Source organism: Thamnophis sirtalis, unplaced genomic scaffold, assembly GCF_051295495.1.
Source record: "Thamnophis sirtalis isolate CommonGarterSnake01/CBP01778 unplaced genomic scaffold, rThaSir2_p1.2 scaffold_4, whole genome shotgun sequence".
Classification (NCBI taxonomy): Eukaryota; Metazoa; Chordata; class Lepidosauria; order Squamata; family Natricidae; genus Thamnophis; species Thamnophis sirtalis.
In genome coordinates this window covers 98,607,615-98,895,972 of record NW_028261384.1, presented here as the reverse complement: position 1 = coordinate 98,895,972, position 288,358 = coordinate 98,607,615, and the positions used below count along the sequence as shown (strand labels likewise).

General features: G+C 38.3%; 8 protein-coding genes and 1 long non-coding RNA gene across 21 annotated transcripts; 3 read left to right on the top strand and 6 right to left on the bottom strand.

Annotated features, from left to right (window-relative positions):
• Positions 1-14,410: 14,410 nt before the first annotated feature.
• Positions 14,411-24,923, bottom strand: LOC106542477 (SKI/DACH domain-containing protein 1-like). Its single transcript, XM_087713544.1, has 2 exons — positions 22,766-24,923; positions 14,411-15,569 (listed from the first exon to the last, which is right to left on the bottom strand). Exons 1-2 carry the CDS (start codon positions 24,428-24,430, stop codon positions 15,435-15,437), a joined length of 1,800 nt encoding a protein of 599 aa, XP_087569670.1. The 5' UTR covers positions 24,431-24,923; the 3' UTR covers positions 14,411-15,434.
• A 45,678-nt stretch (positions 24,924-70,601) lies between these two features.
• MLLT6 (MLLT6, PHD finger containing) lies at positions 70,602-192,325 on the top strand. Of its 6 annotated transcripts, XR_015696431.1 has the most exons (21): positions 70,602-71,113; positions 87,038-87,117; positions 106,174-106,228; positions 107,746-107,855; positions 108,884-108,987; positions 110,439-110,532; positions 115,171-115,278; positions 133,438-133,539; positions 158,265-158,442; positions 159,807-160,406; positions 169,454-169,638; positions 172,364-172,481; positions 173,609-173,675; positions 177,229-177,368; positions 179,375-179,563; positions 180,004-180,092; positions 181,014-181,378; positions 183,379-183,478; positions 184,559-184,903; positions 185,422-186,421; positions 187,441-192,325. XR_015696431.1 is itself a non-coding variant. In XM_087713541.1 (20 exons), exons 1-20 carry the CDS (start codon positions 71,005-71,007, stop codon positions 185,464-185,466), a joined length of 3,180 nt encoding a protein of 1,059 aa, XP_087569667.1. In that variant the 5' UTR covers positions 70,602-71,004; the 3' UTR covers positions 185,467-192,325. The 6 variants fall into 6 exon arrangements, 5 of the variants coding, with proteins under 5 accessions (XP_087569667.1, XP_087569665.1, XP_087569668.1 ...); XM_087713541.1 differs by having other exon boundaries at positions 158,268-158,442; positions 185,422-192,325; XM_087713539.1 differs by having other exon boundaries at positions 185,422-192,325.
• A 5,279-nt stretch (positions 192,326-197,604) lies between these two features.
• CISD3 (CDGSH iron sulfur domain 3) lies at positions 197,605-201,377 on the top strand. The gene is made up of 3 exons (XM_014056520.2): positions 197,605-197,770; positions 200,595-200,723; positions 201,076-201,377. The coding sequence occupies exons 1-3, from the start codon at positions 197,696-197,698 to the stop codon at positions 201,259-201,261; spliced, it is 390 nt and encodes a 129-aa protein (XP_013911995.1). The 5' UTR covers positions 197,605-197,695; the 3' UTR covers positions 201,262-201,377.
• Positions 201,378-203,080: 1,703 nt separating this feature from the next.
• LOC106541162 (coenzyme Q-binding protein COQ10 homolog B, mitochondrial) lies at positions 203,081-208,972 on the bottom strand. Its single transcript, XM_014056519.2, has 5 exons — positions 208,569-208,972; positions 206,812-207,000; positions 205,906-206,098; positions 204,206-204,307; positions 203,081-203,452 (listed from the first exon to the last, which is right to left on the bottom strand). The coding sequence occupies exons 1-5, from the start codon at positions 208,658-208,660 to the stop codon at positions 203,294-203,296; spliced, it is 735 nt and encodes a 244-aa protein (XP_013911994.1). The 5' UTR covers positions 208,661-208,972; the 3' UTR covers positions 203,081-203,293.
• Positions 208,973-213,431: 4,459 nt separating this feature from the next.
• COASY (Coenzyme A synthase) lies at positions 213,432-224,248 on the bottom strand. 4 transcript variants are annotated; one of them, XM_014056517.2, is made up of 10 exons: positions 224,035-224,246; positions 221,601-222,268; positions 220,417-220,631; positions 219,696-219,827; positions 218,741-218,930; positions 217,690-217,754; positions 217,133-217,217; positions 216,386-216,483; positions 214,073-214,219; positions 213,432-213,950 (listed from the first exon to the last, which is right to left on the bottom strand). In XM_014056517.2, exons 2-10 carry the CDS (start codon positions 222,265-222,267, stop codon positions 213,894-213,896), a joined length of 1,656 nt encoding a protein of 551 aa, XP_013911992.2. In that variant the 5' UTR covers position 222,268; positions 224,035-224,246; the 3' UTR covers positions 213,432-213,893. The 4 variants fall into 4 exon arrangements, with proteins under 4 accessions (XP_013911992.2, XP_087569662.1, XP_087569663.1 ...); XM_087713536.1 differs by lacking the exon at positions 224,035-224,246 and adding an exon at positions 223,145-223,926; XM_087713537.1 differs by lacking the exons at positions 217,690-217,754; positions 218,741-218,930.
• A 4,358-nt stretch (positions 224,249-228,606) lies between these two features.
• NAGLU (N-acetyl-alpha-glucosaminidase) lies at positions 228,607-241,700 on the bottom strand. Its single transcript, XM_014056516.2, is given in 7 exon segments — positions 228,607-228,943; positions 228,946-230,124; positions 233,534-233,790; positions 235,823-235,908; positions 237,216-237,362; positions 237,452-237,599; positions 241,285-241,700. Coding segments are annotated over 7 exon segments (2,268 nt in total). The 3' UTR covers positions 228,607-228,908.
• On the top strand, positions 241,290-249,269 carry LOC148045994 (uncharacterized). The gene is made up of 3 exons (XR_015696430.1): positions 241,290-241,472; positions 245,395-245,473; positions 248,708-249,269. It is a non-coding gene; the product is annotated as an uncharacterized LOC148045994 (long non-coding RNA).
• Positions 246,532-275,787, bottom strand: KAT2A (lysine acetyltransferase 2A). Of its 2 annotated transcripts, XM_014056515.2 has the most exons (18): positions 275,479-275,787; positions 270,435-270,558; positions 267,911-268,056; positions 266,524-266,613; positions 266,076-266,257; positions 264,901-265,092; positions 264,032-264,138; positions 262,481-262,591; positions 262,027-262,163; positions 261,092-261,300; positions 255,503-255,629; positions 253,920-254,030; positions 252,504-252,647; positions 251,451-251,565; positions 251,027-251,063; positions 249,956-250,019; positions 248,751-248,835; positions 246,532-247,770 (listed from the first exon to the last, which is right to left on the bottom strand). In XM_014056515.2, the coding sequence occupies exons 1-18, from the start codon at positions 275,770-275,772 to the stop codon at positions 247,577-247,579; spliced, it is 2,469 nt and encodes an 822-aa protein (XP_013911990.1). In that variant the 5' UTR covers positions 275,773-275,787; the 3' UTR covers positions 246,532-247,576. The 2 variants fall into 2 exon arrangements, with proteins under 2 accessions (XP_013911990.1, XP_087569661.1); XM_087713535.1 differs by lacking the exons at positions 248,751-248,835; positions 249,956-250,019 and having other exon boundaries at positions 275,479-275,751.
• A 1,253-nt stretch (positions 275,788-277,040) lies between these two features.
• Positions 277,041-287,686, bottom strand: RAB5C (RAB5C, member RAS oncogene family). Of its 4 annotated transcripts, none has more exons than XM_014056514.2 (6): positions 287,573-287,686; positions 283,136-283,348; positions 281,803-281,954; positions 280,368-280,490; positions 278,907-279,000; positions 277,041-278,306 (listed from the first exon to the last, which is right to left on the bottom strand). In XM_014056514.2, exons 2-6 carry the CDS (start codon positions 283,284-283,286, stop codon positions 278,191-278,193), a joined length of 636 nt encoding a protein of 211 aa, XP_013911989.1. In that variant the 5' UTR covers positions 283,287-283,348; positions 287,573-287,686; the 3' UTR covers positions 277,041-278,190. The 4 variants fall into 4 exon arrangements, with proteins under 4 accessions (XP_013911989.1, XP_087569659.1, XP_013911988.1 ...); XM_087713533.1 differs by having other exon boundaries at positions 283,136-283,526; positions 287,573-287,668; XM_014056513.2 differs by lacking the exon at positions 287,573-287,686 and adding an exon at positions 287,137-287,566 and having other exon boundaries at positions 283,136-283,526.
• Between the last annotated feature and the right edge of the window lie 672 nt (positions 287,687-288,358).

Below are 288,358 nucleotides of genomic sequence, written 5' to 3'. Positions count from 1 at the left end.
AAGCTGCCTACCTCCCAAGGAGCAACTGTGGCCACTCAAAAGCCTGCCTGCTGCCTTCCAAACGATCTCCGCTCTCTAACAGAAGCCTCCACAGCCGTTTCAGAAGCCTACCATTCTCTGCAGCAAAAGTCAGCAAAGCCAATCCACAAAGTCGCTAATCTCTTCAACCCTGCCTGCATGGCGATCGAGTAAAGCCAATACACAAAGCGGATAATCTCTTCATACACAAACTTACAAGTTATACTGCCTCCCTGCCGCTGCTGGCCGCTGTTAAATTCAGGAGCGAGCCAAAAAGACTTGATTGAAGGTCCTGAACCAGTTTGAGGGCCGCAGAAATGACGCATGTGCAGAACTGGTGGGGGGGGAATGCAAATGTGTATATGTAAATGGTGTATATGCAAATAGGAATATGAGAATGGAGTGTCTGGTTAACTGGGGGGAAGGAGAGAACACAAATTTGTAGGTGTTGAACATAAACACAAGAACACAAAAATGCAAAAAAATTGTAAATGTTGAACATGACACAAAAAAATGCAATTAAATTGTAAATGCAATAAATAAATAGATAAAAAATGCAAACAATAACACGCTAATTGACACGTATGTAAATAACTGGGGGGAAGGAGTGTTATAGCCCAGCAACAGCCTGTGCTGCGTTCTAATTGGTCGGGCGAAGCACAGCCTGTGATTGGTGGTTGTAATGACAGTTAAATGACAGTTGGTACCTGAGAGTATAAATACTGGGACAGTTGTAACGGATTTCTGAATCGCTTGTCATCTTGTCATCTGGTACTAATAAACATCATTACTCTCATGATCCATGGCTCCTGCGTTCCTTTCACCCCCAATCTTTAAAACATGGGTTTACCAAAAACAGATCATGCCAGATCATGCATTCTTTGACAAAGTGACAAAATTAGTGGATCGAAGAAATGCTGTCAATATAATTTACTTGGACTTCAGTAAGGCATTTGATAAAGTAGACCATAACCTACTGCTTGATAAAATAGAAAAATGTGGGTTAGACAGCGTCACCACCAGATGGATTCGTACTTAGATGACCATCTGCACTCAATGTGTAATGGAACCACATCTACATGGAGAGAAGTATGCAGTGGGATACCCCAATGCTCTGTTTTAGGCCCAGTGCTCTTCAACATCTTCATCAATGATTTGGACAAGGGGATAGATGGGGAACTCATCACATTTTCAACTAGCAGGAATAGTCAACACTCCAGAAGGTAGGCTTAAGATACAGAAGGAGCTTGGCAGACTTGAACATTGGGTGCTATCTAACAAAATGAAACTCAATGGTGAAAAAAGTAAGGTTCTACACTTGGGCAAGAAAAACAAAATGCAGAAGTACAGTATATGTGGTACCTTGCTCAATAGCAGTGACTGTGAGACAGATCTTGGAATCTTAGTGGACAATCATTTAAATATAAGCCAGCAGTGTGCTGCAGCTGCCAAAAAAGCCAACACAGTTCTAGGCTGCATAAATAGAGGGATAGAATCAAGATCACATGAAGTGTTAATATCACTTTATAATGCCTTGGCAAGGCCACACTTAGAATACTGCATCCAGTTTTGATTGCCACAATGTAAAAAAGATGTTGAGACTCTAGAAAGAGTGCAGAGAACAGCAATAAAGATGATTAGGGGACTTGAAGTTAAAACATATAAAGAATGGTTGCAGGAACTGGGTATGCCTAGTCTGATGAAAAGAAAGATTAGGGGTGATATAATAGCAGTGTTCCAATATCTCAGGGGCTGCCACAAAGAAGAAGAAGTCGAGCAGAGCTGGGTTTCTACTGGTTTGGACCAGTTCAGCTGAACTGGTAGTAACTTGGCCGCCTGGGTCACTGGAAATAACAGCGACCCACGCCTGCCACGCCCCTGAACTGGTTCTCCTATGGCACCGTTGTCTTGATTTTCGGTCTGCACATATGCAGAACAATTTTCATTGCAAAAATGTAATTTTCCCCCTTTTTTAACATTTTGCGCATGCACAGACTTTTTAGGTGCAAATGTGCATGTGCACGGAGCAAAAGATTTTGCATGCCGAATCGGCAGTAATGTCAGGAGCAATACAGCCTTGGAGTCAAGCTAAAGCACCTTTGTTTGAAGTGATGTAGGGTTTCCTGACCAAGCAGGGGGTTGGACTAGAAGACCTCCAAGGTCTCTACCAACTCTGTTTTTCTCTTCTACTCTACCTGCCCATGATCATGTGACCACATATTGGGAACTTGGCAACCAGCCCACATTTATGGCTGTTGGTAGTGCCCCGTGGTCATGTGACCTGATTTATAATGTTTTGTTCCAAAAACCAGCATTTACAGTTTCCATCAAAAATATGCCCTGTAGCAAGCAATGGGTTCACTTAATGACCGTCACATTCATTTTGACTGCCATATTCATCCTGGTTTCGCTAAACAACTGCTGCAATAAATTTAGAACAAGTCTATTTTTATTGTAAACTGCTTAGAGAGATTTCAACATAGTAAACCATATATAAATATATTAAAATTAATAACTCCCCTGGTTATATTGTTGTTTTCCTTTAATCAATATTCATTTGTTATTGAGTTAGCCATGTATTAAATTATTATCAATCTTTTTTTAATGTAATCTGATTTTGTGATCTGTTATTCTAATCCAACATTTCTCAACATTAGTCATATGTGGACTTCACGTGTCTTAAATGGCTAAAGTTAAGAATCAGTAAATCTATGTTATGTTATATCATAAGAATTATTTTAAAAAGGGAGGGAAAGAATTCCTAATTGTTTTAAATTTGTCCTAAAACCTAAGATGATTTCCAAAAGTTGGAAGGGAGATTATAAAAGAATTATGTTTAGGATCCCACAAAGGGTAGTATCCTAAGGTGGAATTTAAATTACCAGCGATCTTTATCAAAAAGAATCATTTTCTGACCTCTGGTGGTGATAGTGGAGATGTGCACATATTTGTTTTGGAATGAAGAAATACTGCATAAGAAAAACTCTACTGTATGCCATTGCCATAAGAAAGGCCTGTTTAATAGTTTACAACATATTTCCCATAGTAACCAAGATACCTCAAGGAAGCCCACCCTCAAGACATGAGTACAATAAATATATTGGTATTCAAAGGCATGGTACTAATGACAAGTTTGAGTGAAGTACTAGAAGGGATAAATAATGCATAAGGTAGATTAAATAGATTAAAACTAAGGTTAGAGAGTCAACATCACCAATATATGCCTCCATCATTAAAAATCAGGGGAAATAAGCTTAGACCTCAACCAAACATTGGTATGCAGTTTTAAAGGATACACTGCACCTGGCAAAGTTCCATCTCTAATCTCACCCTGTTCCCCTTTTTAAAAGATTTTTCCAGTCCTATATTTCAAACTATTCTGGACATCCATTTCTAGCACCATTACTACTTTCAATGATGCTTGGAACAATGAAACATAGAACAAAAATGATTTTCCCCCTTTGTTTGATTCATGGCCTTGTGCTATTTGTGCACTGTTTTTCCAAGTAGGTCCATCAACCAAATGGTGAGACACAAGGACCCCATAAATATGGATTTAGTGCACTCAATGCTTCCAGAATTAGAATCAAAATAACATCTAAGATTTTGTACTTAAGGCATGGGAAAGTGTGCCTGAATGAGACAATAAGAAATACTGGCATGTCATCATCACAACTGTGTTAGAAAACAATATTGGCATAATTGTGCTGAACTTTACAGCTGGAGGTTACTCTTCACTAATAAGACAATTGGTGCTGTCCTTAAAGATTTCATGAGTGATAGTTTCAAGTCAGTGATAGGTCCCCACTTCCTTTCCTCTCCCATACTTTGTCACCAGCAAGTAGAAACAGAACCCTGAATTGGGTTTAATAATGTGTGATTGAATAAGATGTGTGGATTCTTATTCTTGTATAGAAGTTTCAGCTATCTCTCAAGTTGTACAAGGAATACTTATCTGTCAATCTTCTGAAAGTCAACTATTTCACTGTCAACAACACCAAAAGACAGGACTAATTAATTGAGTATAAGAGGGTGTCAGATGGAGTGGGAAAGAGATGCAGGCCCATCAACAGAGTCACTCCTATATCAACTTACACCTCTCATATAACCCTACTGACTAATCAGCCAGTTCAAGATCAGTTCAATATATTAATCAAGTTCTGGAGGAGGAGGAGTAGCAGAGCCTAGGACGGAGTCAAAAAAAGGAATCAGTCTTGACTCTCTAGTTGCTACAAGCAAACTAAGGGCAAAATAATGCTAATCATGAGTTGACTAAATTCTTGTGCATGGGCATAAGCAATAAATCAGTTTAATTGGAACTTAAGGTATGGTTCTGGTCTGAACTGTCTGACATATTCTCATGTAAAATGAAACAATAAGTCAATCAGGGTGGAACCTGGAGGGTCATCAGCAGAGGGTCACACTGTACTGTTCTTATTCCCCCATCAACAGAGGTGGGTTACTCCTGGTTCGGCCCAGATTGGGTGAACCAATAGTAGCATTGGCGGGAGGCTCCGCCCACCTACCTGGACACTTATGCGCATGCACAAAAGCATCATGTGCACGCAGGAGCACACCCAAACTGGTAGTAAAAATATTAGTAACCCACCACTGCCCATCAATCAGACAGCTAATGTGTTAGTTGTTGCTGTTTCACTATGATCCAGGAGTTCCCTGTAGTATTTCATTTAAGAAAAATGAAATTTTTTCTTTGAAAAATGCAGTAATAGAATATTAACATGAAATATATAAACATCCAGAGATAGTTTATAGAATACACAAAATTGTAGTGTAATCCAAATAACAGGATCCATCATCCAATAAACAATAAAGTCAATTGGAGAATGACCAGATGAAGCCCAGTAGCAGACACAGATACACAAAAAACACCCTTAATACTCTTTATTTGAAACTGATCACTGATACATCTCTTTCTTAATTTAATTGTTCCAGTGGGGTGGTGGTGTTTCACTGCTTCATTGATCTTTTAAAAAAAAAACCATTATGTATGTTTTCAACATCAGGTGTACCAGTCTTCCCAAAAACACATGTATTCCTGAAGTGCCAGCTAGATGTTATAAAGCAGATGTTTATATGTCTTGCTGCCTGAGACAAAATGGCCATGGAAGGTAATGCCCAGAAACAGGATATAGGGAGAGTTAAATTTAAGCTGTCATTAGGAACTGGGCAGCTTCTTATCATGCCATCTCTGTTAAATATGTTTGAGGGAAAGACGCAGGAGCCATGGAATCAGAGAGTAAGATGTTTATTGCGAGATGACAGCGATTCAAAATGTCCCTGCAACTGTCAGGGTATTTATACTCGAGCCCAGACCAACTGTCAAATGGCCAGCCAATCAGAGAGCTGGTAACAGGGAACATTTGCATATATAACAATCTCTAACATCATCATAGATTAACAAGGTATGAACAAGGTAGGGAAAAAAGAAAAAATATTACTTTAATAGCAGAGCAACTGAAGTTGATTTCTACGTCCACAATACACAGAATGAGAAGGGGGAAACATCATGGAGACCTGTCTCATGAAAGTGGTTATGAAGGAATCAAAGATCTGCATGCTACAGTACCAGGATAGGAAGACAAGCTTATTGCCTAGCTTTGCTTAATATGTTTTATTGCATAAACCACAGTGACTATTAAATGATAAAGTCAGTATTGTGAGGTGAATGGTATTTAAGGCAGAAAAAATGGTCTTGAGGAACAGGAAGAAAATTTGCCAAGACAATTTTCAACTAAAAGAAATCTGAGTTTTGATGACTAGTTTTAGACCCTCCCTAGTTCACAGGAATATAAAATGAAATCTAATAATAATTCTACTTAGAAATAAACCTCACTGAAGTAGATTATTCCCAGGTAGATGTTTTTAGAACTATAGCAAGTATGCTTCTTCTACTGCCAGTTCGCTCAGGAATGCGCTGCAGGGGGGCCACTACACATGCATGCGTAGTACTAAAAATGCCATAGGCACTGCCAATACAACCCCTTTGGGAGTTTGGCAGCCGAGTTACTACCTACTGGGCTGAACTGGTCCAAACTGGTAAGAACCCACCTCTGAACTATAGGCTTACTATCAATATTGTTTCTGAACTGTTCTCTATCTTTTTATAGCCTTTCTCATTATCAGATGTCTTAAATATTTTTTAGAGGGACAGATTGCAGGAGAATCTACAAACAAAAAGCAGAGAGAATACCTCTGGCTAAGCTTAGTGTGCATTTTTCATATCACTGATCAAGTTCCTTTACTTGTCTCAGGGAAGGAAGATTCAGACTCTCAAGTTAAAGGAAGGGTTCTTACCATGTTGGATACTGAACCCCAACACTTCACATTTTGTTATATTTATTTTTTAGAATGGGAACAAAATGATACTACTGCCCATTGAAAAACAACTAAGAAATGTGCTATTTCTTTATTGACCAGTAAGGACTCAGGATGGCAATGGGGGAGGGGGTATACGTCTTACCCCACAATAACTGTTCCTTTTTAGGCAGCAAAGTATCTTTTTCTGCCATAGGTGAGCACATATATCTTTGAATTCAAGGGAATTAAGGCAGGTAAATTCTTAGAAGTCTGCATTGTTGTAACACATTTGTGTTACAACCAACCAAAAGTTTCTACAGGAATGTTGCAGCAATAAAGAAATATTTTATATAAACAGATTCAGAAATTTCTAGGAATTTTCTTTATCTCCTTTTTCAGTTTTTAAGGAAATGGAAGTTTAAATGGTTTGGCACACTGGATATAAGCATTCCTAAGAAGGGGAATCTAATAAGAAAAATATGGACCAGATTAGATTATACATTTTTGTTTTCTAAATGTTCTATCTAATATTTTTAATTGCCTCTCAATATCCTTATTATTTTCACCATATGGTTTTTCTGATCATGTTCCTAACTATTTTTTAACATTTGCTCAAGAGCCCTGAGATGGCACCAAATTAAAAGAAAACACCTTCAGAAAACCCAAGGTTTTGGCACTTTTGACAAATCTGGTGCTCTTCAAACATATTGAATTTCAATGGTGGAAGATTTGGGAAGTTAAAATCAATTGTGAAATTCAAATTTTTTTACTACAGGTTCTGTAGGCATGCTTGGTGGGCATGGCAGGGGAAGGATAGTGAAAAATCTCCATTCCCACCCCACTCTGGGGTCAGTCAGAGGTGGTATTTGCTAGTTCTCTGAACTATTCAAAATTTCCACTACCGGTTCTACAGAACCTCTCAGAACCTGCTGAATTTCACCCATGGTTAAGGGGATCCAATTCATCTAAAAGTGCCAGTTTGAGAAGACCTAAATTCTGTATCTTTTCTAAGAAAGTTCTGGATGTGTTTTTAATCAAGAAAATACAATTTTCCCAGAAGAATTGAAACACAAGAGAACAATAAAGACAAACAGCATGCAGCATTTCAGTAACCATGGTAGGTGATTTGATATCAAATATTTTCCTGTTAGAAGCAGTGATCCCTCCCCTGGATAAACAATGTTGAGATAATCACAGTTGATTCTTACTTCAGAAGTAGTCAGGGAAATCTATGTATTTACCCACCCACCCACCCACCCAGGGTTAGTAACTAGTGATGGAATACGAAACAGAACATAAAATAGACACAATTTCATCCTCCAACAACTCAAGTCACACACTCTCTCTCAGCCCAAATTACCTCACAGGACTATTGTTGTGGGGAGGGGAGGGGATAGGAAGAAGGAGGAATATTAGATATGTTTGTTGCATTGAGTAATTTATAAAAAAATAATAAAAGTGGAATAAAAGAAATGTAAAAAAATAGCTTTTGATGCTTTAGTTACTTCCTCACTAGAACCAGCCTTCACTTGCTGAAATCATGTCCGTTTTGAACAGGATTATACGGTATATGTTGTACAGATATGTCAATAATACTGTATGTTTAATTACATTTTCTTCCAAGATAATTCTGTCACTGAACTCAAGTTAAACATTTATCAGTAAAAAAGAAAAGGATCCTAGAAAGAAGCTGCTGAATTAGAATATATCTCAATCTGATTGCTGTAGTCAGTTTAATCAGAAACTTGTGCTTTTGATAACTACAAAGGCTAAAGTTGCATATAATGCATCTAGAATGATAACATTATCACTGTGGACTACCTTAGAAAATGGCCACTTTGTTCTTATCTCATACATCTTTGTGTAAGAAATGTAAAAATCTTATCTCTTATATTTTATGGCTCTTTGGCCTCAATGTTTAAAACATTCCCAATTCTCCATTCTTCTTATCTATATAATAAAAAGGAATGTCCACCAGCATGCCTATGTTGGCTTGCAAATAAGTACTGTTCTTGAGAGCAACATGATAGATGAAGAAGGGTACAGTTCATCAAAAGATTGTGGCAGAATATTAAATAGATGAGCTTCTTCATTGTTAATTGTAGATTATGTTCTTGATTTTCTTATTTGAAAACTATAAGCAATGGAAAAGACATGGTTTATTTAAAACTATAAAAAGATAGTTCATTTAAAATTAATAAAATGCAGATTAAACTAAAGTTATAATGAGGTAGCTTTTGTTTATTCAGAGAGGCCTATTGGATGAAACTGATTTGTTCATTAATTCTCAGAGTTTAGATTTTGCATAGGTTTGTTCTTTTCTTCTGGTAGAAAAATTAAAATCAGTATGCCTAAATTATATATGCTACTAATATTGTTAATAATAAAACAATTCCAAAATAATAAGCATATTAATTTGTATCATCACAGCTAGCTAATCTGAGAAGGCACCTCACCAATTAAATAAACCTTTTAATGCTTCCAGAAATTGCATTTCGGAAATCAGAGATTGCCAAACATTAGGACAAGAATTTTCCACTAGGAACAAAGAAAATCAGTGCCTGGGCTTTCAAATAAGCTTTGCAATAACTACAATTGCAAAACCATTTTTGCTTTACCATATACTTCATAAGAAAAATCAACCCTATTATCTATAATATTATGGTATCTCTGGTTAGGAACAAAGTATATTTCATTATATAGGAAAGAAGTAAAAAATGTATATAATTGTGATGTGGGATCATTATTTTTGAGCTTCTAGATAGCAGAGAATAAAAGCATGTCCCACACATTATTTGGTAAAGTATTATGTATAAACTGAGAAAGTATGGATAATCTTAAAAACCACGATTAAAGTATGAGGCATGCCTTAGCAATACATATTGAAATCGACTGTTACATGCTGGTCTTACTTTGTAGCAAATGAATGCCATTTATTTCTTGTGTATGAAGTACCCTTCATTGTACAGAATCATTTTTCACATCAAGAGGGAAAGAAACTTTGCTAATGATTGCACATGCGACAAGGTGCCTGCAGCTTTGCTGGAAGATTTTAGCACTTTGAACAAAGAAGATATGTGGAAAACAGAAGGTTTGAGAAGAAAAGTTTCTGGACTGTTGGCAATAAAGAATATCCTTTTTCTTGAATCATTGATATTGTCTAAGATGGATGCTGCCATATGATTATGCTTATGGAAAGCAAAAAGGACTTGTTTCTGAGTAAACTTAATTATAACCGAATTGTAAAAACAATCGCAGAAGCTGGCAATTGTTTCCTTTGTAATAAAAAATATTCAAGAAAGACAAAAAGAAACATTTTGTTTTAGATTAGAACATAGGAGGGAAATGCCAGGATTTCCTCCCAAGCTGACTGTTTTTTGTTTTTTTTAAGAGAGATACAGAATATGTTATTTCTCTTTTGGAAGGCAGTCATACATGTATGGCAATTAAACAAACTGGGAAACAGTTCTTTGTGTATAGCTTCTGGCTACAGTCCTAGCCCACCTTGCTATATACATTCCCAAATGGACTCTATGATCCAATATAAACACGTACATTGATCTGTTGATGTGGCTAATTACAAATTTAATATTACTGCTTGTCAACATGTTGCATATTAAAGGTTTTAATTCTTGTTTTTATTTGTATATAATGATTATGGGTTTCCCTTTCCTACCATCATCATTCACCTCCCTCACCATCACCCAACAATATCATTAAATAGAGCTATGTTCTTTGGGGAATTCATTTGAACATTTTCTCTAATATTTGACTTTCAGTTAGTACTTGGTTCAATTTTTGATTGCATATTTTTTTGATGTTGCACTGATATATTACGAATCTTGTGACACCATAGAAACATCAAACAAAAATGTGTTATAAACTCTTAATCTTTAATAAAGTTGTCCTTCCACACCAAAGATTATGCTATCCTATATACACACTGATATTGGAATTTGCTCTAGTTAAGGGAAGGTTTTGTTACATTATGTTTTCTGTAAATTAAAATGAAAAGAAAAATCAAATGAATGAAGAATAAGAAAGAAAAATAGACTAAACGGAAAGGAGGGCAAATAAGAAGCATTCGTTTTTTTAAAATGCATTATTTTATTCTTAGCTATCTCATCATCTAAAATTTCTCAAGTTTCTCAAAGGTCTTTTTCCAAGGAGATCAACTTTTGTTGAAGATTTGTTCTAAGGACATTTCCTTCCTTCCTTCTCTTTTCTCTTTTATTTCCATATGGCCTCATTTAAGGTAAATTCCTTGCAATTTGCTTAAGCTGGGTCCATTGAGCTATTAACATGCAGATGTTAGCAGCACAGATATAGGAAAAATAACACCTTGACAGCCTGAAGTTAAAATTCCAGGCTGATTATTAGGGTTAGGGGTTGTGAGGTTTTTAGTGCTCTCTCTCTCTCTCACTCCCTTCCCCCTCTCTTTTCTGCCCCCTCTCTTCCCCCTCTGTTATCTGCAAGAAAATAAAAGAGTTTTTCCTGGGGTGTGAGTTTAGGGAGACCTTTCATTTCAAGCTCATCGGAGATTGATAAACCAAAACAGTCACGGGCATGGGAGCGCCTTTGTATGTGAGTGAGTGTCTCTCTCTCTCTCTCTCTCTCTCTCTCTCTCTCTCTCTCTCTCTCTCTCTCTCTCTCTCTCTCTCTCTCTCTCTCTCTCTCTCTCTCTCTCTCTCTCTCTCTCTCTCTCTCTCTCTCACACACACACACACACACACACACACACACAAAGTGGGCAAACATAGACACCACTTCCTATGTCCCAGTCAGAAATCATTGTTCCCATTTCTCTACTGACTCTATGTAAACATAATAAATGAAGACTTTTAAGGAGAACTAATCCTTCAAAAAAGAAAAAAAAATCTCCCCAAATTACACCATGTTCCCTCAACCACTCCTAGATTAAGGATTCCGAAGGTCTCCTTCTCCCCTCTCCAAGGCCGGACTCTTTTAACTTGTTTTTATCTAATTTATCACTGACACTTAAACAACACATTCAAATAAGGAATCTGCACCCCTTCCCTCCTCTCGTATTTCCTCTAATCTTTCACCCCTCCCTTCTCTGGAAATAATGTGTCTGACATTTATTAAACGGAGATAAAGAAACAGAAAATGTTTCCTCCCCAAAGTGGTCATATAACTAACAGACAGCTTTGGAAATTTATTTACTGACTGCCCACATAGAATGAAATCTCCTATTAATCTACCCCATTGCGTGTATCCAAATTGTGATTAATAATCAAAAGAGTAACGCAAAGAGGTGAGTCTTGAGGTAGATGATCCCCTGAGCAAAGCACTTTTCTGCAGCATCTCTTCACATCGATGAGCTCCAAGTCTCCTTCTTTCCTGTTTCTTTGGCTATCAGAAAGAGGGCTTGCATGTGGGGCCATATAACCTGACTGCTAAACACATTGCATGGAATGGAAAAGCCTCCTTTTGTGGAATGTGGTTGTAAAATATAATTTGTGGCCAGGCTTGAAGTTTTGCTGCAGGCGGGTTAACATTTAATCACATCTCACAGTTCTAGTCTTTTTATTTTCAAGATGTTCCAAAGCAGAATATAATAAAAGTATGAATTTCTTCAGGTAGAATTGAGAAAATGTTGTGGGTTTTTTTTGAGGGATGCAGCTGAAAAAACCTTGTTGTGGATGGTAGATTTGAATTATACTCTTTCCTTTGGAAAGCTAGGTTTTACTGAATTTTTGAAATGAAGTTTTCAACAACGCATAACTATTGTCCTTGCAGACAAAATAAACCAAATTAATATTTACATCCTTCTATTTATAGTAAATAACAGTGTACCACTTGTATACAATAATACTATTTCGTAATATTAGATTAAATATAACAATAGTTAGCATTTATATAATTTCATGTGTTCAGAGTACCTCATATTGATACGTTTATGTATGCTAAACTGTGTTTTGTTTAAATTTAGCTTATTGAATAACCAATCAAGCCATGTTATAATTCAGTGTGATATGTGAAGTCAGCCATGATCTTAATCATCCTTATTTTGTAACATAGATTCATATTCATCCAATAATGTTTGCAGGGATTTGGGGCAAAATAGAGAAGGCAATAGCTTTCCAAAATACTGTGATACAAATGTCTGCTTTCAAACCCTAATACTGTAAATATTGATTTCCTATTTCTTCACCATGTTGCAGCCCCACCTGTCCAAACTGCTTTTCCCCCTATTGAGTACAAATGTCCCTTGGATCCTGTGGGGAAGGAAAAAGCTGCTTGATGACAGGGAGTGACAAGGCCTGTGGATAATGAGGTGATGAAGTAGTTCCCGTATTTTTCTCAAATCAGCTTAAAATATTTTTTTTAAAAAAATCAGCACTTCCGTTGTAATTGATAAAATGAACTCCCTCCAGCTGAACAAATGTATCCTGACATGTATTTTCTTGAATTTTCAACATATTCTTCTAGTCTATTTGGATCACTTGACTGGTAAATTTCAGGCTTAAGTAGATCTTAAAGATCTAGCTCTCTTTTTAGCTTTTTAATTTTTTAGCATAGCTTACTGTGTTTCTCGTAAATAAAAAAACTTAAAAGGGTGTGAAAATTGTTCTACATGGATTCAGAACTTTCAAAAATATTTCCCACCGATTTGGGAGTAGAAATCAGGTTGACATGTTTATAAATTTCCATCTAATTATTTCATTTCTCTTCTGCAACATTTACAATGCTGTTAAAAAAAACCAAAGTTTAATCAGTTAGGAAATGCCTAAATCTCTTTTTTTCTCTCTTGATATTTTGCTTCACTGCAAAATGAATTTAAAAAATAGAAATGTACATTTGATCCAAAATGATCTTAGCCCACTTTCTTCTATGCTAAGAATGCTAACTAATTTATTGAAGTTTAATTCAGAGTAAATATGGTAATTGCTTTATTCTGCAAAAAGCTGAGAACTGTTTCTGGCTTGCTTTCTCTCATTCCGCAAGAACTAGGCTGTGCATACAACTGCACACTGGGTTAAAACCAAAACAATCCCTCAAACACACCCACACACTTGGTTGTAGGTGTCCCATTGTTTTTACAATTTACAATGGTTAAGCAAACCATGGTTTAGCACAGTGATGGCTAACCTTTTCCATGCACTCTGCATTCCTGTGGATCCATGCACTCCCCCTGCATGTGCCCAACCTCCTGCACATGCATGTGCAGCCCCTCATGTATCTTACACATGCATGTGCACCCCCACATGTGCCCCACTCCTATGCATGTGTGCATAGCCCCCCACCCCTATGCATGCATGCATGGTTCCCTGCATGCACCCCCCCACACGTGTGCGTGAGGGCCCCGCACACTCCCACCCCACACACATGCACAGCAGCAAAGACCAGCTGGCCACATGTGCAGCAGAGCTGAATTGGGGTGACAGCTCGCATGCCATCAGAGAGGGCACTGCACGCCACCTCTGTCATGAGTGCCATAGGTTCACCATCATGAGTTTAGCATCTTTTATAAATGCAGCCTGTGCATGTATGTGAACTATAGGCTCCCAAATTGTCCAATGAACTTCACAACTGTATAGGTAGACTGAGTCCATTTCCTCTAGCTCCCGATCTACTAAGAATTCACTGAGATATTGCATTCAGCTAAAATGAGATGGAGCTTTGTTTGCCTAATTGAGGTTTTGGAAACCCGGCCAATGTGGCTTACTAGTCCTCCCTCCTTATTGCATGCAGTGTTGAATAAACCCAGCTAATTCAATACATGTTAACTAAATCATAGGCTAGCATGACTTTTAATGTAGTTTTCATTGACTTGGTATCTGCAAATTGCTATGCTTACATCAGAATTATGAGAATCCTACACATCTTAGAAGACACCAAATTGAAGAAATCTGTACATTGAACTGTTTTCACAGATGCTTACATGCTATTGTTATAATGATGTGGCATACTTTTTCTCCCCTATGGACTCACTATAAACATCAGGTTCCTTGTATTGTCATTTCTTATAGTTTCCAGAAAACAAAACAATATGATGCACATTTTACTCATCTAGAGTAACTGCATTTTATTTTTAGCTCCTTAAAATGTATAAAAAACAGGATAGTCCCAAATTCAGTTCACTAGTTATTTTGCAACAAGGCACAGAATTGGAAATCAGCACAACTGGTGAACATATCCAAATAGCAGATTGTGGCATTGTAAAGAAAGAACAGCCATGTTTGATTCTTCACAACAGACAGACAAAATATTACCAAAGCAAGGGAACTATTGTTTTTAATTTTAAAAAATGCAAAAAAAACCCCACCTCTGTTTAGTATTTACAGGGCAGAATTTTGGAAGTTGGAACTCTTCTAAGAGGTTGATTATACCATTAAATGTTGGAAAACAATATGAAAATATTCATATTGTACATAATGCATTTGGAATATTCTTGACCACCTAAGGACTACAAATGTTCAATTCAATTAAATATTCTTGACCACCTAAGGACTACAAATGTTCAATTCAATTTAGTTCAATACAAACAAGTTTGTTACCAGTACCAAATATTATGCTGTCTCAAAATACATATAATGTTGCTTGAAATATGAAAGCTTAGTCTAACATTCATATGTTTTCCACAAATAAGACAGAATTGAATATAATTTTAACAACACCTAAATTATAATCCCAGGATCAATGTAAGAATTTTATAATGCCTAGGTTTAATTCCACCAGCTTCAGCAAGCCTAATTTAAGTAAGATTTCAGTCTTGATCCAGCAATCATTTTAGTTGTTTTATATCTACAGCAGAAAGTGGGATTACTAACACGCACACAAACATCCTTCTGTAGCCTGATATAATCAATGCCTCTATTTTAAAAAGTTTGAATACACATTTTTTTTTGCTGTTGTTTAAAAATACATTTTTATTTATTTTATTTACTTAAGGGTTCCAGATTGCACGGTGAAGGTTATACAGTATATACAGCTTATATACAGTTTATACAACTTAAATTCATTTATATAAAGCCCACCTTTATTCCCCTTCTTTTTCAGCTAGCTTGAAGGAGAAGACAAAGAAAAATATTCTTTTTTTCCTTGTGTGCAACCTTCCAGTAACAAGGAATATTTCAGTAGTGTTGTATTACAGTTTCCATCATAACCAGTTGTCCAACACTTCTGTATCCGAACAAAGGTGAAAACGCTAGTTCACTGTGCTTTTGTTTTGTTAGCTGTGTTCCAAGATAAAACTCTCTCACTTCTTCCTAAACACAGTCAAAAGGGAGAATCAATTTTTAAGGAAAAATACTGTTTATTGGAAAAAATAGTTTCTACCTTTCTTAAAATTTACCTGTTTCTAGTTCATAGGAGTCAGAGAATTGTGTTTGGGAACTTTCCAATGAAAGTTCTACCCATCTATGTAAATTGTTTCAAATTCAGAGACAACCAATTAGCAAAGCAATTCACAGGATGTTATTTTATTTGTAGTACTGATCATTTCCTTTCTTAAGGCATGGAGAAATGTAAATATCTTTACATTTGAATTTCAGAGGAGAAAGGGGGACTTGCTATGAAGATGTATGCTTCCTCTTCCGCCTAACCACTCAACCTCACCTCCCTGCCTTCCACATTCTTATAAGCTTCCTTCAAGTTTATTTTCTCATCTTTTTCTTGAGTGGCTTCAAATGATTTAAATGAAAACAGAAGTTTCTTTTACCTCATCCTATCTAGCCAGCTATGTAAAAGCAACTGGAAAAGATGTGTGTAAATCTTCTAATCAAAACTATTTGGAACGCTTCCTCTGCAATGAAACAATCTCTGGAAAAGAAACCCCCCAAACTAGAGTTTTTAACAGTCTAAAAGAACTTTACAACAAGTAGTTGTTTTCCTCTTCCTTTTATAGAGATAGTTTTCTATTATAAAAGGTTGGCTGGCTCAGCAATACTACCAATTCTTCCCCCAAACCCATTCTTGTGTCCATTTGGGATACCCCCATTATGGCCCAATGTGAATCCTCTAGAAGGATCTATGACATGGAGTGGGCTTGTCCCAAGAGGAGCTTGTATTTACTGTACTTGGGTCCAAACATCATGAGAAATCTACCCTATGACTTGCACTGTGGAAAAAGTTCATCTTAAACGAAAGAACTCCTTGCTGGAAATGTGTGGCCTGAATTATTAACAATGCTTCCCACTTTTTTATCTGAAAAACATGTTTTCCCTTTGTCAGTTTATGTTAATCACAGCCAAATATCAGGTTCCTTACTATCTGCATATGATTATTTTTTATGGTAGAAAGGATACATAAGGATAGAAAGAAATTTCTCATAGGATTACAGCTTTGTAATCTAAGGTTTGTTGGATGCATATCATTTTCCACAATATTTCAACAACGTAGGTATTGACCATCCAATAGTTTCATTTGTTAATCTTGCTTAATAAAGCTTTACTTAAAAATAAGAGGCATATTTTCCAGTAAAAACCTAAGGCCATATTGCCAGCAGTTTGGAAGAAACCAAACAGTATATTCAAATTTAAGATGGCATTCAATCACGTTTTTAGAAATGTTTCACTGAAAGCAGCAAGTCAGTGCATATCACAGCCACTCAGAATCATGCAAGATGATTTGAAAATATTCCTTTGAACTCCAGACCTTCTCTTTGAAATATATTTATTTCCTGGAATTAAAAAAATCCTATCCAACAATGCAACTTTGGAATTTTCAGCAAGAGGGGCCCCTAATTATCCATGTTTACATCCATCAAGTTGCACTATCCAACACAAAATATATCCTTACTTTCAACTCATTTAGTTGAACAAGATTGATAATTGACTTTTCCAAGTTTCCAGACTGATCTAAAGGAAATCAGCCTTTCAAACTAAACCTTTGGAACCTGATCTATAAGATAAACTAGAATATTCTTTTCTTTAAAAAGAAGTCTCTAGAAGAAGGAAATGTTAAATCACTTCTGTATATCCAATATGTCACTAGGAATCAAGCTCAGATCAAGGCAAGGCTGATCTTTTACTCCATGGTAAGTGTATTGAATATGGTGTGATTGTAGCTTTGCCTGGCTAATTTAAATCTAACTTTTAATGCCTCTCTAGATAGTGCTTCTTTTTCAGATCTATGTGCCTGAAATAAACGTAACAGTATAGCTAAAATCACACCTAACACTGAATCAGGATTTGTAGATCTATCTCTGTGGGTTCTTGGCTTGCAGATAATGTTATAAGCTGTTGTGTATGGCTTCATATATAACTCTAAACCCAAAACTAACTAACAGTATTTTAGCAGAACATTGCATGGGAATCACACTAATGTCTACTTTTGAAAATAAGCTTTAAAGTTTAATTTGACAAAATTCCCTGTATCTCTATAAAGAAGTGTTTACATGCATGATATTAAAAGTTTTGAAACTTTATATTTCTGTTGTAATTGTGAGTGCCTACTGGCTTGAATGTACAACTGATTGGAAAATATATTCTTCACATTCTATGAAAAAATGCATAGTATTTACACATGCACACAAGGGAATGTGATTTCTTAAAATGTTATAAATCACTTTTACTATACCATAAATGGTATCAATTTGTAGAAAAACTGTCATTACTGTAGAGATGACTGATCTAAAGTATCATGCAAGGAGATCAAAATCTAGTTGTTGTAGTTTTAAGACCAATTGAATTTGACTATCCCAGAAAATTTTGAAAAACATGCCAATAATTCACTGAGTAGCCCTGAGTATTTTGAATGCAGTATCAAAACATGACATTAGAGACAAAGGATTTTCATACACAACTCTGAAGTTCCCCCGAGCCTCCCTTGTAATATATGTGAATGCTGTGAAGGTAAAATAGAAAAACAGAACCAGATTAAACCCACGATGCATGTTAAGAAATGTGGGATTATATTTGCATTTACTTACAAGATCAAATGTACATTCTGTGTCATGTGTGAAAATGTTCCTATTGATGCTCTGAACATCCATTGTGAATGCAGTCTAAGCTGATACAGCACAATGATTTATACACCTACACCCACACAAATCTCACACATAAAGCAGCTCCATTCCACTCAAAATACAGAACTTGATTACCTGTAAAACCTGTCCTTGCATACATTTGAGTAGAAGAATCATTTAATTGTACAATATTGTTTGTGTTTAGGTATCTATGTAATTGTTTCTTTTCTGACAATGCATAGGTGCAGCCCTATACATGTACTGTAAACCACATAAGCAACAAGACATATACATCCACAATATTTAGAGTTAGACTATCCTATTCTGTAATCAACAAAGGTTTCTCATAAAGTACTTAAAACCAGTATAACAATTCTGAAGCATGTAAGATCAGACCCCAGATTCAATCAGACTAACTCACCTGAGTGTGCAATTTCAATATTATTTTCATTGTTTGAAAATGTATTTTTCACATTCATACGTATACCATGATTTTTCTATTCCTAGAATTTGTATTTGTGACATAGAGAGTTCTGCCTGACATGTACAAACAAGTGTGAATACCACTACATCGTGTTTGCATGTCTTAAGGGGCATTTTCATTTTTAAGAACTATGAACTAGTATCAGCATTTCAGCACAAAAGGGAAGGATCTCTACTGAAATAACTGGGAACAATTCAGCTTCAAATCATTTGCTAGGTTTATGTGACAGAACATGATAGTAGCTTTTACATAGAATAGAATGAATGTGGGAAGCTGAATAGGTTGACTGAGAAATAGAGATTATTTTAGCTTAATATATAGATTGATTTTGCCCCATGCCAAGTGTCCTTGCTTCTTTTTTATTTATTACTTTTCTAATATTTTAATAAGGATGGTAAGTTTATTTTATGGGGTGATCAACATTGCAACTAAACTCTGATCCAAAGAACCAGAAGGCAGTTTATATAACACAGTACTGTCTGCAGAAAAGCAATTCAAGCTTGGTTGTATTGGAGAGGGAACAAGTATGCCTTGCACCATGGGGGTGCAATTTCTCTTTCTGTCTCATACACACTCACACCCACATATCCACACCTCTCTTCAGCAGCAATACCCTACAACAGATGGGTCCTTCAGACTTATTCAGGAATACAGAAATGGTGCAAATATAAGATTGGAAGCAGCCTCCTTTCCCCATTTTAACCAATTCTTCATATATTATTTTAGATCTCTTTTTTTCTCTTTATTTGCATGGCTCCTATAGGCAAAGATCAGTGAGAAGTTCAGGAGAGAAACTGAAGAGGTATGTCAATATTTGGCTTCCATCGAATTCCACATTCCTTTGAATAGTCAGCCCTGCAACTAATGCTGCATCCTGCCTGGCAAACACAGGGACTCCCTCCTTTATCCTAAGCAAAACTGAACTCCTATTTTGAACACCAATTTTGCAGGTGAAGACAACTGTAAAAAAAATATTCCTTTCTCCTTTGCTTTCTTTCATATTCTTCCTTGGTCGCTTTTCTAATCCATCATGAAAGAATTCCAAAGACAATGATCTAGATTCCCCCACCCCCACCCTGAAAACTCTTATATTCTTATTTTTGTCATTCTATATTCTTGGTATATTTTAGGAAAACTAATTCGTACCAAATAAACGCTCAAAACTGGGGGAAGAGAGGGGGGAGAAAGAGAGGGTAGGAGGGAGGGTGGGGGAGAGCTGCCAGCCAGGAAATTCTTAATTCAGCTCTTTCACACAAAGCCTTAAGTTATGTAATGCCCCCAGGAACAACCAGGTTTTCTCATTCTTTCTTTGTTGCTTTCAAATATTTGGGACTCACACAATTCAATGGACAGCTCTTCTGCATAAACACAATGAATGGGAACTACATAAGGACACTGCATTGCCCAGATTTTTGGCGAGAGAGAAAAACTCAGAATATCTCCCTTTCTTCACTGAGAACAATTTTGACAATAAAACATCTCCCACTTAACAAAAATGCAGGCTTATAAGGTGAACAAAACTAACCCAATAATCCTAAAAAGGTTTATTTAGAAATAAGATTCTGTTGAGATCAATCCTTCTTACTCCCATGTAAAAGAGAATTCAGTATAACCACAACCTTTTTTTTTTTTAAAAAAAGTATAATTTATCTGCAAAATTTAAATACCGTGTAATTAACCAAAATGGGGAATAGCAGAAATTGCAGTGTGGGATTTTTGTTATTATGATGAGAGTCTTTTTTTAAAAATCATACACATTTTCTATACATTCCATATTTGGTTTGTTTTATTGTTGCACTTAGAAATCAATTTGTAAAATTCAAAGTGCTGGAATTTCTTTCTAGATAAAATCTGGCATTTCAATCAATTCATTTCAACCAGCCATCCCCAATAAGATTTTGTCCCCTTCTTCGGGAAAGCATATTTTAATAATAGATGTAGACAAATATTGGTATATATTTCCAAAATATGTAACTGTTTGACTGCACAGTTGAGAATAAAGTCAGTTGATGCATAGCTTACTTATAGATAAAATCATGTAGACTTAGGGGTTTAAGGTCCAGTAATTCCAGAAGGACTTACCTCCTGATTAAATTTGTTTTGCACTTTTAAACTTTTTTTTTTTGCTTGTGGTATTTATGGATTGTGTAGCAAGGCCAGATCTATTTAGGGGCAACTGTACTCTTTCTTCCCTGAGATAAGATTTTGAAACTGAAGATATATATATATTATACCTTACAGTCATGGAGGTTTTCTACTCTCAGAGATGGAGATTGCAATTTAAATTTGAGTTTGGTGACAGAGAAATCTTGGAAGACAAAGGGGTATATTACACATGAAACAATAAAGAACTATTTGCATGAGAGAAAGGGGTCACTTGTTTTCTCTGGCAAAGACAAAAGAATTCCTCTTTTCTACATTTCACTTTGGAGATCAAATTGTCCATCTGTGTTTCATTCAAATTTACCCCTGGATCCAATTTATTCTTTCCAGCAAATGTTTAAATAAACAGAATATTACTTTGGGCTACTAATGTCAGGGATCTATTAACCAAAAAAAAATTGCTTGAAAAGATGCAAAAATGTAAACAACTTTTTTCCCCTTCATGCAGGAAAGATAAGGAGTTTTTGCTTCTACTTTTGTTTAAAATAATTTTTCTTTATTGAAAGAGAAGAAGAAAAGAAGACTTTTCTTTCTTCTTCTCAAAGTTCTGGTATTGGGGATAAAGTAGTCAGATTGGCTTTGCTTAAGTTTTAATCAGGAAGTGAATGGAATGGGGAGGGGAGTGATCCTTTGATGAGTTTAATGTGCTGCAGTTGAAAGGCCATTCCATTTCTCTTCCAAATTAAGGAAGAAAGTTGGGGGCTGGGAAGAGAGCATACTTTTAACTTTGCTAATGGGGGAGGGGGAGAAGAGAAGGGTCTTTCAGTTGGAGAGGGGAGGGGAGCCTTGTCCAGAAACTTTCTCATTCCCTACAACACACCCCCACAGCTTTTCCCAATTTCGCAGCCTGGAACAAACCACTGCATGTTAAAAGGAAAGGAGACCAGATTTTCTCCAAAAAGCCTGTATCTTTTTTTAAATTATTGTTATTGCAACTCCTATAATATAAATGTGCAACATGAACAAAAACACTGTATCCCCAACTAAAGCATAGAAGTTAGATATTTATACTCAACTTTATTTTCAAGTTACTTTCTCTTACTGTCAACATTTCTTTTTAATCATTTATTTTGGCTCCCTATAATCATTGTCAAGTAAGATTTAATTTTTTATAGTTTCAAAGGTGTGCAATTTTATTAAGAATTACTGTTTGGATGGGCTCTTTAAAACAAAGCCAATGGCATAAATAAAGGAATGTCAGAAATGGCAAGAGATGGAGATTTTCAGGATTGTTTTTAAAAAAAACTTGAGCTATTTGGGAATCAAAAGTCCATTCTTCTTTTGAAAACTTTTAGGCTTCAAACTTACAGCCACTTATACATAATTAAATCCCAAAATTCCTTCTGAATAATTATATATTTGATTGCACTTTTTATATTTAAAAAACATTTTATCTATTTCAGCTAGTCTTACTTTGGGGCAAATGAGTTTAAACATCATCAATTGCTATTATCACATGACTTGGAATTAAAGGCCACTGAAACCAAAAAGGTTATTTCCAAGTTTATGTACTTGAGATTGCAAGATCAGTTTCCTTTTCTTTACAGAATATATTCTATTTTTCCTTTCCCATCCACACTCTTCCCTCCACAAAAGACAAATTGTTGCACATAAACTAATTTAAAATCTTCCATCTAGACTTTTTCAAAACCATATCCCCCGAATTTCAGGCTGGGAGGCATGGGGATGGCATTGCCCCCCAGCTGCCAGGTCCAAAGTGGGTGCGTTTTGGCAAGGGTGCAAGAGTCTTTGACGCATAGGGAGGAAGCAGGACACAGATCCCCATCGGAACCCACGACTAATGCGGGGGTACATGGAAAAGTGCCCATCAAAGTAAATGAATTCCTTACAGGCCCTGGACTGGTACTGAGCAAGCGCTTGCAAGGCGGGGTGCCCCCCTTTGGGGTCTTCTTCCTCGGGATCTTGGGGGGCCTCCCTTTGGCCTGGTCAACTCGACTTCTCCTGGCACTCCTTTCCGAGTCGCTGCTCCCTTTCAGCGGTCTGTTGGCCAGGCTAAGGAGGCCAGCTTTGGAAGTGGGAGAACACCCTTTGGCCTGCTCGGCTCTGCGAAACCCTTTCCCATCCACGTTGAACCCTTTGGCGTAGCACCACAGTTTCGATTGCCTGATAAGCCGGTCGAAATGGGCCCCTCTGCCTGACCCTTCCTCGGAGATCTGCTGAAGCGCGGCTTTCTCGGTTTTATCCTGCTCATCGGCTCGGACACCATCGGGAATGCTCAGGAAGTCGGACTCTTCGCCCTCCTGGACACCCAACTCCGACGCCTCCCTGACGCCTACGTTCTTTGGCTGCGGTCTTTCGCTAGGGCCGACCGGACGAGAATGCCGGGCCTCCGATCTGTCCTGCTGAAGCTCCTTGGGCGTAGTGGTAGCAACCGGCTTGAAACTTTCCAAAGTGGACGCGCGCAACGTCCTGGCCCAAAAGATCAAGTTCGGGTCGGGACGCAGTGCTTTGGACACGCTGGGAAAGACTTGAGAAGATGCATTTTGGGGAGGGATACGGGGAAGGGCGGCCTGTCTGTACCGCGTGCTTTGCACTGAGTCGCCACTGCATAGAGAACTACTTTCTGACCCGGAGGAGCTGCCGTCTTCGCTACTGCAGGAAGATTCGTCCTCCTCCTCCTCTTCATCGTCGTCTTCCTCCTCCTCCTCATCTTCCGAAGAATCGCTGGAAGTTGCCGGGCTTGACGCGCCGCTGGAATCCGAATCACTGGAATAGCCAGCCGACGTACCTTGCCTCTTGGAGCCGGCGGTAGAGGCTGAGCGACCTTTCTTGGCCAGGCAGCCGCAAGTGGAGCGCTTAGGGCACCCGATCTCCGGCTCGCGAGGCGGTTGACCGGTTCCGTGCGCCCTGACTGCCGAGTGCAGGAATTGCAAGTCCCCGGGGTAAGCGTTGAGGACGCCGGCCAGGAGGTGCGCTCTACCGTTCCGGCTGAAGCTTTTGGAAGGCGGCGCAGGTTTCTCGTAGCTCCTAGCAAATGGAGCTCCGAAGAGCGCTTCGCGCTTGGCGCAGCCGGCACCCAAAGTGGCACGAAAGGCGTGGTGGTCGGGTTCGTCATACACCGGGAGTAACCGGGGCCGCTCGAACAGAACCTCGGCTTCCCTCCTCTTGACTTTCCTCTTCCTCTTCCTCCTCCTGGGAGTTAAGGCCTTGCAGGAGGTGCAGAGGGCCTCCAGGTCTGCCTTGGAAATGAGCGAACACTTGACGGCGCGCATTGGCACCGACTGGATGGCTTTGAGAGTGCGCAGCTCCTTCAAGTCGCACCGGCGACTCTGGATCTTGAGGCTTTCCATTTTTTTGCTCACGGCGGCCCGAGGAATGTCCTTAAAAAGGTCGCTGAAGACCTGGGTCAGAGCAAACATCCTCGTGCCGTTAATCTGCAGGTAACCCAAACTGATGCCGTCGATTTCCTGATAACCCGCTTGGAAATCTCCATTGTAATCCATGGAAGTGGCGGCGGAAGCCGCGGCTGGAGCCATCCCGCAGGTCAGAAACATGTTTAAAATAAAAACAATAATAAAAGGGAAGCCGCCAGTGGGGAGCTAGTAGAAGCGGCTCTTCTTCCAACCTCTTCCCATTTCCCATCTATCCCCCCCTCCCCCAAATCAAGCGCTCATCGTTGAGCGAGAAATTTTCCTTTCAAATGCATCTCTTGAGGATCCAGGGCTGCCTTTTCTTTCCCCAGCGCTTTATTCTCCACTCTCTAAACATCCCCAGAGAAGTCCAAAGGAGAAAAATGTCTTCTCTCCGGTTATTATTTTTCCTCCTCCTCCTCATATCTTTTCTTCTTGGAATCAAATTTCCCCGGGAGGGGCACCGAAGGAATCATCGCTTAATCAGTCCAATCTTTAAAAACAAGCAGGCAAGCCTTTGAGCAAAGAATCATTCCTGCACAGCAAAAGGCAGTGCTTTCAGTCCCCCCCCCCAGACCCCAAACAAAATCCATGGCATGGCCACCTTTTTTCCTGCTTCTTTCTTTAACAGACTTGAGTACAGTATATTATAGGAAACACCCCACTAAATAATTTTCTCCAGAGTGCAAGCTGATTGGGTACTTTAACCTGGTGATGTCACAAAACCCCCAACATTTAACACACACCCCTGTGTTAAACCCTCATATATATATATATACACATACATACATATAAACCCGTTTCATTTAAAAGTCAATCTGACACCCTCCTCCAAGCTGGAAAGGAGTTTCATATACTCCATCCTAGTGCATGTTCAGAGAAAATGAATGGGAATATTTTTATATATGTTATCTGAACAGGTGTGATTCCATATATGCATTGGCTTGTATTCCTGAAACTTAATACTTATCTTATTTTTGAATTCATATCTGGAAGAAAACTGCAGCGTTACCGATTTGTATAGAATATATTTATTGATCTTTTCATTTTTCAATGAACTGAAGCATTTTCTCTCTACACAATCTATAGGTATGTTTACATAAAGCTAAAGGTCTAATTTTTAAAATAATATCTTTTTTGGAGGGAGATTGATTTTTGTAATACGGGTGTTGAAATTTTTATTAATTTTAGAATTTGCTCCAATATTTTTTATTAATTTTAGAATTAGCCCCTAAATCTTTCTGCTCAAGAATGACATGTATTCATGTTTTTCTACAAAAAAAAAAGCTTGTGGTACAAGCAACAATTAGCCAAATTTTAAAAATCGATCTTCAACAATTACAGCTTCTCTTTAATAGGCTCTTAAGTATCTGGGGAAATTCTCTGGTAAGATGTATAGATATCAAATTCTCAGAATAATTTTGTTTTTCACCACAGTTATTGGTGCTGCCATCATCATCATCATCATCATCATTATTATTATTATTATTATTATTATTATTATTTCCCTAAGAACATTATTGCAGTTTTCATCGGTTTATAATTTAAATTGCAATCTTGCATACAATATCCTATAAGTAAGCTGCCTTAAACACAATTGGATAAACTCTTGGATAAATATTCATAGGATTATATTATATTAAAAACATATTTAACACAATAGAGGAGGAAGCTGAGCTATGCCTGTCCTACATGACATGAAATGAATGGAAGATCTGCAAAAACACAGAGAATGTGAGCTTTGTTTTATTTTTTTAAAAAGGATTGATTTTCAGATCTGTAGCCAAAGCCCAGAGCAGGATGTATACAAGACTTAAAAATGAAAAAGCCTGTATGAAAATAAATTATTTGATCCTGAATTTTAAAAAAACCATTGATTTCTGCTACTGCATTGAATGTGCTTTCATACCTTAAACCTTCTTAAAACAGAAGAAAATTAAATGCACATCTCCAGGTACATATCAGATTCCATACATACATAGGGACTGCCTCATTCATGGCTCACGTCAAATATTTTGCACACGTTCACGTTACCTTTTGCTTAAGTTGATTTCTTTACAGAATTTTTCATAACATTTTCTTTCTTATAGTTGCCCTATACATCTTAAGTGATTTCCTGTGTTTGATAAGTACAAAGTATGCTTCTGTAAAACCAATTGGCAACAAAAGCATTTGCCATTGTGTAAAGTATGTCTTTTAATCATCTATACCAAGGATGCCTTGAAATTGGAAGTTTTGGCTTTCATAAATATTCTACAAAATCTCTTCCCAGTTCTTCATTTTTAGCATTAGGGACTTCCCATTGTTTATAAATGTTCTCAGCTTTGATGCCTATATATCTTATAAATCTGGTTCAATATGTGTATCAATGGCTATTAATATACATTTTTGGCATATGATTCCCATTTGCCTCTATTGAGCCTACAGGTTGTTGGAGTTAAAAAGGAGAAGAGGAATCATAGCACAATCCTAATTGAAGAAGAATTCTTGGTCATATTTACCTTGATGTAAGTTTTATGTTTTTCAGTGAAAACATATAGACCTGTATCATCCTGAACTTGCTCATTTCAGAGGAATTTATTTTAAACAAATGTGTTCAGAATCATTAGAATGTTGTAACTGCAGGGATACTCAAGCAATGCTTTGTTCCAGTGAAGGAGAATGCATAGGTGATAGATTTAATTCATCCTATCAAGACAGTGGAATTTCAATGCAGGATTGGATTTCTAAATGTGCATTTCCTACATCAAGAGTGAAGAACCCTGCATAAGAACGAACCATGTATTGTGTCACAAATGGCTGGAGCAGATGGGTTGTGCCCCTGTAGGAAATTGGGATGTTCAAGCTTGCACACTAGTTGCTCTGTATTCTGGAGGGTGTCAGTTCTCTGTTTCTGTAGCCCTTGTTTTAGATTGAAGTGATAGGCCATAATATAACACGGAGCTCAACATGCTTTAAACACATTTTACCGAGTTCATCTGGATGTTAACCTACTAATGTCTGGCAATACATTGAATGAGAAAGGAGATGAAGATTTTGGAATTTTTGGTCATACTTCTATCTATCTATTCCTTTTGCAATCATTTTTATTCTTGTGTTTAGTAACAACTTGTGTTGAAACATACTCTGAAGAAAATGAATTTTCCTTTGTACCATAACTGGTAGTTGAGCTTAATGTCATTTTTACCTCTAAACTAATGCAAGTTAAGTAATGCTGAACATCACGTATATTACAACGAGGATGCACAACAACATTTCTCACTAGAGCATCCTAAATTTTTATTCATGATTTGGAAGAACATGTCCCCCTTTTTAGAATGAAATTAGTGTTGTGGTAGTACTGAACAAATCTTGCAGAGATTAATCATAAATTTGTACACTTTTTCTTCCTTCCTCCTTTCTTTCTTTTCTTTTCTTTCATACCTCAGATTTCTATTCTAAAGAATGACTGCTATTCCACTGATGTAGATTTTAGCACAACCACTGATTTCTTTTAAAAGGTTTCTAGACCTTTCTGTTGCTATTTTTGAAAGTTATGAGTATCTTCCTCCCCTACTGTAACAATGTTTACAATATCTTCTCTCCATAGGTAGACATTTTTATTCAGCAAATATTATCCACATAGGATTATTTTTGTCTTTAAAAATAATTTCATGAGATTTGGGAAGAAGTTAAGTTTCAGTGATAAATCTCGAAAAGGGTTCAAAATTGCTCTTTGACTAAGAGTATAAAGTGGGCTACAAGCATCAAACAATATTTAAAGAAAATGCAATAATAAAGTTTGCATTATGCAGAGTATGTTATAGTCTAAATCTCTTTTGCAAACAAGATTTAAAAATCTATTAAAATATATTAACATAAAGCCTGACATAGACATCCTTGCTTCTGTCTTTTCTATTGAGTTCACTTAAAATTGTGATCCTATTAGTGCAATTCTGTCTGTGTCGTCTCAGAAATAATACTGAAATCATTGGGGCATACTCTAGGTAAATATGCATAAACTTGCAGCCTGAGTTTTCTTAATATGGAGGTATCGCCTTCCTGTAACAATATTTAGAAACTAACGAAATGATGGTGAGTAAAAATGCAATCTTAAATATTAAAGCTTAGTATTGTGTTACTTAATTGAAGCAATTCTTGGTAAGTGACAACTTTGTGAATTATACAAACAAACAGAAGTATAAAATGAGAATCATAGTGTCCAGCATTTGCATGTATTTCTAATCATTTATGTAAATAACACTCTAATTGGTGTTTCTATTGTTTCTAAATACTTCCAAAAACATGGAAATCAGCAGAGGAAACCTTTACGGCATTGAAGAAAGCTAAGAATTCCAAACAGTTTTAATTGCCCTAAGCAAATTCCTTCTAACTCTCTCCAAATAAAAATCAAACCCTAAAATTTATACCGATACGTTCATAGAACAGAAAATACATATGGATTCAGCTGGGTTTCCCCCTTTGGTTTGAATTGTTGTGATTCTGGCGATTAAAATAAGATTCCCCCTGCTTTTTTCCTCCCCCCCCCTTTTTTTTTTTCCTTTTCCACTCAGAGGCGATGCTGGATGAGGGGAGGGGAGGCAGTGAAGGGCCTGTCCTTTTTTTTTTCTAGAAGTGAGAAGATCCCTGATGTTTTTTTTCCCCCCTGAGAAGCTGGAGTTGTAAACTACTTTAGTTTTGCAAGCATCCTTAAGAAATGGAGGGACACCAATTTGCTTGCTGGTCACAGCTCCTTGGGAAAATCTTCTCCACAAAGTAACTGGAAATCTTGCAAACTTATGTCTCTATCTCCCATCCACCTTGCTCTGCCTTGCATAGCACATCTTCCCAGGGATGGCACCCATTGTCCTCCCCAATTGCTTTGTAGGCACTTTAAGGGCCTCCCTCCTTCATGAAGATGCCCTATAACTTATAAGTAGGAAATATGAAATGTGTTTTGGTGGTTGTAAATTGAGCATACTTTTAAAAGGAAGCAGAACACATTTCTCTCCAATGTCTGCTTCCTATCAATGTCCATTTAGCCAAAGAACGTGTACGTTTTTTAAAACAAAAAATTAGTTTCAATATGAGTATAATTCTGCTGTTCTGATAACAGTTGATTGGAGATTGTACTGGCACACAATTCAGTAATCTACATTTTGTATCTTACTTCCTGCAAAGGGTCAGAAAAGGCCTGAAGTTGGCAGAGCTATGCCTAAATCACTATAGAAAACAGAAGATGTTAAGAGCAAGATTGGGTTATTAAGCTCATATAATAAAAGTAAACTCAGCTGTGCAGAATTTGCCTGAAATTTCATAATGCAAGAAAATAAATAGTTGGTGGGGATCCCCTAGTTCTTAAAATTAATCTGCAATTCCTTTTCCTTTTTCTTGAATAAACCAGGGCTTAGGCACACAGCTTATTTAGACAATTTGGTCATTAGATCAAATTGTTTGGAGAGAAATCAACACATGTTTTTCCTTAACATTTTCTGTATGAGTTGTTTCAAATATTTAACCTAAAAATGTGACATGCAAGAGCCTGACAGACACATCTACTGAAGCATCCTTCTGCTAAATGCATCCTTGTGCCCAGCCTTAATTTTCCTGTGTATTATGTGAAGTAGCCCTTAGGAGCCATAGAGATCTGTGTGCAATGATAGTTCAGGATCATGCACTTCAATATTAGTCCAGATGTGGTCCAAGTGGGAATCATATGTCCACCATATTAAACAATTGCTACAAAATACACTACTTCAAACATATTAAGAGTTTGGGAGGATTTAATGAGATTAATTGCTAATCTTCATCTGTCTCTGAATCAGTTTTTCCAATTCAGATATATCAGACTACAAAACAAAAAGAGAATATCTATAGCTCAGGGTTGAAATGTGGGGTCCTTAGTGCTCTCTGAGCTTGGTTGTTTTCTTGCTGACATTTCATTACCCAAACAAAATAACATCATCCCAGTTAGTCTAGCACAGATGATGTTACCTAGTTTGGATAACAACACATCTGGAAGAAAACAACCAAGCTCAGAGAGCACTGAGGACCCCTTGGGCTGGAAACCTTATCACCTCCACATAGCAGTTTAAAAAAAAGTGCAACCTGAATTGGGCATTAGAACAAATTTTAACATCTTTCGGCATGAGTCAATTTTTGGCATGAGAGTCAATTTCAGTTTGGGATTTCACATTGCACATGGATTTATAGCTTCTATAAATCCATAGTACACTGTTTTAGACCCTTACGGATGGAAACAATCCTGAACAAATTCATTAGAATAGTTACTGCAAATGCTTAATTTCCCTAATAAAAGGACCAAACCATTCATCTGTGTAGATATTCCAGCTGTATAGCGTTTCATAAAAACAGCTGGCTCACGTCTGTTTGAAACAATGAGCAGAACTTTTGTTGTCACATTTCATTTTATCATGTGCATTGCAAAAATGAACAGTGACCATTTGTTACTTCAGTGTTCGTATACTGCAAAGAATTAAAAAAAAACCCTCGTACGTTCAGGTTGGGGATAAAATAGCCTCACAAAGGGTTTTACATAAGGTGAAGGAACACAAGCTATGTGCCCTTAAAGGCAGCCTTCTCCAACCTCATGCCTTCAAGATGCTTGGTTTGGGATTAAGGATTTATAGTGCAAAACATCTGGAGGGGAGCAGGATGGGAAAGGTTGCCCCAAACTGCTCCTTAAGCATGGAAGTTACAAATTAATTCAAACTGTGAAAGTCTTGCTTTGATGGGTAACTTTAAAGCCATGATATGACTTGAAAGTTAAACAGCTGAAAAAACAGTAAAGTTTATTTGGATTTTTAAGTAGTACTCTCTCAGTGTTTCACATATATTAGTTCTGTAATCTCTGCAAAGTCGCCATGCAATGTAAGTCAGTATTGTTATCCATGTATTACACTTAATCATTAGTGCAGGGGTATCAAACTCAAGGGCCAGGGGCCAAATCCAGCCTGCAGGGTCCTTAGATCCGGCCCATGGGGCCAGCCTGGAAACAGCAAAGGACCAGCCCTCAGTACCTCTGCCAGCAAAAACAGAGCTCTGTTTTTGCTGGCAAAGAGCTGCAGGTGGCCGTCGCAGCCGAAAATGGGGCATGGACTCCATTTTTGCTGGCAGAGGGCTATCAAAATCAACTAAAAACAAAACGAAAGGAGAAATGCTTCCCCTTTTGCATTTGAGCATGCAAGAAGGGACAGGAAAGGAGAAAGGGAAAGAGGGAAGACAAAGAAAAAGAAGGAAAGATGGGAGGAGAGCAAGGATGGAAGAATAGAGGGGAAGGAAGAAGAAAGGAGAATGAAGAGGTAAGGAAAAAGAAAAGGAAGGCGTTCTGACCTAGGCTTCCCCAAAAAGCACGAGGCAGAGTCCTGATCCCAACAAACCCCCCTTTTTTTACACAAATGTGAATTCCTCTCATTCACATTCAGCAAGGCCTGGCAAACAGTCTTTCAAAAGAATATTTATGACTACAGACCTTATCTATCTTGGAGAGCTACCACGTAAATATTTTCCAAATGAGGTGCTGTGCAAGGAAAGACAGGGGAACAGAGTCTCTGAGATTCACGGACTTCACACTCCTGAAACGAATCTAACAACCAAACGAATGGATTGTTTACTGCAAAAGCCCATTCCCCTTTTGCTCCTCTTTTATCTCCTATGGGAGGAGCCAATCACCTTCTACCTGTGACTTTACTCCCAAGTCTACCCTGATTTCTGAGTTGTTCTTTTATTCTGGCAACTCTGTGCATGTGCACACTGGGAACAGGCTCTAGCTGTTCCTCTGCCTCACTGCTGTCTAGCTCCATAGGCACCTGATCACTGCCTCCAAACTTCACCAGCCTCCAGGACTGACCCATGCTCCTTCCTAACCTCCTCACTGATCTGCTGCCAGCTTCGCTGGCCGCTGATGGACCACAACAGATGGAAGGGAGGGAGGGAGGGAGGGAAGGAAGGAAGGTTATAATAAGAGTGAGGGAGAGTCTCAGAGAATCCTGCCTTAGCACTTGGCCATCACAGGTGCCTCTGACATGCCCACCATGGCCATGACCCTCAGCCAGCCCCTCAAGCCTCTGAAATCAGACACAAGCATGAGGCAGCCATCAATGAAATAGTTTAACACCCCTGCATTAGTGTCTTCACAGCGCGACAACAGCGTGGAGAAAAAAGCACGCTGTAAACGCTAAACCTAAAATTAAAACCTAAACCTAGCCCCCCTAAACCTAATCCTAAACCTAACCCTAACCCTAACACTTAACCTAACCCTAAACCTAACCCTTAACCTAACACTAAACCTAATTCTAACCCTTAACCTAACCCTTAACCTAACCCTAAACCTAACCCTAACCCTTAACCTAACCCTAAACCTAACCCTTACCTTAACTTGAATCGGCTTGCTTTCAAAGCGCTATTTAAAGCGCCCTTCTTTCTCCGCGCTCGCTGTTGTCGCCCTGTTGATGACGTCAGCAACGCGGTTTAATCGGGCGCGCTTTAGTTGAGCGCGGTTTTGTCATGCCATGTGTAGTGGTAGCCCTTCTAAGGTAGACCTTGAAGGAAAAGGAGGAATCAAAGTAGAAAAGCAAATTCAGATGTCTTAGTGTGACTCTCCAGATATATAAAGTAGATGAATCAGCAACTATCTTTCTAGAATTTGTTTGAGGAAGATTAAGATACACAGTATAATGAATCTTGGATGTTGTAATCAACATTGTTTAGGCTTTTTGTTGAGCAAACCTGGAGACATCCATTTGAAGAACCAATCCATGCTTGGCTGTGAAATTCAATGGTGATCTTGTGCTGGTCACCAACATTCGATCTAACTTATCTCACAGGTTGCTGAGATGATAAAAAGGAAGGAATGGATAATGTCCACTGCCTTGGAGTAAAGGTAGGGTATTAATGTAATAAAGGCACCCATTTTTTTCCAGCTGTAAAATAAAGAACAGCAACTTCCATCAGTAAATCAAATTGTTGGAAAAGAAACATTGGCGTTAATTGGATATTTATGTAGGTCAGATGAATATCTGCATAAAGCTACAGTCAGCTACATTAATTTGTTGTCTAGAAAGTGTGAGCAAAGTGCTTCTTGCTCTTGGATGTCCCTGAGGAACTTCCTTCCAAAGGGCAGTCTTATCCAGAAAGGATTTAGGGATTGTTCTCCTCTCAGTCATACTATCTACCTTCTCTGGCAATACCTCTCAGTTATCAGAGAGAATTCTTTTCTATTATCTGCTGAGAATCATATCTGGAATCTTGAGATTGAAATTGTGTGCTACAACTCAAGAGTCCAATGAAAATTATTCCCAAATAAGTCTGCCTAGATCTGCAGCACAAATAAGTCTTTCTGTCTCTGTAGAAACAGTATTAAAATACCAAATGCACATAACTGAGGGACATTGACTTTAAAAATGTCATAGATGAATAAAATGTCTGGCCAATGTTAAAAAGACCAGGAAGTGATGCTGAGGAACTTCTCTAGGGGACTGATGTGTGGCTGAGTTTCCTCACTAAGTGGAATCTTCCCTTGAAGGTCTCATACCGAACTATTTTCTGGAGGAAGGCAAGTTGGATAAAGTACGGAAGAGAGAATGTAATATTTGGGAAAGCATGTCTATTTAGACTAAACCTTTAATCTAAATAGATTGAATGTCAATGCAGTAGACAAAACCCAGGTATATTAACAAATTACCCAGTTCTGGTTAATAATTTTGCAACTATTGTAGATCAGCTGCAGTTACAGGGCCCAAACCCATGTTTAATTTTTTACAATTGTCTAAGCCAATGTTTCTCAATCTTAGTAAGTGGACTTCAACTCCTAGAATTCCTCAGCCCGCACTGAGCAACATCCTTTCCATATGTGGCTCTTGGTATGCTTTCCATTGGCCACATTTACTGGGGCTATTGTATTAGGGAGGGCACATGCTTTACTTCCGGCGGCTCATCCAAGATGAAGAATCAATATCATGTCATTCAGTTGCATATAAGCCTACCTGTTCCAGTATGAAACTTATCTGGGACCTTTATAAAGGGGGAAATTACATCTTCTACTAAAACAAAAAAATGTCTTTAAAAATGGCCTGATTTTGAAAATCTAACATTTCTCTAACATTACAGAATTGGGGGTGTCAATAATCTATTCCAAAGAAGAGATTTATTCAGTGAAACAAGACTTTAGCTGGTCATAATTAATTGGATGCCGGGTTGAAATGAGGTTTCCTTGGTGCTCTGAAGCTTGGTTGTTTACTTTCAGACATTTCATTACCCAAACTAAGTAATATTATCACTGGCTAATAAGGAGCAAGGTTGGCTCTCAATTTATATTCTAGTGGCTTATTTCATCAGTGTTGGTTGGGATGGTCCTAGAGATTCTTTAGATGGTTGGATGGCACTAAACAGGCCAATCAAAGAACCTGAATGAAACATCGCCAAGAAAATAATTGAATTCCCACTGGACTGCAAGTTTTCTAGTTGTGGTAATAAAAAGTGGTACCCAGGGGGGGTTGAGGTTGAGGGGGAGTTGTTTTATATAGAATGAGTATGCTTTTTTAAAAAAAGTTTTGGACTGTGATGCTAATATCAAAAGAAGAAAAACAGGGCATCTTAAAGAAATATCAATAAAATCTTAATGGCAAACTTAAATAATATTGCAGGACTATTTGATGAAGCAAAATAGCTTTAAATGCAACTCTGAAATGTTGTTCTGTAGGATTTCAACACGAGGGAAGTTTCAGGTGAATATTTTTCCCTTTTGAAAGGCTTACCTGGAGGCAAACAGCTTCACCAGGCAAACATGTTTATGGTATTTTTGAATTATCTTATGTGGAGACTTTTGTATAAATATCCACAAGGTCGTTTTAGGCATAATGCAAAATAACTCGCCCTTCTCATCACTTTCCTTCTGCATCTGTCTCAGCTGTTCAACTTGCCTTATATTAGTTTAATTTTCCCATTTTGAATTCTTTCTTTTTTAGTCTTAAAAAAAAGAATTTACTACAGACAATCTCCAGACTGAGGTCTGCCTGTGAGTGAGTGGGCTGGCCTAAGATAAAACTAAATCTGATTTAATTAATTAAAGCAAAATGACAAATTAAATGTACTTAATAGCTTTTACCTTCAATGTAAAAAGTGCAGTTTTGTCGCCTCTTTTGGAAAATATTGAATGCTTGTATATATGTCTTTTTTTTTTAAACTGGAAACCAAAATATCAGAATGAAATTGTAAGAAATATCCCATCTCCAGTGAGTGAGTGAGTGAGTGAGTGAAGGAGTGAAGGAGGGGAGGGGAAGGGAGGGAGGGAGGAAGGAAGAAAGGAAGGCAGGGAGGAAGGAAGGAAGGAGAAAACAAGTATCTGTTCTCAATAATTTTTAGATTTGTTGTTATTGATGTTATGTGGTTATTGGTGTTATGTGGTAGACTGCTGCCTGTACTACACTGCTAAGCGCAATCTTGCATTACTAAATTACTAAACCAAAACATATGCATTAAAATGGATTGAGCTCTGACATTTTGTTTTCAGTATGGACACATTTTGTGAGGAGAAATTGTTTCCATATATATGAAAGAGAAGATACATAATTAATTCAGGTTAAATACCTGACTGCCTACCAGAAGTTTAGAGGTTCAATGCGAGTCCAGAAGTAAAATAAGTCTAAGAAGCACTTATTTGATTATTATTATTATTATTATTGTTAAGAAAACAATAGTGGCTCTACAGAAGACTGTTTTCCTCTCATCTTCAATAATAAAAAAGTTATAAATTTAAATCTAGTACAGACCTGGGAGTAAGTCCATGAAATTCAACCAGTCTTCATTCCATATAAAGGTGCAATAATTGATCTCAGAAGCCAGATTTCAGATATAATTCTGTGTTGATGACGGGACTTCTGGACAGGTAAGTCTCGAGGAAATTTCTTAGGCATAGAACAAATCAATGATCCATCCTAATGTTTAATCCTGACATGGATAGTCTCTCATGTATTGTTCTTAAGTGAAACAAATGTTCATTTAGATGTAGTACATCTTTCTATTGCACTGGAGATAAATTGAACAATATATCATTGGCCATATACAAAATAGCTCAATCTTCTAAAACAGTGAATCAAGGCTACGGATGGGATTGCAATATAAGGCAGTTATAAGCAACTCACTCCTTTTTTCCTTTTAGAAAGGATTATATCTTTGGACATATACAATTGTTTGAAATCAATATTGAGTGAAACTTTAAAATCATGTTTGCTATTTATTTTTTTAAGCAGTTAGCAGTTTCAATAGCACACATTTAGCAGAGAAGACGTTGCCTCTTGAATATTGCTCCTTTTTATTTGGGACTGTGATAATTTGCTATAGAAAGAAGGCTTGCTTCTAAGAAAATATGTTTGCGATTACCTTGTAAACCTTCATTTCATTTTAATCTTAGGACTGTTTATGCCCTTTTATACCTGAAAAAGTCTTTCAAGAAGAAGATTGTCAAAATTTGCTTCTTTTTCAACCTGAAAATTTACACAAGAGGACAGCAAAATACCACTACACTTGGCACTATATGCTATACAATGAAGGAAAGAAAAAGAAAGATTTCTACTTTAAGCAATTTTCAACTTAGCATTTTTTACAGTGGGAAGGGGGAAGTGGAAGGGATAGGAGCAAATATTTTTTTCTACATCACTACAATTCATTATACACTTGAGAAATGCTCTGTACCAAGTCCCTGATGAGAATTAAAGGGAAAAAACAATAAATAATGGTGTTTCCATGATAGGCCTTATGTCATAATCAAATCAGTTTCCTGTTTCAGGAGAGACATGTTTATGGAGGAATCATAATATACATTTTTAAAAAACTACTGTAACCTGGTTCTAATGTCCTTTCTTACATGTTTTTCTGGGAATTTTGTTTTTATTTTTTAATTTCTCTGTTTTTCCCCCCATAGTTGTTCTGTAGGAATAACTTTATTGTCCACCACCAATACTAACATGATTCTCTCCTTTCAAAAGAATGAGTTTGTACATTTCCAAGGAAAAATATTCATGCATCAATCTTCAAGACAGGGGTAGAGGGAACTATACCATTTTTCTGCCTTCCTTTGACATTTTCCATATTATACAGTGATTTGTTTCTCAGCTTTTTTTAAAAAAACTGACTCTTTCCTAAGAAAAGTAGCATTTATTTTTGCAAGAGGAGGCTTGCAAATTTGATGTCAGATGAGAAGAGAACGATTATGGGAGCAATCATCTAAAGCATATTATTTGAGGTGATTAAGAAGTAATTATTGTTCCTTATCTGACTAATAAGAAAATTCTCACATCTTTTTACAACTTTTTCCTATCGAAATTGTATTCACAAGAGTCATTTGGGTTGCAAATATCATTCATTTCATAGAGTTATTTCTGATTAGACTTGTATAGTTTGCTCTGTTTCAGCTTAATCTTGTATTTGTGTCCTCTGAAATAAAATGTATTGTTCCAAATAAATGGCAGGATTAAGACATTTTTCCTCTATTTTAATATTTCCTATATATATATGTGGATTTTTAAAAATTGAATAGATAATGTCTGTCAGTTTTAAAGACAGTTTCCTGTTTTTGTGTACTACATTACACAATTTGTTGTTTAAAAGTATTTTACGTAACCATTCTTAAGATGGTGCCTCCAAATACATTGGACCTAGAATTTGCAGTCCAAACGCATCTAAAAGATCCTATGTTGGGGTAACATTCTTTTAGAAGTCATTTTTTAAAAAAAATCTTTAAATCAAATTTTAATATTTAAGAAAGAACTTTTGACATTAACCTTATAACCATTTGCTTCTCATTATGCTCTGGCAGAATTTCTGTCAGTTCACTAGATGCTGTGCATTGCATTATAAAAGATGCAATGAAAACAAGGGATCTTAAGTTAATTATGATTTGTCCCATTAATTTTAATAGGACATTTCTATGCATGGCTAAGCTTGGTTTTAACCTCATGAGAATGACATTCTTTTTGTGTCTTATTTCTGAACATAATACCTCCATATACGAGAAGGTATGTTTCTAGCTAATGAATGAACAACTAACCCAGACATTAGTACTGTTTGTAAAGATTGCAATTTTGAAGATCCAAAATATTAAGCTTTCATCTGAAAATATGAAAAAGCAGTAATAATCTAAATTGTAAGTCCTGTTGTCTTTTTTAAAAAAAAATTCTCTCCTTGTTTATTCTCTCCAGTTAAATTAAGCTTTGTGATTTGCTTTCTTTTTAACCTGTTTTTGTTCATCTGTATCACCATTTTTAATATAATGAAATGTATAAATATTTGATTTATTAGATATTTAAAAGTGCTTTCTCAGATCTAACAAACATTTTTTTAAAAAAAGAAAGAATTGTGGTATATTTAGAAAATAAAATATGACCACTTTGGATGTTCTTGAATGATTTAAATTATGTATTTTTTGTTAACAAAAAGTGTTTTATTTTGCAAAATGGGTCTTGGTTTGTTCTGTACTGTACCAAATTTCAGTGTGATGTAGCTATATATGTTTTATTAATGTCTTATTGTTTTGTAATTTTTTAAAAATAAAAATCTTATATATGTATAACTATGGAAATGTGTTTTATCGACAAGATATTTTATAAAATGCTAATTTTGTATTTTTGTAGTTCTTTGTAGTCCATTATTTATCAATTATGTTAAATTGATATTTTTACATCTCTGGACATGTATGAGAATTGTAAGAAATAAACATTTATATCAATACAATGGATGCATTATTTCTAAATACTTTATAGATTAAGAGGTATAGAGTTAAAACCCTTATGCATTATGAGGCAACTCTTAAGACACAGAAACTTATAGATTGTTAGCAAGATATTTTGTGCATTTTATTAACATTTTTAAATGGCTACAAGAACCGAAGAGATGCATATGCTTCTATAGAACTTCATCTTTTTTTTCATTCCACTAAAGGTATGGCTTCTTCTTCTTTTCTCCTTTCTTCCCTCTTTCATTATTTCCCTAGTATTTCTAATGCCTTTGTTTTGATTGACAAGGCTGTTAATAGATTGAATGGATTCTTCTATTTCTCTGTTTTCTTTAAGTGCCTGGTATAGAATTTGAGGGGTGATCTGTTGCCTATTGACCTGGGATGGCTATACATTGGCCCCGATGACCTTTGTAGTGAACCTTTGACCTACCCAGAGCCCTTGAGCTGGGCTTAGTCCAGTTTCAATTGGGCAAAGGATGAAGTTACTGGACTTAGAGGAAGCAAAGAAAGAAGAAACGGGAGAGAAAGCAAGAAGGAAGCGCCGTTTGTAGGACGGGATGGAGGGAAAAGAAGCTTTTAATTGATAGTTAGGTGTCTTTTGGATATGTTAAAAAATATCCTGGGTCTTCAGTCTGGAGAATTTAAAAACCTCTCTCTGGAGTCCTCTGACCAACTTTGCACTAGGTAGTTGAAGAATGTGGACAAACTGGGAAAGTATCAGTGAAAACCTCCAGGATAGAACAAGTATCCAAAAGGTAAGTCAACATAGAAAACAGATTGTGATTCAACTCAAGACTGGTTTGTTTAATTTAACATTGACTGGCAGTTAACTCTAGGGTTTCACATGGGGAAAAAGAAGATGCTGGGATATGAATATTAAACAAATATTCCAAGGATTGTGATGCCTACAAAAATTGAGAAAATGAGGATTTTAATTCAAAATTATGTATTCAAAATGCAGTCAAATATATTTATTTCAAGATGAGACAACTCATTTTAAAGCCCTAAACTGGGCTAAAGTAGTACAGAGGGGAAAGACTTTATGTTGAGAACTCCCTAGTGTTTTAAGGATAGGGCAGGCCAGCTGGCAGCATCCTCTGGCCTCTTGCTGCTCTCTGGCAGTGCTGCAATGTGCTCCTTACCTATTTTACTTAATCCTCTCAAATCCTAAAAAAAAAAATAACGTCTCCCTCACTGTCACCCAAGGGGAGGTGGGAGTTCTAGACTTTCTCTTTCCAGTGATGTCAATTCATTACCACTATACCCAGATTCCCCTCCCCCCCATCATTTTTAATCAGTGTTGTCTTAAACTACAAAGAGATTTGCCAAGCTCTGTAGCAAAGCATCTCTATAGGAATGCTAAAGGACTTTAATTCTCTTGTAGAGCATTAAAGCAAATACTTTACCTGCAGAAAGTCCCAAGCACAATGATAAATATCTAAGACAAAAGTTCTAAGTGAAATTTTGAGTAAGGAAAAAAAAAATGAAGCTTTAACAAATCTCATTAAAATCTTGGTGACCACATGGACACCCACGTGTTGTTTATTTAGCAACAACACAGAAGTAATTTGCCATTGCAGCCTTCTGGAATGCTAGGATTTTTCACTCTAGCCTACAGCCCAAGGATTCCCATTGATCTTCTCACCTACATAGTAAACGGATCCAACGCCTTTTGAGATCAGCTAGATGCTGCCACCTGCTGTGCTGTGGATAGCTGTCGCTAACCCTGTAGAGAAATGAATCAATGGTTTAATTCGGTATAAAGCAATTTCTTAATATGATTTTGATGAATAATAGCCCTCTTAGAGCCTTGCTGATCAGCCGCCGCCCGCTGCCCCACTCTTCTTAGCTAGAGGGCCCTAAGGAGATTTATCAGAGTGGGATCTGCAACTATTTCCCGAGATGGTCACTATTGGAGAAAAGCTTGCTACGTTTTGCAGATACACATGGGCACATATCATTTTATTCTGCCGCTTTCCCTCTTGCTGCCCTTAAGTAGCTGACAACAATTTTTTAAAAGCTGGCAATCTTAAGAACCAACAGCATTGTATCTAAAATTGTTTTGACTACCCCAGGTATGGTGTGGTGTATTTTAAATAATGCATCATTATGAAGCTGTAGAATTGAAAGAGAGGCAGTGTAGGTGGCACTGAGCTTTTTTCCCCCCTGTAATTTGTCTAGCATTCACTTAATGGGATCTGCAGTACTGTACACCACGACTTGCCCAAGATTTAGCATTCCTCCTCCTTATATGAAACACAATACCATGCATATTAATAGCACCATAAAAACTATTTATAACACATAAATTTCCATCTGGTGAGTTTGTCTATCCCCCCATCCACAGGAAAGGGATTTGCTAATGGGCAAATCTGTAGTTTGTTTCTTGGCTTATCTATGGGGCATATTTTATCCTGTTCTCTTCAGCCCAGGAGACTCCCAAAGTTAGTAAGAGGAAAACATAAACACACATACACACCAACTAACCAACAGCAAGAATCATGCTGAAATTAAAAATTGAAGAAGACTGGGATAGAGTTGAACTTGATGAAAGTTTAGAGGAAGAACAGGAGAAAGTTTCCCATCAGTTATGCTGGATGGGAAATAAGATAAATAAGCAAATGTGTACCTGACATAATGTTGAATAAGACACATTATCATAATAAAAGACCCATAAAGTAGAATTGAATGGCATATTATGCAGAGACTAACAAAGATATATTCTAGTATACATCTTTTTATGAGATCTTTTAGCTCACATTTTTGCTATAGCTGAAATCTTTTTATTCTTTATTATTTTCCTCAAATAGTTATTTTTAATTTGACTCAACTAAGAATATTTTATTTACATCTTCATTCTGCCTTGGTCATCATGGAGTGAATAACCTTTTTTCCCCAAACACTGGGTCCTTGAGCTGGTATGTTGAGGTCACTCTCCAAAAAGTAAGTGGACTAAAACAAAGAACTGGAATAATGCAGAATTGTTATAAAATGAAATTATATTCAATTGTAATGTAAACTTCAGTATATTAATTACATTTAGCTCACTTGTATGAAATACTTTCAAATGCAACTTTTGAAGAGTCTTTAGGGAATACATGAATCCATGTGATCTCATGGATATAACATTGTTTTAGGTATGTTTTTTCTATCTTCAAATTTTCTACTTTTTCAAACTTTTCTTCTTTGTGTTTTACATTCTTTGTTTCCCTCTATTGTCTTCTTCCCTTGTTTGGCATTTTATCTTATTTTCAGGCATTTTGGATCTTATTTCTCAATAAATATCTCCATTGCTTATTGTTTTTCTTTTGCTTTCTCATTTAGATCCTCTCAGTTGATCAAACATTAATTTGCTAATGAAGCCTCTCACTTTCTGATTGACCTGCTTGCATCTCCCATGCATTGTCTCTCATGATCTTTTAAGGTAGAAAGTCCCTCCCACAAAATCCTTGACTGACCTTCTCCTTATCTGACACAGGATTATGAACTCAATTTATCTTTTGCATTTCTCAATTCATGTGTCTCTTTGTTCTCCTTTTTCATTCTTTCTTTAATGCAGGCAGAGCTTTCTCCTCCCATCCTAATTCTTTCTTCTTTTGTCTCTCATTAGTTATTCCAAATGTAGGCAGAGGCAACTTTAGTTATTTTTTGTATCGTGCTTAGCATTAAATCAACACCTCACTGTTAATAAACTAGTTGCAATACATTTTGCTCCTGCTCACAGTTCTGGGTATCCAGCATGCCACCTTCTAATTAATTAATTAATTAATTAGCAAAGAGGTGAAAAAACCTTCATTGCTTGGGTATCCAATTCTCTCTTGGGGACTAAACAACATCAGTACATGAATCCATCCTTTCTGCAGATCCAGCTTTCTTGCTTTATCCTAAATTATTGTTTCAGGCTCCAATGTATAGACAGAGTTCTGGCCATAAAGAGATAATATTTCAGGAGAGGGGGAAGGAGATTTGGGGAAGATCTGGAGCCTGCAGATGCTTTTAATTGTGAGACTTATGGGTAGCAAGGTTATATCTGGCCTGTGAAGTTCCCTGCCTCTAAGAACAAGGGACTTCACTCTTTTATGATTCTTTTTACTTTTAGAAAGGTGTTGAATGACAGACAATTTCTTGCTAAAGCGAAGAGTAGATCTCAGGGAAAAATAAGATAATAAGTAACAAGAATGAGAGTGAAAATAGATTGAGCGCTATAAGAAAAAGTTTTAGAAAAAAAGATTAATCTCCAAAGAAAATAAATCAAAAGAGGATGTAGGGAAGAGGATATGGAAACTGCTTGGAATAGAGTGAAAAGAATTATGCCAAATAAGCGGGTGGAGTTACCCTAGTGGGAAGTATGGAAAAAGATAATTGATGGATGATGAAGTGAAGAAGACTGTAAGTGGAAAAAAAATGCTGCTAAAATGAAAAAAAGAGAAATACTGTACAATATGTATATAAAGAAAATGGTAATTCCAAAAAATGTCATCAAAGGCAGTGAGAAATAGTTAAGAACATAGTTCTTAACTATTAACTTAACTTGAGTAAGAACTTCAGAGTGATTTGATGAAAGTTAAAAAAAAGTTAGATGAAAGAGGCTAAATGAGGGCCTACAGCAGGATAAAACTAAGAACAAAAACTAATGAAATTATATGAGGTAAAACTGACATGAGAGAATGATAGAACGTTACAGAGGTTTGTTCAGGAATTACAGCAATTTGCTGTGAAATTGAAACAAATGCTATAAATGTTAAGAGTCCAGAATTAAAAGAAAGTTATAAATGCTGTGATAATGTTGAAAAAAAATGCTAGTTAGAGTGCAGAAGATGCAACTGGAGATGCGTACGTTAAAAATGAATACGGTTGGCTTATAGAATGGTGTATGATCTGTTTCATGTGTACATAAAGACTGCACCTGTGCCTAATCATTAAAAAAATGCAGTCATCGTTCCTGATTACAAAAGAAAGGACAGCAGGAGTACAAAGAGGGGGATTAGCTTGTTAAGTGTGCCTGGGAACATGTTTGGCACAATTCTGATTGAAAAGGTATGAAAGGTGTCATTGAACATAATTTAGGAAGTAATGGTGTGACTTTAAGTTCCCTGTGAAGGTCAGGTATTTGCTTTTCATCATGTCACTGAGATATGTAGGATTGCAAGGAAGAAAGTATTATAAATTTGATGGCTTGGAGAAAGTGTATAATAAATTCAGTAGATCTCAATTAATTTTTTTAATTGAAGGTGGAGTTGAAGGTTGGCTGCTAAATGCAGTAAAAACATCATATGATGAAAAAGTTGCAGGGGAATAAATGCTCAACAATTGATTCATCATTGAGCAGTCAGTAAGATACACATGTAACAGACTTATTGATTATTTAATGTACTTATAGGTGTGTGTATAAAGAATACTTGTGATGATGTTAGATGTTGATTGGGGATTAGAATGTGTTGGCTGGGGATTGTATACAATTTTGTATACAAACAATGCATGTTGTTAATTGAGAATCCAAATGTTTTGCTGTTAGTGTTAGCTAGATACTATGATGCATGGAGAAATATGTATATAAAAATGAAACTATCAAAAATAAAAGGAAAAAGGGTTTGGAAGATTTGTAGCAAATTAGTCATTTAACACTGTAATCCTTTTTCTTGCAGAGAAGAAATCACAGGAGGATACCAAGTTGGAGAGAGGCTTAATAATATTAACGTGAAAATTATTTACTTTCCATTTCGAATTATTTTTAAAAAATTGGGGGGTGAGGGAGAGGGAGAGAGACTAGAAGTTCTTTTTACCTTGAATATATAAAAATTTGAGGCTAAGAGTTTTATGTATTTATTTCTCATTGAGTAATATCAGTACAGTAACTACTTCAATAGACTTGTCCAGGAGTGAAATAAGTGGTGGGTTTCAAATTTTTTTAGAACCTCTTATGTAAGTGTGGCCGGCCTTGTGGAAATGGCTTGGCAGCAATCATGTGACTGGGTGGGTGTGGCCAACTTGTAAAATGTGGTGAAACTCACTTAACAACGCTCTTACTTAGCAACCAAAATGTTGGCTCAGAAACTCTGGCATTTGAAGCATGCAAGTCTTAAAGCTGTCAAGTTACAAGACCTTACACCCCTAACTCTTTAGGAAAAAATGTCCAGGGGTGTTCAAACTTGACAGCTTTAAGACTTGTGGACTTCAACTCCCAGAATTCCTCCTCCAGTCATGTTGGCTCAGGAATTCTGGCATTGAAGTGTGCAAGTCTTAAAGCTGTCAAGTTACAACACCCTTGCACCCCTAACCCTTTAGAAAAAAACCCGCAGGGATGTTCAAACTTGACAGTTTTAAAACTTTAAGGTTTGACAGGACTCTTAGAGGTGGGCGGGGTAATTGGTGAGTCAGTGAGTGGTGGGCGGGGCAAGCATGGTGCGTACGGGCGAGGGGAGGGAGCTGGAACCAGTTCTAAACGGCATGGTAGATTTGTAGAGGTTAGAACTGGCAGGAACCCACCCCTGGGTGAAATCAATTTACCTTCGCTACTGATTCACAAATGTGGGTGCGTGCATCACCTCCATGCATGCACAGGACCTTCCGCGCATGCACGAAGCTTCAAAAATGGGATGTGATGACATACAGGTGGGTAGGAGGAACCTCCCGCCGCTAGGGCTACTGCTTCACATGAACTAGATAGAACCAGTCAAATTTCACCCCTGGACGTCCATTTCTACTGTATTCCCTGTTTAGATATGCAATATGATTAAATTTTATCTGGGTTTCCAAATTGAAAAGATCTTTAGACCAATTCAATGCTGTTGGCTGTTTTGAAAGCCAGAGTTCAGAAAATACCTTGATCTGCCTTTTATTATTATTATTATATTGTTGGTTCTATAGAGATCTTAAAGGTTTGTTCATTTACCCTCATATAGTAGAATATCCAGGGCATACTGTATCAAGGGCATACTGGATTTATAAACAAATTCTTTGAGCTGACCAGCCAGATTCCCGCTTCTTGCTAACTAAGTTTTGCTATATAGTTCCACTTTCAAAGCAAGACATAAGTTAACATCTGATTGCCATTACTCACTGACTGAAATAAAAATATCAATTACTGGTTATAAAGGATTATATTGCGAGGACCATACTAATCAGATTTGTTTAAAATGCCACTTTACCTCCCAAGACATTATTCCAGTTTCTGGTGATGTTTCCATTAAGCAGGATGTCTAGTTTTGACTTTTTCAGCAAATTATCTAGCAAAGTTGTCATAGCAATCTGGACAGAAATCTCTAATCCATCCTATCCTCAAAGGATGGAGATCACTTTAAACAGGGATGCTTTCCCAAGGTTGGGAAATACTGAACTACTAAAATAGGACCAAACATTTGGTTGAACTTTTGCTTACTTTGGCGGTGTTTTCTTTCAATTTAGGCATATTTTGTTTTTGTTTTTCCCATGTTCAAGAGCCCTTCAAGAAATAAGGGGCATTTTAAAGAAGGTCATTGGGGAAAAAAAGAGACTGCGAAAGTAGTATTTTTCAACCATGGCTATTTTAAGATGTGGGGACTTTAACTCCCAGAATTCTCTAGCCCATATGACTGATGAGGTACTCTGGGAATTGAAGTTTACAATCTTGAAGTTACTAAATTGAGTAATCTTTTCCAGGGTAATCTTTTCCAGTATTGTCAAAGCTCCAGAGGCTAATTTAGTTCATGGAAGAGTTCCCTATCTTATAGCTGGGAAATCCTTCATTTGTACAATCTGAGCAGTTTTATGATCTGCCTGCCTGTCACTAGCAATTCTCAATCGGCTCCTTCTCCAAGAAGGGGGAGGGGTGGGAATAGGGTGGGGAGAGTAAATATGTAAAGAGAAAAACTAATTTAAAAATGCAAGCCTGCCCTTAGCTGTCTTTACTCAATAAGTGCACTGAGCATAGTACAACTAGTTTCCATATAGATAATTTGTACCATTGACAGAGGGAGATCTAATTGGATGGTTCCTGCTGAAGGAGCAGAAAAGGGAACGCAGAAGAAAATTATCTTCAGCGTAAATTTATGAAGACCTGTAGTTCTCACTACTGATCAGCAGAGGTCACTGTTTCCTGCCACAAAATTCTGCCTCTGGAAACATTCTTTTTTTTTTTAAGAGGAAACAGGAATTGCCTAGACTGCATTTAATTTTCTTTCTCTTTTTTTCGTCCTGAAATCAAAACACTACAAAGTCATGATTCAAACCATTCTCTTTTGAATTCATCCACCACAGCAGTAGAAGAACATGATAAAAAAAATGGAAATAACAAGCCAATCTCTTTTCCAAATTTGTTTGTTTATTTGTTTGTTTGTTTAATTTAGTTTGTCAGTCATGTACAAGATAATAGGAATAAGAATAAACATGAATAAGAGCACAGGAAATGGGGACAAATAAATGGGGACAGTAGGACAGGGAAGTTAGGCATGCTGGTGTGCTTATGCACGCCCCTACTGCATTCTACTTTCCTCTTGGCCTTCAGTTTTTCATACCATGCCCCCAAATAATACTTATCTTTCAGTTCTTTTGTGGCTTTTCTGAGGTCCTCCCCTTGTTTAGTTTTTTTGTTTTATTTGCCACTTTTACAGAGAATAGATATACTTGTTTCAGATTTTATCAGAGTCTAATTAGATTTCACTTTGTGGTACTTTGGTATAGTTTGGTTCAATTTGATTTAAAGGTTAATATATCAGGCTAGAAACCAAGAGACTGTGGGTTCTAGTCCTGCCTCAGACTTGAAGCCAGCCAGGAGTCCTTGAGCCAGTCGCTTTCTCTCAGCCTTGGAAAGAAGGCAATGGCAACCGATTTCTGAAAAGCCTTGCCAAGAAATCAGCAGGGGCTTGTTCTGAGACTTGGACACTATTGAATGGAAGGGAAAAAATACCCTGCTATTTTGACTGTATAAAGATTGAATAAAGTTGGATATGTAGTTCAATATTTTTGAAGTCATGGATGTATAGGTGAGACTGTTATTAATGAGTTTTGCCTCATTTTGATTACTTTCTCGCCACAGTTAATCATTTCTGCTGTTAAGTTAGTAACATGGGTGTTATGTGAAACTGATTTTGCTTGTCAGGAAGTCAGAAAAGTTGATCACATGAGTGGGAACACTTCAACTCCCATAAATATGAGTCAGTTGCCAAGCATCTGAAGTTTTGATCATATGATCATGGGGAAGTTGCAAGAGTCGTAAGTGTGAAAAAGATCATGGGTCACTTTTTTCAGTGCTTTATAACTTTAAATGGTCACTAAATGTACTGTTGTAAGTTGAGGACTTACATTCATTAATATTACCTGTAATAGTAGAGTAGTTAAGATGTTGAATAAGACCAAGATTCAAATCCACTTTCAAACTTTGGATTAGTCAGATTCTTCTATTCTCTTTTAAAATTCTGTTGGGGAGGTGGGACTGGAGAAGGGAGTTCTATGTATGATGCCTCAAACTCCAGGAAGAATGATTAGCTATATAAATCTACCAGAAAGTGAATGCTTTCCCTTGCCATTTGGAAACTCAGCCTATGCCCATAATTTTAATGGAACAAGACTGGAGGTTTGTTTGTTTTTATCAAACAACATAACCAGTGTGATGGAGAAAATGTATCTATGTAATAACTAAGAGTTGACAATTATTTGATGGCCCATCAACCAATCAACATAACCAGTGTACCTCAGATTGTGAAATCCATTATTCAGAACAGACCAGGGGTGAAATGCTATTGGTTTAGACCAGTTCTCCCAAACTGGTAGTAAAAAATGCTACTGGTTTGCCTGAACCAGTAGTTCCCACAATCATATGTGTGGCAATCATCTGTGCCATGCAATTTATATTCGCTAGAAAGCAGGAAATCCTGCTTCCTAGCGAATCTAAATCATGTATTCCCCCCACTTCACTCTTCTATTTACCTTTGCAGACTCAGAAAAGGCTTCTTAATCTCCCTTTTTCAGCACTGCATAGTAGTGCATGCACACACGAAGCAAACCAGTAGCAAAGCAAAACGGTAGCAGACTTTAGAGCATTTCACAGATCCTCTATAAAGTTCTTGGAGAAGAAAAGCCAGGCAGCTATTGAATTGGATATGCTCTGGGAAATTCTATTTAGTGCCTTTCAAGTAGCCATTTTCTAGTATGGAAGAGATAGGTTGAGCAGGACAGGTGAAGAATTAGATGAAAAAGCACATCCAGCCCAGAAATGGCCAACAATTTCAAGTCCTTGGCTGTTGATCTTTAAAGTCAGATATAGGAAGAAAAATCATGCAAACACAATCTTTTTTCCCCCGAGGATTTTCCAAAACATTTCCATTCTTTCTGGCGCACACACACACACACACACACACACCATTGAAAATACAGGGAAAATACAGCATATATGCATAGAAGCTTTTGAATATTAATTCCAGGACATCTATCAATAACCTGGTACTCACTAGATGTTCTGAAATACAGCTTTCTCTTTCTTTCTTTCTTTCTTTCTTTCTTTCTTTCTTTCTTTCTTTCTTTCTTTCTTTCTTCCTTCCTTTCTTTCTTTCTTTTTCTTTCTTTCTTTCTTTCTTTCTTCTGAAGTCAAATTATTTATTAAGACTGTATTACTATTATTCTTCTCATCCTTCCTAGTATCTATTTCTTCCCACATGACTATAACCATGTTGCTTGTATCTTTACAATTTATAGTTTCATTTGTTTCCTAGTATGATTTGATTGCTTATTAGTAACCTATGACTATCACTTAAGTGTTGTATCTTATGATTCTTGATGAATGTATTCTATTTTTATTTATGTACACTGAGAACATACACACCAAAGACAAATTCCTTGTGTGTCCAATCACACTTGACCAATAAAGAATTCTATTCTATTCTTCCTTCCTCTTTCTTTCTTTCTTTCTTTCTTTCTTTCTTTCTTTCTTTCTTTCTTTCTCTTTCTTTCTTTCTCCACTTTTATTACTTTTATAAATAATTGAAGATGATAAACAAACATAACACTCCTCCCTCCTTCTATTTTCTGTTAAGTAGATTGGGCTGAGGGAGAGTGACTGACCCAAATTCATCCTAGTTTCTAGACCAGTCCTGTAAAGCGGAGGACTCCAACCTTGGCAACTTTAAGACTTGTGGACTTCAACCCCCAGAGTTCCTCAGCCAGCAAAGCTTTAAACACTAGACCAAATTGCTCCCATACAGTTCCATAATTCCACATATCTAAGGCTATATTAGAATTTAGTTAAAAGGAAACATTTTTTGTAGTCTGTGAAGGGAAAAAATGCTTCTCTGTAAATGTCCAATTAGCATATGAAAATTAGCCAGTTAAACTTCTATTGAGTTATGTCCATTAATGGAATTAAATAAATAGCATTTAGCAGCCAACAGAAAGCAGTAGAATAGGGAAAACTGCCAAAACAAATGAATGATAAGATTCAATAAATGTTTTGACTATCCTGATAACATTAGCAATGTTTTTCTTCTTATTTTTATTGTATTAAATAATGTTCAAGCTAGTTTCCTCTAAATCAAAGGGATTCAGCGGCATATATATTGTCCAAGTGTGGATGACACCTGAAGTTTTTTTTTAAAAAATAGTTTGGATTAAAAAAAAAGATGTTATTGATCATTGCTTTTTGTTTTACCATTTTTGACATAACTACCTGGGTTTGAAAAACCTAAGTTTTCACTGGTTGATTTTTGTTTGTATCTTTAACATTTAGAAAACATATTCTTGACTTTTTAAAACTTTTCTTAGTGTTAACAGAGCAGGAGCTAAAAAGTGTTAAGGATTTAAACCACCACCACTGAAACTGAAATAACCGCTTGAGAAATATAAGCTCTGAAAGTTTCTAAGAATCAAAATGGTTGCCACCCACCTTCACATCTCACCCCAGTCATTTTTGGGGGGACTTCCCCCTCCTATTACAGCTGCTCAGTTCAATTCAAATTGAGTAGCTGCCAAACCCTGGAAACTTACCGTCTCCTGGGAGACAGAAAAAATGATTAGTCAGAAATTAGTCACACATTGCTATACCGCTGGAAGAAGCATGATGTGACTGTTGAATTTCGGTGAGTCATGACTCTGTTTTTCCCCATAGCTTCTTGATGATGGAGTTGTCTTGGCTGAGAATAAGAAATGTAGTCCAGGCCTATCACTGCATACTTTAGTTTTAGCTAGTGAATTTTCAATTTTATAGTTATATCATAATGCACATACTTTTTGCTACATTTGTTTTTTTATTTGACACGAGCAGCCTGCTCAACCATCTATAATTTCAGCCACTGTGGTCAAGAGGACTATCTAGGAGTTATAAGAGATGAAGCTCCATACATTTGGGGAACCTCAGGTAGGCCATCCTGTAAATGGTTTGTACACTTAGGGCAGTGGTGGGTTCCGGATTACGTTTCAACCGGTACGTGTACGTGTGCGGCGTGCACATGTGTCGTACTTGCCTGCGAAGCTTCCGTAAGCCTCCGCGATACTCCAACTGCTCAGCGGAGCATTGTGCAGGTGCCGTATGTGCCATGTGCATGCGTGGAAGTGCCAAAAGCTTAAAGCACAAGTAAGACATGCGGGGTGTGGGTGGGCCCTCCGGAGCACCGTACCGGAATGGTACCCAGTGCTCCGAGCACAATCCGGTACATCCGTACCGGGGCGTACCGCCTGCAACCCACCATTGACTTAGGGGTAAGAGACTTGTAGCTCTCCAGAAACTATTGAATTAAAGCTGCCAGCAGCTTTTAGTAGACGAGAATGGAAGTGCAGCAACATCTTAATTTCTAAGCTCTGGTTAAATACATGTAGATTTACAACAGTTTGGTTTAGTTGCTGTTGGAAATTACAACAGCACTGGGAAAAAGTGACTTATGACCATTTTTCACACTTACAACCATTGCAGCATCCCTAGTTATGTGATAAAAATGCAGACACTTGGCAACTGACTCATTTTTTTATTAAAGTTGCAGTGTCCTGAGGCCATGCGACCTTGTAACAAACTCAATGGGGAAGTCAAATTCACTTAACAATCATGTTAACTACTACAATGATTCACTTAACAACTATGGCAAGAAAGATTGTAAAATGGGGCAAAACTTACTTAATAACTGTCTCATTTAGCAGTATAAGTTTTGGGCTCAATTATGGTCATATGTTGAGGACTACTTGAAAATAAATTGACTATCAAAGCTATAGCTATAGCTGACCCATGGTTATCCTAGCCCCCTAAACTTGACCACTGGATATTGCCAATGTAGCTGTGTATAAAATCCAATTGACAAAATATAGAATGTGGAGGTGGAGGTGTCTTGTCCTTTGTATAAAGCACCGAAACAGGCTATCTGCTTGGCAGAGTCACTGCAAACCAATTAATTGGTTAAACAAATGCCCTGGAAAGCTGATGGGCAAGATATAGATACAAGAAAATATATCACCAACAATAACTTCCAGGTAACTGATATTTGAGAAATGTGCTTCTTCTGAAACCTGGAGATTATATGGGTCTAGATCTGGAGTGTTCATTACAGGGCTGCTAGCACCATCAGTCAGAGATGCTGGGTTTTTTTTTTTTTTTTTTACATTTCTTCAACATGCTGAGGTTTATTCATGAGAATGACATGAATTGTGTGGATTTTATAGGGTAACAGGGCAATCCATGTCATCTAGAGACATCCTTAGTAATCAATTTCCTTGCCTTGAATTAAAGTTCAAGACAATTTTGGAATACTGAGTCTTTTTACTAAATTATTTTGGAAACAAATAAACACCATTTTGTGGGAATCAAAATGTTTTCTCTATCTTTAGTTACTACAGAGATTGAGATTTTATAATTTCAAAAATTGGTCATTCAGTGGATTATTCTAGGCAGAAAAAGGAAAATGAAAACAAGTTTGATTTGTGGCTAATGTGAAGATTTACAAAATGACAAAAATGCTATCATATTAGAAATGCTTCAGGAGATTTTCAAAGAATGAGGCCAGATTTTAGTAGCTAGAATGCCAAAAATATCAGCAATGACATTTGGATGGACTATCTCCTAAAGACATTAAATCTGTTACAAAAATTCTTGAACTGAAAATACTAGATAATTAAAAAGTGTGGATTACAAAGTAGAGAAGGCAGTCAAAGTGGAAATACAAATAACAAGCCAAAAGACACTGATAAGGATTTTTTTCCTGGATAACAAAAGGAGCTTGTTAAAGTTTTGAAAATCAAAGTGGAAATACAAATGGGAAACCAAGACAATGACCTGGATAATGACTTTTTATTGGATGTTTTTAAAAAAAAGAGGTTTCTAAAGCTTCAAAGAAGCTTCTGCAATAAAAAAGAAGAAAAATTGAAGAGAAACCAAATCTTACAATAATATGTGAATGAATCAGGATTTAAAGAAGAGGAAGAAATATAAAGTTGGTTTATTTAGTCAAAGATAAAATGAAACGTGTTTTTCTAAAGCTCTGGTAACGCCTTAAAGACTTTTTGCTGACATCATAACTGAAAAGTTGATTATTTGTGGATTTGCATATAAATAAGGGACGGGTTATGGAAAGAGGAGAATTGTTTGTAACCTTATAGGGAATTATTAAATTATTATATTAAATTTGTTTTTATTTGCTGTGATGCAGAAGAGAAGTCAGTTCTTTATGGTTTTTTCTTTCTCTTTCCTTGCACTTTTTATTTTTTCCCCCTGAGTTTAATTTGTATTTCCTTTTACTACTATAATTAAAACCTTTAATAAAAATATTTTAAAAAAGAATTAATCTATAGACAGATAATCCTGACAAAATGATATCCATCAGGTCACAAAGAGTCAAGAGCATCAACCACAAATGCTGCAACATTCAAGAGGAGACTATTTTCTTCTCCCTCCCCACCTCAGCTCCCAGAATAATAGCTGCATAATCCTGTTGCAGCAAAAAGTAAGAAAATATGTTGGCATCTTAAAGACAAATCCATTAGCATTAGCTTGCATGAACTGCAGTCTACCTCCTCAGATTAAATGGATTCCAGCCCAGAAACTTTAAGACATTATAAATCTTTTAGCATTTAAGAGTTCTAAGACCGTTGTTCTTATATAAAATGTTTCCCAATGATCAACAAATCTAAACAACAAAATAGACATCACAGTTGTTAAATATTTCTTTCAAACAATGGTATTTCTTTGCTTGTTAATTAATAACTCCCATCTGCCAACCAAAAAGCAACACTCCCCTTATCTTGTGCCACAGTTTCACCCTTTCCTGGAACCGGGGAGTTCTACTCTCAGGTAACTGAAGCCTTATCCACCTCTCATTGATTACTACAACATGGTCGGTGTGGGAGCTGTCCTTGGAGAATATTAAGAAGAGGCAGTTAGTGGCAGAATGAGGCAGCATGGGCTCTTAACAATACACCTTGTTGTGCACATATTATACCTGTGCTCCATGCTGATTCTTACCTTTAAGCTCTTCATGGCATAGGGCCAGTTTATTTGCAGACTGTTTCTACATGTCCAATTCCATCCAGCAAAAAATGCATGCTGCATTTCATGTTGGGTTACAAAGAATGACCTCAAATGGCATCGTTTTGCTTGCTGTCCCTATAGAATACCTTGAGAATAGATTATCCCTAACCCTGCAGGCCTTTTGGAAGATTCTACATACATGGTTGTGTAAGCAGGAAATAGTCTTTCCTCTTTAAAGGAAAGATTATTAGTAGTGGGAGCCTATGATATGCCACTTGGTGTAGTCTAATTGGACTTTCTGCAGTTATATGTAAGATTGTATTTTATATTATGCTGTCTATTGTTTTTACCTGCTGTAGTTGTCAAGTGTTGTTTTGTTGAGTAGCTACATAAATTGAAGAAATAAAAAAAATAATCTGGATTCCATGCCTTCCTCTGAGGAAGTGGCTTTCAACAGGAAACATCAAGCAGGCATTGGCAAAAGTCATGCTGACATGCTGTGATCCATGCTGCAATAGAAAAGCTGCCTGCAGCTTTTACCAAATCATCCATTGCAGCCACATGATTTGCTCTTAGAACATAAAATATAGAATAACATGGTTGGAAAGGGCATTGGAGGTCTTTTAGTCAACTTCCTGCTTGAGCAAGGACCGTACACCATTCTGGACAATGATTATCCAAGCTCTTCTTTGAAACCTCCAATGACAAACTTCTGGAGGCAAACCATTCCATTGATGAATTGTTCTCATTGTCAGGAAATTTCTGTTTCTAGCTTGGATCTCTTTTTAATAACCTTCTCCTTGAGTAATGGGTACTCTAAGTACTCAAGTAATCTTCCACTCCTCAGGGTCTTTTGAGGTCTCTGTAATAGCTCATCAAATATAGGAAGACTGTTATTATGTCACCCGTAGTATTTCTCTTCTTTAAACTAGACAACCATTGTATGGTTCATACAATTCATTGTATGGTTTCACCTCCAGAGTACTTATCACCTTTGTTGCTCTTCTTTGCATTCTTTCGAGGTCTTAACATCCTTTTTTATATTGTGGACCAGAATTGAACACAGTATTCCAAGTGCGGTCATATCAGTGTTGAATAAAACAATACTATTGTTTGTTGATGCAGCCTAGGATTGCATTGGTGGCTTCAGCACATTGCACCCATTCTATACCGTGCATTTGGTTATTCTTGACTAAGCATAAGATCTTATTTTTCTCACCGCTGAATTACATTAAGTTGGATAAGGCCAGTGCTTGTCAAAATTCTTTTGCACCTGGACCCTATCTTTTGAAGTTGGCTATTTCTCACCCTCACCCCTCACCCCAGCTTTACAGTCAACTGCAAATTTGATGTGTTCCCCTTCTATCCCCTCATCTAATCCATTCATGAAAGTATTGAAGAAAATAAAAACCTTGAGGTTTACCCCACTGCATACTTCTCTCCATTTAAGATGTAGTTCCATTGAGGATTAGATGTTGAGTGCAGTTGGTCAGCTAGTTGCAAATCCATCTGGTAAAAATATCCCAAATTTTCTATCATACCCAAAAGTAGGCTTTGATCTACCTTGCCAAATGCTTTACAGAAGTCTAAGAAAATCTTGTCCACAGTATTTCCCTGATCCACTAATTTAGTCCATTTGTCAAAGAAAGCAATAAAGATTGTCTGATATGATCTGTTTTTAACAAACCCTCGTGGGTTTCTGGAAATAGCTTTGCATCTTTTTAGGTGCTCACAAATCTCGCTTTATTATCCTGCTTGATTATTCTACTTGATTATCTTTTCCAGGTTTTTGCCAAGTATTGATGTCTGATTGATTGGTCTGTAGATTCCTGGATTCATTTTTTTTCCTGAAGATTTGAATTACATTAGCTCTTTTTCCTCCGGTGGTTTCCAGAAGTTATCACGTCTGCCAGCTCTTTCAGAACCCTGGGATGTAATCCATCTGGTCCTGGCAATATGGACTCATCTAGAGTTCATGGATGTTCTCTTACCATTTTTTGTCTATTTGATTTGTATTCCTATTCTGCCGTCTTCTGAGATTTGCATAGGCTTTCTTCTCAGTCTGTCCTGAAAATGTTGTCTGAACATCTGAAGAAATGTTTAACTGAGATCTTTACATGCAAAGCACATTCAGAACTATGCTCTTACCAGGCCTTCCTGCAACATTATGTTAATAGGCATTTTTATTGGTGAAATATAAAAAAGCTCTTTGCTGATGTTCCATTAATCAGTCTTCAATAAGCAGCTCATAACCACCTGATCACTTTGCCACATCCGCTCTTTATTTCCCCATCCCCCATTCTGCAAAACCACACAAGTAGGCAAGATGTTCTTTCTGAGGCTTTAGGATGAATCTCTCTGAGTGTTGTGCATGCACAAAGAAAGATGCAAATATGCTCTACTATCCCACCTTCAAACCATCAATCTTTTCCTGTTTCAATTTGTCAGTGAAAACTTTTAGAGGTTGCATAGATTCTAAGAAATGAAAAGGAGCTGAAAAGAGAGGCTGGTTTTTCTTTGCCTCGGGGGAAAAAAATGCATGCCCTGGTTCAGTCACTGGCTTGTACAGTTTTATCACCCCACCACATCCTATCCCATCTCACCCCACACATCTTTTTTTGTAGAAGGAAAAAAGCATAACTAGAATGTTATTTCCTCCCTTGCTTTTACTTATTCAAACATATACAAACTAACCACATGCAAACAAATAGCAAGGAAAACTATTAGTCACAGGCAGGTTGGATAAACATGATTCACCAAATAAAATTGTAATCACTGACTCATACTTTAATTAACTTTTGAGTTTGATGTAAAAGTAAGACTCTAGGGTACGAGGCAATGCAGGGTCTAGTGCCTGGCCAGGCACAGATGTTTCAAAGCCCCAGAAGAAGGCAAATGAGGCTGCAAATGAACAGACAGCGAGGGTGAAACGTAATGGAATCTGGAGCAAATGATTGTGAAGAAGTAGTGAGGGCATAAGATTGCAGGCCCCATCATCCACCCCTTTTGTATATCTGCTAAAAGTTGGAGCTTGCGTTGTGATATTTTATTACCAATTTTGATAAAATCTTACCAATTTTGACAGACAGACAGACAGACAGACCCACAGATACACACCATGTGAACATTGCTGATCAATCAGATGACTTTGTATTTGGAAATCTAGTAATCATTGTGACTTATGGTTAGTTTTGGGATGAAGATAATCAGGGAAAACTAGGGCTATACTCAAGACTGGAAAGTTGAAAAACATTATTGAAGATGGTAACACAAATAAGTTATGTAATGGTTTCAAACAAATTGCATGATTATGTCCATATAATCACCAGGATTCAAGCGTAATTTGGAGTTTCATCCTTACCTTAGGTTACATGTCTTTCTATTTATTTACATACTAAATGGTTATGTTTAATCTGCCTAATAATCATTTGATCAAAATGAAATACTATAGTGTTCTTTTCAACAGTAAGAACAATAATGGGATATCTTTTGAAAAAGTACCACTGTACTGTAAATGAATCAGAGTTAAAGGCTTTCAAAGAACTCATCTACTTTCCATTCTTAAGAAAATATACAAAAGGTGTTAGTAAGTCCTGGCAAATTTAATGTCTTTCTGAGAAGATATAGAAAAGTTTGAATGTCTGACGTTCCAGATTCCGTTCCAACCGGTACAGTTGGAACAGCCCCGGAGTCACCCACATGGATATGTGCAGCGTGCGCATGCGTTGTAATGTCAAATGATGCTTCCGCAAACCTGTGATGCTCCAGCTGCTCGGCGGAGCGTCGCACAGGTGTCATATGCGCCATGCACATGAGTGGAAGCGCCAAAAGCTTAAAGCACAGGTAAGGAGTGCAGGCGGGCAGGTGGGCCCTCCGGAGCAGTGTACCGGAACAATACCCGGTGCTCCGGGCAGGATCCGGTACGCTCGTACCGGGGCATGCCGCCTGCAACCCACCATTGGTCTGAAGTAACACCTAGGAGACAACATGGATGTGCACATGGATGCTGCAGCTGGACAATCATTTTTTTCAGTATATAGTGTGGTCAAGGGGCATCTATAGTTGGCAAGCCTTTATTTAGCCTTTGGAAAAGCTGGCCACAACATCATCCTTTGACATCTCTAGAAGGAGAACACACAGAGGAGCTTAATGAAGTTAAGTTAGTTCCAACTGCCATTCCAGATGGCTGCGGATAGGGATGAACCCTGTGGGTCAAGGGGCATCTATAGTCGGCAAGCCTTGTTACAAATTGGATTGAAATGTGAAAAGGCTATTAAAGACAATTTTATATGTTTTCATAAAATACATGTTCCTGGAGGAGCCATGGATTACTAGCCTGCAGGAAGGAGGAGATGGTGGAGAAAATGGAGGGACAGGAAGAGAAAGAGAGGATGTCGTGCAGAGGAATTGAAGATATATGTGGAACATCACCCTTGCAGACATAATAAGGTTGCCCCCCACAACATTCTTTCAAAAGCACAAAGACATGGTTCTGCCAGCAGGCCAGAAATCCCAGGGAACTACGGAGCCCACCAAGTGTTTGGTCCGATTGTTGTCATCAGGGATATCATTATGCTTTGTCAACCATGAAAGACAAGGAAGAGCTTTTGACTATACAGGTAGTCCTCACTTAGTGACTTCTTGTTCAGCAACTATTCAAAGTTAGAACAGTGCTCAACAAGAAGACTTATGGCTGGACTTTGAAGTTGTGGCTGTCGCAGTGTCCCTACGGTCATAGGCTCATGATTGGGGCACTTGGCAACCAGCACACATTTACAGTGGTCATAACTTCCCACAGTTGCATCATCACCACTTGTGATCTTCACTGCCAGCTTCCAATAAGTCAATAAGGAAACCAGCCACCACCTGATGTTGTGCTTAATGACTGCACATGATTCCTTAACAACCACAACCCGAACTGTCATTATACACTGAAGATCACATTTAATTTCGTACAAGGCACAATGACAATAAAGTAAACTAAAACTGTACTAATGTCACAGAAGTGAGCCCGATTCGTCTGGATACTAATTAAATCCCAAACAGCTAATCACAGTTAACGGACAATACTAAACTAGAATGGAATAACACTAAAAATATAAGAAGGCCCCTGCTAGACCAGGCTAACGTTTTATTTAGTCCAGTATTCTTTGTCATACAATAGCTAGTCAGATGCATACAGGAATCTCACAAGCATGAACAGGAGAACAATAGATCTTTTCTACAACTCTCAAGCAGTTGGTATTTAAAGTGTGCTGCCTGTGATTCTAGGACTAGTAAAAAAGATCAACTAACAAGGCATCTAAATATTGATAGCATGTTCCTCCATGAGCATTGTTGGGTTTTTGAGAAAAATTGTAGCACGGAGTTCAGGACACCTTATGGAGCTTATACTATAATAATAACTCAATTTCTGGAACTAGGTTAGTTACAAAAAGATTTCTGTGGCTTACGTCACCAGTCATAACATTTCAAATTTCCCAACACAATGTGTTTCCAAAATGGCTCTGCCTTTACCCACCTCCACCACCATCCCATTTTCTATCATGTTCAACTCACATATGTCCTCCTAACAAGTGAACATACTTCTAAACGAAGCATTCACTGTCAGTGTCATATGTAGAGTCAGAGACCTTCTTATAAATATGATGGTTTGCAACACACCATGCCAGTTTCCTCTTGAAAAGCATTACATGTTTGTAGTACAGGAAGCTGTTGCTATTTGTAGTGTATTACCTATTTTTAAAGATATTGCTGATCTGATTTATTGTTTATGAATCCATGTTTTCAAACATACACCAAACACATACACTGTTTTATATTCATAAGACTATTTAATGAGCTATTAATATTAATGAGTAAGGAGGGAAGGATTAAACATCCAGATTTTTTCCATCTCATATCCTTTTCCATGTACATATCTCATGTGTTCTAGCACCACAGCTTGAATAATATCTATAGTCCAACGGGTCTCCATATGTTCAGATTTGTATTTGAGACTTCATGGAACTCAATGGAAGACATTTAGAGGTTCTCAGCATAATTGTTACCCAGATTTCTGCAACATGTTGAAAGGATAGACTGTTGATTTCTATCTCATACATGAGTAGACTACGGAGTCTTCCTCTTCTTCAACATCTTTAAAATGAGACTTTTCTTCAGATCTGTAAGAGACTTAACATTGAATTGATTTATTGCTTGATCATTTGGTAACAAACTAAATATTTAAGCAATTAACATGGTGAATGAAGTCAAACATCACCATTTCAGTGTAGTTGAACTGAATTAAAAACACATTTGCTCTTTTACAACAGATGCTTAAAGATGACAAGAATGGATGCTCAGGCTCATCTGTCCTAAATGTAGCATTTGTTTTTACTTTACATTTGATCTACTTTAAAAAAGTGAATCTGTCTGGTGGCTATCCAGGTTGTTGCAACCTGGTAACTCTACCTTATATTGTATGTGATTGAATTCCAATTTTGATCAGAAAAGGAATAAAAACTTTTGACTCCACTTTCTTTCATTTGAAGAATGGTTCAATTTTTCCTTTTTGGGAATGTAAGGGTTTAGCATACTGTATTGGTTGACCTTGCTATATGGACATTAAGGTGTTAATTGAAACAAAAATTAACAAAAAAGACTAACAACATAAGTCCCACAAATGTATTACACTTTAAATTAAAAAGCTAAAAAATTGAAATGAACTGAAATGCTGGAGATGTTCATTCTTCCCTCCCTAATGTGAAAGAATATGGAACTGGGCATCTCTGAAAGTTTTGGACTTATGATGTAATTAGTACTTTCATGAGTAACTCATTTCCATAGTAGGGATTGTAGCCCAACCTTTAAAGGCCACTAAGGCTGTCGGCATAAATTTATTACAATCTGTAATTAACCACATGTAACTAAAATTCCTAAAACAATCCAAGACACAATTTTTAAATTTATTTTAAAATCCTGAAGGCAAAAACAGTATTTTCTAGGATAAAGTAATGACAGTTTAAGAAATTTTGCCACACTTTTAGAAATGTTTAAGTTCCAATCATATAAAATCATTCTTGGAACAGGTAAAACTTCTAACAAGAACTGGAATTATGAGGGTATGGATATGAGCTACCATAAAAAGCACATTGAAAAACATAGGGGCTAGATTTCCTCAAAATCATAAACGCAAGTTCATTCTGAAAAGAGTTAGCATTATACCTTCCCTCCAAAATCATGGACAGCAAGACATTAAAGTATCGCAAAGAAAATTCTACAATATATTGGACAGAGAATACAAATATGTAATGTTGATGATGTGAAGAATTATCCCTCCAGTGTAAGTTACCAAGGTCAATCTGATCTCCCTGAATAGCTAAATTGCACATCGATTGTCAGACCATAACTCTAGTCTTAATAACTCTTTGGTCTGCAGAGCTTCACATGAAGCTGAATTGACATAGGAACATTCTACTAGTTTTCCAGGAGGAGAGAAAATATTACTAAGCAGAGACTCACTGGAAAATTAAAGCTTAAACCAGGAGGTGGGGGTGTAGTTGTCTGTTTGGTTTGTTTTAATGGCTTTGACTAGGATTGATTCCTAGCGACTGCCTTGATATGCGTTTTCCTTGGCAAGGTATACACTAGGGCTGGAGAGAGTGACTGGCCCAAAATCTTCCAGCTGGCTTTGTGCCCACAGCAAGACTAGAACTCATGTCTCTTAGTTTCTAGCCTGATACCTTAACTGATGCACCAAATTGACTTTCTAAACCAGCTGATGTATGGAGACCTTCAACTCCAGTGGAATCACACCAGTTTCTGAGTGAATTGTTGAATTGAAATAAGAGAAGATACCCAGAATAGTACTGTTGGAAATCTAGACTGAGTTACATCTACTCCAAGAGCTTTACATTATTATATGCATGTAAAGATATGTTGGCAGGTATCTGATTCCTTTAATGGGGAAAACAACCAGAATGGCCTTAGCAAACTACTGTTGACTTTTATCAGGAATAGATTTAATGTATTCATGCAAGATTCCAGATTAGAGACTTGACTTACTAGACATAATTATTGCACAGATAAAATCTGGTATATATTGTTATGAGTGAATAATTGAGTATAAAATTCTGAATATGAGGTTCTGTATGAGTGAAAAATGATATATGGACAATTTTATACTTTATACGTTTACACTATACCAAATAATGTGTTTGTAACTTTAGATTGATTGAAGAAAGATCCCAATAAATTATAAATTTTGGAATTTTTTCTTCTGGTCACTAAAGGGAAATTAGTTACAGCAAGCAAGGATGTTTAGTGAAATATGGCACTTCTTTTGATCCAAGAGATGTGGATCTCCTATATTCTGCGATATCAATTCCATAAATCAATTGAGAGATTTCCCCCCCCCCTATTCTATTGTTCTTCCTAGAACATATATGAAGACTTACAATTACACAATATGTTGAATTAGTATCCAGATTGTGCTTTCATCACAAAGCAACATAGAATTCAGCTTACTTCTTCTTTTTTAACCCACTCCTAACCCTTTGAAATGATTCGTAGTGAGTATCTGTCATTGTTTCCTCTGCAACCTCTTGTCCACCTGGGATAGATAGCTACAGAAGTCACAGCTATATCCAGGGAGTTCCACAAATATGATGTTAGTAGAAACAGTGCCCTTAATGGCAGTTGTCAGTAAAAAAACCCAAACTGGCTTAAATTTAAAGTTGCCAATTCCAGGGACCTCAGGATATTTTGGCCCAGGGCCTACTTTTGTTTTCACCTAAGATACTAGAAATAGGAGTGCAACACTGAACTACGTCTCTATACTCCCAGTGTCATCAAAGTTACTTATTAATCAAGTAATAAAGACAGGATCCAAATCTAATAAAAAAATAAATGTCCAGGTGAAATCAAATACACTTTCTTGGGTGTCAAACCCAATGAAAATGCCCCTTGAACTATAGTTGGCCTAGTAATATCTATATATTTAAATCAATTTATAAACACACATCACTCTACACATTTAAGGCAGTGTACAAATCACATTAATAGTGCCAAATAGTATGGAAGAAATTTATGTACAAGGGGGAGAAAACAACTTTCTATCTGAATAATGGATACAGATCATTTTTTTAAATAGCAGATTACTGGTGATGTCTCTTATGCCATATAATTTTAGGATTATAATATAGTGCCCATGTTCAGTTCATTCACAATTCCAAATGTAATAATATATTTTTCCCAGTTGTCCTTTTTCCCCCCTGCCTCCATACTTTCTCTTTTTGTATGCCCTTCTCTCGCCAGAAGAGGGGGGGGATGAATTATGTAAATTGGAATTTAATCCCTCAAAAGGCAAACTCGCAGTTCAAGTCCAAGTGTCTTTTTGTGCAGCCAGATGGGAAGCTGATCTTCGGAATCCTGCTTTTTCTTTTGTCCAAGACCTGAATAAAGCTTTAGTCATTTTTTAAAGTTAAAACTTAAGAAGAGTTAAACAATGATTAAAAATACATAATTTTTTACTTTTTAAAACTTAATTGACAAAAATATTAAAGCCTCTTCCTTCCTGACAAGAGTATTTTCAGCAATGTAGTGGGCATCAGCCTATATATCATCTGCCTGTGAGACTTTCAAAGAAATGCAGTAGAGGAGACAGAATCCCAGCAGGGAATTTCTGCCTTCTTGTCCCTTGATGTAACGCTTGGACAGGTGCAGGACAAAAGATCCTAAACTTGTGATTATTGGACCATTTGGAAAAGCCCCTTTTTCTAATAGAAAAGCAGGAAGAGTTTTAAAAAGACCAAAGAAAGTGTGAATGTGTATATGTACATGCTATGTATATTAGAAAGGTAATAATCTGCAATGCATGTGTTGCCTAACTCTTAATAAAAGTACTGCTGGTGCATGACAAAATCTTATCACAATTGTAGGAACATGCTTGTAGTGCCATAGAAGAAAAAAATATAATTATGAAATGTTCAATCATTTCTTCCATCACACATGCCTGAGAATCGGTCAGTGCATAGCAGTTTTACTTAGCTTTGATTTACATGTGTGAATTGAGCTAATGTACTCAATTAAAGTATTGCATGCAGAATTTTCTTACCTTAACTGCACAGCAGTTTTTGATAGAATTGATTCATCATGGCGAATCATCATTAAAAGTTCACTGGGCATTTTTAGGGAGAGGCAAGTAATGCCCACAGCACCGTGATATCATGACACAAATGATATGAACAATAGTATTGTGACTTGTTTCAAACATCTATAGCTCTAACTTAGATTTTTCACCTTTCTCATTTCCAGTAAGAGTCTTCTGTTGTTGTTGTTGTTGTTTGTGCCTCAAGGCACAGGTATTGATTCCTAGCGACTGACTGGACCAATCCCTGAAGTTTTCCTGACAAGTATTTTCAGAAGTGCCTCCTTGCTAGGGCTGGGAAGAGGTGACTGGCCCATGGTCACCCAGCTGGGTTTGTGTTTAACGCAAGGCTAGAAGTCAGGGTCTCACAGTTTCTAGCCTAGTACCTTAACCAGTATACCAAAAGGCTTTCTTATATCAAAATTTAGTAATTTTGAAAGTTTTGAACAGGAGCAATCTCCACTAAAGCATGCAAATGTGAGATTTGAGAATTTGTAAATCAGGAATGTAAACTCATTTAATATGTATCATAATTAGGTAGATGATTTTTGATGTCTGTAATGATGTTGATAATAATGGCAGTAATGATGTCCTTAGTTCAATTGTCTCATTTGAAGCTTGTCTGGCTTGGGAGATTCTACCAACATAACCCTTAGCTTTATTGGAGACATATGTCCTGCCACCATAACAAGATGTCATCTCATCATAATGTAGTAGACTTATAAGGCCGCTACTCTGGTAACACCTGGGACAGTATACAATTAAAAGTAATCAAATACAAATACAGTGTTACAAATGTGAAAATTCATAACTGAAAATCACAAATAATATAATGCATCATTAAAAGTTTCCTTCAACAGATGAAGGAAATTAGTTAGCAGCTCAGAAATCAAAACAGTAAGGAGCTAGGTGAATAAAATTGTACAATGTTCACGTTCAAAAAGATGAGCTTTTCTGAAATGCCTTTCCATAATAACTAGAGTGCCATCACCAAAAATAGCCTCTTTGTAACTACTCAGAAGCTGCCACAGAACAGAATATCTGAACAAAAGTGTAGAAACTCTATAAACAAATGTAATACAATGGAATTCATAAGTGATAAACCAAGCTTTTCCTTCCATGGCAACATAAGGAGGAGGAGGAGTTGCATACATTCATTCCACTGTCAAATATCTTAAGAGGTTGCTAAAAAGTTAAGTATTTCTTTGTAAGTGGACTGATTGATAGCAAACCTTTTGAATTGCAAGCTGTTGATGAATAAGACATGACAAGTGTGAAGCATGCACGTAAATGTAAAAACAGTAAATTCAATGTAAACTAAGGTCAAAACAGAAAGCTAGTTTGGAGTAAAGCCTCAAGTTAAGGCCTCCTCAGACCAGAACCCAGGAGAACATGAGTTCTAGTCCAACCTTAGGCATAAAGCCAACTAAATGACCAGTCAACCCTAGGAGACAGGTAATGACAAATCACTTCTGAAAAAACTTGCCTTGAGAATGCAGGGACTAATCCAGGAAGTAATCACGAGTCAACACTTGACTTGAAAGCACATATGTGCACAATAGACAGAAGTTGAAACCAGATTTTATATTAAAAATCAGAGCGCTCTACTTAGCAGAATGAAGAAAAAATGAGGCCACTAAATGTACCAGGAATATACCAATGTAATTTAAAACATTCATCTAAAAATATTAGCTCAATCCCTTTATGACTATTAACTCCAAATCTAAAATTATCTAATAATATCAAGGTGCATTATCTGTTCATTTATCAGTATAGATATTTCCTTCTTTCCAAGAGAATGTAATGGCTTACACAATTCATCTTATCTTCATCAATACTTTATGATTCAAGAGAGGAAAGTAAATACCCAATGAGCTTTATGGCTAATTGGAGATTTGGATCTTACTAGGTCTATCCCTTATATCTCCTGCACTGTGTTATCTCAAGTCCTTGCACTGATTCATGGAAACAAAGGCTTTTGTTATCAGATACATGAAATAAATTGAAAATATAGCAGGTGCGAAGATACAGAGGATGATGTTGCTATAGATCACTTTAAAACTAATTAGGAAGGTGAGAAAAAGGTAGCAAAATACTTCATGATTAACTTGTGTGCTACACCTGTCAAAGATATACTGAGCAGCCACATGAAATAAATTAAGTTATATTATACTTTGTTCAAATGTTTTTGTTTATCAAAATATAAAATACAGAAATATAAGGAAAAATGAGGATAATGGGAATATATAATAGCAAACCTATCTGATCAGCAAAATCCAAAATCAAATTTCATTTTTTTCTACCTGAAGCACCAAGTCCAAAAGTGGTTTCCAAGTAGAAACAAATTAATTGTTTTCTTTAATCAAAGCAGTCAATTTAGCTATCTCTGCTAATTCCATCAAATTTTGCAGCCACTTGTCCATAGTGAGAATCAAAGTATCCTTCTGCATAAAGCATTGTTACTGCTGTCAGCATATATAACATCAAGGTTCCATATTTTTTTCAAGTTATCTATTAAGCCTAAAAAAGGTCTCTCGTTTTATCTTTATATTCATTTTAAGAATCCTCCATATTAAGATGTGAATCCTATTCCAATATTTCTTTGCTTTGTCACATGTCTACCATAAATGGTAATAAATTCCTTCTTTATATTTACATTTCCAACATTCATTTTGATGGTACCTTTATACATTCTTGACAATTTCTCTGGTGTTAAATACCAACAGTACATAATTATAAATTTTTCTTTCAAATGATAATTTAATACAAATTTTAATCCATGTTTTCATTGTTCAAGCATATTATATGCAAAGTTTTCTGTCCACATACATACAATGCTTTACATACTCATTGTCGAAGTTCAATTTCAATAACAATTTATAAATTTAAGCCATAATATGTTTATCCCTACAACACAATAGGATTTCCAATTTATTTTTCACAAAATCAAATCCATACCCTTTTAAAGCTAATTTAAATCTTTAAATTATAAATATGCAAACCAGTGGCAAACATGTCCTTCTGATTCAAATCCCTCTTTAGATTTGAGGATAGGGTCACCACAATTGAAAGATAATATTTGACCATGAGTCAACCAGTCTGGTCTCACCACTATTTCTTTTCTAAAAGAAGCTTCTAGGGCATCACCCAAAGGTGCACCTTTGCAGAGAAAAGTTATATTATACTTTGAACAAAAGAAAGCTTGTGTGTCTCCATCTATTTCTCACTCAGTTCATCCTCTACTCCACTCCCACTGTAGCAGTCTTTAAAAAGGGAGCTTCCAAAAAGGGCTTCTTTAAGGTATCATGTTTAAACTCCAATTATGGTTTGTTCCGTCATGCAGGGTCTCATTCCAACACGAATAGTGGTTAAGTCCATGGAACACAAGAGTTTGTCACAAACCACCAAAACTAATAGGGCCCTTCTTCACTTGTTTCTAACCCTGACACAAATGACTTTTTTCCTGCTATTATCTGCGTTGCCTTCACTTGATTCTCATGAACTGTCTCTACGTGTACCATTGCTAAAAGTAGTATTTTTCCTATTAAACTGACAGTATCCAACAACAGCCAAAAGCTGTGAAATATCTTCTATGCTTTGTCAGGCATTATGTCGGAAGTGGAGTCAGGTGATTAGAGAAGCGCATATTGGCAGTTTCAGCTGATAGTCACATCTTTGGTCAACTCCAGCTGCTGTTATTCTCATGTTGCCTTCTCAATGCAACGTGCCCAGTTCTTTGACAAGGCAATGCTAGAATAACAGCAGCTGAAGTTGACCAAGAACTAAAGATGTGACTATCAGCTGAAACTGCCAATAAGCGCTTCTCTAATCATCTGACTCCACTTCTGACATAATGCCTGACAAAGCACAGAAGATATTTGCTGATTTCCTTTGAATCTGCACAAGAGCAATAGAGCTATATTTTTAGCACAGCACAGGGATTTTCCTTCTGCTTCTCTGTCCACCTTTATGTAATTGTGTGCAAAAGGGTACATGTGCCATTTCACATCCACTACATTGGGGGGTCCCCAACCCACGGTCCGTGGATAACAAGCGGCATGCCAGCAACTAGGTTGCACAAACAAGCAAAATTAAAAACCCCATCCGTGAGATGCAGGCAGCACCATGCCCCTCTGGTCCACGGAAGAACCTCTTTCCACAGAACCGGTTTCAAGTGCCCAAAGGTTTGGGAACGACTGCACTACAGAGTGATGGAACAAAGCAGTAGCTGGTAAATTAAAATGGTTCAGAGCAAGTCGAAATTGTGCTATAGTTCAACTGACAGCACAATAAGTACTTTGACCCTATGTCCTTGCTGTTTCAAGGCAAGATAGCATAACATAATAGTGAGATGATATGACTAACCCCACACCTCCCAATTGCTTTTTGAACAAAATGTAGAGGTACCTGGGAAGTTGGCATTTGTTGCCAAATTCTAAATAAAACGCTGCTTGTGACCCACTGTCGTTGTGATGCCAATCATTTTTTTTTTAAATTCAATTCAGAACAAAGTGTAAGAGGAGCGGCATGAGAAGAAGCATAATGATGATGCACACAATTTACAGTCAGGCTCGCTCTGTTCCTAGTGCAGGACTGTGATTATTGGTGACATGCTTAGAGGAACAGTAAAACGAGTAATCAACCAATCATTTTGCTTATCATGTGTTACACATGTATAATCAGAACAAGCACTATTTCAATAGTAAGCCAGAACCGCAGGCAAGCTTAAGAGTCTGCAGTGGAGGCAGTGAGTTTTATAGCAGTACAATAGTTTCCTGCAAACCCAATGGATAGCCATCAGAAGGGAAAGATCCATAAAAGTGACTAATAACTCCGTCCCTCACAAATTTAATTAGTCCTTTCTTAAAACCATTTCTGAAATGGGTGACACCATGGGTGATGTTGGCAAACTCACTTAACTTTATGTTGCATCAATAAGTACTTCTTTTTACCAATTCTTAATCTTTTCTTAGTTTTACCAGGCAACCTGAATTCTAGTGTTGTAAGAAATGGACACTTTTTACCATGCAAGATTTACAAATTGCTGCCATGTGACCTCTTTCCTTTCTTTGCACAAATCTTATTACTTTGATTCTACTGCAAACAGATGCTTAAGAAGAATCCATATCCAGGATAAGATTGAATTAATATTCTCCTTCTCCCATTTTTCTCTCACATAATTTCATTTTGAAGCAGCTGTCCAGATGCTGTCTAACGCCTGCCCCAATATATTGGCCAAATTTGCTTTCCCAATTTTTCAGTCACTATATAAGCCAAAATGAAAGTGAGACATTTTGATTAGTGCTAGTGAAGTGTATCTCTAGTTTCCTTGATTCTTCTTTGTGATTCAACACAGCTACCTCAGATTTTGTCTGGTTTGGGATAGTTATACATTTATACATGTTTCATATTTTTTTTTGAATGGCTATCAGCCAGGTGTTATATAGTTTTAAATTGCTATTTTATTGCACACTGAATAAATGTATATGTTGTACCCTATGGGTTGTAGCAATAAATCATAACTGATTGATATAAACTAGGCAGATTTTGAAGCCCACACGCGCTCTTTCTTTTCCTCCTCCCCCGTAAAGATATGTTTATTCGCTGCTGTGGCCAAAAGGTGGCGCTGATGACGTTTTTATCTGTCAATCGTTAGATAATAGGTTTTTAAGCGAGTGTAATATTCCTCCCCCCCCCCTCTTTTCTTCTTTTTTTCCTCGCTCCATTGCCCCATATTGGACAATAAACAAGAGAGGAAAAACGGAAGAGAGAGAAAGAAAGAGAAATGGGGGGGGGGGGAGTGTTACCGTACTTTAGATGCTAACTCCGTCTCTCCCTCCCTGCCTCGAGGAAGCCGGAAAAAGAAACAAATAGCAGCCCCCCTTCCCTCAATCCTTCAGCATGGTTACAGAAAAGCGGGTCGCGGGGTGCAAATGGGGAAGAGAAAAGCTGCAATAAAGCCGAATAAAGGTCCCGCACACCTAGCTCCAGCGCGCCCCGGTTGCCCTCCGAACCTAAGACTTCAGAGCCATAATTGCTCGCGCGGTCGGCTGCAAGCAGCCCGGGCGACGTTGTGTGCGTGTGTGCGCGCGTGAGCGTCGGGTGTCGGTGAGTGTGTGTCGGTGTGCCTGGGGACCAGCCACCGCGTCTGCCCGAGCTCAGCGCCAGAGATGCCGCCAACCTCTCCTTTGCAAATAACAATGTGGCATTTTCGTCCGGGGGGGAGGCGTCCGAGCCTTCTGCCTTCTTCCCCGTCATAGCGGATTGTGTGCGGGGGCATATCTTTTACATATCAAGGCGGGTCGGGGGAGGAGAGAAGGCCCGAGATCAAGAAGAGGAAGAAAAGGACGAGGGAGTAAATGCGTGCTTGGAAACAGTCGTGCCAGCAGTAACACAACAAGGGGGTGGTGGGGTGGGAAATCAGCAAAAAAGAAACTTATGGAAGAATGAAGGAGATGGTGGGCGGCTGCTGCGTCTGTTCTGATGAACGCGGCTGGGCTGAAAACCCCCTGGTCTACTGTGATGGGCATGGCTGTAACGTGGCGGTGCATCAAGGTAAGAGCCCCCCACCACCTAGCCTTTCCTCCCCGCGGATACCTTGGCCAAATCCTTCCCCCCCCCCCTTCTCTCCCGTTCCCCGCCAAACCCCGACTCGCCTTCTAACTCTCCGGGCGCTTGCCAGAAGTGGCTTGGCAGAGCTGGAAAAAAGACCATGGGGGTTAACCGGGACCACCTCCTCCCGCACTGATTGCCTCCCTAAAACCTTCGCAAGCTTTCAATAAAATAAAAAAGCGGCGGGATTGGTTTTCGACATGGAGGAAGAAGAGTTGGAGGCGGGCTAAAACATACATCATCATCGCCGCCACCACCATCATCTTCATCATTGTTATTGTTGTTGTAACCGTGCATTGAAGGAATTCTAGCGCCTTTTGTTCCGTTGGGGTACACTTGACAGGGGAGAGGGAGACGGATGCAATGCTGTGCAAAAAAGAAAGAAAGAAAAAATAAAAGAAGGGGGGGGGAGAGAAAAGATTTGAGGAAAAGGGTTAAACATGTGGATAGCCTGTGTATGTTGTCTATGAAAAGCATGATTTCAGCCTTTCCTTCTGCACTGACTAGGAATGTGTCTATGTGTACATGCTCCTAGTTATTGCTTTGTTTTGCTTTCCTATTCATTAAATTTTAATTGCACCACCATATAAAGAGGGTAAAGATGGGATACATCTGAATGCCAACAGACTCCAGAAACATACAGGGGACAGGGAAGCGTCAGTTGTAATGGATGTTGTAAAAAATATATTATTTGACGTAGATTCAGAATGGCAGTGACCTCTGACTGTCTCCCTCAGCTTCCTTCCGGATTAGCTGAGCTTCTATTATTAGCTGCCCTGTAACATTGGGGATTTTTTATTGTTTATTTTAATGTTGGGGGTGGGGAGGGGGAGGGGGAGCTCTTTGGCCTGCAATTGCAAGGTAAGTGAAGCAAAACAGAAGGTCCCAAGGACCAACCTGGGAATATACTTCTGTGCAAAGCCACCTGGTGTACAGAAAGCTGAAATGTGTGTGTGTGTGTAAGAGAAAGAGAGAGACAGAAAAAAGAACACTCTCATTACCACTTTCTAGTTACCTGTAGTAGATCATTAATCCTGGACGTGTAAGACTGATACCTCAGTTACACCCTGCCTCAGTTTATTGCTATAGCTTCACATCTAAACTAAGCTGCTGAAAACAGAATGAGCAGAGTTTATAATACTTTGCTGTGGTGAATAGTACATTTTAAAGGATAAATCTTCCTTTGGTCTTGTACTGGAGTTTAGTTTGTGGCAAGCCCACTGTTCTGGACCATTCATTTACATAGGAGAATAACGGGCTTCCTTCTTCCCTAGTCTCCAAACTTCATGTGGGATAGCTGAAATGTTAACTTCTATGGATATTCTTCCTGCCCACAGATTCTGTCTTCACTTTACAGAACTTACTGGTTTAATCAGACTTTTGAAGTTTGATGGAAGTTGAGGAGGTGCCCAAACACAATTCATTTCTTTTTCCCCCTCTCCTATAAATCTTACAATTTATATAACCTGGTTTTATAATGACATCTTCTTTTTAAAAAAGGGAAATAGCTGTTACAGGAGATGACAGTATCTAATCAACTTTAGCTGATCTGGATAAATTTAAGTCTTTGCTGGTTCTGGAATGAACCTAGAGGGGAGACCACTAGAACATCCCAAGGCAACAGGAAGATTTGAGGGGAGTGGGGCGGAAGTCTAGAAGAATATAATGGCAACATGTATTTTGCAAAGATCATAGTATTTACATATGCATGTAATTACCTGGAGTCAAGCTTGACTTTAGTGGGCATGTCAGATATTATCTAACTTAATCAATGGTCTGTGGAACATCAGTGGAGGTTCATTAATTGGTCCCCCACAACTGTATGATATTTGCTACCATTAAATATTCAGAACCTGCTAAGACTCAATTCTACTTCTCTGCATTTTGATCATCAGCTGATTTACAATCACTGGCCAAAAACTTGTTTATGAAAGTGCATATGTGGATAATACAGACATAGTGAGTACTTCAATTCAGAAAATTGATAATAGTGAACAGGAACTGAATGTAGTTACTGACTCAAGTCTCATCATGCAAGTAACAAAAAGGATCAATTACAAACCCAATAGTTAATATCAAAACAGGATTTTAGTGAAGTTCTTCTTAGTCCTCTAATGCTCAATACATTTCTATTGAAGAACATTGTTGTCCAGTAAGCATGAGTTGCTACAATGGCATGGGATACTTAATGTTTAATTTTGAATTAATGTTTAGTAAAGCATTAGTTTTAAAATTTAAGAGTTTAAAAATCCTCTTAAAATACATGGGAAGGAATACACAAATGCAACTATAATTTCTACATTACTTGCTTAAAAAATGTGAACTCCTGAGCTTTTAAAGACAAAAATGTAGGGGTGTGTGTTTAATTTGGCGTTTCCTGCATTTTCCAAATATTTATCTAGTAGTTCTGAACAGCAGAAAGTTTCGGATATACTGATCTAGATATACAATGAATCACACTTTATTCATATTACATTTTATATATTTCATAGCATAAGACTTAACTTAGGTTACAGCTGATCATTTTATCTAGTAGTTTCCACAGTAAAGTTTAAAATGAATCCTTATTGAAAAGTAAGACTATTTTAGTAGCTTTGGTGCTAGCTCTTGAATAGCCAACACATAAAAATAATTAGGCAAACAAGCAAAGGAGGTAAAACATTTGCAAAAAAGAAATGTGTCAGATAGAACAGCATCTATAGGGAAGATTTAAAAAAAAGTTGATGGTTGCAACAGTCCTGTTTCTTTTTATATGTTCTTCAATAAAATTGCACCTACAAAAAGAATAGAATATCAGTCACACTACCAGAAACACTAACTTGACCTTTTGACAACACCTTTCCCCATGCTGCTGGTTAGCTGACTGTTTACCTGAGTTTGGGACAGCTGTTGCAGCTAGATGTAAAGTTAAGCTATAAATACATACATAGTGATTAACAGTTTGTAAAAATGGGTAGCATTTCAGATTTGCCCTTTGCCCGTAGAACTTTGAAATATTGGCAATGCAATTTAAAAGCGCAGGATTTTTATTTGACTTATATCAACAAGACGTATTAGGATGGGAATCTATATTTTGTTCCTCCAACACCATATTTATTTATAAAACTTGTATAGTTGTCCACCTTAACATTTGACTAGTTGGCAAAGTGTATTACAGTGCTGGTTTTGCAGGAAAAGTTTACTTTTGTCTCCGATGTACAAAACCCAGTTTGGTCAGATAGGACAGTTACCTTAAAACTTACATGAAAGTTGTAAAGTTATCATAGTTACCTTATCTGCACTAGTGTTGATGGTGACTAACTGGTAGCTTCATGGCAATCTATTGATTTAGAGGACAAGAAACAGATATTTGCAGCCAGACTATATATCTTTTGATGTAACTAAAACCCTTCCTTCCTTCCTTCCTTCCTTCCTTCCTTCCTTCCTTCCTTCCTTCCTTCCTTCCTTCCTTCCCTATTGCAAAATTAATAAAGAGGAAGAGTCAGAGCTCTGTGTATCTTCTTAGTTTCTAGGCAAGGTGCTTGTGGATGAGTAACTTTTCAGTTTTTTGCTGCTCTCTTTATCTTTTTAGATTCTGGCTTATTAAATTGGAACTGGACAAATGATTGCTCTTTATAAAGTAAGACACATGACCATCCAGTCAGAATTCCTGTCCTCACCTTTCACAAATTGTATTTTTATTTTATTTGTATTTTTTGCTGCTGCTGCGGCCTTATTCTTTAATATGTGCCATATTTTAAAAAAGAATGATCTGGCTGAAATTTTCCAGTTCAGAAAATTAGGTGCAGGCCTGGTACAGGAGATATACAATGAATGTGCTTTGTATATCTCCTGTTGTAATTATAGAATTCCACAGATTTATCCTTTCCTTTCTTATGTACAACATTTAGCATCTCTGGGCACGTGAGACAGCTTCTTGAGAAAAATGAGTCCAACTCCATACTCTTCTTTCAAGTTCAGTGTCCTTTAAATAACACTATTAACACCATTTGCTTTTATTTGTTGATAGAAGGAAGTCAAACCAGACTGTGTTTAAAAGCTTAAGAGATTTATTTGCTAGGTGAATGAACATTTTTATATCAATAGAGAAGAATATTTGTAGCTCAAACCTCACTCCCTACCAGAACTGATGATGCTACCTAGAATGGGTGATGAAATATTTGCAAGAAGAAAACCATGTTCAAAGGGCACTAAGGACCCCTGAATGTTTTACTATTCTGAGAGCAGTAACCTGATTCTTGGCAGATGTTATTTGCCTGTTAGGTACCCTTAATAGATTTCCAGTTACTGTTCAAACTATCACTTTTAATCATGAAAGCCCTATATGATTTGGTACCTAGATACTGACAGAATCAACTTTTTCTGTCTGTATTAGTTATCCAGTATGCTCTTCCTAGATTACATTGTGGGTCAATACTGCCATGAGTTTACCAAAAAAATATAAATTTTAAAAAGGGATAAAATATCCCATTTTAACAAATATAGGCAACCAAGGCCAGAAGGCACTGTTTCTCAATCACTGTTCCAGCTGTTTAACTTTTTACTCCATGTCTTTTAATACTCTGGAAGTCATGAAATTGAGTTTTTATTTTTCATTATCACAATTACTATAATTTACCCTTTTGTTGTTAAAACTTTGGTTAGCTATGTTTTTTTTAAAAAGCAATTAATTATTCTTACCAACAATGTTTTTGAATTTTAAGGAAGCACTTTTTAAATTGTTTTATAAATTGCCATGAGCTTGTAGAATAAATAAAGCATGAACATAATAAATAATGACATCAAAGGTACAAGTTGTAGACAGGATGGTGCATTCATACAATCATGGGCTGCAGTATCACTCGTGCTTGATATCCTGTAGGTTCCCTGTTCTACCTACTTTTAATTAGAAAAAGATGGAAAACTGGCAGGCGGAAAAGTTAAACTCCAACCTCAAATTACGTATTTATTTAAGATTGCCTCTTTAGAAAACCAAAATGATAAGAAGATATAATTCAGCATTTTATTTGAAAACGTAAACAATTGCCTGTCAGAAAAGATCAGGATAATTTGGGGTGCTAGAAAACATCAGGAAAGATTAAAAGCGTACCAAGGAGCAGCACCATCAGTTTATCTTCTGGTAAATCAGTGGCTTGTTCTGTAACTTGCTATGCCCTGGCAGCTGCTGTTTGATAAGCAAGCAAGTCCCCTTCCCATAAAAACCATTTTATCGCAATACTAATAACTTACTCTCAAAACTACACATACATCCACTAGTCCAGAAAGTTAGCTAAGACTGAAGAAAATCATCTTGATCAGGTATGCCTTGTTTAGCTGAGTTTTTAAAATGAGTGTGTGGCCCAACATGATTCCAAAGGAAAATTGACGAGGCATTTCCACTGAATGGTTAGATAGATTTTCATCCTCATCTCATTCCTGCACCAAACAACTAGAGGTAGATGTAAATGTAAACAAATTGTGTTTATTAATTATCTGTCTTTTAACTAGTGCCTGATTAATGAAAGGTTGAAATATTTCCATTTCTGTATGCAAAGAAAGAGAAAGGCAACTCAGGCTCCTACAGAAGCTAACATGCATTATAATAAAAACTGTTCTTCTCAAGAAATATACTAGATCCAAAGTCACATGTAAATAAATACATGATCCCAAAGTTTGATTTAATTGATCTACCAAACTAGGCAAAGGGGCTTCTAGTTTGTTAATATGTTTATCACATTTCTACCCTTCTACAACCTAAAAAAAACCTTTCACCAGCTTACAATGAAATAAAAGGTGTGTAATGATTAAAAAAAACCCTCAAATACTTCTAATATCTAACCTAGCTAGCAACAATTAAGTGGCAACGTAACTTAATCACCCTCCAGAAATGTTTCATCTTCCAACACCTTACGGAAGGCAAACAGCATCACAATTCAACAAACCTCCAGTGGAAGACTATTCCAGAGGAAGAGTAGAAAACAATACTTTGAGGTTTCAACTATCTTGACTTTCCCAAGGTGGAGAATAATCAACTGCTTCTCCTAGCGTAATCAAATCGGTCAAGCAATTTCTGTGGAGGCATTGTGGTCCTATAAGTATTTTGAGGCTGAGCCTTGAAGGGTTTATATGTCAAAATTGTCACTTCAGGACAGTGGTGGGTTTCAAATTTTTTTCGAACCTACTCTGTGGGTGTGGCCTCCTTTGTGGGAGTGGCTTGCCGGCCATGTGACCTGGTGGGAGTGGCTTGCCGGCCATGTGTTTTCTTTCTTTCTTTCTCTCTCTCTCTCTCTCTTTCCTTCCTTTTGTCTCTCTGTCCCTTTTTCCTTTTTTTCTTTCATCTCTCACTTTTTCTTTCTTTTTTCTTTTTTTTATTTCTTCCTTTCTTTCTCTTTCTGTGTTTGTGTGTGTGTGTGTGTTGGGTTTCAAAAAATTTTGGAACCTCTTCTGTAGGTGTGACCTGCTTTCTAGTGGAACCTCTTCTAACCGGTTCGGTAGATTTGACGAACCGGTTCTACCGAACTGGTGCGAACTGGTAGGAACCCACCTCTGCTTCAGGAGCTAAAAGGGAGCCAATGCAAGGCTTACAATACTAAGGTGACCAGATTTTCAGATTGGTACAGATGCAATATGATCCTATCAACTATTCCTGGTAAGGATCTGATCCATTGCATTTTCCACCATTTTTTCGTCATCTTTAATGCAACCCTATAAGATCACATGTTACAGTAGTCTAAAGAAATGGTGATAGGGACATGAGCCACTGAAACAAGGTTCATATATCCCAGTTAAGATCACAACTAGGGCATTGCTGTTACTGGGCAAAGGCCATTTGCTGATCTAGCAGAAGCCTCAAGTCCAGGAGACCTGCTCCTGTAGGGATAGTGCAGCTCTGTCTAGAATTGCCACTGAGGCCATAAGGAGAATCTGAAAATGCAGTCATGCTAGATTTACATTTTAGTCCATTCTTTCCCATCTAGGCCCTCACAGTATCCAGGTACCTGGACAAACCTTTGACAGTGTCTTCAGGGTAGCATGAGGCTGCAATATAAAGCTGGAAATTATTCCCAAAAGACTAGCTGACCTACCCCAGTGGCTTCATGTAAATATTAAATAACTGAGAGAGAATTGATCCCTGCAACTCCTCACAAGGGAGCAAACACTGTGCAAGTATTTGCTCAGTTCTCACTCTTCTATTGCTTCTATGCTCCCGTGTAATGGGCCAAAATAGTCTAAGAAAAGGATTTGCCCATGAAATTTCACCGAGTGAAATTATTCTTCTAGCCTAACTTACTTCATGTGATATTGTGAATAAAAGATAGAAAGAAGGAAGAAACATGAATATCCCTATCAACTTTCTTCAAAAAGAAGAATGGTTGCAATTAAAAACATGCAAACGAGTCAGTCCTATACATGCCCATTCAGAAATTAAGTTTTACTCTTTTCAATAAACATTTTCACAGATAAATGATGGCCTCAGATATGTTACAACTGGCTGATGCTCAAGTTTCTGTAGGTTATAGTCCAAATATATGGAGGGGCTTCTTTCTAGAAAACTGGAGCATATGATTGCAGAGTAACATTTTAGGATCCCATCTTTTTGGTATTTATTCCTTGTAAATTAAAGCTCTTATCCTCCTTTGGGATCCTTGTGTTTCTCATGTAGGATGCTGGAATTATTTATATGTTCATATCCTTAAGGGCATATTTATAGGGGTTTTTTTAACTAGTTTTTCCTTTTATGGTAAAGTATCAGTAAATGCAAATAATAGGAAAGGGAGGGGTGGAGAAAGGAAGTAAAAATGGAACATGAAATTTGAAGAAGAGAATATTACTAACAGATCTTACTGGATGTCAGTTTAAGTGGCACGTTTTAAAATAAAGTTAAGCCAAGTTGGGAACCCAGACCTGGGCAATTATCCAAACTAATAAAATAGCCAGAATTTTCAAACATGGAAAGGCGCACAGGAACGTCAGTCTCCTGATTAGTAACAGAGATCTGTCTTCGAGTACAGTACTGTCGTACTGTAGTACTGTCTGGCAACCATGAATATTCCCATGAGCCATTTGTCTTCACTATCAAATAGATCTCAGAACTCAGATACAGAATAGCAATAGCAGTTAGACTTATATACCGCTTCATAGGGCTTTCAGCCCTCTCTAAGTGGTTTACAGAGTCAGCATATTGCCCCCAACAACAATCCGGGTCCTCAGAATACAGATAAAGAATTGATTAATGAGAGTGAATCTGTAAACTCTGAACTTTCCTTTTAAATAAGGTTGAGAAGAAGAGAATTTTAGTCTAGAAATAAGGCATCGTGGGAAGAGTCACATTATAATGATCAGGATCTCAGTATTTTTCATTCTGCCCTATTAGCATTGGGTTTTTTTATTTATTGACTATATCACTGGTATTTGTATTTTGTGTTAATTAGTCTTTTCAATCTAGTGCCCTTTATTCTTTTTCCTCTGCAATTATACTTATGTTCAACATCTCTGCATGCCTGACCTGGGCAAAATAGAAAATAGATATGGATCTATATATCTGGAGAGGATACTAATTTACAGAAAACTGCCTTAGTGCATAAGTATGTCAGCATTGTGCATAAAGTTAAAATGTTTCTCCTTCTATGTTTTTTATTTGGATACAAAATATTGAAGCACATGCAAATGTGCATTAAAAAAAGATTACTCGATGCACATGTTCAGCCCATGAAATAGTATTGAGCATAAGGACTGAGCTCACATTTGTTTGATAGAATAATCTACTCTTGTTTTTTTTACATAATCTTAGCTTGTTTCAGTTGTCTAATTTGCTTTAAAAAAAAAAAACTTTTGATAACCTTGCAAATCACTAGTGGAGCGGGCCATAAATCCAAATGGACAGCGCCAAGCTTTGCTATCATCTAATGGTCATCCAATTTTTTTCCATAAATACAGATAACTACCTATGGACAATTTTAGATCTTTGTTACCATTTAATGGTTATCCAGATTTTTGCGGCCCAAATTTGGAATTCTTATGTTAAACCACATAGACACATAGACTTGCCAATGCCATTCTATATATTGTAGCTATTTAGTAAAAAATTATATGATTCTTGTATTTTTCCAGTATATTTATTTTTTTTGAAAAGCCACCCCCCACCCTCTTCTTAAATTAACACAAGGCAAATCTACAAGGATAAGCTAGGCTACAACAGAATGCAGCAAGTGCAATGTGTAATAATGATGGATGGGGACCTTGAACAATAATCATTAATATGAAAATAGAAAAGTTACAACTATAGGCTTGGAATATTTCTCTCAGTATGATTTCTGAGACAGTATGATTTCAGAAAATACTATTTGTCACTTAACAACAGCAAGTTAGAATGGATTGACAAAGATGACTCATACATCTACCAGCTATTTTTCTGCTGCTGAAAAAGAAAACTCTCTTCACTGCCAACATGGGAGGTTCATCTTACCTGTAATTACTTGAACAAAATGGCTCTAATTTTTGACATTTTCATCTCTCTATTCATACACACAAATATACATATACTGCCCATATTTTTAGCTATTTCTATTATATGTGTGTACCTGTGTGTGCACCAGAGGTGGGTTGCCAATTTTTTTACTACTGGTTCGGGCACGCTTGCATGCACAAAGCTTCTGCACATGCACAGAAGCGTCCAGGAGGGTGGGCAGAGGCCCCCCCCGCTGCCACTACTACCGGTTCAGCCGATCCGTCCCGAACCGGGAACAACCCACCTCTGGTGGGCATATACAATCTGTTATACTTCTTTGTGGATTTCTTTTGTCCAGGTTTAGAACAGTTTATGTATAATTCTATGATGGTTTCCCATGGAAGCCACTTGGACTGCAATCCTATACAGGTGGTCCTCAACTTATAAGTAAAATTGAGGCCAGAATATCTGTTGGGTTAGTAAGATGGTTGTTAAGTGAGTCGTGCCTAATTTTACAACCTTTTTATCGTGGTTAAGTGAATCACTGCAGTTGTTAAGTGAATCAGCCATCATTAAGCAGAATCAGCTTTCCCCATTGACTGTACTTGCCAGTAGTCAGCTAGGGAGATTACAAATCGTGATTGCATGACTCCCCTAGGATCCTGCAACTTTTGTAAATGCACCAAAATTTTGTTCATGGGACCATGAGGATGCTGCATTGGTTGCAAGTGCAAGGGCAGGTTGTAAGTCACTTTTTTCACTGCCATTGTAACTTTATTACAAATGGTTGTAAGTCGAGGATTCCCTGTACACATTTATTTCTGAGTCCTCTTGAACTTTGATAGAAGTTGCTTTACAGTCAGAGCATGCATAACATTTCTTTCTTTAATATAGTTTCATTCTGTTTCTCATTAATACAGTTCCTGAAGGGATTGAAATAAACTTTTGCAATATGAAATAAAGACACTAGATAGAGAAAAACAAAGGTGAAATTCAGACGATATAGACCAGAGGTGTCAATTTTATTGTGGGCCACACTAGGGTTTTATTTGACCACAGGATGGGTGTGGCTGGGGGGTAGCCAGCTCAACGTCACTTATATCAGCGGCACCTGTGGCCCTCGGGCCAGATCTAAGTGCTAAGGTAGGAGTTCCCTCAGACCCTCCCTCCCTCTTATTATAATCTCCTTTCTGCCTGTTTTCCTTCCTTCCGTCCCTCCCCTTCTTTTCCTTCCCGCCTCATTCTTCTTCCTTCCCCTCTTTCCTTATTGTTTCTTCATTACTCTCTTCCCATCTTTCCTTCTTTTTCTTTCCCTTTCTTCTTTCCCTTTCTTCTTTCCTGTCCCTTTTTGCATGCTCAAATGCAAAAGAAGAAACATATCTCCTTTTGTTTTGTTTTTAGTTTGTTTTGCTAGCCCTCTGCCAGCAAAAACGGAGCCTGGGAGGACTGCTCGCAGGACCCGCCGGGCCCCATTTTCGGCCACAACAGCCTTGTGAAGCCCTTTGCCAGAGAAAACAGAGCTCAGAGGGGGGACCCTCCTGGGCTCTGTTTTCGCTGGCAGAGGCACTGTGGGCTGGTCCTTTGTTGTTTCCAGGGTGGCCCTCAGGCCAGATCTAAGCACCACATGGGCCTTGAGTTTGACACTCCTGATATAGACAATATTCATATAGGGAAGAAGGTTCCTATATGAGAATGTAGCTGAAAAAAACTGCCCAAGATTTTCAAAATTCACAAGGAGAGTTTTCTGTGTCATTTTAAGAATTGATTTCATCTACTAGGGCCTCTTATGATGGAGAGGAGAGGTGTCTGCATTAAAAAAAGTGAAGATTGTATCTGTGACCACATGACCAAAACCCACTCTTGTGCGTATAAAAAGAGACAGGGTTTTGCATGATTAAAGCCACCTTCTTGGGTTATATGTTTATTTACATCATTCCATTTTGAGGACTGTTCATCTTGCCTAAGCAACTTTGAACAGCAAACAGTTAAAAACATAATATAATGCAAAACAAAAACAAAACCAGAATACAATAAAAAAGCAGCTGCCTTTGGATACTCTAACTCCATCTGTACTAACAAAGGCAAGACCGTAGGGTATTGCAGTCAGAGCATTAGATGTCAGTGAGCAAAACCATGAATCTGATTCAGTTGAATTGTTGTGGATAGAGTATAATGGGCACAGCCAAGTGCTCCACTGATACCAATTCCATTGCCTTAAATTTCTGCCATGTATAACCATTTCTTGCAGATCCATTTGATCTAGTAAGCTCCTGCAAAGCAGATCTTTTGTGAATGCTTCTGTATTAATTACAGCTCTGGCACCAGGATTTTGTGATTGCAATCATAGATCCTAGTATCCTCCCCTAATGTGAAAATGATGAGATATTCCAATAATTATTTTATTCTTTTGAATATTTTTTTCTGTACAAAATTGAGATGATTGTATTGTTAAAATGGTGGGCTCTCTGCTGGATTTAGAACCCTGGCAATTGACCAAATTTTGCTATCTTTTAGAATTGCTAACATTTTCAACTGGCCTCTGGATGCTACTAGTGTGGCATCTCTTAAATATGACAGAAATAGATTCACTGTAGGACTTTCGATAAGAAGCAGCATAGAATTTCTCACACATCTAAACTGTTGAAAAGAACTCAGTGAAGCTTCAAATGTTGCCTGACCAAATATTAACCTTTCTGGTTTGCAAACATGGAATAGGAGTAGGAGTGGAGATTCATGTATTTCTGATTCAATCAGAATTTCAGAAGAATGTCTGGCCTTTGGACCCATTCTGAATCACATCGAAAGAGTTGAGGTCCAATATTGTGTATATCTAAAGGAAATTCAACCTATATTTGAAAAGCTTTTCTATAGCTCCAGTACAGGCTAGTTGCACTGTATGTGAATAATTAGATCCCAATTCCCTTCGTAGCAACCAAGACATAGTCACAAGAGAATTATTGCTGTGCACATCAGAAGTCTCAATGGATAACTAGGGAGACAGCGTATATACCACTGCTTTTTCCCTCCCGTGTCTCTGTTATGACATGATGCATTAACTTAAAATCAGAGATTTTGTTTCTGTAACACAACAAAAATATTTTTTTGGGTTGTGAGTCCAACTCCAGGGTCAGTGCAGGGAATTCAGAGTTAGAATATTCTCAGGATATGACTTTTCAAAGACATCTAACCAGGGAGAATCCATCAACGATTCTAAAATGTACTTTATCAAACTGTTCTACCGACAACTAAAATCCATATTCCTTGTAACGTAAGTCCATTGAATTTATCTCTTCAGATGTAGTGGAGAATAAGCTTTGCTGTCCATTTGAAGAGTGCCATTATATTCCTCTTCAGTCTACCGGATCTCCAAATTAAACAAGACCAGTTACTTTAATTTTTGTTCCTTACCATTCTGTCCACTATTATTCCTTTAAAGGACATAGGTGAAGGCCTCAAACTGGACCTAGTGGATGAAATATATGGCTAATGCACAATAATGTGAAGTTTTCAGAACACATTATGGTGTTCTAAAAACTTGTACTCCATTAAGGCAGTATGAAATTGCATTAGCTATGTTTGCACGTACATCACGCAGCTGACTCACTTTTAGCAATAAAGCAAACCAAGCAAACGTACATATTCTAGCTTAATCTGAGTGCTATTTTTGCTTCAGAGAGGCAGGGGGAAAAATAAGAAAATAAGAAAAGTCTTTTACTTTGATTTGTATCAAGGTTTGCTAATTTAATTCACTCAGTATTTTAGATTCACCAAGGCTATTCCTATATACAATAAAATAAATATATGTACTACAAGGTATGTCAGTTGTTCAAAGGCACAGATCCCAAAAGTAATTTTCAATAGAATAATTATTATGGGTATTTAGAACAAAAAATAACTATATCAGATGTTCTTAAAATAAAGTGCCTCCTGATAAATGCAGCTACTGATATACAGTATACTAAATAAAATAAATACACAAATTTCCTATTATAGAGTTGCACATCCCACAGAGAGTTCAATTGTCTGGACAAGCACAGTTTTAAATAGTAACTGGGAGGAAGATATGGAAACTTTAAAATTATTTTGATTCCTCTTCTCTAATTTGATAATTGCAGTGTTGATATTTGATATTTTATTGATTGCATGTTTTCCTTACCATGAGATCTAAATTAAAATAATCTGTTAAAAATAGTAAGATTCAAGTAGATTGATTTAAATTGCACTGATTTGAATGGGCCTTTAATGGCAGCTGCATCTGGATCCAGCATAATTAATGCATGTATCATTTTTAGCAGTAGACTTCTATGATATACAACATGTCCCTTTTTCTTCAGAAGGTGATTGTAGAAATATACTATTTTTTTTCTGAATCGTAGAACCTTGTAGATTGAGCATTTGTCCTAATATAACTTAGATCTAGAGATGAAATCTTTCAATTAGTTGGAACCATTGGAATTGTTATATAAATTATAACATTGTAGTAATAAAGTCATCTCACTGAATAAATGCAGTTGGGATTTCAGCTCTTTGAAAGGATTTCTAAAGGGGATTTAGGTTTATTAAATTCAGTGATTTAAATTTTGTTTTGGTTAGACCCCTGTACTCTGGAAAAATCAGTGAAAAACTAACTCTGTGTTGTTCTTAGTTTAGCACTAATTTTGGCAGAGTGCTTTCTGGAAAAGCTGAGAGTTCAGGAATTACTCCAAAAAAATCACTTTTACTCTCTGTCAATAGTCTCTTTAAACAGCATTTTTACTTGTTTTGATTTATTCTGTTTATTAACTGATACAATAGTTTGGATGTTTATGTCTTTATCTTCCCTAGGATATTTTTAAATGATTATTATTTTTATGCTTTTTATATCATGTAAAAATTGCTTTGGTTTCTTTCTTTGCATGGGAAAAACAGCACCATATTTTCATCAATCAATCAATACATTTTTCCCCCAGTGTAGCACCTTTTGTTCTGTTTCCTCTCCTCTGTTCATGATTTTCCTTACTTTCATCTGTTTCTTTCAACAGGAAGGAATATTAATAACATGTTCAATGAGATTGGGATCTTTCCCCCTCCTCCTTGCTAAAGAGGGATGCAGGACTCTCTTGTTTGCCAAGGCTTTAATGCTTTTATTCATTTTCTGTTTCCTATAGTTGTTTGCCCAGTCTTCTCTGGTAACCCCTTGCATAATTTCCTTGAGATATATAACCTACACTAATATTAAACTTTTCATGACTACAGAAAGAAAGAAAAATACCACATTTTTTACATTTCCATCTGTATGGATTATTAGACTGCTATCTACTCTCTTTTCCATTCCACACATAAACAATGCTTGTGGATTTGATCCCATAATCATTTCTGCCAGGATTCTGTATATAAGTGTAACCAACTAAATGTTTTTAGGAAGTTCACTGACAAGACTTTTAGTGAAAATGCTTTCCTCTGCTTTCATTTACAGCAATTATTATTTTGCCTCTATAAGTTGTATATAATCATTATGATTAATATTAATTTTACTAAATAAATTTATATGACTGCCCATGTACCAAAAGGAGCTCTAGGCAGCAAACAAGAACAAGAACACAAAGATTAAAAACCACTCAAGTAAAAAAGACAATATTGACACCACCACCACCCCAACAAAAGTCATATCCATAAATCAAATATACCATTCCTGTCCCATTAACTTTCAGGCTACCCACACATGCGGGAAAACCAGGTCTTCATTGATTTCCTGGCCAATGGGCCCATTGCCAAACTTAATACTTTTTATTCAATAAATCTGGCACCTTATAAATATTTTTTATTAGCATTTTCAGAACCCACAAGTTTATAAGATTTGGTGTTGAAAATTTCTAGTAGATTAATCCTTAATATTTAAGCTGTTTTGCTAAATTTTAGTAACAACTTAACAGATTTGGATAAACTTGGTAGTAACTTACTGGTGAATAAAATATGTTTTTAATGACACAGCAGTAAGGAAGTTGTAACAAGTCCCAATCCTTGACACAGTAGCAACACTTTAAATCTAAAACAGAAAAAAAGAGTGATGAGAAGTTTTTTTTTCAAAGAGGTTGCAATATGACAGATTTATGTCATTAATGATGTTGCAAGCTAAATGCAGCCACCAGCATGAATTGTGACCTCCCAGCTCCTTGATGATCTTTTGTTTTGTACTATTAAGAAGCCTGCAAAAATAGGAAACTTACTGAGTACAATACTGTATATACATGACTGGTTGATTCTATTCAGCTTGGTGGATCACAGATTGTGCAGACCGAAGAGCCATGTTTTGAGAGTCCAATCAAATTATACGAGCCTGAAAAATACAGAATTCTATTCCATTTTAGGTTTATGGCTGGAATCAGAAACTACCAAGCATATCAAGAAAAATACATAGCAACCCAAATTTCATTCTCGAATTTTCTTGTTTCTTCTCTTAGCATGCTATGGAATTGTTCAAGTTCCCACTGGACCATGGTTCTGTCGAAAATGTGAATCGCAAGAAAGAGCCGCCAGGGTGGTGAGTACACATTGAAGACATGTCAGACGAACAGAATAAAACTTGCTTAGATTATGCTAGTTATTATATGGTTCAGAATAATAGTTAACCACTTAAATGTGAAAGGTACACAAGTGGAACATGGAAACAGAGGCCTACAAGAATTGCTTCATCCTGCATCTTGAGCATTGGTAGCTTCTGAACATGGAGCCTTTGTAACATTTTTAATAGCTGATGTCTGTATTATTAGATAGTTCACCTGCACTCATGTAGGTCTAATTTTCTTAAGAAATAATTGAATTTTTCATATGCCTAAGAATCTTTTCAATTTTAGATTTGCTAGTTTTTCAGGCAGTCCCTGGTCTTATAACTGTGACAAGATTGGGGGAAAGAAATTTTGATTTTTTTTCCCAGATCAATTTGATTTTAAAGTCATAAAGGACATGATGATTCACTTTTACTTATATTATATTGGTACATTAGCAACATTTCCCAAAGAAGGTTTAAAATACCCAGTCATTAAGGTAACCAATAAGTGGTTTACACTGTTAAACAAGGAGCAAAAGGCCCAGGAAACTCTGGACTATATATTAAGTATATTAAGTACTCAAGACACAAATAAATCCATTGCCATCTACTGGCAAAACTAAGAAAGTATTATTCTACAACTTGTTTCTTCTGAAATAGCAACCTCAGCTGGTTCTTTTTAGTGTTTTGTTGGCTACTCCCAATTTTGCTTGGGGGAGGGGGCAAATCTCATACCTAGCCAGAAGTCTTCTGATGTCTGGTATGGTATCCCTCTTTTCCCCTAGATTTAAAACATGAATGGATTTTGTGCAGATAATGAAATTGTCATGGTATAATTTACAAGAATAGCCAAAAGTTGTGTTGGCCTCAAAATGGGGAAGGTGTAGTTATGTCAGATGCAATCCATTCATTGACTAAAACACCAAACCTTAATCTTCTTGGTCACTCAGTGCAGAGAGAAATGCAAGATTATAAAGGGAATGAGTCGTTTCCTGTTCCTGGAATTTTGAAAAATGCCAGTTTTGATAGCCTTTAGACCTAGCCTGTAAAGAAGCAAAAAAAGATAGGGCAGTTGTTTATTACACATTTGCAAAAAAGATGTGAAACGTCAGAAAAAGACAACAAAAGAGGGTTTAGATTTCCATAACATTGGCATATCCAGATTTGTATGTTAAATGTATGCAGAATTGCTATAATAGAAATAAAGAGAAAATTACATTTTGGGCAGAACTTTAACCACAGGACCTGTGTGCGTGTGTGTGCTTCTGGCCCAGGTGTGACTTCAGAGCTGCTCACTTCAAATCTTCCTGGTTCCGTACTTTTAGATTGGACATAAATCAGACATTTTAAAGTTGCCATGTTGAGAAGCACTGGGTCAGATAGTTCTGCCTAAACCAGGCTGACCCAGAAAACAGAAGGAAGGGAGGGAGGGAGGGAGGGAAGGGGAGATGGGGGGGGGAGGCAAGTAAGCAAGTAAGGATCATTGTGAAGGAGCCTAGCTGAGATATGAGACAGATTATTTTGTGGGAGGGCTACATTTGTTAACTAAAACCTCCTTTGAATCAAACTTGACATCCATAATTTAGTATAGCGGGGCAATAGTACAGAAGCCTTTGACTTCCTACAGAATAATTCCTGAGCTTCCCAGTCTAGTAAATCTGATGGTCTCCTATCCAAGTAGTAAACAATCCAATTTTTCATGATTTTCATGGATATCCAAAATTGATGAGATCCTGGTATCTAACCGAGGAAGTGGGATTTATAAAGAAAAGGAGTAAGAAGATGTTAGAAGTTAAGCTAAGAACTTCAGGATACAAAAAGATACATAGGGAGTTGTTGAGCAAGGAGGATGTAAAGAAAGAAGGGATGTTCATCTGCTTTTTTGTGTGTGAGTTAAATGGAAGAGGAGCTTAGTTGCTCTGGCTTATTATTGTGTTACTATTTTGATTCACTAGCTTTCTGCCTGGAAAATTAAATAATTGCAAGCACTAAGCAGAGAAAGGAATGAAGTATCTGGTAATTCTAGCTAAGAGAGATAATAGAAGTACCGGTAAATATATCTTAAGTAGAAAAAAATGCAGTGCTTCTCAACCAGCACTCAAGATGAAACTAACTGAACCTTAAGAAGATTGCCTTTAATATTAGCTCGATGAGCGTAATTGCTGCTTACATTTGTAAAGGTTGAAATGAAATGCTCTAAGTATTATATCCACAAGAATGACTTCATATTTTCTCAGTGGAGGAAGACTTGCAATGTGGATTCATAAGTTGAATATGTCCCTGGCTACTACAGTAGAAACAGATTGGGGGGGGAGGGGGAATTCTGCTGCCTGGGTTCTTGCTTATTGAAGCTACTATTTCACCTAACTAATGAGCATGTTCAGTATGGGAGATTTTTATAAAAATGACAAGCTGACTTGGAGTGGACCCATTTCGGGCAATGGAGAGGCTATAGATATAAGAAAGATCATGTTGAGAAGTTCTCTTATAACTTAAGATATAAGTTTCTCCTTTACAATCAGGAAATGATCTGTATGTATTACTAAGTAAAAAGGAAAAATGAGTTAATTTCTCATCTATCTGGTATGTTTAGGTTGAAGATAACACATATAGCAGTACCCTTGCATGATGAGTCTGATTTACAGTAATATTTTAAGATATATCGTTTCCCTCTGTTCGGTTGAGGACAAAGGAAATTCCTCCTTATTTTAAATATTTTTATTAAAATAAATACTAATTATAATTAAAATAAATGTTAAACTTGTTAATTATAAATGTAACAATCTACTCAAAGACAACAATAGAAAACTACAAAAAGCAATGTGTATTTATGGTCCTGGAGAAATAATACTAAGGTGGGGGGGAAGTAATGTTTATACTAAATTTTCTATCTGAATGCTCAAAATGCAACCTCCTAGGTACAATGAGATGCTTCCAAGAGCTCAAATAACAGTAGAAACTTGATAGTAACAAGGTAGAGGCCACTACTGGTAATATTCTAAGTGCCAACAATAAAACCAGTTTTGCTGCTCCAGTAAAGAAAGCAAAGAACCAGTAACTAGTTCAGCAGTCTCTATTAAATCCACTTACTAAATTGTGTCAATAAAGTTTCTATGCAGAACTAAAGTAAGCCAATAATAATGCGTAATAAAAGGCAATTAAACATGAAAACATCTGTCAGATTTCTTTGGGAACCAAACTATTTAAGTATGAAGAATACATGAAGAATACTATGGCAAAATAATTCATAATATTGGCTCAAGTGATAAACATTCAATATGATACATTATGTAAGCTGTCACAAAACATGAAAGGTAAAATTCTGTACAGTTTGTGCAGAAATTAATGATTTTGGATATGGACTTTCAGCCTTTTTAACATTACAGAATAGAAATTAATCAGATTATGTCCTGATCCAAGTGTAGATTTTTTAATTATGTTGAAATATTTTCATTTCTTTTAGAATCAAACACATAAACATGCAAGCATGCACATTTTTATGCCCTCAATGAAAGTTGGGGGGGGGGATCATGTTTGCAAATTTCCCATGATGTATTGGCAGTAAAGTGCACAGATATTGTCAGCATTTATATATTAAAAGCCATCTAGAAAGAGGAAGCTGTCAGAATTGAATACTGATCTGAAGAGACTTTAAGGCATGTCTGGATAAGCGATAAGTCAGTAGTTGATTAATCTAAATGTAGTACATTAGTATAATGTAGTAGGTAGTATAATATTGGTGATTATTGCAAGACAATAGAGTTGCGTTGTTCCAAGTTGGTTTCATATTGCAGGTTTTTGGATTCTTGTTTAAAAGTATGCCTTCTACTATTTCTGAATTATTCACATCAATTTAAATTATAAGGAATTTGTTACTTATAAATGCCCATTGGGACATTTATTAATTTATTTAGTCTGTGGAGATTCTCCATTGTAGGTGGAGACAGCAGCCAGGAATAGCTTAACTCTGTTATCATCCAATGAGGACTGAGTCTGAAGATTTCAATATCCCACCTCCTCTACTGGCTCGTCCAGCTTTTAAGACTCAGTTTCCTTAGGGATAAGACATGCTAGCTTGATCTCTACATCAATTTGGCTATATATTTTTTTCTTTTCTTATTGTTACTCCCCTAGCTCCCTTTTAGATCGTGGTGGGTAGCAGGGGAGGCTAAGTTAATTCAAAGCCGCGCAGTGGTCATGGGGTTCTGCCTGGCTGGTAGGGCCTTGCTCCACCCCTCCATCTAACATCATCCAGAGGGGGTGAGCCAAGAAAGGCATCGGAAAGTTCAGGAAAACGGCAACATCTTGGGGAAGGTAAGAGTGGCTCTTCACGGCTTGGTTTTTTTTTTTTTTTTTTTGCCATTGGAGATTTTTTTTCAGGTGGCTGCCATTTTGAAGAGGCTCCAGGTGCAGCAACCATTTTGTTTGGGCGCAAAACAGTGCCAGGGGCTAGGCGGAGGATCCCCAGAGGTGGCAGGGCCCAGGAGAGCTCTTCCCGCTGGTATCTTCCAGTCCAGCTGATGTGCAAGGCCCAGGCGAACCCTCTGCGTCCTCACGGGCAGGATTGGTTTCGGAGCTTGAGGAGCAGTGCAAGCTGGTTCGCCCCACAGCAGAGCAGTTGCCACCTGCCACCACCGATTGAGCCCCGGAGAGCTAGCGACAGGCCCTTTGATCCACCCAGGCCGGCCTGCCATATAAGTATGGCAGATTCAGAGGGGTCATCGGGGAAGTGATTTTCCACTTCCCCTGTTGCAGGGCCATTGGGGATGCCACCTACCAGAAAGCAGACAGCCTAAGCTCCTCCTAAGGGCTTTCCAAGAAGGCTTCCAAGACGTCCAGAAGGCAGAAGAGAGGAGGCAGAGGGTCCTGCACCGTGAATTCACAAGGGCGCAGAAAGAGGCCAATAAACGAGGCTCACAGATCACAGTACAGGCCCAGGTCCATTCTCAGCCCACTGGAAAGGTGCCTACAGCCCCTGACGCTCTTTTGCCACAAGATCTGTCCCCGGTTAGTGGGGAGGAGGGTTTCTTTTTGGAAAAGGAGGAAGGGGAGGTCACCCCTGAATCTTCTCCAGGTAGCCCTTGTCAGGCTGCAGCTGCCACTCCCTCCATTGGAATCCAACCTGGGTCTCAGCCCACGATGGCAGCCATTATTTCAGAGGCCATTCGCCAAGGGATAGCGGCAGGGCTGGTGCAACAGGATTCCCCTCAAACCTTGGAATGCAGCAAGCCATCACGTGGCAGGAAGAAACATTCTTCCAAGAGAGCCCGGTCAGAATCAAACAAGCATCCCCCTCTAGATCCCCTAGTCAGTCCTCGACTTCTGTGGGAGTCAGAAGGATTCAGAGATGTCTGCTAATGAGGGCCTCAAGCTGGACCAGCCCGCCTTTGTGGGCCACTTTAAATCGACTCTGTATAAGTCATTTCTCTTTAAAGCTCAAAGGATGACTTCTCTGGATGAGTCTCTGGAGCCTCCGGCCCCCACAGCAGTTCCCACGGACAATATCAACCCCTTATTCCTGGAACCGGCAGCATCCAAGGAGGTGGTGCCAGCCCCTAGGCTGTTCCTAGACGTGGTACAGCGTCAGTTGGATTCCCCTGGGTCAGGCCCAGCTCTCAAGATGTTTTATGATGTCAGGCCCAACTTAAATAAGGCAGTGGAGGTCCCCTCCATTGATGCCCCGATAGTGGTCCTTTCAGCCCCATTGGCAGTCATGGATAGTCCGGTGGAGTCTCTCTATCCCGAAGACAAACAGGCAGAACAGACATTGTTTAAGGGACATCAGTTGGCGGCTGTTAAAACCACTATGGCATCTTCCTTCTTTGGCAGGAAGTGGCTCAAGCGATTGCAGGACAGGATCCCTGCCAGCAATGCTAGGGCACACCAAGATTTTAATAAAATAAAGGCACCTATGGAGTTTGTGGCGGATGCCTCGCTTAACACGTTTAGGTTCACATCCAAGACCATGGCCACTTCCATAGCCACTAGGGATCTGCTTTGGCTGAGGCAAGCTGATGCCAAGCATAAGTGGAATCTTGCATTGGCTCTCTGTTCTGGTCAATACCTATTTGGATCGCCCCTGGAGCCACATTTAGTGGAGTCAAAGGATAAAAAGAAAGTCTTGCCACTGAAAGTCAGCTCGTCCACAGAGGTCATTCTGATGTTGGCAGTGTGTGGATCCCTGAGATGGTGGGTGTCCTTGACAGTTTCTCAGAGCTCCCTGTTCCAGGAGCCTGCTGGACCATGGTGACAATGGACGCCAGCCTGTCTGGCTGAGGTGCCCATTTTCAATCAGAGATTGCTCAGGGTCTCTGGTCCTAATCGGACAGTCACTACAGCATCAACTGAATGGAGCTGAAGGCCATTCATCTAGCACTCCTGCACTTCAGTCATCATCTGGAAGGTCGGCATGTTCTCATTTTCACTGACAACGTGACAGCTAAATCACACATCAATTGCCTGGGCAGCACATGGTCAAGATCCCTGATGCAAGAAGCTCGGGATGTGGGTGGAGTGCCACCTTCTCTTGGTAAAGGCCGAGAACATCTCCAGCATGGCAAACGTCAGAGCAGATTGGCTCAGCCAATCTCATGTTGACCAGGCGGAGTAGAAGCTTCATCTGAGACTGTTCCGTCAATTGATCCATCGGTACAGGTCGCCCTCCATCGATCTCTTCACAACCAAGGAGAACAGACAGCTGAACTGGTTCCTCTTGAGATTCCCATCTCCCGGAGCGGAAGGCACGGGAGGAGGCGGAACTGATTCTTCTCACCACATTCTGGCTGCATCGTCCCTGGTTTTGGGATCTGAGGGCACTGTCTGTGGGCCCACCTTGCCGATGTCTCTGAATTCCCTTAGCTAGGGGGTCCTCCTGCATCTGAACCCAGGTTGGCTCAAGCTGACAGCCTGGCGATTGAGTAGCACGGTTTGATCACAGTGCAGTTGTTTCCTCGGGTGGTGGACACAATTCAAGCATCTCGTTGACCATCCATGACCCGCATTTACAATATAGCCTGGAAGGCATTTGTCTCATGATGCTCGGACAAGAACGTGACAGCAGCCCATGCACCATTACACCATGTACTGGACTTTCTACAGGAAGGCTTGGACAAGGGCCTTTTGCCCAACACCCTGTGACAACAGGTGGCTGCCCTCTCGACTTGCAGTGAATTTACATCTTTGTCTCAACACCCCTTGATTCGTTATTTTCTGCGGGGGGCGGCAATGAATCTCCTATCTCCTGTAGTATATCGATACCCAACCTGGAACCCCCCTTTGAACCGTTGAATAACACTTGTCTGTGGTATCTTTCCCTCAAAGTTTTGTTTCTGGTAGCTATAACATCTGCCAGGGGAGTTTCTGAGTTGGCGGCACTGTCTGTGCTCCAGGACTTGTGCATTTTTCATAAGGACAGAGTAGTCCTGAGACGCGATCCCTCTTTTTTGCCCAAGATCAACACGCATTTCCATAGGGCCCAGGAGCTGGTTCTCCTGAATTTTTGTCTATCTCCTGCCCACGGATTTGAAAGACAGTGGCATAAACTTAACGTGAGATGGACCCTTCGAATTTATGTTCATCACACTTCCTCAATACAGCGCACTGAGGTGTTGTTCATGTCTTACCAACCGGCTTCCTTGAGACTCAAAGCAATGTCTTCTACGCTGGGTTGGTGGATCAGAGCCTCCATTTCTAAGTCATACGAATTGCAACTGCAACCAGTTCCAGGTCATATCTCGGCACACTCAACAAGGAGCGCAGTGACTTCAGCTGCCTGGGCAGCATAGGCCTCCCTTGAGAAAGTTTGTAATGCAGCCACCTGGATGTTCCCGTCACCATTCATCCGCCACTACAAAATTGACACCTATGCATTGATGGATGCAGCTTTCGACAGGCAGGTTCTGCAGTGGGTTCGTGAAGCCCAAGAACTTTCTGCCCGGTTGTGGGCCCATTCATATGGACAGTACTAACTTTGGTATGTCTCATTCCTGGCTGCTTACAATGGAGAATAGGCATTGGCTTACCCGAGACATTCATTCTATGGGATGGTGGAGACAGCAGCCAGCTCCACCTTGGAAGAGGACTGGTCTGAAGTAGGAAGAGTTCCTTGTGGATGCCATAGCACGTCAGTCTGTGGATCTCCTTTATCATAAAAACTGGAGGAGCCAGTAGAGGAGGCATGATATTGATATCTTCAGTCCCATTGGATGATAACAGACTTAATCCATTCCTGGCTGCTGTCTCCACCATCCCAGAGAATGAGCATATCAGGTAAGCCAATGCCTATTCTCAATCATCCAGGTCATAGTTGTCTCAAAGGTACTTTTTCAAAAGGCAACTAGATTGGGTTTTTTCTCTTGAGGAAAAAAAAGTTTCATTTCTCATCCAAGAAGTTTCATTGATTCTGGCAAGATGGTGGGGGGCAATGAAGGGATTAGTTCTGACAGGATGGAAGGAGGAGAGGTTGGAAGAATCATATTTCTTTGCAGTCCTCTGGTCGTTAGCTTGAGTTGTAGACAGGAGATAGGTGATGTTGTATCTCCTCCCTTCTGTTGAGAGAGGGATGCTCCATGTTAACATAGATGGTGCTCTATTACTCCTCTTTCAAACCAATAGCGTTCTCTATCCAGAATATGGACTTTGCTATTTTGTTTATTTATAACAATTGGTATAAAAATCATGCAAACAATTTATACACGACTTTCATTTCATTTCATTTCATTTATTAAAATTTATAGGCTGCCCTTTTCCCTGAGGGGACTCAGGGCGGCTTACAATCACAAGGGAGGGAAGTGCAGCATCAAAAACAAAACAAAATGTGAACAAAGAAAAAAATAGTAAAACACAACTTTCGTTCAACAATCAAACACTCGGGCGGGTGAATTAGGAACCTATCCCCAGGCCTGCTGGGAGAGCCAGATCTTGAGGGCTGCGCGGAAGGTCTGGACGGTGGTGAGGGTACGGATCTCAGCGGGGAGATCGTTCCACAGGGTCGGAGCTGCAACAGAAAAGGCTCTCCTCCGTGTGGTCGCCAGTCGACATTGACTGGCAGATGGGATTCGGAGGAGGCCCAGTCTGTGCGATCGGATTGGTCGAAGGGAGGTAATCGGCAGGAGGCGGTCTCTCAAATACCCAGATCCACTACCATGGAGTGCTTTAAAGGTGGTCATCAGTACCCTGAAGCGCACCCGGAGACCAACAGGTAGCCAGTGCAGCTCACGGAGGACAGGTGTAACGTGGGCGAACCGCGGTGCGCCCACTATCACTCGCGCGGCTGCATTCTGGACTAACTGTAGTCGCCGGGTGCACTTCAAGGGCAACCCCATGTAGAGCCCATTGCAGTATTCCAGCCTAGAGATCACAAGGGCTCGAGTGACTGTTGTGAGAGCCTCCCGGTCTAGGTACGGCCGCAACTGGCGGACCAGGCGAACCTGGGCAAATGCCCCCCTGGTCAGGGTAGAGCCTGTAGAGCCTGGGGAGGGTGAAAAATGACTTTAAATGCCGTTTTCTGTCTTTTACCGAACTCAAGTATTAATGGTAAGCTCTTTCCAAAAGTAGCTCATAACTAACGGAGATAACATGTACTATGCACTTATTTTATCTTTTCTCGCTTAACAGAGCTTATTTGGCACAAAGAAAAAAAAAAAAAGGGAACTACTACAAGGTTACAAATAGAAACTGCCATTATTTGGATTTTGCCCCCTCCCTCAGATATGCACACAAATAAAATTCCATGAAATAAGCTGAATGTTTGCACAATGCAAGATTCAAAAAAAGGAAAGGAAAATACTCCAGGTGCTAGTAGTGAAAATGTGTTCAGATGTTATGAGCGAGGTTACTTTAGATAAAAAATCCTTTATCAAAGGCATTACAAAACAAACCCATGGGAACAACTTATAAATTTTAATTTACAAAAAAAAAATCAGCTAACCAATTAAAACAAGGCACTTTCCTGTTGTTACCTAACAGGAACATAAGTTTAAAATAAGTTTAGTGCATTAGGACAGAGGTTTTTAGATTTCTTCAGCAACGAAACTTATTAATTAAAAATAAATGCTGGAACCCTGATCAAGAATAGAGCTTTACTGAGATGTGTTTGAGAGGTTTTATTTATTTATTTGCCTTTAACCCCTCATGAAATTTCATCAAGTTCTTGCAGAATCCTAGTGTTCTAGTATTGAAAATGCTGCATTACAACATAGGGTTGCAGCAGTGACTTCTGGTTATCAGATTCTATATAAAACAAGCACAGATAGTCCTGTTTACTGACCACAATTGGACCAGCAACTCAGAGTCACTAAGTGAAACTGATTTGCTGATGATTTTACCTCACCTTTCCTCTGCTTTACAGATCTGTGAAGATCACAAATGTGAAGATTGGTTGCAAAGTTACTTGTTTATCACCATTGTAACTACAAACTGTTGCTAAATGAGCGAGTCACTAAATAAGAATTACCTGTACTATAAACCACTACAGTTTGGTGTATGTGTGTGTTTGTATTCCCACTATTGTGTAAAAAAATATATGGATTTGCCTTAATTCATTTTCTGCTTCCTTCCTTTATTTTGTGCTTTGTGCACTAAACAAACTTTACTCAGAAATACCCTATGAAATGGTTCTTTATCCCTGTTTTCAGAAATGTTTTGCTTGTTGTTTTTTTCAGAGAAAGAGTGGGAAATGAGAGTACAGTGCATCAGCTCAGACAGTGCAGGCTATAGAGTAACTTTAATCCATTTGTGCTAAAGCCCATTGAAGCAACACCCACCTTCATTTTCCAAATCAGCACAATCAATGTGTATCCTACATGCTTAGGCAATGCCAACTATTTATTAGCCATATAAAACCTTGAATTAAATTAAAATACTGTTTTGCTGGAAAAATCAACCCCCCTCCCCACTTTTGTTTTGCTGGTTAAAGCAGAATAATATGTATGAAGTAATAATATGGGCCCGAATGCTTAGGGAGCTGATGGCTACTTCTGAATGTCTACAGCTGGATCCCAAATGTCAGAGATCAATATTTTTCAGATGTGATGAATCCAAGATTAGAGATTAACAGAATAATAAAGTTGGAGGGGACCTTGGAAGTCTTCTAGACCAACCCCATACTCATTCAGGAAATCCTATACCTGGGATGGCAAACCTATGGCACAGATGCCACAGGTGGCACGCGGAGCCATTTGTCAGGGCACACATGTGTGCGCGGGCCAGCTGAGTTCAACCTTTTTTAAAGCCATTTTTCACCCTCCCCAGGCTCTACAGGCTTCATAGGAGACTGGAAGGGCGAAAAGAGCTCCCCCACTGGAGGCCCTCCGGAGGCTTCAGGAGCTTCCCTGAAGCCTCTGGAGCGCAAAAAAAAAATGGTCCTATGGGCAAATCAGAAGTTCGGGAACAGACTTCCAGTTTGCTCATAGGGTCGGTTTAAGCCCTCTTGAGGCTTCAGGGATCTTTAGGAGACTTCCCTGAAGCCTCCAGAGGACTAAAAATGCCCTACAAGCAAACCGGAATATCACAACAACAGCACTGAGATCTGGGAAAAAGACAATTGTAAACCCAGCGACAAATCCAGCGACAAAGGTATTGATTACTTCTCCAGCATCTCAAAGGTCAGCAGAAGAAATGGCTACAATGGAAAAACCAAATTCTGGATCGAATATCGAAAATGTGCAGACAGCACTGCTAACTATCCAAGAAACTATGATTAAACTTCAAGAGGCAGTAGCTAAAAAACACAGTGAATTGAAAATGGATATGAATGAAATGAAAATAGAGATGAGTGAAATGAAAAATGAAGTTAAAAACGACATACAGAAATTAGATGACAAAATGGGAATTATACAACAAACACTGGAAAAAAACGAACAATCAATAAAAGCAATAGAAAAAAGAACAGAAAACGAGAGAAGAAACTAGACTTAGTTGAACAGCAGATGAAAACATCAAGCAAAAACTTAGAAGACTCATCCACCTGGAAATGCAGTGCTGCATTTTACCTTCAATTCTGGAATGTAACAGAGACAAAAGAGGAAGATTTACCAATGATAATGTCGGGATTAATAGCAGAGATGTTAAAAAGAAACAGACATGAGATTCTAAATGAGTTGGACAATATATACAGGGTAAGCACCAACTATGCCAGAAAACACCGATTGCCCAGAGAAGTACACATCAGATTCACGAGGAAAAAAGTAAGAGATATAATTTATAAAATAACAAGAGATGAGCCAATGATGTACAAAGAGAAAGAGATAACAAACCCCGAAACAAATCCCGCAAAGAGTGAGGGAGCAAATGAGAGAAGATCGATTCCTGGTGACACAACTGATTAAACAAGATATACTATTTAGGTTGTTGGTACCTGAAGGGATGCTGGTAACCTGGCAGGAGAAAAGGATTAAAGTTAACAATCTGGAGAAGGCACAGGATTTATATGAGCAACTAGTACGCCCGGAAGAAAAACAAAGCAGTAAAGAGGAGATGGAATATAGAAGTGAGGAAGAACGACTACAGAGAATAACGGAAGAACAGGGAGAAAGTAGTAGGGAGGAGGAAGAACAACAGAAAAAGGAGGAAGTGAGACCAAAAACAAGGAGCCAAGAAAGAAACTAGAGTTAATAAAAAACAAAGACAGGTAGAGAATTAGGAGGATGAAAGAAGAAATTCAATTATTGTCAGTAAATATTAATGGTTTAAATTCGCCAACAAAAAGAAAGCGTATCTGAGCAAAATTAACAAAACAAAAGGCAGATATAATATGCTTACAGGAAACACATGTTGAAAAACAAGATATAAAATACCTGGAATGTCCTAAATTAGGAAAATTATATCCAGCATCAGCAGAAGAAAAGAGAAAAATCAAAAATCAATACTACTGGTAGCAATATACGCCCCAAACGAAAATCAGAAGGACTTTTATAAAAAAATTACATGAAAAAATTAGAGAAATTGGAGTGAGGAATATCTGCATAATAGGAGACTATAATGCCATAGTAGACAGTAAAAAAGATTATGTAAGTGACAAAAGAACTAAAACTAAAAAAGTAGATGATGGAGGAGCTAAACTTGATAGATATTTGGAGAAAAATGGAACACACAAAAAAATTACTTTTTATTCCAACCCACACCAATCTTGGTCACGGATTGATATGGCATGGATGAATGGGGAAATTGGGGCAGAAATACATACAATTGAAATATTAACAAATACTTGGGCAGATCACAACCCCATTAAAATAATCTGGAAAGGGGGAAGAAAACTAGGCGAAGATGGATGTTAAATCTGCAAATATTAAAAGAAAAAGAATTTATTCAAAAATGTAGAAACAAATTGGAGTTATTCCTTGAGGAAAACACAAAAGAACAGACATCTATACAAAATTTATGGGACACCATGAAAGCTTATTCCTGTGGAATTATTATAGCGTATTCAGCAAAAAGAAACAAAGAAAAATGGGCACAACAGAAGATATTAGAGGAGGAAATTAAAAATTTAGAAATAGAATTACAAAATAGGCCTCAAAGTGACAAAATTAGAAAGGATTGGATGTTAGCAAAAAATAAATTAAATATATTGGACCAGGAAGAAATGGTAAAGGGCCTAAAACTAACAAAACAAAACTTCTTTGAGCAAGCAAATAAACCGGAGAGGTGGCTGTCATATAGATTGAGAAAAGAAAAAAGATTAATATATCAACTTCAAGAGGAAACTGGTGAACTACAACATACAATAGAAGGGAAGAAAAAGATTGCATACAAGTACTTTGAGAATCTGTGTAAAGAGGAACAAGTAGATGGAGAAATGGAGAAGAAACTCCGACAATAATAGAAGATATGAAAGAAATGTTGTCAAAAAAATAACAAAACTAGAATTGAAGTGGCGATTCAGAAACAGAAAAATAATAAAACGCTAGGCCCAGATGGATTCCCAGCAGAATGATACAAAATAATAGATGAATTGAACGAATTGATAGAACCCTTGATGTTGGAGATGTACAGTGGGGCAAAAAAGTATTTAGTCAGCCACCAATTGTGCAAGTTCTCCCACTTAAAAAGATGAGAGTGGCCTGTAATTGATATCATAGGTAGACCTCAACTATGAGAGACAAAGTGAAAAAACAAATCCAGACAATCACATTGTCTGATTTAGAAAGAATTTTTTTGCACATTATCAGCCTCATCTTTTTAAGTGAGAGAACTTGCACAATTGGTGGCTGACTACATACTTTTTTGCCCCTCTGTATAATGAGGCAAAAATACCAGATTCATGGAGGGAAACACATATTACATTAATATTTAAAGAAGGTGCAGATAAAAAAAAACAGATTCAAAACTATAGGCCAATCTCAGTGTTAAATGCTGACTATAAAATATTCACAACAATAATAGTGGAGAGATTGAAAAAACTATTAAATGACTATATACATCCAGACCAAAATGGATTTCTCCCAACAAGACAAATCAGGAATAACACTAGAATAATAGCAAATATTTTAGAGTACTATGAGTCGCATCCAGAGAAACAAGTGGCACGTCTTTCTGGACAGAAGGCATTTGGCAATTTAAATTGGGAATTCATGATACAACAAATTAAGAATATGAAATTAAGGGACCAATTTGAAAGATTAATAGAAATGATATACTCCACCCAAAGGGCAAATATATTATTAAATGGGGAAAGTACAGAGACCTTTAAAATAATGAAAGGAGTAAGGCAGGGTTGCCCACTATCACCTCTGCTCTTTATCCTGACGCTTGAAAGTCTTTTAATAAGAATTAGACAAAATTCAGAGATAAGAGGAACTAAAATTAAAAAAAGAGGAGTATAAAATTCAGGCCTTTGCAGATGATTTGGTATTCATTATAGAAGACCCACTAGAAACAGGAAATAGCTTAATGTGAGAACTAGGAAACTATGGAGATGTAGCAGGGTTAAAGATTAATAGAGAAAAGACTAAAATGATAACTAAAAATTTGAAGGAAGAACAAAATTAAGAATTAGACAGAATAATAGGACTTCAAGTGACAAAGAAAGTTAAATATCTTGGAATATGGCTAACTGCAAAGTGCTCAACTATAAAAGAAAATAATTATACAAAATTAATGCAACAAATAAAAAAAGATCTAGAATTATGGGGGAAACTACAACTAACATTATTAGGGAAAAGAGCAGCGATAAAAATGAATGTACTATCCAGACTATTATACCTATTTCAAACAATCCCCATAAAATTAGGAAACATTTTTTTTACTGAATTGAATAAGATGATATTAAAATTTATATGGCAAGGGAAGAAAGCCAGGATAAAGTTGAAAGCTCTACAGGATGACAGAAGCGGAGGTGATATGGGACTCCCTGACTGGGAGCTTTATTACAAAGCAGCAGCACTAACATGGATCAGGGATTGGATAAATTTAAAAAAATAAAAGAATACTAACATTAGAGGGCCACGATTTGCAAATGGGATGGCATTTTTTCCTATGGGAAGAGGGTAAATAGAAACAAAAATACTTTCACAGACACTATATTAGGGATTCACTGATACAGGTGCATCTGGAATAAAATTAGAGAAAAACATTACATGAAAATACCGACATGGCTTTCCACTATGGAAGCCATGACACATTCCAATACACTAGATCTATCGAAAATGGTTAGATATAGTGAAATTTTAGACAGCCAAGGGAATTTGAAAACAAATCCAGAATTAAAGGAGTAAAATATAAATATAGATTGGTGGCCATATCTCCAACTATAATCGAGATACAAAAAAGATGTAAAAGAATATGGAATATACACAGAATTACAACAAATAGATAAAATTTTAATTGGCCCGGAAAACAAATTCATAACGAAAATTTACAAATATTTATTAGAAGTAACATTAGAAGAAGAAAAAGTTAAAGGTTGCATGATGGCGTCGGCCAAAAATTATGGTTACAACATAGATCTATTGGATTGGGAAAGAATTTGGAACACAAATTATAAACTAACATGATCAGCAGCACTTAAAGAAAATATATACAAAATGTTTTATCGTTGGCATTTACCACTAACCAAAATTGGCTAAAATGTACCCAAACATGAAGCCGACCTGCTGGAAGTGTAAAAAAGTACAAGGGACTTTTTATCACATATGGTGGACCTACTTGGAAACACAAAAATATTGGACAAAAATTTGGAAATGGGTGCAAGAAATTACAGGAGAACAGATAAAATACAAACCTGAAACCTTTCTGCTGGGAATAATCAAAGGGAAATATACAAAGAAAATTAAGTACATATTAATTAACACATCTGCTAACTACAACTAGAATAGCATTTGCCCAATGCTGAAAACAAAATAATACTCCCTCAGATGAATTAGTGATAAAAAAAACTTTGGATTGTGCAGAGATGGATAAATTAACACTGAAATTAAAAGATAAAGAAGAGTCGGGATATTATGAAATTTGGAACAATTGGTACAAATGGCTACAAAACAAGAATAAAATTAATTAAGCCAAAAAACAAGATTTATAAATATATATAGAACTGTGTATAAAGGTGTGTAAATATAGAAGCGAAATATTATATATATGTACAGGTATGAGGACATAACAATGTTGATATAATGACTGTAATTTGTAGAAGGGAAAAATAATTTTTAAAAATCTGCTACAAAAAGAGATTAACAGAATAATAGAGTTGGAGGGCACCTTGGAAGTCTTCAAGACCAACCCCATACTAAGCAGGAAATCCTATACCCGGGATGGCAAACCTATGGCACATATGCCACAGGTGGCACACGGAGCCATTTGTCAAGGCACGCATGTGCGCGCTGGCCAGCTGAGTTCAACCTTTTTCGCCCTCCCAGGCTCTAGAGGCTTCAAAAGAGCCTGGGAGGGCGAAAAGAGCCTCTCCCGCTGGAGGCCCTCTGGAGGCTTCAGGAGCTTCCCTGAAGCCTCTGGAACGCAAAAAAAAAACAAACGGTCCTATGGACAAACTGGAAATTTGGGAACAGACTTCCCGTTTGCTCATAGGGTCGGTTTAAGCCCTCTGGAGGCTTCAGGGACCTTTAGGAGGCTTCCCTGAAGCCTCCAGAGGACTAAAAATGCCCTACAAGCAAACCGGAAGTCACTTCTGGTTTGCTTGTAGGGTCGTTTTTAGTCCTCCAGAGGTTTCAGGGAAGCCTCCTGAAGGTCCCTGAAGCCTCCAGCAGGGGAGGCTGTTTTCACTCTTCACAGGCTCCTGTAAAGCCTCTGGAGCCTGGGGAGGGCAAAAAAAGCATGCAAAAAATGGGGGTCGCGCCTCTCATGCATGCATGCACACTGGAGGGGGTTACGCATTGCATTATGGGTGCGGCGTGCCCATGCACGACCCGCCTGGGCTCTCTTCCTTATGGCATGTGAGCCAAAAAAGGTTTGCCATCGCTGCCCTATACCATTTCAGATAAATAGTTGCCCAGTCTTTTCAGAAAAATCTCCAGTGTTGGAGTAATCACAATCTTTTGAGACAAGTCATTGAACTGATTAATTATTCTAACTGTCAGATAATTTCTCCTTTGTTCTAGGTTAGTTCTGTCCTTGATAAATTGCTATCCATCCCTTCTTGTTCTGCCTTCAGGAGCTTTGGAGAATAAGTTAACCTCCTCTTCTTTTTGGCAAAGCCTCAAATATTGGAATACTGCTATTGTGTCACTCCTAGTACTTCTTTTTATTAGACTAGACATATCCAATTTCTGCAACCATTCTTCGTATGTTTTAGCCTCCTGTCCCTTAATCATCTTCAGTCTCTTTCTCTGCACTCTTTCTAGAGCCTCAACATTCTTTTTATATTGTTGCAACCAAAACTGGATGCAATATTTCAAGTATGGTCTTACCAAGGCATTATTGAATGGTACTAACAAGATGCTGCTGCTTTTAAGAATTGTAGGAACTCTCATTTTTCACTGTCTTCCCAAAGAATTTGGCTCCATTAGATAAAGTAAACTCAATTTGCTTTGTAAAATAATTGTCTCCTGTCCTGGCAGCTGGATTGACTGCAGGGCAACCTCTGGGAAAAGTGGGGAGAGTCATGGATGCTTTTTACAGTCTTGTTCAAGCAAGGAATAGATGAGCAAGCTGGCTGGCAGTATTTCATATTTGCATTTTTCCCCCGAATAATCTGGAACACAAGAGGTTTTGGACAAAAGAAGATGGAAGGGTCTTTTCAATTGCAAATTTCCACCTGACCCCTTACTCTAGTTCCTCTTTTTTCTTTTCTTTTTTAAGTTGTTTCTCAAGAGACATGTATATCCTTGCGAGAAATAGGCTTAACTTCCTAAATCCTCAATAATCATTCTATTCCCCAAAATCTACCTCTCACTTGATGGTTCCTCCAATGTATACACAGGCTGGTTATGGCCCGTCTAAACCTGAAGCTTTTCCTATAGTCTTTTTCCTTTTGGGGTAAGGAATCAGTATATGTGAAATTCTGAGAACTATCCATTGTGGTTAAGATCAAGTTAAGGGTAAGGAAACAGAAATTCTGGAACAACAATTCGAGGAGTAAATTTATTTGCCTTACATTGATTATTGCACAGTTAATACTGATCCCTTGTGTTAAACTGAGTCAAATTAAAATATTGCAGAATTAGCAAAATAAGATCATGTTTGGGTTTAGATAGTTTGCATCGCTATTTTAGGGGCACATTATGGTGCAATTAAGGAGTAGAGTATGGCAAAAAGCAAAAAAGTATCCATTATCTTCCTATTTGAAGATCTACCTGTCATAGTGCTGAAAGTAATATTTTTCCAAGCAACGTTATTCATATTTCTTTATTTTAAAATCTGTTTGATTTCTAGTTTTTATAATACATTTAAATATAAATTTCCAGCAAATTTTCTCTAAAATGCGTGGTTTAAAATATACTTCCATCCAGTTTTCCCATGTTTTTAGAACTAAGAGTTGCCTCAAAGAACTTTGGATGTTCTTCTAGCTGATCAAGAATAATGAGAATTGTAACTTTCTACAACCATGAAAGTACTGTATCACTCCTAACCTTGGGTCTTTTTGTTTTTTGTTTTAATGTACAGAGATGTGAGTTATGTCCTCATAAAGATGGAGCACTGAAGCGGACTGATAGTGGAGGTGAGCTTACCTTTGAAGATATTAGGGCAGTCCATATATCATTTCTCAGTCTAAACAAGAAATATTTTGGTTTTGAGCTATTTTTTCTCGTCTTTTCCTTCTGCCATGGCATGTGGATTTAAAATCAAGATCAAAATGGTAGCACAGTAGTAAGTGTCACTTGTCTATGAGATGGATGGTTATATAAATTTGGTTACTATAAGTAAAAGCAGATAAAAAAATAAGCAAAATAATTAAAATTCAGAACTATTAAGGTCATTATTAAGAGACATATCATGATTGGATTTCAATCATCCGGTGCCCTTCAGTTCCACTTTTTGGATTTCTTCATAGGCAAAGTTACTCTCCAGCTCTGAAAAGCCAAAGATTTTCCAAAGGGTGAATGCAGTTCATGAAAAACATTTCTCACTCTCTCCCAAATTTTCCCCAAAGGGAAAAGGCCCTCAGCATATCCACATAGGACACAACATTAACACAGATAAAGTCTTGAAGTCAACTATCCTGTATAGGTACCTGAGAATCACATTATGTTTGGTCAAAAAATTGAATTTGTACCTGGAAGCCTATTGACAGCCAATGCAGTGCCTGCAACAAAAGTTTAATGTTTGTTGCGGCAATTATTCCAAATGCTTGCCAACTCTATTATTATGAAATGACAATACTGACACTTCCTTACTCCATCCCCAGAACATAAGAAGTTATGTCTCACTTGATCACCATTACAAATAATAATGAGTGTATTTTTGCTTCACCCAATGCCACTTTTTCATGAAGTTTTTAGATTAATCAAGGCTCTTAGAACTGTGAACAAATGAAACTTGGAAGCATGAGAAAGAAATTATAGTTGTTTGAAATCTTTGAAAAAGGGATCAACAAAGATGTCATTTTTACTGTGACAATAAATCTTACATATTGCCCAAAAAAAAAAAAAAACCAGGATGTCAATCTTTCATTCAGGTTTTTATATCATCAAATTGCTTGTTAAGTGCTGGAACTATAGTTTAGACATCTACAACAGCGTAGAATTACAATGTTAATTTATAGTTGTGAATGCATGTTTGAATAGAAATACAGTACTTCTCACAAAGTTGGAGAAAATACTGTAATCAGGTGATCTGTACGTTTGTTGACTCTCCAGGTGCGGACGGATGATGGTCAAATTCAAAGGCTCGATCTTCTCCCTTGATAGGATTATATATTTTGAACTAGATTTGGGCTGTATTTTTTTCTCTTAGAAAGCAAATACCCTGTGCATCGATAATTAGCATATGGGAGAACACCTAGAAGTCTTCCCCCTCAATTTTGTGTCTCTCAATAGAGATAATTGACTCTGTTTGGAGGAACAATAGTTCATTAAGGGCCTCACTTGTGGTCTGAAAAATGTAGTTTTATTATCTCAGTGAAAATCAGGCCATAAAAGCTTGATCCCCCACAGAAACCAATTACAGTCTGATTTATGCCTTTTTCTGATATGTTCCTTATTTTCTCCATGTCATTTTTGTCCTTCTGGCATCCAGGCTGGGCCCATGTTGTCTGTGCTCTATATATCCCTGAGGTGCAGTTTGCGAATGTTCTCACTATGGAGCCTATTGTCCTCCAGTATGTGCCCCATGACCGCTTCAACAAGGTAAAGGAGAGATCCATCACAACTTAGCTAACCCACTCTATTTTAAAGTCTTGGGGCCAGGTCACAGATTTAATTATGTCACACATTAAATTAAATACTAGCATGTAGTTTCCCTGTCTTTTGTTTGCATTATGTGTTCTTTAAGTGTGAGGGCCCAATCCTTTTTCAATAAAAAATGAATAGAGATTTCTCCTTATGATGTCAACTAATTGTGACCATATGGAAACATCCATGAATTTTCTGGGTCATAGAAGAAACTTGGTTTCTCAATGCTTCCTTCTGGGTTCTTTTTATCGACTTTTCAGTCTCCCAAAATCTGGTAGTTTCTAATAGTCTACCATTTTAGCACTTCAACTCTGCTTTGCTTCCAAACCCAGACAAGACTGGCCAAGTAACTTAACAAAACGTTAAGCCTTCCCACCCCACTGCACTTTTTTAAAAGAGTTTCTTTCTCTTTTACAATTTCATGAAGAAAATATAAGGAACAGTAAATTTGAAAAGTAGGAGTGGAAGTTTTAAGTCTTCCTCTTACAAACATGGAAATATCAATCAAGATTGCATTCCCATGTGCTTAGAATAATATTATTCTCTCTCTCTCTCTTTCTCTCTTTCACACATAAGCACACACAAACACACACATAAAACTGCATCTTGCTTACAGAATTATGGAATTGGAAGAGACCACAGAGAGAGAAATGAAAATCAATTAAACCATCCTTGAGAAGTGGCTATTCCGCCTCTTAAAAATCTCCAGAGATGCAGAACCAAAGCCTGTGTAGACTGTTCTATTATAGTACATATCTTACTATCTGATGATCATATTATGTGGCTTTGTTCTCAGGCTCTTTTCAGAGATCATATCGATTGGCTATGAATTCTGTAGCTCCTATATTTGACGGGCACCAGACTATCCTATGTTGTCACAAGTTATATATTGCCAAACAATGTCATTCTTAAATTTGCATTTTGGAATCTCCACCAAGAGGCATATTAGAAAAGCAGATGAAGTTTTGTTGTTTTTGTTGCAGACTTGTTACATCTGTGAAGAACAGGGAAGGGAGAGCAAAGCAGCTTCTGGAGCCTGCATGACTTGCAATCGTCATGGTTGTCGGCAAGCCTTCCATGTTACCTGGTGAGTCCATAAGTATATATTTCAAAATCACTTTCTTCCTCCCCAATTTCTGTTCCAACCTTTCAGCTTCTTCCATCACTTTTATGATCCAATGAAATACTGTCAGCTAGTAAGAATGAAGAATTCCTAAGATTGATTGAAGCTTCTTCCTGGAACCTAAAAGTTTTATGGATGTTTTCACTCTGGCTTATTTCTCCTCTTCAGTCATCAAGGTTGTGTCCATTTTCCACCAACTTACCCTCCCAGCATACTGTTATTCACCCAATGAAAATCACAAGTCTCCATTTTCATTTCAAATCTGAGATTGGGGTGGCCATCATTTTGGATATTTAATTTTCAGTCTTTCTTTTTAAATAACATTGCCTTTGCACCAAATATGAAACAAAAAAAATTGAAGTAGTGTTGTTTTTTTTAAAAAAAGAACTGGTGTGGGGAAAGGGGCAGGGAAGACCTTCCTAAGGAAGAGAATAAAGCAGGAATATTTAATGCTGCTTGACTGTTTCATTACTGCACCCCTTTTCTCATCTATGAGTTAGGAAAGTGACCCAGAAGGAGATTTCTGGGAAAACAATGGAAGGCAAAAGGGGAAATATGCATCCTGCCCTTGCTTTCAATTTCCGTTCTCTAAATCTTCTACTATCCTTCCTTTTCTATATGACCTAGAGAGGCCCAAATTCCTAGCCTAAGTTCATTGACAGATTTCTTGTTCAGCAAAGAAACAGACTGCAGGACTGAAAAATGCATAAATTAATAATATTCTGGTAAAGGACAGTATCTGACAGAAATATATAACCCTTCTATGGTCCCTCCCTCCATCCATCCATCCCTCTTTCTCTCTCTCTCTCTTTCTCTCTCTCTCTCTTGAAAAAGTGGATTAGCTCCACTTTTCAGAACAGAGGTCAGTTTGGGCAATTAAAAAATTGAATCTTCTTTGCTATAGCCTTTTTTTGCATCAACAATAGCAAGGAGAAATATATTTTACCTGTTAAAAAACAAAATAACTTTTCTTATTGCTAATTAATTTATTTCTGTTAAATCATTAGGATATATTCCACCAACATGTACTATATGAAGGCAGTTTGAGTAGATTGTGTCTCCTCTCTGATGTTATCAGTCGTTACATAAAATTTTGGATGTCTGTATGCAAAAAAGAAACGAAGGCAGTAGTACATGTCTCAGATCTTCATTTACAAACCAGAATGTGAATTGGCAGTCACTAAGAGGAGCAAGGAGATCTATGTATTGTTTTTTAGTAGTTTGCCCTATAATCATGACAGGGCTGATAGTTCTGTTATTAGGACAGGGGTGAGAAGGTTTGTACAGTAAATTCTTTATTTTATTTATATAAGTTTTTTAAAAGATCAAGAAAGTTGAATTAGTGAGTTAGGGAAATCTGGTTTGACTGGGATGCCCCAGGCCTCAGTTTACATCAGTTCACTTCCATATTTCAGTGCTCAAATGGCTGGACTTTTGTGTGAAGAAGAAGTCTTGGAAGTTGATAATGTGAAATACTGTGGCTATTGCAAGTACCATTTCAATAAAATGGTGAGTCATTACTTCTTGTTATAATCGTAAATAAAATGTAGATAGTTTTTCAAGGTCAAGCAGAAGCTATGGATATAATAAGCCCAGGTATTTTTGTATGTGCATTATTCCTGGGTTATGATCCTTTCCCAACTATTGGTCTCTAAGATCGGAAGCTTAAATCACAGAAAGTTCAAAAGTCAGTTTCAAGAAAGGAAACCAATGTAGCTGAATATATAGGAGAAGACATTGTCTGTGGGTAAGACAGAGACATTAAAATTATTAAAACAGGTATGCACAGTTTTTCCAAGTCAAACACTCCCCTTAGTTTTTCAGAAGCATCTTGAGAGGCAATGCTAACGAGTAGTGCAGGTTAAAGAAGTGTGCAGAAAGAACATTTAATATTTTAATTAAATTAATACGTGAAATACAACCGATATGATTACAGCACATATACTGAATCATATTCATGTTCTGTAACATTAAAAGTAGCAGTTCTATGGTAACTTTTGCATAGGCTGTGAAGGATAAATCTAAAACAGTTGGAAACTGTTTTCCAACAGTTCCAACATGGAACTGGATTTTTGGTTGTACATCTATATCAGAACATCTTAACCAAGATAAAATCCTAAAAAATATTGGCTATTGAAAGTAAACAATTGGTTTTAGTAAGATGATAGTGATTTAAGAGAGGTTTTCCTTCCAGGGACTGCAATTATGGTATACATTCCTTTTGCTAATACATTTTTGATTTTGAAAACCTGCAGTACTGGAAGTATCAGATGAAACTTAAAAAAAAACACCTATTAAGGAATTTTCATCATTCTGCAGCATTTACATCTGCTTCTTCCAATGTGCCCCACCCAGTGAGAATGTCATCTTAACCTAGGTAATCATATAACCTAATTTAAAAACAGGAACAGAATGCTACATCTCAGGGGTATTGTGGTTTTTTAGTTTTTGCAAATTATTTGTAGCTCTTCCCTCTGCCACATATTTAGAAACACTAACATTGTTCTTCTAAATGTTAAAACTATTTCTTGTGTGGACAAGATTAACAGTCAGTTTGGAGTAACACTAATCCATTTTTTTCTGCAGCATCAATCTGCTTCCCTATCCATTTAATTTTGTTGTTTTTTTCTTTTCCTGTTATTTTTAACATTTTCAATAGCATGGCTTAACTGAAGATTTCTCAGAAAATAGGGACCAAAATAAAATCTAATGGTGGAGCCATATTAGTTTACTTTTATCTGCCAGTTTCATGAATAAAGAAGGGATTAGATCAGCTAAATTATGTAAGAATAGCATTTTAAAACAGCAGGTAAAAAAGCATATTAATAAGAAATTAAATCCTGCTCGGTAACAGCAATTTCTGTCAACTGGAGCATAAGTTGAACCCCTTCATACCAAGATTTCCAAGTTTCTTTAAAAAAATAGATTAAAAGACTATTAAAAAGGCATGAAAAAAACAAGGAAGCACTACATCCCTTTCTCTAATATATGTTCCATCATTTTTCTTTTCTGGTTCATTCTTGTTTAGTATGTGAAGAAAGTTGAGATAAAAGTCATCATGTAAAAGTCTGCTTACTCTTAATCCCAATTTCCCCTCCCATATTTTTTTTCTTGTCCTGAAATTAGCTTTCCTCTAGAAATAGAATCTGATGCTGTTTTCGGTTTGCATAAGTATAAGTGTAATATCTGCTCTATAAAGCTACCATATTTTTCGGCGTATAAGACGCACCAGAGTATAAGACGCACCAAGGTTTTGAAGAGGCTTTTTTTAAAAAAGGGGGGGGGGGTTTGCACTCTGCAAACCTCCCAAAAACGGGCCTGGTTTTTCCCCCAAAAAAGGCATAAATAGCCTTTAGGGGGCTTGCAAAATGCTCCTGGGGGGTGCCCCCCCCAAAAGGCAAGAAATGGCCAGTGTTTTGTCAAACAAATTGCATATATAGCCTTTAGGAGGCTTATAGAGTACTCCTGGGGGCTGGGGGGCAAAATTGAGCAAAAAAATGGTCCATGTTTCACTCATTTCTGCCCTCCCCAGCCGTCGGGAGCTCTCTGAAAGCCTTCTACAGGCTCTGCATGGCCATTTTGGTGAAGGGGCGGGGCTTCGGGGGGCAAAAAATGCTGTATTCAGTGTATAAGACACACCCAGATTTTCAGCCTCTTTTTGAGGGAAAAAGGTGCGTCTTATACTCTGAAAAATACGGTAAGTGTTTGCCTATTCCAAATCTATTTTTGCCAGATATATGTTGCTTCTTTTTTGGTTCCTCATGAAACTTCCAGACGTGACCAGACAGGAAGGAGAACATACAGTCCTTCCTGAACATTTGTAAGAGAGGTTATCTGTTCATTACTTGAATTTTATACTTAAAAAACAGTTGTATCAAACCACAAATTTAAAGAAATGTCTCCAGTTTATTCGAAAACCCATTTTTTTTCAAATTAATGCTGAGTTCTCTACATGATGCCAATGCCATGTCTACATCAAACAAATTATCAAATCCCTATAGCTTGAAAATTAATGGATAAAATTTGGGTGAGATCTCATTGCCCCAAGAATATTCCATAACTGACCCCAGAATATTCCTCTGCTCTGTTGTTAATGTGGCTTCTAGTGCAAGTACAAATGAACCAAATGCTTGATTCAGAGAATGGTTTCTGTCCCAAAGAAATGTCTCAACTTTTAGTTCTGCCTTGCATTCTGCATAGCCAGATGCTGACTACCTTAAAGCAGATGAATGAAACATTTATAGACAGATATAGATTTGATCCTCTACCACAGAATCATTCAGGCAAATCCTGGGATGACTTTGGGTGATTCACATACAGGGGTCACAGAGGGAGAGAGAGCAATACTCAGGACAAGTTGGGAGAAGATTTAGTCAATATATGGAAATCAAGCATTACTTCCAGATAACAATGCTGAAGCGCCCAAATATCCTCTTTGAAATGAAATACTCTTCTCTTCATCACTCATTATCAAGTACAATATTGTGGATGGCCTCTGAAGTAATGTTTCAGATATTACCTTGATTTTTTTTTCATTTGGCATTTTTTCATTATTAATATTAATAAGTGTATAGCTCAAGCAAATTTGCTTTTACAGATTTTTTTTATCTTGTTTTCAGGACAACCTGAACAGGGAGGGAGGTAAGGAGGGGAGGGAGGTAAGGCATAGCACTCCTGGGCATAACTGGGGCCTCATCTCAATCTTGGGTTAATTTTCTAAGCCAGGATGGCAGAACCTAAGGAACTTAATAATAGATAGTGCTGATTCTGAGTAGGTTGCCTCTCTTGTTACAGGGCTTAAAAGAAAAGCTTCCATATCATCATATTAAATTACTGTCTTTATAGGCCTGGCCAAAAGCTTCACTGATATATATTCCTATTAGGGCATCTTCCAGACAGTTTGATTCCTGAGACAGGAAATCCACATGGCACCTCCCCTTCCCTTTCCAGCCCTCTGATTAGGGCCCTATCCATGGGGAGTTTTACCATGAAATAAATAGAAGATAGATAGATGTAAGCAGTTACTGCTGTATTCTTGTGTAGATTCTGCTTCTCATTGAATTTTCAGCAGATGAATGGCTAGCTCAGCCATCTCCAACTAACTTTTTCAATATGTGTTAGACTTTGACCCCATCATTTTCAGTCAATACTAGTTAAGATTAGGTGAGTTATCTCATCATATCTGAAAAATACCCTGCTTGGAAGTCTAAAACTAGTAGATCATGTCCTTAAGGACAAACCTTCTCTCATTCTGCTTCTCAGAATCTGTCTCTGAGGGTATCCATTGCATTATCCTAATTGATAACTTCCTAAATTTAATTTATGATTTTTTTTACTATGAAAGCTAGATAGCTCTGTAATAAAGCAGAAGAGCCCATGTTCATTAATGGCATCTCTAAACCATTTTATACCTGAAATTCAAGAGTGCTGTTCCCAATTACTATCAATGGTGCACTAGCACAATACAGTCAGCATAGTATTAAGTATAGGATAGTACAGTATAATTAAATGCGCCAATGTTGAGCAGTGACCTATGTTTCTAATTAGAATGTTCTTTCAGCAAACAATTGAAGTTTAGGATTAGGAAATAATATTCCTGGAGGAATAAAAAAATTGTTCCATAGCCTAAGTTATGGTTTTCTCCTACATGATGAAAAGACAACAGTAGTAGCAGTAGTTTTGATTGCTGATAAAATATGGTTCATATTGGACAAGAGGGTATAGGAAAAAAATTAAATACTCCCTCTGAAAACAACACTACTGATCTTTTAAGATGTAACAGATTACTATTAAACAACAACTGCTTCAAAGATCTGTTTTTGCACATTGTTTTTGAGGCAATCAAAAAGGTTGCTCTGAGTCGTTTCTATTAAGCTTTGGGACTGATCAGTTTTTAGGCCAGATTGGATCTTTTTCTTTAACAGTTAAGCCATAGTCTCAAAATGATCTCTGGCAGCATCTCCAGCTTGAAGCTTGCTTGACATAAAATGATAGTGGAAATGTCTAGGAGGAAGAGGGTTTTATAAATTATTAAAGCCAAACTGTTATTGGTAGTAGAAGCCTATTAGTTCTCCCTGTTTGCTTTCACTTTTCTCTTCTATTTCCATCTGATCGAAAATCTTTTTCCTAATTCCCACTTGCCTCCAGAAGACATCACGCCATTTTGGAGGTGGTTCTTTTATTGGAGGAAGGAGGAGTCAGTCAGCATCCCCTACACAAGAGAAGCATGTGTCTCATCATGAGAAACCAAAGAAGGTAAGAGAGAAGAAGACGAATAAAAAAGTAAAATACAAAGGGCGCACATCAAAGGTTGAGAGTAAGTGCACATATTATTCCATGGAATATGTATTTTGCCTTTTTAATACCAAAGCAGATTAAATCAAATAGGTAAACGTTACCTAATTATGGTATACTGTATTCTTCCTTACTCCTTTATCTGTCAGAATTAGTACTGGTTGCATAATTCAACATCTGGAAAATATTATTTTCTGAAATAATTGGATACTTCCAGGTAACAATGAAGACAACATTTGGTTAATTTATATTACTTTTCAGAAACTCAGTTATACATTCAATAACTAGCTAAGGGCAGAAACTTTACAGACTCAGGACGGTTCATGACTTGTTCTATTGTATTAATAGAGGAGAATATTGTGGCTCAGGGTTGAAATGAGGAGTCTTTGGTGCTCTCTGACCTTGCTTTTTTCTTGCAGATGTTTCATTACCCTAACTAGGTAATGCCATCAGTGCTAGTCACTAGCACTGAATATATTACCTGGTTAGGGTAATGAAATGTCTGCAAGAAAACAAGCAGGTTCAGAGAGCACCAAGGGCCCCTCATTGGTCTATTGTTGCTAAGAGGGAAGTTGTAGTTATGCAGAAGGCGCAGTTAACTACAAACCACAGAAATCCTTCTCTGTCTTCATATAAGTATCGCCTTCAAGGTTTCAATCTAGGCTTAAATCCACTCTTATAACTACAAGGGGAATAGAATCAGCCTTGTTAATTTCAGGACTGTTTTCATTTTGTGTCTCTCTCAGTACCTCTGAGCCACTTGAGGAGCCTAGTGAAATAAATAAGTTTTGTCACTTTAATCACTTTTTATAAACTAGATACTATTATAAATGTGTGTAGAAGTTGTCAGTTATTGTTTTCAAAAAATGGTGGTACTAGGAGGAAAGATGTTCCTGTTAGAGATGGCACTGTTATCAGTGTCACTGATTTTCCACTGGCACAGCTTTTTCCCACCAGGCACCTTCCAGAAATAATGTAATTGAAACCTAGGAATTCTCAGTCAGCATGGCTATTTGCCATGCCAGGAAGGTTAAGAGATGCAACCCACATCTGGAAGGCGCCAGTTAAGGGAAGCTGGAGTACTGCAACTGTCAGATTACATCTGAAAATATTGTGTTGCAATGGACAACAGAAATTGCTTTTTAAAAGAACTTGAAGAAAATGGAACAACATGGGAACACAGACAATTCGGATGAATGAATGAACGAATAGAATTACCTTTTCCTTTTTTAACAAAATCAGCTGTAAAAAGGACTTTAACTGAACACATCTACTGCAATATAAACTCTGTTGAATTCATTGAGGTTTATTTGTGGATGGAAGAAATGAAAAAAAATAGATGGAGAAAGAATTCTAGAATTGGACAATTTTCAACTTTATAAATGGATCTTCAATGCCCTGGGTTTATAAAAGAAGAACATTCCATGTATTTTTGCTGTTATGTTTTTTAAAGAATAAGAGCCAAATGTTGCTATATTGCTTTGCTGTACAACAATTTGTACTGCACAGTAAGAAAAATCCAATCGTACGTAACATCCTGGTTTGTTGTGCATCAACTATGGTGTGGGCAGATCGTACTCAGAAGTAGAGCAAAACAGAGAAGCTATTTTTAATCCTAGGAGTTGAAATTCAAGAAGAAATATTAAAGACAGCCATAGTCAAAGTGCCCTATAATAGAGCAAATAATAGCATTTGCTCTCAACACTGCCATCCTCCCTCCTTCCCTCAAAACAATTGAAATTAAAGTTTCCAAGTAAGTGGATATGATTTACTGGCATGAATTTGGTTCCTTTTTGTAATATTAATATTTATCTGGAACAACATTAGGACCAATTTCCATGCCTTTGCATCAGGGATTGTTTTATCTTGTCAACATGCTTAATCCATTTTAGAAGTCAAACTCATATGTCTAAAAACAGACTACACTTGAATGTTGCTTCTGCAAAATGTGGAACGTTTTCTTGTCATTAAAAGCTGTGCTGTTTGTCGGTAGATAGTCTGTCCAATTTCCTTGCAGTGCAGGGTTTGGTGCTCTCCTAAAGCATCTGCTGCCAGGGAAAGCAATGGAAACTGGAAAGGAAAAAGAGAGACAAGAGGAAACTTGGCTTGGTAAATATAGTAATGGAACAAAGTATTTAACGTGACACCAGACAAAAACAAAGCAGAAGGATGAGTTGGATGGTAGACAATTTGGGGAGGGGGGGAATAGATCACATCTGATAAGCTACAGAAGGGCTATATTTACATTAACAGAAGGAAAGAAGAGGAGAGCAAAAGCAGTGTCTAGGTATTTGTATTTTATTCTTCCTGAACTACCTCTTGTCCTTTCATCCCTCTATTGCAAAAATGGAGACTACAATGATGATCCACAACAAGAAGGACAAAAAGGGTTAGATTGTAGAAGGAATCACTGATATTTTATCTTTTATTTCAGGGGTGTCAAACTCATGTTGTCATGTGACATATCATGGTTGTTAAGTGAATCCACATTCCCCCATTAACTTTGTCTAAAGGTTTCCCCCTTCGTTAAACCAGGCGTGGTCATGGTCAGTGCTTTATGCATGTGGCCCGTGGGCTGTGAGTTTGACATCCCTATTCTATTTCAACAGAAAATAGAAAAATCTGTGTCCAATGTCCTGATTATATTCCCATAGCAACAATCCAATCAAATGGGTTCATATCAAGGCATACCTTGTGTATCTCTGATGATGTCTTTAGGGTCCTGAAAGGATCTGCCATTGCTACATACCCTTGCATATACTATTGACCTTGACTGGATTCACCACATAAACAATGTTTTGCTTAAACATGATTTACTAAAAACTACTACAGGTAGTCCTCGACTTACAACAGCTCATTTAGTGACCGTTCAAAGTTACAGTGGCACTGAATAAAGTGACATAGGACTATTTTTCAGTATCCCCATGGTCACATGAACAATATTCAGATGCTTGGCAACTGGTTGATATTTATGATAGTTGCAGTGTCCTAGGGCCATGGGATCAGCTTTTGCGACCTTTAGACAAAGTTAATGGGGGAATGTGGATTCACTTAACAACCATGATCCTAACTTAACAAATGCAGTGATTCACTTAACAGCTGTGGTGAAGAATCCATAAAATAGAGCAAAACTCACTTAACCAATGTTTCACTTAGCAACATAAATTTGGGGTTCAGTTATGGTCATAACTTGAGGACTACCTGTACTGATTGGATTTGCAACACATACTTGGTTTATTTAGAAGCTACGGTGGCTGGGTTCACACAACACTGTAAAGCTAAATCATTCCCTTGGTGCTGGGAATTGAAATATGGATATCAGTTCTCAGAATTCTCAGCATGTCATGCAGACTGGGGATTCTACATAACATGACCAGGTAGACCTAAGCTTATCTTCAGCAACAACGCATCCTATTTTCAGGTTACAGATAATTCTCATTTAATGATCCTAATCAGGACTGGCAACTCAGTTGCTAATTGATGTGTGTTCCATAAGTGAAACATCAATCACCGCAACAGACTTAAGTTCTCACTTCTCATCACAGTTGTTAAATGAGATATCATGGGATTGCAGCTTGTGATTTTACAGTTTCTCCATTGATTCTATCCACCAGGAGCCAGCTGGGAAGCATGCTAAATGGCAATCATGCAAGGACCAGTCATAAAAGTTACTTTGTCAGAACTATCATAACTTCAGATGGTTGCTAAATAGGGCAATCGTTAAGCAACAATTACCTGTACTGAGCAGGCTATTGCATTTGCTGCTATTATTATTATTGTTATTATTATACAATTGAATCACAGCGGCCAATTGTTTCGCCGGATTTGGCATTGGTTACTAGTTGGGCCCCACCCAGGGGCCTAGGACGTCGTAACGTATTTTCATAATATGCGTGCAGATCCAAGCAGTGCGGCTTTTTGCATTTGACTAATGGTGATTTTGTCAATTTTTAACTGTTTTAAATGTAATTCCAGTGCTTTTGGTATAGCACCCAGTGTGCCAATTACCACTGGAATTACCACTGCTGGTTTGTGCCATAGTCGTTGAATTTCGATTTTTAAGTCCTGGTATCTTGCGATTCTTTCCTGTTCCTTCTCAGCGACCCTGCTATCACCTGGTATTGCGATGTCTATGATTGTGACCTTATTTTTCTCAACCAGTGTGATGTCTGGTGTATTATGCGCCAGTATTTTGTCGGTTTGTATACGGAAATCCCACAAGATCTTGACCATCTGATTTTCGGTGACTTTTTCAGGCTGATGTTCCCACCAGTTTGTTGCTGTTTTAATATTATAATTTTTGCACAAATTCCAATGGATCATTTGCGCTACTGAATTGTGCCGCAATTTATAATCAGTCTGCGCAATTTTTTTACAGCAGCTGAGGATGTGATCAACAGTTTCATCAGCTTCTTTGCAAAGAATTATTATTATTATTGTTGTTGTTGTTGTTGTTGTTGTTGTTGTACAATTGTATCACAGCGGCCAGTTGTTTCGCCGGATTTGGCATTGGTTACTAGTCGGGCCCCACCCAGGGGCCTAGGACGTCGTAACGTATTTTCGTAATATGCGTGCAGATCCAAGCAGTGCGGCTTTTTGCATTTGACTGATGATGATTTTGTCAATTTTTAACTGTTTTAAATGTAATTCCAGTGCTTTTGGAATAGCACCCAGTGTGCCAATTACCACTGGAATTACCACTGCTGGTTTGTGCCATAGTCGTTGAATTTCGATTTTTAAGTCCTGGTATCTTGCGATTTTTTCATGTTCCTTCTCGGCGACCCTGCTATCACCTGGTATTGCGATGTCTATGATTGTGACATTATTTTTCTCAACCAGTGTGATGTCTGGTGTATTATGCGCCAGTATTTTGTCGGTTTGTATACGGAAATCCCACAAGATCTTAACCATCTGATTTTCGGTGACTTTTTCAGGCTGATGTTCCCACCAGTTTGTTGCTGTTTTAATATTATAATTTTTGCACAAATTCCAATGGATCATTTGTGCTACTGAATTGTGCCGCAATTTATAATCAGTCTGCGCGATTTTTTTACAGCAGCTGAGTATGTGATCAACAGTTTCATCAGCTTCTTTGCAAAGTCTGCATTTGGCATCATCAGAGGATTTTTCGATTTTGGCCTTAACGGCATTTGTGTGGATAGCTTGTTCTTGCGCAGCCAGGATTAGTGACTCTGTTTCTTTCTTTAATGTACCTGTTTTTAACCATAACCAAGTTTGTTCACTGTCCACTTTATCTTTTATTTTTTCCAGAAATTGACCATGCAGTGCTTTGTTCTGCCAACTCTCCATTCTTGATTTTATCACATCTTTTCTGTATTCTTGTTTCGTCTGTTGGGCCTTCAGTAGATTTTTGTTCTTTACTTCGATTAATAGATGTTCTTGAGTGTCTTTTAAATAATCAGCCAGTGCATGTTTTTCTTCTTCAACTGTTTGCTTCACTTGTAATAATCCTCTGCCACCTGATTTTCGGGGCAGATATAGTCTATCAGTATCACCACGTGGATGTAAACTGTAGTGCATTGTCATTAGTTTCCTGGTTTTTCGGTCCAAAAGGTCCAAATCAGCTTGTGTCCAGTTAACTATGCCAGCTGTGTATCTTATAACTGGTATTGCCCAGGTATTTATGGCCTTGATTGTATTTCCACCATTCAATTTAGATTTCAAAATTTTCCTAACTCTGTTGGTGTACTCTCGCCTGACAATAGTTTTTACTTCTCCATGCTTGATGTTATCCAACTGCAGAATGCCTAAGTATTTGTAGGCTTCATTTTCTTTGCATTTAATTAGTTGGCCATTGGGCATTTCAATTCCCTCAGATGCAGTGATTTTGCCCCTTTTTATGGATACAGTGGCGCATTTTTCCATGCCAAACTGCATTGAAATATCGGTGCTGAATACTCGGACTGTATTTGTCAATGATTGGATTTTTTTCTGACTTTCCATAGAGTTTCAAATCATCCATATATAGTAAATGCGAAATTTTTTCAGCTTTTTTGGCTGTTTGGTAGCCTAATTTCATTTTTTTTAAGATTACTGATAGTGGGATCATTGCGATGATGAAGAGAAGAGGTGAAAGTGAATCACCCTGGAAAATTCCTCGCTTGATATTAACCATTCCGTAGCTCTCATTCCCTACTGCCAACTCAGTTCTCCATTGTTTCATTGCCTTTTCAGTAAAGGATGTAATATTTTTGCTAATGCCAGTTGTTTCTAAGCATTTTATGATCCAACTATGTGGCAGTGAGTCAAATGCCTTTTTGTAATCAATCCAGACCATATTCAAGTTCGTTTTTCTGTTCTTACAATTTTCTAATATCATTTTATCAATTAGAAGCTGATCTTTTGTGCCCCTGCTCCTTCTTTTGTTGCCTTTTTGCTCTACTGGCAAGATGTTGTTTGTTTCCAAATAATCCATCATGTTATCTGCAATAATGCCTGTGAGTAATTTGAAGGTTGTTGGTAAGCATGTTATTGGTCTATAGTTTTCAGGTGTTGTTCCTTTAGTTGGATCTTTCTGAATCAAGTATGTTTTTCCAGTTGTCAACCATTCATCAATTTGGTCCTTTTGTAAAATTTCATTCAGTTGCCTGGCCAATATTGCATGTAAACTGGTCAGATATTTGAGCCAGAAATCATGTAATTGGTCCTTTCCAGGTGATGTCCAATTCTTTACCTTTTTAACTCGATTTTTGATCATCTCAGTTGTTATTTCTAATACTTGCATTTGTTTGTTGCCAATGCTTTTCTCAAAGTCATGTATCCACTTTGCTTCCTTGTTGTAGTCCTTTGCATTTTCCCACAATTCTTTCCAGAATTCAACTGTGGCCTGCTTTTCTGGTTTTTCACTTTTGGTGTCACCATTCACATTAAGACTTTGATAAAAACGCCGTTGGTCTGATCGAAATTGCTGATTTTGTTTATATTGGATGATTCGTGCCTCATATCTTTCAATTTTTCTAGCTGTTGCTGTTATCTGCTGTTTTACAATCTCTACAGCTTCATTGATGTTTCTTGTATCCAATCTATATCTTCTGATTAGCCGATCTATGATTTTGTTGTTTTTAAGCCGTTGCTCATGCATGTTCTTTAAGTTACTAGCATCTGCCCTTCATTTTTTGATTTTTTGTTCTAGACGGATTTTCCACTTTGGCTTTGATGCTTTTTCTGTTGTGTGACTAGGTACTTTAATTTTAATGCCTAGTTCATTAGTGACTATTACAGCTGCGCTGTACATTAACTGGTTTGTTTCCAAGATGGATCCCGGTTCAATTGTTGAAAACACTGCATTAACTATTTTCATGATAGGGGCCAAAATTTTCTTAGGCACAGTTTTTAGTGATGGTAAACGTTGCCTTTCCTCATTAAGCAGAAAATGCTCCATGATCTTATCCTTCAATTCTTTTTGTTTTTGAGTTAGTTCATCAGTTGGTTCAGTGATAACTGGTTCTAGTGGTGGTGATGTTATTTCCTCCCTGAGAGCTTCTTCTGGGAGTTCTACTATAGTGTCTTTAGTTGTGTCTTGAATATCAGTTATTTCCGCTTGTGATATTGTTTTTTGGGTTTTGCAATTTGCCTGAATTTCCTCATGTTCAACTTCACTAAACACTTTATTCCGTATAATAAATCGCCTTTGATCTGCTAGTCGTTGTTCACTAACATTTGAATCTGGATATTGTTGTTTCCATAATTCATACATTCGCTTTAAATATCCTCTTTTTTCTGGCTCTGAGTTGTAGTAACAGGCCATTATGGCACGGTTTTCATCTGCACTATATTTTTGTCGTTTTGTTGGCTGGTCCACTTGTAGCCCACTTGTCGACGGATGTCCAGGGACCCCAACATCCGCCGCGGCCCTTGTTAACCCGCGCGACGACCGATGCGGTATGGAATTCTTATTCGTTTTTTTCACCATATTGTATGGGTTGGCGGGGGTTTTTTTTACGGGACCAGATGCCAACCTGATCCCAACCTTCCTCCTTTCTCATCCGGGCTTGGGACCGGCAACGGCGGAGTTGTTGTTGTTGTTGTTGTTGTTGTTGTTGTTTTGTTATTATTATTATTATTATTATTATTATACAATTGAATCACAGCGGCCAATTGTTTCGCCGGATTTGGCATTGGTTACTAGTCGGGCCCCACCCAGGGGCCTAGGACGTCGTAACGTATTTTCGTAATATGCGTGCAGATCCAAGCAGTGCGGCTTTTTGCATTTGACTGATGGTGATTTTGTCAATTTTTAACTGTTTTAAATGTAATTCCAGTGCTTTTGGAATAGCACCCAGTGTGCCAATTACCACTGGAATCATCACTGCTGCTTTGTGCCATAGTTGTTGAATTTCGATTTTTAAGTCCTGGTATTTTGCGATTTTTTCCTGTTCCTTCTCGGCGACCCTGCTGTCACCTGGTATTGCGATGTCTATGATTGTGACCTTATTTTTCTCAACCAGTGTGATGTCTGTTGTATTATGCGCCAGTATTTTGTCCGTTTGTATACAGAAATCCCACAAGATCTTGACCATCTGATTTTCGGTGACTTTTTCAGTCTGATGTTCCCACCAATTTGTTGCTGTTTTAATATTATAATTTTTGCACAAATTCCAATGGATCATTTGTGCTACTGAATTGTGCCGCAACTTATAATCAGTCTGCGCGATTTTTTTACAGCAGCTGAGTATGTGATCAACAGTTTCATCAGCTTCTTTGCAAAGTCTGCATTTGGCATCATCAGAGGATTTTTCGATTTTGGCCTTAATGGCATTTGTGCGGATAGCTTGTTCTTGCGCTGCCAGGATTAGTGACTCTGTTTCTTTCTTTAATGTACCTGTTGTTAACCATAACCAAGTTTGTTCACTGTCCACTTTATCTTTTATTTTTTCCAGAAATTGGCCATGCAGGGCTTTGTTCTGCCAACTCTCCATTCTTGATTTTATCACATCTTTTCTGTATTGTTGTTTTGTCTGTTGGGCCTTCGGTAGATTTTTGTTCTTTACTTCGATTAATAGATCTTCTTGAATTTCTTTTAAATAATCAGCTAGTGCATGTTTTTCTTCTTCAATTGTTTGCTTCACTTGTAATAATCCTCTGCCACCTGATTTTCGTGGCAGGTATAGTCTATCAGTATCACCACGTAGATGTAAACTGTAGTGCATTGTCATTAGTTTGCTGGTTTTTCGGTCCAAAATGTCCAAATCAGCTTGTGTCCAGTTAACTATACCAGCTGTGTATCTTATAACTGGTATTGCCCAGGTATTTATGGCCTTGATTGTATTTCCACCATTCAATTTAGATTTCAAAATTTTCCTAATTCTGTTGGTTTTTACTTCATGCTTGATGTTATCCAAATGCAGAATGCCTAAGTATTTGTAGGCTTCATTTTCGTTGCATTTAATTAGTTGGCCATTGGGCATTTCAATTCCCTCACATGCAGTGATTTTGCGCCTTTTTATGCATACAGTGGCGCATTTTTCCATGCCAAACTGCATTGAAATATCGATGCTGAATACTCAGACTGTGTTTGTCAATGATTGGATTTCTATTTCTGATTTTCCATAGAGTTTCAAATCATCCATTTTGTGCCCCTGCTTTTTCTATTGTTGTTGTTGTTGTTGTTGTTGTTATTAAAACAGCAACAAACTGGTGGGAACATAAGCCTGAAAAAGTCACCGAAAATCAGATGGTCAAGATCTTGTGGGATTTTCGCATACAAACGGACAAAATACTGGCGCATAATATACCAGACATCACACTGGTTGAGAAAAATAAGGTTACAATCATAGATATCGCAATACCAGGTGATAGCAGGGTCGACGAGAAGGAATATGAAAAAATTGCAAAATACCAAGACTTAAAAATCGAAATTCAACTATTATGGCACAAAGCAGCAGTGGTAATTCCAGTGGTAATCAGCATACTGGGTGCTATTCCAAAAGCACTGGAATTACATTTAAAACAGTTAAAAATTGACAAAATCACCATCGGTCAAATGCAAAAAGCCACACTGCTTGGATCTGCACGCATATTACGAAAATACATTACGACGTCCTAGGCCCCTGGGTGCGGCCCAACTAGTAACCAATGCCAAATCCGGCGAAACTACTGGCCGCTGTGATACAATTCTGTTGTTGTGATAATAATAATATTACTACTACTACTACTACTACTACTACTACTAAATTTATTTGCTGCCCATCTCACTATTTGAGGCAACTCTGCTGTGTCCATCATGTTTTGTTTCCCTTTCCAATGGTGTCTCATCTGAACAAACAATTGATGAGCCAGTAAGCTGTCTTCTCCACAAGTATAGACAGCAGCCCTTTCTGCAAAACAACATATGCATCAATTAAATTCACTCTCCCCCCCACATTTTTGGCAAGTCAAACAATTGTAAAAAAAGAATACCAAATCTAGTGCAGCATTCCTTTCTCACTTTGTTTATGAGTAACTGATAGTCCATATCCGAGCTTCTTTGATATAGGAAATAAAATATGCTTTACTTCTCCTGACAAGCAGCATCCAAGTTTTCATTTGGCTTAACTAATCATATGTTCTTCCTACTGCATTGCTTATGCATTAAGTGAAGTATTGGCCAAGGCAATATTATCAGCATCTGGATCAACTTCTGTCACTTTGAAAATACAGGGGTTTTGAAGTTAATCTGATTTTTTAAAAAACTTAAAAGTATAAAAAGTTATTTCTGAAATCTGAAAGAGTGAACAGAAATAGGCTCATCTTTTTAAAATGGTTTTTAGATGTTATCTTTTTTATTCTGCAATATCAGACAGAATTAAAGTGGTTAAAATGTTCAGTATTGTGGTTTTTCGTGCTACATCTTGGAAGTACACTAGAAAGTTATTTTTACATTTCATCCTTGTTTTCCAGAATCAGTAAACCTCAGCAAAATAGAGAATATGAAGTTCACAATCTGAAACTAGAAATTCAGGGATTGAAGATACAAACCTGACACCAAATTAGCACATGAAGGAAGAGAGTTCCAAACTAGCTTTTTTTCGGAATTTCCAATTTTCTTCAAAAAATGTTGTGCTAGGATTTTAATTTTAATAGCATTTATTTTGTTTAGTGGAGTATTAAACCATGTGAACCCTCTTCATTGGATCCTCTATTCATACATTTCCTGTTTCACTGAGATCAGTGTGTGTGTGTGTGTGTGTGTGTGTGTGTGTGTTTTATATCAAAAACTATGTATCTCTTTGAAAGCCAATTTGGTGTAACGGTTGGGCACTGGGGTAGAACCAGTTCTTATTTTGCCTTAGGCACAAAACCAGTTTGCTGATTCTGGGCCAGTCACCTTCTCTCAACTCTAAAAAGGAATCAGTGGCAACATTGCACCCACTCAACTGAGCTACTAGACCAGTCTGTCCATCAAAAACTTGCCTTAATAAAAAAAAATGCTTTTATCTGCCAGTAGAGAAAAGGAGTTAGCCTAACTTCCAGTTTATGACCTGGAGAACAGACACAGAAAAATATTCACACCAAATGTGATTAGTGAAATTAAGCAGCTCACAACTATGGATCTTAAAAACCAGGCAGAATCCATAGGAAGTGCTTTACATTTAAAATGGCAATTTAAAGCTGATTGCCCATTCTTTGTATTGCATTACAATTGGATCCAGTAGCTAAACAAGCTACACATTGGCTTCAGTTAAATTTATGCTGTGAATAACTATTTATTTTGCACAGACTTTAAATAACCAGTGGGTTCAATGCATAGGGTACGATAGCCCATCTGTTTTGAACCAAATTATTGGTGTAGCATGCTGAACAAGAAAATAACCTCTAAATTTGGAAGTTCTTTGTCCAGGTATCATCTACACTGTGAACTCCTGGTTAGTCTAAGGCAACCTTCATTTTCCTACCCCTAAAAGGCCTACTATATAGGGTTGCTGTAAGGTTTACAAAAATCAGAGTCATTTTTCTTTAGGGTCCTTTATCTGTGCCAAAGAGACATGGTGGCTCAGTGTCTGCTGAGCTTGTCGATCAGAAGGGTTGGCAGTCGATGGTTCGAATCCCTAGCACCATGGGAGCTCCCGTTACTTGTCCCATCTTCTGCCAACCTAGCAGTTCGAAAGCATGTAAAATGTATGTAGAAAAATAGGACCCACCTTTAGTGGGAAGGTAATAGCGTGTGCACCTTTGACGTTCAGTCATGCTGGCCACATGACCACGGAGATGTCTTCGGACAGCACTGGCTCTTCGGCTTTGAAACAGGGATGAAACAGGGACTGCCCCCTAGAGTTGGGAACGACTAGCACATATGTGCGAGGGGAACCTTTACCTTTTATGTGTGCCAAGAAAACTGATTTATGGTTTGTGACTGAGCAGAATTGAAAGTTTAATTTCAGATAGTGTGATGGAGGATTTAAAAAAAAAGGAAGGATATTTTTGCACATACTAAGAGCTTCTACCATCTTTGACATTATCCCTGTGTTCCAAAATAATATTCAGCAGTGACTCTTAGTTAAAATTCTGTCCTGCATGTGATTCAGAAGTGCTCAGTTTGCCCCCCCCTCCTTGCGCAATCTTCACCCACCCCTCCACACTTTTTTTCCTGACTAGGCTATCATGTTTCACCAAAGCTGAGGGTGAGGGAGCCTGCATTCAGATAAAGGCTTGTCCTTGTTTGCAGGAGAGGAAGGGCAGCCCATCAGGCAGGGCACACCAACATATCTGATTGCCCAGCACTGTCTGCTTTTCCTTCAGTGCCCAGACTTACAGGAAGAGTTGGGGAAGGAAGGTGGGGGTAAGCCCTCGCTGGCATCTGAAGAGCTCCTATTTCACTCACCCTGACGTTGGAGATCTACAAGTTAGTATGTGCAACGTGGGCACCGCCTTCCTGTGCTCAGATGAGAGCTCCCTTTCCTCCTCCCCGTTCTTGCTTTACTTTTTTTTTTCTTCTCCTCATTTAACTATCGGCCTTTTTCTGTGCTTGCTCCAATGCCACCCAACCCCCAGCTGCTTGAAACTCCCAGCACTGAGTGTTTTAAAAAAAAGAGACTGAGACAGAGAGACTTCTTGTTGGTGAACTTTGGGCAGTGAGATGAACTTGGCAGCCCCAGTGCGATTTGCAAATCCAGGCATTCCCAGGGCAATTTCTTCTGCAAAGGAGTGTGAAGCGTCGGGAAGGTAGGGGTGGCCTTTTATTTAGACACACGAAGCATGGCAGCACCCCTTCCTCCTCTCAGATTTTCTAACTAACGATAATACTTGTTGGGGGAGGGGAGGAGGGAGAGAAGTTTAGCATAAAGCAGGCAGATACGGAAACAAAGCTTATATGGGTACCTGGGCGTCTGCAGTGTATTCTGAAGGGAAGTGAAAGTTCTCGAGGAAGGGTAAACAGGTACTTGAGATCCAAAAGGGAAAACGTGAGGTGGGGAATACTGCTGGGTATATCAGAATGGCTGAGTGGATTTTTCAGTTTTATTCTAAGATACTGCCACTAACATTCAAAGGGAAAAGTCCAGGAGTATTTCTGTACCTAGAGAGAAGAAATCCATACTTTAAGCATGTCTGTACGTGATAGTTTACATGACTTCACCTTTCATGCTCTATTTGGCATTTAAGGAGAATTTAATATTGGCAAGAACTGTATAGATGTGGGCCATGTATATAATAGTGATATACAGTAGTGATATCCTTAATGTTACTATCCCCCCCCCCATTTCCTCTGCCTCTGGATAGGCCACACCTCCTAAAAAGCTAGTTCATATGTTATATATGCAGTGGAATACCCCAAGGTTCTGTTTTAGGCCCAGTACTCTTCAACATCTTCATCTATGATTTGGATGAGGGAATAAATGGGGAACATCAAATTTGCAGACGACACTCCAGAAGATAGGCTTAAGATACAGAAGGATCTTGACAAACTTGAACATTGGGCACTATCTAATAAAATGAAATTCAATGGTGAAAAGAGTAAGGCAAGAAAAACGAAATGCACAGGTACGGTATAGGTGGTACCTTCCTCAATAGTAGTAACTGTGAGAGGGATCTTGGAGTCCTAGTGGACAACCATTTAAATATGAGCCAGCAGTGTGCAGCAGCTGCCAAAAAAGCCAACATAGTTCTAGGCAACATAAACAGAGGGATAGAATCACGATCATGTGACGTGTTAATACCACTGTATAATGCCTTGGTAAGGCCACACTTGGCATACTGCATTCAGTTTTGGTCGCCACGATATAGAAAAGATGTGGAGACTCTAGAAAGAGTGCAGAGAAGAGCAACAGATGATTAGGGGACTGGAGACAAACATATGAAGAACGGTTGCGGGAACTGGATATGTCTAGTTTAATGGAAAGAAGGACTAGGGGAAACATGATAGCAGTGTCCCAATATCTCAGGGGTTGCCACAGAGAAGAGGAAGTTAAACTATTCTCCAAGAAACAAGGTAGAAAAAGAAGCAATGGATGGAAACTAATCAAGGAGAGAAGCAACTTAGAACTGAGGAAAAATTTCCTGACAGAACAACTAATCAGTGGAACAGCTTGCCTCCAGAAGTTGTGAATTCCCCAACACTGGAAGTCTTTAAGAAGATGTTGGATAGCCATTTGTCTGGAATGTTATAGGGTTTCCTGCCTAGGCAGGGGGTTGGACTAGAAGACCTCCAAGGTCCCTTCCAACTCTTCTATTGTATTGTATTGTATATTTTTTTGCATATCTATGGTAGCAATAGCACTTAGATTTATATGTCGCTTTACAGTGCTTTACAGTCCTCTCTAAATGCTTTACAGAATCAGCATATTGCCCCAAACAATTTGGGTCTTCAATTTTGGATAATTGATCTATGTTAAACTAGGAGATTAAAACTGCATCTGTTTAAAAGGATATTAGGACCAATGTTGGTGAGTACCTTTTAAAGCTAAACTGAAAACCCCAAAGTAGCAAAAAGACAGTGAAGCCAGGATATTTTATGTTAATATGAATTATAAATGAAGAACATTAACTTAAAATGGCTGGTAGTCTTTTGTGGATATAAACAAATCTAACTTGATGTTGCAGGTTTATGAATATTTACTGGGACCAATGTCTACTGAATGTGGTAACAATCCAATGCATAGATATGAACTCTGTATGGTTATCTGGAAATACTGGGAACCAGATATGTGACTATATTGTTTATAAAATAACTCTGTTCTTCCCCTTTTAAATTTTTATTGAATTCAAAAACCTGTGGGACCTGCCAGGCTTTTGCCTTGCTTGCTGTTGATCACTTGTTCCTTTTATCTCCTTTTTGATTCTGCAAAGGAAATGCCAACTTCCAACATACATTTATTTCTTGCATATCTCTACTCATCACATATGCACATAGGCATTATTTAAAAAAAAAAACAGTAAGAGCTACAATCTATGCTTTATTTTGAAATCTGTCTGTGTGCTAAAGTGAAAGTAGAAGCCAAAATAAGCTTCTAGGATAACAGGAGCCATCATGGGAGGTTAGAGGAAGGCACTGAGCAGGCAACCATTTTGTTGGGGGATTACAGCTTGTTCTCAAAATGTCAGATCTCATCTCTAATGCAAATGTCATTATCTCAGGGGTAAGTTTTCAGAAGTAGGTCCAGGTGGAACAGACTAAGAGGTGGCATAGGTCACTATCGTCAAAGCCTCTTCTTCCAGAAAAGAGCACAGCTGGCACAAAACGTCCATCAATCCGTCCAACAGTAACTGTATGTCTAATGCAACCTCCTTGCTTCTTGCTTCTTCAATGTCAATGTGATTTCATCAAAAGACCCTAGAGCCGTGATGGCAAACCTATGGCACATGTGCCAGAGTTGGGACAAAGAGCCCTCTCTGTGGGCACACGCACTGTTACAAGCTGCTCTTCTGGTTTTCCAATGTGCTGGCCAGCTGGTCTTCGCGGGTCCTGGAGCACCAGAAAACGCTCCCCCAAATGGCCTGGAAATGGTCTGAAAAATGATCTGAAAATGCCTCAAAGCAGGCCATATTTCAAGCTATTTTCGGGCCAAAGATGGCCCCCAAAAACCAGACGTCTGCATGCTGGTTGGCTGGTATTTAGGTTTCCAGCACTCCGGCATGCACACATGTGAGCACATACTGGTTTGGACACTCAGTGGCAAAAGGGTTCACCATCACTGCCCTAGAGGAGCAGAAAAAGAGCCAGTTAATTTCAGGATAAACTCAGTTTTGCTGGGATTGAATGTGAGCACCACCCGTCCAAATATTTACAGCCACTAGGTTTTGGATCAGGACTTCCAGCTACAAGATTGTTATATCCCAATGTGGAGATAAATATCATCTCAAACTAACAAATGACTGCTTCCACAGCTTCATTTAAATGTTAAATAGAAGAGAAGATAGAGAAGAACGCTGTAGCACCTTCCAGTGGAGAAGCCTGTAAACCACTCAAACTCTCATCCTCCTCCATCATCTACTCAGGAAAAGAGCAGAAAACATGGGCTGAAGTTCCTACCCTGCAGGCAGCCCAGAAGAATAACATGACTGATGTTCATGTCGAATGCTCCTGGGAAATCCAAGAGGACCAAGATGCTTTTCGTCCAACCAGATCACTTTCAGGTCATCTACTAGTGCAAGAATGTAGTTTCATAACTGAACAGTGACTAAATAATGAACTCTTAGGCACAGGGTTTCAACATAATTTGCTATCTGTTCTTTCTTAATGCATGGCCTAAGCTCTACTACTGAGCATTTTCCAAAAATAAAAATTAGCAATGAATCATCAAGGAATTGACGTATAATAGAAATTGAAATTCACAGCAGCAAATCCTTATTTTAACCAGGGCAGAGTGAGAAGGAAAACTGAAAGTCTTGCACATGGGAAAAGAAAAAAAGAAAAAATAATTGCTGATCCCTAAAGGCAAATTGGCTGCCTCACAAATGTAATTTGTCCAAACCTTATTTGGAAGTATCCTAAAGTTTTGCAAGGAGAATTAGCCCTTTCACACAGACTGGCATGGACAAGCATCTTTACCAAGTAGTTTAACCAATTAATTTGCTGGATCCTCAGCAGGTTTAAAAGTATTGTCTGATTTATTTATTTATTTTGCAAATTGCATTGCCGAAAGGAAATTTTTGGTGTGATTTAATTAAGCCTAAAAGAAGGTCACATCTGTAATCCCTCAGGTGGCAAAGGGATTTGAGCAGTGATCTCTTGCTCATCTTTTTTGAACCTAACATGGGTTTGGGTTTTCTGACAGTATAGCAAACTGAACAGGAGCATGTTTTTTTTTTCTTTTGGCAAATTTTCTTTTTATTTAAACATTTTTAGTATACAGTTTTCTTCATTTTACATCACAGTTTCAGCTTTGCAATAAATCTATACCAATTTATCCACAGTTCTTTTACATTTATATATACTATTATGTATACATTATATAGTTATTCTAGATATTTTTTTACATTTTACATTTTTGTAACATCATTATATATTATTATATATAATAAATATCCTTTACCTTTCATTATATTTACACTTATTTCTAATTCATTAATCTTTCATTATTAGTTTTCTAATCTATTTGCAAATTTTCTTTTGGCAAATACTCAAGGGCAGGGGTGTCAAACTTGATTTCATTGAGGGCCGCATCAGGGTTGTGTTTGTCCTTGGGGGCTGGGGTGGGCGGGGCCAGCTTGACATCACTCGTGTCAGGGGCATCTATGGTGCCTCCAAGCACTCTGCCAGCAAAAACAGGCTCCCAAGCTCCATTTCCAGCTGCAACAGCCTCCTGCCACCTTCTGCCAGCAAAAATGGAGAGCTCTGTTTTTGCTGGCAGAGGGCAGCAGGAGGCTGTCGCACCTGAAAACACAGCCTAGGAGAGCTGCATGCAGCCCTCCCAAGCTCCATTTTTGCTGGCATGGGCATTGCAGACTGGTCTTTTGAAGTTTCTAGGGCAGCCCGGTCAGCCAGATGTAAGCATCTCATGGGCCAGTTGTGGCCCCGAGCCTTGAGTTTGACACTCCTGTTCTGAGTGAAGACAAGGCTGTAATGGATGGCAAAGAAGAAAAACTATACCCTTCTGTCTGTATCAGCTTTCCCTTACTTGTACTTTTTCACCTGTTGCTAGAAAAGGCAAACACATTAGCTATGTTTTTGATCTTCTTTTACAGAGTCGAAAAGACAAAGAAAGGCCTAAACAGAAGCACAAGAAGCATTCAGAAATTGAAGCCACAGATCTCACACTGTCTTCCACACCCATAGTTACTGAGAAGGTAACAAGAAATATGTGTAAGATATTTATAACAGAGGTCTGAGTTGTTGTTGTTGTTTTTTACAGTGACAGGCAGTCTGTGTCTATTCCAGACTGTTCAAGTATCTTCATGCAGTAGCTGATGTTGGATGTGCATTAAGTTTTCCCCAAAACACAAGTTTTTTCATTTGTCTAAAATGGGCTGTTTTCCATAGCTCCAAAGATGAATTTATAAATGATGAAACATGGAAATGAGCATTAATCACTTACATCATTATACTATAGGGTTCCCCATAGCTATTAAAAATATAGTGCAGCAAGCAAACACATTTTGATTTTTTAAAATTCTGATTTTCCACATTGGAGAATTCACTCTTGTTTAAATTTAAATGCAGAATGAGAATTCTATATACAGCCTTTCTGAGAGTTCTTTTAAGAATAGAAGAAAGATAAGAGAGAGGAGAGGGGTGGAAACAGAGAAGAAAATCATACTCCACATCAATTTGTTTCCGCTTCTTAATTGCTTACATTTTCCCTACCCTCCACTTCCTCACTGCCTGGAAAACTCCCAAGTCACAAGAATTCCATTTTGCAGCTGTTGGCTGCTAATGATACAATCACTAAGCTAAGCCCTCCAGTGATTTTAGAAGCATGTCCTAACTCGTTCCTGAAGCACATGTGCCAGTCCAAGCCTCCTGTAGCATTAACTTAATGGCAGAGCTTTACTTTCTCTTTGTCTTTTTCTGTCTACTTGTAAACCAGGAGGGAAATGCAGTCTCTGTTTGCTAGGATCGAATCCAGATTACGTCTCTATATCAATCGTGGCCATTATCAGGCAAACCAAGGACATCAAAACATTTAGGATAAATTTCATTTCTACATCTTTTTTTTTCTTTCAAAAAGGATTGGCAAGAAGTGTTTATATGTAAAAATTCATCTTTCATTCTGCATCTTTGTCCTGCCATTCTGGTATTTAATCTGATTCAAGACAGCTAGATGCTTGCACACAGACATATTACCGAAATAGGTAATAGGTTTGAAAAGAATACAGTAGAAGGTGGTTCTGAGAAGTGTTGCTTTCCATTATCAATGGAGTCTCTTTTGTCCTGTTGTCACCTCAGGCCAAATGGCAGGGTTTGGAAGTTATGCAAACCCCACACAACCTATTTACAAGGGTTGTATATGCTACAAGCAACAATCCTTCTCAAACTACCTATCTGTTTCTTGAGTGTTAAGCTTGCAAACTCATTTTGACTTGAAAACAACAGCATCCATAGCAGATTGCCATAATAGGCTTTGATGTATGTAAAAACATCGCTCAAAACGCCATAATTATGTACCTGTATTCATCTTTTGATACAGGTTAAGTATAGATAGTCCTCATTTTACAACCATAATTAGACCCAAAATTTCCCTGGCCAAGTAAGACAGTTGTTAAGTGAGTTTTGTCCTATTTTATGACCTTTCTTGCCATAGTTGTTTAGTGAATCACTGCAGTTGTTAAGTTAGTAATAGGGTTGTTAAGTGAATCTAGTTTCCCCATTGACTTTGCTTGTCAATGGGTCGCAAAAGTGAATCACATGACCTTGGGACACTGCAGCAATCATAAATACATGCCAAGCATCTGAATTTTGATCACATAATTAAAGATGCTGCAATATTGTAATTGTGAAAAATTGTAAGTCTCTTCAGTGCGGTTGTAACTTTGGTCACTAAACAAATGGTTTTAAGTTAAGGACTACCTATAAGAATCTCTTGTTTGCTCTCTTCAATAGACACTCTTGCTTGGAAATACTTATTTGGTTCTGGGCTGGGCAATATCATAAGCAGAACACTTTTACAAGTTATAAGCAGTTGGTTGTTTCAATGTATGCCTACTTTACAACAAGGTTTCTCCTGTTAATTTGAATTATAGGAGATGGTTTGTTTCAAAGAGTTAATTTGCCATCCTTATTTGGGTTGGAAGGGATGACAACGTCCGATGATTTGGAACAAAATGCTTATAATATGCAGAATGCATACAGTTTGAGAAGAGAAGGTGCTCTAGAGCAGTGGTTCTCAACTTTGGTCTGCAGACCACTGGGAGTATGTGATGTAATCACAGGATGTCCACGAAGGCTTGAAGAAATGTTATGATTTAAATCTTAAATCTTAAAGAAAAGGTTGAGAATCACTGCTCTAGAGAAAATGTGCCCTAACCAAAGCATACCTTTAAAAATGAATAGCAAATCTAATACAATGGTACCAAATTTCAGGTCCTATACTGAAATACTTAAGCCATTTTAGATGATACTATATATTACATTGCTTACTTCAAAATATGGTGAGCAGTCCTTCCTACATCTGTTATTTTATTCCCAAATTCTGCTGCAAGAAATCTGAAAAAAATTCACTGGCACCCTGAGGTATTAGCTTCATTTTTCAATCAGATAAAAAGCAAAAAAAAAATTGCCCTACAGCAAAGGGTTATTTTTAAATTCCTTGCAACACAAGTTTATAATGGATCTTTAAAAAGGAGCGCTGAGGCTTCCAAGTGAAAAATTAGGATATTTGCCAAATAAGACAATAAAATCATTCAGAAACGAGAGAACATAATCTATGAAACTGGCAAACTGTTCTCTCCTTTCATTTGAATATCATCTTACTAGATGACTGCACAAGACAAACCCTCCTGCAGACTTGTACTTTTTCCTTGGTTTTAGTTCCAAGTAGATCTGCTAATAAATGTTTTCTTTCTTTTATTAATTGATGGTGGATGTACTTGGAATTGGAGAGATGAATTTATAAAATGGCTGCTATGCATACCCAGTCATAAAATAAAACATGGAATGGACATAGAGTCTGTAAAATGTACAAGGAAAGATTTAGCTGAATTAATAATGCCAATCCAATATCTGTTGTTTGGTCTACACCTCCAGATTTTGCTGCTGTCCCTCAACTGAAGCAGCCCATTGTTGAGAAAAGCCAGCATTTCCCCATTGTGGTAACCTCCAGATGCATTGTACTACATTTCTTATCCCTGGCTAGCATGTTGTCAATCCTTTGAGGTAGGACAGACTAGGAAACTGACTCTACAGGTTTGATTGGAGCTATATTTGTAGACTATACTAACAATACCGTGAAAGCCTGCCATTGTTTTCCCTGCCCTCCCTCCTATATCCCATTAATTACGGCAGAACCAGTCTGAGTTTCTTCTGAATATCGTTTGCTTGTTTGTTTATGAAGCATATTTGCGTACCTTTTGTCTTAACCATCTCTACATTGCTTCTCCAAGGGCATTATTCTGGCTCTGTGTGCATGAGGTAGATAGAATTCTTGTTCTACCCTTTGGGGTGCACTCATTTACATTAGATTTTTCTTCCCAGATTTTCAGATGGCTTCCCACACCATTTCGGAAATGTGTTACTTCCCGAGCCAGATGGATCTGGCTAGCCCACTGTTCTAACAGGGGTATCAAACTCGATTTCATTGATTAACTTATAGAAGGAATTCCTCAATTTTTGAGTGTATGGTTGATTTAGGTGGTAGTTTTAGTCTAGGACTGGCTCTGTGGCATTTCTTTCTTTTGGCCCATCCTACCAGGGAGGTTATTTCATGCAGCCCATAATTTCTTGTCCTTCCTCACTGCTCTCTCTGCTGCCTTTCTGTGAACTTTCTTCCAGCCAGAGATCTAGCAATTGTTTGGAAAATTAACATAATCTTCTTTGTTGTCATATGAATGGCAATTAATAGGCAAATGAGCACATATAGGTTGGACTTAATCAATAACCATCTTGTTCCCTCAGCCTATAGATTTATTAGACATCTTACATTGAGGGTTATGTATACTGACCATATTTTCATGGAAAAAACAAAGAACAACCTGAAAAAAGTCTGCAAGTAGTTCATACGCCTAAACATTTTAATTGTTCAAATTTATGATTTGTTTGTTTGTTTATTATATTTATATGCCGCCCTTTTCCCCCGAAGGGGACTCAGGGCAGCTCACAACTCAAACCAGGGAAGGGGGATACAGACAAAAAATTAAAAAACGAAAACATAACAATGCATAATTTAAAACACACAACAGTCATACCATTCGAGACGGGGGCAACAGCTCTTTAGCCCCAGGCCTGTCGGAACAGCCAGGTTTTAAGGGCTTTGCGGAAGGCCTGGAGGGTGGTGAGGGTTCGAATCTCCACGGGGAGTTCGTTCCAGAGGGTCGGAGCAGCCACAGAGAAGGCTCTCCTCTGAGTAGTCGCCAGTCGACACTGGCCGGCGGATGGAATTCGGAGGAGGCCTAGTCTGTGGGATCTAATCAGTCTAGTGGAGGTAATTGGCAGCAGGCGGTCTCTCAAATACCTTTGCTTTACAAAGGAACATGCAAAAGAAAAACTTAAGAAAAACTACAAAAACATAATATAAATATCTAAAATTAAACAATATACATAGATTTATTTTTAAAAGGCAATCAGTTTCCATGTTTTTCAAAGGAATGTGAAAGACTGCATTAAATGGTATCATTTGTATGGCTAAAGTTAAATGATCAAAATAAAGAATAAAGGTGAGTTTTGGAAAAATAAATCTAAAGGACAGTATTGTAAAATGAAGGGCTGTCCTTTGTAATAAAGGACTTGTGATCACTTGTGTTTTTTGGGCTTACTTATCACGATCAGCAACAAAGTTTCTGCTGGAAGCTATACGCTAACATTTTCTGCAGAATTTGTTTTCTGGTTCTTGATGCCTCATCTCTGTTTGTATAATTTTTGAAATCCCCAAACATACAAACTGGAATGTCATCAGTGGAGCCTACTCACTCTCACTTATTATATACATAAACTATTTTACCTCAGGAATCCTGCTGCTACTCTTGTTTGAATAATTCCTGGGAAACTGCCATCTGCCTTAGTTAAACCAGCTTAAATTAATTGGATTTAACCCAATCTGATTTTTGCCGGTTGGCTTAATTTAATTCTGTTGCCAGAGTATTTGCCCAAAAGAGGCCCAGTCACTTATTTTATTTTTCTTTTCCAGCTTGAAAAAACATTTGATGGCCATGAATTAAAACTGTATTTTTATAAATATTAAGTGGATAGTTACACCAAAGGGCAATAGATCGACATCTATAGTAACACCGCTATATTTTTTATGGTTTAGGCTTAGTAACATTTCCTATCTTAAAGTAATGCAAATTGTAAATAATCTGGAAATAAAATTTTCACAGATTTTATTTACCATGATTGTTGGCACAAAGACTATTGCAGACAAATGATTAGATCTAACAGAAAAGTGTATAAAGAACTTCACAATTGATCAAACATCATAGAGTGGATATTAAAATAGAGTGTGACTGCCTAGTAGCCACCATACATTATTAACAACCTGCTTAGACAGTGGGCAGAGTTTTTAAGAATTACAATTTTTAAAAAACATCTGGAGGATATCAGGTTGCCCATGACAGCTTTAAATTTGGGCAGTTGTGGTTCTGGGGTTCCATTTGATCCCCAGAGATTTCTCAGCTGGTTCACAACAAAATTAATTTAAATTACTACTCATTGTGAACCACAGCTGCATTTTACCAAGATGCTTTAATCTCTCCTCCCATCAATAAGTAGCAAAGAAAACATTACTAAGTCAAAAGTGCTGGCAAATGAGCAAAAGGCTCTGCCCTCCGCTCCTAATCTTACACTCTTCCAATTAGACTTCCTGAGTTCAACAGCTTAAGACAGCTGTTCTCCAATAGCATCGCTGATCCTGACATTCCTACTGCAAATCTTCAACCTTCAGTTGCCAAGTTTGTGATAAAAAGGCAAAAACATCAACTTCGCTCATACTGAACATGTGAGAGTTGATGAATTGTTTGGTCTGGATCTGTATTAGTATGGCAAAGTGCCCGTGATCTGAAGCACTGTAAAATATTTCTTGCTCAGAATTACTCAAGGGACCATATTTACATACGGCCTAATTACAAACTCCATAGCAACTTGGGTATATGTGTATTTGTGTGTATGCATATTTTTTCATGCATTTTATTGTGATTTTTTTTTTAAGTTTGGGGTGAGATTCAATATTTTTACAGAAATTTTTACAGTGTTTATTGCTTATACTGTTAAATTTCATAGCATTCTTATTAAAGGAAAAAGTAGCAGTCATGTAACAGCTATAAATATTAACCTACTGTACTTACTGTGACTTGAAATGATACATCTAGAATAGAAGTCTGATTAAATTTGAGCAAAAAATCTCACACACACACACTCACACATCTGCACAAACACACGCACACAGACGTCATACACACACTAAACTTAGATAGAATTTGAATTATAAAAGGATATATTTGATGTGAAGATAGTGACCAGAAGCAATTATAAATAATTTGAAGTAATCAGCTGGATACATGGATGGGAATTATAACAATGTTTTTAGTAATTTTTTTCCCTTTTCATAAGATCATATACATTTATTTTAGATCATGAGAGTGGTGATATCAATATAACTGTTATTGGTTATAGTTTTGTAGTGACTTATAATTATTTCTGCAGATGCTACAATGATTTTAGTTTTATATGATTGATTGGTTTTTAATCAGTGAAGTAATAAATTCTAAATTTTATGACAATGGTAAATTCTTAGTTTATTTACTTATATTATATTTTCCACCCATTAGGTCTTTTCTTTTTTCCTTTTATGTAGTTGTTTATTTTATTCTTTAAATATTTTGAAAGAAATGAATTTCAAAGGCCGGGGGAGAAATGACAATTCCTGTAGGTTATGGGAATGCAGACAGGTGTAGTAAAAAAAAAGTTTTCACATTTACACCAAAAGGCCAGCCAATATCAGAAATTATTGTGTAGAATACCAACATCATTCAGTCAAAAAAGGAGAGTGGATGTGACCCACAGTAAACTGAAGGAATTGGTACAGTAAGACATAAGTGCCCAGCACCGACTGAAGAGAAGGAATACTTCCTGTATTGCACTATGAGACTCTTCCTTTCCCTGTTAACCAATCTGATAATAACAAATCTGAAAGTTCCATCTCAGTAGATTAATTCAAGATAGTGTTTCACTTTGGAACTTCTTGTGATGCAAAATCTAGTATAAACTCACTGGACATTTTATCAACTTTGATCATAAAGGCATATTGATGGTTTATATATGTAGGTAATAAACGTTTTTAGAACAGAAGATTAAACTACAAGCTAATAGGTATAAAGCAAGAAAAAGAAAAAAGAAATTAAAGAGAAAGCTAAAAGAGCAGGAAAGGAAAAATTGGAAATAGAAAAGAAAGAAAAAATATACAAATAAGTAGCTTCTGATATTTTTTAAGCCAGTTAGAAGTACAATTATAAATTTAGCTCTTACTCTGTGGTTACAACATAACTCTTCTTTCTAGACTATATCTTGTCTAACCATCAAAGCCTTAAGTTAGTCAGTGGTTTGTTCTTTGATGATGCTTCATGTCTGTGTTGTTTGATCTCTAAGAATAAGTGGAGGCACAGAAAATGAACTGGTGGGAACATCCATCCTTTCATGCTATTTTTCTAGCATCTGGCTAGTTGAGGTAGCCAATCTCCAAGCAAAGAAGTAATAAGAACTGCAATAATTAGTTGTTGATTAAATGTAGGGGATAGACCAAAATTACCTTTGTGATGGCTCATATGCTTGTGAAGTTTGTATCCCTGCTTCTGTCAGAGGGACATATGCTGATGGGAGCTACTTCATCCATCCCTTGTCCTAAACTTTTGCAAGTGACTGGGAATGAGCAGGAAGGTAATAAGAGAGAGAAAAGTATTATGTATTTGTTTATTTCATTTATATCCTTCTACAATCAGACTCTGACAATTTTTCACTTTCATGTATGCATTACCACTTTGTAAGATGAGAATTTGTCTGAACCACCTGAAATTATTAGTTCTGGACACTGAAAAAGAGTGGGTCCTATCCTTCCAGAGCTGAAGATAATTTGAAAGTAGGATCTCTACTCACTTTCATTTCTTAGAATAGGTGAAAATAAGTTTTATAAAGTGTTGTATTGTACTTTGCAGAAAAAGCAATGAAATAAGAAATATGCCTCAGATATTTAAATGAACTACAACTTAGCAATACATATTCAGGCTTAGCATTACCTGCTCAGATCAGCCTCTTCTAAGAAGTACTACCTATCTTCAGAATAGGGAGCAAAGAAGAAAGAGAAACAAAATTTTGGCTAGAAGTCAAATCATTTCAAGTTGTAAAGTGACGTTTGAAAATATAAGACTTAAGAATCACAATGGTACACAGATCTGACTATACCAATATTCAGAAAGAGAAGTTGACGAAATCTTACAAATTCAGGAAGCAATCAAAAATGTGAAATGAAGTAGAACTGGGGTATCAAACTGAAGGCTTGGGGACCAGATCCAGTCTGCTGCTTGCTTAGATCTAGCCTGTGGGGCCGTCCTGAAAACAGTGAAGGACCGGCCCACGTTGTTTCTGCCAGCGGAAATGGTACTCGGAAAGGCTGCACGTGGCCCTCCCAAGTGCTGTTTTTTCTGGCAGAGGTTTGCAGGAGGCTGTCACAGCCAAAAACAGACTCGCGAGGGCCACATAAGTTTCTCCCATGCTCTGTTTTAGCTGGCAGAGTGTTGCAGGAGGCAGCTGCAGCCAAAAATGGAGTTCAGGGGCCTGTTTTCACTGGCAGAGCACCCTCAACACGAGTGATGTCAAGCTGGCCACGCCCACCCATTTCATTAAGGGTTGCATCAGGGTTGTGTTTTATCTCGGTAAAAAACCAACTCTAATGCGGCCCTCAATAAAATGGTGATTGACACCCCTGTGCTAGAATATCAAAAGATAATGAACTAAAAAGAATGTGAATACCTAAGGATCAAAAAGCAGAAAATAATTGAATACATTAAAGTATGGAAAGTGTTAGTCTCTGCAAAATAGAAACAAAGTGAAAGTATTTTTACGCTATGATCAGTTATATTTTGGGTACGTACATAATAATATTCATCGTTTATTAGTCTCACAGGTTAATTTGTACTTTTCAGCCTTTCTAGAAATGGTTTCTCTCAGAAAGTGAGCGCTGATTGGTGCTGTTTCTCTTCCTTCATTCTCAATAATTCAATTACCCTTCACTATAGTAGCCATTATTTAATCTTATGGAGTAGATTGGGATTTCACCATGACTCTAGCTTTAGGAATCTCATGAGGGGTTAAAATTTGCCATTAAGAAAATTATGCCTTACCATAAGACAACCTGTTAAGGGGCCCAGAGTTAAAACTGCAAACAGCAGGGTATCTCTCTAGGTCAGGACAAAGGTGAGGCCACAGAGAGGCCTTCTGCAACAACAACAGAGGCAGGGGGCTTGAAACAAGTCAGGATTACATTATATTAGTGCAATTTCTTCTGGGATCAATCACATTTTCCAATTAAATGCATTCAAGTTTTTTCTAAGCATGTAAAACAATATATCTTTAGTCCTAAGATTCTGGAAGGTAACTATGATGTTAAAGAAATACTCATATCCCCACATACAGTTCCATTCATAACAGTTTGTTCTTTATTAATAATTGTACTGAACATGATTTTGGATGTGCGTAGTGAGGGAAGTTAGGTAAGGCTGATAATCAGATATATATTTTTGTGACAGAGACTAGCTAAAAAGTGGATTGATTGGGACTATATATGGGTAGTCCCTGATTTCCAACCATTTGTTTATTGGTTATGGGCTATGAAAAAGTTACAACTGGTCCTCATAATTACGACCATCTCAGTGTTCCAAAATGTGACCCAAATTTAGGCATTTGGCAACCAGCATGTATTTACATGACCAAGAAGCAAAGCTAATAAGGGAAGCTACATTCATTGAATATATGTAATGACCAGGAGAAAATCATAAAACCAGGCCAATTTTACTCCTCCCAGTCCAAAATCCTAAAGTCACTGCTGATAGCAATCTTTGGTCATCAAATACTAGCTGCCAGGCAAATATAGGAATTTTACAAATTATCCTAAGTCAGTATGAACTATTGATCTCCCTAAGATCAAATTACTTACTAACTGAACTCATGTAAGGCATACTATATATATGATTGAGGTAAAACGGGCAATCCCTCTGAATCCTTCTGATTCTGAATAGCCTAGAACAGTTGCTTTTATTTGGTTGCATTCCTGAAACCTAATTTCACAGATCTGATCTATCATGAAATCTATTGTCTTTGAATAAAGTTAGCATTTGGTGTGAGAATATACTGCTGAGCTTCAACTGTTAGCTTGAAGTGTGGTCTGGAATGGAAGAGGCTTAACTATCTCAAGAGGGATTTTCAGATGAAATTCAGAATAAATGTATTTGTGAAAACATTCCAAAGATTATTGTAATATTAATTCATGTTTGCTTGGCATTGATGGACAATTTTAAGTGTTGTAGCACAATCTGAGTGAAAAGGATATACATCATTATTTTTTCTTTCCCTTCTCTTTCCCCCCCTCCTCCTTCCTTTGTACATCTGAAAACCACTATCTTCTCATGCAGATGCACATGTCTCTACTGTGGAAAACCTAATCAGTTTGTATATGGTGTTTTACTAAGACCTTTCCTTTTCAATGCATAAAAGAGTGTTATATTGTTTTTTTGAGGGAAAGTGGACATTTTGCAAGCAGGTATATTAAACACTCAAATCTGACCTGAATTAATGCAATTCCAGCCTTCCAGGCTCAGAGACAGACACAACCAAAAATGAACCTAGATATGTGAAGCTACAAATCATTTTGTGACAGGACAAGACAGGATATGTATCTTACCTCTCTTATCCACACTGGTTCCGAATTACAACTACAGATTATAATGGATTCTGGAATTGTAAGCAACTTCATTATATCATCTATGATACACAAATGTTCCACCCATTCAGTCAGTCAACCCTCCTATTGGGATGAAATTATTGATGGCCAATATTTATGCTCAGGGCTCAAAGGAGAAATTACTTCAATTTATCATAGTAAACAGGACACCTTGAATTTTCGTGGCTTCCCCTTTGTATTTCCCCATTATCTTACACTGGTTGTAGATGCTCAGCCTGCATATAGATTGGAACAGAGATATCATTGCCTTTGACTTCTTAGGATGTAAGACTCACAATTACTGGGTCTCAGATCCCATGCTACTCAATATTGTTCAGCAAATGAGGCTCCTATTTTGCCTGCTAAATATTCTGACAGTATACTTCTGTGTTTGGAAAGGGAGATGCAAAGATGTCTATGGAAATTCTCATGTAGATTCTATGTACCTTTGGGATGTAAAGATCTTTGTCACCCCTTGATTTTATGACACTAGAATCAATCTTATTCCTGAAGTCCAAATTCCCACATCTCTGCCCAGAAATGAAATGTAGAATTGATCAAAGGATACAAATTTATAAGGAAGCTTTAACTTGTCCTTTTTATTAAAAAAGATGGTTCCCTACATCTATAACATAATCCACTATGTTAAGAAGATTGCCCCTCCACCATTGTTGTTGTTAGTCACGAAGTTGTAGCCAACCCATCGCGACCCCACGGACAACATTCCTCCAGGCCTTCCTGTCCTCTGCCATCCCCCAAAGTCCATTTAAGCTCACGCTGACTGCTTCCGTGACTCCATCCAGCCACCTCATTCTCTGTCGTCCCCTTCTTTTTTGCCCTCAATCGTTCCCTGCATTAGACTCTTCTCCAGTGAGTCCTTCCTTCTCATTTGGTGGCCAAAATATTTGAGTTTCATCTTCAGGATCTGGGCTTCTAGAGAGCAGTCAGGGTTGATCTCCTCTAGGACTGACCGGTTTGATCGCCTTGCAGTCCAAGGGACTGTCAGGAGTCTTCTCCAGCACCATAATTCAAAGGTCTTAAATCTTTGGCACTCAGCCTTCCTTATGATCCAACTTTCACAGCCATACATTGCAACTGGGAAAACCCTCCACCATACTGTTACCTATTATCAGGAATCACGGACTTCTTCAGTTCTGAGCTTTTAGAACTCTTACAGAAGACATGTTTTTTTATCAAAATGCAAAACAGTGACACACATCAACTGCTTTGGGGAAATTTGAATAATACACACACACACACACATACATACACACAGAGAGGGGGGGGAGAGAGAAAGAAATTTTTTTTGGATTAGATAACTGCCCATAAGTCTTTAAAAGATTATTTGAACAGATTTTTAATTATCTCTTTAAATTATTTCCTGATTTATTCTGCCTGCCTTTATCATAAAGAGAACTAGGGAAGGTTATGTCTGAGACCCTTTCTCAGATTCCATTCCTGCTTTGACTGTTGCCTTGATTGTAGCTCTTCTCTTGGTCCTCAAAGTAATTCTCCCAGCACAACTGTCCATTATACTTGGAGACTTATAGCTTCCACGCTAATTTAGATAAATGTACCTTAGGTCTTCCTCTGTTGGACTACTTGGGTTATTGTGTTCCATAAAAATAATAGAGATGGATCCAGCCAATTATTATTTATTTAGCATATGATGAGAATATGACAAGGGAAGTAAATATATACATACTGTCCACTTAATTATATGCACAACTTCTATGGGGTACAGCTGTAGCCTCGTAACTGGATGTCCACTTTAGCTATCTGGGTGAATGCCTCTGGCATTGCTTCTTGCAGATCTTCTAGGGAACCAGAGAACGTACATCATGGGCAATAGTCTGAAGCATTCCTTAAGCTTCTTGGACTCTCTGGGTGGTGCTAAATGGGTGACCATCACTAAATGCAGCCATACTGGCCCCTTTGGTCTCATGGCAAACAGAAGTGCATAAAATCAAATAGCCAATCAATATCCACTCTGTGTTGGGAAATGGTGGGATTATGTTTTTGGAGTGCTTTGCTGCATTAGGCAAAATGATGATAGGCTCTACTCTGAATTCTTCATTGTATCAGAGAGGCCTTGGGGATAATGTGAGACCATCTGTCAGAAATGGACTTTGCAGCACAATGACCCTAAAAATTTAAGTAAATCCACCAAGCAGTGGTTTAAAAAGAAAAAAAAATGGAGTGGTCTTAAATAACCAAGTCAAAGCTCGGTTTTGAATCCCACAGAGATGCTGTGGGGTGATTTGGGACAGGCTGAGCTTGCAAGAAAACCCTTAAACATTGCACAGCTGAAAAAAAATCTGTATGAAAGGATGATAAAATAATTCCTCCCAATAGATTATCTGGTTTTGAAAAGTCAATGAATTCTACTAATAAGAAAAAATTGGACTCAATGTGTTCTTTTATGACATTTTGTGATATTAGAGAAGCATCTTTTTAATTGTATATTTGGAACCCCCCCTTCTCTCTCCATATATGCATATAAGTGTGTGTGTGTGTGTTTGTATATATACACACACATACACACACCTCTCATCCTTTTATTTTTCTTAAGTTGATTGTGGGTTTTCTTTGTTGTTTTAATTTTTTTCCATTTCTGTAAAATTTACTTAAGATAAATAAATAAGGCACTTCTTACCACATACTCTATTCCATAGATGTGGCAGCAGAAAATAAATTTCAGTTTAACTATGAAGAATTCAGAGAGTTATTTTCTGAACACAGACTTCTCGCTACATATCCAGTCTTACTGATTACTGAAGAATAGAGTGAAAACCATTAAACCCAATATTGTTTAGTTTGGTTAAATTATAGGTCAGCCTTTTGGAGAGAGTTTTTTCCTCTGCTCTGTGTTTAAACAGAAAATATCAATATCAACAGTAATATTGGGCATACCATTGGATAATATAAAGTTTTAAATGTATTGCAAAAAAAACCCTTCTTATGATTGGGATACAAGAGTTTTATTACCACTGTATATAAAGCAATAAGATGATATTAAATTAAGGTAGCAGAGCAATAGTAACATAGTGAGTTTCTCCACATTCTTTTGAGGGGTTGTATGAAAAGCTATACAAAAAAATAAATAAACAGTTACGACTTATTCCATCTTCAGCTTCTTTAGTGAATCAAGATGATTTATAAGTTGTTCTCTTCCCTGGTAAACTACTAAAGGAACTAGAAAGATTATTGGAAACAAAACTCAGAATTGAAATGGTCTACATACATCAGAACTGTTAAAGGATTATTACACATTAATGATGTTTGTTGTCAGGGTAATGATGATTTCATTCTGACCAGCTGCTTTAATGCTGTAAATACTGTGATGATGATAATAATGATGATGATGATGATGCAATGGTAGTAATGAGTCAGCAGGGTTATTTGACTGTTACCACTTTAAGAGACTGTTATAAGAGAGGTTCTTTTGGCCTGCATCTCTCTCCCCACATGTTCTTCCCTGCTGCAGCTGCTGACTGATTGTTTGACCTTTGCCTAGTACGTATATGAATATTCTTTTGTAGAGATAAACCACTATTTATTATTACAAACCTCTGTTTGCCATTTTTGCTCCTGGGTAGTCTCACATAGTCACACTGCATGCATTCTGACCATTTGTTGATTTGTTGGGCTTTTTTTTTCTTTATAAAAGGAAAATGTAGCAATTTTATGTTACAGTTATCTGGAGTTTTTTCTTATCCATTTCACTCCTAATTCCTTCCCATTTTCAATATGCCCATGGCTAATATTCATCGAGTTACCTATGGAGTCATTTGGATCAGGGAGATTTCTCATCACATGCTAAGTACATTACTCTCAAGAACTTAATGAAATTAAAACTTGGTTGCTCAATTTAACCCACTGCTTTCCATTAAAAACATTATAGCCCATCCTATCTCAGTTGCTGCAAAGAAGGGGGAAGTTCTTCTAAGAGATGGGACAGCTGTATTAATAGCTGCTAATATAGCTATGTGTTCACAATCTTCCATCAGTCCTGTGTGAGCCTTAATGATATATGTAGGAGTTGTGCAAGATGTTTATTTACTGTTGCTTAAATTTAGTGGTGGATGCTGCTTAATGTTAAGTCATGGTAAATGCAGATCATTTTCAATTTTCTACCTTAAGTCTCTACATCAAGGCTAATGAGTAAATTGTCTTCTATGAAAGCTGAAAATGTTCATTCTGTGCTTCGTATTAGTTGAAAGTCATGTGAGCAGCATTCTGCAAGTTGATTGTTTTGCTTGGCAGTAATTCTGTATTTAGTCATGGTAAGCATAATAATCCGGTAGCATAATGCTGTCGTGAATGGGGAAGCAACCTTCCATGTACCTGGCAAAAAGCAACATCTTGAAGGCAAATATATGCACAGAAGTTTGTATTTTTGAGATGTGCCAATATAATCAGAAACCAATGCTGGTTCTGCAATGAGTATATATGCCTAAAGAAATCCTGTTTGTCATTTGTCAACTTCTGAGAATTAGAGGAAATCCTGAATGAACATGAATTGGCATCTATGCATGCAGCCTTTCTGTTCCTGAATTCAGTATTGAAGAAAAGATGGTGGTAAGTATGTAGCCCTTGGGGTCCAATAAGTTCTCCTGCCTTGGGCAAGGAGTTGGAGTCCTCCAAGATCCCCTCTAGCCCTATGATTCTACGATAAATGATCAAAGGGTTGCTGTATTGCCTGTGAAAGAAGATAAAGCATTTGGATTTTATTCATTATTCTGATATCTGACAGATTAGGCAGGAGGATTTAGAAAATCAAGAATAATATGGAAACAATACAGCAGTGATGGGTTCCTACCAATTTGGACCAGTTCAGTCAAACCGGTAGTGGTTTGTATTAAATACTCTGTGCCCGTGAGTAAAGACTGAGGCGATTCTGTATTCAACAATAGTTTATTCAGTAATAACACTAACTCAACAGAACAGTAACGCTTGGGTTGACAGCTATTTATATGGTAGCTGTCAACTCGTCAACCAGTTAGAACCTTGCCATTCTCCCGCTGGAACGCCTCTGTGCGGGAACCAATAACAATCACCTGCCGACTTGATAGACAGCGGTTGGTCATAACTCGAGAACACAACAGTTTGGCAGCCTGAGTTGCTGGAACCAGCAGCGCCCCAGGCCTGCCATACCCCCAAACCAGATCTCCAGGTGGCGTCATATTGTTTTTTGCTTCTGTGCATGCACAGAGCAATTTTTATTGTACTGTGCATGCGCACGCAGCGCAGCCACAAGCAAACTGGCAGTAATGACTGCCGGAACCCACCTCTGCAAAACGGGGGGGGGGGTCTGACCCATTTCATGCTGTTTCTCCATCCCTGACCGGTAATATAGGCTGGAGTCTAGCAGTAGTATCTTTCACATGCTGCTCTGTGAAGTTATGGAATTCACTGCTGAATTAAAAAACTAATGATTGAGAGACTATAATTTAAACTATAAGTGATTTCTATAATCTAAATCATCACATCATATACGTTGCTTATAGATACTGGATTTTAGTTTAGTTCTCCTTTTCGATTCTTCTTCACAACCAAGATATTTTTATATAATTATTGTCATGTAACTTGCTCTCTTCATTACAAACTTGGAGCACAAAGGGGGAATGACCACACTAAAGCCCCAAATAACATTCTTATAGATGTTGGAGTGAGATCAATCCATTACTAGGGGTGATTAGTGGAAAATAGGTGCTACAACTCCTGTTCCCATAGGGAAAGATCAGAGAAGGGTCCATCTAATAATCTTTGAATGCTCAGATGAAGATTTTGAATAGATCTTCTTAATCAACAAGTCATAGTAATAGTCAATTTCATTATAACTTTCAAGAGGAGGTAGGAATTTCAATCCAATAAAAAAAGGTTAAGTGACAATAAGCCCTTCTTTGCCAAGTTTGTATATGGGGTTTTCGATTCTGGCAGGACATTATTGTCAGCTTCCTTTCAGAGGTCATAAAATTTAAATAAATTCAGCTACTGCTAATGCAGCCTTCATGAGCTGAATAATCTGCATACAAGAGGGAACTTCAAGGATTGCCAAGGATTAAACATACTTTGGGGAAGGGGGAAGGGGAAACCCAAAAGAGGAAAAGCTTCCAAGAGTAACCTAATGAGACATGATCATGCTCAGTGGCACAGAATGCTGCATGACAGAAACAAAACTACAGGGAGAGGAGGCGAGACCTGGATGCACATTTTGAATTAAGTCATAGCTGTCCAGTTTAGTGTGGTTGAAAATTTAACAACAACCCCCCCCAAAAAAAAATCACTTCAAAATTTGGTTAATTGTTTCACTTGTAGAAATGTAGTTAAAATAGTGGTATCCACACACTTGAAAGCAATATAAGCAATTTGTAGTTAGAGAAACAAAAAAAGTTAGAGAAAACAAAAATACAAAAAAACCCACCCAAAAACAAAACAAAAAATATTTTTGGAGGGTGGGAACATTTTAACAATCCCGAGAAAGATTATGCAACCAAAAAATATGAATACATAATATCTTCTGTGGTCCATGGCTTCTCTATAATGACATGATTAGTCCCCATGGATTGTACAAAGACTTTTGACTTTTTCAAAGATTGAATCTGATTCCAGAAATAACCATCTAAAATCAGGGATGGTCTATTCTGGCTCTTTTTTCTGTTCTAGACTGCATTTATTCCTCCTGTGACAGGTTTTTCTAGAGTTTACTTATTTATTTTTAACAAATACTTCCACGATGACACCCCCCCCTTCCTTAATTGTTAAAGCAATAGCAATAGCAGTTAGACTTATATACCGCTTCATAGGGCTTTCAGCCCTCTCTAAGCGGTTTACAGAGTCAGCATATTGCCCCCAACAACAATCCGGGTCCTCATTTTACCCACCTCGGAAGGATGGAAGGCTGAGTCAACCCTGAGCCAGTGAGATTTGAACAGCCGAACTGCAGAACTGCAGTCAGCTGAAGTAGCCTGCAGTGCTGCATTTAACCACTGCACCACATAGGCTCAGGTCCTGCAACCCCTTTTTAACTGTCCCTTTCAAATGACCACTGTTTCTCTATGGGAATTCTGCAAAGAAAGGTTTAAGCATTAATCTAAGAGAAGCTATGATTCACCATGGAGAAAGGTAGAACAGGTGGAACAGCTGCATAAGAAAGAAGAGGAAAACCTTCTCTCAAAGCCCTATATGGCTACCATATTAATATCTGTACATGTGTTAATGTCCCTAAAAACTACAAACATTAGTCATGCTGTATTTTTGTTTTCATTTTTTTTCCTTCAGATCCTCCTCCTCCTACCACCCCTGAAATGTTCTAACCTCTGCAATTCTCCCAAATGCCCTTCTTATCCTTTGCAAGCTGTTTGTTGAGACATATTATTTTTGGCTCAGTTTCTGGTATTTTTCCCCCCCTGATTAAAATATATTATTTCTGGTTGGTTGAGACACATTATTGATTTTCTGATTGGTCCCTCCTTTGCATCATCAGACACAACCAAAAGTTGAGGCATCAGTTTGAATCATAGAGGTCACTGATTTGTGCACAGATCTATTGATCTCTGAAATCAATCCTGGTCTAAAGCAGAATTTCCTTGTAGGAGATATGGGCAGCATAAAATAAACAAAATGTAACCAAGCAAGTGCCAATTTTTTTTTTAATATCATCTTTTTTGGCACCATTACCACGTCACCATCGCTGGCCATGCCGTGGAGCTCCAAAATAATAAAATAGGCCTGGATGTGTGTGTGTGTGTGTGTGTGTGTGTGTGTGTGTGTGTGTGTGTGTGTGTGTGTAAAATTGTAACACAGCTGATTAAAGCAAATGATTAGAATTGTTCTGTCACCCTGTTGGATTCATACCTTCTCCTAAATCAATCTCTATAACTTGGTTCTTTAATTCGTATAGTTAAAAATGAAAAATAAAATTTTGGTTCATTCAGTTTCCCATTTCAAATGTGTCACAACCCATTTCCATATCAATCTGTGTTTTTTTTAAGTACATATTTTAAGTATTTGTATGCATTTGACCTATTTTAAATAGAATGTTACCTCACATATATATTTTGCAAGATATATTATTTAGAGTTTTTTCCATTTTATTTTCATAAGTTTACACATTTTCCATCCAAACATACACATTTTAACACTTTGCTTTAAATATACCATCAAATTTGTTGTGAGAAGTATAACTTAATTAGGTTCACATTAAAATGCAAATGAAATCTATAGCATGCCTTAAAGATGGAGATTCCATTTCATATTTGTTTCTCTTAGCAAAAGTCGGCCCAATCTTTAAAAATTGCCTCATTCATTTTATTTATAAAATATATAACTCACTATCATTTATAACACAACCTCAAATTAGGGAATGGAAAAAAACAGCGTACAGTATAATAAGCCATTTCATCAAACATAGAGACAACTCCTCTGTTGTTAAAACTTGTGAAGATTTTAGTTTTCAATGGGATATTCAGTTGTCTTGTGTCTCTTTTTATCAAGCTAAAATTTAAAATGTTATATTTAAACATTTTTATTGTGTTTTGATGCTACTTTATTATTTTTTTTCTGTGATTTATAGATGTTCTAAGCCACCTAGAACTCGGCAGAGAGAGATATAAATATTTGAAATGATTATCTTAAAGTAACTTCAAAACTCATAATGTAATACAGAGTAACTGAAGTATCAATAGCAGGATACTAAACATAGCACTACAAATTTAACTGAAAGCCTGAGAAAATATTTATGGCGATAAAAGCTTGTAAGATGTGACACCAATTTTAATTTTAAAAATGAGACAATTTTACAATTGGGCACTGTATCAAAAATGGGCTTATAATGAATTTCTGCCAAATGTGACATTCTCAAGAAGTTTGTTTTTTAATAGACAAGCTGGTTTGTATTGCAAGAGGGGGGAAATTACTTGGATATGAAGTTTGTAATGCTTGATTTAGGAATCAATTCTTATGCTAATAAGGATTCAAGCAACCTCAATGTAAACAATTTAATAAATATTAAAATTCCTCTTTTATCAAAGAACAGATACCATATATGCGTCCCCTCCAATGCACTTTAAAGAAAGAGGCTCAGAAAGTGTCTTCCCTGCTGTATATATAGTCAGTTTTAAACTGGAAGTAGTTCAGTTGTTAGAATGTCTGTATTGTGACTGTTTTCTCCTTCATAAAAGCTGTTAAGGAGAACTTCGGGAGATTTGTTCCTGGAAAAAAAATTACTTTCAATTCTGGCAGCTATCAGAGATCTGATTAGCTCTAAGTTAAACTTGCACTGAGATTGGTAGTAAATAGGTGCAATTTGTTCCTGATAAATTACTTCCTTTAGGAGGTGAATTGCAAAGCTTTGCACTGGCTACAGTTTCCAATATCATACCTACATTATGTTTTGAAATTATGGATGCATGAGAGTCATTTTGGCTGGGCTACTTGGAGGCACATTCAGTCATCTCCGGTATACATACTGTACAGTTAGGAGTGGGTTGCTGCCGGCATTACTGCTGGTTCAGTGTGCGCGCAATGCTCCGCACACGTGTGCAGTTGCTCATAAATAGGTCTGTGCATGTGCAGAACATTGAAAAATGGGGGGGAACATGCCGCCCCAATCGGGGAACCAGTTGAGAGGTGTGGCAGGCCTGGATCACGGCCAACTCCAGCGGCCCAGGCCAGCAAACAACTACCGGTTCACTGAACCAGTCCAAACCGGCAGGAACCCACTTCTGTGTACCATAATGTCTTGAAACAGGAGAGAGGATGAAGTTTTATTCCAGAAATATGGACAAACCTCCTGAAGCTCTATCTCTCTAGGCATTTCTTTCTTCCCAGCTAATTTTTGGCTTCATGAGTTGTTCCATGGCATCTCTGTTTGAATGTGGGGCACTCTTGTCTGATTTAGATTGTTCATTGTTCTCTCTTCCTCCTCTTACTCCCAGCAGACCTAATCTAAACCATAGTGCACAGCTCTGCCTTCAGTGGCTTTTGTGCACTCTCCCTTCCCTACTCTTATATTCTCTAGTTGGAGTAACTCCTTAAATTCATTTCACAAGAGAAGGTCCTCTTGGTTCCAACTCTGCTATTCTATTCGAAAGTGACTCACAGGACAGAATATGCAGGAGTATTGACTGATACAGGGTATAATTTTCTCTCAAGTGATAGCTTATGTGTTAATATTTATTGACTGTGTGTGGTTGATGTTTCTACATCTGTATTATTATTTACTCTCTGAATATTGCTGATCTTGCAACTCAGAGAGTTGATGGTGAAGAGCTCAAAAAAGTTCAGTCATGTTTCCAAAGGGTTGAAGCAAAAAGCAAATCCTTACTAGTGGCTGTCTGTCTTATGCCCCACTGAAGCTATTCCAGTTGCTGTCATCCAGCTAGTAGATTGGCCAAAATCCAAATGGCTGGGAGCCTGTCTGGCTGTAGCTGGTAGCTGTAACAGGTTCATGGAATTAAATCTATGCCACAATATTTTAAGATAGAGGCAGTGACAGTAGTGTAGTAAAGTAGGCAAATGCAACAGCTATTAAGGTAGGAAGGGATCTGACAGCAAAAGAAAGAAGCAATCAGAAAGGATGAAGAAAGACGCTTAATGGTGCCTAAATGAAAAGTGTTTGCCATAAACACAAAATACGTAATTGAACTGAATAAGATTTAAATAGAATAGAAATTCTGGTCCTCCAGAATTTACTACTATCCCCACTATTGATTGTGCTTGCTGCACTGCTGGGAATAGTAGATTAGTGGCATCTGAAGGGCCACAGACTCTCCACTACCCCCACCCCGACCCAATATAGAGCACCCACTCTGAGTTTGGCAGCAAAATTCATGGCAGAAAAAGACCTTGTAACAGGAAAGCAAGTTGGAAAACTAAGACTTCTCGTTTATTTTAAATGGTGAAATTTAAAGGACAATTGTCAGTCAGGCCATGCAAAAGTGACACCCTTGAAAAGAATGGCAAACAGTTTGCTTCCTAAATTGGTTGTTATGTTTGAACTTTAATGGAAAAGTCTGAGCTTCTCATCCGTAATCTCTGAAAACAGCTGGGTCTTTCTGTTGGCTGTTTGAAAATTTAATGAATTTTCCGTTTAAGGTTCATTTTGGAATCACATTTTGGCCCGGCATTAATACATTACTATTATTTCAGTCATCTTTTGGCATTGTGGCTTTTAAAAGGTCTTTGATGTGGTTTCTGAGTTATTTCCACCCCCAACATGCGCCTCTCTGCATTCCTATAACTTTGCATGTATTGTGAATAGCTTCCAATGTACATTAGCAGAGAGGAACTGATAAGGAGGAAACCCTCCTTCGTATTTCTCTCTGAAAGGGAGTAGTTAATGAGGTCAGTTTTCTGAATTAGCTTGATGGATGTGTGATGGTTTTGAGATATATATATATGTGTGTATATGTATATGTATATATAAGTATATAGCATTTCTTCAAGGAATACTTGCACCATCCTTGCATTGTCTTCCATTCTATTGGCCTCTGCAATGTTTAGGAGACTCAAAGAGATTGTTACAGATCCAACTGAATATATAAATCAACTTGGTTGATTACAGGTAGTCCTCAATCTATGACCAGAATTGAAGACAAAATTTCCATTACTAAGCAAGACAGTTGTTAAGTGACTCATGCCCCAATTTACAATCATTTTTTTACCATGATTGTTAAACAAATCAATGCAGTTGTTAAATGATTCATGTGGTTGTTAAGCAATCTGGCTTCCCTTACTGACTTCGTTTGTCAGAAGCTCCCTAGGAAGGTTGCAAACGACAATCCCAAGATGACTGGACGCTGCAACTGTCATAAATACATGCCAGTTGCCATGCACCTGAAATTTGATCTTGTGAATTCGGGAGATGCTGCAACGGTCATAAGTGTTAAGAATTTATCATAGTTTACTTTTTTCAGTGATGTCGTAACTGTGAACAGCCATTAAACAAATGGTTGTAAGTCAAGGACTATCTATATTCATTCAAAGAGTTATATTCTTGGAGAAATTATAGAACTTCAGGATTTTCAAGTTCCGATTTTCATGTTCTCATCTGGAATGCATATTGCATAGAACTGGTTGATTGACGTAACAGAGAAAATGCAGTAGATTTTTATTCAACTAATAATACAGTTGTACACAATTAGTGTATTGTGTAGAGAGCAGAAGGAGAGAGATTGTCTTCTCAAAATTATATCACTCAAGTAAATTGCCCATGCAGGATTATCTCTGATTCTAATGTATAATTGCTGTATCTGTTGCAGAGCACCCAAGGTGTATTTTTTGTTTCACTGTTGGTCTTCCACCTTCCACCTTATTGTTATTCATTGTTTCAGTTTATACTCCTTTTAAAGCTTCGTCCCTGGGTTTTTCCAAACATTGTTTTTTGCTTGAAGAACTGCAAAACCAGCTGTAAATCAGCTGATAGATAAATTGCTTCCAGTTGTACATCACAAAATATGTGGGGCTAAAATGACATGGAAAAAGATGATTAAGTATGATCCCTTATTTAATTAGGAAACTTGAATAGGAATTATTGAAATAATCCTGAAAGAATAGTAAAACAATATTTACATGGTTTATATTGGTTATAACCTCTGGAACAGTAAAATCCAAGTTATGGCTTTCCCTGGCAATTCTGTATCATATAATTTTACATTAATGCTGATATGGGTGATTGAGCAGCAGTTCAAAAATAAAATAGGGAGAGGAAAGCTTGACTGTTTGAATGTTTGCTTAAAAGAAATTTAAAAAATGCCCCACAATGACATGGGCACATGGACATAAATATTAAACATAAAATATTAATTGCATTAACCACACAGAAGATAATAAGTGCTATATAAGTAATAGTAATATCAACTACATATGACAATATATCATATCATATAAACAATAAAAAATGCAATGTGCACTTAAAAGTCCAATTGTTCCTCCTCATGGTAAAGCAAGAATAAGATAATTTAGAAGTTTTGCTTGAAGATACTATCTGAGATATAGGAGAGAAATCTTTCAGAGACCAGTTTTAGAAGGAAAACAGGAAGAAAAAACATGAGACACTATTAAATCTATCACATATATAACATGTTGAAAGCAGATTGGAGAACTTACTCTTCCTCTTTTTAGTTTTCCAACCTGCTGGGTGTATTTACATATTTGTAGACAAATCCTATAAATATGCTTGACCTATGCTGCTTCTGGATGATCATAGGTTAATTCTAATGTTATTTTACCTGCAGTTGTTATGGTTATATCCACACACAGTCAGTTATTGTGAGATCAACAGCTATATAAATTTGAGAGAGAGACAAAGAGATTGTTGTATGAGTGTTTTGTTCTTTTGTAAATGGTTATTATAAGGCTATGCATTATTAATCCTGTTTAAATTCATCATCTCCTAACTTCACAATGGCATCCACTAGATTTTTTGATATTATAACTCTGAGAATTCCCAAATGCTTCTATGGAACAATTTTTATTTTCACGGGAATGAAATCCATGGGTTCAAATGATAAGATTTTTTTAATGATTTATATAACATCCCCTTCCATATCATCAAGGTGATTCTTAGTAACATTAACAAATGGATCTGGACTAGGCTCTAGGAATATTTTGCTAAAAGTAAGAACTATATGACAGCGGATGAAATGCTTCAGGCAGTGATACTCATTTTAAGCAAAGGCTAGTATGCCTTTTTCTGGCAGGTCCTCATTTGAGTTTTAAAATACTCGTCCATGGAAGAAAACACAATATTTTTCACCCAGGATCCAGAATGAGAAACAATTTCTGAGGCTGTCATTTTGGTGATGCAGATCATTGCCTCTTCTTAGGCATTATGAGCAAATATTTTTGAAAAATAAAATATGCCATGCAGTAACATATGTGACAAAAATCTTCAACACATGACTTCTGAACTCCCTTATTTGTTCATTTCAGCAGAGCTCCACCAACCACCACGAGAGCAGTAAAGAAGCCTCAGAGATCATCAGGTCGGAGGTGAAAGGCAAAAGATCTTCAAGCCATGGCACAAGCCACAAAACCAAGAAGTCTGGAAGTGGGAAAAGCTCTATAGGTTTTGGCTCATCTTCATCCAGTGTAACATTTCCACCAGCAGGTGAAGAACAGAAAGAAATAGGAAGAATGGGAAGGGGAAGATATAGGGACTAATATACTGAATTAGCTAGGCTTTATTGAATGGCAGGTGGGCAAGTCTTCTAAATGGTAGATAAGTCTTCACTATTTTACATTACCTTTGGCTCCTCTTAGGGAGGAGGCCTATTATTAATTCTCTTCCTGCTGTGCATTGACCAGAAGTAAGTCCAAGCAAGTTTTCTTTCTTTTCTCTCCCCACCCTCCCTAACTCTTACACATACAAATTTAGCTTCAGGGATTGTTGGTAATCCCAGTAAATTTTCATCTGTTCAAATGGATGAAGTAGAGCTGATCAACGGATAGTTAGATTTCCATATCTTGCAAAGTTCTTTCCTGTCTCTGATGATTATCAGAATACAGATGGATGATACCAGAAAAGTAAACACAACATATATCAATTATGTAATTTAGGTATATTTGACTTTTTTTTCATTTCTTTAGACAATTAGACCCTGGTTGCCACTCTCCTTTTTTTGACCATTGATAGTGTATTGATAGTGTGGATCAAGATCCATCGCTCTAATTAGTCATTTTAGGGAAGTGATTATTGCTCTCTCTGTATCTCTGAAATGGAGATAATATGCTATATAAGTAGTAGCAGTAATAATGACTTAATTAAGTACATATAGCTAAGAATCTATACGGTACATATGACAATATATCATATATACACAACAAAAAATGCAATGTGCACTTAAAAGTCCAATTGTACCTCCTCATAGTAAAGCAAGAATAAGATAACGTTTAACTGACATAGTACATACACTCAGTTTGAAACCATATAGTAAGGCTCACATCTAACATTTCTCACTAATTCCAAACATTTTCTATATCTACTACAAGTAGTCCTTGGTTAGAGACTGGCAACTCAATCGTTAAATGAAGCAATCACTACGTGAAATTGTGACTGTGCTTATAATCTAAGTTCATCTTTCTTTTGCTTTATTGACTCACAAAAGTCATATAAATACAAATATCCAAAGATTACTTTTTCATCACTTGTAATTGCAAAAGGCCACTAAATGAGGACTAGCTGTTTGTAAATAGCAAAATGTGGCCCAAATATATTATTAGATCACTTCAAGATAGAGCTTATTTATTATACATAATGGAGCGAAAGGTGACATGGCCCATGAATGTAAATGCATGCAATTACTTCACAAAAGCTAAATTTTAGTTTATTAATAGGATCAGGAATTAATTGTAGCTTTGAATTGATTAAATTGTGATGAGCAGACAGTAGCTGAGATACATGTGAGAGCTGTAGCTAAAACATCTCCTGTCAGCTTGCTGTAAATTTCAGGATTCTGCTTGTTCCCCTTTCAGGTACCTCATGCAGCTCCTTGCCCTTCTCCCAGGACTTTGTAACCTTTCCAAAGCTTGAGCAGCAGCCACCTGAGGAAGAAAAATACCACAAACCTATCTCTTCATCCTCGTCTTCCGCCCACTGCTCTCCATTGTCTGAAGGGCAGAAAAGTGATGTCTTTGAGCAGAAGGTGATCTTTTCAGGTTTTGGCTCCATCATGCGTTTCTCCACCTCAGCCGTGAGTCAGCAGAGGGGACGGGATGCTTCCCCTATGGACTACAAGACCTCCAACTCTACTGGTGGCACCCCAAGTGCGAGTGGTGGAGTCAGCAGTGGCAGCAGCCACAAGCGCATGCCGTCTCTTAGTGGGGAAGACGTAGAGGTCGTGAAAGAAAAAAAGCACAAGACCAATAAGAAAAGCAAGCATGGACCAGGAAGGCCCAAGGGTAGCAAGAATAAAGAAGTGCCAGGTACCCAACTGGTTGGCCCTCCAGCTGCCTCTTCTTTGCCTTTCTCTGGGAGTTCCCTGGTCAGCTCCAGCATCAGTGGGTCTTCACGTTCATTCAGCCATGGATCCACCCTTCCAAGCCTCAGCCTAGAATCACCACTTATGGGATCAGGTAGGAAACATGCTCCTCCTCCAGGATGCTACATGTTTTGCTTGATTCAAACATAGGATTTGTGATCCTGAGAAAATGAGATAAGAGATAATGCAATGATATATTTACTAGAATTTCCCCCCCCCCCTCCAGATTGACTCTGATTGAGAACTCTTATTAAAAGCATAAACAATCGAAAGATGACTGGGAAAATATATTATGTTAATCAATAATGTGGTTGTTTGGTCTTGGCTCAAATGTGACTTGTGAACCCAGCTTTTTAAATCTCAATTCATAGCTTAGATTATTGTATGAATCTAGCAACTAATGATTTAATCTCAGGAGTGCTCTGTTTCTACCAGCACAAAATCATCTTAGTTTCTTAATTAATTTGTAATTGCCCAAGCCAAACACTACTGTGCTTTCGGTATCACTTACTGTTCTTGTAACTCCATCACATCTCTAAAACTGAGGGAAACTTATCACTGCTAAGTGATGTCACAATCATATATCCCTATTGCCCTTGAAGGCCAAAATAATAGAAAAAAGCAAGTTTATACACACAATGCACAACTCACAAAACAAGAAGAATTAACTGTGTCTTATAAATTGTGAAGTACTGCTTTTCCTTTATCATAGGTCTGACTCTTCAAAGTTCCTCAGCTGTATTGGTTACTGTTTATGCCCATTAACTGATTTATACTGGATGGTTTGTTTCTAGGCTTATTAATCATGGCTATCTGTGTTTCTTAATGCGAAATGAGCTGTTTGCTAGGCAATCAAATAATTCTATAACCGATGAGTTATAGCCTGGATGCTAATGATTCTCAAACACAGTTACCTTTGTGAAGTAGTTTGAAGGGGAGGGATCTTATCTGAATGAGATTTATAGATCCCTTAGATTTTCACATAGTTTGTAGATTCCTCAGTTTCACACAGCTTTTCTCACTTCAGAAAGTAGTTCAAGAAGAGATGGTGAACAGATGTTAGCCAGGTGTACAGTAAGCTATACATTGCCATTTTTGCAATGCTCTCTCTGCTTGACTTCCCAATACCACACCATATTTGGAATCATCCACATAAAAAGCAAACAAAGTATTGCGTCAGCCTTTTTATTAATGAAAGTAAGTTAATATCCAACTATTGGTCTACCACCCTGTTTCACAGGTTGGATTCTTCTACCAAACACAACCATTTTAATTGAAGCCAAAAAGTTCTTTGATGTCAGTGATGCACAGAAATTTTTTCTAATCCTTTGAATTACTCGTGGTTTTACTAATTGTAAATGGATAGCAAGGTTCTTTTTGAAGAACAGTGGTTTTCTCCTTGCAACCCTGTCATGCATACCTTCATTATTCTTTATTCTCCCCTTTATTCTCCCCTGAACACTTAACATTTTATCAATGGAAAAGAGGACTTTATGTTAACCTGTTGTTGTTTGAAGCTTCCCAAAGTATTATACACCTTCCTCTTGATGTGATCTTGGTTGATTGATTATTCTTGGGAATGTAACAATGGTTTTGAATGGCCTCCATTGTACACAATCTGCCAGACAGTGGAAGTTCACTCTCTTTGAAAATAACTTCGTAACCATATTAACTTGATGAACATCAACAATTGTTTTTTGGAGGTCCTAGGAAATCTCCTTTGTTCAAGCCATCACATACTTCCACATACCTGTTTTGTGAATACATTACCCAGAATTTCGTTCTTTAAATAAGACAAGACCTCCCACACTCACACTTGTTTATTATCCCATTGATTGAAACACTGACTAATTTCCCATTCAAATGATAATCCTACTTCAAAAGATTGCCTATTTTTGAATCATCACTGTAGGATAAAAGATACTTTGTATGTGATGTTTTTATTCTTTTAAAGCTTTTTATCAATTGGATGATATTAATTTTAATTTTTTAAAAAATAGCTAAGATTCTCAAAAGCACCCTCATTTATGCTCCATCACTAGTTTTCTCTTGCTTTTGTAGAATCTTATGCACAACTCATTAAAAGAAGGCAGACAGCAGAATCTAATGTATTCAATTTCTTCCTTTGTCTCAGTGGTCTGGCTGCCAGGTAGACCTATTTAAAGATTGCAGCCCAGTCGATACAACTGCTGTTAATCTTTTCCACATGATACCTGCTGCTTCTCCAACATCCCTACATAAGTTGAAATTGCACGTTTTCTTGATTCTTGAGAAGCTAAAGAAAGCAAGTGGGGTGGGGGCTCATTCCGGTAATGAACTCACCTGTTCTTAGGATGATTACTTGTGAACTTTGCAAGAAAGGGTTAAGAGTAAAGAACCTCAAGGCTGAGCATGTTATGGCTCGCTTACTTGGCAACTGCTTTGCTGATATCTGGCTTGCTCTCAAGCACTTCTATTCAGGTCACAGTAAGTAGAAAGAAGAAGGAAGAAAAGGGAGGCGGGAAGAGTTGGACGTTAGCATCTCCCTGGTTTCCTAGTGACTGCAGCCTTTTACTTTCTCTACTTCAGGGCAGGGGAGGAGCCAAGGAAGAAAAGGAGAGAGAATTCAGGATGTAATTATTTTTCAGGGCGGAGCTGTTACAAACCACAAGCCTTCTATAATCTCAGCCCCTGGCAATAGATTTCCTCCCACCCACCCTTCTTTTCCCTCCCTCTATTGTGTTCAAAGAAAGGGAGGCTTTTTATGTCTGGTGGGTCTGCCTGACAACCACAGTCCTGATTTTTGACATACATTACAGTGGCCTCTGAGTACAGAATCTTCCACGAAGACCAGTTCTCAGAGGACTGAAACTGTAGACCAAGGGTTGTTTTTAAGCACAATTTGTTGCATGCAGAGCAATGCATCTGAAGTAGCATCCAAACCTGCGCTCTGATTAGACAAATACCACAAGAATGCCAGGATCCATTTAAATGGAAGTGAGAATAGGGGCAGATGCTTTTCTGCTTGCCAAATTCTTGTCATCCTCTTTCTACTTTTTTTAATGCCCTTCATGGTTTGCTGCGTAGGCAGCAGCCATCTGTATGGGCAGAATATTAGTGGAGAGTTATTTCAGATCTATGCAGACAAAGTAAAGAAGGAGGTATGGAAGGTGCATAAGAAGACATAGGTCTCAATCCCGGTTAAGATATCTGAACAAGTGGGTTATAATAACTGGATGGTTGGTTGAATCTATAGGCATAAGGTGCAAGAGAATGTAGTAGTCTCTTTTCTGTAGTGTAAGTAATATAGTAAGAAGTGTAGGAAATTGGGTTTCTTTTCATCAGTACCCTGGGGCTTTTTTCCTTTCATAAAATTGCTGCTGGGTGAGCTCAATCAATAAAATTACAGTTCTGTATAAAAGAGCTGTTAGGGCATCAGGTTAAAAATTGTGAAACTGATTTCTAGTCCTGCCTTAGACATAAACCCAATTGGAAGGAGGCACTGGCAAGCTGTGGCTGTTTGGAAACCCCAATTCACCTCAACCCTAGATATTTGAGTCAATAGTATGGATGTTGAGAGTTGCAATCAGAGCTATCTTCAGGCATCCATTGCCAACAGATATGGATGTCAAAATATTGGGGAATGCTTCTAGTTACTATTTAGGGCATGTCAAATTTTTCAGCTTTCAATTTCCGAACATTAGAGGTATTCAAAAGTTGTGACATACCTTGGGAGTTGTAAAAATATTTTGGTTACTTTAATATAATTTAGATGTGCTTGGTAAGTAACTACATAAATGTCATAACTTTTTTTTACATTTTGTTTGTTTTGTTAATATATAAGTAGGTATGAAAAATGAATAAAATATTGCCTCTTGGGAGAGCACAAGACAGGATAACCCTTCCAGTTCTTTGAATGGAATGGAATATTTTAAGTTAGCAAAAACAGCACATTGTAGTTACACTAGTTCAGCCTTTTTAGAGACGTACTTCTATTAGTCAGAAACAACAAAAACTTGTACACAAAGTGACAAAAAGATTTTCGCAGTGGTGTTTTGCATCACAATCGGATCTCTCAGTCTTATCTATTTTGAGATTTCTGATTGATGCAGTTTTATTAAAAACCATTGGCAAGTTGACATTTTCCTTTGAATTACTGCAGATCTGCAAACTGTTGTGGGTAGTCTATACCCTCATGGGTGAAAATTCTCATTTTATCCTGACTCCTGGGCCCAAGACAGCAATTATGTATCTCTGCTACCCCTGCATAGAGGTTCAGCAAGCATTTTTATATGTAGGGGTTACAGAAACAAAATATAAAAAAGGCAAGAGCGGTGGCTGATTCCCCAACCTTCTGCTAGAGAAAAGGAAATGTTATTTTGGAAGGCATGAAATCAACTTGGAGTTTCATGTATATGATTTGAATCTAGTTAATCACAGCTTCTTCCTACCCTAAACATTCTGTAATCAAATGTTGTTTTTCCACATTGAGCAGGTAGAACAGGAAGACTGCTATATATTGGAGAAAGAGAGTGGTAAATTACATTTAAATTTTTTCAGCTGCAGCCTAACTCATTTTTCTCAGTTTTCAATGAAAATGGGAGCCATGCATACCTCAGTCTTTAGCTCTATAGATAGGAAATTCTTAATATAGATGTCCGTAAGATGGAGTAAAAGGATAGTTAGTACCCATAAATGAACAATAGTATCAGATCCTCAACTTCTATAAACTAAAAAGAGCTAGTCCTTATTCTTTCTGTAAGGTAGTATGCTATTTTTAAGAAAGGCTATAGCCAGGGGTTTTAGCCAATAAATAAATAGTTGTGGATATTTTTGATATATACTCTTTAGTACAGGAAGACCATTTTTTTAAACTTTAATATCTAATTTTTAAAATTGCTTTTCTAATCACTGATCCTGGAAGTGTATGCAGATAAAATATTCATACACCCACATTGCAAAGGTAGAACTGTGCCTGAGATCTTGTGAAGTGTGACTGCTGTAAAAGTTGTGGGGAAATCCTGTATTGTTTTGTCTTAGCAGGGGTGTCAAACTCAATTTCATTGAGGACCACATCAGGGTTATGTTTGACCTCGGGGGTAGTGGGCGTGGCTAGAGAGCATGGTAGCTTGATATCACAGCTCCCAAGCTCGATTTTTGGCTGCGAGCAACGGCTTCCTGCAACCCTCTGCCAGCGAAAACGGAGTTCCGTTTTCACTGGCAGAGGCACCGCGGGCCAGTCCTTTGCTGTTTCCAGGGCAGCTCCGCAGGCCAGATCTAAGCACCCCACGGGCCAGATCCAACCCCCCGGCCTTGAGTTTGACATTCCTGCACTATAGTAACAGTGTGATTTATGAAGGACTAGAAGGGTATGTGAGAGATGGATGGATGGATGGATGGATGGATGGATGGATGGATGGATGGTAGATAGATGATAGATAGATAGATAGATAGATAGATAGATAGATAGATAGATAGATAGATAGATAGATAGATAATGGATGCATGGATGGATGGGATGGGGGAGAGAGAGAAGTGATTAATGATAAGCTGTCATTTAAGGGCACTTTCATGTAGATTGTGATCTTGCTCCTCAGTTTTCTTTCTCTACTCATCATGATGGGAAAGGAGCATGTCCGGATCTTAGTCTCTCTCATCTGACAAAAATAGGGTGCTCCAAGCAGCTTTTTCCCAAGACTTCCCTGCTAGGTTTCTTCCTCTTACTGAGCCATCTAGAACCATCCACATAAAAAATGGCTAGTACAGTAACCACCTGTTAATTTAGCAATAGTAATAGCAATTAGACTTATATACCACTTCATAGGGCTTTCAGCCCTCTCTAAGCGGTTTACAGAGTCAGCATATTGCCCCCAACAACAATCCGGGTCCTCATTTTACCCACCTCGGAAGGATGGAAGGCTGAGTCAACCTTCAGCCGGTGAGATTTGAACAGCCGAACTGCAGAATTGCAGTCAACTGAAGTAGCCTGCAGTGCTGCATTTAACCACTGCACCACCTCGGCTCTTCCTCATTTATTTTTATGATGAGGAAAAAAATATTTAAAAATCTTAACACCTTGAGGTGGGAAAACTGCCTTTGGTACAACTGAGAAGCAGGGAGGTGACAAATATTGGCAGACACCCCCTCCCCAAAAGTACTTTAGCTGCAAATGGAAGGGAGGAATTACAGGAGCTATAAAGGAGGAGTCCCTGCCAATGAGCAATTGCTCTCCCTCAGCTCCATACAAGAGACTACAAAATGGTTTGATCACATTTCCAAAAGCAGGAATCAAGCCAATATCCATATGTACCTAGGATAAGCCAAAAAACAATGGTACGTGTCTCAAGATACAAAGCTCAACCTTTTGCTTATGCAGCTTGTGATTTGGGTCACACCATCGCAACACACCATTCCATTATTTCTTCTACTGCCATAAATGCTCCTGCCAAGAACTAATAGTTCAGCTTCTCAAAATCTGCAGAAACCTGACAGCATCTTGAGGAGTTGTAGAAGAACTCTAAATTGCATTCCATGGTGGAAGAAAAGCATGGAAGGTCCAGAATTTCCTTGATTTGTTATTTGTCTGACCAGGAGAACCTCTGTCTCAGAGCACCATCAACTTTTTTTCCCCATTAGTCCAACACTGATTTCAGATTGTTTTAAAACCTAGGCAGCCTTCTTGGATTTTAACTACTTAGGCCAGTGATGACGAGACTTTTTCGCCTCGGGTGCCAAAAGGCGAAAAACGGCCAACACACAAAATGGAAGCTTGGCAGGCCATTTTTCTCCCTCCGGAGGCGTCAGAAGCTTTCCTGAAGCCTCCGGAGGGCAAAACACAGCCAAAAATCAAGGCCCAAAATCAGCTGGCCAGCATGCATTCTGGAGCTGACAGGGCAACGCCTCACATGCCCTCAGAAATGGCTCCGCATGCCACCTGTGGCACCGTGCCATAGGTTCGCCATCACGGATTTAAGCCATAGCTGAAAAGAAATTTTCTTACTTCTTACCATTGAAAAAGAAGCAACAGACCTAAGGTATCATTTCTCAAAATTAGACATATATGTGTGGATTTCAAGCTGCTAAGTAACCAGTATTATTGAAATGATAAGCCTTTTTTAATTAAAGAGCAAACAGATATAGAAAATGCAATTTCAAAGATGAACATGAAATTTCCAGAACATTTGTGAAGTTTACAACTCAAATAATGTAAGAATGATATTACATCTACTGTTTTTTTTAAAAGCAGCTTATGAATAATATGAAAGTAAAGAGCGCTCCAAATGCCAAATAAGACAGCTCATATAGATTCCATTGCCATGGAATGTTACCCAGTTTTTCCAACATAAATGGAAGGCCTTTTAACTCAAGAGGCACTCATGCAAAAGATCCAGGGTTCATTCCCGGCATCTCCAGGTGGCACTGGGAGAACCTCCAGTTTGAAATCCTGGAATATTGCAGATCAATGGAGAAACTGGTCTGACTTTGCTGTAAGCCAGTATCGTACGCAGATAATTCTCAACTTAGGACAGTTGAGCCCAAAATTTCTGTTATTACATGAGACAGTTGTTAAATGAGTTTTGTCCCCATTTTATGAGTTTTCTTGCTGTGTTTTTAAGAGAATCACTGAACTTGTTAAGATAGTAAGACTGTTGTTAAGTGAATCTGGCTTCCTCATTGACTTTGCTTGTCAGAGGTTTGCAGAAGTGGATTGTGTAACCCCAGGACATAGCAACTGTCATAAATATGAACCAGTTGCCAAGCATCCAAATTTTGATCACGTGATTGTGGGGATGCTACTACAGTCATAAGTCACAAATATGTCCATAAGTCACTCTTTTCAGCTCCATGGTCGCTAAATGAATTGGTGTAGGTCAAGGACTACCTGTATTCTAATTTGAAAAGATGGGATCGTCTTGCTGATAAACCACGTGAAGTCAAATTTGTGACAAAAGGTGAAGTTACCAGAATAGCATTGCTTTGTCATGGAATGATGCTCAGCAACAAAGGAGAAAATAGGCAGGATTTTAGTGATATGTATTGTGTGTGCAAATAATAATCATATCCTATAGTGCAATTTTTCCTTTCTTTGGGAGAACTACCTGGAGATGCTCATCATTCTTAGTGATATCTTGGGTGGTCAGTCAGCAATATATGCAACTTATTTTTTTAACTCATACTTGCAGAATAATTTTGTTCTGATCTTAATCAAAGAGAGGAATGGTAAAAGCAAGAGTGTTTCCAAAAAGCCACAAAGTTATCAACCTTATTTGGTATTAGATATGATAGTGATGTCATGACTACTATCCTAAATGTTACTTTGTTAACTTAACGGAATAAGCAGAGATCATATGACTTTACCATTGCTCCTGATCAATAACCATCAGTCCACATAAGCATGGTCATTGTTAGAGATGCTGAATATTTTCCAGCAATATCTGAAAAGCAGTGTTATACTAAACCTTGTGTATCCACCTATTATTCAAAGAGCTCCTAAAACACTTCATCATTGTAGATAGTCAGTCAAGCCCTTAGGCCTATTTGCAAAGAGGCATAATACATTTTTTTTTTAAAAATGGGAAGGGACAGCGAAGGGGAAAAAAGTTTGTACATCAAAAGCCAAATCACAAAGTTCTTGACAGTTGAGACAGATAATGGCCTAGTTTAGAGACATTTATACAGAGTAATGCTACATAGGGCAATACAATGTTGTTCTTAGGTCACAAATACACATGGGGATGGCTGATAGGTTACTAACAGATCCCAGCTCCCTTCCTTTTCATCCTATTCTCTCCTCCCTCCCTATCTTTTTAGTTAGGGCACAGTAATTGGATCTTTATATTATGTTATTTATTTATATCATCTAGGTTTCCTACAATTATATATTTTCTAAATATTTTAAGCCCCCCAGAATTAACCCATGGTAAGATGCCTTGAAAGAGTCTGATCTCAGCTGATCGTGTTCTAGAAACTGGGAATAACGTTGGCAGGTCCAGATGGAATTGTTTCACAAAAGTGAAGGAGTAAAGCAAAGATGTAGACATAAAGAGAAAGGAAAATGAAACAACCATTCTAAGCCAACTCTTAACAACAGATATTTGTTTGTTTGTTTCTTGGTGTCTTGATTGTTTTGTCTTAAGCCCTACATTAATATTTTTCATACAGGGATCTATACCAGTAACAAGGATCCCATTTCTCACGGGGGCGGGTTGCTGAGAACTGTGTGCAGCACTCCCCTCTCCTCTAATCTTCTGCCTCACCAAGGCACCTCATCACTCCCCCAGCTCACCCGCTCACCTTTTGCTGGCACCATTCCATCCTCCTCCTCTTCCTCCGTCTCTACTACCCAGGTAAGGGCTTTAAACATCAGCCACTAACCATTTATGGCATCTCTTATGATGATGAGACAGCATCATTTCTTCTCAAATTGCTCATAGTCAAAGAGACCATCCTACTTTCTCAGTGATTATACGTTTGTATATATTTGTTTAAAAAAAATATGAAATAGAAAGTAATCATGCATAACTGATAAACTACATTTGTGGTTTATTAATAAAAAATAAGTCATGAATGCTTCTCTTAAAGTAGGAATGATTAAGTATTTCAGGTTTGAGGGCTGCATCTCTTTCATTTACAAGGGTGCTGTGAAGTTGATGGAATAATATCAGAGGTGGGTTCCTACCGATTTGGCCCGGTTTGGCCAAACCAGTAGTGGTTTGGTGACCTGGGTCACTGGAACTGGCAGCAACCCAGGCCTGCCACACCCCCGAACCGGTTTCCCGGTCTCTTCTACCGTCGCCGGCATGTTTCTGCACATGCACAGGATAGTTTTAACTAAACTGCATGCACAGCAATGCTCAGCGGACAGGCGCAAAGCAAGTAGCACACACGCAAATTATCAGCTAACCTCCCTCAGCAAACCAATAGTAAACCAGTTAGGAACCCACCACTGAATAATATAATTGGAAGGTATGATATATGCTGATGTTTGATGTAATGGTGATGGTGCTAGGGTTAGAAACTTGGAAAATGTTGAGTTCTAATCATCCCAGAGTATAGAAGCCAGCTGGTGACTTTGGGGCTAACCTAGTTCATAGCATTAAAGTGGAACCCTTATGTACACTGCCTTGCAAAAAACAAACATAGGATATAAATCTAGTAGTTAAATAATAAATTATAGCGGCAGGCTAAACAAAGGGTTAGGCACCTTGTGATTCATGTACTGAGCATGGCTTCCAGCATCTAAGAGCACTTATCCCATGAAATTCAATGACAGTTTAAATTATGCCACTAAACAAAGGTATTATCTTAGCAGGTTTCCAAAAAGAGGCTATTCAGGTAGGTTGTTCCAGATATTTGCTATTCTATTGAATCAACTCTTTGGCCAGTGGCAAGTTTCAATTCCTGCAAAATGCTCTCCTGCATTAGGCTCCCACCTTCATCTGAAAGCGTAGGTTCCTAGTATTGTACTCTAATAAAACATAAATGTACGTATCTTGTGAGTGTGTGTGTGTGTGTGTGTGTATACATACATACATACATACATGCACACATATACACATATATATATATATATACATACATACATATACATACATATATATGTTATATTTGTGCTGATAAATAAATAAAGGGAGACTAGTATAGATCTATTTCAAGCTATTTAGCTCTCATCAGCTAGCCATACCCTTACTGGGAATAACTCTAAATAAATAGATAGATAGATAGATAGATAGATAGATAGATAGATAGATAGATGATTGATAGATAGATAGATAGATAGATAGATAGATAGATAGATAGATAGATAGATAGATAATGATGATAGATAGATAGATAGATAGATAGATAGATAGATAGATAGATAGATAGATAGATAGATAGATACATACATACATACATACATACACACACACACACACAGAGATAGATAGATAGATAGATAGATAGATAGATAGATAGATAGATAGATAGATAGATAGATAGATGATAGATAGATAGATAGATAGATAGATAGATAGATAGATAGATAGATATGTGTTATATTTGTGCTGATAAATAAATAAAGGGGGACTAGTATAGATCTATTTCAAGCTATTTAGCTCTCATCAGCTAGCCATACCCTTACTGGGAATAACTCTAAATAGATAGATAGATAGATAGATAGATAGATAGATAGATAGATAGATAGATAGATAGATAGATAGATAGATAGATAGATAGATAGATAGATAGATACATACATAGATAGATAGATAGATAGATAGATAGATAGATAGATAGATAGATAGATAGATATGTGTTATATTTGTGCTGATAAATAAATAAAGGGAGACTAGTATAGATCTATTTCAAGCTATTTAGCTCTCATCAGCTAGCCATACCCTTACTGGGATTCGAACCTGTGCTATATTACATCTTAGGCAGAACTCTTAGCCATTAAGCCACAGGTCTCCTCCTTATCAGCTGAAGCCAGGGAGGAAGGTATATATTAATGTCACAACCCATGGTATGCCCCAATTATGGGAGGAAGCTAACTGCTTCCATTATACATTATACATTATACATTATACATTATACATATACATATATATACATATACATACATACATACATACATACATGCGCACACACACATACCTACATACATACATGTGATTATTCTTTGAAATGATTATCCTCCTCCTCCAATGATATAGTCCAGATGATCCAGGGTGTGTTAGAGCTGTTGCGTTTGACTTCATATTTAATACCATACATTCATTTGTATATATTTACTCCAGACAAAGGAAGAGGGGCAGAGCCAAATTTTATCCCACATTTTTGGCTGAAAAAAACACCAAAATCATTTAAATAAACATTCATTTTAAAACGAAATGAGCTTGTGTTCCTTAAGTGAAATGAGACTAATGTTTTGAATCCTTTCCAGCCAATGTATCAATTGGCTGCTTCTCCACTAAGAGATAGTCCTTTCAGCTTAATGAAGGACTTTTGGAAAAGCAGGAGAAAAAAACACTGCTCTTAAAACAAAATGATTGCGTTTCTCATTCTCCTCTTCTTTTTCCTTTTTCACAGGTCTTCTCACTGGCAGGATCCACATTTAGCCTCCCTTCCTCACACATTTTTGGAAGTCCCCTCACCTCTGGACTGTCGTTAAATCCTCTGCTCAACCAACCTGAAAACAACAGAACAGGTACAGATTTTTTTTTGAAAAAAAAAAGTTGTATGCAAGCATGGCTCTCTTTAGAAAATGGCCTTCCAAAAATCAGGTCTGTTTACATATTTACTTCTCGTTCCTGCTTTTTAGAAGCCCTCCTCCCCCCGCCCCAAGATCTTTAGAGCAGGTTTGCTTTCCATATGTCAAAGTAAAAGCAATTGGGGGGGGGGGAGACAAAATTTATTCTGTGTTCAGAAACACATTCTTTACAAAGGACAAGTTATCTGGAAACTCAGTGCAGCACAGGGCAGACCACCTGATGTCCCCTAGATTTTAAAAAAAAAATACAGCTCAAACCTACTACAGTAGCCAAAGCATCAGAAACATGACCTGGGGCTCCTAAGAAAGTTAATCCAGCAAGCCATGATCAAGTGCCAGGAAAATGAGACATGTTGCAGGGTGACTGTGATTGCACACGCCTGCCATCTGCTGGCACTTGAAACCAACAGCATCCCTTGAAGCAGGTAGCTGCGAGCCTCTTAAGAGTTACACAATGAAACTGAGCTTTATAGGGAGAAGATTTCCATTTTAAAGAAATATAGGCATAGTAATAGTGTAAAATACTAATTGTATAAATACTATACATTCCTATGTAACTAAGATTTGGAAAGAGGGAGATTTGGGGAAATAAGATTTGGGGGAGACACTTTCTGGAGCCATTATTTGACAGATTCAGGTTATGCCACCTTAGATTTTGTGGGACGCAGAGGTAAACACAATCAGGAAGCTCCTGAGACCTGTTCCTTGACATTTTCCAAGGATTCCCAGAGTTTGATGGCCATATTATTCCTCTACCTCGTTGCTTGTTCAGCTATCCTTTCTAAACACATTTGTCATAAGATGTCATTAGTCTTGTGTTTTTCCTCTGATAAGATGTACTGAAGGAATCGGGGGTGGGGGGTGGGAGGGAGATGAATGCTAGGGAGAGCTTGACCATGCTGGCTGGAAATTGTGGAAGTTGAAGTCCAATACATCTAGAGGCCACCAGATGTTTTAAAAAATTTTATAAATCTTTTGCAAGAACTGGAAAAGGGGAAGGGGGTACAATTTGTCTAAGTTGTAACCAAAAAAATAAAAATCACTCCTTGTGTTTACACTTCCAGAACCAGATTTGGAAGACTGCAATTTTGCTTGCCGTGGGTCATCACCCCAAGAAAGTCTTTCTTCCATGTAAGTTTATTTTACCAAAAAGGGTATATGGAAGGCAATAATAGAATGTCGAAGAAAGGATGAGATCAAAAAAAGAGACTAGAGAGCAGAGAAAGCAGTATCAGTTTACTTTTTTTATTTAAAAAACTGGTTTTCCACATTTCTTCAAACCCTAATTTAGCCATCTCTCCATATACAACTCCTATCATCTCCAGCCACTTGAATGTTCTTGTTTCCGTGCTATAGAAATTTGCCTGACTCTTCTTTAGAACCTTTCTAAGTGACATGCTCTCCACTCAGCCCAGAGTCAGTAAAAAGCCATGAGGAAGCACAAAACAAAGCATCTACAGTTCCCATTAACAGTTCCTGTCCTGCCTGTCCTGTATTTGTCCCAAGTCACTCCTGAATGATGATGTCTCTATTTATGAATGTACCATTTGCTAGGTAAGTGAAGCAAGGTGATTCATTTTCTCCTCTGACTTTCGTTACCATCGTGTTCAACTGCCAGTAGGAAGAATATCCATCGGTTAGATTTTAGTTTTCTCACTTGCATCTAAAGGTAAAGGTAAAGTTCCCCTCGCACATATGTACTAGTCGTTCCCGACTCTAGGGGACGGTGCTCATCTCCGTTTCAAAGCTGAAGAACCAGCGCTGTCCGAAGACGTCTCCGTGGTCATGTGGCCAGCATGACTAAACACCAAAGGCACACGGAATGCTATTACCTTCCCACCAAATGTGGTTCTATTTTTCTACTTGTATTTTTTACATGCTTTCAAACTGCTAGGTTGGCAGAAGGTGGGACAAGTAATGGGAGCTCGCTCTGTTGTGCAGCGCTAGGGATTCAAACCACCAAACTGCCAACCTCTCTGATTGACAAGCTCAGCGTCTTAGCCACTGAGCCACCACGTCCCACTACTTGTATCTAAACATGCTACAAATAACAATCTCTTTATTCTTCCACATCCCCATGACATTGCCTTTCTCTTGTCCTCAGCTTATAATTGAGAGAGGCTAGAGACATTTTTAGCTATTGCAAAGTAGTTTTTTCCCCTCTTAAACCAGTAACAGTTCATAACAATGTCAAGGAGAGTAAAAGTTGACGTGTTTCACCAACTATTTTGTCAATGGCTTAATCAGCAGATATGAGAGTAAAGAGATGCCCCTTTTTCCTGCAATTCTGAGACAGTGCTATTTTTCCCCCCTTCCATATTGGGAGCTTTCTGCAGCCCAACTATTAATTGGCAGCTGGGAGAGCAGTGCAGTAAAGCAGGAAATCATCTTTTCTCACATTTTATCAGGCAGTCCTCCCATATCATCAAATAGTTCACTTGTTAGTTTATTGCTCTTTCAAAACTCCACAAAGAAGCTGCTCTGAAAACCAGCCTGCTTATACCAGAGACAAGCAAGGTGACTTAACTCTCTGGTCTTACTACACAACACTTTACCTCACCTCATCTCACCAATCAGCTTGCAGGGAACCTTTTTTTTAAAAAAATATTAGATTTCAGCAAAAGATAAAAGGCAATAAACAAAAAAAGGGTTAGGAAAAGAGAGATTAAGAAAAAAGCAAAATCAGAAGTTCAAAGTGGGAAAGGAAAGCGGGAAAGAAAAAAAAGGGAGGAGAATAATTTCCAATTTTCTTCAGTAGATACATATATAAAATACATTAACCTCTTACTCTAAAATCAATAATAGTACATAATATTTCTATAGTCATAAACAGTTCTAATCCTCAAATCCCAAAATTAAATTTTCCTTTCTTTCATTTTCTAGCTAGAAGTCCAGCAGTAGTTTCCAAGTGGAAATAAAGTTCAACAGTCTTTTCTTTAATCATAATAATCAATTAATTAAATCTCTTATCCCAGCAATACTGTGATTGGCTTATGACTTTCCACCACTTCTTAACATTCATATACAGCACTTTATGCTGTTTATGAATACAGTATAGGCTTTAAGTTAACTACCTAAGCAAAATCAGAGCACCATTATCTGATGGCAATCTAGAAGAGGAACTCTAGAGGATATATATATAGGAATTTTATGCTGGTAGTAATATGGATGGATAATATCACTTTAGCTCAGTTGATCTCGAATCTGGTCTTTTTCCCCTATCCCACATCCCATCTGTGCATCTCCCAAGTTTATATATGCGAAATAAGGATAAATGATAAATATAGGACATTAATAATTCCTCCTTTTTATTTTCACACAATCTCTCCTCTCCATCTCCTCTCCTAGCCCCTCCTCTCCTCTTTTCTCCTGTACCTTGTTGAAAGCTTGGAGACATATGAAAATAGGGGAAGATGATGAGTATGGAAGAAACTCAGGAAACAAATGCTAATAAAGCAAAGACTGGGAGAGAAATGGCTCAGGTGGAATCTGTTCAGTGATTAGACAGAATAGTGCATGTGTCTGCTTCTCAACATCCCTAAAGTTATTACTGACCCACTTATAAGTTTGGGGTAGATAGTGAATAAGGAAACAAGCAAGCAAATAAATACTGGTACAGTTATTGACAACAAGGAGGAAAATACTGCTACAACCCAGGTACAAGATTGGGATAATTAAAATATGTATTTATATAGGTAATGATAATTTAAGCAAGTCTTGGTCATCAATTGTAGATACGGTAACAGAGGCAAAGGAGGAAATTGCTACTGTCAGATCATAACTATATAACTATTGGGTTTAGTGGACTAGGGCACTATGATATGACATACCACACTTTTGTGGGTTGTTTACCAGGCTATGTTCACATTGCTTTCTGTGTACCCAATAACAACTGAAGTACAAGGATGGAAGAAGATACACCTGAATATTTAGGGGAACTTTGTATTATCTGCAGTACATCAGAAAAGATTTCTTATTATTAATTTTTTGAAAAAGCAAGTGCTTGATAAGTGACCCACTCTTACCTTAAATTATGCTGCTAGAATGAAGAACATTTGGGGGTAATCAGAAGTGGGTTTTCATTGGGATCCTCAGTTCAGTTGTGGTGTTCTTTGGTTTCAAATTATTTGAATATAAAAGTTCGTCTTTAGTACATACAGTGACTCTGAAAGTTTTAGTTAAATCCAAAATGGCTATATGCACTTTTCCTAAAAGATGTCTATAGTTTTATTATTCTTGAATTCTTGGGTGTGGTAGTTTCAATCTTTTCTGTATCACACATGCAAACACATACATACTTTCTTGTGAAAGAAGGGAGTGTCAGCTAAATTCATCTTGGTAACTGGAATTATTTATATTTTATTACTTCTGTAATCAGAACATTTGCTATTGGAGAAGATTGCAGCATCTGGAGAATCATAAATATCAATTAAAAGAAGAGACCAAATTTGTAGGTTTGTAGGCTAAGATAATTGAAAGAAAGCAACCAGGCAGCCCCAGGCAGCCTCAAATTCTCAATAATTAAGGATATTCTTGACAGGAGAAGAGGAGACAGATAGCTTTTTCCTATAGCTGACAGTAACAAAAATGCCTGCAAAACCCATGCAGAATCTCTATTGTAGAGATAGTTATTAGGAAACCAAGAAATATGTTGCTTATTAATGATGCTTTGTCCTGCAAATAGGTCTCCCATCAGCAGCCTCCCTACTCTCTTTGACCAGACGGTATCAACTAGCAGTGGACAACTGGAAAATGTCCCCCAGGCCACACCAAACATTGAGCAGCTCCTGGAGAAACAGGGCAATGGAGAAGCTGGTGTCAATAGTGAGTTGTGGAAGGAATCAATGGGTTAAGCCATTTTGTTGGTCTTTGGCCACATTTTCTTAAATTGTCTTTGAGGGCTGCAAAGGATATGGTGGATCAACATATAAATGTCATTGGATTGAGTGGAGACATGGTTTTTGGGGTGGTTTTTTTTTTTTTTTTTTTTTTTTTTTTTGGCTCTTTGGAAGAAACTTTCAGAGGTTTTCAGGGATTTTTTAGCCTTCCCAAATTCCACCAAGACAGAAAAATAGGCCTAAAGTTAGGGAGTCTTAGAGGGGCTGCGGAATGAATTAGGCATCCTAAAACTCTGCAGACAATCCCACCAACCCTTGAAAACTAAAAATTTTGATCCTGTTTATTCCAGGGTTGTTCTGAGTTTTGCAGAAGGGGTACTGGAAGGCTGCTTTTAACTTGCAGACTACAACTGTGCCCTTGTGGTTAAGACTAAGGCGACCAAAGAGAGATAAAGCCTTTGTCAAGTAAGCCTCTATAGTACCTTCCATTCATCTCTGCAATGGGGCAGCCTTCCCTGTGACTATTCCATCATAAGGAAAATGGTAACTTGATACCATCCAGGAGCAGGCAGATGTGTTCTTAAAGGGAAGAGTTTAAGATCATTCTTCCAAATATGATTGTGGACATTAATAGGTTAAGTCCTTTCTGCCATCTGGGATGTTTTCTATCAATTATAGGGAGGAAGAGACTCATTAATTAGTTTTACTACAATTTCCACCATGTTTCATCATTATGGATCCTAGGCGGAGATCTGGGGTTTATAGTTTAACCCCAATGGGAGGTTTGTGGTTGGAAGCTAGTAGAACAGAAAGGAAGACTGGGAAGATGAGTTCAAATCTTCCCACATCCTTGGGATAAACTGTAGATGCTTTTCTCTGAATTCTTTTTTGAAATAGTAATTCTAAAGACGGAAGAAAATCCTATGCTTTTTTTTTCCAATGGACACTTTTTGATTTCAGAATTTTAAAAAAAATCCAACAGTTGATCATCATCACACTTTTTTCTAGATACACTTTCTTATCATGTGTTCAATCAATATATGGAAGAGCTCTAGACATGTAGCCCTAGGCTTCACCCATGTGGTCCATTTCTGTATTAGTCCCGTCTGTCTAATTTTCTTATCTTTCTTTCTATTAAAGGAGTAGAGATTGCTACCATGTACAGCTCCACTGAATCCATAATATGTTGACCAAACTCATAGATGAAATATAAGAAGGAGTTTATACTGCCTTTACCAGCTTAGAAATTTCTAATTGGATTAATCTATTCCCTAACTGCTTAATCATTGTAGGGTGTTGAAAGCTAGAATAACCTGTAGCAACTGAGATACACTTAAAGTGCAGCTCTTCGGACCATGTTCAATTAGTATGATTATAGTTTTTCAGACTTTTCATTTTATTTTACCCTTAAATATAAACACTGTACAGACAAGTACATGTAGTCAGGTTAATTAGATTGTAAAATATGTAAGTATCCCATTATAATATAATTTTGTTTAGACTTAATATTACATTCGTTACATTTGCATGGATTTAATATTACTGGAACATGTTATACTTTATTGGATTTTTCTTTTAAATTTTAGCAATGGAAAAACTTTGAGATAATGACATAGTAGATATAATTAACAATGTTACATATAAATTTTGCTTATTAAAAAGAAGCCAGAAAAGCATGCCTTAGTACATTAGGGTGATTGAAGCCATGCTCCTTTTTACAGGCATTACAAAGACAAATTCATTGTGTGTCCAATCACACTTGACCAATAAAGAGTTCTATTCTATTAAAAAGGATTGGAACATTGATTGGCAGGTCATACCGGTCATTTTGAAGCTCGTGGCCATTACTGCAGATGCTCAGTTCATGATTATTTAATAACTGTAAATCCATTTCATATGTACTGTATTTTAACAGCGTGTTAACATTGTTACCCTTCCTTTTTCCATTCTTAACTTTCTCTTCTTTCCTTGTCCTGCTTCTACTTCCCATAGTTGTAGAGATGCTCAAGGCACTTCATTCACTACAGAAAGAAAATCAGCGCCTTCAGGAACAGATCATGACTTTGGCAGCTAAAAAGGAGCGACTGCAGCTTCTAAATGTTCAGCTCTCTGTTCCCTTCCAAATGGTGACCACCAGCAATGGCCCCCCAAGCCAGACCCAATACATCCTAGCTCCCAACAGTAAGCAAACCTAACTGTAGTGGCTTTTGATTCTTGAAAGAGGCATCACTGCTAATATCTGAACATCAGACAAAACCTTCTGAGTCATTAGCATTAGGGATGGTTGGTGCTGGTTTCTTTTGCTTTTTTAATGCACTTTTGCTATGTACTCTTTCTAATGGGTTTGGTTTTAGAGTTCTTGTTGTTGCAATATTTTGTGAATTGTATGTTCTGAACTAATTTGCAATTTAAGAGACTACAATAGATCATTAGCAAATACACTTTAAAAATGAAAAGTAAAACATGGTTCCAGGCAGAATTCCCCCCCCCCCCGCCCGGAGGAATAATATAGTGTGGCCAAGGGAAAAAACCTTTTGAATTAGTGCAGTGCTGACTCCTCGCCGAAAAGATGCACAGCGGCATAGTGGAATGTCCTTTTGATTCTTTCTCTTCCCCTCTAGCCTACAACAGTGACTCATTTAGTATCAGCAAGAGCTCCCCATGCAAGAATAGTTTTGGTATCGAGAATGCACTGTCCACTTCCTCTGAGGTAAGAAGCATCTCTTTTTCTGGTTTTCATTTTCACTTAGCAGGCCATCATGGTTCACACATTCTGAATGCCACTGAATGAGACTGTAAGACTGAGAAGAGCGTGCAACCTGTTACTGAAATACACGGGTACTATATTTGCACATAAATTATCCATTGACTTTGCCCTGACTCATACCCTGAAATATATTGGGCCAATTCTGATGCCAGAAGCTTGGTGCCACCTGTCATATTTATTTTTAATTTTACATCAGTGTTCTGGGCCTGAATTACTAAGTACTGGGTGCACTGTTCAAATGCCCAAGATTTTTACCTTCATCTTTTAAAACAAAAAACAAAAAAACCAAAGCTCTTAACCTGTTTTCCTGAAAATAAGACCTCCCCGGATAATAAGCCCAATCAGGCTTTTGAGCACATGTGCTAAAATAAACCCTCCCCTGAAAATAAGTCCTCCCCGAAAATATTGCAACCCAGAAGCATCCATGAGGTGATCATGCTTGCTGCCTCCTGTACCTCAAAAATAATAAGACCTCCCTGATAATAAGACCAAGCGCTTATTTCAGGGGTCAAAAGCAGATAAGACCCTGTCTTATTTTCGGGAAAACATGGTAATTCTTGTGCTGCAGGATACTTTGGTTTTGGTAATTTATTGGTGATGTTTACTCAAATTGGAACCAGAACAAACTTGACTAAAAATAAAAGTAGCTGTGTGATAGTAAACAATTCAAGATAACTTTTGTAAAACTGTGCACCTCCCATTCCTACACATATTCCATCTTGTAAAAATACAGAATGCCATTTGTTGATAGAGTTTGGAATATCTGTTTAAAAAAAAAATACGTAGAATTGCTGTAGATGATTCACATTGATCCCTCCTTTCTCCCTCCCTCCCTCCCTTCCTATCTTTTCTTTCTCCTTCCAGGATCTTCATTCGGGATGCCCAAGCAGGAGCAGCTCTTCTCTGTCTTTCCACAGCACACCACCACCTCTTCCCTTGCTGCAGCAAAGCCCTGCCTCCCTTCCTCTAACTACTGGGGTCCAACAGCAGCCACCCCCACCACCAGTGAATGGCCTGAGCAGAGCTATGGGGACTGTTCATGGGGGAAGTGCCACAGCTACTCACAGCCTTGTGGATGGTCTCCTTGGCAGCCTGGCAGGAGGGCAACAGGTCCCCCTCAATGGCATCCTAGGAAGTTTAAATGGCACTTTGGCCACCCAGACCCAGAATCCAGTACTGGCACAAACCAGTGGTCACCCTGGTCTGCAGCTCTCCATGAGCCAAAGCAGGTAAGAAAGAGGGAAGACTACAAGAAAGAAGCCAAGCTTCTAGGAGGCAGATTATTAAGGATTTGTTTTTGCCCTAAATTTGAGGACCTGTTCCACTTTATTTTTATTTACTCCTGATATTTTTTCACTGCCATAATGACATATTTTAGGTGATTTATAATCAAAACACAGGAGCCATAAGAACCACACATATTGTAATGACAGCCAGAAAGGCAGTAAATCTAAAATAATGCTGGCAGAATAAGAGAAGTTTGAAGCTTCGTCTTCAAACACCTGTTGGAAAAGTTGTGTTCTAAGTCCTTTCCAAACAGCAACTTAAAGAGAAGAGCCAGCAAGACATCACGAGGAACATAATTTAAAGGGTCAAAAGAGCAGAGAGAGGCATTGCTTCCAGACCTCCATCCCCTTTACATTCCAAACTGAACAGTCAGGCTGGCCAGGTTCAAATAATAAAGTATGGTTACCTAGTTACCTTGAAACTTTACCCTTTGGACTTCATAAGTCAAAGACATCAATACCTTTGCAGCACCCATAAAATAGGCGTGACGCTGCAATCAGCTTGGACCCATCAGCACGACGCCTGCTACATTTTTTTTCAACTTCAATTTCAGATAGCTTCACAGGAGACCCATTAAACCAATATGGAGAAAATAAGAGCAGGAACATGACACCAGAGCTGCTTGTTCCCAAAAGCATTGCAACTGGGGGAATCAGCCAATTGGGCAAGGGCACCCCTGGATCACCAATTCCATCTGCTCATCTGGGTACAGCCAAGAATGAGTAGCATTTCCAAATTGCAGGCCTGTGTTTTTAGGAACAGTGTAGAGAGAGATCATTCAATCACCACATAGTTTCTGGACAAGCAACCATTCAGTCTCGTTGCGATTTATCCACACCTTGCTTTGTCCCATCCAGACTCTTACAGCCCGTCCAGACATTGAATAAACAGTTCCACAGCAGCTTGTATTTGGCTCTGAATGAGAAATGGTAGCATACCTCATCCTAGTCTATAGGTGACCTCTCCCAGCTTGATGAAGGGATAAGAGTCAAGTCCTATAGCATACTGTATAAAAGGATATAGCAGTGTGGCTAACCTTTTTGTCATTGGGTGCCGAAAGCGCATGTGTGCACACAACAGCACACACACACACATGCCCGCACCCATAATGCAATACATGTGCGGCACCCCTCCCCCATGTCTCCCTTTACATGCACATGCACCCCCTGTGCTCCCCCACCCCCCATTTTGAGCCTAGCAGGCCTCCCTGAAGCCTCCTAGGACCAAAAATGGGGCACGGAGGGTGCAACTCCCCCTGCCCCATGCATACGTGCATGCCCCCCACCCCCTGCGCATGTGTGCAAGTCTCTCACATGCGCCCTGTGCATGTGCGGCAGAGACCCAGAAATCAGCTGGCCGGCGGAAGGTGCACACGCATGCGAGGTGGAGCTAAGTTAGGCCGACAGCTCTTGTGCCTGTAGAGAGGTTCCATGTGCCATAGGTTTCTTATGACAGGGATATAGGCTCGAATGTTGATTCCCCTGCCCATACATTGACCAGTATTACCCAACCCAGAAGGAACTATTGTAAAACCATATTCTAGGCAGGTAGCATGGTCAGTGAGGTCAAAAGAGGCTGATCAATCAAACAGAACAAAGAGAGCAGTGTTAGCCAGGCTGCTTCATCTTTATCAGTGTTGGATATTTAGGGAAGGGTATACATGATATATAAGCAAGAAAGTATTTTAAAGTATTTGTGAAACGTAGCCCGAATCCTGTTATTCTGGTTTCCAGTATGGCAAAGAACAGTTTAAAAAACAGAATAATAATAGGAGATAATGCTTAAGTAAACCAGGCCTGGTAGTGTTTGATGCAGCAAGAGAAATAACTGAGCTTTCCAAGCCTTTAGCGTCTTGATTCTGAAGTAGTGGGACTCAAGTGGTCTTTTGCAGAAGTGCTGCATTGCACAAACTGCCCGATTCTTTTTGTCTTCTTTCTTCCAGTATACCTAATGTGACTCACTTGTCAGAACAGCAGCGGCAGCTGCTCAGCCAGCCTGAGCTGCAACTGCAGCAGCTCCTAACATCACAGCCACTCAACCCGGTAAGTAACATTTCATCGGACAACTGCTGAGGAAGGACTATTAGTTAAAACAGCAGGGCACCAACTCTCGAGGTATTGGGTTTTCAAAAGAAGGCAATGTTTTATCAACATCACAGAACAAACTAGAATCAGGCTGCTATTCTTACCTCCCTGGGTCCCTGGGCTTTAGACAAAACCCAGTTTCCATGCTCAGGATAATAAGAATTTTCTTTGAAAGCCTGACCAGACGCTTCTCATCTCCTTGTAGATGCCAGATGAAGATAGGGAGCAGATGTGGTCATGTGTAACAAGAAACCATGGTTTTCTGTTAAATGTCTACGGGAGAATATTTGAGCACCCGAAACCTAGGCAAGCAGTAAAGGGCAGCAGTGAGCTAAAAGTTGCTAAAGTGCTAATTCAGAGTCCGAAAAGGGCCTTTCTCAAGAGGCAACTGGACTTCCTTTTTTCTTCGAAGACATTTCACTTCTCATCCAAGGAGCTTCTTCAGCTCCAAAAGCAAAACATCTTTAAAGGAAAATCAGAAAGTCCAGTTGCCTCTTGGAAAAAGCATCTTTGGGACAACCATGATCTGGATGACTGAAAATTTCCATGGGCATTTTGCTAATTCAGAGGTTTGTAGCTCAAATTCATCAGCCTATGAAAAACCAAAATTTAATCAAGCAATTACCTGCCTCCTCATCTACCCCCTTTTTTTTAAGGCTTGAATATATATTTTATTGATAAACTATTTAGTGCTTACAAATAATGTCTCATTTCAGACTCATTTCTTCTGCTTTGTTTCAAAAGCACCTTCAGTATTTGGTATGATCAAAAGGAGGGAAAAAAGACATACAGCACACAAGCAGACAAAGCAAACTAAAGCAGTTGTTTTTCATACAAGCAGTCTTCAAAGGCATTGGGTCAATTTTTCTTTTTCTTTTCTAATTTTTTTTCCTTAAGAAACCCCATAAGATACATATAAAAATAGAAGTATTTGGCATGGGTTTTTTTCTCTCTCTCTCTTCTAAGTCTTCTGGTCTAGGATGTGAGGAAGAGCTGCTACAATCTTTCTGCAGCTGATCGTGTTCATTTGGTTCTTAGGAGCAGCAGACATTGATATTCCAGATGATTCAACAAATTCAGCACAAAAGAGAATTGCAGCGGCTCCAGATGACCGGTTCCTCCATGACTGGCCTTGGCCCAGTGACCACCACGTCCCTTCTCCACTCCAGCAATAATGCACCATCAGCTGCCAACAGTGCTCTCCTGGCCTCCATCTCCCCTCAACAGCTTAATCCTGCCGGCTCACTGATGGCTTCCCCACCGCTCAGCACCCCTGGGAACAGCCTGATGTCAGCAGCAGGAGCTGTTATTCCACCTGTCCTCACCGCCCAAACAAACCCTTTCCTCAACCTGCAGGGCGACAGCAGCAGCCAGAAAGGAATGGTGAGCATCTTATAAGAAGGCCAGAAGCAAGGTATTGCCTGCAACAGCTGAGCTACTTTGGTGACATAGCATGTTCATAAATACTTTAACTCTGAAAAAGACATTTTTTTGGAATGAGGACCCCATCTAGCTCTACTACTGGGTGGAGGTGAATTTTCAGGAAAGTCTGGTAGGGAATCTAAGATGGCTATGGAACAGATTTGGATATATGATTTGGGCAGAATTCTAGATAATGAAGTAAATGTTGGGAAACAAAATACAGTGGAATGCATTCTGTGAAAGGATGGGTTAATGAGCAGATGGATGCAATGGGAAAGAGACTGTACAAGGCTAAGTGGAGGATTCTGGAAATGAAAAAAATGAAAAGTATATTTAGAAGTTACCTGGGGTTAGAATCTCAGAGAATTGTTTCATATCTGTTTTTCTTCCTCCCGTTGTTGTTGTTGTTTTTTCTTAATATATTGTTTGGCATATCACCAATTTAGACAGTGCTGTTTTTGCCATTTTTCCCCCTCTAGAGCATAAATGAAAAGGGAGGTGCCTCAGTGCAAGACAAAGGCTAACTTTTGGTGATACTGGGCTGCTTTCTCTGCCATAAGAAAACAGTCTCCTTGAACCTTGGATCCCAAAACGTAGAGCAACCATATGAAAGGCTTCCGAGAAAGTCTTCCTTGCCACAGTCACAGTGACGCCAAGCGGAGGCATGCCAGAAGTCTACGTTCCTCGGTTCTGAGCCTGTCATTTAGTGCCCTTCTAAAAGAGACTGGTGGTGTGAACACCTCCTTTCCCTTGTTGGCTTGGTCTATTCTTCTGCACTTAAGTCATAAAACGTTGCACTTCAGATGGAAAGGATGAAGCAATGTTTGCCATCCAAGAATATCCCCTCAAAGATGGGACATATGAGCTGGACACAACCACAATCACCTGGTGATTAATGTTATTTTTGCAGAGCATGTTATTTCCAAATCAGGATTAAGAAATCCATCAATATTCCCCTGTAAGAAGATCCAGCTACAGCACAACAGGATCAGATGTTTTTGAGGTTTCCAATAAGTAACTTGGAAGGGTTGGAAAAGTGGTATTTGGAGGTCCATGTACATGAATCCTACACAAAGGATTTCACTCCCATAGGCATTTCAAATGTCTACATCTTAACTGACACCTGCTGAGGTACAATTTATCTGGGAATGAAAAGCTAATCCTGCATAACTGAGAACAGTTACCTTGGTTTCCCCAAAGCTCTGCCAGCCACATGTCTTAAAAAAAAAACTACCTGAAGGAAATGGCCTCATTTTCTCCATCTTTGACCAAGGGACTCATCTTTCTGTCCTTCAGAAGTCTTTGCAGATAGTGTATGCTTACCAATAATCCAGAGTTGGTGCTGAGCTATTTCCAGCCACTCAGAAAGAGTTTCTTGTTCTCTGTCACATCAACCACTCAAAAGCCCAACACCAAAGAGGCAGAACAAAGGTTTTGTCTAATGGCAGGAGCTATTCCAACCATCTCCAAAATCAGCTGGTAAGAACATCTTTCCTGTGAAACAGATCTCACACATATCCCATCTAAGGAGAATACAGGTCTTCCCATCACTGGAAGATCTATTCCCATCTCCTTTTTGTAACCAGATGGTTTAGCAACAGTATGAATTTCCTTCTCCTTCCAGGGATTGGGGGAGGGGGGGAATGAAATGACAGCAAGATCAGATATTCTGAGGAAACCAGCTCAATTTTGTCTTTGTTGGATAAATCCAGATCTCTTAAAAAGAAAGATTCTGGGTAATAGAATCACCTAGGGCCTTTCAAAGTTTTCCTACTTCCATAAATATACAGTCATTTTAGGTTTATTCTTGCCATCTGCTACAATTTGCACTATTTTCAACCACTGGTGGTGAGCAAGTACCAGTACTTATGATACCATAATAACCACTGTTGTATAAAATTATGTTTGGGAGATTTTTCCCTATTGTTTGAACAAAGCAACAGTATCTATCAGATAGATGAGTTGGAGTCTTAAAAAATAAGACACCGAAGCAACTTTTCATGATGTTTTTTCTTTGATTTGTTTTATTTTATTCAGACAGATACGTTTAGCTCCAAGCTTTGAGTTTGTGTGTGCACACTTAACCACAATTTAAAGGTTTGTTTGTTTATTCTTTTGAAGTTGTTTTACTAGCTCCTAAAAACTGTCAAAAACAATAAATTTTCCAAATGACAACTGGGAAGTTTTCTTTCCAATCATGGCAGCTTTGGCACAGGTTAAGGAGCAGATTGAACACTTGACTCGCATTTCAACTGAGTGTAAACATAGTTTTTTTAATCAGAAAACTAAGCCATCTCAATACACTTACTCTTTAGATAGCCAACTCATCTTTAAAATCTATCCAGACCAGTGCATTCCGGTTTTATTTTGTCCTTCATTAGCATGTTTATAGTATTTTTTTTGGTCCTTATTCGGCTGCCATAATACACAATGGCTATGAGTTATGATGGAAGTACTTTGAAGTGGAGGCTAAATCCAACTTTTGTTCCCCTTTTCAGGCGACTAATGGGCAGTATCTCCAGAATTCTTATTGCAACCTGCAACCACATTGCAGAAAATTGTTGTTCTATAGCACCAGCAAAATTGATAATCCTATGACTTTTGTCTTCTTATCTTGGCGCTGGGGGAAAAGATTTTTTACAACTACAACTTCTCTGCTAGAATTGCAAATATGATTTTTTTAAAAATATTGCCATTAATAAATGCTTGATATAGTGCTGCACCAGAAGGAGTAGTAGAGCAAATTGATTATTAAAATATTTTGGAAAAGAGTTATTTAAATATACAAAAGCTGAAAATAATTACCATTCTATCTAAAATATTGTGGAGGGGGGATACTTTTCTCTGCAATGAGAGAGAAACTAGACATTGCAAAAGAAAAGGAATGTTTGACCCCATATTTTCATTGTAATAATTAGTGGATTTCTGAAAAGGCATTTGGAGAAGAGAATTAAAAGTTGGGAAGGAACTGTCCGTGTGATACTGCACATTTGCTCATTCAAGGCTTGCATTCTAAAATCTGATATTACTGATTTCTTGCTAGCCCATAAAGCTTTTGTAGGGATATTTTTTTTTCTCCTTTAAGGCTTTTTCTGTTTGTATTGTGCTTTGAGCCACAAGGTGGATAATCTGTATTCCTCCAAATATTGGTGAACTTTAATTCTCAGGAACCCTATTCAATATAATCCATTATGGACAATGCTGGGATCTATGGTTCAGGATCACCTGAAGAACCTTATGTTGAGGAATGACACAGTTCTACAAAGCCCTCATTGCACAAGATCACAACACTGCATTGGCCATGTTTTGTGACTTTAAGTGCTCGGAAAGTGGGAGGTATCCATCCGCAGTTGAGCTACCATACAAAAGTTGAAAAAAGTTTTAACATCAGAAATATAGTTCATCTTTACATTTATATACTATGTTTCCTATGGAAACATAAGTTGAAATACATAAAAATCACCCTTTTCTTCACGTAACAAAAGTATGAGATAGATTGGAATAGTCTGCTATTGCTATTGGTCTAAAATTATCCACTGAAGTTTATGGTGGAAGGAGAACTTGAACCTGAGTTTTCATAGTCCTGTCCAACACCTGGACCATTAATCCACGATGGCTGAATGAATTGAACTGAAAATCAATAATGAATAGATAATTCAGTCTTTGGGCAGCAGTTGATACTAAGGCTGAATTCAATTCGTGATCCTTTGTATCAAATGTTCCTGATAGGCAATTCATCTGGCTAGAGACACAATAGTTTAGTTTGTCCCACCTGATCTCTATAGGCCAAAATAGAGGACATAGAGAAGGGCAGGAGGAAGAATCACAGCCAAGGCAATAATCAGACTGGCATATTTTGAACCCTTTCCATCAAGTTAGTTTGAGTTAATATCTCTGTCTTTCCCTAGTATGAAGGTAAAGTAAGGGAGGGGAGAAGCAGGTACAGACTTGCAGGTTTCTGTAATTATAGCTGTCACAATAAAACTAGCCCTGTCCTATAGGGGTTTGGATTTACCTTGAAGGGTTGCCATCCATGCAGTATCCCTATTGAGTCCCCAATGAATTGTAAGGACAGAATTATATACATGACTCAGTAACACTATTGCTTCTTGCACTCAAGGCTACACATTCAGAAACACAGTTAGGGTATATTTAAGACATGTCTGCACCCAAAAGATCAATTAGATGCTTTCTGAAAGCATTCTAAGAATATTCCATTTTTTGGGGGGTGGAGGGTTCCAAATCTAAGATGCAAAACTCCAGATCACTACTGGATGGGAAAAAAAGTGTACATATTTACTATCATATAGTGGTATCTGGATTTTTGAAGCCTGAATCTGACAGCCCTACTACTTCATGACCAGAAAGGTTCCTAGCATATTATATGGAGGAGAAAATAAACAGCTGGTGCTTAGTGGCAATTTGAAAGGCTGAAAAGACCTTTCTTGGATAATCTAAGGAATAAGTGCTTTTACAAAGCTCCATTTCTCTTCCCACGGAGAACTCAATACAGCAATTTCCTTCAGCAATAGAAACCTTGTGGAGCTGCGTTAGACATTTTGGCTGTATAGACATTCTATTTACATTTGAGAAAAAAGTTATACTGTGCATCAAGGAAAAAGCCATCTTGAAGGTTAGGCTGGCTTGTGGAACATTCTGGAATACCACTTCCTTGTCTCTCCAGGAATACTGTATGTAACACATAAAAATCAAGTGCAATTCTGAAAAAGTCCCAAGCAAGCACTAGTTCAGATAAACCTGAAAGTCTTTAAAACATGGTTGATGGATGTGGAACAGTGCTTGCCTATAACAGAATCGAATATAACATCAGTCACTTAATTTTCAATTACAGAAATCAGTGTGTTCAGCAAATTTAGAATAAGGCATACCCGTTTTCCCGAAAATAAGACCTCCCCAGATAATAAGGGCTTTTGAACACATGCACTAAAATAAGCCCTCCCTCCAAATACTGCAATACAGCAGCAGCCATGAGGTGACCACGCTCACCGCCTCCTGCACCTCAAAAATAATAAGACCTCCCCAAAAATAAGGCCAAGCGCATATTTCAGGGGTGAAAAGAAAATAAGACCCCATCTTATTTTCAGGGAAACACAATAGAAATAGGGTCAGAAGGTGATAATGGCAAATCATTTCTGTATTGTTGTCAACTTGGCATGAATTGTGCTCAAAGGAGTCTATTTTTATTGGATAAAATTTGTTGATTAAGAGAACAACACATAATAACTTATTTTTTACAGCCCATTGTCTTCTTAAATATATGAATTGGAGGTACCTTATAGTTTCCTACCTTTCAGGGTTCCTAGGTTTTTTTGTATCATACTTGTCAGTTCAAATGTTAACTTGAAATTGGCATTTGATTGTAGAATCTTGCTTTGCTAATCACTTCTCTTAAAGAAATTAGCCTAGGAAGATATGAAGGTTAAAAAGCCAACATGTTATACAGAATTGGCTAAATTTGTGAAGAAAGTCCACTGTGTTATTTGGGACTAGTCATTTATCTCTCAATTTAATCTATCCCTGAGAAATATTGAGAAAAAAAATAGGAGGAAATATTTCCACAATAATTCCTATTTTACCAGAAATCGTTTCTGCTTCTTTCTGGAATGTTGATTCCAGGCAAGAGATATAAGAAGCCATTGCTGGAAATAGGAGTCCAAACTTCATTGAAGACCCTGAGCAATTACTCTCAATCTCCCTCTCTCTCCTCTCTCTCTCCCCCTCTCCCTCCCTCCCTCTTCCTCTCCCCTTGTGTTTGAAGCCTTTTATCCCCTGGTGTTCAATAGAATTTCTGGCAGCAAACTCAAGTTCCTAGTATATAGGGCTATATTTCCACTCTGCAAATAGATGACCACTAGATGGCAACAAAGTTACAGAGAATGCTAACTTTTCACCAGTGGTTGTTTGGCTTTATAGGTTGATTGATATGTTGAGGTAAGAAGCACTTTTTTTGTTGATTTTTAATCTTGTGACTAATAATCAGTGACCATGCAAGCTTGAAAATTCTAATTTATGTGCGCTTCTCAGAGTCTTGTTATTGGAGTTATACAAAAAGTGTGCAAAATAAACATAGAAAGCAAACCGTGATCTGAATGAATTGCATGCAACCAGTTTGCGATTCCCAGCTGAAAGGCAGACCAGGCATGGTTAGGTTAGCATGAATTGGAAATTCAGATTTAAACCAGTCTCTACTGTTGATTTATTTGCATTATATCATATTCTGAGTTCATATGTAAAATTAAGATACCCATGCTTGGTTTGGTTTCCTATTTCTGTGAACACGAAGAATAAACTTAGTTTAGTATATGAGTGAATGCAGCTAGTCTATTGAATTCTAATACCATGAGAAAAATTATCTTATTCAACCACTTGATTTACAAACTTCTATTTATCCCAACCAGTTAAAGATGGTGCATATTAAAGTAAAGATCTTCTCTAAAACAGAAAACGGAACTTAAATTGTCTAATTGAAATGGTATAATTCACTCTTTTTCTATTTCTATTGTTTCTTATATTTGTCTTGTTACAAAAATAACATATGTAATACACATATATTTTTCCTAAATGAGCAGGTAGTAATTGGAAAACGATATGGATGGCAATCCTATGTAAATTTCATTTGTAGTAAATTCTACCGAACTTAATGGGACTTGATTTCAATTTATGTAGAATTGTAACCATAGGTTAAAAAATAAATATAGAGGTTAAGTCTCATTTCCCATCCCCAGTGATAGAGGTCCAGTCTAATCTGTTTTAATGAGCAGCAGAGAGGTGCTGTGCTTCTCCAAGATCAAAAGCACTTCTAAATTATTCTCAGTATGCAACCCTACTGGATGATTATTTCTCAAAGAATAGTTGTTATAATGCAAGGGCATGGGGTTTGACCACTTGACCCTTGAGGTCTCTTCTATTTATTTATTTTTTTTAAGCTTCAAACTGCTTTAGTCCTTCCTCACATAGGTCCTCTGCATATGATGGTCCATTTGATTGCTCTCTCTGCACATTCTCCAGAGGAACCACCTGTCTTTCAAACTTGGTTGCCTGGATTAATATCACAGAAATGGGGCTGGGGTTCACCTACCATGCTAAGCCAAACTATGACTTACTTGTTTGCTGCTTAGTGCATTGTGTGAACCCCAGCCATGTGGTTTATCAGTCATGTGTTATGATTTTAGTGTATTATGTGAATTCAAGTCAGTCAAAAATATATGACTTCAACCCAGCCTGAAAGTTGAAAATGACTTAAATTTTTAGTGACAGAAAGCTATCATGGGATTTAAGATTCATGGTAAAAAGTTATGGTTAAAGTGACTAGGAATGTCCTTTGAAAGAGCACTGGAGAAGAGTATACCAGAATCTTTTTTTGGCAGGAAAAGAACAGAAATAATTTTTAAAAGGTGACTAAGTTCCACATTTGGTTGCACTGGGGTATGTTTCTTTACCCATCTTTTGATGCTGATGTTTCAATTTTAGTACTTTGCCTGTGTCTAACACTTCCCTTCTCCTCCGTTGCTGTAATTTTTAATTAAATAAAGGAAAAGATGTGTATATTTTTGGCAATCAAGTTAATGTAGCTAAGATATATTTTTTCCATGCTGCTTGACTGTTCTTATTGTAATAAATATTAATATCAAAAATCAGAAAAATAATAAAACCATCCTGGGTTTTCTTTTAATTATAAACATGAGTGATGTTGAATTGTCTTTTTTCTTTTCTTATCGCAAATATAGAAAAAAAGACAATTGAGTCTGAAATACTAATGCGATTATCTTCTTCCAATTTTCTTTTACATTATAGCTTGGAATGAATTTTACTGTAAGTCCTCCCATTGTTGTAATGTAATTGTTTCTTTAAAATTCTGCATCCATTTTGTCATACAGTCTTTTATTTGTTCTGTCTGTGTATCATTTTTTAATAGGAATTTATATGTACCTCCTAACAGGCAGTCTTCTATATAAACATTTCAAATTCTGGAATTTATTTATTTATTTATTTTATTATAATTTTCAAACAGAAACAAAAACAGGAATAATATAAAAATGCAATGACAGGAACAATGGGTGCATTAATGCGCTTGTGCACGCTCCCTCTCTAGACCTCTTAAATATGAAGTGAGGTCTGTTTAGTCAATTTGTGACTAAAACTATGAAAATTAGTAGCTAAAGGGAAAATTTATCTTAAAGACCCTCCTTTCTCAATGTCATTTTTTATTCTTCCAACGATCTATAAACACATCAACTATAGTAAATTTTGGGCTCTGCCAAATAATTCTTTCTGTATTTAGCCTGTTTCAGGAATCTGAATTTGCCATATCCACATGCACAATTACACTTTACACATAATTATATCCAGAATAAATTTGGAGGTAAAGCTATAATACATACAGAATAAAAGGAGGAAAAATATGATAGAAAAACTGGGCATCGCAATCACTCTTTTCTGATGTGACCCACAGTCTCCTACCACACTTAACCTTGCACTAGGTTAAGGCATGAAGAAAGAATACTTAACTGCTTTCCTGAAGATTAAAATGTGGGGAGGTTTTGGACATGGGGCAGGGGCTGCAATTAAAAAGGGAATGCTCCAAGCACCCATAAGTTAGCAATATTAAAGGGAAGGTATATGGAGTGTGTTTAGGTAGTAGGACAGGCATATATTCTTAAGGTGAGAAGGTCCCACAGAAGATTGTTCATTTAAATAAATATATTGTGTACAGTATATGTTGGCAACTACAATGTGTAAATATCTGCATCCAACACAGCTATGAGTGGAAAATTTTTAAAAATATTCTTTGATTGTAAGATGAGTGCAGCAAAATAGTCAGAAGCAGTCTATTTATCCATAGAGACCAGAATGGACTACCCCAGAATTTTTCAACTTGGCAGCTTGAAGATGTATAGACTTCAACTCCCAGAATACCACAGCCAACAACGCTAGCTGGGAAATTATGGGAATTAAACTCCACATACTGTATCTTCAAACATTGGACTATCTAATAATGACAAGATAGTCCATTGTGGAAGAAAAAATGAAGCAAGTGCATAAAGTTTTTGAGAAGAGCCACTGACATTCCATTTGGAAGCATCCAAGATGCTCAATTTGATACCCATAGAATAATATCAAAGAAATGTCTCTTTGAAAAAGATAATCACAAGTGGTAGCAAATCTGAGTTGCAAAATTCCCAATAGCCATGAGGTAGCAGCAAAAAAAGATGTTTTCAAAGTTTTGGGATCTTTTTGCAATCTAATCTGATCATCCCAACTTCATTTCCTAGAGGGAGTTGCCTGAGGTTCTGTTGGCAGTGGAGACTTCAAAGGATGCCATTGTTGTAACATCCCATAAACATCTTATTCCCCCACCTCAGATAATACTTTCCCAATATGCAAGAGCAACTAAAGATCATTTTCTTAATGTATTTCATCCTAAATATATACTGTACACCCACAAACACAGAATCATATGCGAGTGACTTCTTTGTGATCAGGAAACTCTTGTGATCAGACACATGCTACAGTATTCATACACACCACACCACAGCCATCTGAAGTTGTACCAAGAGGAAGAGATTCCCATATGGAAATGGGTGTGTTGAACAGGACCCTTAGATGAGCATGATTTGATTTGGATGGAAGCAGAGAGGCATCTGCTTCACAGATGCAAATTAAGAGAGGAAGTATCATTCAATTAAAAAAAAGATAGGGAAAGAATGCAAAACATGGCTTCTACAATTCTTTTCAATCTACTCTGTAGTGACTCTAGGAGGCATCAGTATTTCCATGTGGTTAGTGAAGTGACATGTTGCATCTATGTGTCTTCTCTGGTTCCCTACTGTTGTATATATGTGTTTACACATGTACATTGGGAAATGCACAGTGTTTTTCAACCTTGGCAAGTTTAAGATGTATGGACTTCAAAGTCCTAGAATTCTCCAGCCCAGCATGGTCCAACCCTGTTTAGTTTGGTGGCATTAGCAAAGAGTCACTGTCTTTGAGGGTATGTCCTACAAAAACTCAGAAGTTTTCCCCTCCTGTACTTTTGGACAGTGTTCTGAAAGTAAAACAGTCATCACTGGAGGTTTATAAGAAGAAATTGGACAGTCACTTGTCTGAGTTGCATAGATTCTCCTGCTTCAGCAGGGGGCTGGACTAAAAGACCCCCAAGGTCCCTTCCAGATCTATTCTAATTTCCATTTCTAAAGCAGGTTTGGAATTCTGCTCTCAAGCACCTTCTGAGCAGAGCCCGAGCAAAGAAAGATGGGCATTATATCATAGCTGATTAAATAATCTACTGGTTTCTATTGGGGCATCATATAAAATTTTTCTTTTTGTTTTCTGGAAGTGCCAAGCTTTCATCTGGAGTTGAAGAAGAAGATGAATCTTAGTTTTTCCATCTCCTTTCTACTCTGGCATTGTTTATCTCCCCTCAGAAAATGCCTTTGACACAAATTCCAAGAAACTTTGTGCAACAGGCAATAGGGGATGCATTCAGATTAAACCAAATATTATTCCAAGTCTTTGTTTCTGGCCTGATTTTTTAAGAAAAAAAAAATAGAAAAAAAGTGTGAAAGTGATAATGATGGAACAATAAAGTTATGCTGGATGCAAGCAACAGATAGTATTCCTTTACCAACCACAGCTAGACCAGAAACCTGGTCATTAAGTGAAGTGATCACTAAGTGAAACTGTGATTGGGTTTGTGATCTTACTTCCGTTTTCTTTTCCTTTAAAAGGTAAAGGTTCCCCTTGCACATATGTGCTAGTCATTCACAACTCTAGGGGGCAGTGCTTATCTATGTTTCAAAGCTGAAGAGCCAGCACTGTCCAAAGATGTCTCCATGGTCATGTAGCCAGCATGACTAAATGCTAAAGGCTCATGGAACGCTGTTATCTTCCCACCAAATTCCTGTTCCTGTTTTTCTACTTGAATTTTTACATGCTTTCAAGGTTGGCAGAAGCTGGGACTAGTAACGGGAGCTCACTCTGTTACATGGCACTAGGGATTCAAATCAGCAAATTGCTGACCTTTCTGATCGACAAGCTCAGTGTCCTAGCCACTGAGCCACCACGTCCCATTTCTTTTATTTTATAGGCTGCAAAGGTTGTAAATACTAGGAGTGGTTGCCAAATTATTTTTTCATCACTGTTGTAACAGCATATGGTCTCTAAATGAGGCAGTGACTAAACAAGGATTGCCTGTATATCCTGCAGTCTAGGCAACTTCATATCACTTTTGAGGATGCTGATAAAATAATTACCTCTGGAGCATAAATTACAAAGGAAATGTTTTTTTTAAAGCCTCTTAATTTCCACCTTTCAACAAATAAAGTAGACTGCTCTCTCTTTGCTTTGAAAATTTCCAATTACAGTAGAAATAAATGTATTTATTATTTATTCATTTGGTAAATGTATTTGGCCATCATCGCACATATGCAACCCTGGGCAACAAATAGTTTAAAAAGAAGGGCACAACAGATAATAAAAATCATACCAATAAAAAAGATTAAAACATTAACAGCTGAAAATATAAATGTTGGAAATCAAATCCTATCTATCTATCTATCTATCTATCTATCTATCTATCTATCTATCTATCTATCTATCTATCTATCTATCTATCTATCTATCTATCTATCTATCTATCTATCTGCCAGAGGCTGAAATCTATGTAACCCATCATTTATCCCCAACCAGGTAGTTCTATAAGTTACAAAACTGAGTATCAGAAAAATTCCAAACGAGAAGGACAACTACATGAGGACAAAATACCCTCCTGGCAAAACACAAATTAATTAGGTTGAAAATGCGGGAATTTTGGCTAAGTTTTTAATTTGAAATTACATCAATATTGAACTTAAATCAATGCGGGTGGTGGTGGTGAATTAAGAAGCTAATGATATTCCATCAAAACTCAAGAGTGTATATTCCTTTTTAAACAAATATTTAATCATTTCTTAAACAAGCTGTCTTACCTGGAAGACAGTAAAATCAAACCAGATGAGTTTCTTTCAATGTGCTCCTCTCTTAGACCGTTTTGAGGAACATAGCTACTCATTTGCAGGAGCCATGGATAATGTATTTCAAGATCTTACATGTTTTACATATAAATAAATTGAAATAAGCTCAAGAGATGCTCATTTCACCAGTTCCTCTTCTTTGACGTTTAACATTCAGATGTACTGTTTCTCTCACATCCTATTCTTAAATATACTTAAATATAATGCTTTCAATAGCGTAACAAAGGGGATATGTATTATCCTAGTTCTGCTATCAATGTGGCAGGAGCCATTTAGGAATCCGATGTTAAGGTAGTTAAAACAGGTAGTTTATTTTATTATTACTAGTAGGTGGTACGCAAAAATATCTATACCCCTTAAAAAGCTATTCATTCCAGTGACATTTTGTTCCTAACGGAAATTTAGTCTCGAGTGGCAAAAGAAACAAAAGGCTGCAATCAAGCGTTTTAGCACACGAATGCAACCAAACCGCCCAACTCTAATCACCCACGTTTCCCGGATGTCTCAGATTTCAATCCCCATCACCCACCCACCCCCAGCCGTCACCAGCTTGCAAAAGCTTTCTTAGCCGCGGCGCCCCCCACTGGCAACCTTTCTCTACCAACTGTGGGCGGGGCTTGCCACCCCCCCACCCCTCACTCTCCGCTGCTTCCTGGCGCGCGGATGTGGCGCGCGGCCGCGAAGGTGACCCGGATAGCGGCAGGAGCTTTTTTTGCCAACTATGCCCGGGCTGCAGAAAGCTAGGGGTCTCGTGACTTCACCATTAGGCTCCTTCTGCCGGTTTTTTTTCTATCAGGTAAGCACAGAAGCCGAGAAAGTTTGCACCTTTTCCCCCTCCTTTCCTGCGCCCGAAATTCTATGAATTTTCAGTTCGCTTGGCTTTTTTTCCATAGAGACAGAAATGCAATTTTTGAACATTTTCTTGAGATGTCCATAGAGAAAGATATATGTAGGGTAAGGGAGGCAGCTGCAGGCCTTCATATAGGAAAGGAGTGAGCACCAAATAATGTAGTAAGATTTATTTTTGACTCGTTAACATTTCAAAAATAAAAATATTGTAGGACAGTGTTTTCTTTGGTATCCCTGGCATGGTATAATGTGCAGAATTTTTCCTGTATTCCAGCATGGATTCTGCCTCTCAGAATCTAACAGACTAGTTTTTATGCCTAAGGTGACATTCAAACTCTGATTTCCTAGCAGTGCACCAAAGCAAACTTTTCCTAGTTTACCAAATAGTTCTTAATGCCATATTCAGAGTGGGCAAGTGATGAAATATATTTTACATTGTCTCAGTACAAACACACACCCTCTTATGTACTTCAGTGTAACGTGACGCAAGTATGACAGGTCAGTTTGCATAATGTCATTTTGGCCTCATTGTCGTTAGAAACAGACGCATATGATGGGGCCAAAGGCTAAAATGAGAAATGATGCACCACAAAAGATAGTTTCAAAAAATAAACAAGGGCACAGTTGAATGTGCCTTTCTTGTACATGCCTTTTCAAAAGTGATTCTCACTGGCTTCAGTGTGGATATTTCTCACATAAGCTGAGAATTAATAAATAAATTCCTGACACAGGAGGTAATGATTCCTAGAGAAGTGTTTCTCAGCCTTGGCAACTTGAAGATGTCTGGACTTCAACTCCCAGAATTCCCCAGCCAGCATTCGCATTCGCTGGCTAGGGAATTCTGGGCTTGAAGTCCAGACATCTTCAAGTTGCCAAGGTTGAGAAACACTGTCCTAGAGGAATAAGTTGTTGTTGTGTAAAAAAACAAAACACTTTTATATAAAACTCTTGGAGTTGTGGTTCTTTTAAAGGCTCTTTTCCAGGAATGGAAAACATGGGACTCTGCTAATTGCTGAACTTGAACTTTGATCAGCTCCTGACATCATAAGCAAAGGGGGGGAACGGAGAATGTTGAAAGTTAGTTGTACTTCAGCAGTACTGGTAGTTCTCGACATTCAACAGTTTGTTCAGTGACCGTTCAAATTTACAACGGCACTTTAAAAAGTGACATGACCATTTTTCCCACTTACGACCATTGCTCTGAATCCCCATGGTCATGTGATTTACCTTTGGATGCTTGGCAACTGACTCACGTTTATGATGGTTGCGGTGTCCCAGGGTCCCTTTTGCGGCCTTCTAACAAGCAAAGACAATGGAGAAGCAAGATTCACCTGACAACTGTGTTGCTAACTTAACAGTTGCAATGATTCACTTAACAAATGTGGTAAGAAAAATTGTAAAATGGGGCAGAAATTCACTTCACAAATTTCTCACTTAGCAACATAAACTTTGGACTCCATTATGGTTGTAAGTTGAGGACTACCTGTATCTAGGAGATCACAAATTGTCCACCTCTCCTTTAACAGAACTTTATTTTATTATTACATATGTCTGCAACCACTCCTCAGTCCTAGAGGAAACCAATGCTGATGGTCCTTTGGAAGGACAGATATTTAAAACTCAAATGCTCTGGCCATCAAATGAGAAGCGAGGACTCGTTGGATAAGAACCTGATGTTGGGAAAGATTGAAGGCGAGAAGGGGAGAAGGGGATGGCAGAAGATGAGATGGTTAGATAGTATCATCACAATTGTCCTGAGTTTGGACAGAATCAAACAGTGGAGGATAGGGAGGCCTGGTGTGGGAGTCACAAAGAGCTGGACACGACTTAACAACTAAACAACAAGCAGCCACTTCAGCCTTCATGTAGAACTCAAGCTGCTTAGCAAGTCAGAACAGGAAATTGTTGGTCCTCATCCCAGGACTTTATGAGATAATTGGACATAGCAGCTAAGATGCTGGATTAGTCCTCCTTCAGGCACGGAAGTCACCCAAGTAACCTGGGCTAATCATTTTTTCTCAGCCCAGGGGTGTGATAGGGAAAATCAGAGGAAATAATGTACGCTGCCTTTACTGACACAAAATATGGTAGTATACAAATCACGAATAAAATGATTTGAGGATATCAAATCATTATGTGCCATATAAAAACAAAACTCAAAATATATCCATTAAGGTAGTCTTCAATTTACAACCATTCGTTAGTGACTATTTGAAATTACAATGGCACGGGAAAAAGGGAATTGTGACCATTTTTCACACAACCATCGCAGCATCCCCATGGTCACATGATCAAAATTCAGATGCTTGGCAACTGGCATGTATTTATGACTGTTGCAGGGTCAGTGGGGAAACCAGACTCACCTAACAACTATGTAAGTAACTTAGCAACTGCAGCGATTCACTTAACAACTGGCAAGAAAGGTTGTAAATTGGGGCAAAAGGCAGTTAACTGTCTTGCATAGCAAAGGAAATCAATTGTGATCATAATTCAAGAACTTCCTGTATTTAATTAGATAAATGCAACAATCAGATCTTGAATGCACCAGAGGCTGACTTTATATTTAAGGTAGAAAATGAGTAGGTGAATATATTTGTACCTTTACATGGCTATATTCAACTTGTGCATTTCCTCATGGCAGAAAGTAGTGAAAGAGGAAAAAAGCACATTCTCCCTGTTTTCAGTTGCATGCCTTGAACTTGACATTAGTTAATCAGATTTCTCAATTTTTTTTTCATAAAGCCAATGCTTTATTGTTTGCCTGACTGCAGATAAGAAGCTGCTCAGCTCCTTCAGCCTCATCAGTCAGGCCAGTGATTGCGGCCAAGGAACCTTTTCCAGTGGACTTAATAGCAGAGAAACGCTATGCCTGGTGTGCTTGTGGACATAGCCAAAAGCAGGTATCTTTCCAGAATTTCTCCAGGTTTCTTTTATTCTTATTTTGGTCCAAACTTGGAGTCCAGTGTCTTAACGAAACTGCCAAGAGGGCCTATCCAGTATTGCAGTAGTTATATTGGCTGAGTTTGAAGAAGCCAGTTCTCTTTTTGCTAATGCAAAAACTGTTCAACACATACAAGCTTTAAAAAAAGTTGCAAAACAAACTTGCCTCTTCAGGCTTAGCTAAGTCCCAGTTGCTCAGGCTAGGATGTTTTTGTAATCTGAGCAAAATTGCAACTATAAAATTTATAGACAGACAATGCTGTCTTTTGTTAGGCTTGTAATTTAGTCTTGATTCTGTTTGTATCTTAACAGCCCTTCTGTGATGGAACCCATAAGAAAAATGCCCCAGAAATGTCTTCCCTGAAATTCACAGCTGGAGAATCGAAAAAGGCCTGGTTATGTGGGTGTAAATATACCAAAAACCCTCCCTACTGTGATGGTACCCATAAAGAAGATTTTGTGCAAAAGGCTGACCTTCATTCTCAGCCACAGGTGTAATGGGAGACTGTTGTGGAAACGAAAGAAGTGACAGAACTCATCAGGAAATCAGACCTGGGGCTAATGTTTCAGGAGATACTACTGTGGAAACCTTATTAAAGTGAATGGGAGTCGGAGGACCCTTGCAAAGTTGTATTCATGTTGGTAAAGGTTGGTAAAGCATTATATCCCTCTTGCCTTGATGAATCCTCATAGAGAGTGGTTGGGAGAATGTTCAGTGTTTTACTTGCTTTATCCCTACTCCTTTAAAATAAATCCTACTGCAAGTCTTCTATTTGACAATTTACTGCTAATAAGATCAGTGCTCAAAAATTGGAGCAAATATTTTACTTTTCTGCCAAAGGGGCCACAGAGCCACAAGCACTCCCCGCTTTGTAGCCCTCAGCTCCCGCTGACGTGACTCCTGAAATTGAAATTTCTTGCCCATTGCCACTTCGAGACAGCAAACATAAAACAATTTGTAGTTAATACTAATTAAAAAACAGGTAAGCCCTATAAACTGAACAGCAGTTATAGCTGAACCATGTTTTATGGAACATCTGTTCTAAGATAAGACAAGATAAGGGTGTCAAATTGGTGGCCCACAGGCCAGATGTGTCATGCGCAGGTCATGCCCATCCCATGTCCATGAAACATCTCAATACATCACATGATGGCAATGTGACATGAGTTTGACACCCATGAGATAAAATAAACTTTGTGGTCATTTTTTTCTGTGAACACACTGGCATACATAATTGTCAAGTGCTATTAAAATGTTGCCCATATTATATCAGTAAATATTTACTGAAAGGCAGAATAATGAAGCTTAATGCATATGGCTTTGGGTACTTTGTAATAAACAACTCAGTTTTACATTTAATTTTGACACATAATGCAAACACGCACAATTATGTTCCCTCCTGCGAGATACGAATTTTGTTTTTCTCTTTTCATTTTCCTCCCTAGCTCTGCATTTTACATACTTCTAGGGAACCTTGAACAAAGATTCTCTCATCTTCCAGGATATTATCACGTGGACTTCCTCAGAATAGGGAATTGCCATTTCTATGCTGTGCTTAAGCAGTTACGCCATCCGAGTAGGAGTCAGCTTGGTGGCGTCATCTCTGCTGCAACTAAACTCAACCTTGTCAGCAATTCCTGTCTTAGGCAATCACTTTCTTCTACCCAGGCAGCTCAGGTACAAAATCTATTTTCAAGAGATCAGAGTTAGATTGCATCACTGTCTATATAGCTCCTATATGACTAGCCTAGACTAATAGTTGCACCTTCTCAATTACTTAATAGCAGCCTTGTGCTAAATGCTGCTGCTATTCACAAAAGCCTCTACTAGGAGAATTTTGAATAAAAGAAAGGCTGGCTCACAAGGAGCAAGTTTTGATTTAACTTGCTCATTCCAGGATCTTCTTGTGAGCTACTAAAGAAAAATGAATTGCCCTCCCCTGTTTTTATTCCATTTTCAATGAATTAATTCTTGAATTTATCTGAAAGGAAAGTAGTTACTTGAAGGAAAGAAACCAAAGATTGACCCCATGCCACCTAGAAGAGGAGAGAGGCTTAACAAAAGAAAGAGAGAGTCTAGGAATTTACACTGTAAATGCCACTGAAGGGGGGGTTGCTTAGCTAGCTCTGTTTTCCTTATATTTCAAGAAAATGTTCAGTGATCCAATAAATATGTTACTTTTTAAAAACCTGAACTATTAAAAAAACCCCACCTTCTGTTTCAAAAATAATTAAAAGTTCCATTGTAATATTTGTGGTTTTCAGTGATGGTCAGGGGTCTCCATTGTAACAAAGAGTCATCCTTACAACAGCATAATTAAATAACCAATAATTTAATTTTGTTGTAAATAAAATAGCAGAATCGTTTAAATAACGTGCACCTTTGTTTTGTGAGGCAAATAAGCCATAAATAAAGTCATGTCCATGAATTAAAAACATCCAAGAAATGATACAGATATGAGCAAAAAGTAGGCTGTGCTCTTTGAGATCAGGAAGGGGGACTCAAATGTCAGGATTTCTAAGACCATCGTCATGTGCAGTCAATTGCCTTGAATGGCTGAGCTGGCGTTTGAGTGCTGTACAGCTTCTCAGCTCTCCGTTCAAAGGCCGAGACCATCTGCTTGACTACTTCATTAAAGAAAAGATTAGCCAGTTGCGAATGGAGAGTGGACTTGAATTCAAAGGAGACCTGTGAATGAATAAATAAATTTGCATAAGTAGATATCTAGACATGTGCGTGTGTATATACATACATACATACATACATACATATACATACATACAGGTAGTCCTCAATTTACAACCACAATTGAGCCCAAAATTTATGTTGCTAAGTGAGAAATTTGTTAGGTGAATTTTGCCCCACTTTAGGACTTTTCTTGCCACATTTATTAAGTAAGTATCTGCAGTTGTTAAACAGTTATTAAGTGAATCTGGCTTCCCCATTGACTTTGCCTGTCAGAAAGTAACAAAAGGGGAATCAAATGATCCTGGGACACTGTAACCACCATAAATATGGACCATTTGCCAAGCATCCGAATGTAAATCACATGCCCATGGGGATGCTGCATTGATCATAAGTGTGAAAAATGGTCATAAGTCACTTTTTCAGTGCCATTTTAACTTCAAACGGTCCCTAACTGAACTGCTGTAAGTTGAGGATTATCTGTATAAGATTTCTCATGCTTGACCACATCTATGCCTGCTTAATTAAATGCATAATAGTTTCAGGACATCAGTTCCACAAAACCTAAACCTGAAAGGGAACTGATCAATCAGTGACAAATTTACAGTGCTGCAATAATTTACATCAGTATGCAGGAACCTTTGTACTTATGATAACACTGGACTTTGCCAATTTGCACATTCTTGCCCCATGTTCTGTTGGTTTTGGAGTCATTCCCCTTTCTCTATCAGGAATTAGTCTATGAAAGGCACCTACATAAAATTTGAGTGTGCAGGAATCCAGCCGTCCCGTGTTTCCTGGCTTAAATTGCCACAGTGTCTCCAGATGCCGAAATAACCGCCCATCTTTACTCACAGCCTGAAAGATAGACGAATAAGTAAAATTAATGCCTGCTTGTTTAAACTCATTTAAACCGCGGGGCGGGAGGTGGGGGACACACACACCAGCTTGCACTTGGTGATCCTTCTGCTGGGATTAATGTAGGATTAATCTGGTAGTCCTTGAACTCAGGCATAATGTGACCATTAAACCTAGCATCCAAGAAACTTTCTTTTCCCATTATATTTGATCATACCAGAAGTGGATTGCTCCCGGTTCGGCCGAACCAGTAGTGATGGCAGTGGGAGGCTCCACCTACCCGCACAAGACACAGAGAGGTAGAAACCTACCATTGATTCATAGTGACGAAAGAGAATTTGCCTTATAAATTGTTTAAAGCAACAGAAATTCAGGGAAGTCCTCACAGTTGCATTTATTTAATGAACCAAAAGATGAGCATGGATGTCCTGAATTGTTGTCCTACACCCTACAGCTATCTTGGCTTCAAAATTCCAAAGGAAGGTTTCAGTAAGAAACAAAATAGCTGAATTTTTGAATATGTATGGTACCATGACTTAATAGAATTTCACATAGTCATTTTGTTACATTTTTATTTTTTTATTTAATAGATTTATATGGCTTCTTCTGACCTTGTAAATGCAATTCTGAGTAGCAAACAAGATTTTTTTAAAAACTACCGACCAAGCAATAAGAGAGCAAAAGAACACCCAGTGGCAACTGGGGAAACTGGTAACCAACCCATCTGGCTTTAACTAGTCAATGGCTTAAAGGTAGCGATGGCCTAAAGGGATTCTGAAAGACCCACAGAATTGTGGGGGATCAGTATTAGTATCATATCATCTCTAGAGGAAAAAGAACATTGGAATTCGTGTTTTCAGATGAAGGGTTTGGATAACAAACATTTTTAAAAAAAGAATGAATATGGAGACCAGCATTCTCTAACTAGATACTCGCCACATACATTAGACTGTTGGTGCTATGGCTATAGCATCAGCATATTTTGAAGGCAGCAGGTTATGGTCAGCTATAGCAAATTTTCATGTGGGGAAATATTAAAATCCTCTGTATCAATGCATAAAGAAAAAGGGAACCCAACTTTGGTTTTGATGACTTAGCTGAAGTTTACCACATATCAACTGATAAGTTGTTGCAACACCAGTGTTCTTTCTGAAAGAGCACTGACATAATACAGTTTGTCCCAGGGTCCTGTTGTTTTGTGTGTTAAGAGAGCAATGCCCAAGAAAGGGGAAATGAGTCATAAGCAGCAGCTACAACAGTTCAAACCAAATTTAAGTTGGGCTAACAATATTGCAACTCAGGGACAATCAGGGGAGTGGTCAAAAAGTCAAGATGACAACCACACAACTGAAAAACACCACTGGTTGAGCCACAAAATGACTAACCACATTTCAGTCTGGTAAGATGTCCTGAATCCAAATAAGTGTGTTAGTTTCTGGTTCAAAGTATCATTACAGCCCAGAAAATTGGGTTAACCGAATGAACCATGGATAAATAATTTGGGGGTTAGAGCGTCTTGTGAATGTGGCCAGTTTCTGGAAAAACAAACTACTTAATTTGTAACTAGAACTTTAAACTATCTGAATATCATGGATTACCCGGATCTGGCAGTGAGGCACTGAAGAGATCTCTGAAACATAGCGCTCAACCACAGGAGGAAATCCCACTTCCAGTTCAGCCTTGAAGACTTCTTTGCGATGGGAAATTATGCGGGAGCAGTTGCACCAGGGAACAAAGAGCTGGTAGCTGCCAACATCGGCTACAACGTCATACATCTGGTCCACAGAGTACCTGCTTGAGCAGAAGTAATGGTGATGGTAAGCAAAAACCATCAATGGGCATTTAAAGACAAAGATACTGTAGGAAAGCCCAAACTCTTGGATCAAACCAAACTTTTATTAGCTGCGATCAGTTTAAGCTATGGATAAATGTGAACTCTGTATCTGAAATATTACCCAGTTTTGATCATTGCTTCTCAAACAAATATGAAAAGATCAAAAGGGCTTCTGCGAAAGCTAGCATTTTAGGTTGAGGAAAAGTTCCTTTTATTTGGTTGATGAAAATAAGGTGCTTTCCCACCAATTTTTGGTAGGACAATCTCAGGATGTGAGAAATGTGCATATCGGCCACATCTGCTTAGTAAATTATGAAAATCCAGCCATGAGATCTTTGGTCTGATCATTTTATAGTTCTACTTATATTTTTAATATATAAGAAGTAATCAGAGTAATCAGTAATCAATAAATCAATAAAAGGATGCCTCTAAAGATGAAGATCCTTGGATACAGACCTATATCTAGAATGATCTAAATACATGATTACATATTACTAAATGTTTCAAAGTAGAGCCAAATCCTAAACTATGGAAAAATGGAAAAATGATCAAGAGATACTGCTACCAGACAACTGGATAATGATATTTCATTAAGTGAGATTTCAATGCTGCTATTCCACGTGAGACCTCAACCAGGAACTGACTTACTGGTTAGAACTGAGCTACTCACGGGAGCTGACGGGTTTCAATGTATTCCATACGCTTGGCACCAAGTAGTGGGGCTGCAAGATTGAGGAAGGGCCGAACCTGCTTTCTCATAATTGATCTGGAATCCAGGAAAGAGCAGGAATTCATAATTAGAGGACCAAAGAAACTTCTAGAGCTTAAACATCTCCAGTGAACCATAGTGGGGATGATCCTGTAGAAAAGAGAAAAGGAGACATCAAAGATTGCAAAGCTGAGAACGTGAACATGAATGGTGAACTTTTTTATTTCTCATCTGAAGGCAGATAATGCTATTGATAAGAGCTTCCCTTAGGACTAACCATGGTTGGCAGACAATCCTCAACCTTCTCTAAGTCTTATGATCATAAGTTTCTATAATTCCCAGATAATGAATAGCTACACCAAGTATCAACTTCTAGCCAATCTTAACTAATTCAAAGGAAGGAAAGTGGAAAGGGAAGGTTAGAATCTAAGAGGAAAATCTTGGAAGAAAGGATGCTAGGAAAATTATATGGACAAATTTGTATTTAGTTGTCAAACTTGATTGTGACTATTTCTTTTTTTATTTGAAACACATTTAAAGGACATTTGGTAATGCTCCTCTGAATAATTGGAGAATCCAGAAAAGCAGGATGGTCAATTTTGACCCTTGTCAAATCTTTTTTTCCATTTCCAATAGTGTCTTTGTATATTTAAGAGCTGCTTAGAAATTTTGATTTTATTTTGCTTTCACCCTATATTTGTTTTCATCTCTTTTAAGGTTTTTATTTTTATTCTGCTACAAGTAAAATTAGCTTTGTTATGGGAATTGCTCAAAGATTTAATTGTTCGGCAGTACATAAATAAAGCGTTATTCTAGAATCAGTAAATAATTCCCACTGAACTTAGTGCAGCTTAATTAGAATAGACTTTCTAGTGAGGTATGTATGATCATCTTACTGTGAAGAATGAGGATTCAAAATGTCTGTTTTTGTTAAGCTACTTCAATTCCAAGTATTAAATATATTTTATTATTACTAAATTATATTAAATAATTTAACAAACTGCCCAGTAAATCCATTATACTGAATGAATTATTTTACTGATTATCGTACTAAGCAAATGTATTCCTAAGCCTCAGAAGTTAATTGAAACTCACCATGCCGGCATTCATTTTCATTATTGGAAATAAATTATATAAAGTGTGTTCAAAAATTACTTTTTATGTGGTTTAGTTTTAAGTAGACATGCTAGGTATGAATGTTCACTGACATGATACCTAAGAATCTTTTACTTGTTACTCTGCAGAAATAAATCCACGGGGATTCGGTGGCACCATTCCCAGATGCTCTTCTTTCAAATGCTTTAAGTTATGTATTAAAACATCGTTAGCAAACAGAAATGATGCGGTGGCATCAGAAAAATTGGACTCTCGTGACTTGTTAATGCTTAGCAAGAATTAATGCTTGCTTTATTATTATTTTTTTTAAAGAGTTGCAGCTTTCACATAAACACGCTCAGCCTAAATGAATCACTTTCCCCCACAATCCGCTAACAAAATAGCCCAGTTTAACATATCGTGAGAATCCAGCCCATCAGTCGTCCGGCCATAGAACCGCCTGCTTTCTTGCTCCTGGCAGCTGGTTTTCTCCGCCGGTGAGGACCAGATTCAGTTTGGGGAGAAAGGAAACTGGCAGCAAGAGAAGGAAAGACAGGACCTCCTGATCATCGGGACCCAGCTAACCCCAAGGCACCATTTCTTCCTCTGGAACACGCTCTTACCGTGAATCCCTTGGAAAGCGCGGACGCAACCCGCTCCCGAAAAGTCCCTGCAAGGCATCCAAACTCTTGCTAAGGTGCCTGGTCCCAGCCATCGCTCAAATGTGCCGTCCGAGCGCCAACGATTCCGAATGAACCGGCGAAAGGCCAGACCTCCGCCCGCCCCCGCTCCTCCCCGTCACACCTTTCCAGGCTCGTCCGATACGCCCACAGCGGCCAGGCTGGTGGTTTTTGTTTTTTTTAAAGAGAATGAGCTCCGTTTTTCTTTACAAAGATAGGAAGTAGTAGTCCAATCCCCCGTTTCGGATTTTAAAAGACTTTTAACATCCCAGGGTGAGCTAGGATCGTATAGCGAGCTCAAATGAAATCGGGTTGGCAGTGTATGGCCAAGGGTAACTTTGATGGTGAAGGTTCGTTCTCCGAGCTTGTGGGTTGGTTTCCAGGCCAGGCAATATCTTCAGTTTAGGGAGTTTTCCTCTAAACTCCGCAGAGGATATTATCTAGGTTGGTAACGAAACCAACCCACAAGCTCGGAGAACCGAACCTTCATCCTCATCCTACATCCGAGCTACAGATATTCTCCACTATTGCAAGGGTAACTTTATCTGCACTGCACAATATTCGTTTGAGTGTTTAAACCTTGATTTTACCGAAGTAGCAAGTTGGTAGATTCAGACAAGCACTAATGCACAACAAAATTATCCAAGATGAAACCTTAATCCCTAACAGCACACTGTGCAAAGGCTGCTTTGTGAGGATCGAATCGATATGTTTAGTTATGCTTCTTTAGCCAAACTAGTAAGTGCTAGTAAGGAGTGCAATTTGCTGTCAGTTTATATTCTGGTGGCTTGCCTGTCAGTGTTGGGTGGTGGTGGTCTTAGAGATTCTTTTCGTCTGGGTTGTTTGCTGTTGACTTCATCAGCAGTTTCTTGATAATTTCTGGGACCAATTACCTCCACCCGACCGATTAGATCCCACAGATTAGGCCTCCTCCGAATTCCTTCCGCCGGCCAGTGTCGACTGGCGACTACCCGGAGGAGAGCCTTCTCTGTGGCTGCTCCGACCCTCTGGAACGAACTCCCGGTGGAGATTCGAACCCTCACCACCCTCCAGGCCTTCCACAAAGCCCTTAAAACCTGGCTGTTCCGACAGGCCTGGGGCTAAAGAAACGTTGCCCCCCCCCTCTCGAATGGCATGACTGCTGTGTGTTTTAAACTATGTATTGTTTTGTGTCGTTTTTAATTTTGTCTGTATCCCCCCCCTTCCCTGGTTGAGTTGTGAGCCGCCCTGAGTCCCCTTGGGGGGGGAGGGCGGCATATAAATAAAATCAACATTCAACATTCAACAACATTGATTAGGATATTGTTTGTTTGATTGTTGATCTGATGTTAACCTTGAAGTTAATCTCTCCGGATCTGGGTGCTGATTGCTGGTGAAGAGGTACTTGGGTCTTTTTGTTCCTTTTTGGACTGGGTGATCTTCTACAGGTGTTGTTAATGCCTATGTGTCTATTGATGGCTGATTTGTCAGAGTGGCAGTCTTCTAGAAATTCCATAGCTAGAATCTGAGCAATCATGAAGAATGTCAAGAGCTCAGGTCCAGAATAATGAAAAGTTTCAGATTTAGATGGAATATATGAGTAGGCTACAGACTTGCAAATGGGGTTTTATTAAGTGCAAGGGGGAGGCGGAGTCGTAGACTATATTAATAAGACAAGAGGAAGCAAGTTTTCCTTTGTCTTGGGGGAATTTAAACAGCCACAGTTAAAACCAAGCTAGTTCCTCTTTCTGAGCAAAATGTAAGTGGAGAAAAGAGAGGGAGTGGATTAGGCCATGTTTAATTTCAAAAGCTTGAATATTTATTCTAGTAGGCTAAAATTAGTTAATGCAAGCAAGTCAGGTAGGAATGGGTGTGTGTGAACGATGCAAGTGTTTCCAAAATGCTTTTAGAAGGAAGGTGTCCTGTCACAATCCCCTTCTTCCTCAACCTTCCTCTTCCCTTTACTGAAAAATTGAGTGAATACTTGCTCGGGCTCGCTATGCTCACTCTTACTGCAAAACACTGTCCCCTTTACCCTAAAGGCACTTTTTCAAAAAAACAATTGAACTTTCTTTGTTTTTTCCTTGAAGACGTTTCACTTCTCTTCCAAGAAGCTTTTTCAGTTCATGAACTGAACCTGGATGACTGAGAAACTGGAAAGACACAGTCCCCTTTATTTAGCATCTCTTCACTCCTATTTGTACTCCAGTATTAAAGGATATGTCACTGTTGGGACATCTAATTACAAAATGAGTATGATGTCCTTTCATGGTCTTGGAAATCCTATTGCTTCATAATTACGGTAAAGCGGTTGTTAGAGTAGAAGAGTTAAGTTTCACTGTCTGTTTTGCAATAGGTCTTCTAATGTTGGTAGTGTTTTGTCTATTGTACCACTCAATGGAAAAGGAGTGGAGAAGAAAGATAGATTATAGCAGAGCTATATAAATAGTGTTCACAAGAACCATTGGTAGACATTTCCTTACCAAATTAGGGAACATCAGTGCAGAGAGAGATTTGATGCCTGGGACCACGAGTCTATTTTATTATATGTCAGAGAGCTTGCTTGGGATGATTTCATTAGGATTGGGAAGAATGTGTTTGGCCAAAGCATGCTGTACTAGATCAGTACTACTTTATTCTGAATCTCTGAATCTTTAGAGTTGGAGATGGAACCTAGAATTTATTTGTAGGAATTACATATAAAAATCTATGCACTGCAAAATGTAGAGGGCAAATGTGCTGAGCCATTGTTAGCGCAATGAAAAAATAAGAAAAAGCATCGACTCCATTTTTAAAATATAAGAATACTCAAAGTATGATAAAAAAGATGATCCTTAATTTTAGGGAAGGAAATACTTAAAATAGGCCTTAAATAAATTCAATAAAATAGGCCTTAAATAAATTCAATAAAATAGGCATTAAATAAATTCAAAAGGAACCAAGGGAGGAGGAAAGTCATAGTAGTCAAAATGGAAATAATGGAGATTTTTGAGACAAAATAACTAGTAATGCTGCACTTCTTGATTTTATGGGAAAATAAAACTGAGTGTAGTGAAATGCACGCCTTGGATTTCAAGAAAGCAGATTTTAATAAAAGTCATAAACTAAATTCAGGGGAATCTGAAAGGAAAATGAATTAAAATGGGTTAGGGATTACTTTAAAAAAATGAAAAATTAGAAATCCAATCACAAACTACCGGTATCCAAAAAGGGTAGAAGCCATCATGATTCCACAAAATGTTGAAAGAAAAACTGAAAAGAAAAGAAAAAAACACGCTTATAGCAAGTGGAATGTGAGACAAGCCACTAAGGAAGTGTGGCTGGAGAGTCATCTGTTGGAGATTACCAGTACTTTAGATTTTTGCACCAATTTCACTGGCAAAATCTGTGGGATAATTATTAGAGAAGTATCTGGTAGTCCTTTTGACAGGTAAATATAACTGGAATTTTGAGAGCATGCTGTAGCACCTCCATTGAATAGTTGCCAGGGGAGGGCCTTGTATATCCATAAGAGGACTGTTAGACTAGGTGCAAACAACTATGACTTAATCAGGCTAAACTGGTGAGGATTACTCTGGACCAAACTCAAGTCTCCAAGATGTTCCTTCCTCACAGTTAATCCTCAAGTGTTCATTTGTCCAGCCAATACTTCCCCCAGGCCCAAGTTGACACATACAAAGCGTTGGGTTTAGGAATGCCTCTGATGTTTTTGCAAATAAACATAATATGAGAAGCTGGTAGTTTAGAGTATATTATTTTCTTCATTTCTCTTAAATTAAGACTAATAAATAAGTAAGCAGGAAATCTGGACAGCATTATAGGTGGTGGGGGTATTGGCTGCAGCCCCTTGTTTCATAAAGAAAATTATATCATGAATATGAGGTTTGCATCATTGTGAAGCAGGGAAAGAAGTGGCAGTTTGATGTAACAATGTCAAAACTGTCTGAATCAACTTCAAGCCAGATGTATTCAAGGCAAAGAGTACATGAACAAAATACTGCATGATATTGCAATGGGAAAATGCCCCTAATTCTCTGCATCATGTGGCTCTTCTTCAGGAATCAGACTGATATCCCATATGAAATATTCAAGGCCTCATATCTCTGGAACATTTAAGCTACAAAATTGGTATAAATGCTTATTTGGGAATTAACCTACTATAAAAATTATTCTTCCCCATCCGTAGGTTATACCACTATAGTATAGATATGCCTGGCACATCATCCTCCCTTTCACTCCTTTGGGGGTGTATATCAAATGTGATCTAATTTAATTCTTAATGGACTCTCCCTGCCACCCATCTGAAAGTGTATGCATTTGTTGGATGAAAGAAAGTTACAAACTTTGACTCATAGTCCATGAAACCATATAGTCCGAATAATGAAAGCCAGTGAAATTAAATTAGCTTCAAATGAATATAAATAAGATGGTGAGATGTTGGTCCTGCATTATAAGCTGAAATATAAATATAAATGCATGCCATACCTTCAACTAAAATGATGAGAAATGTAATTGACATATTTAAATTAAAGTGATTTTTCAAAACACCATGATTTTTTAAAAAATATTGATTTTTGAAGGTACTTTGAAAAGCAATGACACCTTATTTTGCTGTGATTTTAAGGTACATTGTACCTGCCATTTTTTCTACTTATCTCTTTTAGAGATAAAAATTTAAATTAGGCAATAAAATTGAAAGCAAATTCAAATCAGAAAAATTGGCTAAACTGTATTTGTAATCTTGATGTCACAGAGAAGACTGAGTAGGAAACCCACCCACTATTGAATCAGAAAAGTTCTCATTAGTAACACACAACCACACAAAGCCAATATATTTGCTCTCTTTATATGTAACTTTTGCATAAAGGATATCAAGTACAAAACAGTGGAGCCTAAACAGAGCACTTATGCCATGCCTATGTAACACTGAATGTTCTTCTTTTGTTAGTAGCATTAATAAAACTGCTTCCATCAAAAACATGTAACATCAGTGGCTTCACATAGCAGTGTCTTTTCCTCTTCCTGCTCAGCAGGTACCCCAACTGAATAAAAAGAATCAAACCCTATGATATACAAAAGTTACTTCATGCTTCTCCCTGAACCTTATTCAAGAAGAAAAAAGGTCAAAGGGAATATCACCCCCCCACAACACCAAGTGTTTGGAATTCTGCTTCCTTTATCTCTACCCTCAACTTCTGCCCTCGTTAGAATGAGTACTCCTGATGGGTGTACATTTTTCCATACTGGCAGCACTGAGAGGGCAGAATGAAGAGGTGATCGCATCTCAATTCATGAGTCTGTTTCAGGTTTGATGCGTTTCTGAAGCAGGGCCCAAGCTTTTTCCACCTGTAAAAACAGACAAAGAATTATTTAACAAGCCTATTGGAAATGACCTTCCAAAGAAATCCCACTCAATAGCCCCAGTAAGATGCTGCCTTACTCATTTGCAGCTACTATATTCTTCTTACCATTTCATGTGTAATTTCTGGCTCCCACAACGTGCAAAGGACTACATGCGACTGCTTCACACGCTGGCTGTTAGACATTTGGCTTTTTACTCGCAGTTTGGCAGCCTCTGAACTTAGGCCATCTCTCTCTACGATACGTCTTATGGCCTTGAAAGAAACAGAGACAGAGAAGAGATAAAGAGCAGGAATGTCCCTTTCTCAAATGATGCCTTCTAGGAATGCTGCCTAGGAAGTATGACTTTTCTGTGACAGCCCCCACCTTGTCCTTTCCCTTGAGATCCAGCAGGCCCACCCTAAATCTTCTGGAAAGTCATGAGGAGCTGGCTTTCCCTCCCATGCCTGGATGGTAAAATTGGAACCTCAGGATTGTACAGATGAATGGGTGTAATTAATGAAGAATAGGGATCCCTATTTTTTCTTTCTTTTTTGTTATGTTGCTATTTCTTTTTTTTTATTACTGTTGTGTGCCATAAGATGGGTAGCCATATAAATCTTTTAAGTAATATTTTTTTAAAAAAAAATGAAGTAAATGTGTTTATTTAAAAAGATAATCTTTACTGGGATCATATAAAGTGTCCAGATTTAAAAACTAACAATAAGGAGAGAACTAGTTAAAGTTGCACAATTTAGAATACTGTTCAGTGTTCAGAAACCTGCTACATATTCCGCTGTCATAATTAAATTTCTGAGGGTAGCAAGAGCAGAACAAGGATCTGATGACTGCACAGCAGAAGATGTGGGAAACGGTGATCCTGCAAATTGATTAGTTACAATACACAAAACCTCTTATTGTATTTGTTCCTCTTTCTCTTCAACAGAGAACATATTTTTAACCGCCTTATCTGTATTCCTTAGCACTGAATAGGTAGCAAATAAATGTGTACTTTAAGAACAGATGCAGAAGGCAGCTTAGCTATTTCTGCATCAGAAAACACAGCTAAGAAGTAAAGGCAGACCAGACTGAAAGACTGGTCCGCTCTTCTCTTCCTGCAATTACTAATGAGATGTTAAATTATATAAGCAAGACATGAAAATCATAGCTATTCTATGATCCTGTTCACTTTCCACCCAACAGCTGAAATGGAGATGTCTTCCACATCCAAGACTGCCATTGCTCTTGGGCTCCTCATGAGCTATAGAGCTTGGAAGTTAAGCTTATTAACCTTCAAGTCAGTTTCAGCTCTAGAAATGTGAGAAAGTGTAGCTTCTCCATTGATGTGTTTAATCTCCTTTTAAAATTGTTCAAAAGTGTAGCTACTACTGTTCTTATGCTCATGATTCTGCAGCATAATTATGATGAAGGTAAAAAGGAACCTTCATAACTCTACCTTGAATCTTCCAACTTGATTCAATGGAAGTTTTTACTTTCTAGTGTTAATTTATATTTAATTGGGTAATTTTATAGGGCTGTTGCGAAATGACCTTTTCAAATTCACCAGCTTCTTATATCATAAAAACCTTCTTTTATCACATCCACACATTAGTTAAATACTAAACCTTAAAGAAGTCATTTTTTCCCTCATTGGAAAATCTTGTGCCAGAGAATTCTGAAATATCCTTGAATTTTGAAATTTTTACTATAATGAGTCTTTGGAAGATGTACAACAGAAATGCAATTAAATAAATGAAAACTATGATGTGAACAATTGCTGTCTTTGGATGTTATTGCCAAATGTAGAATGTCCTCATAGTTATATATGAGATATTCTCTTATATTCTCGTATATACTCTTAGGTATATATACATTATTTTTAAATGAGGCTTTTGCTAAGGAACCATTTTAGATGATGAGTATTAAATATAGTGATATTAATTTCTTTCTGTGATACTGCTATGTGAGTTGTTTTTATCACTCTTGCTTTAGTATTTTTTTAATCCTGATTATTTCATCTTTATTGTGATTTATTAATTTTGTGATACAAGTTTTTTGCATTTTTAAAAATCTATTTAATCTACCTTACCTTTCATTGCACAGATTCTCACTGAAAGCTATGTTACAGTTTTCAGAATGTATGCGTCAAATATCCATACACAGAAGACAAATGCCCATGTATGATCATTATTTAGAATGACTGTGATGGCATATTCATCATTTGCCTGATAAATGTAACAGCAGAGCATTGGAGTTTTTTTTTTTTAAACAACTACTGAATAGCTTTATGATGGCCAGAATAAAATCCAAAATACCTGCCTGCTCCAATTTAAATCTAGCTACTTTGCACCAGCTGTTCTTTCAGGCAAACATGACAAATGCCATCTACCAAAAAGGAAGAGATTTTGATTGCAAGAATTTTACAACCCAGAAGGTCTTACCTCATTTTCAGGAATGATGATTGTCCAGACCTCGTGAACCATGTCCGACCAACCTGCCTCCAGCAACATAGCCGCATCCAGCACACACACGGCCTTTCCTGCAGACCAGAAATTTGAAGGGTGAACAGAAGGCAGTTTTTGTCAAGAGAAGGAGCTGCAGCCTGCTTTAACTTCATTTCCAAATAAATCAGGTTTCATAGCTCATTATGAGCAGTTACTGTGATGGCATAGTCAACCCTTCCCTCATACTGGAGAATAAACAAAGGTATTGATAATTTATAAACTTATCCAAATGTAAAATTCTGATTTGTTGCTTTCAAGCAAGCCATGATGGCAAAGTGACAGGTCATATTCTTCTGCAAATTGCTCAGAAAATATTTGAGAGGGAGGGAGCCAGGGGTTCAAACGTCTATATAAATAATAACTGCTGCATCACAGGCTAACTCTAACTCTAATGTAACTAAGCTCAGATAAAACACACGTTACTCCCAATGTTAGGATGGAGTCAGATGGCCTGTAAATGAAATGAAATGAATTTATCTCAGTTTTCATATGTTATACAGTGAAAGAGCCTCATGCTGGGACCACATGACAGTCCATCGTAAGTAAAGTCACGACAACTCTGCTTAGGCGAGTTCTCCTGGCACGGCTCTTACAGATTACCTGCTCATCTTTCTGAAAAAGGAGATCTTGCACCTATGTAACTTATTCATAAGTCTTGTCGGGATCCCCAAAAGACCTTCTCACCCTGCTTGGCTGCCTCTTCTATCTTTTCTTTTGCTATTTGAGCCATCACTGGCCACATGATATCGCTGAGTTGCTTCATCTGTTCCTGTAAGAGGGAACAAAGAAAGCCAACATGAGAAATTTAAGGTGACCTGCTGCTGCTACTGAAAACAAAGCCAAACCCTGGGGATTGCCAAGGTGCAGTACCAATCCAAGAGGTATGGTATGCAAGTCAGAATTGGGTCAAGACATGCACTAATATACAGAAGGCTATCCCAGCATCAACAGTTCTAAAAGTTTTTTTTTTCCAGTCTCAAGACCACTTTGTACTTAGTATACAGGGAGAGGTTCTCCCTGCGTGCACTGTGCTCATGTAACACCTTTCACCCACAAATGGAAAAAAAACAAAAAAAAACACCTTGCTGTGAAAAGAGGTGAAAGGGCAGAGTTAATAAGGTGGAACAGAGAGGCATTCTGATGTCAGTGAATCAAAGGGTAAACCAAATATGCTGAACTGGAAAGGAAGGAATGTCAATACTGAAATTCAGTTTTTACCCCAAACTGAGGCAGCTTTTTACCTGGTCTCCAAATACTTTGGCTCCCAACAATTTTCTGTTGATGGTTCCATCTTCTTTCAAAATATCTGTAAAGATGAGTTGGATTCGCCAAACACACACCAGAAAGAAATCTTGTGCAGCTTCCCCTTATTTGTGTTAAGAGACCCTCAAAAGTCAAATCCCTTTCAGAATTCACAGGTGAGTCTCCCATCTCCATTCCTAATTCTTAGGGTAATTAACTGGTTTTCACTGCCATGTTTGAAACACAAGATTTGCCAAACTGTGATAATTTCATTCATGATTCAAAACATTGGACAAAAGTACAAAAGGGTAATAATGCAACATTTTTCCCCTGAGGGAAAAAAATAATACTTCAAAACCTTATGGTAGTTTCCTGAAGCTTTCCCTAATCTGGGGATACAAAAACTGATGGTATAAGAGTCATTTAGGTGAGATGAGCAATGTACAACTGTGATGAATAACTAAATGAATAATAAACTCTAGAATTTCAAACTCCTAGAGAGCAATAGATTTGGAAAGTGACCTTATTGGATGGCTGCCCAGGACATTTTAACATATGAATGCAAATGAAAATAACCTCTGCAGAGTTGTGGAGAAATGCTTACAATGTAAGAACCAGCTACAGTGGTAAGTAATAATGTTATTTTTCCTGGAGTCTATCCTCCAATTCACCTAGCTTGACTTTATCAAATAATATTTTCGCCTAGATTAAGTGGCAATTCAATATACATAATATGTTATATGTTTCACCTTTGGCCTGCTTATTACCCCAGTTTTTTTCCTTCCATATCTATTTTTCCAATGATGGGCCAAACTACTCTGATATCAATGCATGTTTACCAATGTTGAGGACAAATACAATTTTGGCAAGAAAACGGGGAGAATAAATTTGGAAAGTGGGAGAATGCATTGTTTTAAGTCATAAAAGCAGATTGGCAGAGGATCAGAGAGAAGAAAAAACAAATTGAGGCAGAACCTTTGCTATCCCTTCCCTTGCAGTTTTCTGGGTGAACGGAGTTAAAATATGGCTTCCCCCAAAGGTCAATCGTACCTGGTCCAAATGCTTTTATCACCTGCTGGTATACAGGACCACCTGGTTTGTAAATGTTGTGTCCCAGTCTGTCCATATCCAAATGGAAAGCACCAAGTCGATGCAAATACTGGCCAACAGAACTTTTGCCACTACCAGATCCACCTGTTAGCCCTATTATGTAGGGGCTGGAAGGAAGTGACGGATTTTTCTGAAGAGAAAAAATCTTGATTTTATTAAGGGAACTGTATATATTCTCTTTCATCTGTATTATTGCTTGACATTACAAAAATACAACTATAATTTTTCCACCGGCTCTTTTCATAGCAGCACTGTTTTAGTGAACAAACATTCACTACATACAGACATGTTACATTTGTGTAGAGCTACATTCATAGTCCTGCACACTGTTCCCTGTAGAGTGTACTCTCCATTCAGAGAACTTGGCCTTTTCCCTCATGGTCTTTGCTTTCTTGAGTATCCCAATGGCTGCTCATAGTGACTTTGCATCCTTCTCCCCACCCTTCCAGTCTGTGGTGAAGTAGGAACATTAGCCTCATTCGAATAAGCCACAGCTCCGGACTGTAAGTATTTGAAGACTCAGTGCTTGCTAATAGCAAAGGCTGCTCTGAAAAATGGGGAGAAGGAAGGTAAGAAAAAGGTGAAGGGACATGGTAGAGACTAGAGGAAGGTGAAGAGTAGCTATGTTTCTCATACTGGAAAGCCTTACTCTGAAGAAAGGAAGGGGCCAGAGACAACCCAGTTAAAAAAAATTGCTCACAGTGAAGACTGGAAGGCATGTTCAGACTATTGTTTGACCTATCTTTTCTCCTTTAGAAAATGCAGCAACAAAGGTGGCCATACATACTTATTTGGGAATAGTTCCCTTTCAACTCAAAGGGCCTTACTACCAAATAAACACATAATTGCACCCTCACCCTCCCATACAACTCAAAAGCTAAAACAAATTACTTACCGGAGGTGCACACAACAAAGTTCCGAGAAGTCTGTACCTCAAGCTAGAAGAGCTGATCTTTTCTTCCTCATTTCTGGCATGTTGAGGGTCAACAGCCAGATTGATCTTGTGGAGAACCAGTTCAGAAAGGTTCTGTAAGACATTTGTTAAGAGACAAGTTGCATTTCCATACTACACCACAGAGTCTGGTAATGAATATCCATTATTCTACCACTACAGGCAATCCTCTCTTAATGTCTGATCATTTAGTGACTCTCTGAAATTATGACAGACATTCCCCTCCAAAAGGTACTTACAACCTGGTTCTGGGATTCCTACAGTCATGCCCTCTAATTAGCATATTCTAGTCCATTAAATAGGAGTGGAGTCCAAATGAAGAAAAAAACCTGTTTCTGTAATAAGCTAAAGTGAGGTTTCAATGTAATTGAAACTCTTACTAAATAGAATACAAAACTGGGATCTCCATAGAGCCAAACTCTAAACTCTATTTAGTTATCAAAGTTCTGTCTAAACAAAATATTTTTCCCTGCAGGCAGAACAACACAGGCTGCTCTCTCTTGGCAGAAAATTCCAGAATTTGGGTCCAGTGCCCAAGTACTTCTGCTAGTGATGGGGCTGAGAAGAACTGTGTTCTGAAGACCTTAAGTTCTGGCAGATCTTAGATGGCAGATGTTTTTTCAGTTTGTACCCAATAGTGGCAAAAAGATTCCCACATACTTACATTTTCTGCCCTCCTTTTGTTAACAGAAAGACCACCCTTGAATGTCTCCTCGCTGACTACAATGCACTTCAGGTTTGCATCTGTGATTGATGGACCAAAGGGATCATATAGAGGATTAATGTCAAATAGTAGGGAAGGCTTGACATCCACGAGGAACTCAATAAGGTCATCCAGACGTTGTTCAAAAGGTAGGATCAGCTCCTTTAATAATTTATCTGTTGAGGGAGAAAATAAGAGGAAAATGTAGTAAAATACAGCTCATCCTTCCTCAGTCTCTTCAGGTGATGTCCCAATATGAGAAAAGTTCATAGTGCTACAAAGTTGTGATTTCCTTACCTTGGAACCAAGAGAATGTCATATTGAGAAAAGGCAACAGATGCTGCATATATAATTGCCATAAGTTTGTGATAGGCATAGTTTCCTTACCACTGGCCTACCAAGCTAGTAAGGTACAAATCGAAGCTAACTTATATTTACTTACTGCATTTAGAGTTCTCTCATCACAATTGCTCAGGGCTAGAAATAATTTCCTGTATATTTTCCTTAAAAAACAAAAGGCAGTAAATGAAATGGTATAAAGTTATGGTGGAATTAAGGGAGGGTGCAAAACAATGTTTAGCTGTAGTGCCTATTCTTATATCTTTAATTATCTGACTTAGTATTTCTTATTCCTTTTCTAAACTTTGCATAATATTGCTTAATCCAAAAAGGCAAAGTGTGTAATATCTATCTATCTACACATCCAAGGATTGAAAAAAACCAGTTGTTTTATCATTGATAAAAAGCTGTAGAAGGCTTAACTCATCTCAGCCATACTCATTAGCTCCTCAAAATACAAAAATGCATTTAAATTAGCTTTCACTACCAAACTTAGATGTTAGATTTAGTATTATACTTAATAAACAAGGCAAACTGCCATAATGGAGAACAATACGTGTTTAAGTTTTGCAAATATACTTGGCTAATACTTCCAGTAAAAAAAGGAAATTATATGCAATTCTAAATATTAGTATCAGATGTCTAAGCAACAACTTATCCTCTACATTGTCAGTCCCAATTTTAGTTACAGCATTCAATCATTGTGTACAAAAAAAATCTGGACTACGTTAAAAGTTCCCCAAATATCTCTAATTTCTCTAAATGGTTTTGCAGGAGAAAGGCATATATGGTTCAAAGAGACCCACTTTCCAAAAGATCTTTGTCAGAGACACCAATGAGGAGCCGGTTTTCTGCCAGTAGACAGCTCACACTCAGAAGGATCTTGTGACCATTGTGAAGTCTATCAAAAGTGCCTCCCACAACTACATCAGAGAAACTTTGCAATGGCTCATATGTTTTCTCAGTCTCCTCTTGTGGGGACAGTTCTCCATTATCAGCTTGTAAGTCATAGTCAGGATACAGTAAAACAGACCTCAGTTTCGGACAACAATTATAGCAACTGTTGGCATAACGTTCTAGGCGTTGTTTGATAGGATTAGATTGTATCCCATCTGCACTTTCATAGTCTGTGAGCACCACCTCAGGTGGCTGGGAAAGATTCTGTACAGATCCTAGGAACGGAGGGTTAGCTCCTTGATTGAGAAGGTTGGAGAGCAATATCCGGACATCAAGATGACGATAGATGTCAGCATCAGCGTACAGCCTGCTGATAAGGTTGTGTACTTCCGATGTGGCAGGAACGTAGGCAAAACGGGGCTGTGAAGCACCTGACAAGCTGAGTCCTGGCTGCAGTTGAATATATAGGGTTTCTTGTACCAACCGGGCAGCTGAAGCAAGAATGGGCATCAAGCGTAGAGAAAGTGACGACAGTGGAGATGTCAGAATAAGTAGACCGGAACGGAAAATCGACATGCTGTCCAGGAGAACCATTCAGAAGATACATGCAAAAAAAAAAAAGAAAGAAAGAAAAGAAAAGTCAAGATAAGTCAAACCTACAGAAAACCTATAGAAAAATAATGACCAAAGATTTTATGTATTAGCACCTAATTTAAAATGACAAGCCACTATTGTAAACTCCATAAAAAATCCCTCCTTTACTGTAAAGTAAAAAAAGCCCTATTTAAAATCCTTAATTGACTGTACTATAGCATTGGACAAGCTATTATCTTGCAGCCTAACCTTGGTAAGTTTGCTATGAAACCGCAGTATGTTTGAACTTGCTGGAGGAAGTATAACAACAGAGAAAGTGTCCATAAACAGCAGTGCTGCCCATTTTTGCATATAATCTATGTGTACATTTGTATTTCTTGGGAAAAAGTAGACTTCAACACTTTTGAAGATAGCTAAATCTACTTTGGATTTCCAAAAGAAAACATGCACTTCTAGTAATAAAATTAATACTGCATAGGAATTATATTTTTACTTTTGTTATATTTGTATATTTGTTACTATTTTAAGCTGCTCTTCAAGAAGTCCTAAAGAACTTTTCCTTCTTGCTAATTTTTCCCTCACATGAAGGATATGTAGCACCTGAAGTTCAGAAACAACAGTTGACCCCAATTTACTCAGATTGTATAATGCAGGAGAATGGAGATTTGAACCATCATTTTTAATATATATTTATTTATTGCTTTAATAAATAACTCACGGCTTAAAACATTTCAAAACATCTTCCTCCTCCTATATTTCCCCATAACAACAACCCTGTGAGGTGAGTTGGGTAAGAGAGAGTGATTGTCCCAAGATCACTCAGCAAGCATTTCATGGATAAGGAAGGACTAGAACTCACCTGACCAAACTGGTTCTCTAAAATAAATACATAAATAAATAAAGGAGGGGAGGAAATGGGAGGGAGAGGGAAAGAAAGGCTCCAGGCTTTATCTGAAATTAGCTCTGCATTCTGCATCTTCTCAGTTCCCCCTGAACCGTTCCTGTCTTATTGTCCTAATTTCTTTGTATCTATTTCCTGGGTTCTTATTCATGTTTATTCTTATTCCTGTTACCTTGTGCATGAGTGACAAACTAAATAAATAAATAAGTAAAATAAACCATATCCCAGAAAGGCTTATATGTCTAGCCTAAGACCACTCACTTCTTTTAAAGTCAGTATTATAAACCAGCTTTTGCAGCTGACTTTTGGACTCTGGCTTCTTAAAGGGAACCACTAAAAGTCAGAAGCCACGTTTAAATTTAAATTTAAACATCCTGCGGCTTCTAAATCCCTGTTACTCTCATACATAGAAAGATACAGAAACCCCAAGGCTGCTGCGTTATTAGGAGCACGGACGTTGCCTCGCCATGCAACACCCACTTTCTTCAGCCTCCCATCTTCCCCCGTTATATCACCATAGCGCTTTTTTACTTTGGATATTTGCATTTTCCTGCTTTTGGGTTGTTTTTTTTTAAAGTGCAACAAAAAGCTCCAGGCTTGTTGGGAGAGGTGGGAGAATAAGCCACGTTTGCTCATTCCTCCCGTTAAGGAGACCTGCGACAAACTGCCAATTAAGCCAGGTTCCGTCGCTGGGAAAGAAGACGCGAAATGAGGGCATTCCTCACTCCCGCAGCCACAAAAAACAACCCCCCACCAGAGAGACCGGGAGCATGTCTCCCCCCCACCATTCCCAAGTAGCAGCCCGCAGCCCCCACCCCAAGAAACGACACCCCTCCCCGCTTACTCACCTGATAGGCAACCTCAGCGAAGTCAATACCCGACCCGGAAGTGTCTCTGTTCAAACTGGAAGCGATCCTCGTCGCTAGAAGGAAAATATTTATAGCCCCTGAGTGGAAAGTTAAGCCCAGGCGGGGGGGAAATATTTAAAGGTCGAGGACCCCTTTGCCTCATATCGATGGACATGATTGAGGATAGAAGTGTGTATGTGTGTTGCTTGCGCTTGGACCCTGTGGACTCGTCGTCGGGACTGCGGGGGTTTCCAACCTTGTCAACTTTAAGCCTGGCGGACTTCAACTCCCAGAATTCCCCAGCCAGCCACGGTATCTATAGCAAAGCTGGCTGGGGAATTCTGGGAGTTGAAGTCAGCTAGGCTTAAAGTTGCCAAGGTTGGAGAGCCCTGGCCCAGAGAATGCCCAAATTCCGAGCCAGTTCCAGTTCTCATTCGTGTTGTTAACGCACAAACTATGTTTTGGCAAGAGGGAGAGGGTTTAATAATGTTTGAAGGAAGCCCTCTTCCTTGCATGCCTTTCCAGCTGTGTTCATTCCTGGATTGGAATTCCCTCATCCTAGTCGATCACGTGCCCCCCCTCCTGTGACCACAATATTGCCAGGTGCTCTATATGCAGGGTCATCCTTGAAAACTATACAGAACAGGGGTCTCCAACCGTGATAACTTTAAGCCTGGTGGACTTCAACTCCCAGAATTCCCCAGCAAAACAAAGCTGGCTGGGGAATTCTGGGAGTTGAAGCCCACCAGGCTTAAAGTTGCCAAGGTTGGAGACCCCTGGTGAGCCTAGTTCCAGTTTTCACTCTTGTTGTTAATGCACAAACTATGTTTTGGCAAGGGGAGGTCATCAGTGGTGTTTTAACCATTAAGCAGACTAACCACGTTCTTAGGACACCAGCCCCAAGGGCTTGAGAAAGAAAGAAAAAACTCCAATGAAGATTTGTACATTACGTACAAACGAGGGGGCACCAAGATTTGTCATTGTTTAGGGCACCAATGAGCAGCCACTGGGGGTTATGATGTTTGAATGAAACCCTCTTTCTTGCATGCCTTTCCAGTTGTGTCATTCCTGGATTGGAATTCCCCCATTAGGGTCAATCATACCTCCCCCCCCCCCGACCACAATATTGCCAGGTGCTCTATATGCAGGGTCATCCTTGAAAACTATACAGAACAGGGGTCTCCAACCTTTGCAACTTTAAGCCTGGCGTACTTCAACCAATTTCATTGTATTTAAGTACAATGACAATAAAGATTATACTTTATACTTCAACTCCCAGAATTCCCCAGCAAAGCAAAGCTGGGAATTCTGGGAGTTGAAGTCTTTCCTGGCTTAAAGTTGCCAAGGTTGGAGACCCCTAATCCAGAACAAGTCTTTCTCAACCTTAGTCTCTTGAAGATGTGTGGACTTCCCAGAATTCTGGATCTCCCAGAATTCCTTGGCAAGCGAGCTAAGGGGGAGGATTCTGGGAGTTGAAGTCCACATATCTTAAGAGCGGCTGAAATTGAGAAACAAGGTTCAGAAGCTTCGATTGGTTCATAATGCAGCAGAAGAGCAGGTAATTATGGGGTTTGCCCTGATACACCTATTAAGATCTATTCTAGATCTTCTCCCATGCATTAGGCGTCGGTTGATCAGGAGTCGTCCCTTGAGGATCTTTGGTTGTGTGCCAGGTTGCCATTTTACATTTATATATTGTCTTTTTTTAAATGTTTTTTTTCTTATTGTGTGTTTGTGCTGTATGCTTTCCAATTACACATTCATGCTGGACAGCCTTATACTGCAAATCTTTAATAAATAAATGTTGCTACTATAGCAACTCTCATGTCATTTTTAATCTGTGGTTATCATCAAAGCCCATGTGCTTTTTAGAGTGCTAGAAAGAGCAATTAAGTAAAAATAATATTGTGGGTGTTTAAAGGATCTAATTTATCTGTAATAAATATCTATTGGCTCACTGAAAAAAGTGAGATTCTACAATCTGCTAGGGCTGTGCATAATTGCTCTTTGAGTGCTTCCTAATGTTAATATGAGATTATCTATCTGAACTCAACTGTATTGTTTCTTGTCAAAGCTAGATAGACAAATCCTGTATCCTCATTTTCTTCTTTAACTTGTCAGTTAGAAAAAGTTCTAATCCGCAAGACTTGTAGACTCAGTCTTGGTATCTGCAGTCCCCAAAAGAAGCTATACTTAGTTGAAATAATTCAGTTCCTTATATTCAAAGGTTTTATTTATTACAGATATCCCTTGTTACCCATCTGACAAGACACTTAAGGTAACTAGCAATAAAATAAAAGAATACAATTAAATGCGAAATACAATTAACTTGGAATTCTCTGATCACTCCTTAGCCTTAAAAGCAGTATTTATCACACTTCAACATTCAGAAGAACATTGTACGCTCCGTACTTCATATATTTGTCGCTATGGGTTTTTGCATCTTAGTTTTAGTTGTGGCAGATACTATGGATACTTTATTACAGTACCTATATGAAAATGTTTTATTTCCAGTTTTGTCTCATTATTCAAACAACCTGGGAGCCTCTCTTAAGAAAGCTTATACGTCTTTGGAAGCTTTTATCAACAGGTGTTAAGGGTAAGCTTTCCCAGAGTTCTTTATTATTGAAGCAAATTTGGCGATTTATGCAGATTGTAGATAAAGATAGAAAACAGTACTTATCCAAAAGTCATGTTTAAAAGCATTGTGAATTGTAAATTACAAGACTGTACTTATATAGGAAACTAGCTATTAAAAATAGACTTAAACAATGTATATTCTAATTATTGGTGCTCTTCAGGTTTTCTGACAAATTCATACTTGAAATACTAGAGATTGATATGAGAAATCTAGTGTGAAATGTATGTTTTATGATTAAGCAATAGCCATTCTCGAAAAGTCTTGGATTAAGATGCTGAATTATGCTTATTTATAATAGATATATTCCTAATATATCCTTTTTATTGCTTTGGTTTTTTCTAAAATCCTACATTTTTGCAATGTATTATTGTGCTCAGCAATTTGGATTTAAAGCCAGAAAAATGCTTTAAGTTTCATTGTTATGTGTCTGCAGCTCCTTAAACCAAATATTTCTTTTTCTGAAATTACGCTTATAGAAGGACAGCTAAGTGATTCAGTTATTTTTACCACCGGTTCACTTGTGCGCACTCACAACACTTCTGTGCATGTGCAGAAGTGTCTGGGCGGGTAGGCAGCGCCTCCCGCTGCTGCCGCTGCTACTGGTTCCCCCGAACCGGGAGCAACCTACCTCTGAAGTGATTACAGAAAAAGATTACATCTTTTTGCCATCAGATAGAAGGGTTCCAGCAGCCTTAATATATCCTTTGAAATACACCAAGTCTTCGTTTTGCTCCTCTTTGACCACAGGAGGGCACACTTGTACTATAATAAAACTCAATAATCACTAGATTTAGATTTTATGATGTACTGTTTATGAATCTGGGTGAGTGTAAATATATCTTTGCAATTCAAGAATAGCAAGGCACTGTAAAAGAGTGTGATCAGAAGAAAATAATAAAACACATGGGCTAAGAAGAGGTTTGGAGAAATTGTCTTAACTAGATGAATTAATGTTTTTCAATAGATTAATCATACCATGTAATTATCACATGTTCCATAATGAAAAGATAATGGGAATTGTGGATCTATATACCTGGAAGACAGCTAGTGGGAACATCTTGTGTACTCTCCCTAAAGTTATTTCCGAGTCCATGAAGAGGCAACATTGGTTCATCTCGAAGTCCTCTATAAGCCAATCCCATGCTTGTGAAATGAAAACTTTAGTTGAATCTCTTCTTCTGCATTCCAAGCTGTTCTTATTAACTTTGGAAGGGCATCCTGGAAGGATAATCCTAGCAGGGTTAGGATTATCCTACAAACCAGCATATAAATGATCAACAAGAATTGGAATCAGTTATGCATCTTTTCTTTTGTTATTATAGCTATAGAGGAAAGAGAAAAACATACTTCTCCGTAGTTTTTCAGTTTGGTGATTCTTCATTACACTGAATTTTCAACAAAAACTAATATGGCTTTGGTTATGCAGAGGTTCTGCATAAATCAAGAGCAATTTCCTCTATAGGCACTTTCTCAGAGGAGCAAAATTACACTGGTATCAATTGCATAGAATGATCTACAGAGAGGAAGATGGCTGAGGAGAGATATAGTTGTCCTGAGCAGTCAAATATGGCTTTGTGACCATCTGTACAAATAACACTCATTTCTGCTAATACAATCAACACACTTTTGAACTAAATTGAAGCCCTGCTCCGATTATTTGAATAACAAAGGCAGGTACTTCTAAGATGGCTCAGCCACTGAGCTTGTCAGCTGGAAAGCCGGTTCGAGGCCCAAGTGTCATGCATGAGAATGAGCTTTCATTACTTGCTCCAGGTCCTGCCCATCTAGCAAATACAAGTAGATAAATAGGTACTACTTCAGTGGTAAGGTAAGGGCATTCTGTGTGCCTTTCACTTATAGCCATGCTGGCCACATAACCACTGAAATGTCTTTGGACAATGCTGGTTCCCTCAGCCAAGAAACAAGGGAAAACCTTTACCTTTATCTTTACTCTAAGATAATATGCTGAACTTTTGCCAAAGGTTACAAACCATATTCAGTTGCTACCCATTATAAGTATTCCTTCCACGATTTTGCACATAGCCTGATGCATCTCTTTTTCTAAAAGTTGAAATTAGGCCTTTTCTCCCTTATAGTTATTTCTATCTGTGGACATTGGGACATCTCTTAAAATAATCAGAGTGAGCTTTGACTCAGTAAACCAAGACAAAACAAGACAAGTACAAAGCTGGAATCGATGATCCAAAAAGTTATAGAGAACAGAGTGTCTCCATCACACTGCAATCAAGTGACTGTTCTTCATGGCAGGGGATAATATTTTTGATATATCTCTGTAGCTATGTCTAGCGTATTGCCAATAGGTTTTGATGGATACTGTTTTCCATTGTAGATAAATCTCCTTTCTACTTTGAGGATAGCTTGGTTAAATTGATCCTGGTGAAAAGGTGTTCCAGAATTGAGGCATTTCACCAAGGTGACAATGAAAAGCTTCCAACGCTTTCTGTAATAGTCCAGGATCAGCCCTGCAAGCTGTTTGTTGGCATAGTCCAAAATGTTGCCATCAGGTCCCCAAAGAGTTAGCTGGTTGCGTGCATTGAAATCATAAAACTGTTCCTCTTCTTTGCTGGTGGCCATTTTGTGGGCAGTTTCCAGCCATCCTCCCAGCAAAAAATGTCTGTCACTGGAGAGAAGAGTGTCCAGGTCTGGAAGAAGGTCATAGATTAGGACACTACCAGTAACCAGGAGTTGTGAGAGCACACGTTTCTGAAAAGCCTGTTTGATTTCCAAATAGTAATCACTCACTCGCTGCTGAAGAACCTGACGTACCACATCCACGAGGTCATAGCAGAAGGTGCTGCTGTTGCCCAGTTCACCAGAAGTATTTTGAAACAGCTGCCAGGCTTCGTAGACATCACTCTTATTGTACCAGACCTCCGTGTTCATCCGAAAAGAAGGACGGTGGACAAGGGGGCTGTGGTTGTGATTTACACAAGGCCCTGAACAATTGTAGACACTCTGGAATAGCAGTTGCCAGGCCTTTATTACCTGCATGTTTTTGGCACCGTAGCGCTGTATACTGTATGTGGCAACCCACTGTTGTAGATTTACTGGCTCCTTGAGCCAACCTAAATCTGTCATGAGTTCGTAGATCACATCATTTTGCTCAATACCTTCGGGAGTGAGGCCAATGCCAATCATAGTGGAGTTGACAAAACGCCTGGCTTCAAAAGGACCTTGGTTGATGCTCTCCACCATGCCAAAGAGGCCATGGTTCCCACCAAAGTTGTGAAGCATGCACCAAATGAAAGGCTGCCCATAGAAGGACTCAGTCCAGAGGTAGACAGGCTTAGATTCAGCAAAGAGGTCCAGCACCAGCATCCTGCCTGTAGGTACACCTTGAAGAAGGGCTTTAACTTGAGCAGGCTGCCAGAAGTCTCTCTGGTGTTGGAAAAGCCAACCTTGCATCAGCCATATGGCGTAGGGGTCAACTATGAGGACAGGCAGAATCCAAAGAAGGGAAAAACACAAATTCAGAGCCAATTACTTTTATTAGGGACTCTATTTCTTATCTTGTTTACTTCTTGATAATAATATAGGTTTGGTTTCTGTTTACAAACCTGTAAATATTGTTGGCATGCTATATACTTTTCATTTATCTGCCTAAAATTATTTGTATTGTGTGCTCTGGATTTTTCTTGGAAGAAAATGTTTCTGGTTCTCAATTTTTTTTGTTACAGATCCGGCAATCACAGCAATACAATAAATCATAACCTGAAAACCTATAGCTGTAAATCTACTAGGTGTAAACATATGTGAGTTAGTATGGTGCCATGGATGGATTGAAGCTGATGATGACTTAATTGAAATCTCAATTTAGCCAGATTACTTGGGCAAATCACTATCTCGTCACAGAAGTGGATAAACCCCCTCACATTTTGTATATATTTAAGCATATCTTTTCATGTGACAACACTGAAGAAATGACACTTGGTTACAAGTAGCAATAGCAATAGCAGTTAGATTTATATACCACTTCATAGGGCTTTCAGCCCTCTCTAAGTGGTTTACAGAGTCAGCATATTGCCCCCAACAATCCGGGTCCTCATTTTACCCACCTCGGAAGGATGGAAGGCTGAGTCAACCTTGAGCCGATGAGATTTGAACAGCCGAACTGCAGAACTGCAGTCAGCTGAAGTAGCCTGCAGTGCTGCATTTAACCACTGCGCCACCTGTGTGAACTCTATATGCCCAAGAGGGTTAAGGCAGTGCTGGAAAATATGATGGCTACACAAAATATTGACACTTTGGGCCCCGTTTGGACATTGTCACTTAGGGGTATACTCACTTTTGTTGCCAGCAGTTTAGACATTAATGGTTGTGTGTTATGTTATTTTGAGGAGACAGCACATTTACACTGTTATACAAGCTGTATACTCACTACCTTACATTGTAGCCAAGTGTCATTTCTTCAGTGTTGTCACATGAAAAGATATACTTAAATATTTACAAAATGTGAGGGAATGTACTCACTTCTGTGATATACTGTATATATTCACATGCAATGTTATGAATAACCTGAATTCCATGATAGAAGAACAGGATTTTACATTTAACACACACATCCTAAATCAGTGATGGGCAACCTTTTTGGCGTGGTGTGTCAAAAATCGGCAAAAAATCGAGCATAACTCACATTGTGTGTCACTTCGACAAAAACATAATTTTGCGCAATTTATAGTTGCTGCTAATGGCGCTCACAGTTCCCGTTGGCACTCCGCTGTTCCCTGCTGTGGTGCGGTCATAACCGACAGTCCCAGGAGTAGACTCTCTGTGCCGGCCTGACTGGAGAGAGGCGCGCACTGTTCCCGCGCTCCTCTCCTGCGGGTCCTCCCTCGCCACGCTGATGACGTGTGTGCGCACGGCACGCACGCCTTACCAGCAGCCCCTGCGCTCAGAAAGGGGCGGCGGCGATACAGTAAGTGAGTGTGGGCGGGGGAGATCACACGTCCCGCCCCCCCGTTCCTCCAGCACAGATTCTTTCATCCTTGGCGGCCGTGCAGGAGCCGAGGATGAATCGCATGAAATCCTGTGCGTGTCACCCCAAATGGCTACGCGTGTCAGCACTGACACGCGTGTCATAGGTTCGCCATCACTGTCCTAAATAAACCCAAAATTCCTCTGATCAGAGTTGGTATATTTTTTTTGTGCTGTGCTTCATTTCTAACTTAAAATTATGCAGAATATCTCTGATCAACATGTAAACATATGAAGATACTTTATTCCCGGGATAGCGAACCTATGGCACGTGTGCCACAGGTGGTACGCGAGGCATTGCCATATCAGCTGGCCTTAAAGCCATTTTTCACCCTCCCCAGTTCTAGAGGCTTTATAGGAGCCTGGGGAGGGCGAAAAGAGCCTCCCCCTCCCCCTGAGGCCCTCTGAAGGCTTCAGGAGCTTTCCTGAAGCCTCCTGAGCACAAAAAACCTATGGGCAAACCGGAAGTTCGGGAAGGGACTTTCGGTAGGCTCGTAGGGTCGGTTTAAGTCCTCCGGAGGCTTCAGGGACCTTCAGGAGGCTTCCCTGAAGCCTCCCGAGGACTAAAAAGGACCCTATGAGCAAACCGGAAGTCAGCCTCTGGAGGCTTAAACCGACCCTACAAACAAACAGGAAGTGACTTCTGGTTTGCTCATAGAGTCCTTTTTACTCCTCCGGAGGCTTCAGGGAAGCCTCCTGAAGGTCCCTGAAGCCTCCAGAGGGCCTCCGGGTGGGGTGGGGGAGGCTGTTTTCACCCTCCCCATGCTCCTATAAAGCCTGGGGAGGGCAAAAAAAGCATGCAAAAAATGGGGAGGAGTGCCTCTCATGTGTGCATGTGCACTGAGGGGGGGTTGCACGTTGCATTATGGGTGCTGCACGCCTATGCACAACCCCTTTGTGCTCGCCCCCCGTTATGGCACGTGAGCCAAAAAAGGTTTGCCATTGCTGCCTTATTCCAATGCAACAAATTAGCAATTCTATATGTACTTAATTTAAAGAAAAGAAAAAGATATAAAGTTCATAAAATCTCAGCAATAAGAAATAGAATAATGCCCACTTTTGAATAAACAAGTACAAATCATTACATATGATTCATACTCTAGGTAGCTGAGCAAAAATATTCTCATGATGTATGTGTTTATTTGCCATTCAGCAAGGAAAGGACCATCTTATCCCACATGGAAATTAAAAAAATGCTGCAATTGATAACCAAGGAAGATGTGTCTGGTGATAATGTGAGACAGGGCCTTCTTTATAGCAGCACCCCAGGAGTGGAAGAAGCTTATCGTTTTTAAGGAAAGTGTTTTAATTTCATCAGGTTTTAAATAGTTTATTTGGTGACTGCTTTAATGTTATTGACTGGGATATTTCTTCTTATTGTGAACTGCCAGTGAGCTCCTCATGGAGAAAAGGTTATAAATTTTAGTACATTATTTTTAAAAAATCTCTGACTTTCCACAGCCTTTATGGACATTAATTCACCATTTGAAATTATAAAGAGGCTCTACTATTATCCTTGCAATATAAATTCCCTTTTTATGATTGCAACCCCATTGGATGAAGCTGAACATTTACTGGCCGGATGCCCTTCCTGATGCCATGCGGAGGTCAGATATTTTTCCTGTGCACCCTAGGAGAGAAACGTCTACCGATACCTAGGGTTGAACTCTCAACCTTCCAAAAGGGAGGCGAGCATCTTCACCACTGGGCCGCAAAGCCGCCTTTACTATTATTCTTGCAATATGGATGGCTAAATGAGCCAAAGGTAATGTGTTAAAGGGCTAAAGATGAGCAGAGATAAAAGAAAAATAGAGCTAAAGATGAGAAGGATAAATAGGGAGCAAAAATAGGAACACTTCATACCTCCAGTCATGGAGTGGAAGACAGCTGTGCTGACCTTGGAGAGGTAGGTGGTATTTGATGAAAGTGGGCGCATCTCATTGAAGGTGTCAGCGCTATATACATGATCTGTACCAAACTCTTTGATAATCTCCTTTAGAAAGAGGGTCCCTATGACCTGAAACATGGGGTCTTCAGGTGACAAGAGGTAAGCACAGGAATAGGTGCAATCAAAATGGCTCCAGTTACCCAGCCGTGTGGCATTCACCTGTGGAAAAACTCTTAACATGGAAAAACAAACATTGTGAAAAAGATTACAAAGTCATCTCCAATTTAATTAGGTTGTGTGCTAAGTGCTACAATCTTAGCTTCTGCAAGAAGATTTAGACTTAAGCAAAGAGAATACTCAATGTTTATTATGGCAGGAAACCAGAAAATGTCAAATCCAGAAAATGTCAAAGCAATCAAGAAATACACTCAAGATTATGTGTCCCTGTTGTATCTTCTCCACTGACTTTATTATTAACCGGACCTAGATGTTAAGAGGTCCGGTTAATAATAAAGGAAAATATATTTTGCTTGGGTTGAAAGCACTTCACAGAATTATTACTGAAACACATTCCCCTCAAGGAGTTCTCTTTTATTTTATTACTGGCTTTCAGATGAATATTCCCCACAACAGTTCTCATGCCTTCCCCACACCAAAAGTCCTACATCCTCTAGTCCAGGGGTCACCAACCTTTTACCTCAGGGACCACTAAATTAATAATTTTAAATACAGTAGACCACCAATATGATCTGCCTAATGACCAGCTGGGTGGACCTGGCTAGGTGGTCATGTGACGGTGGGCATGGCCAACTCGATGTCACTCACATTGAGAGGTGCCTTGCCGAGCTCTACTTGCCCCTCTCCTCCCAACCACGCCTTGCCTTCCCAGCTGGGCTCCTTTGGGCCCCAACAGGAAGCAGTTGTTGGAGCTAAGCAACCATCATGAGAAAGAGTTGGCTCAGTTCAAATTGGATCTGACCAAGAAGAAGGTTCAGCAGAAGCACCTCACTGGGGACTACAAACAAAAGTCCAAGCAGAGGGAAGACCTGCAGGAGTGCAAGACCAGATACCGGTGTCTGGAGGCCCAGTGGACTGAGATAGTCAGCCAGTTCCAGGCCATGATGCAGGCCCACTGGAACAAGGCCCTCCGGCTCTTCTCTATCAGCTGCACTTCCCTCCAGCCTTCGCCCAAAGCCCTGCACTGGGAGTCTGAAGCAGACCCCAAGTCGGAATTTCTGCCCCTCTCTGACCCGCATAAAAAGACCCCGAAGAGGGAGACTCTCTGCAGCAACACAAACATTCATTGCATGTATCCAGCCCAGGGGCTGTAGTTTGAGGACCCTGGTTTAGTGCAATATAAAAAATGCAAATAATTTTTCTGTGGACCACCAACATTTTCTCATGGACCACCACGGACCACCAGTTGGTGATTGCTGCTCTAGTCTAAGTCCTCACTTTTTGGGCCAGCCTGTCATTCATCCCTTGGAGAAAGACCACTGTAACCACTGTGGATAAGTACATCCTTTCCATAAAAAAAGCCCCAAGTTTCCTTTCCACAAAGTATGAAAACCTTGGGGGTCTGCTGCCAGTGAGTACAGGTAGTCCTTTACTTACAACAAGTTCACTTAGTGACCGTTCAAAGTTACAATAGCACCGAAAAAAGTGACATGACCGTTTTTCAGTTACAACTTTTGCAGCATCCCCATAATCTTGTGATCAAAATTCAGATGCTTGACAACTGACTCATATTTATGACTGTTGCTGTGTCCCAGAGTCATATGATTTCCTTTTGCCACCTTCTGAAAAGCAAAGTCAATGGGGAAACCAGATATACTTAACAACTGGGCTACCAACTTATCAACTGCAATGATTCACTTAACAACTGTGGCAAGAAAGGTTGTGAAATGGGGTAAAACTCACTTAAGAAACGTCTCGCTTAACAGCAGAAATTTTGGGCTGCACTGTGGTCGTACATCAACGATGTCTTTCCAATTGTATGCCTTCCAGCTTTTTAGGGCCAATGACCAGAGTGGCTGGGGACTGATGGAGTTATTTTTTAAAAACGGCTATAGACCAGTATATGTTAACCTTGGCAACTTTAAAATAAATGGACTTCCAGGATTGTGGAATTGAAGTTCATACATCTTAAAATTGCCAAGGTTGAGAAACTATGATGCAGACAATGCTTGGCCAGATGGAAAACAGTCTGTCCTGGCACGAGATAGTTTCTCATATGCTCAACCAAACTCCTTTTGTTCTTTTACCTGAGAATGCCTTGAGGGATATGCCCAGAGAATGCGGGAAGCACTGTCAACATGCCCAGAGATCTCATCCTCTCTAGGATCCTGTACTGGGAAGGTAAAAGAGTCAGGATGGAGCAATGAAGCAAAGACACAGAATAACCCACAATGTGCCCCACAACTCTCATAAAACTGGTCCAGAAGGAGGCCCATTTCTGGAAAGAGCTGTGCATTCTGTGGGCCAATATATGAGGTTTATGACCTAACTTTCTGATAATGCCTGTTTTATTCAGAATCGTGGTATGTAATAAAGTTGAGATACAAATTTAAAAAATGGAGCTAAAAAGTCTTTAATTCACTCTGTTCTTCATTTCCAGAATTTTCAATAATATTGGGCTAAAATTCATTATAAAAGCTCCCACATCTTCCAAAAAAAGAGAAATAATCCTGATTTATTAAACCTAGCATGCTGTTTGGAAACCCATCCTTGACCAATTCTGATGCTTGACGGTCACAGGCAAGTCAATATTTTCTATAACTGTGATGCACAATGCAAGAACCAATCTCCATGTCAGCCAAGGAAGGAAGAATAAGAGTGAAATATTACAAGCACAAAAATGCCCATGAATCTATTTCAGAAACTATGAGACTGGTTATGATCAATTAACCAAGATAATAGTACGTTAATTTGGCATCTTTAATATAAAGAACAGGCATCCTTGTGTCTTTTAAAATAACACTAGGAAAGTCTCTTGCCAGATAAAGGCAGGATTGTAACTTTCAGAAAGTCCAAGTGTTGTATACCACCATGTTTCCCCCTGCATTAGGTCACTGTGAACATCTCCTCCAATCGTTTCCTGAAACATAGACTGAAACACCCACGATTAGATTACCTGGTTCAGCTTCACTGCTTTAAAACTCAGTGGGGCAGATAACCCCACATTTGCCTACTATAAAGGTAAAGGTTCCCCTCGCACATATGTGCTAGTTGTTCCGACTCTAGGGGACGGTGCTCATCTCCGTTTCAAAGCCGAAGAAGCAGCGCTATCTGAAGACGTCTCTGTGGTCATGTGGCTGGCATGACTAAACGCCAAAGGCGCACGGAACACTATTACCTTCCCACCAAAGGTGGTCCCTATTTTTCTACTTGCATTTTTACATGCTTTCAAACTGCTAGGTTGGCAGAAGCTGGGACAAGTAACGGGAGCTCACTCCATTACATGGCGCTAGAGATTTGAACTGCCAAACTTCCGACCTTTCTGATCAACAAGCTCAGCATCTTAGCCACTGAGCCACCATGTCCCTTTTGCCTATTATAGTTTGCCACAAAAGGCATGAAAGAAAATATGACAGAGGATAGAAGGCACCCTACTTCCAGAAACCAGGCTATACTTTCCATATCAGCCAGCCTAGGTACCTGCAAATTTAGTTTTTTCTGATGCCAGGAGAAGGGCAATGGTCCTGCCCAAGAGTGCAAATTCCCCATCCGGTTCCAAGCTAGGAAAGCAGGACCAGTGAAGTACTCATCAATTTCTGATTGCTTTAGATCCAGCGACAAATACACCTATAAGAACAATAGTAGAGCATGAGAGTTGCTCTGGAGAAGATCCTGGTTTTAAATATTGTTACAATAATATGCTTAATAATACATACTCGCTGCCAGATGGCTTCCTGCCCGGTGAATGCCAGTGCCATATTAATACCATGGAGCGCCATCCAGTCAATCTCCTGTTCCCAGCGGTCCCAGTTCCACCACACAAAGGAATAGCTGTAAGTGCAGACATTTTGATAGAAGCGGAACCTAAGAAAAAAAGTACAATAAATTCATAAACAGTAAATTAAATGTATTTAATGAAATTATTCTTCGTACATTTTTAATTATCAAATTTCTACACTGTATATCGCACACTTGCATAACTCTCATTGTAATAGCAATAGAACTTAGACTTATATACTGCTTCACAAAGCTTTACAGTCCTCTCTAAGCTGTTTACAGGGTCAGCCTATTGCCTCCAACAATCTGGGTCCTCATTTTACCGACCTCGGAAGGATGGAAGGCTGAGTTAACCTTGAACCAGTGAGAATTGAACTGCTGGCAGTCAACAGAATTAGCCTGCAATACCACATTCTAACCACTGTGCCAACACAGAATAAGAATTTCCCTCTTCTACCACATTAAAAAATAATTTGGAAGTATTGACTGCAAGTAAATAGCACCTAGTCAAACTTGACTGGTTATGAAGTTTTCCTAGCACGAGACATAGTTAGTATTTCAGCTGGAGCTCACTAGGAAATCACAGGATTCTGAGCTACACTTGGTTATTTGGGGACAAAAACATTAGAAGAATATATTGGTTTTTTTTGTAGGGGGAGGAAGAAATAAAGAAAAATATGCATGTACAGTGGGACCTCGGGTACCGACTGTAATCCGTTCCAGGACTTCGGTTGGCACCAGATTTGGTCATGACCAGAAGCAAGACAACTGCGCATGCGCGCACACACAAAAAAATGGCGCAGCAGGGGAAATTGCTGTGGCTGTGTTTATTCGGGACCCGAGGATGTGTTCGTGACTTGAATGAAGCATTTAGCAGATTTTACAGTTGGTACCCAAATTGTTTGTCGCCTGAGTTGTTCGGGACCCAAGATCCCACTGTAATCAAGAGTCAAAATGAACTGACTCTTTACCTGTTTACTTGGGAAAGTCATTCACTGTGGTGGCCGGATCATATGAACCATGGGCTGCCAATGGTGGAAAAGGATGACTCAATGATATTATCATTGCCCTCTAGCCACATATGATTTGCATGGACTGGTAAACCTGGTATTATCTGTGACAGTATATCTCCAATCAGGAGCATCATGAATGAGGAGTGAATTGCTAGCTATTGCATGTGTTGCAAGTAGTCCTTGACTTACAACATTTCATTTAGTGACCACTTGAAGTTACAACAGCAAAGAAAAAAACACTTATGACCTTTGCAGCATCCCCATGGTCATGTGTTTTACATTCAAATCCTTGACCACTGAGTCATATTTTTTACCGTTGCAGTGTCCCGGGGTTATGTGACCATCTTTTGTGACCTTCTGACAAGCAAAGTCACTGGGGAAACCAGATTCACTTAACAAACATGTGACTAATTTAATAACTGCAGGGATTCACTTAACAAATCAGCTGCCCGGAGTCCTACGGGATTGGGCGGCATATAAGTTTATTAAATTACGAATTACAAATTAAATCTGGCAAGAAAAGTTGTAAAATGGGGCAAAACTCACTTAAGAAATTTCTCACTTAGCAACATAAATTCTGGGTCCAATTGTGGTCATAAGTATTATACTTTGATTGTCATAAAAGGAAGGGCAGCTTGACATCTGTGAAATGAGTAAAGAAGAGTTAATTTAACATATTTACACAAAGTTTATATCATGAACTCATATCTGGCTCAGGATCATTTATGCTTTGGTCACTTCCAGCTGGACAACTGCAACATGCTTTACGTGGGACTGCCCTTGAAGACCACCATAAGTTACAAGAAGTCTAAATTGTTGCAGCTCTCACCACATTGGCCGTATCTCCGTTTCCTCATATTACAGCTTTGCTGCATGAGCCACACTGGCTCCCAGTTTCTTTCAGAGCATAATTCAAGGTGCTACTCATCACCTTTACAGCCAGGGTATTAATGGGACCACCCCTCCCTAAGGGTATTTGCCCATTCTGGTAGATTAGATAAAAGGAGCATTCTCTAAGTAGATTCTCTTGAAGGCTGCCACTAGAGGGACTTAGGAAGCACGGCTTTTTCATAGTACAATAAAAACAACTACAGATAATCCTCAACTTACGTCCACCATTGAGCCTAGCATTTATATTGCTAAGTGAGAAATTTGTTAAGTTGGATATTGCCCCATTTTACGTCTTTTCTTGTCACATTTGTTAAGTAAATCACTGCAGTTGCTAAATTAGTATGGTTAAGTGAATTAGGTTTTAAGTGAATTAGGTTTCCCCATTGATTTTGCTTTGCAGGTCTCAAAATATGATCACATGATTTTGGGACACTCTAACCAGCATAACTATGAACCAGTTATCAAGCATCTGAATGTAAATCACATGTCCATGGGGATGCTGCAACAGTCATAAGTGTGAAAAATGGTCACCAGTCACTTTTTTCAGTGCCGTTGTAACTTCGGTCACTAAATGAACTGTTGTAAGTCGAGGACTACCTGTATAGTCTTCAACTTACAAACACAACTGAGTCCAAAATTTCATTTGCCTCTACTTTATGAGGTTTCTTTTGCCACAGAGAAGCGAATCATGAAGTTGTTAAGTGAATCTGGCTTTCCCCATTGGCTTTGCTTGTCAGAAGCTGGCAGGGAAGGGTTCAAGTGGTGATCATGTGACCTCCAGACAGTACCCAAATTTTGATCACATGACTATGGGGATGTTGCAATAGTTTTAAGTGTGAAAACTGGACAGAAGTCATTCCCCCCCTACCATTGTACCTTTGAATGGTCATAAATGAACGGTTGTTAAGTTGAGGACTACCAGTATGACTCAAGTTCATTGGGAGATAATGCCTTCATACTGTACTTGAAAAATTATTTCAGCTCACTCTCAACTGGAAAAGATAGGTGTCACTGAATTATACACTCAGAAACTGTGATAATTAATTATGCGTGTTAAGGCATTGCTTTCAATACTATAGGTAGTCCTCAACTTATGACAATCGAGCCCAAAATTTCTGTTGCTAAGCAAGACAGTTAAATGTGTTTTGCCCCATTTTACGATCTTTCTTGCCACGGTTAAGTGACTCACTAGAGTTATTAAGTTAGTAACAATATTGTTAAGTGACTCTACCTACCCCACTGACTTTACTTATCAGGTCGCAAAAGATGGGTCCCTAACTTTGGGACACTGCAACAGTCAAAAATACATGCCAGTTGCAAAGCAAAGTCTAAATACTGTGATCGTGAGGTAGTCCTAAGTGTGGAAAAAGTTATTGCGTCAATTTTTTCCCAGTGTTGTTGTAACTTCAGTCCCTAAACCAGCGCTTATAAATCAAGGACTTGAAGAGAACCAGTTTGCCTTAAGTAGCTATTGGACAATAGGGAGCTTTCAATAAGTCCCAGATACAGCTTTTATGTCAAACATTCTGCGAATTTCATTTCAGCACCTAAGGATTCCGGCTCAAAAGTTTCGGTCAATTGGCAGACTGATGAATTTATCTGAAACAGGTTTTCCGGGGCGGCCTTTAAAGATGCCTTCCCATAATTTCAAGGCGAAGCCGGATGTGCTCCTGCTTCGCATACAGAGGTTAGGGCAGTGTTTCTCAACCTTGGCAACTTTAAGTCCTGTGGACTTCAACTCCCAGAATCAGAAACAGCTGGCTGGGGGATTCTGGGAGTTGAAGTCCACAGGACTTAAAGTTGCCAAGGTTGAGAAACACTGTGTTAGGGGGACCCTTTGCCTCCGTTCTCCTCCGAGGTCGAATCACCTGTTGGGGCTGGTGACGATAATCTCTGCGGAGACAGGGGGCAAACTCTGCGGCAGTCGGAGCTGCGCCCCAGACCAGGACACGTGGCAGCCGCAGAAGTCCTTCAAGTAATGGTAGATCCCCGAGGCGGCGGCCACTCCACTGGAGCCAGAGACGTTTATCGTGTTCGGCCTATTCGAGCTCAGCCGGTATGTATCGAGACCGCCAGGCCCGGCCAAAGACCGGTTCACGGATACCGCGAAGGCAGAAGCTGCCCTCGGGCCCAAAAGCCGCTCCAGGAGTTCCCGCACCGCTGTTGCCTGACGGGCTTCTTCCGCCTCCGGCTGCAAGCGAGCCATCGCTTCCCATTGCCACAAAGGCCGGGAATTAGCAGCGGCTGCGGCGGCCCAAAGCAAAAGCAACAGCGGACGCGACATAGAAAGGGACCCCGACGGGAAGCTACCAAAGCGGAGAAGTTCCGGGGAACGATCTCTCCCGAGCACGTTGGCCAATGGCTGCCGCAGCTCCCTTGCAGGCCAATTGCTTTCCTCGCCACGTTTGTACGACAATCACGGGATCCGCTGCTGGGTGGGAAAATTCCAGCCCACTTTTTATTCGCGCGCGTTCTATACAATTCTCTTTGGTGAAGTGTGATTGTGGGATGTATTATGTAGAAGCGGAGAGAGAAGGGCAGAAAAGTTAATTAAACCTCCTACCAGAAATGTCTCTCTGACCTGTTTTTAAAAGCTTCCTAAAGTGAGAAATCCAAAGTCAGAATTTAAACAGAGTGTTTTTCTTGCTTCTAAGTAATCAGAATGTAATTATCACACAGGCATTTAAGAATAAGAGATTTGTTTTTAAATCAAGAGAGTGACATCTAAACATTAGACTTGTTTTTGTTCAGTCACGAAAATTTTTGACAAAATGATTTTGAATGTTAAGATGGTAGGTTTGACACAAGCTGTGTCACCTGCCCTTCCCCTTCTGGTTATTTTATTAGGCAACTCCATATAAGTTTTTGCTTGAAACTTAAGGAAAAATTCTGAAATATAATCATGGAATTGTTGGAGGATGATGGATGCATTCATAGAAAAAAATTCCATTTCATAAGATGAAAAGGCTGGATGAACAAGTTACACGGATGCTTTGTCCCACACCACTTTCTGGTCGCATAAAGGTAAAAGTTCACCCGAACATGTGTGCTAGTTGTTTTCAGCTCTAGGGACAGTGCTCATCTCCATTTCTAAACTGAAGAGCCAGAGTTGTCCCAAGACGTTTCTGTCATCATATGGTTGGCATGACTAAACGCCGAAGGTGCATGGAGTGCTACTATCTTCCCACCAAAGGTGGTTTTTATTTTTCTATTTGCATTTTTACATGCTTTTGAATTGCTAGGTTGGCAGTAGCTGGAACAAGTAACCGGAGCTCACTCTGTTACATGGCACTAGGGATTCAAACTGCCAACTTGATCGAACTCAGCATCTTGCCCACTGAGCCACCACTCCTGGTCACATAGGAGTGTTTATATCATTTCACCAATTGTTTGACTTCCTTTTCTCTCCCCATGGGTAGAGAAAGAATTTTAAGCTCCCAGTTCATGTAATGATAACAAAAGAACTAAAAAAAGAGCTATTTATAAAGATAACAATACTGTAGAACATGTCAACTATGCAGAGAACTGTTCTTGTGAAGAGCTGGCTGCTTCAACTGATATACTTGGATCATCCCTCCTTCAGGGCCAGGTGCTACTTTTTTCAAACTTAAGAGGTGAAAGAGATAAAAGAAGCAGCTAGATAATACATGACACCACCTCTTTCTAGTAATGGCAATAGGTTCAGTGGTAGAAATTACCAACTGCCAAGCCTTAGATGTTGCTACTTCTGGTCTTTTAAGAATTAATGTTAGTGTTATGTCTATATCAAGTATTCACACACATAGGAACTGCTTCATTCTGTGTGCAAGAAACACAATTTCTATATTAAACTAAAAAAGTATCCTATGGATATTCTTAATATAGATCATATATCTTTCATATTACCTATTGATGTTCAATTTTTAAAAAAATGAACACTTCAATCATAAAATGTTTTTATCAAAAAAGGAAAGATTAATTTCCAGTTCTATTTCAGATACCCTTTTATCCCAAAAGTTAAAAAATTTAGAAGGGGTAAACAACCAAAACAGAGAAACCAATATCTCCAGTAATTAAGGACATAATTAATAGAAGCGTGTTAAGTATATATAAAATACTTATATATACTTATAGACTTATAATATACTCATCTAAGCAGATAACAGAATCCCATTTTCTTCATAGAAAATATGCAAATAATTCTAAGAACTTTTTGAACAGTGTATCCTACAATATATGAAAGGCAGGACAGGAAAAGTGAAGCATAATAATCATTTAGAAAGATCCTTAATTGTGAAAGCTCAATAGGTGTCAACCCAACAAGGTGAGCAGATTATGAAACCAATAGAATAACAGAATAAAGTTGGAAGGGCCCTTGCAGGTCTTCTAGTCCAACTCCTTACTCAAGCAGGAAACCCATTTCAGACAAACAACCATCCAGTCTTTTTAAAAGACTCCGATGATGGAGCACCCACAACTTCTGAAGGCAAGCCATTCCACTGGTTTATTGTTCTCACAGCCAGCAAATTTCTTAAGTTTTAGGTAGCTTCTCACCTTGGTTAGTTTCCAACCATTGTCTTGTTTTCAAAAATAGATTGACTCCCGTTTTCTTTGTGGAAGCCCCTCTAATATATAGCAGTAGACTTATATACCGCTTCATAGGCCTTTCAGGCCTCTCTAAGCGGTTTACAGAGAGTCAGCATATTGCCCCCAACAATCTGGGTCCTCATTTTACCCACCTCGGAAGGATGGAAGGCTGAGTCAACCCTGAGCCGGTGAGATTTGAACCGCTGACCTGCTGATCTAGCAGTAGCCTGCAGTGCTGCATTTTAACCACTGCGCCACCTTGGCTCTTCTAATACTAGAATGCTTCTATCATGTCACCCACAGTCCTTTTCACTAGACTTGTTGTTGCTATTAGTTGAAAAGTCGTGTCGGACCCATCGCGACTGCATGGACAACGTTCCTCCAGGCCTTCCTGTCCCCTACCATCCTCTGGAGTCCATTTAAGCTCACGCCTACTGCTTTGGTGACTCCATCCAGCCACCTCATTCTCTGTTCCATTCTTCTTTTGCCCTCAGTCTTTCCCAGGATTAGGTTTTTCTCCAGCGAGTCCGTCCTTCTCTTTAGGTGGCCAAAATAGTTGAGTTTCATCTTCAGGATCTGTTCTTCTAAAGAGTAGTCAGGGTTTCACTAATTCACTAGATTAGACAATCCAAAATCCTCCAACCATTCTTCACATGTTAGTCTCCATCCTCCTAATTATCTTTGTTACTGTTCTCTGCACTCTTTCTAAAATCTCAACATATTTTTTATATTGTGGTGACCAAAACTGAATGCAGTATTCTAAAAGGTCAGGACTTTTATTGTAACAATTATCCCATCCCATCCACCTTGGAAATCTGAATATGTTTTCCCCTCCTTCACTTTATGTTTGTGTGAACTAGAGAGATTGTCCAAGATTTTTCTAAAGATTTTCTTGACTAGTTTTAGGCTCTGCTTAGCTGACCACTGTCTTCCTTGAAGCTTTTCCTCCTGTCCCTCAATGCTATTTTATATTCATTTTACATTAGGTATGAAAGGCCAGTCATTTTCTTTGTACCAATTACTTCTCAGGGTTATTGAGGAAAATTGGAATGTTGTACATGTAGATATGAGTAACTTATGAAACACAAGAGAAGGTGAGGTGATTTAATTTTGCTTAAGATGAGAAGGTCCTGCTTCATAAACAGAATGGGGAATTCACTGTTTGGGAACCCAATGAGTGTCCTGAAGTAGAAAATGCATCAGGATAAATCACAAATCCTGCTACCCAAAATCAAAGAGCTACTAAAAGCATTTAAACCAGTTAATAAGCCAAGTAATAATAATAGTAACAATAACGTAAGTATTTCTTAAAATAGGAATAAGCATGAAAGAAAAGAACACACTTTCTTTGCTTAGATATGTCCTATATCTTTATTTCATGTATTAAAAATGGAATGGCAATATATTGGAAGGCCAGAATGGAAGAATCAGGTCCTGCAATTGTACAACTCAATCACAAAAGTGGTGGACATAAGGCAACAGAGAGAAAAGGTAGGTGGCTAACCATTGAAAAGCTTTCCTCTCTCCCCCCTCCCCTCCATGATTCCCGAAAGAAGCACACAAAGCAATTCTTTTTCTTATAAAAGGAAGGAAAAGGAAAGAGGTCCATGTGCTGAAGATGGATTAGAGAAAAGCATTTGATTTAATCTCCATGGCAACTTCTTTGGCGTCTATGGCTGAAACAAAATGTTCAACATTGACAGAAGCACCTGGATAATTGTGAACAAGATGTTATTTATTGTGCTGCTTTTACTAAATTATGACTTTTAGAGCAAGTATTTAGTTATTTCCAAAGGCAAAGGCAATTCACAAAACAGAAAACAAAGTAAGTGGTAATTGAATGAGAGTCATTTGTACTCTAACTTTGCTCACCATTTTTCGCCCTTCTGTTCCCTTGCCTTAGAAAGTTTTGAAAAAAGCAGACACTGTTTACAGACAATCTGTACTTCCCATTTAATGCTAACTACTAAAAACCTTCATTACCCTCCAAGGCAATCTTTTAAAACTTAACATGGCGCCATATGTGACAGATGGTAATTCTTGAATAATAAGTGTTCTCATCAACTTACTCCATGTAAAAGGAAGAATAACCAGAAATAATAGGTTTTTTTCAATTGAAAAATAATGCTTTTATGTATATTTTTAGCTCTGTTCCATAACACAGTAGTACATATATTAGTATGTATGTGCCTATCATCATGGAATTTAACCATAATTGATCAACAATGTGGGAGTTTAAAAATATCTCATTAGCAGTAAAACTGGCTGCCATAAATGAAACAATAACATCTCTCCTAATATCTTTTAAGATAACATAGATGGCCGATACTCACAGAATTATGTGCAGCAAAGTGCATAATGGGAATGTGTGTGAGAGAGTAATACAATCACCATTGTCGCTGACATAATCAGAAAAGCACCAGAGATGGAGAGGCTTGAAAAATCATAACCAATGAAGGCAGAGTTCAAAACTATAAGAGTTACAACCCTTAGACTCAGCTTCCAGACTAGAGATGGTATGACCAGTTAAGTACCGAAGAAACGTAATAAGGAATGGATCATATTTTATAACAACAATATACAGTATACAGAAGGGACACAAATTTGCTCATTTTGATTTGGTATATGAGGAAGTAATCTTAAATGTATCACCATTCTCTAGGAGAGAGTGAAGTTTCATTCAGATATTTGAACAATTCTGCAGGGGTAAAGATTAATGACCCAGAATCCATTAGATTAAAAGAGAAGACAAAGTAAAAGGAAAAAAATAGCAGAGAGCTATTATCTTTTTAATTCCTTCCTGTAATTTCTTTCCCTTGAAGTCAGATCTGATTCAACCTAAAATACAAAAGTTCTTTTCCTATAAACAACATTCAAGGATTAGTCACTTGTGAACTGGCTAAAAGAATGAATGGGCTTCAGACATGGTCCCAATCAAAGTCTCTTTAAAAAACTCTATACTTAAAATCTCCACAAGTTTTCGTCCTCCAGCTTTCTCTTGACTACTCCTTTCCTACATTCACATGTCAAAAAAAAGTAATGGCAGAACCTCAAAAAAGTGCAACAAACAAATTGAATTATCTGGATCAACTTTGGAAAATTTCCCCGATCTTCTTGTGCTCTATAGATGTTCTTCAACACATTCTAGCTGAGGAGAGAATGATAACTTAAGCACAATACAGATGGAAAAGACCAATTTTGGGGAAACTGTTCCAGAGTTTGGGACAAAGGAAACTAAAGAAATGGAAAACTGGAAGAACTTGCAGTGAATCCCTCATAGCTTCTGTGACAATCCAGACTCCTTCCGTGGTAAAAAGAGTTATGTCCTTCTGGAAAGGCAAGTGCAACAGATAGAGAGATCAGGCTCAGAAATTAAGAGACTGATGGCAGATCTCAGTCTATTCAGGAAAAGAGATATCTCTGCATATTGTCTCTTCCTTTTCCCAATAATAAGCAAACTTCTGATGTCCAACCAGTCACATCTACTTGTGCGTGAAGTGTGACAAAAGGCAGCAAGAAAAATGTCCAGTTGTTCAAAAGCTGGAGAGGGGCTGATAAAATGGAGATGAAACCCCCGGCAGCCAGCAACTGTCCTTACTTGTCAATGAGTCCTCCTTCCTTCAGCTTGAAATAAAAAAACTTCTCCAGGGTGTTGGCACACTTACAGTAGTCACTCTCAGGAGGGTTATATTCACGACAGTTGGTAATGACACGCTGCAAGTCAGCAATAAAGAGCTTCTTGGTAATGTAATAACGATTCTTGAGCCTTTCTGTCATCGTCTTCAGGTCTGCAGAAGAAGTAGGTGGAAGGGAGAGATGTGATCAATTGTACAAGAGACAATGCAAAAATGCATATGCCTTTCTGACTTTATAATTCATTATAAGCGGCTCACTCAACTATCCTAAAAAATAATGAAAAGGAGGAAAGACACATGGGAAGAAGCATGTAAGAGCAAGCTACAAAGTCTTCTAGAATTATATTCATGAATTAGTGTAAATGAGTTCTCTTCATGAGTTAGTGTAAATGCAATTAGAATTAAATGGCTGAAGGTAAACTCAGTTTTAAGAAAATTTGTAGAAACTGCCAGTAAAACATTTCCAAAAGGCGGCTTTGCTCACCTGTGAAAAACATAAAGCCAGTAACTGTTTTAAGATGAACTTCTTTATAATAAGTTCCTATAAATAAGTGTTATTAATAACATTGGCTTGAAGTGGAGCATAAAAAGCTGACCCATTTGGCAATCTGTGTTTCCCACTGATAGCCTAAATTGATTTCAATGGCACACTTGCAAAAAATCAGTAACTTACCATCCACTATTCTCTTGCTCAAACTTTTGCATAAACCATAAAGTTTACTGAACACAGTTAAAAATTATCCATCCACTCCAAATGTCCCACCCAGATAATTAAAATATTTCAACTTTTCTTACACACATAACAGGGTTTCCACCTCCTGATGTCCTCAACACCTTTCATTTGACCCAAAATGTTTTCCCACTCCTAATTTGTGCTATAATAGTGTAACACTTAATATTGCAAATCTTTTTGGTTGACTATGAAAAAGAAGATAATGGATATCAAAATTGACCAATGGAAGAAAATCTCCCCCAGTTCCATAACATTAATATAATCCAATGAGTGATTACGTTCCAACCATTTAAATAAGATTTTTTTCCACAACAGCTGCATATACTGACTGTACCCATAATTTTTTTTATTCAACAGAGCTGATGACTTCTTCAGGCAAAATCCATATCTAGCTACCTACCAATGGGAAAGCGAATTATCTCATAGTAGTCAGGAGCTTCGGATTTCTTCACGGGTTCCATAAATGGCCATGCACTAGGATGGGTCTGATAGGAATAGACAGGCAGCAACTTGAGTAATAAATATTTTTTTTAAAAAAAAACAGAAACTAAAACCACACCTTACTAAAATCAGTCAGAATTCATAATGTAGCATGTAGGTTTTTGAGATATAGAAGTGGTCTGCTGTTGGATGGGTAAAGGAAAAATGGAGAAAGGGAAGGTATTTCTGGCAGAAAGAAAGTTTTCTGCCAGAAATATACTTTTCACATTCTAAATATTTTAGTTTAACTTTTTGCTAAACGAAGAACTGTTTCACTAAAAATCTGACCCAAGGTTATTCTCAGTGGTTTGTTACCACTGTTTAGATGTTTTGCTTTCCCTAACATATATTGGCCTTTTATCTATTTGTACTGTAATCAATTAATATATATTCTGCTTGTACTTAAAAAAAAATTAAAATAGCTACAGATAGTCCTTGATTAACGACTAACTGGAATTTCCATAATTAAGAGATGTGATTGTAATGTGAGATATCATGTGACTTCATTGCTTAGCAATGTCAATCCTAAGTATGTTGTTAAGCAATAATCGCAGGTCATTAAACAAGGATCTTCTTGCATTTTCCTGGCAGCTTCTAACAATGCAAGTCAGTGTGGAAGCCAGGAAGAAGTTGAAAGCCCCATGTGATTTGCAAGCAGGCCAGAGGGCAAATCAATGGCTGCTACCATGTAGGGGTTGGTACACAAAGTTGTGTAGGTCGCTGGCACAATGCTAGTGAAACAGGACTGGGGCCGGCTGCTGCCAGGAAAGGAACTGACTTGTGACTTTTCCTGCCGGCTTCCCCACTGACTTTACTTGTGGGAAGCCAAGGGACTGTGTGACAGCTGGAACCTTGAGGATCAGTCATAAGTACCACTCATTCAGGGCTGATTTTAACTTCCAACAATCTCTGAACAAACAGTCATTAACTGAGGACTACCTTTATTCAAAATCTACTTCTGTCTACACTGTTCACAGATCAGGGCAAAATTTTCAGGAAAGGTTTGGCAAGCTTTACTCGTCTAGACACCACATCATTGAGTAACTACACTTCATTTTGACTGTAGCTCTTGTATTAGAGAAAAGTTCCTATTTATACTCCAAGTGATCCTGGAATCCCGCTTACCTTGATTTGGGCAAGAAGATTTTTCAAAGTAGTATACAACTGGTCTGGATCCTTGAGCTCCTTTCTGGAAGGATTTTTTTTAAAACAAGAGTAGTGGTGATTTTGGTGATGAAAATATTAGAAATTGCAAGAGCTACAGAGTATTATAAAGAAATCTGCATAATCTAAAAAGGACCAAGCCAACTGCAACTGGATGCCCTCTAGAAAAGTGAAGATTACACCAACTTTCATAAGATCATAATAGCTTCTGGATGAACCTATGGTTTAATGTAGCAACATATTTAAAGAGCTTCAGTTTGAGGAAGACATTTTGAAAGACATTCCTGAAAAGCTAAAAGAAGCCATACCAAGAACAGCAAACTTTTCAAGCAGAATGTTGTTAATTCTGACAAATTTGTTGGTGCCAGAATCAAAGTATTAGCATAAAAAAAGTTGTCCATTTTACCATCATGATTGAATGGCTGACCTAGAAACCAGGTGACTGTGAGTTCTAGGCCTGCATAGACCTGAAAACCAGCTGAGTAACTTTAGTTTAGGCCAATCACTCTCCCACTTCAACCCATTTCACAGAGTTGTTGTGAAAATAGGAGGGGAAAGGAATATGTGCGTATATGTGTGGGAGAGAGAGGGGGAGAGATAAGAGGGAGAGGATAAAAGTAATTGCAATAATAAACACAAGTCTTTGAGAAAGACTCCACAGGTGGATAAATGTCAAATCAGTCTAAACATCTGGCTGACTATGTGACCAATCATCATCATTTAAAATTTAATTTAATTTCTAAAGTAAATGGATTCACTACCTCGAATGCCTCAGGCAGTAAGCATTAAATCATTAGCTGTTCTTTATATAGATTTGAAAAAGCTAGTCCTCCCTGGTGATGCCCCTTTTTGTCTTATTACATCATTCCACAGAGAAAAGAACTTTTAGAGAATTTGGTGACATTTGCCTGCTCTATATTAATTGTCCTCTACCAAACTCATTAAGGAAGACTAATATGTTAAAAAAACAAGCAGAAACGTTTTAGGGATATGTGTGGGTGAGAAAAGAACATAAAGTGCCACCTGGCTTACCCTTTTTCTTTATTCAGAGGCTTCCATCCTGTTTCCCCTGGAAGAGAGAGAAAAAATATCACTTATTGTAAACACATGGACAGAGCTAATTTGTTTTTTTTAAAGGCAGTTCATTTACTACTAGTGCTAATTGGGATAAAGAAAATACAGGGCATAAAAGCAAGCAAGAGAAAAGTTTTGGATAAATACCTATTCTTTGTGTCAGACACATAAATCTGAATCTGGACCTAATCCTCCCCTGCCGTAAATCATTAACAGTTTCCTTCCTCTGCTTCCTAAGAGATTAGGAGCAAACACAGCAGAAGGATCGAATGTGGGAAGAGGACAGGGCTAAAATCATGTCAATTCTTCTTCTGGCTTTATTAACGTTCACTGAATGCATAATCACACCTGTTCCCCCAGGTATAAGCTTTGCTCAACTCACGGATGCCTGGGATGCTTTCAACCGGGATATGTCGAACTCCCTCTTTAAAACAAGTGAGGCCAGGGTAGACTTTACGGATCTGTGCTTGTTTTCTCTCTATCAACTTCTTGATGATCTGTGGGAAGAACCAGAAACTCTCATGACTTGCATTGTCATCCCTGGATGCTTCTGCAAAATCAGGGCAATGAAACAGGCTAAGCATCTCTTAGACAGAGCAGGCATACGTGCAGCTAGGAATCTACTTCCTGGCCAATTCCTAGTTCAGCCTTCAAGCCGAGCAGTGTCAAGGTGTTAGGAAAAAGTTGAAAAGGCAGGCAGGCAAACAGGGAGAAGCTGAATCTGAGAGGAAGAATAGAGAGGATTATTGTGCAACATCAACCATGCATGATTACCGGCTATGTTGGCTGAAAAATTTATGAAAAATGGAATTCAACTATGCCTACAAAAACATGATAGGACTGTCATAGGCAGGAAGGCCTCCCCTATGGGAAGATTCAAAGAGAGCAGTTATGAACATTACCTCTTCCTATGGAACATGTGCAAAGTGGAACAGAAACCTTTCCTTTACTGAGGGAGGAGAGCCAAATTCTTACCACAAGAGTAAGTCTGTGTCAGTTATGTGTCGCTTAACTCTGCAGAACGTGTTTTCCATAGAAGAAAAATACATAAGTTTTGAAAAATCCCAACACAGATCAGCACGTAAATGTTTGTGTGTGTTGCATGTGGAATAAAAGGGAGAGGCAGAAATTTTAGGGAAGTATAGATAAGATACAGAAAGGAATATGATTGATTATATCCCTAAAGGCTTAATCGAGGAAAAAATGGATGAGGCTATTTAGGACTATACAGAGAGAAAGGCAATCATTAGGGAATATTCAGCACCCAAAGTCAAAGCCAAATTTGCATATGTCCCTGAGAGAGGGGGAGGGAGGAAGAGAGAGAGAGAGGTATTCAGCAGTGTGAATTACTAATAAAGATGGTCCATACATAGTTAACAAGAATAAAGAAATGGTTCAAGCAGAGATATCCCCTTCTTCCACCCCAGCCCCTCACCTCCTTCTGCTTCTTGATAATATGTGAAAGCTCCGTGTAAGGGATCCGAGGATTTAGCTCACATTCCATCAGGGTGGCTCCTTCATAGTCCTTGATGTAGCCAAGGTAGCGGCTCTTAGGGACCTTGATATCTTTTGAAAACCCCTGAATGCCACAGAGAAGAGACTTATTCATTCTCCAAAATAAGCTAAATGTAATTCAGCAGTGAGAAATATAACTGACCTATTCTGAAAAGGTGCTTCATCTCTTTCTTGCTGCCTAAAATATGGATCCAGCTCATTTTCCTCATTGTATTCAAGAATGTATTGAGGGGGGGGGGATGAGGGGTTCATGGAAGCTACACTTACATTACAGAATTGTATAATAGTGAACCATATCTTTTAGACAATCAGTCTCCAACCTTTCTGGCTCTGTGGACAGGTGACGGCAGTGGCAGCACGGGGAGGGAGTGGAATGTTTCACGCACTTGCCTGCCACTTGGCTATGGCACGATATCAGGCTGAACCCAAGGGTTAGGGACCCAGGTTTTAGACACATTTAAGAAGAAAAAAAAATTAGACACATTGGCTTTATCCCATTTAATGATTCTTAGACATATGATAATGTTAATACCATAATTCCTAGCCAAAGTGGTGGGGGATTATAGGGACTATAGTTCAAAATAACTGAAGAATACTAGATTGGGGAAGGCTGATACATATGCATCTAACTACCCCACTTGTTTTAAATGAATGTCACCAATTTAGAATCCAATTTATATAAATCACCTTTGTAAAGTAATACAAAAACTTCAATTAAAATTATTTCCTCAAATAAATATTTCTACAACGAGATAAATTAAGGCCTGCTTTAGAGATCATCCTAGCCACAAATTTACGGCTAAAACATTTTTATATCTTGTAAAAAACAATGAGCTTTAAGTGCAGATCCATAAAGTTGCATTTCTGAAACTCTGAGCAATTGGGATTAGTTCTGGCTGAAACTCAAGCCCATTTTATATATTACTTATCCTCAGATGTTCATAGGTTGAAGTAAGAGCAAAGATGTGGTGATGCAAAAGTGGAAAAGAAATCTCCTTCCCTATGCATACAGGTGTAAAGAAAGAAAGCATGGAAAGCTTATGGCTCCTTGTGCCTGTTACATTTACTATTTTATAAAACGTAACTACTTGTTTATTTGTATGTGGCACAGAGTCACTCTCTGAGGAAAATTTGTACTTTTTAAACATGATATATAGTACCAATAAATAAACCATTTAATGTGACCTAATATATTTAACATGACATGTGAATGCAGCTGTATTAGCAATTATGTCCATAGGCTTAGGAGGAGAACAAGGCCCTTTTACAAATGTGTCCCCCTATAGCTAAACCAAAAGCCAGTTCTGAATAGAATTCAGCAATAATGGTGTGGTACCTGCTTTTTGAAATAGCCAATGGCATATTCATCTGCATAGGTGAGAAAGTAGAGGATGCTGTGTTTGATGTGGTACTCCTTCAGGTGATTCATAAGGTGAGTCCCATAGCCCTTCAAAGAAATGAAGAAGAAAAAGGGGGGAAATAATCAGGACAAAATCTGGGAATGATCCTCTTTCTATCTTTGCATTTATATTCTATCTTTCCTTCTAGAGCGCAAGACGACCTACCTGATTTTTCCAACCTTTTGGTCTCACAACTACTCTATGAAGTAAACTGGTGTCTTAACTGAGTAAATATTTAAGACTAGGCCCAAACTCAGATCCTCTACTTCGGTATCTGAAAATTCATAAAGGAAGCTAATTTATGTGATGTGATGTGATTTGCAATCACATAGAAGTTAATTCTGAGGTGAATAATATCCTGTATAGAAATATGAGGCAATAAATATAGTTAGCAATAACAACAATTACAAAAGGTTTTAATATGGAAAAGGTGAAGCAAGGATGATTGACTTCTCGAAAGGAATTACCAAAAGTGTCAAAAGTTGCTACAGAAAAATTGCTATTCCAAGTTTAACAAATCCTACTCCAAGTTTAACAAAAAAACAACTAATCTGTTCAAATAACATACTTTGTTCCACAGCCTCATATTACACTTAACATGATGATGGTTTGCCCAATGCTCCTAAGAGAATGCCTGCGTTCCTGATACAAATACCAACTACCCAACACTGTCTAAGTCTAGTCTAGCTCTATGAACTACTCTGCACAATTGAAGATAATAAGTACTGGATCCATGCCAGTGTGTTTTATTTGATTCTTTTGAGAAGCACGGGAGAGGCATTGCAACACCATCTGAAGAAAATGTCAGAGAATTAAATGTGACTTATTCCAGATAGTGCAAAAATGCCTTTGAATGTATCCTTTTCCTGCCTTGAATATTAATTGTAAAAGGAAACTTATATCATTTCCCACGCAGCATTTTAAACTCTACATCAGCTTCTAATTGTTTTTTATACCTCTAAATATTTTTACACTCTTGCTCTCCATTCATTTGCTGCCTCCCATTCCTCAATTACATCCTCTATGGCTCCCCACTTCCTATGACTTGAACATCCTGCTTCTTCTAGTTCTTCCTTGTTGCACATTTTTCAAACCCAGTTTGAAGTCCGAGTCAGAAGGCATTGAGTTTCTAGCACTCCCACTTAAAAAAAAAAGTTAATCCATTGAGAGTAAATCCTGAGTCTCTGCTGCAATGTCCAAATGCAGTACAAATGCACTGAAAAGCCTATGAAGATTTTAGCACCTCCCATAAGCCAGTTGGGCAAGTAAGGATGCTGTTATATTTAAAAACAACCAATAAGTGTCATCTCTTCATAGTTTGGTCTTTTGAAATTAGAAAACAAAATTGGAGCTAGTTTTCTCTGCCCTATTCTGAACTTTGTATCACTGATATAAACAATGAAGTTCCCTGTATGATTGGTTGGAAGAAACCCAGCTGATAGTAGCTGACCCTCAACTACTAGTTTAGAACCTGTTTTAAACCCTGAAGAATGTCATAGGCATCTCAAAACAACCCTACCTTGACTTGCTCATTAGATGTGACAGCACAGAAGACAATCTCAGTGAATCCTTGTGTTGGGAACATCCGAAAGCAGATCCCTCCAATCACTCGACCATCCTTGATTAACGCCAGAGTCTTGTGCTTGCTGTCAAGAAAATAAGCAGCAGAAAAAGAAGCTTGTATTGGAAAGAGAGAGGAGTACAACTGAGAATGACACCCCTGCTTCATCCTTTTGAGATGTATGAGGGGAATACAGCAGTGCCCAACCATTTACCCTATTATAAATCTGAATTAGTTTCATTAACAATTCTAGCTGACATAGAACTTATTTCCCAGCTGCAACCATTTCTTTCTGGGAGTCTTTGTGTCACCTTGGATCACCACTATTTCCACAGATCTCTCACTTACTGAGCTGCCATGCTTCCTCCTCTACCTTACGTCTTACATTTAAAACAAAAAAGGCTTTCAAAACCAGGAAGTTGAGAGTTTTGCATCAATCCATTTCCAGGACTATGTTTCTTTCAACAATACCTTTAAACCCCAAGTGGGCTCCTTATACTTTGTTAGAATATAAACAACATTTCCCCAAAGACATAGACTATTATCTCTCTTTTGGTGTTCCTCAGAGCACACAAGACCTGCTTTTGATCTCAAGCCTCAGACTAATATGTTCATGGGGCCTTCGTTGTTTTAGTCCAGAGTGCCTGTAGTGTTGTATATTTTTAACAGCTTTTATTATTTGGCATTTTTATTAGTCAGCCACCAACAGTCCACGGAAGTGGACAATTATAATACATTACCAATAGAGAAAAATAATGAAATATGAAAAGTAAAAGGCTTGTACCAATAGGAATAAGCACTTGTGTGCAATCTCAAAATACCAGGAACATCCCTGGCACTGACAAAATCACCATCAGTCAATTGCAAAATTTCCTTGGAGCAGCTTAAATCCAGCTTCCATACCTTTAACACAATCAAACGACATCTGCCTACACGAGTCCTTGGGAAGGACTTGATAAACATCAAATCTAAGTTAAACTTCTGGTTGATTGTGAGACTAATCATAATAACATCCTTTGTTGAGGCATTGATGTGGTTGGGGTCTTGTGTGCTCTCAGGAAGATGACAACTATGCCAGAGGTTGAGCCATACTGGACAGATCTCTTCAAAGGAGTCAGACAAAAAGGGCCTCCCCCATAAAAATATATTGAGATGTAAATTAGAGAAACACATATTGTTTTGGTTGCCACATCAAATATTGCACTAGAATTGTTGGAGTACCTGGATATCTGGTGAAAAATGGGTTACAGAATTCAGGACTGTTGGCTGAGCAACTAGGGCCAAACTATCAGCACAAGACTATAGTAAGGAAACCCAAAAGTGCTTTTTTCAAGAGGCAACTGGACTTTCTAGTTTTTCTTTAAAGATGTTTAATTTCTCATCTAAGAAGCTTCTTTAGCTTCTTGGATGAGAAGTGAAACGTCTTCAAAGAAAAACCAGAAAGTCCAGTTGCCTCTTGGAAAAAAGCACCTTTGGGACAACCATGACCTGGATGACTGAGAATCTCCATAGACATTTAGCTACAGTGGAAGGAAAGGTGTTTACCCATTGCAAATATATAGTAATTGAAAACAAATAAATAGTGATCTGTTATTACATATGAAGTCCAATAAGAAGAGGATATTTGAAACAAATGCTTCCGTTCTGGAAAAAAAACAACATCTCAAATCAGAAATAACAAAACAGAAGTTAACATCCATTTATAATACTAAATAAAATAGTCACAGAAGCAGAATTGAAAGAATTGCAAAGGGCAAAGAAATCAAAGCCTTGACAGATATAACTCAGATTACAGAGGCAAATCAGGGAGAATTGGCGGTAGAGGAAGCCAGCACAGCTATATAATTATTTTTATTCAGAAACCAGGCATCCACTCATCTGCCTCTTGTAATAACAGCAGAAATGGTGGGAAAAAGGGCAAGGAAGATCAAGAATTGGTGAAGATGAATTGCATGGATTTTGATTGAAACATCTGACTAGTCTATATCCACTTGTTGCCAAGCAGTTTATCAATATGCTGCAAGGAGATGAAATTGAAGAATGGCTAAATTGTAGCAAAACCTAGTTGATAATGAAAAACCCATCAAAAGAGGCAGCTTCAGGCAACTATAGGCAAATTACTTTACCAATAATTTTCAAATTGCTAACTGGTGTGGTAATTGATGCAGTTCAACAGCATCTAGTTGAAAACAAGTTTTGTCAACCTAAGCAGAAAGGAAACTGCCCAAACAGCAGAGGAATAAAAGACCAATTCTTAATCTGCAAGATTATTTCGGAAAACTACAAGACAAGGAAGGCCAATTTGAAAGAACCATAGACTGATTACAAGAAGGCATCTGAGCCACATGATTGGATAATCAACTGCCTAGAAATAACAGGACTCAACAGAAACATCAGAAGCTTTGTGCAAAGATAGATGGCACAATGGGAGAAATGGTTGCTAGACAATGGAGATAGATTGGGAGAGATTAATATCAAGAGACGGCTCTTCCAAGGAAACTCACTATCATCACTATTGTGTGTCATTTCACTGATTCCTTTGTCAAGAATGCTGAATAACTCAGTTCAAGTTATCCCACCTCCTTTACATGGAAATTGTATGAAAAAACAAATCTGAAATAGAATCGCTGCTCAACACTATCCATATATACAGTCAAGCTATTGCAACAGAATTTGGACTGGACAAATGTGCCATCAAACAGTGAGTGTGGCACATCAAATCCTATAAAAGAATGAAAACTGAAGGAATCAAGGTGCAAATAACATCAAGAGTCTAGATGAAGATGATCGCTACAAATAGCTGGGCATCCTTCAAGTTGACAACATCAAGCACACAGAAGTTAAGAAAAAGTTTAGAAATAAATGTATCATGGAATAAAGATGACCTTAAACTTCCAAACTCAGGAGAGGAAATACTATCAAGGCAATTATCACTTGGGCAATTCCAGGCATTGGAAAAGCAGACTGCACTCAAGCAGAACTAAAAGCCCTGTATAGAAAGACTAGAAAAATAATGAAAATGAATCATGCTTTTCAAATTCCGAGTGACACTGACAAAGTGTACTTTACCCAGAAAAATAGGTGGGTGTAGACTACATCAGACAGTTTAAAAAGAAAAAATATGATTGGAAGAATATATGTAGGACAGTGAAGAGAATGCATTAAAGCTAGTATACCAGGAAGGCTTAGTAAATAGGTCTACTAGAAATACCAAATAAAGAACAAAAAAGAGAGATGGGGAGACAAAGTATGACATAACCAATACATCAAAAAAAGTAGCAGGCAAAGCAGATAATAACAAGGCCTGGAAACGGCTAAAAGCAGGAAAGCAGAAGAAAAGTATAGAGGGGCTAATTTTGACTGCACACAGCCACTCAAGAACAAATATATACAAAGCCAGAATTGAGAAGACAGATACCAAGTGCCACTTCTGCAAAGAAGTTGAGGAAACAATGGCCCACTTGGTTAGCTGCTGCAAGACTACAAACAATGGCATGACAAAGTAGCCACAATGATGCATTGGAAGAGCTGCAAGAAATACTATTTGCCTGCAAGATCATAAAGTGGGACCATAAAAGAGAGGAAGTAACAAAAAATGAAGACCTTAAAGTAGTCTGGGACAGACAGGTGCCTGCCACGTAACCCTCCAGGCTTAACAGTTGTTGATAAGAAAGACAAAAAAAGTCTGGATAGAGCAGTGTTTTTCAACCACTGTGCCGCGGCACACTAGTGTGCCGTGACATAGTGTAAGGTGTGCCGTGGGAAAAACACCCGCCTATATTGAATATAGGCACAGAGTTTATTTTTTTTTAAACATTTTCTAATGGTGGTGTGCCTCGTGATTTTTTTCATGAAAAAAGTGTGCCTTTGCACAAAAAAGGTTGAAAAACACTGGGATAGAAGACACGGTAGTACCTGAGACAGCAGCATAGAAGAGAAAGAACTGGAGAAGATAACAAGAAAAATACAAAGACTTGCAAATCACCAAAGATCCACATCTGCCTACCCTAGATCCTTGGAAAGGACTCAATAGGCAGGCAAAAATGTCAGATCCAGTCTGAACATCTGGCTGACTGAAATGAAATAATAATCGTGTCAGGTGGCTGCAGTCCAATACTTCATTTGGAAGCATGCCCATTTGGTCAGTGAAAAGAAAGTCTGTAAGAATACAGATAGTCCTCAACTTACGACCACAACTGAGCCCCAAATTTCTGTTGCTAAGTGAGACATTTGTTAAATGAATTTTGCTCCATTTTATGACTTTTCTTCCCAGTTATTAAGTGAATCACTGCAGTTGTTAAGTTAGTAACATGGTTGTTAAGTGAATCCGGCTTCCTCCTTGACTTTGCTTGTCATAAGGTCGCAAAAAGGGATCACATGACCCCAGGACAAGAGTCAGTTGTCAAGTGTCTGAATTTTGATCACGTGACCACAGGGTTGCTGCAAAGGTCACATGTGTGAAAACGGTCATGTCACTTTTTTCTGCGCCACTGTAACTTCAAACAGTCACTAAATAAAATACTGTAAGACAAGGACTACCTGTATGTGCAATGGAGCTAAAGTTGCAGCAAACAGAATTAGGACTTGATTGGGTCTCTCACTGCAAACATTTTACAAAGGAACCAATGCCTTCCCAACAGATAGTATCTTCCAGCTCACCAAGATGTAATTCACAAAATGTTTTGCAGAGAATAAATAACGTAATCTAAAGCTCTACTGTATATCCTATTTACTAAAAGGTTAATGTAATTACAGAAAATAGGGTTCAATACATGACAGAGGGTTAGAGAGATAAAGCAAAGCTGTATATTTTTCAAAGGAGAAACATTTTAAATACTAAATATGGATAGGGAAAACATTTTATACCCTATCTTGATTCCAAGATCCCCTTGATTATTTCTTTATTTATTCAGACAACCAATTCCTGATTCATTTATAAGCCTTTATCCTCAACCTATTAGAACTAGTTTATGTACAATCCAGTGGTGGGTTGCAAATCCCATTCCAACCAGTACAGTTGGAACGAAGCCGGTGGTGTCCTTATGGACACACACAGTGCGCAGCGAACGCTTGCATCTTATCGCCTCCGCAACACACCAGCTGCTCTGCGGAGCATCGTGCATGTGCTGAACGCGCCATGCGCCTGCGCAGAAGCCTTCAAACACCAGTAAGGAGCGTGGGTGGGCCCTCCGGAGCACCATACCGGAACGCTATCCGGTGCTCTGGGCTGGCTCCGGTACACTCATACCGGGTCGTACTTCCTGCAACCCACCACTGGTACAATCACCCTAATTCCAGGGACTCAAGAGTTTATGGCTACCATGTACATGAACTTACTAGCGCGTGCCAAATTTTTCAACTTTCTATTTCCAAACATTAGCGTGCTCAAAAGCCTTGGAGATAATAAATATATTTTGCTTACTTTTAAAATAATTTAAATGTGCTTTGTAAATAACTATAAAATATCATAACGTTTAAACATTTTGTTTGTTCACATGATACCCAAGGCACAACCTCCACTCTTTCTAATAGCAATCCCAAACCTACGGGTCAAAAACCAAGCGGGTGATGTATTCCTTGGGCATTCGAGGCAGCTGATGTGAAAAAACATTCTGCAGCCCAACCAGCCACATGAGAATCTTCTTGTTTGATTTCTGAGAAAGTGAGTTGCCAATGACATGGAATTCGATGATGCCACGCCGTTCCTCTAGGCGGGCTGTCTCATCCCGGGCTGCATTTGCTGACAAGAGACTAGTCTGCAAGCAAAAGAAACATTCTGGTAAAAAAAGAAAAGAATTAAAGGCAATGCCCAAAATATAGAGTCAAAGGTAGACTGACGTTTATTGGAATAGGGGAGATTTCATCCCCTATATGGATTACTTTTATTCTTCTAAATCTATAGATAATCTTAATTTAAAAAAAAAATGTTAAAACCTTTAAAATTAAAACCTTGAGTTAGCAGACCTCCATTTAGCAGACTTAATTAAACTGGGGTGTCTGTTATATTTTTGATAAAAAGCAAAAAATTTTTTTGGGGGGAATAAGATCCTGGCAGAGGGGCAGGGGTGGGAATCAGTCAGTTCTGGCGAACAGGATGCTAATTTTATATCTGGTTTGCCGAACCAGTAGTTGCAAGAACTGGCTAGCCCTGCCCACCTTGCCCAGGGGAGGCCATTTTCACCCTCCTGGAGGCGCAAGGAAAGCCTCCGAAGCCTAGGGAGAGCAAAAAGCCTCCCCTCCCCCCGCCGTGGTGCAGGAGGCCGAGTAGGCCATGCACACCATGGCCACTCCCACCCAGCCACTGGGCAGAGAACCGGTTGCTAAAATTTTTGAATCCCACCCCTGCATAGGGGCTGGAAAAAATACAGATCTGGCAATACATTCTCTAATTTGCACAATGCAATATGCGGGGCAGCTACTGAAAACTGATTTTGCAGTGTTTTATGGTGCAATTAAAAATGGGGACAATTAACTAATTATACCTCAGGCCCTAGCATTGCTGCTGGATCAGTAATGGTCAGCATCACTTCATTCACAAGCTCCATTGGAATATCACCTAACACACGAATTCTCTTCGCATCCTCAAGGGTTAAACTTTCCGGAAGCTTCCTTTTCTCACCTGTGTGGGAGGGAGGAAAAAAAAAACTATAGTACACAAAAATATCAGAACTAAATGTAATGCATGTGGGAGGTGAAGCCATAGTTTATAGAAACCATGCATGCTAGACATTAGCCTGGATTTGGTTCCATATTTTTAAGCCTTCGGACTTAAATATTCTTTTAAATGCTCTTTTAAAACAAAAACAAAAGAATAAAAAAATATTCCAAGTTTAACAGTACACTTTAGGAAAAGAGACTTTTAATAAAATTCATTCAAATGATGGGGACTAAGCTTTTCTTTCAGCAGCATTCCCTTGCTGCTCATAAGGAGTTTACCTGGCACAGAATCCAGTGAGCTCCCATCCAGATTAATAGATGTCAAAGATGAGCTGCAGCTCAGAGATTTGTTGAACAAAGGAGTGCTAGCTGCAGGAACAGTGCTGATAGCTATACAAGACAAAGGGACAGCAATAGTGTATGCATTAAAATAGGAAGGCTTTATGACTTGCGGACGCAATTGAGATTGTTTAGTTCCTCAAGCTTCTGCACACAAAAGCTTATTTCATTTTTATCCCATCCCTTCTGCAAGGTACTTAGGATAGTACACGTGAATTTATCCAATGCAGTGCTTGCAACAATCTTATTATGAATTGATGAAGGTCCCGAGATCAAGCTTTTTTTTTTTTTATTTGTATGGCCACCCATCTCATCTAAGTGACTGGGTAGCTCACAACAGTCAGAACAACAATCTAATTAAAATAAGTTAAACAACCATCTAATAAAACAAGTTAAATCTAATGAAAACAAGTTAAACACACAACTTATAAAACACTGATAACTACTTTAAAACTAATAATGATTAGTGGCAGTAGTGCAATTCAGCTGGTTGTATTTGGTTTGGGCGAACCAGTAGCGGTGGAGACATGAGGCTCCACCCACTTGCCTAGACATAATCACGTCCCATTTTTGACGCTCTGTGCATGCGGGGAAATTCCTGTGTGCTCACATTTGCGAACTGGTAGCAAAGGTAAGTTGATTTCACTCCTAGTCAGTGGCCAATGTCCATAGTTGTGCAAGGTCAATAAAGCCATTATAAAATCTCCCCACTGTTCCAGGCTCTCAACATGATGACAGAGCTCTACCTTCAATTTAATTTTTGATTGGAGATTTCATCAAAATCTCCCTAACAAACTATGCATTGTCCTCTTTCTTCAACTTGTCATTCATCCTCAATTCTAATTTATTTCTAGGGATAAAATCGCAATCTACTACCAAAGGAAGAAAACTTTGAAGAGGTGTGTCAACTATAATAATGAATTTCTATTTGGGAACTTGTCTATTCTCATATCTCAATTCATTGATCTTCTTTAGGAATGGCAGTGCTTCTCCTGTCTTGAATTCAAGATGACTAAAAGCAGTTTCTTGGATGGTGAGATGTATTTTCCTGCACTCTAAGCTACTTGGTTTGCAATGGTGTTTTTTTTAATGCCTGTTTTCTATGCAAAAGAAGATTGATAAAACCGAAGGATTCTTGAAATCTTATTCACACAATTGAAACCTGCAGGAGTTGAACAATTGCCATAAATATGACACTATTTTTGTATGTTATACTTCATCGGAGAAGAAGGGACATAAAACACTGTAGCTCAACAATCAAACACCTTGGAGTAAGGGCTGTTTTGTATGCAAACCTTACTTCAACCTCCAGATCACTGGAGCTGCGGAGTATCTCTAGCTGTCATTTCAGACAATGCCTGTCAATCACAGCAGGCTTTACTCAGGCAGACAAACGAGCATTTCAATTTACTATATGGCAGGATTTCAGTTTGATAAGCTTTTACAGCTATACCAACAAGCACTACTTTAGTTAAAAGGAGTATTACATACCTGGCCGAGGTACAAGTGGAGCCCCTTCAGTTGCAGGCATAGTGAAATCAGCTTCCCAGATGGGGGAGCTCTCCCCATAGATTTCTTCTTCCAACATTGACAAAAATCTGGATATGAATTGGAAAGAAATCAGCACAGTAATCCAATTAAATTAATGTCAACTTATTGGCATTCAAATCCTACTTTATTATTAAAAACAGGTCAGTACTTATTCATACAGTAAACAGAACTGAACTCAACTCAATGGTACCTAATTCACTATCTCAAATCTTACTTCAAAAACCAGCAGTGGATAGGTTTTATAAGCTGCGATGCCTCTTCCTTCTCTCCACTATAAAGTGCAGGTAAGCATACTCTATTTTATATAGCTGGCTTGCAAAGGAAAAAAAAATAAGAGGCTAAAATGCACATTGCAATCTTGGGCTCTTATATATGACAGGAACATGATATTTGAAGTATTTCAGATGATGTTGAATCACAATTCCCAGTAGCCATAATTAAAATGACCAATGATGAGAAATGCTGGGAGCTTTAGTTCAGCAGGAACTGTAAGGTCAGTGGTTTCTCACCTGTTACATATGCAGACAGAACACACACACAAAAAACCAATTTCTGCTTTATGGAAGCCCTTCAAAGCTAATCTAATTGAATGAAAGCTATCTAACAGAGCTAATAAAATAAAATAAAGTGGATCCATAAAGATTATTAACCCTGTGACTACTGCATGCGCCTTCCCTTCCAACCTACAATAGCACAGTTCTGCACTAATTGATCATCACAAAAAGAGCTAGGCTTCATCCATCTAAAAAAGTATTTTCTATCTTCCCTTCCTACACAGCCTCTTATCATTTTCTGAATTTTTGTCTTACTTGGGGAAGTGAGTGAGAATGAGGGTACGTTTCTCTGGCACCAGCTTATCTTTCTCCACGCGGAATTTTTCAAGTAGCTGCCTACGAGTAACCGTGAAAGTGGACTTGAGGAGATTGCGCCCAAAGACCTGGGTGGTCTCGTAACGTGGAAGACTGTCACAGCTCTGGGGAACATGGCAGTAACACAACCACCTGGAAAATCATGAAATGTGAGTAGTAAGAGGGAAAAGCAAGCAGGAATCTAAGGCACCCAGGATCGTGTTTCGGATTCCAGAAAGCCTTTAGCCGATCTGCACTTGATTAAAAGCAAAGACTAGTTTGAGGTAAGAGATCTGAGGGCAGAAGAGTACAATATGACTCTATAATTGATAATATCCACTGGGGACTGATGGGAGTAGATTTAAAAAGTCCTCAACTCAATCCTACTTGAGCCCAACATTTCTGCTGCTAAATGAGATAATTGTTAAGTGAATTTTGCCCCATTTTATGATCTTTCTTGCCAAGGGAATTACTGCAGTTGTTAGGTTTGAAATATGGTTGCTAAGTGAATCCCACTGACTTTGCTTGTCAGAAAATAGTAAAAGGTGATCACATGACATTGCAACCATCAGTTGCCAAGTGTCTGAATTTTGATCAAATGACAATGGCGATACTGTAATGGTTATAAATGTGGAAAATGGTCAGAAGTCATTTTTTTCAGTGCTGTTATAACTTTGAACGGTCAGTAAATGAATGGCTGTAATTAGAGGACTACCTGTCATAGGCGCTTAGCAACATATTTATGCTGGTTGCAATGTCCCAAGGTCAAAGGACCATCTTTTGTGACTTTCTAACAAGCAGTCAATGGGAGACTTTTGTAAGTCAAGGAGCTACCTGTATTAACAGGTTTCTAGGTTTTCCTGAACCACCACTCCCAATAAACTCGTGTGCTTGAACAAAATCAGAATGTTCCAATGTGCCTTGTCTCTATATTACACAAAGAAAACAGTTTCTGGAATTTGAAGGATTTTTTTCCTCCTAGGGAAAAAAGAGCAGCGTTCTGCATTTGCTAAAAGCCCTCCCAAATCACCATTATATAAACGTGGAACAAAAACTAGATCTTAAAGCAAATGGTGACAAGAAGTATAGCTTTATTCTCCCTTTGCTCTCCCCTCTTTCTTGTTCCCTAGGCTCACCGCGTGTAGTTGACTTTGTATGTTGCCACATCATCATTTTGGGAGCGTTGGCGGAATTGGGATGGCGTTTCTAGCTTCCAGTAGTTTAGGCAAAGAAGAAACATTTTAGAAAGCTCAAACATGGTCTGTCGTTCCTTAGGAGGTAGATGGCTGAACTTATATTGTACAAAGTTTAAGACACCCTGGAAGTAAAAATCAGAAATAGCAGGTATTTTTAGCAGTAGGACAAAATTATTATATAGCTCATCAATTTACATTTATTTTCTACTTTTACTGACTATTTTTTTAAAGTGTCTGGGTATTTTGCTTATGTCAACTGAGACTGTAAGGCTAGATGCTTTCTTCATGATGCCTGTTGTGTTCCACCCTCCCCTTCATGGCAATGGGAATTAGACTTGACTTTAACATCAGGCTAACATCTTACATCTGCAAAAATACAGCATTTTACCTGCTCAATGTTTGGCTTCTCAAAGGGGGGACTCCCAAGAGACCCCTCGACAACTGGACGACTCATCTGTAGAATGCATTTTCTTAGAAGCTTCAGAGAAAGAAAAGCAAATCCAATCTCAATAGCACATATTATTTCTCCAGCAAATTCTAATTATCATGTACGTAAGTAATTTAAAGCCAACCATTGCCTGCATCAAAGAAACAAGCAAAAAGGGGATAAAAATAAAAAAAAGTCAAGGGGAAGAGCCCAGGAGAAAATAAATAAATAACTTAAACAAATACAAAGCTCATTCTAATATATTTGCATGGGAAGGACAAAAATTCCAGAAAAAAAATCCAGTGCCTTATTTTTCTATAGAAAAAAAATTACAAACCTCCTTGCTGTATGCATAGTTGTTCAGTTCCTTGAGTTTAAAAATGTATTTAAGTATCAATAGATTTCAATACTTTTTTAAGCGCATGCACGCACACACACACACACACACATTCAAACTTGAGAGGGAGCATATTGCTTCCCTTTTGCCTTTCAGCTCTACTTCAGGAGTCTTCCAGGTATTTTGGTATTTGGTATTTTTTGGTATTTATTAATATTTGTATGCCGCCCTTTTCCCTGGGGGGACTCAGGGTGGCTCACAGTTCAGGAGGAGGGGGGGGACAAACCAAGTTACATATAGGACAATACTTCATTAAAAAACACAACATTCATACTATTCGGGTACGGTGAGGTCTTTAGTCCCAGGCCTGTCGGGACAGCCAGGTTTTAAGGGCTATGCGGAAGGTCTGGAGGGTGGTGAGGGTACGAATCTCCACGGGGAGTTCGTTCCATAGGGTCGGAGCTGCCACAGAGAAGGCTCTCCTCCGCGTGGTTGCCAGTCGACATTGACTGGCTGATGGAACTCGGAGGAGGCCTAATCTGTGGGATCTAATTGGTCGAGTGGAGGTAATTGGGTAGCTTTTTTTCCCCCTAGGAAACCAACATTACTGAACAAATACAAGACAGTCATACTCATTTAAGAAGCTAAATTCAATGACATTTTATTTATTTCAGTAATTATTTATAATATTAAATAGTGGCAGATTTGTATAATCAGCAGACTCTGGGTGATGCAGCACAAGAAAACTAGAGGACCCAAAAGTAAAACAAAATTAGTTGCCCCAATAAAGTCAGGTCAAAGGCCGGCATAGAAGCTGCTATTAAAAAAAATAATCATCTGGTCCATATTCAAAGTATCTCCAGCACGCTAGGCGAGCAGATAATATTAGCAAGGCACTTCTTAATACTGATCTGCATAATAATGACATAACCATGAAAAATAGCTGATTTGGAATAAGTTGACCTCAGAGAGGCTTCTATCCCAAAGAAGCCCTCTAGAATCCTATCTCACCTTGAACAAGTAGAAATATACTTGTTTGGTGTCTGTGTCTTCCTCTTTATGGACAGACATGAAGAGGTTCTCCACATCTACCACCATCCCCAGAAGACGGTTGATCTCTTCCTCAGAGACATTCTCCAGATGAGAAACATGGTCAGCTAAAGGTAGGCAAGAAAATCAGATCATGCTTTGAGCTTCTTTAAACTAGGAACTGTGTTGGAATATGAATGAGGTTCTCTGTCTATTAATTTTTTTCTTTGTCTAATGAAAGTGATAGAAGTGACAGAAAACTGACAAAGAAAACAGATGATTGCCATGGTGATCATGGTCAATCATAAAATGGAATGGCTGCATAAATCAGGCCTGATATTGCTTCTGATATTACAGCTTATCTCTCCGCTCCCTTTCTTGGGAAGGTGCATACAATTTTATCTAAAACAATAAACTGCACCCCTCCACCATTTTTATTTTTAAGAATGCTTACTGGAATTTTATGTTAAGCACAAAGGTATTTTTGAAAATAAAAATACTAGTGTTTGATAGCTTCCCAACTTCCCCCTTTAGTCAGGAGTCTTGTTCTCCTAACTGATCAGAACTTTAAGTCAAGATCAGTTTTTGGCTTATGATTCTGGCTTAGACTATCACCTCCCTTTTTATCCAACTTGGAAGATTATTGAAAGGATGTATATGCATACATGTGTGTGTGCACGCACACACACATATGTATACACATACACACACACACAATTTTCTTTATGAAGATTGTATTGAAGTATTTGAATTATTCTTAAAAAGCCAAATAAAAATAACACAAAAAATTAACATGACAAGACCATCTGATATCATACACAAGTTCAGAAAGTTTTAACTTAAAAGAAAATAATGAGTGATGTAATTGTTTTTTCTCTAAAATAGGTATATAAACAAAACCAGGCGTTTCCAGAATTCCATTGCCCCAAAAGCACAATGCTGTTTCCTACCTACCATGGATCCTTTCTCATTTTTTTTATCTTTGTGTTTAGCCCTCAGTGACCACCAACTGATTTCCCAGTGCTCCTAAAGTAGTATTTTTCAAGAAATAAACAGGATAGGAGGGCAAACAAATTAAAAAAAAATCCTATAACTAGAAAGTCATAACAAAGGAAGAAAAACACATTCTATAACACAATGCAATCAGTTCAAGTTTATCATTACAAACTTTTCAAAACTACATCCTAAAATGTATGTAGCTGAAGAATAGTAAGCTAATGCATAAGAAGATAAATGGCTGATCTAACAACCAACTCGAACTGCTCTCACCAATGTCAAGAATTGAAAAGAGACTATTGTTTGTTGAAAGAAGCAATCCATTCAAAGATATTAGGCTGTTGGTTTGAGCTCTGAGCTTGGCAATTTGGTTGCAAAGATTTCATCACCATTCTAGGAGACATCGTCAGTGTGTTTTGAATTGTGCTTGTCTGTCAGAACACAGGCTTGTATATACCTTTTTATGCGATGCAAATTAGTCTGAAAGTTGTGTTTAGATATTTCATGATCTGATTTTGGGCTGTAGTTAAGAACCATCTGTGTGATGCAGATTAAGATTAGAGTTGTTATCTGGATGTTTCTAAATCACGGTTTCATTTTGGCTTGTTTGATACCGTGTTTTCCCTAAAATAAGACAGGGTCTAATTTCTTTTGGCCCCAAAATAAACACTTGGCCTTATTTTTGGGGAGGTCTTATTATTTTTGAGATGCAGGAGGCAGCGAGCATGGTCATCTCATGGCGGCTGCTGTGTTGCAATATTTTTAGGGATGGCTTATTTTTGTGTATGCACTCAAAAGCCCAATTTGGAGAGGCCTTATTTTCAGGAAAACAGGGTAGTTTGAATGGCTGGCTGTTGTTACTGAGACGTGGTCCGATTTCTTGTGAACCAATGGGTTGTAATTTTGTTGCTGCATAGTGGGGTATCTGTTCATTTTAAATGCTATCTTCGGGATTGTGATTGATGCAGTTCTTTCGAAAGTATTTAAAGATCTGTGTTCTGACAGAGGAGCACAATTCGAAACGCACTGATGATGTCTCCTCCAATGGTAATGAAATGTTTGTAACCAAATTGCCAAGCTCAGAGCTCAAACCAACAGCCTAACTACCTACCCGAACTACTAATATTCAAACACATTCAAAAGACGTCTTTGGAGGTCCCAGTCAGGCCCAACCCTGAATGAAATATATGGGAATAACCAATATCAAATTAAGATTTTACAACCTTTAAAAAGTTTCCTACTCTTTTCACTTCCCTGCTATTGGCTCTGTGTTATGGTTCTAGCAGATAATATCTCATCTGGCTAGTAGCATTTTACAGCAATGCTTTTCAACCTGCTGTAAACTTTCAGATGTCTGGATTTCAAATCCTAGATTTCTTTAGTCAGTTTGCTGCACATCTGTGCTAATGGTAGTAGACACAATTTTGAAATCTCTCCTCCTGTCAACCATATATTTCGGTCTCAGTGAGAGAAGATTCTGGTGGAGGATGGTAAGTGACTCTGTAGTTACCTAGTGTGTGTCCACAACTACGGCATGGTTCACTGAGATTGGTGACTGTTTGTTGCAAATCCATGCGGGGAGCTGTGGGAGGATTTGGGTTTTTCCAACCATTGCATTTGCAAGAGTCATTAGCCTGCAGAGATGGGAGAAAATCAGAGGCAGAATGTAAGACACTGAACACATAAAGTAAAGACAAAGGTTAACATCATTGGCCAAGCCACCCTTGCTTTTGGAGGTGCATTCTAAGAATCAAGGAGGTCTGTGATAAAAAAGTGAGTGCATTTTAATCAAATGAAATTTTACCTTTATAACAGTCAGTAACCAACAAAACTAATATTAGCATTACTGTCATTCTCAATTAGCAACTACAACCGGAGCCCACAACTTGATAATTAAGCAAAGCAGTTACTAAGAGAAACTATAATTACGCTTACGATCTTATTTCAACTTGCCTTTATTTTTCAGACAAGCAAAGATCATAAGTGTGACTTTAGTTGCAAATGTATATTCTCATTGCTATCTTCACAATGAATGATGACTAAATGAGAATCACTAATCAGTGACTGCCTCTATGAACAATCTAGCTTCCCAACTATGCAAAATAACAAAATTAAAATGATTAATACAAAAACTATAAAATTCGTATTAGTGTGTGTTTTATAATTACAATTTTTATCGAGACTATAAAATTATAATATAGTATAGTACTGTTTCTCAACCTTTTTGAATCCATGGCATAAATATTAAATATAGCCCTAGTTCTGTAGCACATCAGAAAATTATTAATTTTATATAGAACATGTAATACAAGGAAGGTCTGAGGGCAAGTTATACAATTTTAAAAATATCTGCATTGTATCAAATTATGTAGAATATAAATAGAATAGAATAGGAATAGAACAGAATAGAATAGGAATAGAATAGAATAACAGAGTTGGAAAGGACCTTAGAAGTCTTTTAGTCCAACCCCTTGCTCAGGCAGGAAAGTCTCTATCATTTCAGATAAATGGTTGTCCAATCTCTTTTTAAAAAACTTCTAGTGTTAGAGCAGTCTTAACTTCTGGAGGCAAATTTTCCCACTGATTAATTATTCTGTCAGGAAATTTCTCCTCAGTTGCTAAATTGCTTCTCCTCAGTGCTAGGTTGCTTCTCTGCTTGATTAGCTTCCACCTATTGTTTATTGTCCTGCCCTATGGTGCTTTGGGGAATAGAATGACCCCCTCTTCTTATAGCAACCCCTGAGATCTTGGAACACTGCTATCATGTCACCCCTAGTCCTTCTTTTCATTAAATTAATACCCAATTCCTGCAACCGTTCTTTATATGTTTTAGCCTCCAATCCCCTAATCATCTTTGTTGTTCTTCTCTGCACTCTTTCTAGAGTCTCCACATCTTTTTTACATCATGGCAACAAAACCTGTATGCAGTATTCAAGTGTGGTCTTACCAAAGCATTATATAATACAATAAAATATTTTAAAAGTAATGTGACAAAAATCTTGTGGCACAATAGTAACAAGTCTATGGTATACCTGTCTGCAACGGTACACTACTTAAGAACCACTATAGTAGAGTATAAAACATGTGGTACAAAACATCAACATATAAAAAGCTATAGAATATTAGAATTAGTAACACAAAACTACAAAATTACTATACAGGTATTCCTCAACTTATGACCACTATTGAGCCCCAAATATATGTTGTTAAGTGAGACATTTGCCCCATTTTATGACCCTTCTTGCCACAGTTGTTAAATGAAGCACTGCAGTTGATAAGTTAGTAACACGGTTGTTAAGTGAATCTGACTTCCCCATTGATTTTGCTTGTCAAAGGTTGTAAAAGGGGATCACATGATTTTGGGACACAGCAACGGTCATAAGTATGAACCATTTGCCAAGCATCTGAATTATGATCACACAATCATGGTGATACTAATATGGTCAAAGTGTAAAAAATGATCATAAGCCATTTTTTTCACTGCCATTGTAATTTTGAACAAATCACTAAATGAACTATTCTAAGTCAAAGACTACCTGGTTTTACTAAAATCTATGTGAACTTTGAAACTAATATTAGAGCATAAAACTTAAAATATTGATACTATAGGATTAAATGGTGTGATATAAATATATACAAAAGAAGTAGGTGGCGCAGAGGTTAGAGTGCTGTACTGCAGCCACTTCAGCTGACTGTTATCTGCAGTTCAGCGGTTCAAATCTCACCGGCTCAAGGTTGACTCAGCCTTCCATCCTTCCGAGGTGGGTGAAATGAGGACCCAGACTGTGGGGGCGATATGCTGACTCTGTAAACCGCTTAGAGAGGGCTGAAAGCCCTATGAAGCGGTATATAAGTCTAACTGCTAAGTAGCAGTAAAAATTTAAAAAGGTATGGTAACTAAAGTAATCAACACTGATAGTACAGATAGTCCTCTAATTACAGCCATTCACTTAGTGACCATTCAAAGTTATAACAGCACCGAAGAAAGTAACTTATGACTCTTTTTTCACATTTTTTGACGGTTGCAGTACCTCCACGGTCACGTGATCAAAATTCAGTTGCTTCCAAACTGGCATATATTTATGACAGTTGCAATGTTCTGAGGGCATTTGATCACTTTTTGCAATCTTCTGACAGGCAAAATCAATGGGGAAGTCAGATACACTTTACTACTGTATTTTTTGGAGTATAAGATGCACCTTTTTCTCAAAAAAAAAAAAAAAAAAAAAAGAGGGCGAAAATCTGGATGCGTACACTGAATACAGCATTTTTGGCCTCTGGAAACTCCACCCCGCCCATCCCATTTTTCACAGAAAAGGATGCGCAGAGGGTTTGGGAGGCCTGAAAAATGCTCCTGGGGACTGGGGAACACTCCCAGTTTTGTCCCTCTAATCCACAGGAGCACTCTGGAGGGCTTGTTTTTGCAAAAAATGGACTGGTTTTTTTGCTCATTTTTGCCCTCCTCAGTGCCCAGGAAAAAAATGAAGCATGCAGAGTTTGGAGGCCTGCAGAGAGGTCCTGGGGGCCGGGGAAGGCAAAAACTTTACCTCTTCAAAATCTTGGTGCGTCTTATACTCCAGTGCATCTTATAGTCTGAAAAATACAATATGTTATTAACTAAACAACTGCGTTGATTCACTTAACTGTGGCAAGAAGAGTCATAAGATGGAACAAAACACACTTAACAACTGTCTTGCTTAGCAACAAAACTTTTGGCTCAACTGGGATCACAATTCAAGGACTATCTGTATAAAGCCTTTATCTGACTTCCTGGCAGTGAATTATGGGTGTTCAGTTTTTTGAACTATACAAAACATGGCAGAATTATATATTATAGAGGAAATATAATTAAGAATACTAAGAAAACAAACATGAACCTGACAGCTTTGTAAGTACATTGAAGAGATCAAATATCTCTATGAATAAGTTCTACAGCAGAACATGTTTCATTTTATGGAGTTGCATAGACATTTATATTCCATGCATGGGCTTAAACTGGTGTAATTAATATAGTTAAATAAAATATATTAAAATAGATACGTTCCTTCCTTCTGTACAATTTCTCATTTCACTTCTAAAAATTACATTAGTTGGCAATTCTGACTTTATTCCCTATCAGCTCCAGCTAATAAGGCAATGATCTGGAATAATTGTCTTCCAATAATACATGGAGAAGTAACTATTTTCCTTCCTTAGTGTATCTTTATGTGCTGCCTCACAAAGCTACTTTATAAAGTAAATCTATATGGAATGTTCATTACTCCAGCATTATTGCAGGAAATGTTCTCAAAGTCTTTGACTTTCTGTTTTTCATTTTATTAAAAAAATAATGGCCTTTCAACACAAAAAGATTATAGAGATACATATAGAATTTCTATCTCACTTTTGAGAAAATAGAAATTGATTTCTCTCATGGACTCTTGTTCCTCAAAGTACTGTCACTGATAAAAATGGGTGAATGTGATGAGGTGGAAAAATGCATGCAACTTCATATCCTGTTAACATCCTGTTTGACTCTGCTAATGGTTCTTACTGTATACATTCAGTTACTCTCTCTGTGTATTGTTATATGTTCTCTAGGAATGCAGAATGCTACAGTGCAAGTCAAGAAAAGATGCAGCTTCTTTAAGGGGATGCTGAGAGGTGTGTTATGTGTAGCCATGCCCCCTCCAAGGCACCACACTGTCATCATGGCACAGCAAGTATCTTCAAAGATACGTTCACTATAAATACTGTAAATTACTTTATAATCTGTTGAATACTCTGCAAATCAAGCCTTCTACACAACTCACACTGTACTTTTATTTCCTCTTAAAGTATTTTATCAGCTTGCTAGTTTTCTTTTTATTAAGGGGACAAATCAAATCTAACTTTGATAGAGTGTTTTTTTTCCTAATCACATAGTGATCTTTTAAAAATGCATTTTAAAAGGGTATTTAATATATTTTGGGCAAGCATCAGGTAAAGAATATGGTCTAAAACTAAAAATATCAGGTTGCAAATCCAGTGGCATTTGAGATCTTGATAACTCTAAACCTTATGAAGAACAGAATTTCTCTGTTTTAGACAAATAAATGTATCTTCATTAGTTTCATTCTCGGGAAGCATTTGATGGATGTGATTAAAATCAGTATGTTGATTTAAATTTTAAATGGATGAAGAGGTATAGCTAAGCAAAATACTATATGCTTGCATGCAAAAATGTGTATGCTTCTATTTCCTACTACTGCTGGTCAAGGGACGATCGTTAGAATGGGTGCAAAAGACCTGTCTAGATTTTGGAGAGCCACCTAGTGCCCATCAGAGTAGGCCAAAAGAACCACAGATTTGTACAGTAATTCCTTATATCCCAAAGCCGGCTACTGAGAGGGGCCCAGAGCACAGGATAGTTCCATAAATAAAATCTTGAACCCATGAACTGGCAGGAATTTGCATGGGTTTTATGTTTTTTTTTAAGTTTACAGGATCTTGTCCGGAAGAAAATATCCAACGATGGCTGGTCCACACACCCGAAGGCAGTCCTAAACTCTTTTGTCTCCTCCAGGCCCCCGTACCTTGCATGCTGAAAATACTCCCAGCTTTTCCAGCTTTTTTGCCCGCGGGAAGCTCCGCGCGTGCGCCTTGCGCTGGCTCGCGCGCTGCTGTTGACTTAATCCTGGACGGACCGGGTCACTGGTGCTTCCTCCAGCTCCGCTTCCCCCTACTACCGGCGGCGTTGTAACTGCAGAGGAGGTGGCGGAGGAAGGAGCGCTAGTCTGCGGGATCCGGGTAGTTTGCGAGACCTCTGCCTCCGCCATGATGCCCAAGACCCTGCAAGACGGCGTGGGCGCGTGGCTACCACTGAGCATGTTCAGAAGCTGGGAGGGGGCCTTTGTCTATGGATGTTGAACGCTATTGCGCATGCTCCCTGGCATCAGTTGCATGCTGGGGAATATATTTCGATAGATTAATAAAGAAAGGTGGCTGTCCAGTCGGAAACTTATTGTATTTTATTAAAAGACAAATAATTGTTTTTCTAACCGTGAATATAGAATCAGCAAAGAGTGAAAAAATATGTAGAATAAATATTTCTGATTTCCTTTGTAATTTTCAGATTTTATAATATCTGTTGTAAATGAACATACCCATTTGTAAAATGGAATGAATCCTGTCAAGCATAGACTTCTTTTGTAGGATGAGTATTTAACAAAATTTATAGTTTAAATTTCAACTATAGATATATTGCATTATCAGTCATTTTCATGCGTATTTCAGCTTCGCTTTAATGTTTAGATCTACAGCTGAAAGATGTGTGAAAATGAATACCCATCCAAGAGTAGTCTTATGTCTGAGAAGAGCATTTTACCACTTTTGTTCATTTAAATGATTTTAAATGAATGTGACCTCAAAATACCAATTTCATCGCTTGGACTTTGATAACTTTTTTAAAAATCAATTTTCTTTATTAAGCTTTCAGACATCCTCTTGACATTTTTTACATTCCTCCCTAATTTAATTTTCAGCGCTCTAGGAATTCCAAAAAGTGTTTTCCATGGTCAATATGCAAGGATTACATGTTCCTCATGTTTATAAAATAAAAATGTAGCATTTCCCCAATAGTGGATAATTTACACAATATAAAGTAGAACTTGTACATAGTACCTCAGATTTCCAAACAGTATAGCATGAATTCTCAAACTGGATCATGATCCTCAAGCAATTAGAGGAGGGGTGTATATCTAGAGTTGTAGGTTGTTTTTTCTTTATAAAAACTGATCAAATTTGCCTTGGAAAAGTAAAGGCATAGGAGCATTGTCTGAGCAGAGCTTTCTGAATATGACCATGGTGATATATGGGTAATTTTCAGCAAAATATTTGTTGAATGCTAGGACAAAGTTAAAGACGATCCATTTATTAAAAATGTGGTGAAAGTTACCCATCTTTTATTTTTATTTTCCTTTCCGATCTTAACCCTCTTTAAATCATCAGTTATATTCATGAGGAAATGATTGCAAAAATGATTAATCATATTTGGGAGTTGTGGTAAACAAAGTTACAAAACCCTTGCAAAAACTAAATGTTAAATTTAGAAAGTTATCAGTATGTAAGCTGATATGTGCAAAAACAATGATTCAAGTTAACATTCAACACGACTTATAAAAATTTATTTTTTAACTCATACACAACTGGAGCTTTGAATTGAAGAGACTGATGTACTGTCTTAAATACAAATATGCATAAGACAAAAATTGCCCTGGACACTAGCTCAGAAACAAAACCCCTTTTGCATTACCAATATTGGTAATGTTGTGTATATGAAAATACCTATCATTGCTCCCCGCCCCAGCTTGAATACACTCTACCAACCTGTTTCGCTGATACACCCACATCCTGATAGGATTACTAACAGCATAATGTTGCTTGTAAAAAAACGATCATTTTATATATTTAACAGGCTGAATTAGTGCATTACACCCAATATGTAAATAATAGGTTAATGTAGATTTGGCATACCAAAAGCCCAATTAAACCTAAGAAGGATAAAGGACTAATTGGTATATGTTATTAAAAGATACTGATTTGTTAAATGCTGGAAACTATAATACAAAAGAGGAAAATCAGCTTTCTATTGTTCTTTAAAAACATTCATAATTACAAATTTGATCAATACAAAGCTTAGAGGCTATGGGTTTCTCTCAATCTATCAATGCTACAGCTTCAATTCACTGTTACCTTCAGGTTTCTGTAACAGTCTTTTACAGGTTTGTATGTCATTTCTGAACCAAAATTTCAAAGAAAAATGTGCATAGTATTTCTGCAACTCATTCCTATTTTATGTAGCCTCCCCTGGCAATAACTTGTATTTTTCTTTAGGGTACAACCCTATCAGCTTGGGATCACCAAGCAGATGTTATAGACATATTTTGTCTCAGGAAAGGATGTCCCTTCTTCCAGAGAGCTCTGAGCAAATGCAAGAGTATAAATCCCTTCAGAAAATAAAAGGCAGAAAGGAAGAGGGATCAAGGTTTTGAAAGCACACATTGTCCACCCACAAAGATGTAGAAGAGTGCCATTGTTCATCTGTATTTTAAAAAAGGACTCCTTAAAAAAACAAATCTATTGTTTGTTCAGAAGAGGAATGGCCTCTGCTATGCTCCCCTCCCCCATTCTATGAGGGGAAAAAAATCTCAGTGGAGGAGGAGAAAGGAAAAAGATCCTGGCAGCTGGTCTTCTGTAAGTGCAATTGATTCAGACACGTTCCAATTGGAGCTGCCAGACAAGAATCCTTAGTGGCTGCAACATTGCCCCTTGCTGGACTGGGTATTCTCGTGGAGGTTGACATTTAGATTCTTGCCTGCTGTTCCTGTTGCACTCTGTGGTTCATTCCTGGGAAGTTTCTTTGCTGGAGGAGAGAGGAGGGTATACTTAGGAGCCTGGCTCTTAAATTAACTTCACAGGAAAAATTAAAAGCACAAAAAAAAATTGGTTGTGGGGAAAGAGATTTACTCAGATTGCCAGCTTTTTCTTGGCTAATCTTGCCCAATGTACCTGTTGTAATTCAATGGGAGATGGACATTCCCAAAATACACTTTAGGGAGAGGTGTTCCTAAGCCACTCATTTTACCCCAGCCGTTGGGCCATCTTATTCCATAGTTTATAAGCTTTCCATATTTTCTTTTTACCTTGACTCAGTCTGTCATTCAACCCATTATTTTTACACCCACCTTTCTATTAATTTCTCTGTTTCCTGCCTTGTTTCTATTTCCCTCTTGCAAGTTTCTGGATGCAAGGCTACAATTTTAGAGTCTATGCTCTTACCCAACATCAGAAAGGTGCTCTTTTGCTTACGCTAGCAACTTGCCACAAATTTATATTGTTAAAATTCTGCAGAGTGTTTGAGAACTTAGATTACTATCCATGAAAGAGTTTGCTTGGTGTAGCCCATGGCAGTAGTTGGAGAGGATACCCTCCTCAAGCTGCCTTTCTCCTCCCCTTGACTAACCTATTGCCACAAAAGCCTCATTCACATTCATTGCTGTCTTCGCTGATGTTTCCATAAACAGCAAGCTGTTGTCCTCTGCATAGAGCTGGGCTTCCTGTAAGCAATCATGTCAGCAATGTCAGAATTTTCAAAGAGATGCATTTAACCTTTGTAAGCATGGCTGGCTTCTTCTAAAGCTAGACCATATCAGTGTCATTAAAAAATATTGGGAAGATGATAAACATAGTCCCTGGCTGGCTTCTTCTAAAGCTAGACCATATCAGTATCATTAAAAATATTGGGAAGATGATAAACATAGTCCCGCTACCAAACCTTGACCAAAAAGCTCTAGCTACCCACATTTCCAAAGAGGGACTATAGAACAGATAAAATATAGAAATATTGTCCAGGTATGTTAATGTGTTAAGATATAATATGCTTGATAATTCCCAGAATTAGGTTGACACTGGTAATTACTGTACATATTAGAGGGAACAAAAGGTTCCATTTCATTTCTCAACAGTCTTTACAATTACTCTGAAATTTAAGCCAAGATGGGCCCAAGTCACCATTCTTATTACAGAAGTCTCAGAAAACAGTTATTTGATCTGTTGTTCTTTGCTTAATCTCCAGTTCTTTGCTCTTTTCCAAATAGTGTGTCTTATTTCATTGGCTGGAATTAAGGAAATCAGGTTTAAATCCACTTCTGCTGAAAACCTTGAAAGTGGGGGTGCTATTCTAAGCTCATCATTTTTCCAAATTAAATGGAGGAGGAGGAGAATATTGACCAGTTATAGTCAAAAAATGATTCCAGGGACTACAAAGGGGATTCAAGCTATGAGATGTTCATGCCTAATTTAATACATTTGTGATTACATTCAAGTTTGTACCAACCAAGAAATAAAAGGTGTGAAATAAGTAAAGGATATATTGCTAAATCTAGCAGCTTTACACAGGTTAGTATTACCCTTGGATTGTAAATGTGTAAATTCCAGATAAAAAACTGTTTTTAAAAGGCAATTTCTCTCAGATTAGCAGATTAATACTTTTCATGAAGTTATATTTTTTGTTATTTTGAAATGCTTTTTGGTTGCTGAAAACATGTATAAGAATCATGGTTAAAAATAACATATCAAAATTTATCAATAAATCTGTTTAAGGACAGAGTAGCGAATTCATAACAAAAATGAAATATTACTAAGGGCTTTTCTGATTCATAGCTTATATGGTATTAGATTTATTAGATCATTCCCCAGTCAAAACATTTTGTTGAGGAATTATCCTGATAAGACACCTCTAATAGTCCTTATGCAAAGAGTAAAATTTGAAAAGGATACAATTGGATTTGGACAAAAGCAGTTCTTAACCAACTTATGATTCTTAAACTATCTTAAGGTACTAATTGTTCATGTTGAAAAAGCACCCAAGAACATTGTGGAAGGAAAAGCTACTATTTCCCAGTAAAAAAAACCAGTCACCTACCTGGAAGTCAACAGCTCGTTTGCTTGCCAGGTCAGCCTTGTTCCCTGCCAGGGCAATGACAATGCTAGCGCTAGCTTGCCTTTGTAGTTCCTTCACCCAATTCTTGGCACGCACAAAGGTATCCTATGAAGAACAAGCATAGCTCCATAATTCTCACCTCCTGGAACTCTAACATACATATGCCCCCTGCTCCGACATAGGTGATATATCATACAATGCATTTTTCAATGATGGGGCTCCTTCACTGGGGAACAGCTTTGAACAGTATGCCAGGTATAAGACAAACTGGCACTCACAGAACGGATTTCCTCCCGCCGCCTATCCAGGTGGCAAAAGCTGCTGAAGAATAATGGCAAGAGATACCAGGAACTTCAGATCAGGATCTAAAGGGCTGCAGATTTACCATTCCAATAGTGAACGATGATTCTTAGTTCATGCACATTAAACACTGAATTCTTGTTTATACTTCTGGTCACAAGAAAGGAGGAGACAGAGCATGTGCACAGAAGTAATTCAAGATTTAATACATGCAAAGGATGTCAGTACTTGGGATTTTGTTTATGAAGATGTTAATACAAAAATATCAAATTGCTAGATTTTTAACTTCAAATATGTAGGAAAGCTTAGATGTCCTGAGACTTATAAACCTCTTTGAGATATTTTTAATGGGAAGTACAAATGTATTGAATAAATAAACAGCAACACCCTATGAAAATAGTATTCAGATATACTTCTGAGTTTGTTTCTCTTCCTGTACCATCAGTATTACCAAGACTGCAAATGAAATGTCCCCAGGAAGAGAAAGAAGCTGAGAATACAAAAATCCAACGATTCAACATGACCTATGTACATTCTCCAACGCTTTCAAGCTAAAAGCTTAAAACTTTTAAAAATGGCCAAATTCATGTAAAAGCACTGATATCTTTCCAGATATGGCAGTTTTGTAAAATTTGGGCTATTCTCATTTTTAACATAAATTAATTCTGTAAGTCAACAGATGACGATTCAATAGAATTATAGACATCAGGACATCTATGGCTATTTTATTTCCATTACCTGGTTTAAAGCAGTTTTAAGTGCGGCTTCCTTCTTACTGAGGCCAGAAAGTAATGCCAATGTTACATCACTTCATGCTGCAGATGAGGGCTTTAGCCTGCCTTCTCTTTCATTGTATCTTTAAATATTGTATAGACAGAAACTTTGTGTAGAATAAGCTGCTCTGAAATGTAACACTGTGCAAACTGGGCCCAATATCAAAGTAAAATGGCACGAAATTCAAACTATTTGCATCAGTGGTTCTCTCCTAGAATGCCACTGATTCAGTGGATGCATTCATATATGCCTGGGATATCATATCCTCAAGGTGAATGAAACCAGAAAAGAAACACTATTGCCCCTGTGGAATAATTTTGGACTCAATCTATAAAAGCCTTACCATATTAGTGATATCATAAACAACTATGGCAGCTTGAGCCCCTCGATAATACATGGGGGCCAAGCTGTGGTAGCGCTCCTGTCCAGCTGTATCCCAGATTTCAAACTTGACTGTTGTATCATCTAAGCAAATGGTCTGTGTGAGGAAAGCAGCTAGAATACAGAAAGATTAAACAATAGTCAGAACAGGAATTGAGGCTGGGTTCCACTCAGGGGTGGCTATATTTTACATAGAAACAAGAGCTTTTTTCACCTATAAAGCAATTTTTGGCTACAGTTTGTATTAACTCTATAATTGCCCATCTGCTGTATACTTGAAGTTTTCTTCCCAGTGATATATGTGGAAGACATTTTCTCCCACTGACATAGTTGAAACATAACTCTGTTAATGGAGCATAGTTGTTTAACATTTGTAAGCAGATTCTTCATTTCTACCTAGTCAAAAAGACCTGATTCAAACCTAGAGACAAAAGCTTGCTCTGCTAAACTTTTGTACAGAATTGCCAAGGTATACAATGTGCCCGGCATTTGTCACAGGAACATTTTAAAAAGGAGCAGAAATGATGTAGCTATTGGCCTCAAGCCAATTATGACACTTTAACAAAACAAGGTTTCTGCATGGCTATGTACTTGCAATGTCTTTTTTGTTTTTATTCTTTCCACTTGTATTGGAACCACAGTTTAAAAAAATATCAAAGAGACTTCTGGAACATGCTAGGTATGATTTCTGATGTTATTTAGCTTATATTTATTTTTATTTTATTACATGGTATCAGTATCTATTGTAAACCATCCAGGATCTCTTAGATTATGCCAGGAGAAATGTCATAAAAAATCCTAATCTCAGCATTTCCTGGAAACAACTCAATCCTTCTGCCAAGTTGCTCCATTCAGAAAATATATTAATAAGGGAACACTTCTGGGAAATCATTTAGACTTAGGCTTCCAACATTACCTACATTTCATACAAAGTATTTTAAGAAAATTTGTCTAACATCTGTCCATTATTGTGTAGTCACAATGGATGCTATAGCCATAGTCCACTGAATAACAACTTACCGTCTAGATTTGTCTTCCAACTTCCAGAATTCCCAGCAACCACGACTTTCTGTTAGAGAATTCTGGGAGTTGTAGTCCAACACACAGAGTATGCTAGATGATTCAAAGACAGATGGAAGGTATCAGCAGGAATTAACAATTGTGTCCATCCCCAAAAATGTTCTATACAGGTTAGTTTAGAAAGAACTCATTAATGAAAAATACTTGTTAACTACCATACAAGGCTAAATTTCAAAGAGATTCTGAACGGCTTTATCAATGATTGTGACACTCACCTCCGATTGTGCTCTCTTGATACTCATGAAACTGTCCTTTTACAAAGCGCAAGACAAGGCTTGATTTCCCAACAGCTGACTCTCCCAGGAGCACCAATTTAAACTGACAGATCTTGCCTATAGTTGGCCCATTAGGACGTCGACCTGCCATGGCCTACAACAATTGCACAAGTTCCAATAGAAAGATGAGACTGTCAGCAAACAATGCTGCAACTGAAAGACAGAAATATTTCAGCCAGAGAAAGAAATAGGTTTCCTTTTTTTAAATAGCAACTGAAGTATTTGATTCAAGCAGTCAGTTTGAATCATCATCTGCTGAGAAATCCTTGAGCAAGTCAGTTATTAAAATGGAAAGAATACTGTTGTTCTTCACTTCACAAGAAAATTGCAGCTGCAAATAGAAAATGAAAAGGATTTTGCAAGTTAGAGAAGTGCAGAAATTAAATGTCTATTAAATTGCCATTTCAATACACCTTCAACATCACCTAAATACCAATTTGGGGTTGTATCCAAGATAAATGAACTACAAATGAATATGCTTCTACCTTATTTTTACCATAAGGTCAGAAATCAGGCATAATCAAGCTAATTCCTTAACCCCTTTCAACTGAACCCCTTCAACCCCTGAACTATGCAGAATTGAATGTTGATGTTTTTAAAGTTGTATTACAAGCTTTGACCAATATTACAATAGGATATTGAACTGATTTTTAGATTTAAAATTTAGCATTATACAATTTTTTTCAAGATAATCATTTAGAATTGAAATGGAAACAATGCAATTAGCCACAAATAAAGAATCCTGAGTATCAGGAAAAATGGCTTAATTACTATGGAAGTTCAACTGTTAAAAAACAAGTTTTCAGCAAGAAACATTAAGATTTAAGATACAATATAATTAAATGACTCTGTTAATTATGTATGAAAATAACTAAACACTTAATGAATAAATGGTACCTGAAAAGGTTTCACCACCAGATTTTCAACCTGCAACCAGTACATTCATTTATCCCATGGGGGAAATATGTAAGTTTTATAACATAGGGTTCTTGAAATAACCAATTTTAATATGTTTAAAGAAGTATCGGTTGCAGACTTGACATAATAGCAATAGCACTTAGATTTATATACTGGTTCACAGTCCTTTTACAGCCCTCCTTGTAACAAGCTTATGACTAATAGAATACACTTATTTTATTTTACTCATATACCAAGATCATTAATTGCAGGAGCTTTTCCCAACCTCACATCCATAGCTCTTGAATTACAGTACCCATTATCTATGATCATTATGGCCAAATTACATTCTGAGGTTAAAAGAACTCTATTGCAGTGGGTACCAACTGGTGGTCCACAAGAAAACTTTGGTGGTCTGCAGAAAAATTACTTACATTTTTTATATTGCACTAACTCAGGGGTCCTCAAACTATGGCCCTTGGCCTGGATGTGTGCAATAAATGTTCGTGTTATAGCCAGCCCGGGCGCTAGATCGGACTATGTAAATTCTGTGTCTTGAGGAGCCCGGCTGAAGTTTTGGGCGCTCTCGCTGAAGTGCCTGGACTCCCAGTGATGGGATGGAGTCCTTCAGGCACTTAGCCTGGCCTCCTGTTTAGTAACTCCAGTCCTTCCCTCTGTCACGGGAGATCAGATGCCTCAGTGAGCATTGCATAAAACTCCCGCTGCCTGGGAGGAGAAGAGTGCGCTGGAGGCCAAAGCTGGGTCTCTTCATTCCATTCCAGGCATCATGGCCACGTAAAGGCCGCCCAAATCTCCAGGTTGTTCGCTCCACCCGCCTGCCTGCCCTCCACACCAGGGCCTGCAGGACACTGTCTTCCCCAAACCAAATGGTGGGGAGGGAACTGGCAGGCCGAGGACAGAATCCTTCTAGCGCTCACCATCCTGGCAAAAGCAAAGCAGAAGCAAGCAGTGGCAATGAGCTGATCCTGGCTGCCAATGATGTGGGAAAGAACTGGTCACCCGATCCTACGAGGGAGGTGAGGGGTGCCTTGGCACTGCTAGGTAGTGCAAATGTACCATGACAAAGGCGGAATGATGTTCTGCAAAGGCAAGTGGCACTTTGCTCCCGCACACTAAGGCTCTATCCACCACCGCTGCCACTTCGGCCTGCTTGCGCTGCCACAGCTTTTTGCTGCAATAGCACTGTTACCTCATTCCAGCTGCGAGGGCTGCACTACTCCTTGCATGTTGCTCCACCTGCAATGTTCCACATTCCACATACCACCCTCTTTGACGGAGATTTCCAATCCCATCACGAGCTGCCCAGCCTGTCCCATATTCCAGAGCTCTAGTCACAAGACTGACCCATTGGTCATCCAAGAGCAGCTCTCCCACCTGGGTGCCTGTCGCTGTCCCACTGACGTCAGCAAGCTACCATCAGTCTGCACCTCTTCTTTTTCCTTCACTCAGATTGACCACAAAGCTTCTCTTTGAGAGAAGGAACACAAGAGAGGTTTCTGGAAGGCTATGTGCCCGGGCCAGGTGATTTCTCTCAGATTGACCACAAAGCTTCTCTTTGAGAGAAGGAACACAAGAGAGGTTTCTGGAAGGCTATGTGCCCGGGCCAGGTGATTTCTCTCAGATTGACCACAAAGCTTCTCTTTGGGAGAAGGAACACAAGAGAGGTTCCTGGAAGGCTATGTACCCGGGCCAGGTGATTTCTCTCTGGCTTCCCACCCAGAGGCCATGCAGAATGGATGGGAGGCCGAGAGAAAGCACCTGGTCCAGGCATACAGCCCCCCAGTGTCAAGCTAGGTTGATGTCCCCCTGCGTTGATCCAGCAGACAAAACAGGAAAAGGGGACGGAGAGAAACAGTCCAGTTTCCAAGGTACAGTGGGAGGCTAACGAACCGGAGAGCTTCTTCTCCATCTTCCCAGGAGCATGGGATTTCTTGCGATAGGGCCCTGATCTCTCTTGCACTTTGTTCTGCTGCTGGAGAATGGGCTGCAGCAGTCCCACCTTGGCCCATGCTAGCTCCTTGCAGTTGCCCATGCCAGGATTGCAGCAGAGACTCTCCTCCTTTAGGGTCTTTTTGTGTGGGTTGGAGCAAGGCAAACATTCCAACTTGGGGTCTGCTTCAGCCTCCTGGTGCAGGGCTTTGGGTGAAGGCTGGAGGGAAGTGCTGGTGGTGGTAAAGAACAAGAGGTCTTTGTTCCACTGGGACCGCATTATATCCTGGAACTGGCTGACCATCTCAGCCACTAAGCCTGGTACCTGGCCTTGCCTTGTACTTCCTCTGCTTGGAAAGCCTATCCTCGTAGTCCTCACTGAGGTGCTTCTGTTGAGCCTCCTTCTTGGTCAGATCCAATTTGAACTGAGCCAGCTGTTTGGCCAACTCTTTCTTATGGTGGCTGCTCAGCTTCAACAACTGCCCTGGCAGGGGGAGTTCAGCAGAGGCCAGCGAGATGTCCCTCGACATGAGTGACATTGAGTTGGCCACACCCACCCAGTCACATGATCACCCAGACATGCCCCACCCACCCAGTCATTAGTCAGATCATATTAATGATCCAAAGAATTTAAAACTATGAATTTAATGGTCACTGAGGTCCAAAAGATTGGTGACCCCTGCTCTATTGGATACTATCAGAGGCAATGCTAGGATTTTTCACACTGTCCCAAGGCTTAAGATGAACTTCTGGTACAACTAGAATATTTTATATAGCAGCTATTACTAGCAGTTGCCAGGAGTCAATCACTAGAAGGCACTAATATATATAAAACATAAAGATGGAAACCATATACTACCTCCTCAAGATGGAGAACATATACACAAACAAGATGATCAGAATGAAACATAGAAAGAGCTAGAGAACGTTATATAAATCTGACATCTTTATTCTTTTAATTTATGGCATAAGACATATTAAAATGATTGTATGCATGAATGCTATCTCTAAATTTCAGAGACTGGCATCAAATATAAATAAGTTATATTAAAAGTAGAAAAGGAAGCATTCCCAGTGAGGAATGTCACACCCACCGTAATCAGCACCATCCCTTGTTATCGCCATAGCTTTGTTTAAATATCAGTGATTGTGTTGTTTAGTTCTCAGGTCAAGGACTCCACTTCCCAATAATCCTCAAAGCAAAGCAACAGGACCTTTGTCAACAAGTCCCAAACCCAGCTCAGCCTTTGGTAACCAAAGCAGATGCCACTCTAGTCCCAACCAACGTGATCTAATTGCCTCCAGGAAGCCAAGAATTTCTCACGTCCTCGTCTACCAGCAACAGGTAGTGAGAGATATACTGCTTCAGAACATGGAAGTTTCATTTGGCTTGCCAGGCTAAGAAACCTCATTTCCAAGCCACTCTTATGTGTGACGGAGGGAAAATTAAAAACTCCCCTCAAGAATTTAAAACTGGAAGGATTTTTAGGGATTGGCTTTCGTCTTTCCCGAACAAAACCTTACACTTACCCGCTCCCGCCTGCGGGACCGCCGCAGATAACAGTCCACCGCCTCCCTACCGGAATCCCGTTTCCCCCTATTCCAAACCTCAAACGGACCCACTTCCGCCCTCGGCTTCTTTTCAGCTTCTTCCGCTTCCTCAGAAGCTCCGTACTTCTACTTCCTCTCTCTGACAGGCTGTCTCGTTGGCAAATCAAGAGAAAGAATTCGGAGCCTTGCTTTTTTTCGCCACGAGCTGGTGATGTCATTTGAGAGGGCGGGGAAAAGGATGCATCCTTGAGTAAACGGGCGTTGTGCAGACGGGCGTTATTGCCGATAAGAAGTACCTATATGCCTGTGGTGAAAGCGCAGAAAACCTCCAGAAACGGCCTAAAATACAAATCCTATTATATTTGACTTTAATGGCTGGAAATGATGAGAGTCATACTACATCCTAATATAGTGCTATATAATTGAAGCACGCTTGGTTGGAGAGAGTGGCCGATGTGGAACCATATTATGCCGTTATCTTATTGTATTGCCTATTGAGGGAAGGTGGAATAGAGTTTAAAGCGGGCATTAGTAACAGTAAACATTTTGTACCTCCTCCCAAGTACATTTTAAAAATCTGGCATTCCCTGATTTAGATATGTTGACATTTGTTATCTTAAACTTGTTTATATGTAAGTTGCAATCTCTGCTTATCTAATTATCACTGTGTGTATGTGTGATGAGCAACAATTCTATGCTTAGAAGAACTCATATTCCACTCTTCTGAGGAAGAAAAATTAGGAATTAGAATAGAACGGAATAACA

What these genes read in the sequence shown, in the direction of transcription:
- CISD3 (XM_014056520.2), top strand. Translation starts at nt 197,696, where the DNA reads ATGCCCGGGCTGCAGAAAGCTAGGGGTCTCGTGACTTCACCATTAGGC. An exon ending in GCCGGTTTTTTTTCTATCAG is followed by an intron (nt 197,771 to 200,594) that starts GTAAGCACAGAA and finishes GCCTGACTGCAG; the next exon opens with ATAAGAAGCTGCTCAGCTCC. An exon ending in GTGGACATAGCCAAAAGCAG is followed by an intron (nt 200,724 to 201,075) that starts GTATCTTTCCAG and finishes GTATCTTAACAG; the next exon opens with CCCTTCTGTGATGGAACCCA.
- MLLT6 (XM_087713539.1), top strand. Translation starts at nt 71,005, where the DNA reads ATGAAGGAGATGGTGGGCGGCTGCTGCGTCTGTTCTGATGAACGCGGC. An exon ending in TGTAACATTTCCACCAGCAG is followed by an intron (nt 158,443 to 159,806) that starts GTGAAGAACAGA and finishes TTCCCCTTTCAG; the next exon opens with GTACCTCATGCAGCTCCTTG. An exon ending in CCTCCGTCTCTACTACCCAG is followed by an intron (nt 169,639 to 172,363) that starts GTAAGGGCTTTA and finishes CCTTTTTCACAG; the next exon opens with GTCTTCTCACTGGCAGGATC.
- RAB5C (XM_014056514.2), bottom strand. Translation starts at nt 283,286, where the DNA reads ATGGCAGGTCGACGTCCTAATGGGCCAACTATAGGCAAGATCTGTCAG. An exon ending in TCAAGAGAGCACAATCGGAG is followed by an intron (nt 281,955 to 283,135) that starts GTGAGTGTCACA and finishes TCTGTATTCTAG; the next exon opens with CTGCTTTCCTCACACAGACC. An exon ending in AACGAGCTGTTGACTTCCAG is followed by an intron (nt 279,001 to 280,367) that starts GTAGGTGACTGG and finishes GATTGCTTACAG; the next exon opens with GAAGCCCAGCTCTATGCAGA.
- LOC106542477 (XM_087713544.1), bottom strand. Translation starts at nt 24,430, where the DNA reads ATGTTTCTGACCTGCGGGATGGCTCCAGCCGCGGCTTCCGCCGCCACT. An exon ending in TCAGTACCAGTCCAGGGCCT is followed by an intron (nt 15,570 to 22,765) that starts GTAAGGAATTCA and finishes GACTGTGTTTAG; the next exon opens with GAAGAAGTGAGAGAGTTTTA.
- LOC106541162 (XM_014056519.2), bottom strand. Translation starts at nt 208,660, where the DNA reads ATGGCTGGGACCAGGCACCTTAGCAAGAGTTTGGATGCCTTGCAGGGA. An exon ending in CGCTTTCCAAGGGATTCACG is followed by an intron (nt 207,001 to 208,568) that starts GTAAGAGCGTGT and finishes TCTTTTCTACAG; the next exon opens with GATCATCCCCACTATGGTTC. An exon ending in TGCCTCACTGCCAGATCCGG is followed by an intron (nt 204,308 to 205,905) that starts GTAATCCATGAT and finishes TCTATCTTTCAG; the next exon opens with GCTGTGAGTAAAGATGGGCG.
- KAT2A (XM_014056515.2), bottom strand. Translation starts at nt 275,772, where the DNA reads ATGCTCAGTGGTAGCCACGCGCCCACGCCGTCTTGCAGGGTCTTGGGC. An exon ending in TACAAAGTCAACTACACGCG is followed by an intron (nt 265,093 to 266,075) that starts GTGAGCCTAGGG and finishes ATGATTTTCCAG; the next exon opens with GTGGTTGTGTTACTGCCATG. An exon ending in TTATCAAGAAGCAGAAGGAG is followed by an intron (nt 251,566 to 252,503) that starts GTGAGGGGCTGG and finishes TTCTTCCCACAG; the next exon opens with ATCATCAAGAAGTTGATAGA.
- COASY (XM_014056517.2), bottom strand. Translation starts at nt 222,267, where the DNA reads ATGTCGATTTTCCGTTCCGGTCTACTTATTCTGACATCTCCACTGTCG. An exon ending in GATAAAAGCATTTGGACCAG is followed by an intron (nt 217,755 to 218,740) that starts GTACGATTGACC and finishes TCATCTTTACAG; the next exon opens with ATATTTTGAAAGAAGATGGA. An exon ending in TCATCATTCCTGAAAATGAG is followed by an intron (nt 214,220 to 216,385) that starts GTAAGACCTTCT and finishes GTTTCTTTCAAG; the next exon opens with GCCATAAGACGTATCGTAGA.